Raw genomic sequence first — 269,838 nt, 5'->3', positions numbered from 1 at the left:
AGACGGCCTTTCCCTGGTGCTGACTGTGACCAATTATTATTTTAGAGACAGTTTATCAACCGCCTGACCATCACCTGATGGTCTTCTGACATTTCTGGTGTGTGTGGGGAGGGAGCAGGGGGAACCCATCTCCTGCCCTGTTCATGCCTGACACGCTACCTACCCTAACAGTAGTGTCAGAGGTGTGTGAACCAGAACAACTCCATCTTAACTAGGAGCTGGGTAAAATGAGGCAAAAACCTACTGGGCTGCATTTCCAGATGATTGAGGGATTCTAAGTCACAGGATGAGATAGGAAGTCAGCAAAAAATACAGGTGATAAAGACCTTGCTGATAAAACAGGTTGCAGTAAAGAAGGCGGCCAAAACCCACCAAAACCAAGATGGCCACAAGAGGGACCTCTGGTCGTCCTCACTGCTACACTCCCACCAGCACCATGACAGTTTACAGATGCCATGGCAACGTCAGGAAGTTACCCTATACAGTCTCGGGACCCCTGTCCTGTAACAGTAGGAGGCACAAGATCCCAAGTTTGTTTAAATCCCCTTAGGGCACCTCCCAAGCCTTGCAGTGACCTGCCTTGCTGAGGGTGGGAGACCTGGCCCATATCCTATCACCTGAAGGATCTCATTGTTGGTAGCCTCAGGTAGGACCCACCTGTCTGCAAAAAGCAAACAACAAAAATTTTAAAATCCAGGCTCTCCTTCTGCTTGGGGTGAGGCTTCTGTAGACAGATCTAAGGCAGGTCTTCAAAGGGACAATTTGAAAGAGGAGTCGTGAGGTCTGCCTTTTCCCAAAGCCTCCTCCCCCTGGGGACCTGCAAGGGCAAGGACGGGGAGATTGGATTCCATCGACATTGCATCTGCTTTGTTCTGAAAACTCCCCAGGTAGCTCTGCGGAGCCGGTTGCCTCCCTAAAGCCCCACACCCAGTCTTTTCTCTTCTTTTTCTTTCTTTTTTTTTTTTTTTTTTTTTTTGAGAGGTCTCCGAGCTAGATGCATTCAATTCTTTCTGTATTCAACAACATAACCCTCTAAAAAAAACCTGTCTGCCGGGTTTTAAGTATTCCAGTAGAGACGCATGCAGAGAAAAACATTTGCAGTGAAATGAGAGCTGTGACTGATGTTTCTGTTCCTTAGATCCTGGGGAAGCAGGAAGATACTCCAAGGAAACATCAGAAACCCAGGAGGCAGACAGAAGAGGACCCTGGTTTCCCGAACAGCCAAACCATAGCACTCACTGCTCTAAACTGCCTTTCTGAGAGCTGATTATTTTCCACATTTGAAAAATGGCCAAGCTGAGTCAAAAGATCCTCCCGTGAAACAGCTAGCTCACCCGGGGGTAATTCTAAGCGCTGTAGATTCCTCCAAACACCTGTCTTTGCAAACCAAGCAACTTTTCCAGTGTACAATAAGACAATTAAGAGGAACAAAGCCATTCTAGCCCTCTCTTCACTCACCTTTTTCTTTGTCTATGTGATTTCAACATCAAGTTAATTGGCAATTGCGGTTACCATAAAGTGCTTCCTTGCTAGTTTTAGAGTGTCTTTCAAATTGCCCATGTATTTAAAATTGTCTTCTTCTTGGAAGATTAAGCCCTGCCTGAAAGCTTTTGTTTCAAATTGTTATTGATTGAATCATACAGCCTTCAAAGGGAGGGAAATTCTAACACAGGCTATAATGCAGATGAATCTTGAGGCTGTTACGCTAAGTGAAATAAGCCAGGCACAAAAGGACAACTAGAGTGTGGTTCTGCTTATTTGAGGCCGTCAACTTAAAAGGAAGAAGCTGAGGCAAAATTAATATAAATAGAGAGTTTATTTGAGCCAAGCTTGAGGCTTGCAAACTGGAAGAATAGATTCAAGTTGCCCTGAATATACACTTAGACGCTCTGATTAGCAGCCGTTGCAAGTGGATGTGTTTGAGACAGGGTCTCACTTTGTCGCCCCGGCTGGAGTGCAGTGGCATGAACACGGCTCACTCCAGCCTTGACCTCCTAGGCTCATGTGATCCTCCTGCCTCAGCCCCCCAAGTAGCTGGGACTACAGGTGCACGCTACCACGCCCAGCTAATTTTTACACTTTTTATAGAGAAGCGATTTCACGGGGAGTGGATACAAAATTGTTTGTCAGAAATTCTTGCTGTTTACAGAAATAATACTGATTCGTGATTGGCTGTCTCTCGTTAAGCCATAGGGTGTGGGTTGTGGTATCCAGTGTGGTATTATTAGGTTAACTTATAGTTATGTGTGACAATGGCAAGCAGTTTCAATAGATGTATACATAGCTCAAAGCGGGGACTAGGACACGATTGCTGTCTCGTCTTAATACATTTCTGGGCCTAATAATTTGAAAGTGCTCAAATTCCTCAGATAAAAGTACTTCTCTTTCATGAAAATACTTGGAATAGTCAAAATCATCAAAGCAGAAAATCGAACAATGCTGCCAGGGCTTGGCGGAGGAGGAAATGAACAGATGAGGACACTATGCAACTGCTATGTGTATTTTAACACAATCAAAAAATAGAAAGCTGGGTCCAGTGGCACTGGATTACAGTGCCTGTAATCCTAGCACTTTGGGAGGCCAAGGCGAGCGGATTGCTTGAGCCCAGGAGTTGAAGACTAGCCTGGGCAACATGGCAAAATCCCTTCTCTACCAAAAATACTAAAAATATGTCGGGTGTAGTGGCATGTGCCTGTAGTCCCAGCCATTCCAGAGACTGAGGCGGGAGGATTGTTTGAGTCTAGGAGGTGAAGGTTACGGTGAGCAGACATGGCACCACTGCACTCTAGCCTGGGTGACAGACAGACCCTGTCTCAAAAAAAAAGAAAAGAAAAGAAAAAAAAAAGTGAAAATGTGCCATCCCCTTGTTATAAAACCATGATAGTTTTTATAAAGGGCTGTTCCCCTGCACACACTCTCTTGCCTGCCACTATGTAAGACATGCCTTTGCTCCTCCTTCACCTTCTGCCATGACTGTGAGGCCTTCCCAGCCACGCAGAACTGTGAGTCCATTAAACCTCTTTTTCTTTATAAATTACCCAGTCTAGGTATTTTCTTCACAGCAGTATGAAAATGGACTAATACACACACCCAAAGGTATTATGTAATAAATTATGAAGGATCTTTCTGGTCCTCTTCGCATAGAAAGATCCAGGAATGACCTCCCCTTTATGAAAATACTGTCAGAGGCATTTGAACCAGAGTGACTCCATCTTGAATAGAGGCTGCGCAAAATGAGGCTGAGACCTACTGGGCTGCATTTCTAGGAAGTTAAGCATTCTAAGTTACAGGATGAGATGAGAGGTCAACACAGGATACAGGTCACAAGGACCCAGATGATAAAACAGGATGCAGTAAGAAGCTGTCCAAAACCTAGAAAAACCAAGATGGTGATGAAGGTGACCTCTGGTCGTCCTCACTGCTCATTATATGCTAATTATAATGAATTGGCATGCTATAAGACACTCCCACCAGTGCTATGACAGTTTACAAATGCCACGGCAATATCAGGAAGTTACCCTATGTGGTCTAAAAAAAGGAGAAGCCCTTAGTTCTGTGAGCTGCCCACCCCTTTCCCAAAAAACTCATGAATAATCCACCCCTTGTTTAGCATATAATCAATGTATTAGACTATTCTCACATTGCTATGAAAAACTTCCCAAGACTGGGCAATTTATAAAGGAAATAGGTTTAATTGACTCACAGTTCCTCAAGGCTGGGGAGGCCTCAGGAAACTTATAATCATGGCTTAAAAGGAGGCAGGCATGTCTTACATGGTGGCAGGCAAGAGAGCAGGTGCAAGAGAAAGCAGGGAAAACTGCCTTATAAAAGTATCAAATCTCTTGAGACTTCGCTCACTATCATGACAACAGCATGGGGGAGACTTCCCCCATGATCCAAACACCTCACACCAGGTCCCTCCCTCAATGCACAGGGATTATGGAAATTACAACTCAAGATGAGATTTGGGTGGAGACACAGAGCCAAACGATATCAATCCAGAAGTATCTATAAGTATAATCAGCAGAGCAGCCCACACTGCTGCTCTACCTATGGAGTAGCCATTCTTTTATTCCTTTACTTTCTTAATAAACTTGCTTTCACTTTATGAACTTGCCCTGAATTCTTTCTTGCATGAGGTTCAAGAATCCTGTCTTAGGGTGTGGATAAGGACCCCTTTCCAGTAACAGTACCAACTAATATCCAGGCCTCTGTGGCCCCTTGCTTCTGGAAAGGTAGTACTTTGGTCTTGCTCCGAGACCTCTCTGGTTTTTGCTTTCCCCATTCCTGGACTCAGGGGAAAGAAATAGTGTGTGGGTGGAAAAAGGATGCCTGATGCTGTAGTTGCATTGGAGTTTCCATAAATGTCCTGATAGCACAAAGGGAGGAGCAGCAGAGTACTAAAAAGCCAGTAGGCGTGACTGGAACACTACTCGAAGACCAGGAGCCCTACTGCACAGTAGGTTGCAGAAGTGTCCAAAACAGATGCTGTTTCTACCCATTGGAGTCTATAGTCAGTGTCCCCAGGGACCATGATGAGGGGGAACGAGGCTCTCCAGGAAGCTATGAGTGGCTTTTCTCTCTTAAAGCAGCAGTAGGAAGAATCCAGAGACTAAAGCCCACAACCAGCCACTTGTGCAGTCTATTGAGACTGGGGTTTAGAGTCTTGACAGCTCAATGCAGATACTTTCATTACCAGCTCTGAAACAGTCCCTATAATTTTCATGAATTAATAATAGAGGAAGAGAGGAGAGAAATGAAAATAAAGCAAGCTTGCAGCCCATGCAGCATTCATCCTGAGTTCAGCCTACTCTCTGCCCTGCAACCTCATGGTTGTCTGATGCCTCTTGTCCTAGAAGCACACAGATGTTAGGTTATAGTGCCCTGTAACTGCTCTGGAGACAACAACTTGTACATTAGGAAACATTACATTTTCCCTTTGAGATATTCTTTCACAAATTGGCTTTTCCTATTCCTACAATCATCACTGTAGCCAGGCACGTGCAGAGGTGCATGCTTGGCTATAGTCATAGTGATAGGAATCTATACAGGGGATAAAATTTCACAGCACTACACATGCACACACATTTCACATAAAACCCATGGAAATAATGTAATTTAGTGAAGAGTATTTGATATGGTTTTGCTGTGTTCCCACCCAAATCTCATCTTGAATTTTGAATTGTAGCTCCCATAATTCCCATGTGTTGTGGGAGTGACCCAGTGAGAGATCACTGAATTATGGGAGCAGTTTCCCCATACTGTTCTTGTGGAAGTGAATAAGTCTAATGAGACCTGATGGTTTTATAAGGGATTTACCCTTTTGCTTGGCTCTCATTCTCTTTTGCCTGCTGCCATGTAAAACATGCCTTTCATCTTCCACCATGATTGTGAGGCTGCCCCAGTCATGTAGAACTGTGAGTCCATTAACCTCTTTTGCTTTATAAATTACCCAGGCTCAGGTACGTCTTTATCAGCAGAAGAAAACAGAATAATACAATATTGTACCAATGTCAGTTGACTGGTTTTGATGGTGTACAATAGTTAAATAAGATGTTATAATTGGGGAAAGCTAAGTGAAGTGTCCACAGGAACTCTATGTATCATTTTTGCAATAATTTGTGTGTCTTAAAAATTATCTTAAAATAAAAAATTAAAAACACTTAATGAAATGGATGACAGGTCCATTCCCACCCATTCGAATCAGAGAAGAGGAAAATGCCAAATCACTATATTCTAAGATTTGTTCAACTAGAGAGGCAGTGAGTGGATCAGCCCCTTTGGACTATTGCCAGAGGTGACCAGTGGAAATTGATCCTATAGACTCCTGCATTCACAGCATACATTCAGTCTTCCGATCACTTGAATCAGATCTGGGTCAAATCGAAAGCTCATTGGTTGTTTATGATGAACTGATATAGCCAATTCTCATTATTCACAGCAGTCATTTTATAAAATCGCCAAAAACACTGAATTAGCAAAGACTGAACCATTGATCCTACTAGAATTATAAGGTTAGGTTCCTGCGAGTGTCTGGTCACATTTTCATCAAATTATCAATACACAACCTTGTTTTAGGTGTGTTTCTGTTTAAAGGCACATTATTGAATACATATTGTTGACTCATTCTCATTGAACTCACGGCCAACAACTGTAACTCCTGCCTGAACACCTGAAAGAAGTATCTCTAACACACATATTTTCTCTGTAAGCAACATCACAGCCTTCTTGCACTTAGGAACACTTGACAGCCCTCCAGCACAATGCTTAGGGTCATTTTAAACAGCAAAATTACCAGCAGAAAGAGGCTGCATTTTGCAAAAATGAAAAAAGCATGGCACTCCATAGACCACAACAAGGCACTTGTTTATAGTATGAACTGAAATAAGAAGGCAGAGCATTGCCTTGTTCAAGCTTAGCCAGAAATGTACAAACCAGGTGACTCAAATTATTTATTGCTTTAAATGTTCACGAAAGTGCAATGAGTATTAATTTGGGGTTACAAAGAAATTAGAGCAAGTAGCTGAATTTGCAAAGAGAGCATCTGCAAATAATGAAGGTTGACTCCACTTGGGTAACCCCCAAAAAACCTTGACCTCTGGCATTTACACCCTTGTGTATACCTTTCTGTTGAACCAGAGTAGCCCTGGGATATGCTTTATCCAACACTATATGGCAGAGGGTGGCTGCACTCACCCCAGGTCTAAGAAGAACTGAAAGCTTCTGCTTTTGTGACATGGGGTAAGTCACCCTCTAACTACCTTGAGACAGCCATATTGTAAGAAGCCTGAACGATCCCTGTGGAGGAGAATTGAGGCCAGGCCAGTCAATAGCCATACTGAGCTCCTGGCCTTCAGACAGCATTCCTCTGCCAGGCCAATGCATGGGGCCATCTTGGGAGTAGAATGCTTCAGTCATGCCAAAGATGTTTCTGCTTATGTCCCAGGGAGCAGAGAAGTGCTGTGTCCACCAAACTCTGCCATGTGGCAGGATCCCAAGCAGATGACTGAAATGGGCATAGTCATGGCCCTTTTTCATCTCTTCTTTCTCTACCTGATATACAGCTTGCTTCTAGGAGATGGTTGCTTTGACTTCTAAGACTGTTTACCCAAACCCCACTTGCTTTGAAATGCAAATGTGTGCATTCTCAATGCAAGGGAGCTCTTCCAAGGATTGAAGAAATAAAACAGGATGCCACCCTTCAGCTCTCTTGAAATTTCTTTAGACCAATGTCAGCCATCAAACAAAAACAGTCACTAGAGGGTCTGTATTTTTCTAAGACTGTTTGTTGCCATTTTCTACTGTTTTTAGCTATGTTTTGCATCTGGGTGAGACTAACATGGGTTATGTGATGACCCAATATTTATTGTTTACTATTGCTACTCAAGTTCTTTCTTACTAGGTTCTCTCCAGGTGGGAAGGAGGCAAACATTGACGTGATGCAAAGTTGAACATTTATTCTATGACATGAAGGTCAATCAACTCAAAGCATATTAGTGATGACAATTCTTCATTTAACACATCTCCCCTCTCCAAGTCCTGGAAGGAATATGACCTGAAATAAATACAAGTACACAGGATTTATAAGTGGAATCTCCTTGTGTATACATAAAAAAGGGTGGTGAACACACAAGATTCTGTGCATCCTCAAGAAACAGCCTCATGTGGCCCCAGTAGCTTTACAATGGGCAGGTCTGGACAGAGCAGCCCCAAATCTGTTAAACAAAAAACAAAACTCCTTAATCACATGGGCGCCATGATGGTGATAACCCACGTATACCTAACTCTCTAGGGCTCCATGATTAGAGGTTTAAACTGGGAAACAAACTAGCATTGCCTTTGGTTGGAATGAATTCTTAAGCTCATTAGTTACATGATAACTCCCAGAAAGTTCTGCCACACATCGGTAGGGTGTCTAGGGATCTTCCGTACAGCCCAGTTCCCAAAATAAGATTGGTAATGATGTCAGAAAGCATGTTGCTAAGGGAACCCTGCAGAGGGAGATAAAGAGGAGTTGTTTGAACAAATGCACCAGAACAGCCAAGTTAATAGATGGCCAGTTTTGCTGGAGACAAAGGAATAAAACAAAGCCACCTGCAATGCGTGGTACCTCCGTGTGGGCAAAGTGGATCCGAGCTAAGAGTCAGGTTACCGGCAAATTTCTACATACGCCTCAGAAAGAGTGGCCAAAAGGCAAACTCAATACGTGTAAGAATTCTCAGGACAATAACAGCTTGGGTTTCCTCCTATTTCCTTACAAAGCACCTCCTTGCTACTTGTCCTGGGCTCCTTTGAGACACATCACCTGTAGGGAAAAATACTAACATCAGGCATGCATTTTTGCTTGATCACAGTAACTTGGAAAGTTGAATGATTCATTATAAAATTAGAAGAGAGAATTAGTAGAGCTGGGTCTTCTGCTCAGGGTCCCACAAGGCTGAAATCAACAGAGCTGCAGTCTTATCTGAGTTTTGGGGTCCTATGCTGAGCTCTCTGGATATTGTCAGGATTCAGTTCTTTGTGATTATAGGAAGAAACTGAAAGTGTAACTGTGTGATTGGTTTTATTCTATGCCTCCTGGTGTGAATGGAAAGTGATTCCTGTCAGGAGAACTTGCTTTCTACCAGTTTCACACATTGCCTGGGTCAGAACTATTCATTTGGAGCAGAGTAAACAGTAATTCACGGTTTGTTGTTGCCAGTAAACCAGATGCAAGAAAGGGGCAGGACACTGCTTAGCAACTTCATGAATAAAATTATGCAGTTAGCAGAAACTGGGCTGTGGGAACCCATAATCCAGCCCAGCCCTCCTAAGACTATAAATGCCTCTAGGGAGGTACATGGGAGGCACAGAATGGATGGTGATTCCTTGCATTTTGGTATCCTAGAATACTCCTGTCTTAATCCATTCAGGCTGCTATAACAAACTAGCATAGTCTGGATGGTTTAAACCACAGACATTTATTGCTGGCAGTTCTGGAGGCTGAAACTCCAAGATCAAGGTGTAGCAGAATCTGTGTCTGGTGGGGACCTCCTTCCTGGTTCATAGATGGTGACTTCTTGCCATGTTTTCAAATGGTGGAAAGAGGTAAAGGAGCTCTCTGTGGTCTCTTTTAGAAGGATGCTAATCCTATTAGTGAGACTCCGCCCTCATGACCTAATCACCTCCTAAAAGCCACCTCCTAATACCATCACCTTGGGAGTTAAGATTCAACCTATGCATTTTGGAGGGACACATTTAGTCAATAGCAACTAAGTTTCCCCTGTAAATAAAGTGGCCATTCGAGAGTGGGTGAGCCTTTCAGAAACTTTTCCAAGGAGCCATGTGGGAGTATTCAGCGAGGCATTTTGATATGAAATATTTCATCTTTCTTCTAAGTGAGATTCCAATTTCTTGAATTATCACAGTAGATAGTAAATACTAACAAAGTATCTCCTCCACACAAAGGTGTTTGGCATTTGATAGCTGGAGCATATGACTCATGGCCAGGCTTTTTCCACCCATGGACAGCCTTCTAAGGAAGGACTCCCTGCTCATTTCACATCAGAAATGAGCAGTGTATTAGTTAGCTATAGCTTCATAACAAATGATCACAGTCTTTGTGACTTAACACAACATACATTCACAATCTCACACCATTTCCAGGCACAGTATGGCTAGGTATTCAGCTTAGGATCCCACAAGGCTGAAATCAACAGAGCTGCCATCTTATCTGAGTTTTGGGATCCTCTCCTGAGCTCTCTGGCTACTATCAGGATTCAATTATTTGTGGTTATAGGAATGAAGCCATCAGTCCATTTCCTGCCATATGGCTGTCTTCATCATGTGGTAATTTGCTTCTTCAAGGCCAAAAGGAAAATATTTTTGTTGTTTAAAATCTATCTGGCTTCTCCTGTCTTTGGCCTACAGATGTACTTTTAAAGGATTCACCTGATTAAATCAGGCCTACCCAGAATAATCTCCTTTTAATTAACATAAAGTCACCTAATGAGAGACCTCAGTTACTTTGTTTTTATTTTTCTTTTGTTTTTTGTTTGAGGTTTCTTTTTTTTTTCAGATGGAGTTTTGCTCTTGTAGCCCAGGTGCGATCTCAGCTCACTGCAACCCACCTCCCAGGTTCAAGTGATTCTCCTGCCTCAGCCTCCTGAGTAGCTGGGACTACAGGCACCCACCACCACTCCTGGCTAATGTTTTTGTATTTTTAGTAGAGACGGGGTTTCGCCATGTTGGCCAGGCTGGTCTCGAATTCCTGACCTCAGGTGATCTGCCCCCCTCAGCCTCCCAAAGTGCTGGGATTACAGGCGTGAGCCACCAAGCCTGGTGGAGACCTCAGTTACTTTGTACAAAATACCTTCACCTTTACCATATAATGAAACTTAAATACAGGAGTGACATTCATGCTATTTCACAGTCCTACCCACACTCAAGGGGAGAAGAGTACACAGGGTGTTTGCATTGAAGGCAAGAACCTTGAGATCATTTTATTTTGCTTTCATTTTAGATTTAGAAGGTGCACGTGCAGTTTTGTTACAAGGGTATGTCGTGTAATGCCTGGCTTTGGGCTTCTATTGAATCCACCACTCAAATACTGAACCTAGTGCCCATTGTTTCCATCTTTATGCCCATGTGTATTCAGTGTTTAGCTCTCACTTATAAGGGAGAACATGTGGTATTTGATTTTCTTTTTCTGTGTTAATTCATTTAGGATAATGGCCACCAGCTACATTCATGTTGCTGCAAAAAACATGATGTCGTTATTTTTTGTGGCTGCATAGTATTCCATGGTGTATATGCACCACATTTTTTTAATCCAATCTACCATTGGATTAAAATTGGATTAAAATCCAATCAACACTTATTATGTTGGTTCCATGACTTTGCTATTGTGAATGGTGCTGTGATAAACACACGAGTGTGTGTGTCTTTTCAATATAATGATTTCTTTCCCTTTGAGTGGATACCCAATAGTGGGATTGCTGAGTCAAATGGTAGTTCTATTTTTAGTTTTTTGAGAAATCTCCATACTGTTTTCCATAGAGGTGATACTAACTTACATTCCCGCCAGCAGAGTATAAGAGTTTGTTTTCTCTGCAACCTTGCCAGCATCTGTTATTTTCTGACTTTTTAATAATAGTCATTCTATTTCATTTTGGTGTTAATTTGCATTTCTCTGATAACTAGTGATGGTGAGCTTTTTTTCATATTTTTTTGTTCACTTTATGTTTTCTTTTAAGAAGTGTGAGACTGGCCGGGCACAGTGGCTCACGCCTGGAATCTCAGCACTTTGGGAGGCCGAGGCGGGTGGTACCTGAGGTCAAGAGTTCGAGACCAGCCTGCCCAACATGGTGAAATCCTGTCTCTACAAAAATACAAAAATTAGCCGGGTGTGATGGCAGGCGCCTGTAATCCCAGCTACTCGGGAGGCTGAGGCAGGAGAATTGCTTGAATCCTGGAGGCAGAGGTTGCAGTGAGCCGATGTTATGCCATTGCACTCCAGCCTGGGCGATAGAGCGATACTCTGCCTCAAAAAATATAAATACATAAATAAATAAATAAAAATACAAAAATTAGCTGGGTGTGGTGGCACACGCCTGTACTCCCAGCTACCTGGGAAGCTGAGGCAGGAGAATCACTTGAAATCAGAAAGTGGAGGTGGCAGTGAGTCAAGATCACCCCAGTCACCCCACTGCACTCCAGCCTGGGTGACAGAGTGAGACTCTGCCTCAAAACAAAAACAAAAACAAAACAAAACAAAACAAAACAAAACAAAAACCTATGGGCAGAGATAAAAGAGCCTTGGGCCTCCTTATTAATTTCCTTCTCTAAACTCATGGCAGATCCACTGACACCAGCCTTCCTGTCTGGTCAGCCTTCCTGCCTGTCAATTGCCTATAAGTTAAAAAGCAGATCCCTGCAGTCTACAGGACTTTCTCCAGAGAGAAGCCCTAGTATCTCTGCCCCAGATCTTTCTTTGAGAACAGAAAGAAAACAAACCTCAGGCAACTATCTAGAGTTGAGGCACTCAACATACAAGCAGGAAATAAGAGTCCCACATTGACAGAAACACCAGCTCCCTTCATAACTTTAAGTATAATCCCATTGACACTGGGATGTGAATTGAACCAGAACTGAATAAGCTCTGTAAGTTTCATCAAGACAATTGCATCCCAAGTAGCCATCGGAGAACAGATGATAACGTCTCTGTGGTTGCAGTTTGAACATTTTTTCTTCCTGAAGAAAGATGAAAGTCCTTTTTTTTTTTCAGTTGGATTAGATTGGATTCCCTTTGTATCCCTCAAGGAACTCTCTCAGTATAGGCTGAAGAAGGTCAGAGGAGAGAATTCCATCATCATAATTCCACAGAGAAAGGCCAAGTTTCAGGACGTCTTCAGGTTAAGGGTGTCCAGTGTGGTGTGGATTTCAGGGTCTTACAAAGTGACGTGGGAAAACCCCAATACATGTCTCTTTCCTCTTCCTACACCCCTTCCTACTACTAATCTAATTAACCCATCTCTCTTCCTCCCACTGTGAGCTTCACCTCTTCCTTCTTCCACTCTGTGGTAGACTCCTAACTGCTTAGCTAATGTCTCCTCTTCCCATTGTCCATATTATCAGGAGTTTCATCGTTTTAGGTGGTCATCAGTTTAAAGGCTACAATCCCAGCTTCCCCCATCGCTACAGGATTTCTTTTTTTTTTTTTTTTTTTTTTTGAGACGGAGTCTCGTTCTGTCACCCAGGCTGGAGTGCAATGGCGTGATCTCGGCTCACTGCAACCTCCGCCTCCCGGGTTCAAGCAATTCTCCTGCCTCAGCCTCCCAAGAGCCGGAATTATAGGCGCATGCCACCACGCCCGGCTAATTTTTTGTATTTTTAGTAGAGATGGGGTTTCTCCATGTTGGCCAGGCTGTTCTCGAACTCCCAACCTCAGGTGATCCGCTCACCTTGGCCTCCCACAGTGCTGGGATTACATGCGTGAGCCACCGCGCCTGGCCAACTATGGGATTTCTAATGGAGTCTCTTGGGTGAAGCCTCCATGAAAGCTATGAAAAATGGAGTGCATTTGGAGATTTCTCAAAAACCTTAAAACAGAACTACCATTCAACCTAGCAATTCTATTACTGGATATATAACCAAAGAAAATAAGTCCTTCTACCAAAAAGATACATGCACTCACATGTTCATTGCAGCACTATTCACATTAGCAAAGACATGGAATCAACCTAGATGCCTGTCAGTGGTGGATTGGATAAAGAAAATGTGGTACCTATGGCCAGGTGCAGTGGCTCACACCTGTCATCCGAGCACTTTGGGAGGCCGAGGCAGGTGGATCACGAGGTCAGGAGTTCGAGACCAGCCTGGCCAACAAGGTGAAACCCCATCTCTACTAAAGATACAAAAAATTAGCCGGGCGTGGTGGCATGCGCCTATAATTCCAGCTCTTGGGAGGCTGAGGCAGGAGAATTGCTTGAACCCGGGAGGTGGAGGTTGCAGTGACCCGAGATTGCGCTCACTCCAGCCTGGCGACAGAGCGAGACTCTGTTTAAAAAAAAAAAAAAAAGAAAGAAAAAGAAAGAAAAGAAAAGAAAAAAAGAAAATATGGCACTTACACACCATGGAATACCTCGCCACCATAAAAAATAAAATCATGTTTTTGCAGCAACATGGATGCATCTGGAGGCCATTATCCTAGGCAAATTAACATATGTTCTCATTTATAAGTGGGAGCTAAACATTGGGTACTCATGGACATAAAGATGGGGACAACAGACACTGGGGACTACTGGGGGGTAGGAGAGAGGGGAGAAGAGTTGAAAAACTAACTATCGGGTACTATGCTCAGTATCTGGGTGATGGGATCATCTGTACCCCAAACAAACGTCAGCATCACACAATATACCCATGGAACAAACTGGTGCATGTACCCCCTGAAGCTAAAATGAAAGCTGAAATTATGTAAAAAAATAGATGGAGTACTTTGGCGGGGCGTGGTGGCTCACGCCTGTAATCCCAGCACTTTGGGAGGCTGAGATGGGCGGATCACGAGGTCAGGAGATCGAGACCATCCTGGCTAACACCGTGAAACCCCGTCTCTACTAAAAATACAAAAAATAAGCCAGACATGGTGGCAGGCGCCTGTAGTCCCAGCTACTCGGGAGGCTGAGGCAGGAGAATGGCGTGAACCGGGGAGGTGGAGCTTACAGTGAGCCGAGATCGCACCACTGCACTCCAGCCTGGGCGACAGAGCAAGACTCCATCTCAAAAAAAAAAAAAAAAAAAAAAAAAAAAAAAAAAAATAGATGGAGTACTTTTTGTGTCCTCCCTCTCTTGCATCTTGGACATGATGTCTAGGGCTCAAGGCGCCATCTTGAAACATGAACTGATAGAAATGTAGCTCAGAGACAGACGAGTGGAGGAGAAAGACAAAAAGATCCTGGTCCCTGAAAACCATGTAACTGTCACATAGACCCTGCCCTGCCCTTTTCAAAACTTCTCCAAAATAAACCTCTGCCTTGTTGAAGCTTGTTGGATTTTCTTTGATATGTGGGTGAATCTACTCTTAATAGACACCCAGTCTTTATTGGAAAAATAGAGTTCTTTCTCTTCCCGTGCCCCACCTTTGACTTCTTACAAGCAGGAAAATTAGATTAAAGGAATATGGAGGATTAAGCAAGAAAAAAGATTAAAGGATATGGAGAAGAAGGATAAATAATTTTGGCGAAAAATCCAAGTACAATGGATAGATTTTTTTCAAATTTTAATTTTACTTACAATCAGTACTAACATTACACTTTCTGCTTTGTGCAAATACCATGCCATTTGTCTGTTCCACAGCAAGGAGACCGAAATCATTACTTACTTATAATACCTAATGGTGGAAGCAGCTCTCTCTTAGCAATTACACAGATGCATTGAGTTGAAGCCTGGTTTCATCCATCCCCACTTCTTCCTGGGAGAAATTCAATTTCCCATACGTCGTTGCAAAGGAAAGCACATGTCAAGAGAAATTATTTGTTATCCATTTAGAGTCTGGCTATCCTCAGCTCCAGGGAAAGATTGCAAAGAAGGAAAGTCCTCAAGAGGAAGATTAATTTTTTATATGTATTGTGAATATCCCCTGAGCATGATGAAGGAGAAAGGGTAAAGCAGGCATATTTCATAAATGCTCCCTGAGTGATTCTGATAGAGCACCACTCTTCTCGTGTCCTTTACCTACTGACGTAGTTTGGATATTTCTCCCCTTCAGATCTCATGTTGAAATGTGACCCTCAGTGTCGGTAGTGGGCCTGGTGAAAGGTGTTTGGGTCATGGGGCAGATCATTCATGAGTGGCTTGATGATGACTTTTTGGTAATGGGTGAGTTCTCTGGTCTATTTGTTCCCAGATGATCTTGTTGTTAAAAACAGCCTAGTACGTCCTCTCCTTTCTCTCTTGCTTCTTTTCTCACTGTGTGATCTCTACACACGCCAGCTGCCTTTCCTTTTCCACCATGAGTGGAAGCTTCCCGAAGCCCACCCCAGAAGCAGATGCTGGTGCCATGCATTTGTGCAGCCTGCAGAACCATGAGCCAAATAAACCACTTTTCTTTATAAATTACCCAGCCTCAGGTATTCCTTCACAGCAACACGAAATGGACCTAGACACCTACTAAGAGCCATAGCTCTGGCGAACTGGGAAGGCATCGTCTCTCTTAGGCAACATGCATTGGGGCAAAATGGTACATCCATGTGATCGTTTTGTTTTCTGTTTTTATTTGCTACTTTTCTTTTCTTTTCATTTAATTTTAGAATCAGAATGAGTCCATGTGACCTTTCTGCAAACAAAATCTTCTACTCCCACACTCAGCCCGGGCACAGAGAAATGAGAAGGCAGGAGGATTGCTTAAGCCCAGGAGTTCAAGACCAGCCTAGGCAACGTGGTGAGAACCCATCTCTACAATTTTTTAAAAAAATTACCTGTGCGTGGTGGTGTATGCCTGTAGTCCCAGCTACTCAAGAGGCTGAGGCAGGAGGATCGCTTGAGCCCAGGAGGTGGAGGCTACAGTGAGCTATGCTCGTGCCACTGCACTCCAGCCTGGGTGACAGAGTGAGACCCTGTCTCTAAAAAAAACAAAGCTTATCCTTGTTTAGTACTGATGAAGATCACCACGGTGACAAGGTGGGTTTAGGGAGTTGGAGGGGGGGACTTCTATAAATTGAATCCGAAATCTAAAAATTATTGATTATCAGTCTTATTTGTTTATGTTGTACAAAGGGCCTGTATGATCTTGCAATTTCCAGCAGGTCTGCACATGTCATGAGTCACTGTCCAGTCAAGGGAGGCTTGCCTTGAGTCAGGGGTCCAGCCCCAATCCTTTGAGCTATCGCTGAGTGTTAGAGGTTGGGGACAGGATCATACAATAGGTAATAGGATAGGGAAGGTTGGCATTTTCCCTGTTGCAGGTGAGATGTCTTTTCACATCTCACATAGCTGCATGAGATACTCATGCAGCTCCCAACTGAATCCCCTTTAGAGATAATTGCCTTGGAGCTGGTTGGTTCAAGGAGAATTGAACAGCCTGGGCGTGGTGGCTCACACCTGTAATCCCAGCACTTTGGGAGGCCGAGGCAGGTAGATCACCTGAGGTCAGGAGTTTGAGACCAGCCTGACCAACATGGCGAAACCCCGTCTCTACTAAAAATATAAAAATTAGCCGGTCGTGGTGGTGGGCACCTGTAATCCTAGCTATTTGGGAGGTTGAGGCAGGAGAATCGCTTGAACTCAGGAGGCGGAGGTTGCTGTGAGCCGAGATCGCACCATTGCACTCCAGCCTGGGCAACAAGAGCAAAACTCTGTCTCAAAAAAAAAAAAAAGGAGAATAGAACAATGTATTTTAGTCAAACATACTTCTGCTTTATCCAAATTTTCATTACTGCTCCTTCTACAGATATTCTATGTTGATTCCAATATGCATGCTTACGATTTTGTTATTTTTGAAACTCTGTCCCTGTAAGCTGTTTGCTAATACAAATACTTGCCAGGTGAGTTACCTTGATTTTTGTCGTCTGCACACTAAGGACCAGATAGGGAAGTGGGAATCATCTTCTAACTCATAGATGGATAATGGCTACCAAAAACAATTGCATTCTATAGGTTCACCCATAGAGACAGAAGGCAGATGAATTATTGCCAGGGGCTGAGGGAAGGGGGAAAGGGGTGGGACTAATTAATGGTATGAGGACTCCTTTTATGGTGATAAAAATGTTTTGGAACTAGATAGAGGTGATTGTTGCCCAACATTGTGAATGTACAACATGCTACTAAATCATATTCTTTAAAATCATTCTATATTAGGTGAATACATATTTTTAAAAAAGAAAGAAATTACATTTGAAATCCCAAAATTTTGATAGGAAGAGATACATATTAAGCATAAAGCCATTAACACTTTGCTTCACCATATTTACCCTGTCTCCTTGAGTCATTTGTAAATTCAGTATGCTGTTGTTAAGTGGCAGACGGGATAACAGACCCCAAAACAGCCGGGCTTGGGGAGGAGCCAAGGATCTCCATCTGGCCCACTGGCAAAAGAGTCAACAATGGGCAAAGAACCCAAGGGCTGGCTCAGTCAGAAAGCAGTGTCCCTTCCCAACAAAGGCACCGAAATTGTCAGAGGCTTTTGAACAAGAGCAACTTCATCTTGAATAGGAGCTGCATAAAATGAGGCTGAGACCTACTGGGCTTCATTCCCAGACAGTTGAGGCATTCTAAATCTAAGGATGAGACAGGAGGTCAGCACAAGAGACAGGTCATAAGGACCTTGCTGATAAAAACAGGTTGCAATAAAGAAGCTGGCCAAATCCCACCAAAACCAAGCTGGTGATGAGTGTGACCTCTGGTGGTCCTCACTGCTACACTCCCACCAGCACTATGACAGTTACGAATGTCATGGCAACATCAGAAAGCTACCCTATATGGTCTAAAAAGGGGAGGCACGAACAATCCACCCCTTGTTTAGCATATCATCAAGAAATAATCATAAAAATGTGGAGCCAGCAGCCCTCGGGGCTGTTCTGTCTATGGAGTAGCCATTCTTTTATTCCTTTACACTGTTAATAAACTCGCTTTTGCTTTGCACTGTGGACTGGCCCTGAACTCTTTCTTGCACAGAATCCAAGAATCCTCTCTTGAGGTCTGGATCAGGACACCTTTCCTGTAACAAAATGAATGAAGATGAGCCATGGCAAAGACTGTCTACTTTCCGTTCCTCGTTGCATAGTGATACCATTGATTTACCATTATGGAACCGAATAATTCAATGCAACTCTCCGATGATGCTTTTCAACCCAGTCACATTTTTATGTAGACTAAAAATTAAAAACAGACAAAAGGCAAAACTGTAGAAAAAGTAAAAAGATCAGTGTTTGTCAGTGTCCTGGGGGAGAGAGAGGAGGAGGAACACAGGAAGCATAGGGGATTTTGAGGGCAGTGAAACTATTCTGTACGATGTATCTGCAGATACTATTCCATATCTACAAGTCAGTCTCTATTTATCAAAACCCATAGAACTGCACAGCACAAAGAGTGAGCCCTCATGGAGACTGTGGACTCTGGTGAATGATAATGTCCCACTATCAGCTCATCAATTGTAACACATGTACCACACTAATGCAAGGTGTCAATCATGGGGCAAACTTTGTTGTATATACAGGCAAGTGGGTCTAGGGGAACCCTAGACTTTCTGCTCAGTTTTTTAATAAACCTGAAACTGCCCCAAAAGCAAAGGCTATTCATTTAAAAAATAGAATATATGGCCTTTGCAGCAACTTGGATGGACTTGGAGGCCATTATTCTAAGCGAAGTAAGTTGGGGATGAAAGGCAAATATCCATGATATTAAGTGAGTATGTTCTCACTTACAACTGGGAGCTAAGCCATGAGGACGCACAGGCATAAGAGTGATATAATGAACTTTGGGGACTTGGGGGGAACGGGGGAAGGGGGCGAGGGATAAAACACTACATATTGGGTATAGTGTATACTGCTCAGGTGACAGGTGCATGAAAATCTCAGAAATTATTAATACCACTAAAGAACTTATCCGCATAACCAAAAAACTACCTGTCCCCAAAAACTGTTGAAACAAAATTTAAAAAAAAATGAAAAATAAAGTTAAAAAAGTTAACTAAATAAAATAGACAAAAGGAAAACCACCCACCTTGCGCCTGCATGTGCTCTGCACAACTCCTTTCATTACAAGCATTACAGAACAAATAAAAAAAGATGATTGAAAAAATGCAGGGATGGCCGGGCGCAGTGGCTCACACCTGTAATCCCAGCAATTTGGGAGGCCGAGGCAGGCGGATCACTTAAGATCAGGAGTTCAAGAGACCAGCCTGGCCTCTTGAACATGGCAAAACCCTGTCTCTACTAAAAATACAAAAATTAGCCAGGCATGGTGGCACGTGCCTGTAATCCCAGCTACTCGGGAGATTGAGACAGGAGAATTGCTTGAACCTGGGAGGTGGAGTTTCCAGTGAGCCAAGATCAGGCCACTGCACTCCAGCCTGGACAACAGAGAAAGACTCCATCAAAAAAAAAGAAAGAAAGAAAGAAAGAAAGAAAAAGTGCAAGGAGTCATTATATTTTTAGTGAAACCAATGATGATGATGATGATGATGATAATAATAATAGGCTGGGTGTGGTGGCTTATGCCTGTAATCCCAGAAATTTGGAAAGCTGAGACAGGAGGATCGGTTGAGCCCAGTAGTTCAAAATTAGCCTGGGCAACATAGGGAGACCCCGTCTCTACAAAAATTAGCTAGGTGGGCCATGCACAGTGGCTCACGCCTGTAATCCCAGCATTTGGGAGACTGAGGTGGGCAGATCACGAGGTCAGGAGTTCGAGATCAGCCTGGTCAACATAGTGAAACCTTGTCTCTACTAAAAATACAAAAAATTAGTTGGGCGTGATGGCAGGTGCCTGTAATCCCAGCTACTTGGGAGGCTGAGGCAGGAGAATCGCTTGAACCTGGGAGGCAGAGGTTGCAGTGAGCCGAGACTGCACCATTGCACTCCAGCCTGGGCGACAGGGTGAGACTCTGTCTAAAAAAAAAATAAATACAAATAAAATTTGTACAAAAAATAAAAAATAAAAACAAACAAAAAAAAATTAGCTAGGCCTGTAGTTCCAGCTACTCAGGAGGCTGAATAAGGAGGATCACTTGACCCTAGGAGGTTGATGCTGCAGTGAGCCATCATTTGCTCCACTGCACTCCAGCCTGGGAGACAGAATGAGACCCTGTCTCAAAAATAATACAAATAAGAATAAGAGCACATGTGACCCTAATTGGTGACTGCATATTTCAGCTCTGGGATTCGGGGGTCTCCTGCAAGAGCCAGGCTGGAATTCATCCTGCTGATGGAGTGATCCTTCTGGATAGGTTACATATTTGAACACATTCCCATCTGCTTGAGATTTTCTACTTTTGCCTACAAATTATCATTTTCCTGCTTATGGCCATGACACAGAAATTAACATATCAGATGCTGGAAGTTTGAGGCCAATGTTAAAAATAAATTGACATCCTTAGAGGGGATATCTCTTGGCAAATATGTTATTTGTGGTTCTGCAAATGCTGATATTTCTAGATACCATCCACTTTGTTTTTTACATTAAAGTCTTTATGAACTTTAAAAGAAAACGTGCTTAGCAAAAATGTCCTTAAATTTCATAAATGCATACTGACTGGTTTTTCCTATATTTTAAGAAAAGATCCAATTTTTATATATTTTTCTAAGCATGATAACTTTTTTTTTTTTTTTAAATGGAGTCTCACTCTGTCGCCCAGGCTGGAGTGCAGTGGTGTGATCTCTGCTCACTACAACCTCTACCTCCCGGGTTCAAGCGATTCTCCCACCTCAGCCTCCCGAGTAGCTGGACTTACAGGTGCACGCCACCATGTCTGGCTAATTTTTGTATTTTTAGTAGAAATGGGGTTTCACCATGTTGGCCAGGCTGATCTCGAGCTTCTGACTTCAAGTTATCTGCCCACCTCGGCCTCCCAGAGTGCTGGGATTACAGGCATGAGCCACCGTGCCTGGCCAATAACATATTTTTTAAAATGATAACAGCCAGGCACGGTGGCTCACGCCTGTAATCCCAGCACTCTGGGAGGCTGAGGTGGGAGGATGGCTTGAGCCCAAGAGTTTGAGACCACTCTGGGTGACATGGCGAAACCCCATCTCTATAATAAAATAATAATAATGATAAAATTTTAAAATAACAATAAGAATAATAAGCAGTATTTGTTTAAAATGAGTAGACATCCCAAACCAATCTTCATCTCTACACATCGTCAGCCAAATGCAGGTTTTTAGCTACAATATAAATGTATATTTTTCAAGCCAAATTCCCATTTTTCAAACCCAAAGCCAGCATACTACTCCTGACATTTTGAAGAATTTGGCAGAAAGTGTTTTCGTTTTGTGAATGGCATAAGCTCCTTCCTGCCTAACCACATTCCAAAATACTCGGCCATTGTTTGGTTGGGGGAAAGCGTCTACTTTCTAAAAGTATATTACAGAGTTTTTAAGGGGCTGACTGTTTTTACTGATGATTTATGGTCCCTTTTAAAGCCTCTTAATTCTCTCTGGCACTATTAAACCAAATTCATGACCCACCAAGATGGTGTCAAAGATAAAACTCTCTGAGATTCATAATTGACAGTCAACTGGGAGACCACGCCTAAGAAATTAATAGTTCATGTGATACCAACATTTTAAAACAAGGAAAATGTAGAAAACATTGCTTGCTTTTTATATCTTCTCACAACTTTCAGTCTGGGGCAGGTTCAAGCAAGTTCAGTCAAAGAAAAACATTTGTTGCAAAGTTGTCTTTAATGCTCTCATGTCATTTATCATAGTTGAAAAAAAAATTCAGTTATAGAGTTGAGGCCTGCTTCATCAAAACTTAAACCTTTATGCTTCAAAGGGCACCATCAAGAAAGGAAATTACAACCACGGCAGGGAGAAAATGTTTGCAAATCATGTACCTGATTAGAGACTTGTGTCCATAATATAGAAATCATCCTTTTCACTCAACGATAAAATTACTTTTAAAATTCAATTTACGAGTGGGTAGGGGCTGGGCATGGTGGCTCACACCTGTAATCCCAGCACTTTGGGAGGCCCAGGTGGGCAGATCACCTGAGGTCAGGAGTTTGAGACCAGCCTGGCCAACATGATGAAACCCTGTCTCCACAAAAAATGCAAAAATTAGCCGGGTGTAGTGGCTCGTGACTGTAGTCTCAGCTACTAGGGAGGCTGAGGCAGGAGAATTGCTTGAATCTGAGAGGCAGAGGTTGCAGTGAGCCAACATAACGCCACTGCACTCCAGCCTGGGTGATAAAGTGAGACTCCCTCTCAAAAAAAAAAAAAAAAAACAAGTGGGTAGGGCCAGGCGCAGTGGCTCACTCCTGTAATCCCAACATGTTGGAAGGTTGAGGTGGGTGAACCACTTGAGGTCAGGAGTTCAGGACCAGCTTATCCAACATGGTGAAACCCCATCTCTACTAAAAATACAAAAATTTAGCTGAGCATGGTGGCGTGCACCTGTAATCCCAGCTACTTGGGAGGCTGAGGAATGAGAATTGCTTGAGCCTGGGAGAAGGAGGTTGCAGTGAGCTGAGATCGTGCCACTGCATTCCAGCCTGGGCAACAGAGAAAGACTCTCTCAGAAAAAAATAAAAATATAAAATAAAAACATAAGTGCGTAAAGGATTTGAATTGTACATCCCTCCAAAAAAGATACACGAGTGACCAATAAACACATGAAAAGATAGTCAATATCACTGGCCATCAAAGATATGCAAATTCAAGACACCATCAGAATGCTTACACACCACTGGTGGGAATGTAAACTAGTTCAGCCCTTGCAGAAAGCAGTTTGGAGATTTCCCAAAGAAGTCAAACTAGAACTACCTCTTGATCCAGCAATTGCATGACTGGGTATCTATCTAAAGGAAAAGTAATCATTTTACCAAAAAGACACCTGCACTCATATGTTTCTAGCAGTACTAGTTACAGTAGCAAAGACATGGAATCAACCCAGGTGCCCATCAATAGTGGATAAAGAAAATGTGGTACATATACACCATGGAATACTACACAGCCATAAAAAAGAATGAAATCATGCCCTTTGCAGCAACATGGATGGAGCTGGAGGCCATTATTCTAAGTGAACTAACACAGGAACAGAAAATCAACGCATGTTCTTACTTACAAGTGGGAGCTAAACATTGTGTACTCACAGACATAAAGATGGGAAAAGTAGACCCTGGGGACTCCTACAAGGGGGAGAGAGGGGGAGCAAGGGTTGAAAAACTAACCATTGAGTACTATGTGGGTGACAGGCTCAACAGAAGCCCAAACCTCAGCACCATGCAATATATCCATGTAACAAACCTGTACATGTACCCCTTAAATCTAAAATTTTTCTTAAAAACCCACCATCAGATTGACTTCATACCCACTAGGACAGCTAGCATCAAGGTCGGATAATAACAAGTGCTGGTGAGCAAGTGGAGAAATTGGAACCCTCCTAGAGTGTTGGTGAGAATGTAAGATTGTGCAGCCGCTGTGGAAAACAGTCAGACGGCTCCTGAAAAATGGGGTTCTTCATAATTTTTAAGGATATAAAGGGGTCCTGAGACTAAAAATTTGAGACCCACTCCTTAATGAAAATATTTTCTCATATGTAACTTGTATTTGTTGAATTCTTTTCAATTCAATTGTTGTATTCAAGTAACAGAAGAGACATCATCTCTACAGAGAAGTTGATTTTTGTCTTTATTTTCTCTCTGAGCCCATGAGAAAGACACATAGGGCCTCCTGTAATAGCCACTGAATTATAAGAGACAAGATAAAACACAAATGATGACAGCAGGAAACAGACATACTGAACAAACTCGTTAGCTAACATGGAGTTATAGCTACTTGTAAGCCGATTTAAGTGCTTTCCTTTGCCATATTGTATGCTACAACATCAACTCTGAGATCTAAACTGGCTCTAACTCTATTCAACACTATGTACTAAAGATACATAAGGCAGTGGTCTGTTTTTTATAAATAAAGTTTTATGGGAACACAGGTGCTCCTGTTCATTTAAGTATTGTCTATGTCTGTTTTCCACTTCCTCGACAGAGTTGACCTGTTGCTACAGAGACCACGTGGTCTGCAAAGCCAAGAATACTTAGCATTTAGGCCCTTACAGAGTAAGTTTGCCAAACCCTGCTAAATGATATGAATTGGACCCAGATTTTGCAGAAATTGCAAGGGTAAGCATGCAGGAAAGAGAAACAAAAAGTAGAAATGGGCAGATCTGGGTTCAGGGGGACTTGCAATTCTGGGGTGAGGTCACTGGCCAAAGAGGCTTGCCCAGCTCTGAAGCCACACCAGGTCTGATTTTGGTATGTCGGAACACAGTCTGCTGCATGGAGCTGAGAGACTGAAAATACAGACAATGGCTAAGCCATGTATAAATAGAGAATCCTGACCCAAGATCTACAGCAACCAGCCTAGAAATCAATCCACTGCCTATAGTAACCAGTCCCAAAAGCCAGCCTACTAGCTGCAAATCATGCTTGTAGTAAATCAGACCACTGTCTCTAGTAACAGTCCAGGAAGCCAAACAATGACCCCTGTAATCATTGGCCCCAAATGACCACGACTTGTTTAATAACTGACAGCGTTCCTAATTTTTGTCCTACTTCTAAATTAGGACCAACAAGAGACTGCCACACATGCACTTGTAACCAATAACATGGAATGTCCTGCCTGTAGTGAGCCTCCTACAGCTCCCTGTGCCAGCCACCTCCAGTCAGGGCACACCTGAAGCCTCCCTTTTTCTCCACTATGAAGCTGTCCTGCTTCTCTGCCTGCCTGTGAGTCTCTGCCAAATGCTTTTTAGTATATGAATAGTGGGTAGATGGATGAATACATATTGAATGGATAGATAAATGAATCATGGATAGATTGATAGATAGATGGATGGATGGATGGATGCATAGATAATGGATGATTGGATGAACATAAAATGATGAATGAATGGATGGATGATGAATGAATAGATGGTGTGTAAATTAATGTATGGATGGATGAATAGAAAATGGATTGATGATGGATGGATGAATAGATGGATGGAAAAATGAGATATAATAGATGGATGAGTGATAGAAAGATTGATTGATGGGTGAATAATGAATGGGTAGATGAATGGATAGATAGATGGATGAATTGATAGATGGATGATTGATGGATGAATTGATAAATATATGATGGAAGAATGGGTGGATGATGGATAAATGGATGGATGGGTGGATGGGTGGGTGGATGGATAGATTGATGTATGGGTGGTGGGTGGATGGGTGATGGATGGAGGGAGGGGTAAATTGATGGTGGGTGGACTGATGGATGGATGATGGACAGATGAATAGATAATGTATAAATGGATGATGAATAAATCAATGGATGGATAGATAAATAGATAATGTATAAATGGATGGATAGATGGTATATAACAGGTGGACCAATGGATGAATAGATGGATGGATGGATGGAAATATAATGGGTGAGTGGATGAATATATAATGGATGAATGAATGAATAGGATGGATGGCAGATGGATTGATGGATGGATGGATGGATGGGTGGATTGATAGATGGATATATAATGTATGCATGAATGGATGAATAGATGGAAAAATGGATGGATGAATGGAAACATAGATGGATGATGTGGCTGAACCCCTTGCTATGGTAATCTCTGAAGATGCAACCTTCATTTCTTCTCATGTTGTTGGTCTTTGTTTATTTCCACAAAGCAAAGCAGCAGGAGCTAGCAATTGGTGCAAAATTCACAATTAAGTCAGCAGCTGAGTGCTATACTTAGATAGTTGAAGGCAACAGAGGGCCAAAATACAAGAGCAAGATCAATTTCACCAAGAGAGAGTCCCAAGGGCCAAGTCTGACATCTCTTTCTAGCATGGAAATTGGTTGGTTCAGTGAAAGTTAGGGAGAAGACTGTCAAGCTACTTATGGATGAGGAATTTCTGGGTCATCAGATACTGACATGTCCCAGCCCTAAACTCTGATTCCTCCAGCTGGTGAAGATATCCTTAGCATTGGCTCAGGCCCAGTGAGAGCTGAACGCAAAGGCAGAAGGGCTGTAGTATCCATGACAGGGAGAGGCTGAGAAAGGTAGCAAAAGACACACAAAACAAATAAAAAGAGAGGAAACCTCCAGGTTTGACTCAACCGTGGAGAAGTGAGAAAGAAGACCAGCTTAAAAAATAGAAATGCTTACAGAATAGTTCTTCTTTTTTATTCCTTAAAGGAACTGACTGCTTTTTAAAGGAACTGAGAAACTGGGAAACAGACTAGTGCAGAGTTATAAATAGAACCATCGATAGACAGTTCATAACCCCAAGTAGACTACCTATGTTAGGTGTTACAACTTCTCTCAAACAGCAAGGTACCAGGAAGCTCACACTTCATCTTCAGGGGACTCAGTCCACTTTTAGAAGATTACGTTTTGTATAACTTAAAATGTTCGTGACTCTTCACACTCATCTGCAAATACAGGGATAATTTTTTAAGACTTTATTTTGACACCTATAAAAATGGTGCCTAATTCTGCAACACCCAGCCAAACGTCATTGGCTTATATGGAACTATTAAAAATACATAAAACATATATTTATTATATAATGACTAGATTACTACCTATTATTTACTAAGTAGCAAACATAAGAAAATGTATCATTATTTATTATTACCAGGCACTCTATCAAACGTAGGAAAATGTATTATTATTGATATTAAGTAGTGCTTATCATTGCTTAGTTATTAAATGCCAAACATGACAAACCCTTTACATAAAATGTCTTGATTTCACAAAAATCACCTGAGATTCAGGACCAGAATCTAACCCCAGGTCGATTGGACTTTTTGTCTGTTTCGAGACAGGGTTTTGTCCTGTTGCCTAGACTGAAGCACAGTGGGACAATTACAGCTCACTGTACCCTCACCCTCCTTGGCTCAAGTGATCCTCCCATCTCAGCCTACAAGTAGCTGAGACTACAGGTGTGCACCATCATGCCAGGCTAATTTTTATTTTGTAATTTTTTGTAGAGACAGGGTCTCACTATGCTGCCCCAGCTGGTTTCAGACTTCTGGCCTCAAGAAGTCCTCCTACCTCAGCCTCCCAAAGTGCTGGGATTACAGGCATGAGCCACCATGCCCAGCCTCAATTTGATTTTAAGGCTAATTTGCCTAACAGTGACAGTCTATTGGAAACATACACAGAAAATAGGAAAAAGAAGAATGCCGCTTTCAGAACCACAACTACCTTTGAAGAAGAGAGAATCGACTTGAATGGAAACCTTGATGTTTCACTGGGTACCCCAGTGGGCTGGATGTGTGTTTTGGGAGCAGAAGCTGGAGAGGGCTGAATGGATTTTCAAAATCAGTGAAGGAACAGCAAGAAGGAAATTCCAGGGAGCCAAAGAGGGGTGAGAAACAGGATAATGCGTTGTAAACTCATTCCCTGCTTTCTCCCTCACCACTGTATTTTGCTGTGTTTGTTATGCTACACTGGGAAGGCTGCATCAGTGTGGTGTGTTTGCTTGAAAGTTGCAGAAGAGGTTGGCTTTCATTACAGATTCTGGGGTGTGTGTGTGGAAGCAGAAATCCAGAGTACAGGGCTTCTATAAGAAGGTAACGTTCCTTCCAGCCTCCAAGGAAGTCACAGAAATTGGGAAACAGATTTGAATTTTCATGAGAAGTAAAAATAGGAGCTTGAGACAATTTCATCTCCACCTCAGGGTGCCAGGGGCCCCAGCCAACATTGGCACGCAAATGTTCCTGTATGAACAATGCACATACACAAACACACAATTTTCTATACAGCCTTGTCCGACATCACAATTTAGACACAAAGGGATTTGCTTAAATTAATTACACAGGGACAAAACATTAGTGTCAGGGCCAGACCTGGAGCTTTTAGAACTCTGGTTCTTTTTCCATGAGGCTATCCATGTTCCATCTATATATTCATCCATCCATTCATTCACCTAACATTCATCTGTGTATCCATCCATCCATCCGTATTCCATCATCCATTCCATCCATCCATCCATCTGTCATCCTTTTATGTATACATCTAACAATCCATCCATTTATTAGCTATTCATTCATCCATCCTAGATCCATCAATTCATTATCTATTCATCTATCCAACCATCTATCACCCATCTACCCATTCATCTATTATCTACCCTCATCCATCCATACATTCATCCAATATATTCGTCCGTCCATCCATCCATCCATCCATCCATCCATCCATCATCTTTCATCCATCCATCTACCATGCATGTATCCATCATCAATTTATTCATCATAGTCCTTGGTGATGGTTTTGAATAAGAAAATCCTCATTAATCTGAATAGGAATTGGTCCTGTCCTTGATCAAGCCCAGTAGGTTGGAACCTGGAAGCAGGACAGGTTCATAAGAGTGAGGACACATTGGAGCAACTATGGACACAGGCAAAGCCCTGCCTAGGGAAGTATAGTATTAATAGTTCCCTAAAACAACTGAAAATAGAATTCCACTTCTGGGTATATACCCAAAAATATTGAAAGCAAGATCTCAAAGAGATATTTGTATGTGCTCATAGCAGCATTACTCACAATAGCCAAAAGATGGAAGGATCCCAAATGTCCATAGATGAATAAATAAGTAAAATGTAGTATATGAATGCAATGAAATATTATTCAGCCTTCAAGGGAGAGAATTCTGACATATGCTACAATATACTTAAATCTTGAGGACGTTATTCTAAGTGAAACAAGCCCGTCATGAAAAGACAAATAATATATGATTCCACTTACATGAAGTCCTTTGAGGAGTCAAATACTTGGAGACAGAGTGCAGAATGGTTGTTGTCAGAGGTTGGTGGGGAGGGAAAATGAAAAATTATTACTTAATGGGGACACGATTTTTGTTTGGGGTGAAGAAAGTGTTTTGAAAATAGATCATGGTGATAGTTGCACAACAATGTAAATGCACTTAATACTACCAAATTGTACAGTTAAAAATAATGTAATTGGTAAATTTTATGTGATGTACATATTACCACAATTTTTTAAAGTTTAGCCTAGGACATCAAATGGCAAGAATTTTTGAGGAAAGAGTGGAGGGACATACAAACCTGTGTGGGGCACAATTACATAAGCAAGAGGGAAAAGCAGAAGGAAGACCAGTAGCTAAAGATGACTTTCCTGTTGACCTACATGAGCCACCAAACTGGATTTTTGATGTTACATGTTGCTCAGATCACGGTGGGTCTTAGAAACTGAGGTGAAAAGTCAAGAGTCAGTTTTGCACAGAGGAGACCATCGGGACAGAGAACCAGAAGCCTGTCATGCTGATCATCAGCCTCCCATGTCTCCCCATTCCCTGATGGTGCTAAATGCTTCCAAAGCCTTGGTTTAGAAATGGAAGCATTCTCATTTCTATTCAGGGGCCTGGAGGGATAAAAACTTGCTTTCCCATTTAGGCAGAAGGAACTCAATTTTGGTCTCCTCAAACATACAAAATAGATAGATTGACAGATGGATTGATGGATGGATAGATAAATAGATGATGGACAGATGAATGGGTGGGTGGATGGATGGATGGATGGGTGAGTGAGGTAGGTAGATGGCTGGCTGGCTGGCTGGCTGGATACCTGGCTTGCTGGCTGGCTGGCTGGCTGGCTAGATGGATGGACAAATGGAAAGATGGATAGAAAGATGGATGGGTGGATGGATGAATGAATAACAGACAGATGAATGAATGACAGACGGATGAATGAAAGGATGAATGATAGACGGATGAATGAAAGGATGGATGGAATGGTGAATGGGTGGATGAGTAGAGGGGTGAGTGGGTGAGTAGTGTGGGTGTGTGAATGAATGGACAGAATGATGAATAGTTGGATGGGTGGGTGAATGTGTGGGTGTGTGAGTAGCATGGATTAGTGAATGGATGGATGGATGGATGGAATGATGGACAAATTGGTGGTAGATGGATGGGTGGATGGATGAAATGATGAATGGATGGGTGAGTGGATGGGTGGGTGGGTGAGTAGCATGGGTTAGTGAATGGATGGATGGATGGATGGATGGAATGATGGACAAATTGGTGGTAGATGGATGGGTGGATGATGGATGAAATGATGAATGGATGGGTGAGTGGATGGGTGGCTGGATAGATGGGGAGATGAAAGGATGGATGGAATGATGAATAGATGGATGGATAGGTAGGAGGATGAGTGGCATGGATGTGTGGATGGATGAATGAAATGATGGATAGATGGGTAAGTGGATGGGTAACTGGGTGCATGGGTGGGTGGATAGATGGAATGATGGTTGGGTGGCTTGTTGGCTGGCTGGCTGGTTAGATGGATGGATGGATGGATGGATGGATGGATGGATGGATGGATGAATGGATGAGTGGGTGGATGGATGAATAGATGGATGGATGGTTAGATGGATTAATGGTTAAATGGAATGATGGTTGGTTGGGTGGCTGGTTGGCTGGCTGGCTGGCTGGCTAGATGAGTGAGTGGGTGGATGGATGGAATGATGTATGGATGGATGAGTGGGTGGATGGATAGGTAGATGGATGGGTGGGCGGATGGATGGAGGGAGGGATAGCTGGGCATATGGGTGGATGGATGGGTATATGGGTGTGTGGATGGGTGTGTGGATGGATGGATGGATGGATGAGAGGGTGGATGGATAGGTGGGTGGGTGGATGGATGGATGGATGGAGGGGTAGGTGGGCATGTGAGTAAATAGATGGATAGGTGGGCATGTGTATAGATGGTTGAATGGGTAGATGGATGTATAGATGGATAGGTGAGAGGGTGGGTGGATGGATGGATGGCTGGATGGATGGGTGAATAGATGACTGGCTGGATGGGTAGGGGGGTGGATGGATGGATGGGTGGGTGGATGGATGGATGGAGGGGTAGGTGGGCATGTGAGTAAATAGATGGGTGGGTGGATAGGTAGATGGATGGATGGATGGATAGGTAGGTGAGAGGGTGGGTGTATGTATGGATGGGTGGGTGGATAGATGGATGGATGGGTAAGTAGGTGGGTGGATGGATGGAATGATGGATGGATGGATGAATAAATGTGTGGGTGGATGCATGGCAGTTACAGTTGTGTGTGTGTGTATGTGTGTGTATGCACATGTACATTTATGCTTATAAAACAATGACAATGTGCAGAATTAAAATCTATGAGAAATCTAAAATTCCCCTCCTTTCCCTCATTTTTACTCCTTCTATTCCTTAGCATCTACCACAGCTGTAACAAAACTGAACAAATTTGGTTTGACCTCTTTTCATTGTGCCTCGTTTCTAAGTGACAAACAGAAAACATGACAAAACCCCCAAACATTAGCAAGGGAAGGTCAAGACAATGGACTGGACTCACCAGTGCCTTAAATGATTGGCCCCAGGGAATCCCGAGGTGACATTGCAAAGGCTTCTTCCAAGCTCCACATCAGACTCTCTCTCCACTTAGCAGCATTTAACCTACAAGCTAAGAAGATTCCATGCCATTAGTCTCTTAGCTGCACAAGCCCAGACTGGCTGAGTTCCTAACTGAAGAAGCTGGCATTTGTCTCCAAAATTGGCATTTGTCTCCACATTCATTTCCAAAATAGGTCATGCCTTTAGGATAAAAGGCTTAGAGGAAATAATGAGAAAGGGTGTAACCTCCAAACCGTTCTGCTGCTTCCTCCATGAGTCTATGTGCTCGGCAGGTACCTGGGCTGTTCCTTTCATGAGTTCTGTAATGCACCCTTGCAGGGGGCACCCGAAGGCACAAGTCTGCATTTTGTACTACTGCAACTTGCCCTTCCCATAGGAAGGTCACATTGTAACCCGTTACCCCCATTTTTCTTTTTTTCTTTTCTTTTTTTTTTTTTGAGACAGAGTCTCGCTCCGTCGCCCAGGCTGGAGTGCAGTGGCCTGATCTCGGCTCACTGCAAGCTCCGCCTCCCGGGTTCACGCCATTCTCCTGCCTCAGCCTCCGGAGTAGCTGGGACTACAGGCGCCCGCCACTACGCCCGGCTAATTTTTTGTATTTTTAGTAGAGACGGGGTTTCACCGTGTTAGCCAGGATGGTCTCGATCTCCTGACCTCGTGATCCACCTGTCTCGGCCTCCCAAAGTGCTGGGATTACAGACATGAGCCACCGCGCCCGGCCATTACCCCCATTTTCCTGAGAGAAAGAGAATGAGTTTTTAAAATTATTTTTTCCTCTTTTTTGTCTTTTCTCCTTTTCCCCTGTTCATCACTTCCTACTTAGCTCTTTAGAAATGCAATTATAGGGCTGGGCACGGTGGCTCACACCTGTAATCCCACCACTTTGGGAGGTCGAGTTGGGCGGATAACGAGATCAAGAGATGGAGACCATCCTGGCCAACATGGTGAAACCCCGTCTCTACCAAAAATACAAAAATTAGCCGGGGGTGGTGGCGGGCGCCTGTAATCCCAGCTACTCAGGAGGCTCAGGCAGGAGAATGGCGCGAACCCGGGAGGCGGAGCTTGCAGTGAGCCGAGATCAGGCCACTGCACTGCAGCCTGGGCGACAGAGCGAGACTCCGTCTAAAAAAAAAAAAGCCCCTACTTTCTGTGCCAGAAGCAAAGCAGTACTCTTAAGGCAGGAAGCATGTACTCCTTCCCCTAAGCTAGCTTTGGAATAAAAAGTCACTTTCTTTATCAGACCTCACTCTTGTTAATTGAACTCTGCCAGCAGTGAGTGACTGAACCTGAAATTCAGTTACAACACAGGGGCTGATATCACTATGGGATATCCCCTTAAATGGGAAAACGGCTTTAGTCCATTCAGCTGGACTTCAACCCAGAATTCACCCAAAATAAGGCCACAGACCTGGCCACACTCAATATATCCAATGCAAGGAATCATGACGACATTTCCAAGGCTGTCTAAATTTTTGTGCTTCTTACCTAGAATTCATTAATTCCCACAATCCAGGATATATTAAAAATTAATAGAGGCTGGGCACGGTGGCTCACGGCTGTAATCCCAGCACTTTGGGAGGCCCAGGCATGTGACTCACTTGGGGTTAGGAGTTCGAGACCAGCCTGGCCAACATGCTGAAACCCTGTCTCTACTAAAAAATACAAAAATTAGTTGAGCATGGTGGTGGGCACCTGTAATCCCAGCTACTTGGGAGGCTAAGGCAGGAGAATTGCTTGAACCTGGGAGGTGGAGGTTGCAGTGAGCTGAGATCATGCCACTGCGCTCCAGCCTGGGCGACAGAGCAAGATTCCATCTCAAAAAATAAAAATAAAAATAAGAGCAATAAATAAAAATTAATAGGGCCAGGCATGGTCGCTCATGCCTGTAATCCCAGCACTTTGGGAGGCTGAGGCAGGCAGATCACCTGAGGTCAGGAGTTTGAGACCAGCCTGGCCAACATGATGAAAATCTGTCTCTAATAAAAATACAAAAATTAGCAGGTGTATTGGAGTGCCTGCAATCCCAGCTACCCAGGAGGCTGAGGTGGGAGAATCTCTTGAACCCAAGAGGCAGAGGTTGCAGTGAGCTGAGATTGCACCACTGCACTCCAGCATGGGCAACAAAGCAAGACTGTCTCAAAAAAAAAAAAAAAAAAAAAAAAAAGATAGTATTCTGTCTTTCTTTTTTTTTTTCTCAGTGTTTCCCCAAAACTCCCAGGCAAATACCCCAGTGGATTTAGCTCAGAGGCAGAGAATAAAAGCATGTAGTTCTTTCTTGTGATCTTAGTGTGTTTGTCTTTGGGGAAAACAGAGTGAAACACTTTAAAATTACTGAGCACCAGAAAAGTATACTAATCATGAATGGGCACGAAAATCATGCTTCTCATGCATTTGCACGTCAAGATCAATTTATTATACTTGGCAAAAAGATGAGAAGAAAATAAGTGGGTTATTATTTATATAACCATCATCATTTTTTCCCATAGGATCTAATATTCAGAGTCCTATAATACATAGGGGGGTTTGTCTTTCAAAAAGAAAGAAGGAAGGGAGGGAAGGGGGGGACCTACCATTTATTAAGAAGCTTGTCTACATTAGGCAATAAATGAGCTTTTCCCAAATTCCCAAATGAAATCCATGTTAGTTTTATAATGCTGCTGTAAAAAATCACCACAAACGTATGTGCCTAACACAAACAAATGTATTACAGTTTTAGAGGTCAGAAGCCCCACACGAGGCTCATGGAGATAAAATTAAGGTGTCGACTGGGCACAGTGGTTCACACTGGTAATCCCAGCACTTTGGGAGGCTGAGGCAGGAGGATTGCTTGAGGCTAGGAGTTCACGACCAGCCTAGGCAATATGCAAGACTCCCTGTCTACAAAAAAATACTAAAAATTAGCTGAGTGTTGTGGTGCCTGCCTGTAGTCCCAGCTACTTGGGAGGGTGAGGTGGAAGGATCGCTTGAGCCCAGGAGCTCAAGGCTGCAGTGAGCCGTGATTGTAGCACTGTACTCCAGCCTGGGTGACAGAGAAAGTTTCTGTCTCTTATGAAACCCAGGAGTGCTGGTTCTTTCTGGAGGCTGTGGGGAGGATCCGATTCCTTGCCTTCTTTAGCTTCCAGCGTTTCCAAGCTCATGGCTCTCCCTCACTCGCATCTCAGCTTCCATTTTCATGTCTCCTTCTCCAACTTGGACCCTCCTGCCTCCCTCTTAGAAGGAGCCTGTGACGGCATTTAGGGCCAACCTGGGTCATCCAGGGGCATCTCCCATCTCAAGATCCTTAACCTCATCTCATCTGCAAAGTCCTCCTGACCGTGCAAGATCAGCTGTTCCCAGGTTCCAGGGATTCAGATGTGGACATCTTTGGGGAATCATTATTCTACCTATCACAGTAGCCTATATGCTTTTTCCCCCAAAACTCTCTGAAGTAACCACTGTTATCTCATCAGGCAAAAATTCTGAGACCCAGCCAAGTGAATTACTGTGGATAATATCACGTCAACTAGAAAGTGGCCCCAGGTAGTCAGACCATATGCTTTTTCTTTTTCCTTCAACTTTTATTTTAAGTCCGGGGGTATCAGTGCAGGCTGTGCAGGTTGTTTCAGAGGCAAACGTGGGCCATGCTGCTTTGTTGTTTTTCACTTTTTAATAATCGCCATTCCGACTGGCATGAGATAGCAACTCATTATGGTTTTCATGTACATTTCATTACCCAGGTATTGAGCCTGGCATCCATTAGCTATTCTTCCTGATGCTCTCCCTCCCCCTGCGCCCCCTTACAACAGGCCCCAGAGTGTGCTCTTCCCCACAATGTGTCCATGTGTTCTCATCGTTCATCTCCCAATTATAAGTGAGAACATGCAGTGTTTGGTTTTCTCTTCCTGTGTTAGTTTCCTGAGGATAACAGCTTCCAGCTTCATCCACATTCCTGCAAAGGACATAATCTCACTCCTTTTTATGGCTGCATAGTATTCCATGGTGTCTATGGACCACATTTTCTCTGTCCAGTCTACCACTGATGGTCATTTGGATTGATCCCGTGTTGTTGCTATCATGAATAGTGCTGCAGTGAACATACACGTCTATGTATCTTTATAATAGAGTAATTTACAGTCCTTTGAGTATATACCCAGCAATAGGATTGGTGGGTTAAATGATAGTTTTGCCTCTAGATCTTTGAGAAATCACCACACTCTCCCACAATGGTTGAACTAATTTACACTCCCACCAATAGTGTAAAAGCCTTCCTTTTCCTCTGCAACCTCACCAGCTTCTGTTGGTTTTTGACTTTTTAATAATTGCCATTCTGACTGGTGTGAGATGGTCTCTCATTGTGGTTTTGATTTGCATTCCTCTAATCAGACCATATCTTATCTTATTGTAAGTCCATCTTCTTGTTACAATGAGCTGCCTCCCAAAGTTCCTTCCAAAGATGTCCAATGTTACATCAGAAATGGGGTATTAAGTCACATCTTTATCATCACCCACCTTCAAGTGTAACTGAACTCATGAAGACGTATTCACTGAGCATCTGTGCTGGGTCACACTAACCACCCTCAGAGAGCTAGTCAAACAGAGCAATATCCTGCCACATATAATCAAATAGCAAATATATTCACTGAAGATATGGTGAATGACAAAAAAATGAGCCTGGGCAGCATAGTGAGATCCTACCTCTGCCAAAAAAGCAAATTTCAGTTAGCTGGGCATGGTGCCGCCCACCTGTGGTCCCAGCTATTTGGGAGGCTGAGGCAGGGGAATCTCAAGCCCAGGATTTCAAGGCTGCAGTGAGCCATGATTATACCACTGCACTCCAGCCTGAGCAACAGAGTGAGACCCCATGTCTGTAAAAAAAGAACCTCCCCCTCAAAAAAAGACACAAAATGTCAGTTAGACAGGATGGATAAGTTCAAGAAATCTATTTTATAGCATGATGACCACAGTAAATAACAATATATTTTATCGGCGGTGAATGGTGAAGACATTCACTGTTAAGTGAAAATTACTATGAGAGTAGATTTTAAATGTTCTCACCACGAAAACATAACTATGTTAGGGAATGTTAATTAGCTCAATTTAGCCATTCCACAGTGGATATATGTATCAAAACATCATAAATACATACAATATTTGATTTGTCAATTAAAAGAAGAATATGCCAATATAAATGTGTTTTAAAGTAAAAAAAAAAAAAAGAATATACAGAAGAAAAAAAGAATATAGAAATATGTAGAAAAGAAGGCCAGGAGCTGTGGCTCCTGCCTGTAATCCCAGCACTTTAGGAGACTGAGGAAGGTGGATCACTTGAGGTCGGGAGTTCGAGACCAGCCTGGCCAACATGGTGAAATCCCATCTCTACTAAAAATACAAAAATTAGCCGGGTGTGGTGGTGGGCGCCTGTAATCCCAGCTACTTGGGAGGCTGAGGCAGGAGAATTGCTTGAACCCAGGAGGCAGAAGTTGCAGTGAGCCAAGATCGCACCACTGCACTCCAGCCTGGGCAACAGAGTGAGGCTCCATCTCAAAAAAAGAAATATGTAGAAAAGAAATATTGAAAAGAATAAATATAATAATGTATTTAAGCAAAATAACTGAAACAAATAATTTACAAGCCAGGTGCTGGTCCCAACTATTCAGGAGACTGAGGCAGGAGGATCCTTTGAGCCCAGGAATTTGAGCTCAGCCTGGGCAGCATAGCAAGAACCCATCTCTAAAAAAGAAAAAGATGAAGAATTTACAATTCTTACATCTACATTGTTTTTGTTTTGTTTTGTTTGAGATGGAGTTTTGCTCTGTCACCCAGGCTGGAGTGCGATGGCACCATCTTAGCTCACTTCATCCTCTGCCTCCCAAGTTCAAGGGATTCTCCTACTTCAGCCTCCTGAGTAGCTGGGACTACAGGTGCCCGCCACCACGCCTGGCTAATTTTTGTATTTTTAGTAGAGATGGGATTTCACCATGTTGGCCAGGCTGGTCTCGAACTCCCGACCTCAAGTGATCCACCTTCCTCAGTCTCCTAAAGTGCTGGGATTACAGGCATGAGCCACCATGCCTGGCCCAACAATTCCTACATCTACATTGTTGAATGGGGCAGTGACAGGGAAACCAGCTGTAGCCCAATTCAAGATTGGATTGCTCAAATTGGGAGGCATCATCAGCATAATGAGTTGGAAACACCAAGTATACGAGTTTCCCATTGCTGCTGTTACAAATTCTCACACACTTAGTGACTTAACACAATCAATGGACTATCTTACAGTTCTGTAAGTCAGAAGTTCAGAATGGGTCTTACAGGCTGTATTAGTCTGTTCTCACATTGCTAAAAAGAACTACGTGAGACTGGCTAATTTATAAAGAAGAGAGGTTTAATTGATTCACGGTTCTGCAGGCTGTACAGGAGGCATGGCTGGGGAGGCCTAGGGAAACTTACAATCATGGCAGAAGGCGAAGAGGAAGGAGGCACATTCTGTATGGCTGGAGAAGGAAGAAGAGAGCAAAGGTGGAGGTGCCACACACTTTTAAACAACCAGATCTTGTGTGAACTCGCTCACTATCATGAGAACAGCAAGGGGGAAAAATGCCCTTATGATTCAACCACCTCCCACCAGGCCCCTCGTCCAACACCATGGATTACCATTCAACAGCCGACTTGGGTGGCAATATGGTTTGGCTGTGTCCCCACCCAAATCTCATCTTGAACTGTAGTTCCCATAATCTCCAGGTGTCATGGGAGGGAGCCAGTGGGAGGTAATTGAATCATGGGGGCAGTTACCTCCATGCTGTTCTCATGATAGCGAGTGACTTCTCATGAGATCTGATGCTTTTATAAGGGACTTTGCCCCGCTTCACTCTGCACTTCTCCTGGCCGTCGCCACGTGAAGGATGTGTTTGCTTCTCCTTCCACCATGATTGTAAGTTTCCTGAAGCCCCCAGCCATGCTGACCTGTGAGTCAATTAAACATCTTTCCTTTATAAATTACCCAGTCTTGGGTATGTCTTTATTAGCAGTGTGAGAAGGAACTGATACAGGTGGGGACAAAAATTCACATCACATCATAGGCTGAAACCAAGATGTTGGCAAAACTGGTTCTTTCTGGAAGCTCTAGGGGTAAAATTAATTTCCTTAGCTTTCCCATATTCTGGAAACCACCCACATTCCTTGGCTCACGGCCCCTTCCTTTATCTCCAAAGCACATCATTCCACCTCTGCTTCCATCCTCATGTCTTCGTCTCTGACTCTGACCTCCTACTTCCCTCTTATAAGGATGCCTGTGATGACATTGGACATATGTGGATTATCCACGATCATCCCCCAATCTCAATATCCTTAACTTTGTCACAACTGCAAAGTCCCTTTGACTATGTAAGGGAATGTAGCCACTAGTTCCAGGGATTAGGGTATGGATGTCCTTCAGTAACATTATTCTGCCAACATCACCAAGCTTCTGTGTGGAAGTCCCCTCTCTATGGGGGTAATGCTTCTAGCCCTTGGTCAAGGACCACAGAATGCCTCTCACTAGTTTCTTCCTGCATCTCCACCTTCCCACGAAGAGCCAATTTCCATCAGCAGTGATGACACAGAAGCTATCTCGCTGCTTTTGAACTCTCCACCACGCAATTCCAAGCTCTCAAAAATTCTTGCTTCGTTTTAACGTAGCAAACTCAGCTGTTATTTTTGACAACACAGAAATGAAATCAATTGACCTGTGTTGTTTAATCATTTAATCAAATTTTAAAGTGGATAATATACCTTTTTTGGGGGTGGGGGACAAGGTCTTGCTCTGTCACCCAGGCTGGAGTGCAGTGGTGTGATCATAGCTCACTGCAGCCGTGACTTCCTGAGATCCTTCCACCTCAACCTCCCAACTAGCTGGGACCACAGGTACACACCACCATGCCCTGCTAAATTTTGTATTTTTACAAAAATTACACATGGAACTTTGTCAGAGTCTAAATTTTAAAATTAATTTTAAATTAAAATTAAATTTTAAATTAAATTTAAAGTTGTCATCTAAGTTGTTATTAAAAGTTAAAAAATAACAGATGCTGGCAAAGCTGAGAGAAAAGAGGACATTTATAGACTGTTGGTGGGAGTGTAAATTAGTTCAGCCACTGTGGAAATCAGTCTGGACATTTCCCAAAGGACTTAAAACACAACCACCACTTGACCCCACAATCTCACTACTGGGTATATACACAAAGGAATATAAATCATTCTACCATAAAGACACATGCACATGTATGTTCATTGCAGCACTATTCACAATAGCAAAGATATGGAATCAACCAAAATGCCCATAAATGACAGATTGGATAAAGAAAACATGGTACATACACACCATGGAATGTTATGCAGCCATGAAAAAGAAGGAAATCACATCCTTTGCTGCGACATGGATGTAGCTGGAGGCCATTATCCTAAGCAAATTAATGCAGGATCTGAATACTAAATACTGCATGTTCTCACTTCTAACTGGGAACTAAACATTGAGTTCACATGGACACAAAGAAGGGTATGATAGACACTAGGGCCTACTTGAGGGTGGAGGGTAGGAGGAGAATGAAGATTGAAAAACTACCTATCCAGTATTATGCTGATTACCTGGGCAATAAAATCGTCTGTACACCAAAGCTCCACAGCATGCAATTTACCCATGCAACAAACCTGCACATGTACCCCTTGAACCGGAAATAAAAGTTGGAAAGAAAAAATAATAGGCCAGGCGCGGTGGTTCATGCCTGTAATCCCAGCGCTTTGGGAGGCCGAGGCGGGCGGATCACCTGAGGTCATGAGTTTGAGACCAGCCTGACAAACATGGTGAAACCCTGTCTCTACTAAAACTACAAAAATGAACCAGGCATGGTGGCAGGCGCCTGTAATCCCAGCTACTCGGGAGGCTGAGGCAGGAGAATCACTTGAACCCAGGAGCCGAGATCACGCCACTGTACTCCAGCCTGGGCGACAGAGCGAGACTCTGTCACAAAAAAGAAAAGAATACTTCTTTTTTAATTTAATTTTATTTACTTATTTATTTATTTTAGAGACACGGTCTCCACTCTGTCACCCAAGCTGGAATGCAGTGGTGCAATCACAGCTCACTGAACTCTTGAACTCCTGGGCTGAAGTTTTCTCCCACCTCACCCACCCGAGTAGCTGGGACCACAGGCACATACCATCATACACAAAACCAATTTTAATTTTTTTGTAGAGACAGGGTCTTACTGTGTTACCCAGACTGGTCTCAAACTCCTAGCCTCTGGCGATGCTCCTACCTCAGCCTCTAAAACTCTGGGATTACAGATGTGAGCCACCATGACTGGCCTCTAATTTTAAATGTAGTTTTTATTCTTTTTATTCTTGTCAAAGTGATACATGTATAAAGCTCAAAAGATGAAGCCAAACCTTAAGCTTATGTCTTGCCCTCAAGGTTCACTCCTATTTTTTTTCTGGGATCTACTTTATATTTTGAAATAACATATTTGCCCAGAAATCTCTTGTGTTTCTTAACTTTAGATGGTATCTATTAACTTTCTGTTTGTAGGATGATGGCTTTTCGTTTTTTGCCCAATCACCATTCCCTCAAGTGCCTGCACACATACACACACACACACACACACACACACACACATTTCCTTTCTATTCAGCTTCCTGATATGGCTACATCACCAATGTTTACTAAATGAATACCCAAACTTACATTATGTGAGTTCTCTAAATACTGAGATGTGCCTAACTTCCCTTCCTTGTATACATTCTTGAATTTCCTAAGCTTGCTAGCTGTTCATGGTTTGCCTTCTAAAATTCTTTTCACAGACTTATTACGAGACTGAAAATCCCTTCCAAATACCGTTAACACCTAAGGTAGTCACATCATGATGGTGAACACAGCCTCCTGGGACCCTACAACTTCCTTCTCCAACCTGGATTCAAGGCTTTCTAAGACACCCCCAGAGCTACTGTCCCCAGGACATCCCGTTTCCAAACAGCCTGGGTTTGTAGCCTGGATTGCTTCTTGTGGTATCTTGATCAGATAAGTCTGCGTCTCTGCAGCTCAGTTTCCATGACTGGTTGGAAAATGAGAATAATAATAGTCACGTGCATTAAATGTGATCGTGGTTGTAAAATGTTAAGGCTAGCTCCCTACTCACTGTGTGCAGGATGTTATTTTTATGGTCATCCTGAAAATTCCCCCCAAATTTCTTCACGTTAGCTGCATCAGTTCCTGAATTCCATGTCTCCCTCATGCTCAAATTGCCCTCATTTCCTCAAATCCAGTTTTCTAAGACATTACCAGCAAGAGTGCATGGGGGTTACCGTTAAGAGGCATTCTGCAGCTACGTGAGCTCCAGCCTTCATGCTCAGTCCCTCATGTGGCATGGCTGGGTTGTGTATGCAATCCTAGACATTTCCCCCCAAAATGGTGAAGGCATCACTGTTACTATTGAGCTTCCAGTGCTGCTGAGCCTGAGGCAAAGTCGAATCCCTTTTTTATTTTTTCTCAACCCTTTGCATCTCTCTCTCTCTCATTTTCTTTTTTTTTTTTTTTAGACGGAGTCTTGCTCTGTCCCCCAGGCTGGAGTGCATTGGCACGATCTCGGCTCACTGCAAGCTCTGCCTCCCGAGTTCAGATGATTTTCCTGCCTCAACCTCCCGAGTAGCTGGGATTACAGGCACACACCACCACTCCCGGCTAATTTTTGTATTTTTAGTAGAGATGGGGTTTCACCATGTTGGCCAGGCTGGTCTTGAACTCCTGACTTCAAATGATCCACCCACCTCGGCCTCCCAAAGTGCCTGGATTACAGGCGTGAGCCACTGTGCCCGGCCTCTCATTTTCTCTCTCATTCTCTCTTTCTCTCTCTTATTCTCTCTTTCATTCTCTTTCTCTCTCCCACTCTGTTTCTCTCATTCTCCCTCCCAGTCTCTCCGTCTCTCTTCTTTTGCATAATTCTGTCATTCTCTTTCTCTCTCATTCTCTCTCCCACAATCTCTCTCTTTCTCTCCCTCTTCTTTCCCTCTCTCTTTTTGCATGACTCTGTCATTCTCTCTCATTCTTTCTCCCACTCAGTTTTCTCTCTTTTTGCATGACTCTGTCACTCTCTCTCTCTGTCATTCTCTCGCTCTGTGTCTTTCTCCCTCCGCCTCCCCAGCCCCCACTATTCTAGAGTCTTTTCTCTTCCCCCTTCACACACTGAAATGTCACAACAATGCGAGCCATTTTCCTCCCAGTCTCATGGAGACCCAGAAACTTAGAGGTTCTCCTATATTTGAGTAAAACATTCTCATTTCAGGCTGAGCGCGGTGGCTCACACCTGTAATCCCAGCACTTTGAGAGGCCAAGCGGGGGCAGGTCTCTTGAGTCCAAAGTTTGAGACCAGCCTGGGCAACATGGCAAAACCCTGTCTCTACTAAAAATACAAAAAGAATTTGCCTGATGAGGGGCTGCATACCCATGGACCCAGCTACTCAGGGGGCTGAGGTGGGAGGATCACTTGAGCCTGGGAGGTCAAGGCTGCAGTGAGACATGATTGCACCATTGCACTCCAGCCTCGGCAACAGAGCAAGACCCTGTCTCAAGAAAAAGAGAAAAAATATCATTCTCATTTCAAGCCATTTATCCCCTCTTTTCTCACACATAGAAGCAAGCTTGGTTTCATTTCTCTAATTTTCGATGTAGCATGTTTAAGCAGTAGGAGAGATACCTGGACCTCTAGATGCTAATTAACATTGGCATTGATGAGACACGTCTGCCTACTTAATGAACACGTTCTGATCGCTCCTGTTTTGAGGCAGTATGCTGAGAGTCAGAAATAAAAAGGCTGAGGGAAACATTATATTCTCCTTTCCAGATGATATAGTCTAATGGGAAATGCAGGTTTATGAACAAATAACCAGGACTTACTGTTAGACATAGTACATAGCACATAGCAAATTTAACAAAATAGTTTATCTTTGCTGTGTGTTTGTGTGTGTGTGTGTGTGTGTGTGTGCACGCGCGCATGGGTGTCTGTCTCTCTTTTTCCCCCTCAGCAGACAAAAGACGAGGATGACCTTTAGAAGGCTTGGAGGCAGATGGATGCTGCGGTGTGAATGTGTGTGACCCCCAAAATTCCTATGTTGAAATGCTAACCCCCAAAGTCATGAGGTTAGGAGGTGGGACCTTTGGGAGGTGCTGATGTCATGAGGGTGGGGCCTCATGAATGGGATCAGTGCCCTTAGAAAAGGGACCCCAGAAAGCTCCCTCACCCTTTCCACCATGTGAGGACACAGTGAGAAGGTGCCATCTATGAACCAGGAAGCCCTCACCAGACACTGAATCTGCCACACCTTGCTCCTGGACCTCCAGCCTCCAGAACCATGAGCAATAAACATCTGTTGTCTACAAGCCTCCCAGCCCAAATGGACTAGGACTCTAAGCTAGCAGTAACTGTCATGGCAGGCAGGACGGAGATGGAGGCAATGAACTCATGGCAATACACAGGACAACCCAACAAGAAGTCCCAGAAATCTTAACCATCTCAGGAATGGGAGACAGCAGGTGGCTCTCAAGGTGCAGACACAGGCGGGGCTGGAGACAGGAGCTTTGCACAGCAGTGCTTGTCAGAAGAATTCTCCTCCTACTCCTTGCAGCCAGATGAACACATCTCGACAACTTGGACAAACTTACTTGTAATTTTAACCAGTGATGAATAAGCAAAGATCTAGATTCATGGACGCCGGAGAGAGCTGAGAGTAAAGGTGAGATAATGTGCCAGAAAAAATAAGATTAAGAAAAAGTCTGACACTCCCAAATATGTACCCCAAAGAAATAAAAGCAGTGAGATGCAAAACAGTACATACGCACTCATGTTCATAGCAGGGACTGAGTAGCACACTACAGTGTTCACTACACCAGGGATGCTCTCTCTCTACATATATGTTTTTGTTTTTTTTTGAGACAGGGTCTCACTCTGTTGCTCAGGCTGAAATATAGTAGCACGATCACAGGTCACCGCAGCGTCAACCCCCCAGGTTCAAGCAATCCTCCTACCACTCACTCCCAAATAGCTGAGACTACAGGTGTGCTGCACCGTACCTGGCTATTTTTTGTATGTTTTTTAGAGACAAGGTTTCACTATGTTACCCAGGCTGGTCTCAAACGTCTGAGCTCAAACAATCTGCCCACCTTGGTCCCTCAAAGTGCTGGGATTACAGGCATGAGCCACCGCACCCAGCCCATGTTCTATCTTTTATTTATTTATTTATTTATTTGAGACTGAGTCTCACTCTATGGCCCCAGCTGGAGTGCACTGGCATGATCTCAGCACATGGCAACCTCTGCCTCCTGGGTTCAAGCGATTCTCATGCCTCAGCCTCCCGAGTAGCTGGGATTACAGGCGTACACCACCACACCTGGTTAACTTTTGTATTTTTGGTAGAGATGGGGTTTCACCATGTTGGCCAGGATGGTCTCGAACTCCTGACCTCAAGTGATCCACCCGCCCCAGCCTCCCAAAGTGCTGGGATTACAGGCGTGAGCCACTGTGCCCAGCCTATTTATTTATTTACCTTTTATTTTAGGTTTGGGTGTACATGGAAAGGTTTGTTAATCAGTAAACATGTGTCACAGGGGTTTGCTGTACAGATTATTTCATCACCCAGGTACTAAGCCCAGCACCCAATGGTGATCTTTTCTCTCCTCTCCCTCCTCCCACCCGCCCCGCTCAAGTAGACCCCAGCGTCTGTTGTTTCTTTCTTTGTGTTCATGAGTTCTTGTCATTTAGCTCCCAGCTCTATATTTTTCACCAACGGAACCAGAAAGCTTTTCTGAGTAATTAATTGCATGATGACCTCAGCAATATCTAAGAAAAATGATTCTGGAAGCTGTGGTGGGGGGTGGGGTTGACGCTTTAAAGAGAAAGCTACAGGAAGGGTATGGCAAGTCTGTGGTCATGGGCTGAAGTAGTCCTGGGCAGGAGATGAATGACAGAGATAGACAGGAAAGTCTCCACCATGATGGTGCTGATAAAAGCAAAGTCAAGAGGATGTGGTGACCGATTCTGCATTGTAAAAAACAAGAGGAAGATAAAGATGACGTCCAAATTAGTGCCTGAGAGGACTAAACAGAATATGTACGTAAGAGATATATATATATATATATATATATATATATATAGATAGATAGAGAGAGAGAGAGAGAGAGAGAGAAAGTGTGAAAGAGAGAACGAAGACGATTAGATTGGGGGGTGGTGTAGAAATGAATTCACTTTTTATTACTTTTACTCTATAAAATGCATTTTAGACTCTGAAATTTTACAAGGAAATAGTAAGAATTAAGGAAGTCTTTAAAGTGCCACTTGAAAATCATGTTATATTGCAAGTACTACACTGGCTTTAATATTCAAGACTCTCATTTCTTTTTTTTTTTTTTTTTTTTTTGAGACAGAGTCTCACTCTGTCGCCCAGGCTGGAATGCAGTGGCCCAATCTCAGCTCACTGCAACCCCTGCCTCCCAGGTTCAAGCAATTCTCCTGCCTCAGGCTCTACCTCAGATTACAGGCATGCGCCACCACGCCTGGCTAATTTTTGTATTTTTAGTAGAGATGGGGTTTCACCATATTGGTCAGGCTGGTAAGACTCTCATTTTTTTTTTTTTTTTTTTTTGAGATGCGGTCTCACCCTGTAGCACAGGCTGGAGTGCAGTGGCTGGATCATGGGTCACTGCAGCCTTTAGCCCCCTGCTCAAGAGATCTTCCCACCTCCATCTCCCGAGTAGCTGGGACCACAGGCACATGCCACCATGCCCAGCTCGTTTTTGTATTTTTTTGTAGAAATCGGGTCTCACTATGTTGCCCAGGCTGGTCTCAAACTCCCGGGCTCGAGCAGTCATCTCACCTTAGCCTCCTAAATTTCTGGGATTATAGACATCAGCCACCGTGTCCAGCTAAGACTCTCATTTCTTACCAAGACCTGATAGTATGTCTTATTTGGGTTATTAGTTGAATTTTAGGTTATTTCATTAAGTACATGAAAATAATTAAAATGGATGACCAGGTGCAGTGGCTCACATCTGTAATCTCAGCACTTTGGGAGGCTGAAGTGGGTACATTGCTTGAGCCTAGGAGTTCAAGATCAGCCTGGGCAATATAGCAAGACCCCATTTCTACAAAAATATTTTTTAAATAGCCAGGTGTGGTGGTGCATGCCTGTAGTCCCAGCTACTCAGGAGGCTGAAGTGGGAGGACCATCTGTGCCCAGGAGACAGAGGCTGCATTGAGCCGTGATGGCACCACCGCACTCCAGCCTGGGTGACAGAGTGAGACCCTGTCTCAAAAATAAATAAAATAAATGGACTCATAAAATAAGTTGTTTTCATTCTTAAAAGGACAAGATATTTTAAAATAGCTTCACATGACATGAAGTCCACTTGTCTTCTTGAGTAGAGAAAGTTAACACCTTTGAGGGATGTCCACTGGTATCTAGGATGTGTTGCGTCACAAAACAGGGTGGGAAAATGTAAACAAAAACAAAAACAAAAAAACAAGCTGGTTCTCAACAGTCCTACCACTGACTGTAATTTTGAGGTTATTTTCTTCATGGATATCTTTGTTCCTGGTCTGTTCCAGTTCTGAAATTCTGATTGACTTCTTGACGCAATCACATGACATCAAAATTGCTGAAAAAGTCCCATCACTACAGTGTGAGTAAATCAGCTGGTAGAATTATTTTCTTTTCCTTTCACTCATGGGTGAGTATATCGTATTTTGTACAGTTCAAGAATAATAGAACGAACACCTACATAAATGCAATTTAAATCAAAACATGCATCCCATACCTCAAAAGGGCCTTGTGTGCCTCTCTCAACCCAGAATTTATGTTAACCACTTATGTTATTCATCAATTTGTTTTATATATAGTTTAGTGATGTGTCTCATCTCTACACTGTATATTATGTTGTCTGTGTGTGTTTTTGTTTTGTGCTGTTTTTTAGAGACAGGGTCTCACTGTGTTCCCCAGCCTGGAGTACAATAGTGCGATCATGGCTCACGGCAGCCTCAAAGTCGTGGGCTCAAGCGATCCTCCCATTGCAGCCTCTCAAGTAGCTGGGACTACAGGTAGCACCACCATGCCAGGATAATATTTTTATTTGTATATATTTGTAGCATTCATTTTTAAAAAAATTTATTCATCATGAGTAAGATTGAGCATCTTTTCACATGTTTGAGTCACTTTTTTTTTGAGACAGTCTCGCTCTGTTGCCCAGGCTGGAGCGCAGTGGCACTATCTCGGCTCACTGCAACCTCTGCCTCCCGGGTTCAAGCGATTCTCCTGCCTCAGCCTCCCGAGTAGCTGGGATTACAGGTGTGCACCACCACGCCCGGCTAATTTTATTTTTGTTTTTGTAGAGACAGGGTGTCATTACGTAGCCCAGGCTGGTCTTGAACTCCTGGACTCAAGCAATAATCTCGCCTCAGCTTCCCAAAGTGCTGGGATTATAGGCATGAGCTGCTCCCGGCCTGTGTTTTTTTTTTTGTCTTTGTTGTTGTTGTTTTTCAACCTCTGATATATTACTTTATTTTTATTTTTATTTATTCTACTTTAAGTTCTAGGGTACACGTGCACAACGTGCAGGTTTGTTACATATGTATACATTTTTAGTAGATTTTATTTTTTAGAGCAGTTTTAGATTGACAGCAAAATTGAGAGGAAGGTACAGAGAGTTCCATGGACCCCCTACCCTGAACATGCATCACCTCCCCTGCTGTCTGTGGCAGCTGATGAACCGGCATTGACACATCATTGACACCAGAGCCCATCGTTCACTTTCGGGTTCACACTTGGTGGCGGACGTTCTGTGGGTTTGGGTAAATGTATAATAGCATGGATATACCACTATAGTGTCACGCAGAGGAGTTTCACTACACTAAAAATCCTCTGTACTCCGCCTATTCATTCCCACATCCTGGCAACCACTGATCTTTTTACTGTCTCATAGTTTTGCCTTTTCCAGAAAGTCCTATAGTTAGAATCGCATGTAGCCCTTTTGGATTGTCTTCTTTCAATTAGTAATATGTCCGGCTTATAGCTCATTTCTTTTCTCTTTTCTTCTTTTTCCTTTGTTTCTTTTTTTTTCTCTTTTTTTTTTTTTTTTTTTTTTGAGACAGGGTCTCACTCCATTGCCCAGGCTGGAGTGCAGTGGTGCAATCATAGCTCACTGCAGCCTTGACCTCCTACGCTTAAGCAATCCTCTCACCTCAGCCTCCTGAGTAGCTGGGACTACAGGTGCACACCACCACATTTTAAAATGTTTTATAAAAACAGGATCTCACTACGTTGCCCAGGCTGGTCTCGAGCGCCTGGGCTCAAGGGATTCTCCCTTGGCCTCCCAAAGTGCTGGGACTACAGGCACAAGCCACCACATCTGACCCTTATTTCTTTATATATATATTTTTTATTATTTTTTTCTCATTCTTGCTGTCATCTTACTCTTTTTTTTTTTTTTTTTTTTTTGACATGGAGTCTCGTTCTGTCACCCAGGCTAGAGTGCAGTGGCATGATCTTGGCTCACTGCAACCTCCACCTCCTGGGTTCAAGCGATTCTCCTGCCTCAGCCTCCTGAGTAGCTGGGACCACAGGTGCCCACCACCATGCCTGGCTAATTTTTGTATTTTTAGTAGAGACGGGGTTTCACCACATTGGCCAGGCTGGTCTCAAACTCCTGACCTTGTGATCCTCCCACCTCAGCCTCCCAAAGTGTTGGGATTACAGGCGTGAGCCACCATGCCCGGCCTGTTTTTTGTTTGTTTTTGTTTTTGTTTTTTGAGACAGAGTCTCACTCTGTCAGCCAGGCCTGGGGTGCAGTGGTGCGATCTAGGCTCACTGCAACCTCCGCCTCCCTGGTTCCAGCGATTCTCCTGCCTCAGCCTCCTGAATAGCTGGGATTACAGGCACACGCCACCATGCTGGCTAATTTTTGTATTTTTAGTAGAGATGGGGTTTTGCCATGTTGTCCAGGCTGGTCTCAAATTCCTGACATCAGGTGATCTGCCTGCCTCGGCCTCCCAAAGTGCTGGGATTACAGGCGTGAGCCACTGCACCCAGCCTCTTCTTTCTTTTTAATGCTGAATGATATCCCATTATCTGGATGCAACATGGTCTATTTGTCTATTCACCTACTGAAAGACGTCTTCCTTGCCTCCAAGTTTTGACAATTATAAATAAGGCTGTTGTAAACATCCATGTGCAGGTTTTCGCGTGGACACAAGTTTTCAATTCTTTTGGGTAACCATTGAGAGTGATTGCTGGATCATATGCCAGGACATATTTAGTTTTGTAAGAAACAGCCAAACTGTCTTCCAAAGTGACTGTACCATTTTGCATTCCCACCAGCCATGAATGGTCATTCCTGTTGCTCCACGACCTCATCAGCTTTTGGTGATGTCAGTGTTCTGGCTTTTGGCCATTCTCACAGATGTGTATTGGTATCTCATTGTTGTTTTAATTTGCATTTCCCCACTTTGCTTGTTTCCAATCTCTATATAATCATAATGACATTGTATGGAGTTTTTTTCAAGCTATTTCCTTCACCATTGTTTCAAGAATTACACCACTGAAGTAGGTAGCTGTGTTTCTGTTGTTCTTTGCTGCATATTGTTCCATGATCTGAATATCCCACATTTTTTTAAACATCATGAACATTTGGATTGTTTCTCATTGATATGGTTTGGCTGTGTCTCCACTCAAATCTCATCTTGAATTGTAGCTCCCATAATTCCCACATGTTGTGGGAGGGACCCGATGGGAGATAATTGAATCATGGAGGCAGTTTCCCCCATACCGTTCTCATCGTAATGAATAAGTCTCAAGAGATCTCATGGTTTTATAAGGAAAAAGCCTTTCACTTGGCTCTCATTCTCTCTTGCTTGCCACCATATATGACGTGCCTTTTGCCTTCTGCCAAGATTGTGAGGCCTCCCCAACCATGTGGAACTGTGAGTCCATTAAACCTCTTTTTCTTTATAAATTACCCAGTCTTAGGCATGTCTTTATCTGCAATGTGGAAATGGACTAATACACCCATCTTGTAATACTATAAGCAATGACATCATAAGCAATTTAATTTCATGTATATTTCCTATTACACATTTGTACAAGATTTTCTATGGTAAGAAACCAGAGTGGAACTGCTGTGTCATTGGCACATCCTCATCTTTACTAAGTAATTCTACATGGTTTTTCAAAGCAGCAGTAATATTTTCCACATCTACCAGCAGAGTATACATATTCCAGTGCATCTCTGTCTGCTCAGCTTTGGTACTGGGAGATAGCAACTGTGGTTTTAACTTTCCTTCCCTGACTACTACTGAAGCTGAGCAGCTTTCATTTGTTTATTTGTAATTTAGATTTCCTCTTCTGAATGTTCTTCCTTGACTTGTTCTTGATTTTTTTTTTTTTTTTTGAGACAGGTCTCACTCTCTCACCCAGGCTAGAGTGCAGTGGCATGATCATAGCTCACTGTAGCCTCGACCTCCCAAGTTCAAGCAATCCTCCCACCTCAGCCTTTCAAGTAGCTGGGACTTCAGGTATAAGCCACCACACCCAGCTAATTTTTGTATTTTTTGTAGAGATGGGGCCTCACTATGTTGCCCAGGTTGGTCTCAAACCCCTAGGCTCAAGCAACCCACCCACCTCAGCCTCCCAAAGTGCTGGGATTACAAGCGTGAGCCACCACACCCAACTTGTTCTTGACTTTAAGGAGACCACTTTTAATATCCCACTCTTTAGTATGACATACATTTTTCCGTAGAAAGCTTTTATCAGATTAAGGAAGTTTGTATTTATTCCTAGTTTGTTAAATCCTGAATGGGTGTTCAGTTTTATCACAGCTACTTTCTGTATCAATTGATACAAGAAATATTTTGTTTCCATTTTGTTTTCTTTTCTCCTTTAATCTGTAAATATTTAAAGTACAATCATAGATTGTCTATTGTTGAAACTTGCCTAACATTTGTACCTCACAAAGAGTGAGATTGGTCTATAATTTCTTTTCCCATGCTTTCTTTGTTGAGTTTGCTGAGTTTGAATATCAAAATATTCTTGGCCTCAAAATAGTTTGCATATGTTGCTTCTTTGTGTTTTGTCTGCTGGAGCTTAAATAATACTTGAATTTACTGCTGCCTGATAATACCAGTTAGGTCTAGCATTTTCTTAGTGAGAAGCTTTTTAACCACTCATTCAATGTATTAAATTTCTACAATACCATTTGGATATTCTATATCTACTTGAGTCAGTTTGGTTAAATATATTGTTCTATGAATGTGTCCATTGTGTACGAAGTTTTTAAACACATTGCGATAGTTATTCCTAATATCATCTTATTTTTTTTATAAACTCTGCTACATCTGGAGTTATATTTCTTTTTTCTTCATAATGTTATTCATTGGCATATTCTGTTTTTTTTGTGTGTATGATGGAGCTTTGCTCTTGTTGCCCAGGCTAGAGTGCAATGGCGTGACCTCTGCTCACTGCAACCTCCACCTCCTGGGTTCAAGTGATTCTCCTGCCTCAGCCTCCTGAGAAGCTGGGATTAGGTGCCTGCCACCACGCCGGGCTAATTTTTTTCTATTTTTAGTAGAGACAGGGTTTCACCATTTTGGCCAGACTGGTCTTTTTATCTGCAATCTTACCAGATTTTATTCATTCTACTCTTTTTATTGTAGTTTATTTTTAACTTGATTATAAATTAAAATTTGATTTAAAGTAAAATGAAGTTTATTAAAATTAAATGTTAATAAAAAATAAAAAGCTAATTGTATTTAAAATACATAAAATAAAAAAACTAGTTAATGTACTACAAATAAGTAATTAAATATAATTCAACTAATTTTATTTAAATGAACATTTAAAAGAAGCAATTAAATGCTTAAATGCTTTTTAACACTTAAAAGAGGCGATTCTACTAAAATTAATTTCACTAAAATTAAAAAGATTTCTAACTTCAGCTACTTCCATCTTCTCTCATTTTCTTCTCTAATTTGTGAATTCTACTGGTTTTCACTTATTTCCTTCTACTGTTCTGGGTAATTCTGCTGTTCCTTTTCTAACTTCTTGAGTGGGACGCTTAGCATACTTTTCTGTGCCATTTCTTCTCCTTTAGGATAAGCGTGTTACTGAAGTTTTCAAGTACCTCTAGTGACGCATCCGCTGCATCCCGCGGCTTCTGAGCTGCGCATTTGAGTTCCAAGGAGTCATGAAGGCAGCTTGAAAACGTTTTCTTGGGAAACCGAAACTGTCTGTGTCAATGCAATGGGCGCTGGGCGTAAAAGAGAAAACTTCTCCATGTGGGAAGGCTACTCTGTTCTCCTCCATTCTCTGCAGTGAATTTGGAAAGAACTGACATTTTGTCTACTTTTAGGAAAGTATCCATGCACTGGAGAGCTGGAAGCAAGAGCGAGATGCCCCCAGATCCTAAACAGGGAATCCAGCCATTTGCTGAAGACAAAAACAGGCACGTGGAAATGAGTCCCTTTGACCCTGTACTCAAAGTATCTCCAACCACATGGGTAAAAGACCAAACATGGCACAAACAGTCCCATGTGGGAAGACCGCCCCAAGGGGCAGAAGTCACCAGGCCTGCATTTTTGCACGTGGTTTAGACTATTCTCTGACTGTTCCCCCTGCATCCCAGGCTCTTCTGCGCAGAGGAGGGGGTGCATGGCCTGTGCTGGCTTGGAGGAGGAGGGGGCTGGGGCAGAGAGCCCTGGGGAAGGGCTATAGGCAGAGAACATCAACTCAAAGGTGGTAGGTACCCAGGTCTGCTCTCCCCGAGGGAGAGAAGTGGGAGGGTCTTGCCAGCCTGAGAACACACCGGCTTTGTCTTTTTGGCAGAACAAAGACTTCTTTCGGAGAAGACTGACTGAGTGGCCTAATTCCTTCTCATCTGTGTGTGCAGCTGGCCCTCAATATCCTCAGGGAGTTGGTTCTCGGACTTCCACTGATATCAAAATCCAAGGATGCTCAAGCCCCTTGTAGCAAACGATGCAGTATCTGCATATCACCCAGGCATATCCTCCCATACACTTTAAGCCATCTCTACTTATAATACCTAATACAGTGTAATTGTTTTGTCAATTGTTGAGACACAGTATCATTTTTCTGTTTGTTTATTTAGAGACAGGGTCTCACTGTCACCCAGGCTGGAGTGCAGTGACACCATCATAGCTCACTGCAGCCTCCAACTCGTGGACTCAAATGATCCTCCCCACTCAGCCTCCTGAGTAGCTGGGACTACAGCCACACATCACTACTTGTAGCTAATTTTTTTAAATTTAATTTTTGTACAGACAGGGTCTCACTATGTTCTCATGCCTCAGCTTCCCAAGCACCTGGGATTGCAGGTGTGTGCCACCATGCCTGGCTAATTTTTTTTGTGCGTGTATATTTTTAGTAGAGATGGGGTTTTGCTATGTTGGCCAGGCTGGCCTCGAACTCATAACCTCAAGTGATCTGCCCACCCCGGCCTCCCAAAGAGCTGGGATTACAGGCATGAGCCACCCCGCCTGGCCAACTTCAGGATTTTAAAGAATAGCATCATGGATTTCTACTTCCCCTTGACACAGCCCTACATTCACTTCTCATCCTCAACTCTCCAGCCCTCCGCTCCGTGAAGGCCAATCCTGGTGATCTGCTGGGACTGAAGCCTTTTCCCATCACATGGCTGAGATGACCTAGAATGTAAAATTGCCAAACGTGCCCTCAGCCATCTCCATGGGATCTGCAGCTTGCCCGATAGCTGGCCTCCAGCAACTCCATGGAGGACCTGGGACTCCAGTTCCCACTATATTCTGAATCTCTGCTGTATGCAGTGGTGCACGCCTGTAATCCCAGCACTTTGGGAGGCTGAGGCAGGGGGATTGCTTGAGCACAGGTATTCGAGGCTGCAGTGAGCTGTGATCGCATCACTGCACTCCAGCCTGGGAGACAGAGGGAGACCCTATTTCAAAAAAAAAAAATCTGAGTCTGACTCTTTTGTGGAAAATGAACTCTTATCATCCTTTGCCTTTTTAACTTCCTCATGTCTTGTGAGTAGTTTGTCTCTGCAACTGTCTTCCTTAATATCTGTCCTTAGCATCACTCACAAAGACACCCGCAAATGCCCTCTCTCCTTTCTACACCTCTAACTTTCACAAGCAGTTCCACCTGGAGGAAGCCCCATCTCCAGTTCTACAAATGATTCAAACTCTCTGCCTTTTGTGCAAATGAGCTGTATGCATTTCTCACGGCTGCCTTCACCAAGTACCACAGGCTGGGTGAGCTCCACCTCAGAAACTTACTGTTCTTACAGTTCTGGAGGCCAGAAGAAGTCTGAGATCAAAGTGTCGGTGGGGTTGGTTCCTTCTGAAGGTGTGGCCCAGCACAGTAAGGCCAAACATCTACACCAAGGTTTGCAGCGTGAGAAAGGAGGGCATGTATTTGTAGGGTACCAAGCAAGGAGAATCATGCAGCTCATGCTTAAGACCTGACCTCCTAGCTGGGCAAGGCAGCTCATGCCTGTAATTCCAGCACTTTGGGAGGCCAAGGTGGGTGGATCACTTGAGCCGAGGAGTTTAAGACTAGCCTGGGCAAAATACTAAGACCCTGTCTCTACAAATCATTAAAGAATTAGCTGAGCGTGGTGGTACACTCCTGTAGTCCCAGGTCCTCAGTAGGGTGAAGCAAGAGGACCACTTGAGCCTGGGAGGTTGGGGCTGTGGTGAGCTGTGATGGCACCACTGCACTCCAGCCTGGGCAAAAGAGCAAGACTCTGTCTCAAAAAAAAAAAAAAAAAAAAAAAAAAGGCCGGGCACGGTGACTCACGCCTGTAATCCCAGCACTTTGGGAGGCTGAGGTGGGTGGATCACGAGGTCAGGAGATCGAGACCATCCTGGCTAACAAGGTGAAACCCTGTCTCTACTAATCTACTAAAAATACAAAAACAAAGTAGCCGGGAGTGGTGACGGGCGCCTGTAGTCCCAGCTACTCGGGAGGCCGAGGCAGGAGAATGGCGTGAACCCAGGAGACGGAGCTTGCAGTGAGCCAAGACCGCGCCACTGAACTCCAGCCTGGGGGAGAGAGCGAGACTCCATCTCAAAAAAAAAAAACAGCCCCACCCTCCCCCAATGGATTACAGGTGAGGGTTTTTCAAGGTGGGAGGCAGAGGTTACAGGCAAAGTTATAAAGCAATATAGGGAGGTTATATAGTGGTTTGACCTAAAAAGGCAGAACATCTCGAAGCAAGGGGGACCCGCAGGACATAGGTAGATTCAAAGATTCTCTGATTTGTGATGGGTTAAGGAAGGGAAGCTTTGTTTAAAAGTCTAGAGACAAAAGAAAAAAACTGTTAGCTCTGGTCTGTGGGCATGACCTCCTCCAGGCCCCTCAGGAAGGAATTTAGAACAAAGTACATTGGTCAGAGTTCAGTCCTCAGTTCCCCTTACCTGAGGTCCGTGCCAGCAGATCCGATTGGTGGGGTCTGGGTTCCTGAAAAACAGCTCGGGGACGTATGCTAAGATGCTATCTTTCGTTCCCATAGAAAGCCAAGCATCTCATGACTCTAGCTTCCTCGGCTGTTGTTTTAAGCTACCATTACCTTTTTACTTACCGAGTTGCTCATTGACTTCTCGTGGCCATCCAGGTGCCTGGAATTTTCTTTGAAGGAACTCAAGATTTGTCTTTACTTCCATGCTTCATGGGCCCTCAGGCCCTTACAAAGGGAGAACCTGCTCCATCCCACTGTCAGAGGCATTTGAACCATCTTGAGTAGCCGCTGGGTAAAATAAGGCTGAGACCTACTGGGTGGCATTCCCAGGAGGCTAGGCATTCTTAGTCACAGGATGAGACAGGAGGTCGGCACAAGATACAGGTTATAAAGACCTTGCGGATAAAATGGCATGCAGTAAAGAAGCCGGCCAAATCCCACCGAAACCAAGATGGTGACAAGAGTGACCTCTGGTCATCCTCATGGCTCATTATACACTAATAATAATACATTAGCACACTAAAAGACACTCCCACCAGCAGCACGACAGTTGACAAATGCCATGGCAATGAGACAGTCAAGTATAAAGCGGTCCCCGGAGAAACTCCAACCACTGTGCGGGCACTGGGAAAATGGGCTGGAGCCACGGAGTTCACGCCCTTTGCAGCGGGGAGGAGACTGGCCTCTTCTGTTTCAGGTGGAATCCAGGATTCAATCTGTGAGGGGGAGACCAGCTAGCGGGGACTCTCGCTTTGCTGAGAGTCCCTGTTTCTCTTTTTTTCCTTTTTGCCCAATAAATTCCATTTTTCTCACTCTTCAAAATGTCTGCGAGCCTAATCATGGCCATGTGGCAAGAACCTGGCTTTTATCTGAACTAAGGAGAAAGTCCTGCAACAGCAATACCTGGAAGTTACCTTATATGGTCTAAAAAGGGGAGGAACCCTCAGTTCTGGGAATTGCCCATCCCTTTCCTGGAAAACTCATGAATAATCCACCCCTTGTTTAGCGTATAATCAAGAAATAACTGTAAGGACCTAGCTACTCAGGAGGCTGAGGTGGGAGAATCTCTTGAGCCTGGGAGGCAGAGGTCGTAGTGAGCCGAGATCATGCCACTGCACCCCAGCCTGGGCAACAGAGCAAGAAAGACCCTGTCTCAAAAAAAATCAAAAACACGAAATACACAGGTGCTTACGCCGGGCATGGTAGCCCATGCCTGTAATCCCAGCACTTTGGGAGGCAGAGGCGGGTGGATCAGCTGAGGTCAGGAGTTCAAGACCAGCCTGGCCAATATGAAGAAACCCCGTCTCTACTAAAAATACAAAAATTAGCTGGGCATGGTGGCGAGCACCTGTAGTCCCAGCTACTCGGGAGGCTGAGGCAGGAAAATCGCTTGAACTCGGGAGGTGGAGGTTGCGGTGAGTCAAGATTGCACCACTGCACTCCAGCCTGGGTGACAAAGTGAGACTTCGTCTAAAAAAAAAAAATGTTCACCTAATCTTTTACAGACCATCCCCCTCTTTGTGAACTGTACCTGCCCTTGGGCCTTCTGCATCTCTTAGGCTTGTTAAACACTGGACATGCTGTTTATATCCCCCGTGACATAAGGCTTAGCACAAAATGAAAGGAACCATTTTTGTGGGTACCATTTCTTAGGTGCCTCATGTGAATAGAATCCTGCAGTATTTGTCTTTCCGTGCCTGGCTTCCTTCTCTCAGCACAAGGTTCTCATGGTTCAGTCGTGTGGTTGCATTTCTTAGGATTTCCTTTTATTTATTTATTTTTGAGCCAGAGTTTCACTTTTGCCCAGGCTGGAGTGAAGTGGCGTGATCTTGGCTCACTGCACCCTCCGCCCCCCAGGTTCAAGTAATTCTCCTGCCTCAGCCTCCTGAGTACCTGGGATTAAAGGCGCACGCCACCTCGCCCAGCTAATTTTTTTGTATTTTTAGTAGAGATGGGGTTTCACCATGTTGGCCAGGCTGGTCTCAAACTCCTGACCTCAGGTGATCCACCCACCTCGGCCTCCCAAAGTGCTGGGATTACAGGCGTGAGCCACAGTGCCTGGCCAATTTCCTTTCATTTTAAATGCTGAATAAGATTCTATTATATGTATACATCATATTTCCATTGTCTTAATTAATAGCTGTTTGTCAGAATTTATGATTTTCAGATAGATTGAACATTATTCTCATTTATTTGGATTAGAGCAATTATTCACAACTGGGGGTGATTTTGCCCCAGGGGGCCTCTGTCAGTGTCTGGAGACATTTTGATTGTCACAACTATGGAAGGGGGGGCGCGGCTACCTGAATCTGGTGGGTAGATCTCAGGGATGTTGGTCAAGAGAATAACAAGGGGGCTACTGTGACCAGGATCGCCGCGCCACAGAGACCCCCCAACAACCCCAAATGTCCACAGTGCTGAGGTTGTGAGATCCTGGATTATGAGATAGTGATTTCACAAGCGGGGAAGTTAGTGCCACATGTAAGGAGGCGAGCTGTCCGAAATTCCTCTGTTTTCACTTCTCTTGGCTAAATGTTGTATTTTAGATCTTCTTGTCCAAAGATAAAAATGTTTGTGTAATTTTCTCTATCACTTGCCAGAGAATGTAGACAACAGTTGAATCAGAAAATGCCTTTTTAAAGATTTTATTTTCGAGAAACAATCTTGCTCTGTCACCCAGGCTGGAATGCAGTGGCATGGTCTCGGTTCTCTGCAACCTTCGCCTCCCGGGTTCAAGTGATTCTCTTGCCTCAGCCTCCCGAGTAGCTGGGATTACAGCCTCGCCACCATGCCTGGCTAATTTTTTATATTTTTAGTAGAGACCGGGTTTTGCCATGTTGGCCAGGCTGGTCTCCAACTCCTGGACTCAAGTGATCCACTCACCTAGGCCTCCCAATGCTGAGATTACAGGCATGAGCCACCGCGCCCAGCCAGAAAATGCCTTTTAAATGGAAAATACAAAACACTTAAAGCTTTAATTTTTGTGTGTGTGTGTGTGTCAGGGAGACTTAAGAATTTGAATTCTTAAGCTTATACAATTTATATATGTGTATGTATGCATATATATATATATACATACATATATTTTGCTTGATTTTAAAGAATTTTATGTGACTCAGCTATCCAGGATATACTTTAGGGAACACATTTGGGTTTTCAAATATGTCTTGTAATATTGATAAGTGTGTCTGGAGTAAATCTCATGAATGTATTTCCATATGTAAAAATAAATGACCATGCTCCCTTAAAGAAATCACAGAATGACTAGGTGCGGTGGCTCATGCCTGTAATCCTAGCACTTTGGGAGGCTGAGGCAGGCGGATCCACCTGAGGTCAGGAGTTTGAGACCATCCTGGCCAACATGGTGAAACCCCGTCTCTACTAAAATACAAAACTTAGCCGGGCGTGGTGGTGGGCGCCTGTAGTCCCAGCTACTCGGGAGGCTGAGTCAGGAGAATCACTTGAACCCAGGAGGCAGAGGTTGCAGTGAGCTGAGATCACGCTGCTGCACTCCAGCCTGGGCGACAGAGTGAGAGTCTGTCTCAAAAAAAAAAAAAAAAAAGAAAGCAATCACAGAATATCTGGGAAATGATTGAGTGACTGCTGGAGGACCAGCCATTTCAGGAAAATGAAGAGGATAACGACGAAACCCTGGGTTAAATTGATAATAAATTTCAATTCCACCTTTGTTTTTGAGAGAGAGTCCCCCTCTGTTGCCCAGGCTGGAGTGCAGTCGCACAATCTCAGCTCACTGCAACCTCTGCCTCCCGGATTCAAGCGATTCTCCTGCCTCAGCCTCCCGGGTAGCTGGGATTACAGGCGTGCACCATTACGCCTGGCTAATTTTTGTAGTTTTAGTAGAGACAGGATTTCACCATGTTGGCCAGACTGGTCTTGAACTCCTGACCTCAAGTAATCTTCCTGCCACGGCCTCCCAAAGCGCTGGGATTACAGGCGTGAGCCACCGTGCCCGGCCTCAATTCCATCTTATTAAATCAAAGAGGGAGTATTCATTGTGGCTGTCAATTCCATATTTATGATACCACTTGCCTCATTTACTCCTATCTTAGGGCCAGGTGCAGTGGCTCATGCCTGTGATCTTAACACTCTGGGAGGCCGAGGTGGGAGGGTTGCTTGAGCCCAAGAATTCAAATCCATCCAGGACAACACAACGAGATTCCAATTCTATAAAGTTTTTGTTTGTTTGTTTTGTTGTTGTTGTTGTTGTTTTTATTAGCCAGGCATGGTGGCAAGTGCCCATAGTTCTATCTACTTGGGAGGCTGAGCCTGGGAGGTCAAGGCTTCAGTGAGCCATGATTGCACCACTGCACTCCAGCCTGGGCAACACAGTGAGACCTTATCTCTTAAAAAAAAAATTAAATTACTCTTGCTTTAATAAAAGTTGGCTTATGAAGTACAGATGATAATTGTACATTGTTTCAACATTTGAATTACTTTATTAACATTATCCATATAATGACCACAATTCATTTCTGAACTTGTAAGCCTTCTTTTTTTTCTTTTCAAGACTATGCTTAAATCGGGTATTAATTTAATGCAGATAGCAATGTTGTTTTATTCATAGCATTTGTGGATGCTTCTCAATTGGCTTTATGTCAGTATGTTGAAAGAATTTTCAGGTCAATGAAAATCAGACGAGTTAGAGGAGAGATCCTAAATTGTTCCAACGGCATCTCTCCAAGATAAGAAATGGCATGAGTAATAGTAAGAGCCAGTGACGTTCACTGAACCTCAGCACCCAGCTGGGTGGAACTGGACAAATTACTCACAATCAGGTCTGGTTGTTCTGACAAGATCAGAGGTCCGTGCAACGAATATTGTTTCTCCCCTCACTGCGATCTTCATTGCTCAGTTAAAGCACATGCAAGCGCACACTCATGAACGAGAACATTGACGTGACTAAATGCTAAGGAGTGAATCAGCTCAAATATCTTTAAACATTAAGCAAAACAATTCAGCAGCATGGTCTACATATTTTGAGAAACAATCTTATCTTGCTTTGCCTAATGTTAAACCGTCTATTTATACAAAGTAATTTTCTCTTTGAGGCAAGATTACTTTGGAGAGAATTGTTATATTAGAGAGAGGATGTTGGGAGTTTAGAAGCTGCTGCTCCTGGAGAAAAGCTGTGTTTGCTGATTCCTTCCCCAAGAAACTAAGATGTTCTTAGTTATTCTGGTAACATTTTAAAGATGTATTGAAATGAGCTTAAGAAGGCTTTAGAAGAATCAAGCCTACTGTTTGTCTTCCTGGATTTGTCTAAGAATGCCTTGCAAATGCCAGCAACCCCAACATTTGTAAAATTGTTGTAACGTTACCTAAACATGCGCAAACAAAAATAGGTGAAAACTCCTTAGATTTATACAGCCTTTACAACTTAAAAAACCCCACAAACACAGCATTCTTTTTTCCCCACTGTGGTTTCAACAATGGATTTCTTGCTATATTATTTTCCATGCAAATATAATTTCAGTTTCCCTCAGTGGAGTCTCTTTCCTGGGGTAAAAAGAAAACTTGAGACAAGTTTTATAAAACATGCTGGTTTGTGGTCTCTAGCATTATAGATTATAGATTGTTACAGAATCCACATCTTATTACAAAATTTACCGCTCTGAAAATAATATTGGGTCCTTTCTCGGGAACAAGAATTACTGTATCTCTCACCCTCATAAAAATTTATATATGGCTCTATTTGCCTTTTAATTGATCTCTTTTATTTATCTATTTATTTTTATTTTTTAGAGATGAAATCTTGTTCTGTTGCCCAACCTGGAGTGCAGTGGTGCCATCATAGCTTACTGCAGCCTGGAACTCTTGGGCTCAAGCAATCCTCCCACTTCGCCTCCCCAGTAGCTGTGACTACAGGTGCACCATCATGCCAGCTAATTTTTCTATTTTTTGTAGAGATGGGGTCTTGTTATATTGCCTGGGCTGGTCTTGAACTGCTGACTTCAGGCAATTCTCCCTCTAGAAGCGCTGGGACTATAGGTTCATGCCATCATGCCTGGCTAATTTGATCTTTTCAGACTTGTTTTTCTTCCAAAGATCTGTGCCAAGCTCATCAGTAAGGATGTAGCTCATTTATAGCAGGCGTGAGTCTCTCAGAAGGAAAAGCTTGCAATTTGTCGACTCTCTTATTTTTCTTTCAAAATAGGAGGCGATCCAGCTCTCATCACAGTTAATGAAAAATGTCGGGCCTGGCGCAGTGGCTCAAGCCTGTTATCCCAGCACTTTGGGAGGCTGAGGGGGGTGGATCACCTGAGGTCAGGAGTTCAAGACCAGCCTGGCCAACATGGTGAAACCCCGTCTCTACTAAAAATACAAAAATTAGCTGGGGATGGTGGTGCGTGCCTGTAATCCCAGCTACTCAGGAGGCTGAGGCAGGAGAATCACTTGAATCTGGGAGGTGGAAGTTGCAGTGAGACAAGATGGTGCCACTGCACTCCAGCCTAGGTGACAGAATGAGACACTTTTTTTTTTTTTTTGAGACGGAGTTTCGTTCTTGTTGCCCAGGCTGGAGTGGAATGGCACGATCTTGGCTCACTGAAACCTCCACTTTCCGGGTTCAAGTGATTCTCCTGCCTCAGCCTCCCAAGTAGCTGGGATTACAGGCACCCGCCACCACGCCCAGCTAATTTTTTTTTTGTAGTTTTAGTAGAGACGGGGTTTCACCATGTTGGCCAGGCTAGTCTCGAACTCCGACCTCAAATGATCTGCCCACCTCGGCCTCCCAAAGTGCTGGGATTACAAGCATGAGCCACCGTGCCCAGCCTTGTGATACCCCTATCTTTACAAAAAATACAAAAATTAGCCAGGCATGGTGGTGTGCACTTGTAGTCCCAGCTACTCAAGAGGCTGAGGCAGGAGGATTGCTTGAGCCCGAGAGGTGGAGGCTGCTGTGAATCATGTTGCACTACTGCACTCCAGCCTGGGCAACAGAGTGAGAACCTGTCTCAAAACACAAATAAATAAAAGAAATAAATTAAAAGGGAAATACAGCCATATATAAATATTTACGGAGGGTGAGAAATGCAGTAATTGTTGCTCCTGAGAAAGGTCCCAACATTATTTTTACAGCTGTATATTTTGCAAGATGTGGATTCTATAACAATCTTTAATCTATAATGCTAGAGACCACTAACCAACATATTTTATAAAACTTGTCTCAAGCTTGTCTTTGTACACCAGGAAAGAGACTCCATTGAGGGAAACAGATTATATTTGCATAGAAAATAATATAGCAAGAAATCCATTTTCTTTTTTTTTGAGATGGAGTCTCACTCCTGTAGTGCAGGCTGGAGTGCAATGGCACGATCTCGGCTCACTGCAGCCTCTGCCTCCTGGGTTCAAGCGATTCTCCTGCCTCAGCCTCCTGAGTAGCTGGGATGACAGGCACGCGTCACCACGCCCGGCTAATTTTTGTATTTTTAGTGGAGACAGGGTTTCACCATGTTGGCCAGGATGGTCTCAATCTCTCTTGACCTTGTGATCCACCAGCCTTGCCCTCCCAAAGTGCTGGGATTACAGGTGTGAGCCACCATGCCCGGCCTTAATGGTTTGTTTTTTAAAATTATTATTATTTTTTTTTAACATTTTAAAAATTTTTTGTGGGTACATAGTAGGTATATATATTTACAGGGTATATGCGATGTTTTGATACAGGCATGCAATACGTAATAGGCACATCACGGATGATGCAGTCTCCAGCCCCTCAAGCCTTTATCCTTTGTGCGTGCGTACGTGTGTTTAATTTTTAGAGATAGGGTCTTGCTCTGTCATTCAGGCTGTAGTGCAGTAGTACAATCACGGTTCACTGCAGCCTCGACTTCCTGAGCACAAGTGATCATCCCATCTCAGCCTCCCAAGTAGTTGGGACTACTGGCACACGCCACCACGCCCAGGTAATTTCTAAACTTTGTATAGACACAGAGTCTTGCTGTGTTGCTCAGATTGGTCTCAAACTCTTGGCCTCAAGCCTTCCTCTTGTCTGGGCCTCCCAAAGTGCTGGGATTACAGCACCTGGCCCCAACTTGACCTTTGTTTGTAGAACTACTCAGAAAATACGGCTGAATTGGAAATTGGGTGGTGCCAAGTGAACCCCACTCAATCCTTCTGTCGCCTTCTCTTTTGGGAAACTACTTCATTCTTTTGCCAGGGAACGGCTCTGAAAACAGAAGCTTGCATTCTAAGGTGTTATCCCTTTTTCCCAGGCCAGTTTTCTGTGGGGCCTTCACTCTACACCCAACAGAGGATTTCAGAAACACTGTATGGCAACTCTTACAAAGACACTTATCTGCCAGCGTCCAGGAAACAAATCCTGCCCAGTCACAAACTGACACAAATCCCAGTGAATCAAAAGGTTCACTTCCTTTTGGAAGGGAGGGGGCTTTAGCTTTCCTTCCCCAGCCCTACATTCAAACCAAGGTGAGATAAAGCATTAAATAGCTCAGATTACCTTCTAAGCACAGAGCTGGGCATGGTCTTCAAAATCAGTCAAGTTTTTTGTTCTTTTTTTTTTTTTTTTTGAGACAGAGTCTCACTCTGTCACCCAGGCTGGAGTGCAGGGGCACGATTTCAGCTCACTGCAGCCTCTGCCTCCTGGGTTCAAGTGATTCTCCTGCCTCAGCCCCCCGGGTAGCTGGGATTACAGGCATGCGCCATCATGCCTGGCTGATTTTTGTATTTTTAGTAGAGACAGAGTTTCACCATGTTGGCCAGGCTGGCCTCGAACTCCTGACCTCAAGTGATCCTCCCACCTCGGCCTCCCAAAGTGCTGGAATTACAGGCATGAGCCACCGTGGCCAGCCTTAACTTACATTTTTAAAGTCCATATATTTATGTAGTACTTTATGATTTTATTTTTAAACATACATTTGACCTATCGGGAGTTTATTTTGGGGCTAGGTGTGATGGCTTACACTTGTAATCCCAGCACTTTGGGAGGGTAAGGCAGGAGGATTGCTTGAGGCCAGGAGTTTGAGACCAGCTTGGGCAACATAGTGAGACCCTGTCTCTATTTAAAAAAATAACTAATAAAAACCCTTTATTTTGATATAAGGGGCAAAGAAGGAACCTGGCTTATATTTTAAAAAAATGTAACTCACTAGGCTGGGTGCGGTGGCTCACGCCTGTAATCCCAGCACTTTGGGAGGCCGAGGCAGGGGGATCATGAGGTCAGGAGATCGAGATCATCCTGGCTAACACGGTGAAACCCCATCTGTACTAAAAATACAAAAAATTAGCTGGGCGTGGTGGCGGGCGCCTGTAGTCCCAGCTACTCGGGAGGCTGAGGCAGGAGCATGGTGTGAACCCGGGAGGCAGAGCTTGCAGTGAGCCGAGATTGCACCACTGCACTCCAGCCTGGGCGACAGAGCGAGACCCTGTCTCAAAAAAAAAAAAAAAAGTAACTCACTATGCAGCTGTCTGAATACCATCTGTTTGGAAACATTTGTTCTTTCTAAGGCTTAAAAATGTCACGTGCTTGCTGGATGACTTCCGGACTCCAATGTAACGTATTTCTCAATCTCTTTCCAATATAAAACTATCTTCAGGGCCGGGTGCAGTGGCTCACGCCTGTAATCCCAGCACTTTGGGAGGCCAAGGTGGGTGGATCATGAGGTCAGGAGCTCGAGACCCGCTTGGCCAATATGGTGAAACCCTGACTCTCCTAAAAAATACAAAAATTAGCTGGGCATGGTGGCGCACACCTGTGGTCCCAGCTACCTGGGAGGCTGAAGCAGAAGAATCGCTTGAACCCAGGAGGCGGAGGTTGCAGTGAGCCGAGATTGCGCAAGCACACTCCAGCCTGGGCGACAGAGCAAGACTCCATCTCAAATAAAATAAAATAGAATAAAATAAAATAAAACTATCTTCAAAACTCTGGCTTTGTCAGGAAAAAGGCTAGTTCCCATCTGATGACAAGTATTTTTTTTTTTTTCAAAATTTTACGATTCTGTGTCTCATATTGATTCTCCCAGATAAACTTTAACTTCACTTGGCCAAGTTCCCACATTCACTTTGACGGGGAGGATGCCACATGGAATCAGCCGGAAAGAATGAGCTGAAGTACATGTTTTCCTCCAAGGTCAGGGTATTTGTTTTTCCTATGCCCTTCAGCAGTTTTCAGGTTTCCTTTGTATTAGCCTCGTACCGATAAGTATTGATGACTAGCTGGACAGGACCTGTGAAACACTGTGATTCATGGATGAGACACAGTACATATCCTCTTATCGCTCCCCTAGAAAATGAGATAAATTACAGAATCACAGCAATTTAGCAAGTCCTAAGATAACTCTAACCCCATCCATCACTTTACACACACTGGTTTCCAAATCTCTCAATTGGTATCTTTTATGAAATCATCTATCGTGTGTTCTGAAGTCTGTTTCATCATTACAAGAAAATTATTCATGTTTGTAGTCAAGAAGGAGAATCACATTAAAAATGAAGATTCTAGTAACTCCGTCTGCCACACTTTTTACATTTTCTCATCATTTTACATTATATTTTTATATCTGTAAGATTGGAGTGTATTATAAAATTTGGATTGCTGCCTATATGTCTTAAAATGTAACCATAGTTTTCTCACTCTGTTCCTGTTTATGAAGAGTTTGAAGATTTCCTCACATAAACAAACCAGCGTAAATGCACGCCTTCTCGTATTTTAAGGTGCTGAAGGTATTGCCTTGTCCCACTGCTAAATTTGACTGGCTTTAAAAAACAAACAAACAAACAAATAAACTGTGTTGAATAATGGGTAACTAGGCTGGGCATGGTGGCTCATACCTGTCATCTGAACACTTCGTGAGGTATAGGTGGGAGGATCACTTGAGTCCAGGAGATCTAGACCAGCCTGGGCAACATGGCAAGATCTCATCTCTACTAAAAATTTTTCAAAGTTAGCCAGGCATGGTGGTGCATGTTTGTAGTCCCACTTACTCAGGAGGCTGAGGTGGAAGGATTGCTTGAGCCCAGGAGTTAGAGGCTGTAGTGAGCTATAACTGCGGCACTGCACTCAAGCCTGGGCGATAGAGTGAGACCCTGTCTCAAATAAATAAATAAATAGGTAATTATAACCATGAAGCTTTTGCTGCACTGTGGAATTTAGTTTTGAAAAACAAATTCCTAGCTATAGAACGAGTGGACCAACACATATAATCATTTCTAACACTCTAAGGCTTTGCCCTAATTAACATTACAACCAAAAGTATATAAGAATTCTGTCATCATTATGGAACACTTTATCTTCCTAGTATTCGGTAGATTAAAAATAAACAAACAACTGCCACATTTGTTCTTAGTTGCATTTCTTTGACGGTTCTCTCTCTGCCTCTTTCCCTCCCTCCCTCCCTTCCTTCCTTCCTTCCTTCCTCCCTTCCTTCCTTTTTTTCTTTCACAGGGTCTTGCTCTGTCTCCCAGGCTGGAGTGCAGTGGTGCAATCATGGCTCACCGCAGTCTTGACCTCCTGGGCCCAAGTGATCCTCCTACCTCAACCTCCCGAGTAGGTGATACTATAGGCACACACCACCACACCCAGCTAATTCTTTTCATTTTTATTTTTTGTAGAAATGGGATCTTGCTATGTCACCGAGGCTGGTCTCAAATTCCAAGGCTCAGGCGATCCTCCCACTTTGACCTCCTAAAATGTTGAGATCATAAGCGTGAGCCGCTATGCCTGGCCCAGTCTGGCCTTTCATCTCATGCACTATGTAAGCTTGCTGTAAACGTATTTTCATTTTGTTTTATATTTCAACAACTGTCTTGACATTTTTAGGTAGTCATATCTATTAATCTTTACCCCTGTAGTTCGATCGCTATGAAGCTTAGAAAGTTCTTTGGAGCCCACCAGGGACTGGGCTTGTTTCAAGTTTGATTTATGTCCCCAATTTCAATTTAATACTTCTGGTATTTATTTCAGTTTCTTTTCTTGTGATGTCTTTGTGGTATTTTTAATTACGGTGCAAGGTGAGAATCAAAATCAGCTTTTTTTCCCAAAAATAGTGAGTGATTGAAACTCCTTTGTTACTTATTATGCTTAGAGACATAATGTGACTTGATGTGTTATAATTTTTCTCACGTTACTGTGTTGCACTTTGTGTTACCTGCAAGCTTCAGGGAATAGCCCAAAGCCCATCAGCAGAAAGAGAAGTAAAAGGATCTAATTCAGGCCGGGCATGGTGGCTTATACCTATAATCCCAGCACTTTGGGAGGCCAAGGCAGGAGAATCGCTTGAGTTCACAAGTTTGAGACCAGCCTGGGAAACATAGCGAGAGCCCTTAAGACCAGCCTGGGAAACATAGCAAGAGCCCATCTCTATAAAAAACTAGCCAGGCGTGGTGGCGTGCACCTGTAATCCCAACCTACTTGCGAGGTCGAGGTGGGAGAGTCGCTTGAGCCTAGGAGTCTGAGGCTGCAGTGGGCCATGATCACACCACTGCCCTTTAGCCTGGGTGACAGAACAAGACTCCATCTCTTCCAAATAATAAATGAATAAAAAAGGATCCGACGCAAGTGAATTCCAAATAACAAGGCCAGTGTCGTATCTTATAGGATACAGGAGAGTTGGTTAAGAGTTTTCACACACGTTTTTGCTTTCCCACACGTTTTTGCTTTCCCACATTGACATTATAGGGATCTAAATATTTAAAGGAAACCTCATTAACATATTACAGAACACAGCGATGGGTGTCCATGGTTATCTTACTCTCTTTTTCTTTTTAAATGGAGATGGGTCTCACTATGTTGCCCAGGCTGGTCTCAAACTCTTGGCCTCAAGTGATCCTCCCATCTCAGTTTCCCAAATCGCTGGGATTATAGGCAAGCGCAACCACATCCAGCTAATTGAAAAAAAATTTTTTTTGTAGAGATGGGGTCTTGGTATGTTGCCAAGGCTAGTCTCAAACTCCTAGGCTCAAGCAATCCTCTCGCCTCGGCCTCCCAAAGTGCTGGGATTACAGGTGTGAGCCACTGCAACAACCTCTGATGAATTCACTCTGAAGTCATCTTGCTTACTGACTTGCTTCCATACACATCATTTCTATTATTCTTCGAGTGAAATGTTACCTGTGACGTTCAAATCTGGAAATCCAGTTAAACAATAACATGAACACATCCCATTAGCTTCCCTTTTGAAGGAAGGATTTTTCTTTCTGGTGCTTTTGTTTACCGCTTTGGAAACATTATTCACCTGCATTCCTTCAATACCATAGTTTGCATTTTCCATAAACTTTACCAGTATCCCAGAAATAAAAACTATCATGTGTCTCTTGGATGAGGAGTAAACGCAGCCCATTCTAATTACAGGCTCATCTAGGCGTTTCCTAATGAATGGTTACCAGCGAAGACAACGAGGACATCCTCAAGGCTTTCTATTGGATTTTCTTTGGAATCGCTCAAGAAAAGCCTCCAAATAAACAGGCATGTTTAGAAACATTATTTTTAGAAGTCGGCGCTTGATACATGAACAAAATCGCTTTGATTGCATTCTACGTTTGCAGATTTTTAAAACTTAGTTTGTAGAAAGAGTGGCTTAGGGTTTTATGTTGTGAATTTTAACTAAATGACGTTCTGTCCAACTATAATATTTGGCCACCCAGGGATGAATTAATCCCTATAAACCCATTGAGAATTCAAGACCCTCTAACTTGGGAACTGAGTATAATACACATGTGGAAAATTTCATTTCACTCAGAAGTCCTATAATTTTTCATTTTTTCAAAAGTTGGTTTTGGTTTGTTTTGTCTTGTTTTCTTTTAGCTTTTAAGTTCAGAGGTACATGTGCAGGTTTGTCACATAAGTACACTTGTGTCACGGAGGTTTGTTGTACAGATAATTTCACCACCCAGGTATTAAACCTAGTGACCCTTAGTTATCATTCCTGATCCTCTCCCTCCTCCCACCCTTCACTCTCCAAAATGCCCCAGTATGTGTTGTTCCCCTCTATGTGTCCATGTGTTCTCATCATTTAGCTCCCACTGATAAGTGAGAACATGCTGTATTTGTTTTTCTCTTCCTGTGTTAGTTTGCTAAGGATAATGGCCTCTAGCTCCACCCATGTCCCTGTAAAGGACATGATCTTGTTTGTTTGTTTGTTTGTTTTTGCGACAGAGTCTCACTCTGTTGCCCAGGCTAGTAGCACAATCATAGCTCACACAACCTCTACCTCCTGGGCCCAAGTGATCCTCCCATCTCAGCCTCCCAAGTAGCTGTGACTACAGGCATGCACCACCAGGCTGGGCTAATGTTTAATTTTTTTTGTAGAGACAGAGTCTCATCATGTCTGCCAGGCTAGTCTCAAACTCACAGCCTCAAGAAATCCAAGAGGACATTTCTTTTTTTTTTTTTTTTGAGACGGAGTCTTGCACTGTGGCCCAGGATAGAGTGCAGTGATGCGATCTCAGCTCACTGCAACCTCCGCCTCCCAGGTTCAAGCGAATCTCCTGCCTCAGCCTCCCGAGTAGCTGGAATTACAGGCACCCGCCACCATGCCTGGCTAATTTCTTTGTATTTTTAGTAGAGACGGGGTTTCACCGTGTTAGCTAGGATGGTCTCGATCTCCTGACCTTGTGATCCGCCCGCCTTGATCTCCCAGAGTGCTGGGATTACAGGCATGAGCCACCGCACCCGGCCAAGTTTCAGCTGTTTTTAAAAGGCGTCCCTTTGGACATTATTATTATTGTTATTATTATTATTGTTTTTTAGACAGAGTTTTGCTCTTGTTGCCCAGGCTGGAGTGCAATGGCGTCATCTCAGCTCACTGCAACATGATCTCATTCACTCGCCTGCCTCCCAGGTTCAAGCAATTCTCCTGCCTCAGCCTCCCAAGTACCTGGGATTGTAGGCATGCACTACCACGCCTGGCTAATTTTGTCTTTTTAATACAGATGAGGTTTCATCATGTTGATCAGGCTGGGTCTCGAACTCCTGACCTCAAGTGATCCACCCACGTCGGCCTCCCAAAGTGCTGGGATTACAGGCGTAAGCCACCGTGCCCAATCCCATTGGACATTATGTCTCTAGAGAATCAGGCCCTGAAAAATGGCAAAAAGGTGGCTTCTAAGACTGGGAATGATGGTGATTCAGCTGGGCTAAGACCACAGCAGATCTCTGATAACCGTGGTTTTACATACATTTATAAAATCAATTTCATCATCTTCAATTAGTCACAATGGGCCCGGCCCATCAGCAGAGGCAGAAGTACTGAAGATTGTACTGGAATGTAGCCAACTCCTAGGCTATAGTGAAGTCCTAACATGTAAAGCCAAAACTAACCCATGATGGTACCGTCCTGTGACAAGGAAAAAATGAGAAGAGAAGATTGCAAAGCTACCAACAGTGAATCAGTCCTTGTAAGGAACATGCTAGGCATTGGGGATGACTCGATAATGCATGAAAATACTCAAGCCCCAATAAATGGCTCATCTGAGAAAACGAGAATGAACTATGTTGAGCATGAGAAAAGACGGATTCTATTCCTGGGACGCAGTAGGCACGCAACCAAGGGCATTACCGTAATTATGGTGATATCTGAGTACTAAAATTTGAAACTGTATTGCTGTAACTAAACGTTTATCAGAATTCCCTTCCTGCCTTCTAAGACCAAATCATAGGTGGATATATCCTCAGGAAATGATAGAGTTTCCATTCCTGGCGTGGTCTAAACAGGAATTGATCACTGTATTGCTTGGAGGACCCCTTTCCAGATGCCCTGGGAAGACCTCTTACACTTGGTCAAATAACAAAGTATGGAGGCACTGTGTGTTTCTGAAGCTATGGTTTTTGTTGTTGTTGTTGTTTGTTTGTTTGTTTTTAGTTCATGTCTTTTATTAACTCATACACAGTTACTTGTCTTCTGGTTTGTTGAAGCAGTAAGTCAGACAACATTTGCCGCAATAATGTCTGTCAAAGTGGCTTACCAGAAACACTCCAGCTCCACATTCGTCAGAAGGGCACTAATTTTGTCATTCTCATCCACCTTATAACATTTCAGGACATCCAGCTTCACCTTCTTTCTCTTGTGCTTATTCTTCTTGGGAGTGGGGTAAGACTTCTTCCTTTTCTTAGCAACACCACAAAGTCTCAGCAAAAGATGAAGAGTAGGCTCCTTTTGAATGTTGCAGTCAGACAAAGTACGTCCATCTTCCAGTTGCTTGCCAGCAAAGATCAGTCTTTGCTGATCAGGAGGAATTCCTTCCTTATCCTGGATCTTGGCCTTTACATTTTCTATCGCATCTGAGGGTTCAACCTCAAGGGTGATGGTCTTCCCCCTTAGGGTTTTCACGAAAATCTGCAGTTTGGTGGCAGCTTCACCGCAGATGGCAGTGAAAGGGAAGCTGAAGCATATGTTTAGGTCAATAAGTTGCAACATAAATATATATATACACACACACATATATACACACATATATATACACACAAACACATATACACATATATATACACACACATATACATACATATATTTTATATATTATATATGTTTAACTCAGAATATATATATGTGTGTGTGTATATGTCTGCGAAGGTGGCTAAACACTTCACGTATATACACACACACTAGAATATATATTATATAAAATATACTAGAATATATATTTATATAAGTTATATATATGCAAATTATATATATAAATTGTAAAGTTGGCCGGGTGCGGTGGCTCAAGCCCATAATCCCAGCACTTTGGGAGGCCGAGGCGGACAGATCACGAGGTCAGGAGTTTGAGACCAGCCTGACCAACATGGTGAAACCCCGTCTCTACAAAAAATACAAAAATTAGCCAGGCGTGGTGGCGGGCACCTGTAATCCCACACACATACACAAACATATATATACACACACCATGGAATACTATGATTCCATAAAAAAGAATGAAATAATGTCTTTTGCAGCAACGTGGAAGGAAATGGAGGCCATTATCTTAAGCAAAATTACTGAAAAACAGAAAGTCTGCATTTGTACCTCCTCAATATATAAAAATGAAAAAATAAAAAATAAAATTAGAAAAAAGATTTTATATCACCATATATAGAAATATATATTTTATATATCATTTATGCAAAATATATTATATATCATATATATGCATACTTATGTACACATACATATACACAAATATATAACATATTTAATTCAGTATATATAATATATGGAATGGCTATATATACATTATATATACACACATACATACACAAACACACACATACAGTATACATGCTTAAAGAGTGTTCAGCTCCCTTCAGAGATTGTATGATTTTTTTTTTTTTAGTTAGGATCTCACTCTGTTGCCCAGGCTGGAGGGCAGTGGTGCAGTCATAGCTCACTGCAGCCTTGACCTCCTGGGCTCAAGGCATCCTCGTGCCTTTGCCTCTGTGCTGGGATTATAAGTGTGCACCACCACACGTGGCTAGTTTAAAAAATTATTTTTGGTAGAGATGGGGGGGTGGGTTCCAATGTTGCCCAGGCTGGTCTCGAACCCCCATGCCTCCCAAAGTGCTGAGATCACAGGTGTGAGTCTCTGTGCTAAGCCAGATGGTACAATTTTGATTCTTCTCATATTTAACAACACCTGCACCTATCATTGTATTGAATTTATAGCTCATTCTGGTTTAGGGTCAGGGACTTATTCCTTCCGAATGGCAGAGTTCAGCAATTCCTGACTCCACCGCAAATTAATGCCACTTCATTAAGGCGGTAATGACCCTTCCATGCCTAACTCACAGGGATTTTCCTTTTTTGTCTCTCAAGTAATAGGCTGTGGTTTCTCAAGGATTTTTATGATCCTTCCAGATGAAAGCTGTTTTGTCAAGCAAGGTGTTGTGAAACGTGCAGGGTCTATTTATAAGAAGAGGTAGCTATGCGGTCAAGTTCAGGGTGGGTTCGGTGGAATCAGACCAACCAGCAGCTCAAGCAGAGTTTAACGCTGCAAATCTGTGCCACGTTCTTCTTCCTGCGTGCAATTTGCAGGCAAGGACATCTGCTTAATTGGGTGTGAAACCCGGGCCTTGATTAAAAGGACTTTATGAGGCCGCAGCCTTGCATTTCCAAGGTCAGGCCCTAGTGGAGAGGGCGCGCGTTCCGCGGGGAGACACGAACTTTTCCTGAGTGCGCGTTCCTTGCTGGCCCTGAACCCCTCGGCCAGGCAGGGCTTGGCAGGGCCGTTTCCTGTCCTAACCAGGATCAAGGGATTGCGCGGCTTGCTGGTGAAGCTTGGCAGGGCCGTGACCTGTCCTAACCAGGCTCAGGGGATGGCAGGGGCCTGCTGGTGTCGCATATGTTTTGCATTCCAGCTCAGGATTTTGCAGAGCATAGGGAGCGGGTGTCACCCCCGGGGGGAAATGCCACCCACAAAATGCAGGTGGAGGCTGGGCGAGGCTGGCAGCCAGGGGCCAGAAATCCAAAGCCTGAGCCAGGTTCAGACTTCCTGACTCCCCCTCCCCGTTAGCTGTGGAAGGATGGCTCGGCCTGGTCCCCCTAAAAATGTGTCCGTTCTGACTTAGAGGCCGCTTTGGCTCTCGGAAAGCCCCCCTGACCTGCGGACTGAGGGACTGGAGACCCCCTCCAATCGCAGAATCGCTGAGATCCCTCAAAACAAAGGCGTTTGCAGTTTGACCCCTTGCTGCTCAAACTGTGGTCGGCGAACCGGCAGCCTGGGCCGCCCTGGTCGCGGGTCAGGGGCGCAGCGTCCAGGCCGTGCCAGGCCCGCAAGTTAAGCACTGTCTGCATTTCCCTGGGGAAAGGGGTGACCAAATATCTAGCTATATTTGCATTTCAAATCCACACGGATATGGGTTTTAAATATAAGTATGTCCAACTATTGCCTGAGCCACACTTAAGCCAGGAAAAAAAAATCTTTGGGGTTTCTGAAATTGAAATGCCTCTGCACAATTCTTTATAGGGTTGTCGCCGGGGTGTTTGAAACAGTGACCAATCAAGTTTCACGCACTACATTTGGTCGGGCGATCTCTCAAATCTGTCTTTCCCTAGTTTTTTAAAGGAATGTTTATTTGTAAAGAATTCTAGATCCACAGGAAGCTGCAAAGAAACGCACAGGGTCGAGCCCGCCCTTCCCCGCCCCTTCCAAGTAGAAATCTAGAATCACCAGAGTCCTACAGCAAAACCAGGACGCTGAACTCATCCCGAAGACCCGGCAGCCCCTCTTGGGGATCCGCCCTCATTCCAAATTCTCTCAGGTCCCAAACAAGCACCCGCAGGAGTACTGAACTTTTTGGGGGGAGGGCAGAGGGGATCTGTATGCAGATTGCCAGCTGAGCAATCCTATTTTCTATGACTTAAAGCCAATCAGAGGCTGGGCGTGGTGGCTTATACCTGTAGTCCCAGCACTTTGGGAGAACGAGGCAGGCGGTTCACTTGTGCTCAGGAGTTCCAGACCAGCCTGGCCAACATGGTGAAACCCTGTCTCTACTGAGAAAATACAAAAATTAGCCGGGCTAATCCGAGCCCCTCTCTTCACCAAACGCCAGTTTCACTTTTTAGTTTTGAACTTCACTTCTGCTGAGCTACGCCCTCCCTGTCCCCGGGCCCCCTCGCCTCCCCATCTTCCGGGCTTGGGTGCAGCGACGCGGGTGGCCCGCCAGTGCGTCCCCGAGGAGAAGTCAGCCTGGGTCCCACCCCAGGGGTGCCCCGGGCGCGGAGGGGGCGTGGGCACCTCCCCAGCGCCGCACGCCCGGGTCTCCGGCTCCTGGGCTGGGTCGGGGCGGGGGCGGAGCGCGCGCGAAGGCGACGCCCCCAGCCCCGCGGCCGGGTTAGGGCGGGGAGAGGCGCGGTCACGCCCAGGCGGCTTCCGCCCGCCCCAACAGCGCGCACGCGGCTACCGAGCTGGAGGAGGCGGCGGGCGCGAGACCCGGAATGCGCAGGGCCCCCGCCTCGCCCCCCCCAGCCCGGGCCGCGGCCCCCGCCTTCCCCGCAGTCGTCCCGCACTCGGTGCCCGCCCCCCGAGGCCGGCGGCTGCTCCCACTCGGGGCCGTTGCTGCTTGTGCCGTGAGCGCCGCCCAGCCATTGTCCCCGTCGCTCCGTCAGCCGCGCCGGACCGCGCACCAGGAGGCGAGAGCGCGCATGGGGAGCCTCTGTTGATGCCGCCGCCGCGCCGCCCTCCGAGGCTGCGTCCCGGGAAGCCCGGCTCCCCGAGCGCTCCGGCCTGGCCCGGTGCCCCGGACCTGAGTGCGTCCCCATGGAGGCGCCCGGGCTGGCCCAGGCGGCCGCGGCGGAGAGCGACTCCCGCAAGGTGGCGGAGGAGACCCCCGACGGGGCGCCCGCGCTCTGCCCCAGCCCTGAGGCGCTGTCGCCGGAGCCGCCTGTGTACAGCCTGCAGGACTTTGACACGCTGGCCACCGTGGGTGAGTGAGTGCGGGCGGGGACTCGGCCCACAGGGGCGCGCGGCGTGGCCGGGACGTTGTAGTAGGACAAAGGGCCCTGGGTGCCGACCTCCTGGGGAGGGCCCTGACCCGCTACTTCGGCTCGGAGTCCCCGTGCGGGGCTGCACCTGCGCCCCGGGTCTTCCCGGGTGGAGCGCACTCCCCAGCCCCCCAGCCCAGGCAAGTACCCCCGACCGGCCGGGTGCCTAACCTGAAATGCCGACGGCTCCTCTCGGAGACCACCCTCCACCCCCAGCACACACAGCACTCTGGGGCCTGGGCCGTCCGACGTCACAAAACCTCCTGCGGGTCACCTCGCCTGGGGGACCTCGTGCTCCCTCCCTGGCAGCGGCCCCAGGGACACTGGCGCGGGGTGCGAAGACCCCTGCAGGCCTCCCCTAGGCCAGCCTCCCTGTGTGCCCAGAGGCAGGGAATGTACAGATTTCTCCAGGGGCTGCAGGAGCAGCTGGGCTGTGGGGGACAGGTGTCCCGGGGCGCTGTGGGGACGAGGACGGCAGCGCTGGGGACGGATCCTAACATGTCCTGACACCGCCTGTGCTCTTCGTCTTGTGCCTCTGAAATGGGTAATTCTTGTATCGGACGCTTTATCCGTTTCCTTTGTCCTCTGTCTTTGAACTTAACCCCGAATGGGCAGCTTGACAGAGAGGTTTCGAGTTCTCGGTGCTCTTGCATCCGGACACGCGCTGCTTTATGGAGCAGCCCTGAGTGGGTCAGAATATCCCAACTGAACGTGGGCGCTGGATTTAAACAGTTGTCATCGGCCCGCCTGTGCCACTTAGGGACTCCGTATGGCTAAGTGGGGTGTTGGCTGTCAAGAAAATAAATGGGAGAGTAGAGGGGGCTGTCCTGGGTGTGTTGGTGAGGCGTCGGCTCTCAGGCCCTCTAACTCCTGTTTGTCCTCATTTTGGAAAGGAGGAAGCTGGGCTGGGAAGCCCAAGGGCTCGAGGCCATAGCTTATGACTTAGGAAGACCAGCGGGCATAGCCAGTGGGGCCTTTAGAACCGCTGAGGAAGAGGGGACTTAGCTTCCTTCAGTGACCTCTTTGCCACTTAGACCTTGAGGAAGGGCCCACGAGGAAAGCCTGAATTTGGAAGGACAGAGTGGGAGGAGGCCCTCTCTCTTTCTCCTCTCCCTCCCTCCTCCTCTTTATCTCATTCTCTCTCTCTTTTCTCTGTTTCTCTTCTCTCTCCCTCTTTCTGTCTCTGTTCAAGTCTCTCTGCATTTCTCCTCCTCTGTCTCTTGGTGTCTCTCTCCCTGTCCCCTTCCGGTCTTGGTTTTTCTGTCTCCCTCCCTCCTCTCTCTCTGCCTTCCCCCTTGTCTTGGTCCCCCCGGAAAGCTGTCCTGGTCTAATCTTAGAGCTGGGTGTGTTTTGCGCGGAAGAAGGGTGGGGCAGGAACCCTGACTGGCGCAGCCGCCACAGTAGGTGGAAATACAACTCGACAATGGAAAATTGATGAGGTCCAGCCGTTCCTTGGCACTCAGCACCAGCGTTTGTCATTCTTTGGGGCACCCACATGGGTCCCTTGGGAAAGGTGGAGCTGGGGCTGGAGGCCGGGGCAGAGAGCAGGATGCGGGCAGGAGGGCGGCAGAGGTGAGGGGTTCTGGTGTCACAGGGGGCCACTCAGTTTGACGTCAAGTCAGCTTAGGGTGCCCAGCGGGTAACCTCATCTTTAAAAATAGAGTGTCGCTGCCTCTGGGGACCAAGCTGGCTGGGCGGGGAGTCAGCTTTTTTTTTCAGTCCAGTCAGTGCTCTCTTAATGAGGATGAGGATGATGCTCCTTTCTCAAGGATAACTTCCTGTGAGCTCCAACGATGTGACAGGAGGGCTAGGTATCCCACACTCATTGGACAGCAGGGGACCAGGACCCAGGGGTGTGTGTGTGTATGTTTGCATGCACGTCTGGAACACTCTCTCATGACAACTGCACAGCTTTGGTGACATTATCTGCAACCTTTTATCCAAGCCCGTTTCTTTATTGTTGGTTAAAGAGCAATCTGAGTGTGATTCACCTAAAATAATACATTTTATAAAATCCTAAGCCTTTTAGATCCTTCACGATTGTGTCTCTAAGCCACAATCTACAGCAGCTTTGGACTGTTTTCCAAGGCGTGATGGAGAATAGTGAGGGGTGAGCTTGAGTCTCAGTCTGGAGTTGAAACCCAGTCTGGGTGGGTGTGACCTCTCTTCATCCTAAACTGTCACTACAGGAACATAAGTTTGCTTTTAAGTGCTCTTTCGCCCTCATTCCGAATTCTCTCAGGCCCCAAACAAGCACCCGCAGGAGTACTGAACTTTTTGGGGGGTGGGCAGAGGGGATCTGTATGCAGATTGCCAGCTGAGCAATCCTATTTTCTATGACTTAAAGCCAATCACAGGCTGGGCGTGGTGGCTCATACCTGTAGTCCCAGCACTTTGGGAGGCCGAGGCAGGCGGATCACTTGTGCTCAGGAGTTCCAGACCAGCCTGGCCAACATGGTGAAACCCTGTCTCTACTGAGAAAATACAAAAATTAGCCGGGCGTGGTGGCGGGCGCCTGTAATCCCAGCTTCTCAGGAGGCTGAGGCAGAGGAATTGCTTGCACCCAGGAGGCAGAGGTTGCAGTAAGCCAAGATCACACCACTGCGCTCCAGCCTGGGCGACAGAGAGAAAAAGAAACTTGTCAGCGTTCTAGATTGACCAGTTTTCCTCAAGGTCAGGTAGTTAGGAAGAAAGAGTGCAGTTTGCAGTTGTGAAAAGTCTGATAATGGATTCTTTTTTTCTTTTTTATGCGTGAAGGGATTCTGGAGTACGTCTGGTCTAAAGGCCGATTTCGTTTTAGGAACTTTGGATCAGAACAGTCATACTAGTCCTCAGAGAAAAAATGGTTTTCAATCTGGTTCTTCAAATTTCTTGTTCATATAACCAAGCCATGCTTGTTCCTATGATGGAGAACAATTGTGCTTTAAAAAAAGAAATTTCAGGGCCAGGTACAGTGGTGCGTGCCTGTAGTCCCAGCTATTTGGGAGGTCGCGGTGGGAGGATGACTTGAGGCCGGGAGTTCCAGACCAGCCTGGGCAATATAGTGAGACCCTCATCTCTTAAAAAAAATAGTAGTAATAGTTAGCTGGGCATGGTGGCGCATACCTGAGTTACCTGGGAAGCTGAGGCAAGAGGATCACTTGAGCCCAGGAGGTCAAGGCTGCAGTCAACCACAATCGCGCCACCGTACTCCAGCCTGGGTGATAGAGCGAGATCCTCTCTATAAAAAATAAAATAAGAAAATGATATTATGGAAATGAAAAACTCACCCTATGTAGAGAGAAGAGGATGAATCTGTGCAGCCATCTACCAGCCTTATTTTACCAATTTCCTACTTAAAATGACCACTTGAGAATTCCTTTCTCTATATATCAGATAAAAAATACTTGGGTTTTTTCCCAGAAGTGTCCTTATGGAATCATTTGGCATCTACAACCCAGTGCTTGCTTGTCATGGGTACCCCAAGTGTTAACCTGTCAGGAAGGAGGTAATTCAACAGGTAAACCAGTGGCCAGGCCTTGGGTCCACATTTCATTTTCCTTTTCTCAGCCTAGTTCTGCATTTACTCATCTACAGAGGGAAATAATGACGGAACCTGTCCTACACGATGACGATGAGGAAGACTCCAAAGTTCCTAGACCCCTATTAAAAATATATATTTTTTGAAATACAGACTCACAGGGGATTTCAAAAACAGTACCTGGAGTCTCATGGACCCTTCAGCCAACTTCCCCATGGTGACGTCTTCATATCCGTGGGACAATATCAGAACCATGTCATCGATGTTGGTATATCCTTATTAAAGAGAACACATACCTCGTTCAGCTTTTTTTTTTTTTTTTTTTTGAGACAGGGTCTCACTCTGTTGCCCAGTCTGGAGTGCAGTGGTGCGATCTCGGCTCACTCCAGCCTTGAACTCCTGGGCTCAAGCAATCCTCCTGCCTTGGCCTCCCAAAGTGCTGGGACTATATACAGGCATGAGCCATCGTGCCCGGCTTGTTCAGGCTTTATTAGTTTTCAAAAGGTGCTCATTTGTGTTTGCGAGTGTGTGTGTAGAGTTCTGTGCAGTTTTACCCAGTGTGTGGATTTGGCAGCTACCACCCTCCAAACCATGGTGCAGGATGAATTCCCTCACCACAGAACACCCCTCGGTCTTGCTCGACACTTTTTTTTTTTTTTTGAGACAGAGTTTCACTCTTGTTGCCCAGCCTGGAGTGTATTGACCACAACCTCTGCTTCCCGGGTTCAAGCGATTCTCCTGCCTCAGCCTCCCGAGGAGCTGGGATTACAGGCATGTGCCACCATGCCTGGCTAATTTTATATTTTTAGTAGAGATGGGGTTTCTCCATGTTGATTAGGCTGGTCTCAAACTCCTGACCTCAGGCGATCCGCCCGCCTTGGCCTCCCAAAGAGGTGGGATTGCAGGTGTGAGCCACCGTGCCTGGCCAGACACTTTTTTTTTTTTTAAACTTTCACACACTATACAATCTGAAAATATTTTATTTTCTTAAGAGCTAGGAGATCTTCATAATTAATGATACATGGTTCTCAGATCTAAAGTGCTTATACTGGTAGGTTTTCTCTTGTCCTTGGTTCTCCTGAATTGGCCAGAATTTCCTTTCCTCTCCTTGTTGCTGGGTTCTTATTAATGCCTCAAGTTAGTCGGTTCAGGCAGTTGTAGCAAAACACCACCGACTGGGTGGCTTATAAACCACAGACATTTATTCACAGTTCAGAGGCTGGAGGTCCAAGATGAAGGCATGGCAGATTTGGTGTCTGGTGGGGACCTGCTTCCTGGTTCATAGATGGTGCCTTCTCGCTGTGTCCTCACATGGTGGAAGGGGTGAGGGAGCTCTCTGGGGCCCCTTTATAAGGGCAGTGATCCCATTCATGAGGCTCCAACCTCACGACCTCATCACCTCCCTAGGGCCTCACCTCCTGACACCATTACCTTGCAGGTGAGGATTTCAACACAGGAATTTTAGGGGGACACAGACATTGAGTCCACGGCATCCCCACCCTGTCTGTCACACAGCATGCTGCCGGGACGAATGGCATCTGAACTGGTGAGATTCTACTGTGTGCATAAATCAGCAGCCTTGTGGGCAGTGTTGACATAGCAATTAGGAGTGTTGTTTGTAGCCTAACAATACACAGAAAGTGGAGCTCAGCCCTTTGATCTTATTTACCTTATGTGGGTGCTCCGTGTGAGACAGGCTCATGCATGTGTGAATGACAGTTTCCTTTAAGTGCATCACGCAAATGCCAAGAGATGAGATCAAATATTACACATCAGAGAACATTTCCAAGGATAGAAGTCCTGCCGGTTTCTCCTCTTCATTGTTTATTTCATTTTATTTTTTTAATTTAAGTTAAAATACATGTTAAATTAAATTTAAGTTAAATTAAGATACATGTGCAGGACTTATTTTAAATAAAAGAGACAGGGTCTCGCTGTGTTGCCCAGGCTAGACTTGAACCCCTGGGCTCAAGCATTCTGCCTGCCTCCGCTGCTGGCACATAAATGCCAAGTGTGCAGGGACCTCTGTGTGTTGGAGCCACTTTCATCTCCCACATCCAAAGAACAGACCCGGCACTTAGTGTGTGCCCAAGACCATCCACCGCATGAATAGAGAAATCAACCCTCCTCATGTGCCTGGGGTTTCCTGAGGTGGGAAACCTTCAGTGCTAGCTGGGAGAGTCGCAGGCAGAGACAGGGACAAGCTGGTCACTCTGTGTGTGAATAAATAAATGAATGGATGATGGCATTATCGGCAGTTGTTCTTTATGACACTCACTGATGCCAAGTACTGGACGGGTACAATATGTACATTAGTTTCTCTATGGGCAGAAGCTCCACCATGACAACATTAGTGTTATTTTCTTTTTGCTTTTTTGTTTAGAGACAGGGTCTTACTCTGTCGCCCAGGCTGGGGTGCCGTGGTGCAATCAACAGCTCACTGCAGCCTCGACCTCCCAGGCTCAAGCAATCTTCCCACCTCAGTCTCCCAAGTAGCTGGGACTGCAGACGTGCACCACCACACTCAGCTAATTTATGTATTTATTTTTGTAGAGATGGGCATTGCTATGTTGCCCAGGCTGGTCTCGAGCTCCTGGGCTCAAGTGATCCTCCCGCCTCAGCCTCCCACGTAGCTGGGACTACAGGTGCATCCACCATGCTTGTAGCCTTATTTTCTTAATGGGAAAGAGGGTCTGAGAGAAGGGATGCTGTGTGCCCAATGGGTTTCGCCTGCAGCACGCTGCCTCCTCCCCGGGAAAGCAGGGCGTGCACATTGGGATTGGACGACAAAAGCAGAGTCATCTACAGTTCATGGGCACGCTGCAAAGAAGGGAGACGTTAAACTCTCGAAAGCAGCAGACACCCCCCACCAGGAAGAGACATACTTGTAAAAATCAAAGGAGGGCGAAGGCATGAGAATCGCTTGAGCCCAGGAGGTTGAGGTTGCAGTGGGCTGAGATCGTGCTACTGCATTCCAGCCTGGGTGACAGAGACCTTGTCTCAAAAAATAAAAATTCAAGGGAGGCCAGGTGTGGAGGCTCACGCCTGTACCCAGCACTTTGGGACTCTGAGGTGGGAGGATCACTTGAGCCCAAGAGCTCAAGATCTGTCTGGACAATATAGCACTACCCCATCGCTACAAAAAAAAATTTTTTTAAGTAGCTGGGTGTGATGGAATGCACCTGTAGTCCCAGCTACTAGGGAGGCTGAGGCAGGAGGATTGCTTGAGCCCAGGAGGTGGAGACTGCACTGAGCCATGATGGTGCCACTGTGTTCCAGCCTGGGCAACAGAGCAAGACCCTATGTCAAAAATAAAGAAAGTATCAAGGGAGATGAGTACACAGTGCCTGGCACACTGTAGGGTCTCCAAAAAGTAAACCTTTTCTATCCATCAGTTTCCTCTTCTCTCCAGCATGAAATCGCATATGTAAAGTTGAAAAAAAGAGTGAGAGATATATCTTAAAAAGGTAGTAATGTTGATGACATTGTGGTTTTTTTTTTTTTTTTAAAGAAAAACCGGCCGGGTGCGGTGGCTCATGCCTGTAATCCCAGCACTTTGGGAGGCTGAGGCAGGCGGGTCATGAAGTGTCAGGAGATCGAGACCATCCTGGCTAACACGGTGAAACCCCGTCTCTACTAAAAATACAAAAAAAAATTAGCCGGGTGTGGTGGCGGGCGCCTGTTAGTCCCAGCTGCTGGGGAGGCTGAGGCAGCGGAATGGCATGAACCCGGGAGGTGGAGCTTGCAGTGAGCCGAGATCACACCACTGCACTCCAGCCTGGGCGACAGAGCAAGACTCTGTCTCAAAAAAAAAAAAAGAAAAGAAAAACCTTGGGGGAAATACAGAGGAAGCCCTAAGGCATCCCTTCCAAAAAGCTGAAAGTGCTTTACTTAGAATTGTGACCTCGTTTTCCCTGTTAGAAAAGTCTGTGGTTAGAAGCTTCCTGGTAAGCCCAGTGTGAGAAGGTGGAACCGATGTTTCTGTGTGACGGGTTCCCTCTGCCTGTTTCTCCAGGTGGCCTCCCCGTGGTCCTCTACTGTGGTGGGTCCAGTCCCAAAACCAAGTCTGGGGCCACCATCATCATATTTGTGTCCCCCACCCCAAGATTCTTATGTCAAAACCCTAATCCCCAAGGTAATGGTGTTAGGAGGTGGGGCTTTTAGGAGGTGATGGGGTCACTAGGGTGGGGTCTCATGAATGGGATCAATGTCCTTATAAAAGGGACCCCAGAGAGCTCCCTCACCCCTTCCACTATATGAGGACACAGTGAGATGGCACCGTCTGTTAATTAGAAAGCCGGTCCCCACCAAACTCTGAATCTCCCATACCTTCATCTTGGACTTGTAGCCTCCAGGACTGACAGCGGTAAATGTCTGTTGTTTCTAAGCCCCAGTCTGCCGTGTTTTGTGATGGCAGCCGAAATGGATTTAGATGGGGCTCTATTCACCCCACGCGGCAGGGTCCATGGAAAGGCAGCTGCAATGCGCTGGTCTATCATTACCTCTTTTATGCTCTTTCACACTGTCTTAGTCTTGCGTGGCTGCTGGAATGAAGGACCGCAAATATAGTAGCTTAAAACCACATACAGTGAAGAGATACCTGCACTCCCAGGTTCACTGCAGCACGAGTCACACAACAGCCAAGATAGGGCAACAACCCACTTGCCCGTCAGCAGATGACTGGGTGAAGAAAATGTGGTCTCTACACAATGGAGTACTATTCAGCCTGTAAAAAGAATAAAGTCCTGTCATTTGCAACAATGTGGATGCAACTGGAGGTCATTATGCTCTGAGAAATGAGCCAGGCACAGAGAGACAAATACGGCATTATCTCACTCCTTTTTTTTTTGGACAGGGTCTCACTCGGACACCCAGGCTGGAGTGCAGTGACGTGGTGTCACTGCAGCATTGACGTCCCAGGCTCAAGGGATCCTCTCACCTCAGCCTCCTGAGGAGCTGGGACTGCAGGTGTGCATCACCACGCCAGGCTATTGTTTTGATTTTTTTTTGGTAGAGATAGTCTCGTCATGTTGCCCAGGCTGGTCTTGAACTCTTGGCCTCGAGTGATCCTCCCAGTTTAGCCTCCCAAAGTGCTGGGATTACAGGCGTGAGCCACCACGCCCTGCCTGACCTATGTACTTTAGAATCCCAGAAGCAAATCTTGTATCCTACTGGAGGAGCAAGACAGAAACACAGGTGCTAGAGGGCAGATTGTTTGCACAGAAACCTGGGCATGTGGATGAATTTGGTAATACGTGTGTGCGGGTAAACTTGGCAGGCCCCTTTTTTTCCAGGGTTCCCTTGTGCAAGAAGAATGAAACTAATGCAACCAATACTTTCAAGAAGCTCCTCCTTTCTGGAGCGTTTTCACGCTGCATTTCTTGGGTGGGCATGTTTTCCCGGCGTCTCCGATTCTGTGCTGTGTTGGGTGAGACAGGATGATGGACATTTTGCTTCCCCATTAGGATCTTAAGTGAAAGTCCAGTTGGCATTTGCATTTGATCTGAGTAGGAGAAAACATGATAAATAGCCATTAGAGGCCGGGTGTGGGGGCTCACACCTGTAATTCCAGCAATTTGGGGGCCGAGGTGGGCAGATCACTTGAGATCAGGAGTTCGAAACCAGCCTTGCCAACATGACAAAACCCCGTTTGTACCCAAAAATACAAAAATTAGCTGGGCACCGTAGTGGGTGCCTGTCATCCCAGCTACTCAGGAGGCTGAGGCAGGAGAATCACTTGAACCCGGGAGATAGAGGTTGCAGTGAGCCGAGTCTGTGCCACTGCACTCCAACCTGGGGTGATAGAGTGAGACTCCATCTCAAAAAAAAAAAAAAAAAAACAACCAAAAAAACCCAAAAACACATTAGATGCATTTGAAGCCTCCCAGCAATTCTCCCATGATGGCAGAATAGGCATCCAGGAGACTCACCCTACCCTGTCTGAACACCTTTAGCGAAGATGTAAATGATTTGCAGAGGAGACTCAGGTGCGAGGATGGAAATTCCTTCCCCCTCCAGCACTGATGGCTTCCACCTTCCTGTGGTCTAAGGAGACCACACAGAGGTTATCAGTGTGGGAGGCTGTTGCCAGTATGGTGAGTTTCCTATGGAGGAATTTCCTGTGGGACACCTCTGGGCAGTTCTTCCAGCCTTTCATGTCTTCTGTCAGATGATACAGTGGCCAGGTCAAGGGATTATCATGATTTTATTTGTTTTGTTTTTTAGAGACAAGGTGTTGCTCTGTCGCCCAGGCTGGAGTGCAGTAGGGGTGCAATCAATAGCTCAGCTGCAGCCTCAAACTACAGGGCTCAAGTGATCCTCCTGCCTCAGTCTCCCAAGTAGCTGGGACTACAGGGACACACCACCATGCCCAGCTCATTCTCTCATAAGGTGGAGAGAAGAGAAGAGAGGAGGACATAAAACTGTCCATATGACTAGTTTGGGCCTTTCCATCCTGCTTAATCCAGAACTGTCAAGGTTAGACCCTGGTCATTCTTTAATATGTTTGAAAAATACGGCTGGGCTTTGGCTCACACGTGTAATCCCAGCACTTTGGAAGGCCAGGGTGAGAGGATCACTTGAGTCCAGACGTTTGAGACCAGCCTGGGCAACATAAGAAGACCCCACTGCTACAAAGGGGGAAAACAAGTCAGCCACGCATGGGGACGCATGCCTGTGGTCCCAGCTATTCGGGGGGCTGAGACGGGAGGATTGCTTGAGCTCGGGAGGTAGAGGCTTCAGTGAGCTGCGATTGTGCTACTGCACTCTAGCTTGTGTGACAGAGTGAGACCCTGCCTCAATTAAAAAAAAAAAAAAGAAAAATAGACCTTCCTTCTATACAATGTCTTCCCTGCTGGCCTCCATGCCCTCGTACCTGTTTAAAAATCCACTGGAATTTTTCACCAGGACATAGAAAAAGGAAGTTGTCTCACGCAGTTCCTGTTAAATTGCACAAGTCCACACAGATCCTTGCAACCCACGCTACCATTTACTTAGCATGCGTTGTGTGTGGGCATTACATTATTCTCCGAGGTAGTTATTTTGGATGTTATACTGGGGAGGTACCCCATCAAAGAGATTTGGAGGGCAGCCTGTGGAGGGTTCTTTTAAAATCGTTGACAACTAATTTGGTGGATGTTTTCACCTTGGTGAATCATTCCCTTGGGAGTCATTTTGCAGAACAAAAGGGTTGCACACAGGTGTGGCCAGAGAAACCTTGGCACAGAAGAAAGAAGTGCTTTGTCATGCTTAGGGCACCTGGGATCTCTTTGGATGGGCAGGCAGAGGGGGACCCTGTGAAGCCTGCCTGCGTTTATTTGGGTATGCATGCTTATGTTGGAGTCTTGGCAATGAGAGGACAAGAGTGGAGGGAACAGAGCTGTTAACAGAAAGGGGTCCATATCCAGACACCAAGAGAGGGTTCTTGGATCTTGTGCAAGAAAAAATTCAAGGCAAATCCATAGAGTAAAGTGAAAGCAAGTTTATTGAGAAAGTAGAGGAATAAAAGAATGGCTCCTCCATAGACAGAGTGGCTTCGAGGGCTGCTGGTTGCCCATTTTTATGGCTATTTCTTGATTATATGGTAAACGAAAGGTGAATTATTCGTGCCTCCCCTTTTTAGACCAAATAGGGTAACTTCCTGACGTTGCCGTGGCATTTGTAAACTGTCATGGCGCTGATGGGAGTGTAGCAGTGAGGACAACCAGAGGTCACTCTTGTCACCATCTTGGTTTGGGTGGGATTTGGCCAGCTTCTTTACCGCAACCTGTTTTATCAGCAAGCTCCTTATGACCGGCATCTTGTGCTGACCTCCTATCTCATCCCGTGACTTAGAATGCCTTAACCATCTGGGCATGCAGCCCAACAGGCTTCAGCTTCATTTTACCCAGCTCCTCTTCAAGATGGAGTTGCTCTGGTTCAGATGCCGCTGACAGAACTAGCTTATGGTTGGAGACAATGTCATAGGGAATTATTCTTCAAAGATCGCAAAATCCAGCTTGGATGAGATTCCAAAAATCAAAAGGTGCTGAGAAAGCAACTTGTCTAGAATTTCCTCTTCATGGGCTGGTTGATTTTGTTTACAATGACACCTTCAGAAAAAGTAGGCGACACACAGTGGCTCACGCCTATAATCCTAGTGCTTTGGGAGGTCAAGGAGGGAGAATCATTTGAGGCTAGCAGTTCTAGACTAGCCTGGACAACATAGTGAGACCTTGTCTTTACAAAAAATAAAATCAGCCGTGTGTGGTGGCGCATACCTATAATCCCAGCTGTTCAGGAGGCTGAGGCAGGAGGATCATTTGAGCCCAGGAGTTGGAGGCTGCAGTGAGCTATGATGGCGCCACTGCACTCCAGCCTTAGTGACAGAGCAACATTCTGAAAGAAAAGAAAGAAAAGGAAAAAAAGAAAAGGAAATAAAAGATGAAGAAAGAAAACAGAAGAAAAAAATAATTTATATAGAAAAAAAGTCCATAATGACTCAAAATATTCCCTGGACACTGGAATAGAATGATTTTGTTTATTAAAGCTTTTCTTTAGTTCGTCCTTAAACAGTTTAGTATTTTCTTTTGAAAACAGATTGTGTCTTGTCAACTTCATTGATTTTCGGGCTGGGCTTGGTGGCTGAACACCTGTAATCCCCCAACACTTTGGGAGGTTGAGGTGGGTGGAGCGCTTGAGGCCAGGGGTTCGAGACTAGCCTCTAGCCTCGGCAACATGGTGAAAACCTGTCTCTACAAACAACAACAACAACAACAACAAACAATTAGCTGGGCGTGGTGGCACGTGCCTGTAGTCCCAGCAACTTGGGAGGCCGAGGTGGGAGGATCACTTGAGCCCAAGAGGTCGAGGTCGAAGTGAGCTATGATTGCACCATTGTACTCCAGCCTGGGTGACAGAGTGAGACCATGAAAGAAAAGAAAGAAAAGAAAAAAGAGAAAGAAGAAGGAAAAAAAAAGAGAAGAAAAAAGTAAAAGAAAAACATAGAAAAAAAATCAGTAACGACTCAAAATATTCCCTGGATAGTTGAATACAAATAGTTGTTGTTGGACGTGATTTTATGTATTAAGGCTTTTGTTTAGTTTATCCTTAAATAGGTTAGGATTTTATTTTGAGAATAGATTCTGGTTTATCAATTTCATCAGTCTTTGCAAAGAAACAGCTTAGGGTTTCCTTTATGTTTCTCCGTTAACTTCCTGTTTTCAGTTACATTGCGTTTTGCTCTGGTTTTTCTTTCGTTTTTTCCACTCGTTTTAGGTTTCTGGAATTTCCTGAAACATTGTATTTTGATACAGATTCTGAGCTGGTGCTTTGGCTGTCACAAGCCAGAGGGTCCTAGAAGAAGTAGAATTGTAACCGAGGAAAACTGTTAGGAAACTCCATCCCTTTTGACCTTCAAAGGTCACCGCCTAATTTTGGTTTTTTGTAGTCTGATGTGTTCATAGCTTGTGACTATTAGGCTCTGATTGAGCTCTGCTTTTTTTTAAGTTTCTCTTACTCAGCTGGTGCTGTTTTAGCTCCAGCTTCCTCCTCTGTGTAATCAACACTCCCAGTCTCCTCTTCACCCAAAAAGCCACAGAAATAAGTGCAGAAAACAAGGCAGCCGCCACCTGCTACAGAGGCATGTCCTTAAATACGATGCATTTCAGGACAGCTGTGTGAGTTCCGGGAGCTTGTCTTCCTTCAAAGGGAAAAGTAAAAATAAACAGGAAGGTTGCACTGAAAGCATTCTCAATTGAAATTGTGCCATTTGGCTGTAGTGTTTCTGATGCTCATTTAGAACTTTGGAAGTTGTGGGATGGTGGGCAAGTGTGTGACCTGGGATGGAGATTCTCTACCTCTTTAAGAGTGAAACCCTGGCTGGGCGCCGTGGCTCACTCCTGTCATCCCAGCACTTTGGGAGGCCAAGGCGGGTGGATCACCTGAGGTCAGGAGTTTGAGACCATCCTGGCCATAATGGTGAAACCCCGTCTCTACTAAAAATACAAAAAAATAGCTGGGCGTGGTGGCAGGTGCTTGTAATCCCAGCTACTTGGGAGGCTGACGTGAGAGAATCACTTGAACCCGGCAGGCGGTGGTTGCAGTGAGCTGAGATTGTGCCACTGCACTCCAGCCTGGGTGACAGAGTGAGACTCCACCTCAAAAAAAGAAAAGAAAAAGAAAAACTTTAAAAAATGCCGGGCACGGTGGCTCCCGCCTGTAATCCCAGCACTTTGGGAGGCTGAGGTGGGTGGATTGCCTGAGCTTAGGAGTTTGAGACCAGCCTGGGCAACATGGTGAAACCCCGTCTCTCCTAAAATGCAAAAAATTAGCCGGGCGTAGTGGTGCACGCCTGTAGTCCCAGCTGCTTGGGAAGCTGAGGCAGGAGAATTGCTTGAACCTGGGAGGCAGAGATTGCAGTGAACCGAGATGGTGCCGCTGTACTCCAGCCTGGGCGACAGAGTGACACTCTGTCTCAAAAAAAAAAATAAAATAAAAATTAGCTGGGCGTGGTGGCACACATCTGTGACAGAGCGAGACTCCATCTCAAAAAAAAAAAAAAAAGAATTTTGGAAGTTGTGGGATGGTGGGCGAGTGTGTGGTCTGGGATAGATTCTCCACCTCTCTAAAAGTGAAAACCTGGTTGGGTGGGGTGGCTCACATCTGTAATCCCAGCACTTTGGGAAGCTGAGGTGGGCGGATCACTTGAAGTCAGGAGTTTGAGACCAGCCTGGCCAACATGGTGAAACTCTGTCTCTACCAAAACTACAAAAATTAGCCGGGTGTGTGGTGGCGGGCATCTGTAATCCCAGCTACTCGGGAGGCTGAGACACGAAAATCGCTTCAACCCGGAAGGCGGAGGTTGCAGTGAGCCGAGATCACACCACTGTGTATGCCACTGCACTCCAGCCTGAGCGGCAGTGAGACCCTGTCTCAAAAAATACACACACACACAAAAACAAAAAACAAAACACATGTAGAAAAAACCACAAAGACAAAAACAAAACAACAACAACAACAACAAAAAGTGAAAACCTACTTCTTTTTCTGGACACGGTGGCTCATGCCTGTAATTGCACCATTTTGGGAGGCCGAGGTGGGAGGATCACTCTCACCTTTCAAGGCCCAGGAGTTCGAGACCAGCCTGGGCAACACAGCAAAACCCCATCTCTCTAAAAATAAAAAAGAGAAAAAGAGAAAAATTGCTTCTTTCTATGTAGTTGGTGAGTTTTTTCAGTAGGATGCTTTGCATTTCTTCCTGCGTCTGTGGCTCTGTGGTATGCCAGCATATACGATAGTCACTACAAGATCCGTAGTTGTACACCCAGCCATACGCATCACAGGTTTTTGGCTGATTTCATGACAACGCTTAAGGCTGCTGAAAACACTCTAATTCTTTGGATGTTGGCAAATGTTCAGATGAAACTAAGCGGCTGGCCCACCCACCTGCTCAGGAAAGAATGGCCGCATTGTGTGGGAAAGGAATCCTCTGTTCCCTAGCTGGCTGCCTGGTGTTCTTGTTGAGTGAGCAGAACAGAGAGTGCCCCTGGGTAGACCTGTGTGTGCTCCAAAAGGCGATTTTGTCAATTGTTCCCTTGGGATGCCCTTGTTCCAGAAAGCATGTTCTGTGTGACTCTCAGCTGGGGTTCCCAGACTGTGTAAAGAAAACATGGTGATTCATGGCTGTGTGCGGTTGCCCATGCCTGTCATCCCAGCATTTTGCGCGGCCGAGGCGGGAGGACTGCTTGAGCCTGGGAGGTCAACGCCAGCCTAGGCGACACAGTAAGAACCTGTCTCTACAAAAACAAAAACAAAAAAGTGTAGCCGGGCATGGCGACGAGCACCTGTGGTCCCAGCTACTCAGGAGGCTGACGCAGGACGATCGCCTGAGCCTGGAAGTTGGAACTGCAGTGAGCCATAATCACACCACTCTACTCCAGCCTGGGTGACAGAGTGAGACCGCATCTTAAAAAAAAAAGAAAAAAAAAAGGACATTGTGATTAATGAAAACAAACATTGCCTGGTGATAAGGAAAGTAAGAAGTAGGATTGTTCTCAGATTAGTGACCCAGGAGATAAAGGAGTAACAGAGTGTGCAGGAAGCAGGTCTCCAATTTAATAGCAGGATGGTGAAGATAGAGCAAGTGACTTCTTTCTATTTTTTTTAGAAACTGGGTGTTGCTTTGTCACCCAGGCTGGAGTGCAGTGGCGTAATCATAGCTGACTGCAGCCTTCACCTCCTGGGCTCAAGCAGTCCTCGTGCCGCGCCTTCCCGAGTAGCTGAGACTACAGGCACATACCACCATACTTGGTTAATTTTTTGTATTTTTAGTAGACATGGGGGTGTGGGGATGGTTTGCCGTATTATCCAAGCTGGTCTCAGACTTCTGGCCTCAAATAATCCTCCTGCCTCGGCCTCCCAAAGTGTTGGGATTACAGGCATGAGCCACTGTGCCTGGTGAGTAGGTAGCTTTTTGTTTGTTTGTCTGTTTGTTTGTTCTGTTTGTTTGTTTTTGAGACAGTCTTGCTCTGTCGCCCAGGCTGGAGTGCAGTGATGCAATCTTGGCTCACCCCAACCTCCACCTCCCGGGTTCAAGTGATTCTCGTGCCTCAGCCTCTCAAGTAGGTGGGATTACAGGCACATGCCACCATGCTTGGCTATTTTTTGTTTTTTTAGTAGGGACAGAGTTTTGCCTTGTTGGCCAGGCTGGTCTCAAACTCCTGACCTCAAGTGATCCGCCTCCCTCGGCCTCCCGAAGAGCTGGGATTACAGTTGTGAGCCACCGCGTCCAGCCAAACAAAAAAAAGTCTGTCTTATAAAGAAGATCCCTAATTTATGATGATTCCATTTATGATGGTTTGAGTTATGGTAGTTTGAGTTAGGATAGTTCGATTGAAGATTTTTTGATTTTACGATGGTGAGAAAGACACAGTCCGTGGAACCCGCGCTTCGAGTACCCATGCAACTGTTCTGTTTTTAACTTGCAGTGCAGTATTCAGTAAATTACATGAGGCATTCAATACTTGATTGTAAACTAGGCTTCACGTTAGGTGATTTTGCCCAGTTGTAGGCTAATGTAAATGTTGCGAGCACGTTTAGGGCAGGCTGGGCTAAGCTGTGATGTTCGTAAGTTAGGTGTATTCGATGCATTTTTGACTTACCATATTTTCAACTTACAAAGGGTTTATGGGGTGTAATGTCATCATTGTAAGTTGAGGAGTGTCTGTATCATAGACTGGGGGGCTTAAACAGACATTTATTGCTCCCAGTTCTGGAGGCTGGGAGTCACAGATCAAGGCGTGGCACATTCGGTGTCTGGTGAGGGCTTCCTGGTTCATAGACGGCGCCTTCTCACTGTGTCCTCACATGGTGGAAAGGGTGAGGGAGCTCTCTAGGGTCCCTTTAATAAGGACATTGATCCCATTCATGAGGCTCCACCCTCATGACCTCAACACCTCCCAAAGGCCCCACCTGCTAACATCATCACCTTGGGGATGAGGATTCAACACGGGAATTTTGGGAGGATGCAAGCTTTCACCAGTAGGGTTTTCTTTGTAAAGAAATAGAAGGAAATGAAAAGGCAGGCACTGGGTAGGAGAGAGCTACAGAAGACAGCGGGGTGGTGGCACTCCAGGATAGTGCTGTCCCCCAGCATCATTTACACCGAAGAAACCTGAGGCACTCTTTCTGATGTGTCATTCTTAGGAAAACCACCATGAATCTGGCATCTAGCTATCAGTGAAACTGTGGGAGAGCTTAATGGAAGTAAAGACATGTGGTCCCAGAAATGACAGATCATTCGGAGAACCTAAGAGAAGATTAAAAGCAAAAGGGGGTCATGTGCGCTGTGACTCAAACTTTGGGAGGTCGAGTGGGAAGATTGCTTGAGCCCAGAAGTTTGAGACCAGCCTGGGCAACATAGGGAGACCCTATCTCTACAAAAAATACAAAAATTAGCTGAGTGTGGTGGCACACACCTTAGTCCCAGCTACTCAGGAGGCTGAGGTGGGAGGATTGCTTGAGCCTGGGAGTTCAAGGCTGCACTGAGCTAAGATTGCGCCACTGCACTCCAGCCTGGGCGACAGAACAAGATCCTGTCTCAAAAACAAAAACAAAAGCAAAACAAAACAAGAAAATCCAAAAGGGAAATATAAGAGAAAACAAAAAATCTCACTTTGAGACATCTTTTTTGAAGAGTTGGAGAGGATATTGTCTCCATCCACAAAAATAGGATGTTACAATAAAAGAGAAAGAGGAAGGAAGAGCTTTATATGGGACTGCTGAAAGTTAAAAGAAAAACATTGCATTAAATAAATTAGAAGGGTGATCTCATCTGTGCCTGTGACTTCAGTTATCATCTTAAGGCTTTGGGTCTCAAAGCACACATCTAGTTTAGACCTTTCTTAGGAGCCCTGAAGGGTGCATTGCCAACTACTGCCCGTTGGAGGGTCCATTTTTCCCAAGATATCCAGCAACACTCTTATATGAGTGTCCTGCTCCATTGTCTCAAATTACCATAAACTGGGGAACGCAAGCAACAGAAATTTATGCTCTCCCAGGCCTGGACACCAGGAGTCTGAAATCAAAGTGCAGGCAGGATTGTGCTCCCTCTGGAGGCTCTGGGGGAGGAAGCTTCCTGCCTCTCCCGGCTCCTGGGGGCTCCAGGCATCCCTGGGCTTGTGGCCACAGCACTCCAGTCTCTGCCTCTGTCTCCACGTGGCCTTCTCATCTGTGCCTGTGTCTCCTCTTCTGTCTCTTAGAAGTACACTGGTCATTGGATTTAGGGCCCACCCTTTTCCAGCGCGATCTCATCTCAAGATCCCTAGCTTAATCACGTTTGCAAAGTTCCTTATTTCCAAATAAGTTCCCATTCCAGGTTCTGGACATGAGGATGTGAATATATCTTTGTGGGGACCACAGTTCAGTCTACTAGAGTTGTATGCAGTTCCTTCTGGAGGCTCTAGGGGAGGATCCTTTCTGCATCTCCCAGCTCCTGGGGGCTCCAGGCATCCCTGGGCTTGTGGCTATATCACTCCAGTCTGCCTCCGTCTCCATGTGGCCTTCTCCTCTGTGTCTGTGTCTCCTCATCTGGCTCTTTATTTTTTTAAATAATTTATTTATTTATTTATTTTTTATTTTTTTTGGTGATGGAGTTTCGCTCTTTTGCCCAGGCTGGAGTGCAGTGGCATCATCTCGGCTCACTGTAACCTCTGCCTCCCGGGTTCAAATGATTCTCCTGCCTCAGCCTCCTCAGTAGCTGGGATTATAGGCACCCGACACCACGCCTGGCTTATTTTTTATATTTTTAGTGGAGACGGGATTTCACCATGTTGGCCAGGCTGGTCTCGAACTCCTGTCCTCAGGTGATCCACCCGCCTTGGCCTCCCAAAGTGCTGGGATTACAGGTGTGAGCCACCATGCTCACTGGCCATTTTTTATTATTACTCTTTTTTCCTCTTCTGTCTCTTAGAAGGACACCCGTTGTTGGATTTAGGTCCCACCCTAAATCCAGGATGGCCTTATCTGGAGATTGTTTACTTAATAGAAACTACAAAGACCCTATTTTCTTTTCTTTTTTTTTTTTTTTTTTTTGAGACGGAGTCTCCCTCTGTTGTCCAGGCTGGAGTGCAGTGGCGCAATCTCGGCTCACTGCAAGCTCCACCTCCCGGGTTCACGCCATTCTCCTGCCTCAGCCTCCCAAGTAGCTGGGACTACAGGCACCCGCCACCACACCCGGCTAATTTTTTTTTGTATTTTTAGTAGAGACGCGGTTTCACCTCGTTAGCCAGGATGGTCTCTATCTCCTGACCTCGTGATCCGTCCGCCTCAGCCTCCCAAAGTGCTGGGATTACAGGCGTGAGCCACCGCGCCCGGCCTCAAAAACCCTATTTTCAAATAAGACGCCATTCACAGGCACCAGGGGTTAGGATGTAGACATATTTTTGGGGGGCACCATTCAACCTAGTCTATCCCTCAATCTCAATACATCCCCTGGGTTAAACATGAAATGTGTCCCCTTCTTCCCCCAAATCAAAGCAACCCAAAAGACCCCTGTGCACCTGCACACCTTGCCTAAGTCGGCAGCACTCACTGCGTAGATGCCCAAACCCTAAGCTGTGATCATCTCCACCCTCCCTCTTGCAGCCTAATTGAGCCCATTCTCTGCCCAAGCACCTTATGAACAGGACTTTAACCCTCCATCTCCACCACCTTCCCATTTTCACTGGAAATTTTACTTCTTAAAGAGGCCTTCCCTGACCCCTTGACCAAGGTTAGATGCATCCCAATGTTCTCCTATGGATATGTTGTTTGAAGTCCTCAAGTCTGAACAAACTCATGTGAGGTCACCCAAGTTGTTAGACTTACTGTCATTAATGCTTCCTGCCCTCCTTCCAGCCCGACTGGAACTAAACAAAACTAAATGAGGGACCAACCTTGTGTTGTTCATTGCAGTTTCTCGGAGGTAGACAGCACCTGAGACCCAGGAAAATATCAATCATGATGGAAGTGATGCATTCATTTATTATATTGACTCCTTTTTTTTCCCAAAAGCTATTTTGTGTTCAAAACCTGGACTGCATAAACCACTTCATTGTGGTTATGGAGTGTTAGAAGCCGACACCTAATCAAAGAATTCAGTGTGTCTCAGTGGTAGGAACTCTAAAGCCATCTAACATTAAATGCAATAAAAGTTCAGTTGCTTACGACCTGGCGCCGTGGCTCACGCCTGTAATCCCAGCACTTTGGGAGGCTGAGGCGGGTGGACCACGAGGTCAGGAGATTGAGACCATCCTGGCTAACGTGGTGAAACTCTGTCTCTACTAGAAATACAAAAAATTAGCCAGGCGTGGTGGTGGGTGCCTGTAGTCCCAGCTACTCAGGAGGCTGAGGCAGGAGAATGGCGTGAACCTGGGAGACGGAGCTTGCAGTGAGCTGAGATCGCGCCACTGCACTCCAGCCTGGGTGACAGAGCGAGACTCCGTCTCAAAAAAAAAAAAAAAAAAGTTCAGTTGCTTACTCTCCATAGCCTCAATTCAAATCCTCAGTAGCCACTTGTGAGCTTGTGGCTACCATTTTGGACAGTGCAGATAGAGAACATTCCTATCATTGCAGGCGATACTACGGGCAGTGCTTGCTCCAAAACAGGGGGTCTCAACTGGGGGCCGGCCTTCCCCCACAGGGCACTTGACAGTGTCTGGGGACAGTTGTGGTTGTCACTACTGGGGGTGGATGCTGATGGCGTGTGGTGAGTGGAGCCCAGGGACGCCACTCTGCAGGTTTGCAGTGCACAGGATGGCCCTACAGAGAATCATCCAGCCTCAAATGTCGGCAGTGCTAGGCTGAGAGAACCTGCTTTAGCGTGAGAGTCAGTCTCTCTCTTTCTGTCTCTCTCTCTCTCTCCCCCTCTCTCCCCTCCCCACTCTCGCTCTCCCTCCCTCCCCCCTCCACCCATCCCATCTGTTATCTACCTACCTACCTACCTATCAATTATCTAACCATCCTAATTATCTATGTATCACCTATCTATCCTATCTGTTACCTATCTACCTACCCACCTACCCATCCATCCATCCATCCAATCAATTAATCAGTGTATCATCTTTCTCTTTCCATGTATGTATCATACCCATTGTCCATCCATCCATCCATCCATCCAGTCAGTCATTCAATCAATCAATCATCTTTCTATCTATCCATCTATCTGTCTATCATACCCATCTACCTATCTTTCTATCTGTCTGTGGCAGAGATTCTCTGCCAATGGCAATTCAGCTCCATCAGGGAGATACTTCTTCCCTGGACAAGTCTGGAGACATTTTTGTTGTCACAGCTCAGGGAGGTGCTACTGATAACAGGTGGGTGGAGTCCAGGGTCACTGCTTGCCACCTTACAGTGCACAGGATGGCCCCACCACAGAGAATCATCCAGCTCCAAATGTTAATGGACTCAGTTTGAGAAGCTGATCTCAAGGGTAATTCGGGGGAGTCCTGCGGGATTGTTGCATCCTATTGAAGGGGGAATTAATGAATTTTATAAGTGTAATGGTCGAAAAATTGTTATTTTTCTTGAAGGTAGAATGTAATGTAGCCCACTCCCCCGGGGCGGGGGGACTGGGTTAAGAGAGAATACTAACTGCTTATCCCTCCTCTATGCCCAGAGAGGCTTATCTGTGTTCCATCGTTTTACATTCCTTGAGGCACGGCGAGTTCTTGCTTCCCTCCCTAGTGCAGCTGTAAAGTCACAAGGTTGACAAGCAATTGCTGCAAAAGTATGTATTCCCAAGAATGTAAGACGTACGGTGTAACAAATGCAAAAGAGTAATTAACTGCCTTTGTTCTCGCTTCTGCAAGTACGCTTTCTGCAGCACGTAACTCCCGCCACAAACTGCTTAAAAGGTGATTGATCCCTCTGTACGGGGCTCAGACTTTCTAGACCCTAGTCCGACTGAGCTGGTGATCACCTTAATAATTATAATTATAATGGTCATCTCCTAACTGTGCTCGGTCTCTACCGTCTCTGATTTATCCCGCAACACTATCGTGGAGGTAGGCTAGGATGTATCTTTAACCTGGCTGGATTGTATTGTAGATGTGTGAAAACCAGCCCTTGTTTTTCTTGGTAGAGTTGCACTCAAATGTTATTGAAAGCTGCACATACTGTGCTTGTATAAATACACTGAGCCAGAAATCACGAACCTTTCCCTGGCTTCACATCTGTTAGTGTTGTGGGAGAAGATGAGAATTTCTTGTTTTTCTTTTCACTTCTGTGATTATACATTTTGTATTTTGTTGTTGTTTTTTGGGACAGGGTCTCGCTCTGTCACCTAGGCTGGAGTGCAGTGGTGTGATCATAGCTCACTGCAACCCCCGCCCCCAGGCTCAAGTGATCCTCCTGCCTCAGCCTCCCAAGTAGCTGGGACTATAGTCGCATGCCACCATGCCTGGCTGTTTTTTGTGTTTTTAGTAGAGATGGGGTTTTGCTTTGTTGTCTAGCCTGGTCTTGAACTCCTGTGCTCAAGTGATCCGCCCACCTTGGCTTCCCAACTGTGGGGATTACAGGTGTGAGCCACTACTCACGGCCACATTTTGTATTTCTGATGAGAAAGTGTAATTTAATACACTGTACATCGGAGAGTGTAGTTCTGAAACATCTGCATCTTTTAAATTAGGACAGTGTAAAAATGGAATGTTGTTTGACTCAGCAAAATTTTGAGGGAGTTTGTTTCCAACTGTCTAGACCAGTGAACTCACCAAACTATCTACCACACACTGCTTGGCTGAATTGGCTCTACTGTTTTTAACTGAAGTTTGAAGTAAATATTCCAAGCTTAAAAATATATCTTGTTCCTCCCCCACCCACTGGTTATAGCAGCAATATAAATAAAAAATACCTTCCCAAGAATATCCAAAGCATACATTCTTTTCTAAAGTAAACATTGTTTATAGAGATACAATTTCTATACCATAAGATTCACCCTTTAAAAACACATAGTTCTTTAGTTTTCAGTTTATTCACAGAGTAAGCACACTGTTTTTTGTTTGTTTTGTTTTTTTCGAGACAGAGTCTTGCTCTGTCACGCAGGCTGGAGTGCAGTGGTGCCATCTCGGCTCACTGCAAGCTCTGCCTCCCGGGTTCACGCCATCCTCCTGCCCCAGCCTCCTGAGTAGCTGGGACTACAGGCTTCCGCCACCACACTCGGCTAATTTTTTGTATTTTTAGTGGAGACAGGGTTTCACCGTGTTAGCCAGGATGGTCTCGATCTCCTGACCTTGTGATCCGCCCGCCTTGGCCTCCCAAAGTGTTGGGATTACAGGTGTGAGCCACCGCGCCCAGCCCATTCATTCATTTTTTGAGACAGAGTCTTGCTCTCTCACCCAAGTTAGAGCACAGGGGTGCGATCACTACTCACTGCTGTCTTGAACTCCTGGGCTCAAGTGATCCTCCTGCCTCAGCTTCCCAGGTAACTTGGACTGCAGGTGTGTAACCACCACGCCCTGCTAATTTTTTGATCTTTTAATAGAGACGGGGTCTCGTTATGTTACCCAGGCTGGTCTAGGACTCCTGAACTGATGTCCTTCCGTGGCCTCCCAAAGTTCTGGGATTATAGGCACGAGCCACCATGCCTGGCAACACACACTCTTTTTTAAAAATACTTTTTAACAGCTTTTTTTCCTGTCTATAAAATAGAAGGTCATTATACTTGTTTGCAGCAGTAATTCCAAAAATCGACTTCGTAAAGAAGAACTGCGTGTTTCACACACTTATTTCCTCCATGGTAGCATTTAATGTTCTTTTATTGATTTTACCCAGGGGGGAAAATGTCAAGGAAAAGAACTGAGTTTGAGGATGATAAATGTGTACGTTCTGATATCATTATTTTGAAACAATTATTTAATGCAATGCGTCGGTTTCACTTATCAATTTAACATAAATTGAACCTATGTTGATGAACTATTTCTATAGTCATAAATTTTAAAAGGTGAGAAAGTTATATAGTGAAATGCATCTGTTTTTGTGCCTCACCTGTGCAGAATTTGCCCTCTCCTTCCACCCAGGTGCCCATATTAATGTGTCTTGTATATTTCTCCAAAGTCCTTTCTCAATATAGAAGCAAATTATCACTTATGGAGAAGAGCCTCACTTTTTTTTTTTTTTTTTAAACAGATGGGGGTCCCGCTCTTTTGCCCAGGCTGGAATGCAGTGGTACTATCATAATTCACTGCAGCCTCCAACTCCCGGGCTCAAGCAATTCTCCCATCTCTGCCTCATGAGTAGCTGGGACTACTGGAGCATACCACCACACCCGGCTCATTAAAAAAAATTTTTTTTTTTTATAGATGGTGTCTGGCTATGTTGCCCAGGCTAGTCTCGATCTCCTGGGCTCAAGTGATCCTTCTGCTTCAGCCTTCTAAAGTGCTGGGATTACAGGCATGAGCCACTGCTCCTGGCCTCCACCCATCTATAGGTGTGGAACAAGAGCATGTTCCCTCCCAAGCTAATGTGGCAGGTAACTGGCCTCCCAGGCTGTAGACAAGATGGATGGGGGCTGTGCCCACTTCTTGAGTTAACCTTTTTTTTTTCTTTGGAGACAGAGTCTCGCTCTGTCGCCCAGGCTGGAATGCAGTGGTGTGATCTTGGCTCACTGCAGCCTCCGCTTCCCAGGTTTAAGCAATTCTCCTGCCTCAGCCTCCTGAGTAGCTGGGGTTACAGGTGCCTGCCACCATGCCCGGCTAATCGTTGTATTTTTAGTAGAGATGGGGTTTCACCATGTTGGCTGGGCTGGTCTCGAACTCTTGGCCTCAGATCATCCACCTGCCTCGGCCTCCCAAAGTGCTGGGATTACAGGCGTGAGCCAGCGCGCCCAGCTGGGTTTTACCTTTTTTGTTTGTTTGTTTTTTGAGACAGAGTCTTGCTCTGTCGCCCAGGCTGGAGTGCAGTGGTGTGATCTTGCCTCATTGTAGTCTCTGCCTCCTGGGTTCAAGCAATTCTCCTGCCTCAGCCTCCCAAGTAGCTGGGATTACAGGCATGTGCTGTCACGCCCAGCCAATTTTTTGTATTTTTAGTAGAGATGGGGTTTTCCCATGTTGGCCAGGATGGGGTTTTACCTTTTTTGAAGTGTATTTTCCATGTAGCCACCTCTCTTGGAGTGTCCATGAGGAACACGATGCTGTCCTTGGTGTCTCAGCGGAGCCACTGTGACGCTCTCCTCTTGCAAAGATTTCTGGTCATGATGTCTCAACATTGGCCTGTTTGGGGTTTTTTTTCTCCTGCATTTTAGGGAGAATTAGGGCTCATCCACCCTCACCTTCTCTCCCCCATTGAATTGGTGCATCCTGTTTTTTTTTAGCCCCTGGGATGCCCATGTTCAAGATTCCTTAAGCATCACAGTTTAAGGAAAGAAATGCAGATTATTTAAAATATGTGGGGTGAGTGTGCAGGGTGGTGATGGACAATGCATGTGTTTAATTCAGGGACTGTTGTGCCAGCTGTGTTTGAGCCTTAGGAATTCTTATAGTTGACTGGCATTTACAGTTTATTAAGGCACTTACCTCTTAGGTGTATAATCCTCAAAACATCTAAAAAATTAGTGATTTTTGTTATCCAAGTTACTTTGACATCAGCCATTTGCTGTCTCACCCACATGATTTCTCATTATGTTACCTTATTATTGGCTAAGTTAATCTGCTTACTGAGGACCTGCATGTGACTTTTCCCATTAAAAGTAAGTTAAGTCTGGGCGCAGTGGCTCATGCCTGTAATTCTAGCACTTTGGGAGGCTGAGGTGGGAGGATCCCTTGACTTTGAGACCAGCCTGGGTGAAAAAGTGAGATCTCAAAAACAAAATTAGCCAGACATGGTGGCGCATGCCTGTAGTACCAGCTACTTGGGAGGCTGAGGTGGGCTGATGGCTTGAGCCCAGGAGTTTATGCTGCAGTGAGCCGAGATTGCATCACTGCACTCTAGCCTGTGGCACAGAGTGAGACCTGTCTCTTAAAAAAAATTAATTAATTAATTAAAAATAAATAAAAGTAAGTCCAAGTGGAGATGGTTGGTGGTGTTGGTTGGATAACATTGTGAATGTATTTAACACCGTTAATCTGTACACTTCAAAATGGTTAATTAAGATGGTAAATTTTATGTTGTGCGTATTTTACCATAATTAAAAAATAGATTTGGTCTGCGTGATGGCTCACGCCTGTGATCCCAGCACTTTGGGAGGCGAGGTGGGCGGATCACCTGAGGTCAGGAGTTGGAGACCAGCCTGGCCAACATGGTGAAACCCCGTGTCTACTAAAACTACAAGAATTAGTCGGGCGTAGTGGCAGGCACCTGTAATCCCAGCTACTCTGGAGGCTGAGGCAGAAAAATCGCTTGAACCCAGGAGGTGGAGGTTGCAGTGAGCTGAGATCGCGCCACTGAACTCCAGCCTGGGTGACAGAATGAGACTCTGTCTCAAAAAAAAAAAAAGATTTAAAACAAAGTAACTATGTTCAAGGCCAGGTGTAGTGGCTCACGCTTGCAATTCTGACACTTTGGGGCGCTGAGGTGGAAGATTGCTTGAAGCCAGGAGTTCAAGACCAGCCTGGGCAACAGAGTGAGACCCCATGTCCAAAAAAAAAAAAAAAATCATCAGCTTTCATTCTGGGATCGTAAGTAGAGACATTGTTTCCCAGACCTGGTACAGATGGAACCTGCCTACGTGTCTTCAATGGGCATCTTAAGACTTATGTTTTGGACATATCAGACTTTTGGAATAAAGGAGCTGAGTTGGGAGTACAAACTCCTCTTCTTATCCATTTCCCTGTGGCAGGAGATTTTGCTCTCAGCCCCCACTTACTGGTGTGAGATCCTTGATTCTGGAAGGTGAGCTGTGCTGTTCAGCCCACAGGTCCTCATGAATGTCTACATTCAGTGCCACGCAGAATAAGAAGAAACACACACCAGCTCTGCTTCTGTGAAGCTTACTTTTTGTTGTTGTTGTTGAGAGGGGGTCTTGCTCTGTCTCCCAGGCTGGAGTGCAGTGGTGCAGTCATGGCACTCATTGCAGCCTCTACCTCCTGGGCTCAAGAGATCCTCCCTGCTCAGCCTCCTGCGTAACTGGGACCACAGATGTGCGCCACCATGCCCAGCTAATTTTTAAATTTTTTGTAGAGACAGGGTTTCACCATGTTGCCTGGGCTGGTCTTGGACGCCTGGGCTCCAGTGATCCACCTGCCTTGGCCTTCCAAAGTGCTGGGATTACAGACATGCGCCACCGAGCCTGGTTTTGCTTACTTTTTCTTTTTTTTTTTAAATTCCTCTTAGCCTATCTTGGGGGAGGCGGGTCAGTGTTATTCCGGTGTACATACAACAAAATCACCCATTTGAAGTGCACACTGGGAGGAGTCCTTGCCAAATGGATAGGGCTGGGTAACCACTGCCACATGGGACATTTGGGAAGCCGATGTTTGAATGTTTTCACGCTTACAGATGCATTCATTTACTACGTTTATTATTCTGTGTGATGTGCTTTCTGTGTGTTATTTCACTTAAACCCAGTGGGGGTAAAGATTATGATCCCTATTTGGTAGATGAATTTTAGAGAGGTTAGGGGGCTTGTCAAGGTCACACAGCTTTTAACCGTGATGGGATGACGCCTCTTGAATGAGGCTTAGTAGTGAGATGGCTGAGGAAGGAAAAAAGTAGGAAGGAGAGAAAGAGAGAAGGAGGGAAGGAAGAAAGTAGGGAGAAAGGAAGGAAAGGAGAGGGAAGGAAGGGAGAAAGGAGGATGGAAAGATGGAATGAGAGGAAAGAAGGAAGGAAACCGATGAAAGAAGGAGGGAAGGGCTGAAGGAAGGAACAGGTGCCCTGTTCAGGTGGGTTTATCCTCAGGAAGGACCCAAGATGGAAAGTGTGTATGCAAGAATTATTTTAGGCCAGGCGTTGTGGCTCATGCGTGTAATCCCAGCACTTTGAGAGGCTGAGGCAGGCGAATCACTTGAGGTCAGGAGTTTGAGACCAGCCTGGCCAACATGGTTAAACCCCATCTCTACTAAAAATACAAAAATTAGCTGGCTGTGGTGGCACATGCCTGTAATCCCAGCTACTTGGGAGGCTGAGGCCGGAGGATCGCTTGAACCCAGGAGGTGGAGGTTGCAGTGAGCTGTGATCGTGCCACTACACTCCAGTCTGGGCCACAGAGCAGGACTCTATCTCACAAAGTAGAAATAAATAAAAAATAAATAAAAACAGAGATGAGGACACAGACGCACATAGAGGACGACCCTGTGAGGACACAGGGAGAAGATGGCATCGACAAGCCTAGGAGAGAGGCCTCAGGAGGAACCAGCCCTGCCCACACCTGGGTCTCCGACTTCCAGCCTCCAGGACTGTGAGAGAAGAAAGTTCTCTTTAAGTCCTCCAGTCTGTGTTAGGTTATTACAGTAGTTCGAGCAAAGTACTTTATTTACATAGAAGTCTGCCACAATTATGAGCCCTGAAACCCTTTCCCAGGATGAACCGAGGTCAGAGTGTAATTAATAGGTACTTTTTTTCATTTACGTTTAGCCACTAGATTTTTTTTTTCAACAGAGAGTAGCGAATACTGCAGAAGCTGAATGAGATGAAGCTTAAGTCAGATCTTTATGCACCTCAGAATATTTGTACTGATGAAAAGAAATAACCAACACTTGATAGAGGGAAAGATTGAGACCCAGAAAGTAATCTCTCCCTGTGACCACTCCTACCAAATTCTTGCTTAACTACCTTATTTTGTTCGTTTGTTTGTTTTTGTTTTTTTGAGACGGAGTCTCGCTCTGTTGCCCAGGCTGGAGTGCAGTGGCGCAATCTTGGCTCACTGTAACCTCCACCTCCCGGGTTCAAGCGATTCTCCTGTCTCAGCCTCCTGAGTAGCTGGGATTACAGGAGCGCGCCACTACCACCCGGCTAATTTTTGTATTTTTAGTAGAGACGGGGTTTCACCATGTTGGTCAGGCTGATCTTGAACTCCTGACCTTGTGATCCACCTGCCTTGGCCTCCCGAAGTGCTGGGATTACAGGTGTGAGCCACTGTGCCTGGCCAACTACCTTGTTTTTTTTGGATGAAAATGTGGTTCTTACCTCAGTAAAGATTATGAAGGGATTTATGTACAGATGACTAAAATATCAGCCATTAGTTTCCTATTTGTTTTTGTTGTTGTCATTTTTTGTTTTGAGACAGGGTCTTGCTCTGTTGCCCAGGCTGGAGTGCAGTGATGCGATCTTAGCTCACTGCAGCCTCGACCTCCCAGGCTCAGGCAATCCTCCCACCTCAGCCTCCCAAGTAGTTGGGACGACGGCTGTGCACCACCACACCTGGGTAATTTTTTATTTTTATTTTTGTAGCTGGGATCTCGCTATGTTGCCCAGGCAGGTCTTGAACTCCCGGCCTCAAGTGATCCCACCATCTAGGCCTCCCAAAGTGCTGGACTTACAAGCGTGAGCCACCCTGCCCAGCCTAGTTTACAATTTGAACTTGGTTTTTCATCTCGGCTCCTTTGAAGACTTCTGTCTTCTCCCATGTTTGGGGCGGCTCTGCGTTGTGGACATTCCTTAGTGATCGGCCTGGGAAGGCTCAGACATGTCTAGGCTGCCTTTGTAGGAATAGGGATTAGTAGCTTCTTAGCCCCACTCTTTCCTGGGATGTTGCTGTTTGCTGAGGTCTGCACAGTTCAGACCACCCTGGAAGCCTCTCTCAGGTTCTCAGAGATGGTGGAGTTATACCTTTGACTGTGAGCTCGCAGCATTGCTAGGGAATGTACTTGGCTAAATTTGGAACTATTTGGTTGAATTTGTACCCCTTGGGCATATTTGCTTTGGTAACATACCACAGACTGGGTGCCTTAAAATAACAGAAGTTAATTGTTTCACAGTCCTGGAGACCACAACTCTGAAGTGCAGATGCGGCAGGGCTGTGCTCCCTCTGCGGGCTCTAGGGGAGGCTCCTTCCTGCCTCTCCCAGCTCCTGGGGGCTCCAGGCGTCCCTGAGCTTGTGGCCGCATCACTGCGGTCTCTGCCTCCGTCTCCACATGGCCTTCTCCTCTGTGTCTGTGTCTTCTCTTCTTCTCTTACAGGAACACCCGTCATTGTGTTTAGGGTCCACTCCAATTTTGGATGACCTCACCTTGAGATCTTTAACTTAATTACATCTGCAAAGACCCTTTTCCCAAATGAGGTCTCATTTACAGGTTCTGTGGGTCAGGACATGGACATATCTTTCTGGGAGACCATAGTTCAGTCCACTACAGTTGTATCCAGTTGTTTCTGGAGGCTCCAGGGGAAGCTCCTTCCTGCCTCTCCCAGCTGCTGGGGGCTCCAAGTGTCCCTGGGCTTGTGGCCGCATCACTGTACTCTCTGCCTCTTTCTCCACGTGGCCTTCCCCTCTGCGTCTGTGTCTCCTTATTAGTTCACCACTCATATTGCACCACCTTCAGGATGACCTCACCTTAATATATACCTTTTTTTTTATTTCATTTTTTAAAAAAGTGGAGCTGAGGTCTTGCTGTGTTGCCCAGGCTGGTCTCAAACTCCTGTGCTGGGATTACAGGGGTGAGCCACTGTGCCCAGCCTTTGTGTATATCTTAATCACATCTGCAAAGACCCTGTTTGCAACTAAGGTCCCATTCACAGGTACCAAGGATTAGGATGTCAACGTATCTTTTCCAGGGCACCCCATTCAATGCACACAAAGTGGGGAGAGGGGAGATTGGCTGTGTTTAGGTGACCTGTGAAAGGCCGAGCTAGCTGTGCGGCGTTGCTCTTGCAGCACAGAGGAAGAACTGGGCTCAGATGGTGTCAGCTGTTGGTGTCTGAGATCATCCGTGAATCTACTCCCGGGAATGTGCTGCAGTGAGACACGGTCCTTCTCCCGTCACCTTCCTGACCCCATCCCATATACCCACGGACCCCAAGGGAAAGTACTCAGGGTTGGTTGGTTTCTTTTCCGTTTTGTGACCGCGTGAAATTCCATGTCACGGTCCCTGTGTTTATTCCATACAGCTCTCCTGAAGTGTTTTGAGTTCTAGCAAAATTTAAAAATATAACCAAAGAAACTTAAATCCGTGTTTCTCCTCTTTCTGGACACTTCTTTAGTATGAATGGGCATCGTGATGATAAACACGGTGGCCTGCTGTCTTTGCTTCTCTCTCTGCTGGCCGCCTCCTTCCTTCCCTCCAAAGTCACAGGCAAGAGGGATTTAGGGTTTGCTGGGCTTGAGGAAGAGAGGAAAAGGCCATCTCTTTTCACAGTGAGAAATGTGTTTTCTGTTCTTTCTCATACCTCGCTTTGTACATTTAAAAAAATTATTTCTCTTTAGATTTTTGAACCAAGAGAGATATATTTATTATTTAAAAAAAATTTTTTTTTGAGACAAAATCTCCCTCTGTTGCCCAGGCTGCAGTGCAGTGGTGCAATCTCAGCTCTCTGCAACCTCCTGCTCCCTGGTTCAAGACATTCTCATGCCTTTGGAGTAGCTGGGATTACAGGTACCCGCCACCATGCCTGGCTAATTTTTTTGTATTTTTAGTAGAGGCTGGGGTCTCACTGTGTTGTCCAGGCTGATCTCAAACTCCTGGGCTCAAGCGATCCTCCCATGTTGGCCTCCCAAAGCACTGGGATTACAGGTGTGAGCTACTGTGCCCGGCCTATTTCTTTTCTAAATAGAGGCAGGGTCTCACTATGTTGCCCTGGCTGGTCTCAACCTCCTGGGCTCAAGCAATCCTCCTGCTTCGGCCTCTTGAGCAGTTGGGACTCCAGGTGCACACAACCATGCCTGGCTAATTTTTGTATTTTTTCGTAGAGATAGGGATCTCACCATGTTGCCCAGGCTGGTCGGGAATTCCTGGGCTCAAGCAGTCCTCTGACCTCAGCCTTCCAGTGTGCTGGGATTACAGGTGTGCACCACTGTGCCTGGCCTTATTTATTTTTTATTTATTTATTTTTGGAGACAGGGTTTCATTCTGTTGCCCAGACTGCAGTGCGGTGGCAACCATAGCTCACTGCAGCCTCCACCTCCTGGGCTCAAGTGATCCTCCCACTTCAGCCTCCCCAGTAGCTGGGACTGCAGGAGTGCATCATGACTCCTGGCTAATTTCTTTTAATAGGGATGAGATCTCTATGTTTTTGTAGACAAGGGGCTCTCGCTGTGTTGCCCAAGCTGGTCGAGAACTCCTGGCCTGAAGCCATCCTCTTGCCTTGGCCTCCCAAAGTGCTGGGATTACAGTTGCGAGCTACGGTGCCTGGCTGTAGATTCCCCCCAGCCCCCAAGCCGCCAGTTGTGAGTCTTCACTAACAAGGGAACCTTTCAGCATTTTCCATGGTCATGGTGATTCACCTAATATTTTAGTTCTGCTGAGTTGTCTAAACATTCGGGATAAAGGCTGTCATTTTTTGGTGACCGTAATGTGTATGTGTATGTTTACAGTTACACATGCCTGTATTTGGGTGGAGCTCAGAAGATGCCCATGGCATTTTTCTGGGAAAGTTGAAGTTTATGATGTTTGCTCTTTATTGGGAGTGTGGAGGTCGTCTTTCTCCTTCTTCCCATCCCTCCAGACAGAAAGCTGGGATGTGGCCAGGTGCAGTGGCTCATGCCTGTACTCCTAGCACTTTGGGAGGCCGAGGTGGGTGGATCACTTGAGGTCAGGAGTTTGAGACCAGCCTGGCCAACATGGTGAAACCCTGTCACTACTAAAAATACAAAAATTAGCCAGGCGGGGTGGCGGGCACCGGTAATCCCAGCTACTTTGGAGGCTGAGGCAGGAGAATCGCTTGAACCCAGGAGGCAGAGGTTGCAGTGAACTGAGATTGCGCCATTGCACTCCAGCCTGGGCGACAGAGTGAGACTCTGTAACAACAACAACAACAACAACAACAACAACAACAGGCCAGGATGTGTTTGTGTGTGAGTTGGACCCAAGGGCTTGGGAAGGATGGATAGGGTAGGGGAGGAGGGATAGATGGATGAGGGAATGCAGAGAGAGTGGCCACACTGTCAGAGGCTTTCAAAAAGCAGGAGGTTCTCCAGTGGGAGAGAGGAGACCTGAGTCCACCCCGCATTAATGTTTACAGATCAGAATTGCACACATAGAATGGCTCATAAATCTGATCCACCTTCCTCGTCTGGCACTTGGCTGGAGAAACAACTCTTTGAATGTTGGAGGAAAAGCCCACTGTATTGCACCTGCTATAAAAAGGGCGTGCCCACCTTAAAAGTAGCCACACCTTCCCGAGATTGCCATGGTCCTTCTAAGTCTCTGAAATGTATAGATCAGGTATATTTGGGAATTTGGGGATTTTTCTAAATTTGGGATGAGAATGGGTGCATGTCCTTTTTAATTATACAACACCCTCAGCAGAGTCTGGGCTGGATGTTGTTATCAAGACAAGAATATTTCTGTAGTGAAATAGGTAGATATTCACCCCAAGGAGGATCAAGCCTGAACAGTCTCACGTTAGGCAAGGTCCAGTTTTGCGGCCAGGTGTGTTGATGAAGACACTTTGAGTATTCAGAGCCTTTAGCTTTAGCCACTGTGGGTAAGGGATTGTAGAACCCATACTTAAGCTTTCCCCTTAAAGCTTTGACTTTAATCTCCACATTGCAGCCCTGCAAAAGAACAGAATCGTGTCCTTTGCAGCAAAGTGGATGCAGCTGGAGGCTGCTATCCTAAACAAATTCATGCAAAAAATCGAGAGCCAGATATTGCATGTTCTCACTTATAAGTGGGATCTAAACACTGAGTACTTCATGGACACAAAGATGGGAACAATAAACACTGGGGATTCCAAAAAGAGGAAGGGAGGGAGTGGGGAAAAGACTGAAAAACTTCCTATTAGAAACTGTTTACTACTTGGGCAACGGGATCATTAGAAGCCGAAACCTCAGCATCATGCAATATACCCATGTAATGAACCTGCACATGGACCCCCTGAATCTAAAATTAAAAGAAAAGACATAAACTCCACATCTGATTTCCCTCGTGCATAACACTACTACTTAGCTTGGAGAGAGATGGAGGGGATCTCTAGGGTGGGGAATGGACCACTTACCTTCAAGATCTCCCTTATCAGGAAGGAAAGAGCTGACCTGCCTAGAAACACTTGAAAACACTCTTTTTTTATGTCTTATTGGGCAAAGCTGGGTCAGATGGCCACCCTTAGCTGCAGAGAAGGCTACAAATAGACATTTTCTCCTCAAGTGGGATAATGATAACTGGGGAATGTGTACTGGAGAGCCTTCCAACACCAAGCGGGGAAGATCTACCAGCACCATTAAATGTTGCCTTTGTCTTCTGTGCACTTAAGCTGATAAACCTTAAACATTACAGCATGCCACTTCTGTCTGCTTTGAGTAAGGTTGTTTACCGACATACTTCTGCAGTCTGATTGTGGCGTTGGCGGGACTGACAATATCTCCCAGGGTAGCGCAAAGATCCGCTGCAGTGCATAAGTAACGTGTTTTGAGTTTTGTATGTTTATAATGCACACAGCTCAGAGAAAGCTTTAAAGAAGTCACAGAAGTGTAAAAAATCTGTTGAGTCATAGCTGTTGTTCTTAAAGTAGGCATGGAGAATTCTCTCTGTTGAGGGTCAAATACAAGTACTAAGACAGAATGTTATGCAGTAAACACAGCCAAGTAATGAATGGGTTCCTTGGGGTGGGTGATAGAGAAAGATAAATAAGGAGGAAGGAACCAGATAGAGGAAGAAAAGTCAAGGACCATATTCATTGCATTATTAGAATTTTAGGGTGTGGCAAGAATTTAATGTTTCCTAATAATATGCAAGTTCTGTTGGAAAGAAGAGCAACAGGAGACTAAAAGGTTAAAAGGTTACTCTGTTGCCCATTTCATAGGTCCAATGGCAGGATAAGCTTGGGTTGGATGCCAGTGTTCCTGATTCCTAATTGTGTTTTATCCAATTGAAACATCAGTGGCCATAGTCAAACACCTAAACTGTATCAGTTCACAGTCCTCAAAGCCCTTCTCCCACTTCCTGTCTTTGACCTGATTCCACCTAATTTTGTCCACACCATGTTGTACTGTAATAAAACCTATTTTATTTCCAAATTAACTAAGAGAATATACTTTAAAAATGTGTTACTATTTCATTATTTGTTTACTTTTTTTAAAGAAATATTTAACACCTGTCAGCTATTGACATTGTTTCCTTCTTACACTTTTTCTTTATCTTGTAGTTCACTTTCTATTTCTGCCATAATAAAATATTCAGTATCGGAAACTTCACTTAAAAAGCAAAGGTTACTTCTCCTCCTCCCTTCCCAGTCTGCCCTATAAGCTAGTAAATTCATCATTCATTAGCTTAGATATTTTACAACATGGGGATTTTAGTTTACAGCAAATACTCTAAGTAAAATTGGTAGCTTAAGTACAACTTTTTCTTTTCACGTTACCATGTGCAATCAATGGCATTCCAGACTCTTGGAAGGAAATCCATTGTATGGTTGTGGTCTTTTTTTTTCCTTCTCAAACCAGTCAAAAATACCCAGTCACAATTTAAAAAATTATCCGCCCTTGGTGGTGCACGCCTGTAGTCCCAACTATTTGGGCTGAGGTGGGAGGGTCACTTGAGCCTGGCAGGTCAAGGCTGCAGTGAGCTATTGATTGTGCCATTGCACTTCAGCCTGGGCAACAGAGAGAGACCCTGTCTCAAAAAAAAAAAAAAAAAAAGACAAAACAATATAATGTGATCTACCCTCTAAGCAAATTTTCATATATACAATTTTACTATTGTATATGTGAGCTATTTATATATAAAATTTCATTTATCAGTTCAGTATTGTTAACTATATGAACTAGGTGTATGGTAGATCTCCATGGTTTATCTTGTTCAACTAAAACTTTGTATCCTTTGACCAATATATTTCCCCTTCCCCCTCAAGCCCTACCCTCTGATAACTACCTCTCTACTCTCTGCTTCTATGAGTTTGACTATTGTAGATTCTGCATTAGTCCATTCTCATGCTGTTAATGAAGACATACCTGAGACTGGTTAATTTATAAAGGAAAGAGGTTTAATGGACTCACAGTTCCACATGGCTGCGGAGGTTCCGACAGTCATGGCAGAAGGTAAAAGGAGGAGCAAAGTCACGTCTTACATGACAGCAGGCAAGAAGAGAGCCCGAGCAGGGAAACTCCCATTTATTAAAACATCTGATCTCGTGAGACTTATTCACTATCAGGAGGACAGCATGGGAAAACCCACCCCCATGATTCAGTTACCTCCCACCTGGTCTCTCCCACAACACGTGGGGATTATGGGAGCCACACTTCAAGATTAGACTTGGGTGGGGACACAGCCAAGCCATGTCAGATTCCTTGTATAAGTGAGATCATGCAATATTTAATATTTGTTTTTCTGTGCCTATCTTATTTCACTGAACATAATGGCCTCCAGTTCCATCCATGTTGCTGCAAATGCCAGAGTTTCCTTCTTTTTTAGGGCTGAATGGTATTCCATCGTGTATATGTACCATGTTTTCTTTATCCATTTGCCCTTGGACGGACACTGAGGTTGTTTCCACGCCTTGGCTGTTGTGAATAGTGCTGTCATAAACATGGGAGTGCAGGTGTCTGGAAGATCCTGGTTCTCTTGGGTTTTGCAATCTAGCATAAAGCAGGCACAGGAGTACCAGCCAATGAATGGATAGGTAAATGGATCAATATTGATCGGTGAGATTTGCTCGTCAACAGATGTTGGTTCCTCAGAAGGATACACTTCCAAACCATCCTTTCTCTGAATGTCAGTTTCTGAGAAGCCTCTCTGCTGTTTGGGGTGGGTGTGATCACATAATACGGGAGGGCAGTTTTGTTTTAGTTGCTCATCTCTGTCTGCAGCTGTGAATGCGTTGTTTAAAAATATTGCTGAGGAATGACTTGCATGTCAGTAAGGGGCTGCTGACGCTGGGATCAAGGTACGTCAAAGGCAATTTAGGGATACTCTAGAAATCCTGCATCAGTTGCAGTGGCTCATGCCTGTAGTCCCAGCACTTTGGGAGGCCGAAGCAGGAGGATCACTTGAGCCCAGGAGTTCAAGGCTAGCCTGAGCAACGCAGTGTGACCCCCTCTTTACAAAAAGTACAAAAATTAACTGGGTAGGCTGAGGCGGGAAGATTGCTTGAGCCCAGGAGGTAGAGGCTACAGTGAGCTGTGATGGCGCCACTGCACTATTCGTTCCATTAACCCAAGAACATTTATGCTACGTGAAGAATATTTCAATATGTGCGTGAACACGTGCACACCTTGTAGGATCAGTGTGTTACAGGAAGAGGAGGAGGATGAAGAGGAAGAAGAGGAGAGGGAGGAGGAGAAAGGAGGAGGAGGAACAAGCAAAGCTTGTTTAGAGATTTTGATTTTCTTTTATATCTCATTGACTATTAGATTTCTTCATTTACATGCACCCCAGTGGGAGGAAGAGGAGGGAGAGGAGGAGGAGATGGAGGAGGAGGAAGAAGTGGAAAAGAAAAGGATGTAGAGGAGAAGGAAGAGATGAAAGAGAAGGAGGAGAAGATTGAGGAAGAGAAAAAAGAGAAGGAAGAGATGGAGGAGGGGAAGGAGGAGAAGAGAGTGTTTGGATTGAAAATGTCCCAGCAGAATACAGTAGAGCTATTGGTTTTCTTTTATATTTGTAGTGGTTGCAGTTGTTGTTGTTGTTTTGTTTTCTGTTTGTGGGCACCTATATAGCACTTCATCCCAACCCACGCCAGATTGTAGAATACGGACTCCGTACTTTGAGCAAGCCTTAATGTGCGTTAAGGAAACAGCCGTGTTGAGGAGGGCTGTGTGTTTTACACCCTGTCTGTATTTCTGATAAAACCAGAGAGCCTGAAGAGAAAAAGGCATGTTATATAAATACATTTACTATTACTCTAATGCTTCTCCATGTGGGTGTGTGGGGCGTGTGGGTGTGCTGTGTGCGAAGACTGATCTGCAGAAATTATGGCCAGTTTGTCCCCAAATTGAGGAACCATTCAGAGGCAGATGGCTCTCTCTGTCTCCCTCTCTCTCCCTCTTTCTCTCTCTGCAATTTCTGTATTCAGTGGAAAATTCCAGGTGAGCGCCTCTCACTAAATGCCATCAGCCCACGTGCACCATGACACAAAGTCTCTGAAAGTTTCACTTGGGGTCTGTGTTTGCCGTCCTGGTGCAGCCCCCCGCTGATTGCATGGCTGTGGTGGTTTCTTCCTTTGTCGGAAGACTTAATGACCTCTGTCGATTTCTTCTCTCTCCAGGCACTGGGACGTTCGGGCGGGTGCACCTGGTGAAGGAGAAGACAGCCAAGCATTTCTTCGCCCTCAAGGTGATGAGCATTCCCGACGTCATCCGCCTAAAGCAGGAGCAACACGTACACAATGAGAAGTCTGTCCTGAAGGAAGTCAGCCACCCGTTCCTCATCAGGCTGTGAGTCCCCTCCTGAAGCCTCTCCCCACGCACTCTCCCTAGACCCCTGTGTGTCTCTTCTTATAAGAAGCTGGGTGGGCCGAGACCATGGCCTGCGTGCAAAGCCTTAGGCCACAGCAGTCTCCACCTGTCAGGTCTTATCAGCCTCTGATCTTAGAGCTGGAATACCTCCAGGGCTCCTGACCTCCATGGCTGACCAGGTCCAAAAAGAAACGCTCTGTGTTCAGAAGTCCGTGCCCAAGGCCCCTTGCTCCTCTCCTGGGTGAACCAAGTATCTCTGCCCGGAAAAGGATGCAGAAATCTTTGTCTCCTCACCTCCTTGGGTTCTGCATCTATAGCTCTCGGCAGAACTGGTTAAGTTGGTTTTTAAGGGACCACAGTCACGTGGACGGGGCTGGGCTTCAGGTTTCGTTGGGTTTCTGGTTGACTGTGGATGAGAGATACCCCGTTGAGATGCAGCCCACACACTTCCAGCTGATGGTACACAACAGTCTTATGTCCTAGGGTAGGTGTGATAGTCCATTCAGGCTGCTATAACAAAGGATCCTAGACTCGGTAATTTACAAATGACAGACATTTGCCTCATGGTTCTGGAGGCTGGAAAGTCCAAGATCAAGACACGGTGGATTCAGTGTCTGGCGAGGACCCGCTTCCTGGTTCATAGATGGCGCCTTTTCACTGTGTCCTCACATGGTGGAAGGGGTGAGGGATCTCTCTGGGGTCCCTTTTATAAGGGCACTCGTCCCATTCATGAGACTTCACCCTCATGACCTCCCAAAGGACACAACACCTAACACCATCACCTTGGGGGTGAGGATCCAACATAGGGATTTGGGAGGACACAAGATATTCAGACCATTCCAGCAGGGTAATTCCATTTCCACCCAGATGCCTTAGACAAGGATGTCCTGCGTGTCTCTCCTTTCCCTCCATGGGTGCCTTCCATCCAATTCCCACGTCTTCCCTCCGCCATCTTGCTACCATGCCTCTCCTGTCCACCTATCCATCTTCTGCTTTATCTGGGTCCCGTCTCTCTGCCCTGATTTTCTGTACTGGCTTCCCTCCTACCTGGTCTTTCTCTCCCAGCCTTGCTCCCCTTGAAGACATTCCTCACTTTATAGCCTCACTGGTCCTCCCAGGTACCTCTGCAATGACCTGCCTCTCTCCTTTCATCCTCAGGGTACTCCTGAAGTATCCCATATAAAGCCCCAGCAATGCAGCATCCTCCTACCAGTATCCTCGTGGACTGGCCCCCTGCCACCACCTCCCTACAGGAGAAGGTAGAAGGTGCTGTTCACACACTCATTCCGGGGCTTCTCCCAGGCCACCCTTCTTTGACAGGCCTCCTTCTTTGCTCTCATCATTGTCCTTCACTTCCCCCATCTAAGAAACACCTACCTGTTTTCCCTCATTCACCTGCTGTCCCCGGGACACAGGGTGCCTCCCATCATGTTCTTGAAGCACCTCGTGTGTACTGGAACAAGTGCACCTGCCTTCTCCTCTAGACCCAATGCTGCCTAAGCTCCGAACAAAATCATATGCAGAGGATGGGCGCGGTGGCTCCCTTCCTCCCTTCCTTTCTTCCTTTCTGCATTTCTCTTTCTTTCTTGACAGGGTCTCACTCCTTCTTGCCCAGGCTGGAATTCAGTGGCACAATCATGGCCCACTGCAGCCTCTGCCGCCTCCCAACTAGTTGAGACTACAGGTATATGCCACCATGCCTGACCAACTTTTAAAAGTTTTTGTAGGATGAAGTCTTGCTGTGTTGCCCAGGCTGGTCTCAAACTCCTGGCCTGAAGCAGTCCTCCAGCCTCAGCCTCCCAAAGTGCTGGGATTGCAGGTGTCAGCCCCTGCACCTGGACTGAGAATGCATGTCTGTTGTCTGCCGCGTCCCTCCACCCCAACCCCCAGTTTGTGGTACTTTGTTAATGATAGCCCTGAGGAACTCACACACACCCCCTGCGCCTCCTGGAGCAGGAGAGCAGCCGAGACGATGGGCTCCTGAGTACTCTACAGTTCAGAAATCTAAAATCCCACAGAAGAACCGCATGGACATGGGAGTGGGTGGAGTATACAAGTGAGAGAATTCCCCAGGATGGAATTCTTGAGCTCCCGCAAGTTAAAAAATAGGGAGGAGCTTGTAGAACAGAGCTTTAGTTAGGTAGTTCTCCTTTCTTCAAGGCAGGATAGCTCAAGACTGTTTTCCTTGGCAGATAAGGTGCATTCCTGCAGGGACGTGGATTCTGATTTTGATATTCCCTGCTTTCAATTAAGGAACAAAGTCGTTTATATTTCTTAAGTCTTATATAAAGCCCTAGAGACTTTAGAAATTCTATTCAAAGTTACCTATGTTGGTTTATTTTTATCTTTTATATAAAAAAGTATATATATAGATTTACATTTAGAGACGGGTTTTGCTCTGTGGCCCATCTTGGAGTGCAATGGTGCAATCACAGCTCACTGCGGCCCCAACCTCCCGGGCTTAAGCCATCCTCCTTCCTCAGCCTCCAGAGTAGCCGGGACTACAGGCACCCATCACTACACCCTGCTAATGTTTTTATTTATTTTTAATTTTTAAAAAACATATGTATATATTTTTCACAACCTCTTTGGTGAAGATAATGTTTTTGTTTTTTCTCTATGAACAGGGTCTTGCTATGTTGCCCAGGCTGGTCTTGAACTTTAGGCTGCAAGCAATCCACTTGCCTTGGCCTCCTGACATGCTGGGATTACAGGTGTGCACCACCACACCTACCTCATTTTAAAATTTTCTGTAGAGATGGGATCTTACTTTGCTGCCCAGGCTAGTCTCAAACTCCTGGGCTCAAATGATCTTCCCACCTCGGCCTCCCAACATGCTGAGATTATAGATGTGAGCCACCGTGCCTGGCCTATTTCTAACTTTTAAGGAGTGAAATTTCTCTGCACCGTGACAGCTTTTGAAGAGGACATTTTGGATGCTTCATGGGTTGTCCTTTGCCCGTACAGCTCACCGGCTCCTCCGAGTGCTGGTTACAGTCGAATGTGAGCTGTTATTTGTATGTCAGGTCCGCCTGGTGGTGTTGCCAAAAAGCATGAATTTTTCCTCATCATTTAAAGTCTACATGGAATTTAAGGCCACTTTCGATATTATTCTTGGGAGGATTTTATTCAGTGTTTTGGGAGAACATGGCAGGGGCTCATTTCAGAATTCTCTGATTTGGGGCCGAGCTCGGTGGCTCACACCTGTAATCCCTGCATTTTTGGAGGCCAAGGCGGAAGGATCACTTGAGACCAGGAGTTCCAGACCAGCCTGGGCAACATAGTGAGATCTCGTCTCTTAAGAAAAAAAATTAAAAAGAAAATTCTAGCCTGGCCAATATGGGGAAACCCTGTCTCTACTAAAAATACAAAAATTAGCTGGGCGTGGTGGCGCACGTCTATAACCCAGCTACTTGGGAGGCTGGGGCACTAGAATCTCTTGAGCCTGGGAGGCAGAGCTTGCAGTGAGCCAAGATCGTGCCACTGCACTGCAGCCTGGGTGACAGAGCAAGACTTTGTCTCAAAAAATAATAATAAATAAAAATAAATAAATAAATACAGTTCTTTGATTTTGAAATAGTGCAGAAAACAAGGCAGGCCCTGAAGTCCACAGCTCTCATGAAAAGTTTTGGATCTAGGGAAGTGATTGTCAACAATGAGCCTTTAAAGACTTAATGGTGATAGCAATTTACAGGTGACTTTTCCCAAAAAATGACAGAAAATGAGTTTGCCACTTGGGCATGTTGACTCACACTTATAATCCCAGCATTTTAGGAAGCTGAGGTGGGAGTGTCCCTTGCACCCAGGAGTTTGAGACCAGCCTGGGCAACATGGCAAGACCCTGTCTCTACAAAAAGTACAAAAATTAGCTGGGTGTGGTGGGGGGGCCTGTAGTCCCTGCTACTCAGGAGGCTGAGGTAGGGGGATCGCTTGATCCTGGGAGGCGGAGATTGCAGTGAGCCGAGATTGTGCCACTGCACTCCAGCCTGGGGGACAGAGCAAGACCCTGTCTCAAAAAAGAATCCGAAAAACAATGTAGACTTGGAGGGGGTGATGTAACTTAGCCCATGAGACCGCCTTAGTGACTTGCTGATAATTGATCTTTCGGTGCCCTGCAGTATTATGATAACCTGCTATAGCATTTTGCTTTTTCTGTGCATTAACACTTTAGGGACCAAGTGGCTTTAAGAACTGGATTAAAGTTGATCCAGTGCATTCAGACACTTGGCATTCCCTGTACATAACACGAGAGAGCACGCCGGGTCTGGCCAGCCCCATGGATAAGATGCTGGAGGGTGTCCAACGTTGCATGCTGAGGAGCATGTCTTAGAGGAGAATCCTAGATCCTCTGTGAAGAATGAATTTCATCCTCCCAGCTGTGCAGCTTCTCTTCTAAATGTAAGTTGCCTTGCTCAACATCTGCTTCCCATACGGGCAGTTTTAGGCCTTGGACTTCTTGATGAAGGTATAAAACGAGGACTTTCAGCGGAGGTGCCTCCCATTTATGGCTGGAGGAGTCTCTGGGGTGGGGCCGTCCTGCACACTTCAGGGTGTTGGGGAGTGTCCCTGGGCTCCACCCACCAGCGGCCAGGAGCAGCAACCTCAGTTATGAAAAGCAGAAATGTCTCCATACATAACCAAGTGTTCCTTCAGGGAGGGAGGGCAAAGTTTTCTCCACTAGTGAACCACTGTGATAGACAGACGACGGACAGAGAGAGATGATAGATACGATAGGTAGGTATATGTTGAGATGGATAGGTGATAGATAATAGATATTAAGATAGGTGTAAATGATGGGTGATTGATAGGTGAGTAGATAGATGATGGGTAGCTAATAGATGATATTAAGATAGGTGATAGATAATAGATACTAATATATACAGCTATAGATGATAGATGATATTGAGGTGGGTAGGTGATTGATTGATAGATTAATGACCGATTGCATGTAGGCAGAGCTCTCATGCTAAAAGAGAGTTTCTCAACCTCAGCAGTGCTGACACATGGGGCGGGATCATGGAGGACTCTGTGGTGGGGCATCCTGTGCACTGTAGGGTGTTGAGCAGCGTCCCTGGACTCCACCCAGCAGATGCCAAGAGCACCCATCCCATCTATGACGAGTATCTAAAGATGTCTCTAGATACTGCTAAGTTCCCCCTATGGGGGGACAAAAAGTTATCCCCAGTTGTGAACCACTGTGACAGATAGTTGATGGATGGATGGATGGATGGATGGATGGATGGATGGATGGATGGATGGAGATCAACATTGAGACAGATATTTGATAGATGACAGATATTGAGGTAGATGATAGCTATAGATGATAGATGGTTGATAGATATTAGATAAGTGATTGATAGATGATAGCTATAGATGATAGCTGATTGATAGATAGCTGGTAGCTATAGATGGTAGATGGTTGATAGATATTGAGATAGATAGGTGATTGATTGATAGATTGATGATGGAACGTATTAGTAGAGTTTCTCAACCTCAGCACTGCTGACATTTGGGGCTGGAGGATTCTCTGCGGTGGAACCGCCCTGTGCACTGTAGGGTGCTGAGCAATGTCTCTGGGCTCCACCCACCAGATGCCTCTAGCACCCCCACTCCAGCGTGACAGCCAAAGATGTCTCCAGACATTGTCCAGTGTTTATTGTGGGGAGCAGAATCAGCTCCATTGACACCCACTGTAGCGGATGCACAGACAGATAAATACCTGTGCGTGTGGAGTCCCTTTCTCCCTTTTCTGCCCCAGCCCCTGAGCCTGCAGCCCCACTCTTCTGTCATGATTGATTGGCTTATGGGCCAAACAGTGGTTCCAGTGCCATATTATCTATGGCACAGCAGCCGAGCCAAGCCAGTGGGTTTGGTCTGTGGTTGCAGGGCTTAGCCAGCTTTCTTCTACAGAACTTGGAAGGCAAGAGGTCTCTCCACTCCGGGCCACATCCTTCTAGTTCCTGGATGACCGCTCGTTTCTCCATGGAGAGGAGTTCATGCCAGAACCTCTTCTTCGGGGAGAGTGGATGCATCTCTTGGAAACATCTTTTTTTAAAGTCTGCAGACTTGAGTGTGGTCCCCATTGTCATTGGTACTTGTTGGGGGTAGGAGTAAAATCATTCCTTTGTTTTACTGAGAGTTCAGGAAGAAAGAACACCATGTTCTCTCCTTTTATTTATTTATTTATTTTGCTCTCTATTTGAATTTTAAAGGCAAAAATCTAGAAATAGCGCTTCTTGCTCTGTCATCACTGCCTGCAAAGCACAGAGACCAGAGTGAAGGCAGGCAGCTCCTGGGTCTTCTCTTCCTCTTCTTTGTCCAAAAAATGATACATTGCATGTTTAGTATTTGGGGCAAAGCAGACGCTTCAAAAAGGGAGGCTTATTTTATTATCTATATTTTTCTTTTTTATTATTTTTTACCTTGATTCCCTTTTTCTATGTATGAAAAGGGAGGTTTAAGTTCTTGCAAGAGAATGCAACTGTAGTGTCTTCTGAATGGAGTTTTCCATTTGATGCCAAGCCTTCCAGTGCCTTGGTCTAAGGAGAACTGCGTAGGGTGAGAAGAGTCCCAGCGATACGTGGAAAAGGGGCCTTACCAGCTCTGGAGGGCAAGAGGTAGGGGGTGAAGACGCAGTGGACACCTAAGGAGAATTTTGCAGGAGGAGTAGGGGTTTATTGGCTGAAAGGGGTGGGTGGTGGAAACTCATTCTAGACAGGGAGTGACACGGAAGCCATGGGTCACTACGGGGCAGGAGGGACATGGGGGAGAAACTCAAATCTGAGTTCAGCCAGGAGGTGGACACAGGAATGCAGTGAACCCAGATGTGTAGGAGACTGCCATGGGGACTGGGGTATGAGGAAGGACTGGCTCTGGCTCGGCTGTGCATATAAGGAAGGACTGGCTCTGGCTCAGCTGTGCATTTGGGCTGCTGGACAGTGAGGAGATCCAGGGAGAGAGAGTGCATTCCAATTTGGGAAACTTTGAGGGCAAAACATCTGCAGCAACTGTCTCAGAAGAGAGCCTGAGGCAGGGTCCTTGGAGGGAGGAAGCCACAGGTGGATGGAGCCACCGAGGGCTGCTAGGTCACCTTGGTTAAGGGCTAGTTGCAGTGCAGCCAGGTCGGAAAGTAGAGCCGTTCTGGAGCCTCACATGGCATAGATGTTGGAGGAGATGGGATGAGGATGGCTCATTTTCTTCTTCTCACCACAAAAGCCCAGCTTTATGGCGGGCTCTGGAGAGAGGAGGACCAACTTCTACGGTAAGGCGTCTCCAAATTAGTGAGGCTGATTTGCCTGTTCATAAAAACAAAAACAAAAGCAAAAAAATCCCTTAGAGGACAAGCCATCCCCGCAGACCCTGCAAATAAAAGACTGCAGATCAGCTTCGCGGATGGAAAAGTGCTGCTGTCAGCTAAAGATGAGGACAGAGCTGCTCAGCTGAGGTCACTGGAGAGGATGGGGAGGGGACTTGGAAACCTCCCTTGTCTCAGTCGTTGTTGACGACATTGACTCTTTCTTCATGTTGACTTTCCCCCCGTTCATAGATTCATAGATTGCTCTCTATGCTGGAAAACATTCTTTAAAATTTAATTTTTTTATTTTGTTAACATATATCACATAACAGTTTACTATTTTAACTTCCTTTTTTTTTTTTTTTTTTTTTAAAAGAAATGAGGTCTTGCTCTGTTGCCCAGGCTGCAGTGTACTGGTGCAATCATGGCCCACTGCAGCCTCAACCTCCTGGGCTCAGGTGATCCTCCTGCCTCAGCCTCCCAAGTAGCTGGGACTACAGGTGCGCACTACCACGCCTGGCTAATTTTTTAATTTTTGGTAGAGACAGGGTCTCGCTGTGTTGCACAGGCTGATCTCCAACTACCAGGCTCAAGCAGTCCTCCTACCTCAGGCTCTCAAGTTGAGCTGGGACTATAGGCACATGCCACCATGCCCAGTTAATATTTTAATTTTTGGCAAACATGTGATCTTGCTTTGTTGCCCAGGCTGTTCTCAAACTCCTGATCTCACTCAATCCTCCTGCCTTGGCCTCTCAAAGTGCTGAGATTACAGGCATGAGCGTCCATGCCCGGCCTCATTTTAACCATTTTTAAAATGTACAGTTCACGGCTGGGCGTGGTGGCTCACGCCTGTAATCCCAGCACTTTGGGAGGCCGAGGTGGACGGATCACGAGGTCAGGAGATCAAGACCATCCTGGCTAACACAGTGAGACCCCGTCTCTACTAAAAATACAAAAAAATTAGCTGGGCGTGGTGGCGGGTGCCTGTAGTCCTCAGCTACTTGGGAGGCTGAGGCAGGAGAACGGCATGAACCTGGGAGGCAGAGTTTGCAGTGAGCCAAGATCGCACCACTGCACTCCAGCCTGAGTAACAGAGCGAGACTCTGTCTCAAAAAAAAAAAAAAAAAAAATGTACAGTTCACTACTCGGGAGGCTGAGGCAGGAGGATCACTTCAACCCAGGAGGCGGAGATTGCAGTGAGCTGAGATTGTGTCGCTGCACTCTATCCTGGGCAACAGAGTAAGACTCTGTCTCAAAAAAAAAAAAACAGAAAACAAAAAAAACAAAACACTGTTTAGTGGCATGGAGCACATTCATGTTTCTGTGCAACCGCCACCCCATCCCCATCCCCATCCCCATCCATCTCCAGAACTCCTTTTCATCTTCCCCAACTGAAACTCTGTCCTCATGAAACACGCCTTATTGCCCCTCCCTCCAGCCCTGCCCTGGCAACCTCCCTCGTACTCTCTGCTCTATGAATTTGGTGATTCTAGGAGCCTTATATAGGCAGAATCATACGGCATTTGTCCTTTTGCGACTGGCTTCTTTCAGTTACTGTAATGTCCTTCAGATTCCCCCGTCCTGTAGAAAGGAATTTCCCTCCTTTCTAAGCCTGAGTACTATTCCATCGTATAGAGGATACAGCATGTTGTGTTTACCCATTCATTCATCCTTGGACACTGGGGTGCCTTCCACCTCTTGGCTGTAGTGAATAATGCTGCTATGAACAAGGTTTGGCAAATATCTGTCCAGTGCCTGATTTCAGCTGCTTGAATACATTGTTTTAATTTATTATTATTATTTTTTAGAGATGGAGTCTCGCTCTGTCACCCCAGCTGGAGTGCAGTGTTGTGATCTTGGGTCACTGCAACCTGTGCCTCCTGGGTTCAAGCGATTCTTCCAACTCAGCCTCCTGAGTAGCTGGGATTACAGGCATGCACCACCACCCCCAGCTAATTTTGTACTTTTAGTAAATATGGGTTTTCACCTTGTTGACTGGGCTGATCTGGAATTCCTCATTGCCAGGTAACTATTTCACAGCCTGGTATGGATCCTTCTGTACTTTTCTTTGTGTTAAAAAAGCCCCCTCACACAAACGCACACACACAAGCACGCACACACACAAGCACACACACGTGCACGTGCACACACACATGCACGCACACATATATGCATGCACACACACACACGCGCGCGCCCCGTGCAGTTTTGGCCTCATGCCACTAGAGTATGCATCATTTTTGTCTCTTGTTTTCTTGGAGATCCCTCTGGGGTATTTTGAGGAGGAGAAGTTGTATTATTATTGTGTTGTTGTTAATCTTTAGACATTCAGGGATACACGTGGACGTTTGGTACATGGATGTATCATGTTATGGTGAGCTTTGGGCTTCTAGGGTACCCCTTACCCGAATAGTGAACATTGTACCCAATAGGTTATTTCTCAGCCCTCAACCCCTTCCCAGCCTTCCCCTTTTGGGAGTCCCCGTATCTGTTATTTCCATTTCTGTGTCCATGTGGACCCACTGTTGAGCTCCTACTTTTGAGTGAGACTATGCGGTATTTGACTTTCTGTGTCTCAGTTATTTTACTTAGGATAGTGGTTTCCAGTTCCATCCCTGTCGTTGCAAAAGACATGATTTTATTTTTTATGGTGGTGTCGATATACTACATTTTCTGTGACTTTTATATACTAAATTTTCTTTATCCAGTCATCTATTGGAATGGCTGTTACAAAAACTCAAAAAAATCCAGGCATGGTGGCCCACGCCTATAATCCCAGCACTTTGAGAGACCCAGGCAGGAGGATCGCTTGAGCCCAGGAGTTTTAGAACAGCCTGGGCAATATAGGGAGACCCTGTCTCTACAAAAAGCTCGAAGAAATAGCGAGGGATGGTGTTGCACGCCTATAGTCACAGTTCTTCAGGAGGCTGAGGTGGGAGAATTGCTCGAGCTCAGGAGTTGAAGGTTGCAGTGATCTATGGTTGCGCCACTGCACTCCAGCCTATGCAACAACAGAGCGAGACCCTATCTAGGAAAAAAACAAAAAAGTAAGAAAACAACAGATGTTGGTGTGGAAGTGGAGGAAAGGGGCCATGGATGCGCTGCTGGTGCGGAGGAGGTCTTCCAGTGCGTGCAGCAGGGGAGGTGACCTCACTTCTCCTCGAGAGGAGCTCAGCTGTGCAAGGCAGTGTTGCAGAGGATGGGAGGGTGCATGTGACCCTAGGAGCAAGGCTGTGTGCCTGTGGGCATGTACTTCCTGGTGACGTTTCCTTGGACCCCACAGTGGGAAACAGGAGCCCCTCTGCCCTCTCATTCCTCTTTCTCTGTATTTGCATTCGCTGTCTTGCTGGTCTCAAGATTCCCAAGCGCTGCTGCCAGCCCACCCCTTCAGCCTGCCAAGCTACATGTGTGCGCCCACTTGACCACTCTCTGAGCCTTCTGCTCAGATGCCTCTCACCAAAAATGAGTTCCTGCTCTTCCTCCTTGCCCCTCAGCCCTAATCAGTTCCTCATTTGCACTTCCCCATTTCATAGGTGGTCCTTCCAGCTCTTGGGGCTCACCCAGGAACCATTTTTTATTCCTTTTCTTTGACTCTGCATTCACTGTAATCCTGAGTCCTGCCCTTTTAACTTTTTTTTTTTTTTTTTTTTTTAAGAGATGTGGTCTTGCCGTCTCATCCAGGCTGGAGTGCAGTGGTGCAATCATGGCTCACTGCATCCTTGACCTCCTGGGCTCAAGAGATCCTCCCACCTCAGCCTCCCAAGTAGCTGGGACCACAAGTGCACACCACTATGTCCAGCTAATTGAATTTTTTTGTGTGTGTGTGTGTGTGTGTGTGTGTGTGTGTGTGTGTGTGTAGGGACAAGATCTCACTGTGTTGCTCAGGCTGGTCTCAAACTCATAATTTCAAGCATTTCCCCTGCCTCAGCCTCCTAAGTAGCTAGGATTATAGGTGCACACCGCCATGCCTTGCCCCTTTCCAATTCTCAAACACATCTCCAGAGCCCATCCACATCAATGATGTCTTCACAGAAGCTGCCATAGCTTATCTAAATTCCCTCCCCTTCTCTCCACTGATCTCTGATCTCTGCTGAACTCACCCCTTCCTGCTGTATCAGCCCAAACGTTTCTGATGTGAAAATAGGCAGGGCGTAGTGGCTCATGCCTATAATCTCAGCACTGTCAGAGGCTGAGGTGAGAGGATTGCTTGAGGCCAGGAGTTTGAGACCAACCTGGGCATCTTAGTGAGACCCCATCTCTAATTTTTTTTTTTTTTTTTTTTTTAAAGACAGGGCCTTTCTCTGTTGCCCAAGATGGAGTGCAGTGGTGCCATCATAGTTCACTGCAGCCTCATTCTCCTGGGCCCAAGTTATCCTCCCACCTCAGCCTCCCAGATAGTTGGGACTACAGGCCTGCACCACCAAGCCTGGCTGATTTTTAAATTTTGGGGGTCTTGCTATGTTGCCCAGGCTGATCTTGAACTCCTGGGCACAAGTGATTCTGCTACCTCTGTCTCTCAAGTAGATAGGAGTACAGGTGCATATCACCATGCCCACCTAATTTTTAATTTTTTTTTTTTTTTTTTTTTGAGATGGAGTCTCACTCTGTCCCCCAGGCTGGAGTGCAGTGGTGTGATCTTGGTTCACTGCAAGCTCCGCCTCCCAGGTTCACGCCATTCTCCTGCCTCAGCCTCCCAAGTAGCTGGGACTACAGGCGCCCGCCACCACATCCAGCTAATACTTTGTATTTTTAGTAGAGATGGGGTTTCACCATGTTAGCCAGGATGGTCTCGATCTCCTGACCTCGTGATCCACCTACCTTGGCCTCCCAAAGTGCTGGGATTACAGGCATGAGCCACTGCGCCTGGCCCTAATTTTTAATTTTTTGTAGAGACGTGATCTTGCTTTGTTGCCTAGGCTGGTTTTGAGCTCCTGGGCTCAAGCGATCTGCCACCTTGGCCCCGCAAAGTGCCGGAATTACAGACGTGAGCCACCGCACCTGGCCTCCAGCTCTTTTGTGTCTCTCCCCAATCTTCCTTTGGCCTTCAGCTGTGGGGACAGAGATGCCCCCTGCCTCCCTGTCCCCACCTTCTACCTGGTCTTACAGGACCCCCTCCAGCCATCCTTCCAAGTTTACTATGTAATGTCTGTTCCACATCAAGCCTGCAAAGCTCATGACAGTCACAAGATCTGCCGTTCCTGATACTATGTACCGAGAACATTACTTGGCACATAAGGGGCCCTTGTCCAAAACATTTGGAAACCAATAAAGAATGTGGCTGGTGAGTTACTGATTAATGTGTTGATGAATTCATTGATTGCTGAGGCTAGTATGTACAGTAAGTGTTAGATCTTGAACATACTTCTCATATCCATTGTGATAAACCCTCTTATCTTCTATTGCTTTTGAACTTTTATAGACTTGATGTCAGGGGCAGAGTCCCTCAGGTAACTGGAATCATTGAACTGATGCATTGGTTTCTAATTTTCTAAGCTCAGATTTGAAATCACCTGTGGTCACTAAACTCGTCCTATCCCACAGCCCCTGCACATGATGACTTAAGTTTTGTGAATGTTTTTTGGAGATAGTAAAGTCAGTATCTCTTTCAACATTTTGTTCCTTATCTTTAGTGATACCCAGCTCTGTACAAATTCTGTCCACGTAAGCAAAGTCTTTTTTTTTTTTTCCAGATAGGGTCTGGCTCTGTCACTGAGGCTGGAGTGCAGAGGTTCAGTCATAGCTTCAACTCCTGGGCTCAGGCTGTCCTGCTGCCTCAGCCTCTTAAGTACCTGGGACTACAGGCCTGCACAACCACACCTAGCTAATCTTTTTATTTTTTGCAGAGACAGAGTCTCCCTATTTTGCCCAGGCTAGTCTCAAACTCTTGGTCTCAAGTGATCCTCCTGCCTCAGTTTCCCAAAGTGCTGGGATTACAGGTGTGAGCCACCACACTCGCCTGCAAAGTCTTACTGATAAAAGATTTGAAGGAAGGATGTGTCAGAGAACTTCTTTTTTCTTATAATATTTACTTAATCTTATTGGTTTGGGGAAGGGCAAGAGAATCCCAGTTATCTAGATTTTTCTTTTTCTTAAAGGAGTATGTTTTTACTTGCTAACTCTCTTTGTAAACTGTTACTTCTTAAAGATGCTGAAGGGTGATCCCGCATTAGTGTATAGGTAAAAATGATGTCTCCATTTCATATATACTGATAAGGTGACTTTATTAAGCCTTGTGGTTTGTTGATGTTGATTTTACTGAGACACTTGTGGAACAGATGTATTTTCATACAACCTTACACATCTCAGTAGTTTTCCCCACTCGTGCAGTAACTTTTTCTCCCCTGCTTTCTCTCCTCCTCTCCCCACCTCTTCTTCCTTCCCCTCCTCTCCTCGTCCCTTCCCTCCTCTTCTCATTTGATACAAAGCCCTAACTCTCTTCCTCTACAGATCATCCTACCCATGGTTGAAATTGCAACTTCCCCTGCAAGCCAAGTGACCGAACCTGAGATGTTTGTATTGTCAGGGCTTGCGTATTCTACATGCCTGTGTAATCCTCAAAGTTCTTTCATTCCTTGCTTCTAACCTACCCAAATCCTTCTAATCTCCCACCATGGTTAATTATCTCTGATGCTCCTGAAAGGTGACCTGCTGCTACATTGTGACAAGGTGATGCATTATTCTTAAGAGGATCTGTGCAGATTATTATCCCAGAGTGAGGTAGATGGGGGAGGATACAGGATATATCCAAAAATGTGTTGCAAGCTAATTGATAGAGAGAGAGAGAGTGTGTTTGTATGTGTGTGTGTAAGCATGCGTCCATCTTTTTCTTACATATTTGAGCCATAGGGAAGTAGAGCCATGTATATTCTCTTCAACCAAATTAACAGTTGTAGACAGTGGTCTTGCTATTGCTTTGACTATTAATGGTATTTTCAAGAGCTCAGTGTTACCCCCAAATGTTCAGTATCACACCTTGGCTGGTCAGTCGTAGCTAAATTTTCCTTCCACCTTGCGCCCTGAAGAAATTTAGAAAGTCACCAGCTGACACAGAAGTTTATTGTAAAAGTTCACTAGTACGATAGTATTTGGACCTTGGAAAATATTTCCCCACCAGAACAGTGAAATCATGAAATCATGGTTGTCTTCTAAGCTCATCCACAAAAGTACAGTTTGACTGTCATGCATTTGAGATGCCATGTGCTTAATCACGAAATATTACTGAGAGGAACACTCTTGCCCAACCAATAACGGTGCAAAGCAGAAAAACAGGGCATTTAGCTGGGAGAAAATGAGTCGAGATGTCAGTGATAAGATGGAAGGAATGTGGGTATGTGCTGGGTCTTTTAGAACTCCAGCAGATTGCTCTGGAAAACAGCCACTACATACCAAAAGTAGCCGGTCATGGTGGCATGCGCCTGTAATCCCAGCTACTCGGGAGGCTGAGGCGGGAGAATCACTTGAACTCGGGAGGCGGAGGTTGCAGTGAGCCAAGATCGTGCCATTGCACTCCAAGCCTGGGTGACAGAGCAAGACTGTCTCAAAAAAAAAAAAAACAAAAAAAAAAACAAAAAAAACACCACTCCAACAAAATACTTCTCCTTCCTCATATAGTGTCCCTGCTTCCCTTTATGCCTCAAGACCACACATTTTGAACTTGCTGAGCTATAAGAAGTGAATGGAGAGGTGGGACACAGGTGCACAGCCTTCAGTAACTGAAGGAAAAAAAACAGAAGAAATGTCTAACCCTGAGCTTCCTGAGCTCCCTTCAGCCACCCAGCTGCTGAGGGGCAGGAATCCAGCAGCAAGGTGGAGAGCAGAAGGCATTCCTGCAACCTGTATGTGTGGGTCATTAGTCCCCCACCTCCAGCATCATTGCAGAATCTGCAAATTTAAAAGTGCGTTAGGTAAGAGCCTTTTTTATAAGAGGCCCATATTTTTGCTAATACATAAAAACATTGTGATTAGTCAAATAAATGTTCATTTAAAATTCACAGTAGCATGTGTCTATTTTTTTTTTTTTTTCCTTTTAGAAATGAGGTCTTGCTCTGTCACCCAGGTTGGAGTACAGTGATGTTGTGATCATAGCTCACTGCAGCCTCCAATTCCTGGGCTCAAATGATCTTCCCACCTCAGCCTCCCGAATTGCTGGGATGCCACCATGCCTGGCTGATTCTTTTATTGTAGAGACGGGATCTTGCTGTGCTGCTCATGCTGCTTTCCAACACCTGGCCTCAAGTGATCCTCCTGCCTTGGCTTCCCAAAGTGCTGGAATGACAGGCATTGAGCCGCCGTGCCCAGCCTATGATTTTTCTTAGCATTAATCTCTGTGTCATTGCAAGCTGTCTCCCACGTCCTTGCCTTCATTCTACATTGTTTTGGTGGAATGGCCTGTGCTAGCAGACAAGACCATCCGGTCGACCTTGAGCATCCTTCCCTGTCCTCAGGGAAGGTTTCCTGGGCCTCATTTTGTTTTCTTTGTATACCAGCGGGGTGCAGCTCATTTGAATGAGCTTGCAGGGGAGCATCTGTGATAGCATCATGATCAGATGAGACAAAACTGGCACGGGTCCTGGTCATGGTTGAAGACCTTTATGCTCCTGATTCTATTGGGTGTCTTCTACTGGTGAAGGCTCATGTGCTCATGGGAACACGGGCATGCTGGTGTCTTCCGAGTCCTCTCCAAAAACAAAGCCCAGGTCAGGTACAGTGGCTCACGTTTGTAATCCCAGCACTTCGGGAGGATGAGGCGGGAGGATTGCTGGAGCCCTGGAGTTCAAAACCAGCCTGGGCAACACAGTGAGACCCTGTCTCTACAAATAACAGTAAATAAAAATTAGCCAGGCATGGTGGCATGCACCTGTAGTCCTAGCTACTTGGGAGGCTGAGGTGAGAGGATTGCTCGAGCCCGGGAAGTTGAGGCTGCATGAGCCTTACCTGCACCACTGCACTCCAGCCTGGCAGACAGAATAAGAACCTGTTTCAGAAACAAACAGACCGGGCACGGTGGCTCATGCCTGTAATCCCAGCATTTCTGGAGGCCGAGGCGGGTGGATCGCCTGAGGTCAGGAGTTCGAGACCGGCCTGGCCAACATGGTGAAGCCCCATCTCTACTAAAAATACAAAAATTAGCTGGGCGTGGTGGTGGGCGCCTATAATCCCAACTACTTGGGAGGCTGAGGCAGGAGAATCGCTTGCACCCAGGAGGCGGAGGTTGCAGTGAGCCGAGATTGCACCGTTGCACTCCAGCCTGGGCAACAAGAGCAAAACTCTCTGAAAAACAAACAAACAAAAATCCCAAAGCCCTTAGTTCCAAATCTTGCCTCATACCCCACCCGTCCCATCTTTAGGTGAAAACGTTCTTTCATTATCAGTGCGTATCTCTCCAAACTGTATTTGTAACTTGTGCTGAGATGTTGAATGCACAGACGCACCTCAGTATCTTCTGTTCCTTCTTTCATCCCTACCCCCACCTTCCTCAATCTCTCATTGCTGCGTTTTCTTCCATTAATCAACACCTTTGTAAGGAGAAGCACCTCAGGCAAGCTCCCACAAGCAAGTGCTTCGAAATACTTCATTTGGGGCTTTTTAAAAGGGCTACCTTTTCCTAGCAGGTTTGGGATGCAGTCTGCTAGTTTATTGTTAATTCTCAGGCTTAATGATAGTTCCAGGTTACTGAATCAGGTGTGATCTCTGAAGATGTGTGTGTTGTAGGTTAGTTAGTTAGTGCTGCCATAACAAAGTAGCATAGACGGTGTGGATTAAACAACACTGATTTATTGTTTTATAATTTTTGAGGCTAGAATTTTGAGAAGAACGTCTTAACAGGGCTGGTGCCTCCTGAGCCCTCTCTCCTTGGCTTGCAGACGCTGTCTTCTCCCTGTGTCCTCACGTGGTCGTCCCTCTGTGTGTGTCTGTGTCCTCATCTCCTCTTCTTAGGACTCCAGTCCTGTTGGAATAGGGCCCATTCTAGTGACCACATTTTACCGTAATCACCTGTTTACATGACCTGTCTCCAAATACAGTGGATATTGGAAGGACACAGTTCAGCCCATAGCATACTGTTGGCTGGTTTATTATGAGACCATGATATTTACTATTCATTCATCCCAAGACAATGAGACCTTTTACCCATGTCCCAGGATACACATATCTTAACATCTGCTGTTGTCTGAATACGTCCTTTCCAAATTCATATATTGAGACAGTAACCCCCAAAGCTATGGAATTAAAAGGTGGAGCTTTGGGGGAAGTGATTAGATCGTGAGGGTGAAGCCGCTGAACAGGACCAGTGCCCTCGGTGAAGGGGCCTGAGGGAGCCCGTTTCCCCTTGGTCCATGGGAGGACAGCGAGAAGGGCCCTTCCCTCAGGAATGGGCCCTTACCACGCAGTTCATCAGCAGGCGCCCCGACCTCGGACTTCCAGCCTCCAGAACTGAGGGTAATACATTTTTCTTATTTGTAAGACCCCCTAGTATATGGTATTTTTGTGATAGCAGCCAGAATGGACTAAGACAACATCTATGTAACATCTGTGGAACTTGTACTTTAATGTCCATCTATATGCTTATCCCAGTATCTGATTATACACCTCTTAACATCTACACACGTCTTAGCATCTACCTATACTGATGAATTACACCTTTCTATATGCAGACCTCAGCACCTGTCTATACCTGTAGAGTCACATCTACACACACGCATATCCTAACATCTGTCTGTATGCACACCTTAGCATCTGTCTATCACATATATTAGCATCTATCTACACCTACATATTAACATCTACTTCCACCCATATCCTAATATCTGTCTGCACCCACAGAGCAACACCGGTCTACACGTCTATACCCATATCCTAACATCTCTCTATACCTCTGTTAATATCTATCTACGTTCATATTCTAACATCTGTCTTTACGTGTATATTAACATCTCTCTACACCCATATCCTACTATCCATCTACACCCATATTGTAACATCTGTCTCTTCCTATATGTTAACATCTCTCTACACCCATATTCTAACATCTATGTCCATATATTAACCTCTGTCTACACCCGTATCCTGACATCCATCTACACCCATATTGTAACATCTATACGTATAGATATCATCTGTCTTCACCTATATTGTAACATTGATCTCTATCCATATTCTAACGTCTGCCTACATCCATATCCTAACATCTATACCTACATATTAACATCTGTCTACACCTATATTCCAACATTTATCTATCTGTATTTTATTTGTCTATGCCCATACATTAACACCTGTCTACACCCATAATCTAACATCCATCTGCACCCATATACTAACACCTGTCTACATCCATCTACACCCATATATTAATACCTGTCTACATCCATCTACACCCATATCCTAACATCTCTCTATACCTACATATTAACATCTGTCTACACCTGTATTCCAACACTTATCCATATCCATATTGTAATATCTGTCTGCAACCATATCCTAACATCTATCTATAACTACATATTAACATCTTTCTATACCTATATGCTAACATATATCTATATCCATATTTAATACCATATGGTAACACTGTTTACACCCATGTATCAGCCCCGATGTACACCCATATCCTAACATCTGTCTCTAAGCACATCGTAACATCTGTATGTACGTGCATTCGAACACCTATCTGTACCCATATATTAACATCCGTCTTTACCCATGTGCTGATATCTGTGTGCTCCATGTCCCGACATCTGTCCCCAGCTATTACTGTCTGTCTGTACACACATTTTGGTATCTAGCTGCATCTGTACCCCAACACCTAGCTGACGGCGTACCCCCTGCCCTGCCTTGGCGGGGCCCTGAGCATGTGCTGTCTGTCCCCGCAGGTTCTGGACGTGGCATGACGAGCGCTTCCTCTACATGCTCATGGAGTACGTGCCGGGCGGCGAGCTCTTCAGCTACCTGCGCAACCGGGGGCGCTTCTCCAGCACCACGGGGCTCTTCTACTCTGCAGAGATCATCTGTGCCATCGAGTACCTGCACTCCAAAGAGATCGTCTACAGGGACTTGAAGCCAGAGAACATCCTGCTGGATAGGGATGGCCACATTAAGCTCACGGACTTTGGGTTCGCCAAGAAGCTGGTAGACAGGTAAGAGGAACGTGAACTCCGATGGAATCTACACTGCTTGGCAATGAGAAAGGTGGTGGTAGTTGTGGCAGGTCAGGCAGGGAAAGATTGGGAACCAGAGTTTAACTCTCATGTGTAGGAGACACTTGCAACCAGGGATGAGAGAGCCAGGTTGACCCACAGCTCGTTTTAGGTGGGCTGCGATTGCTGGCAAAGAGCCAGTGGGCAGGAAGTCAGTCTCCTTCACTGGCACCGTGGAGGAAATCAGAACACCACATATCCGCTATTGATCCGAAATGATGAGGAAATGAGTCATATCCAAGTTTGAATTGCCCTGACTATAAAATAGATCTGCATCGAATAGGATACAATATCTCTTAAAATTAAATGCCAGGTGCTGTGGCTCACACCTGTAATCCCAGCACTTTGGGACGCCGAGGTGGGAGAATCATTTGAGCCCAGGAGTTTGAGACCACTGTGGACAACCTAGTGAGACCCCGTCTCTACAGAAATATATATATTTAAAAAAAAGTTGATTATGGTGGTGGATCCCTGTAGTCCCAGCTACTTAGGAGGCTGAGGTTGGAGGATTATTTGAGCCCCGGAAGTTGAGGCTGCAGTGAGCTGTGATTATACCACTGCACTCCAGCCTGGGTAAAAGAGCAAGATCCTATCTCAAAAAAAAACAAAACAAAAAAAAAAAAAAAAAAAACCAAATTGAATATTCCATACACACCTGCTCACACACACGTGCACTTATTTTTTTCTGTTATCTGTATTTCTATTATGTATATATATATTTCCACTATATATGTATATTAAATAGAAATATATATAATACTATATTATTGTATATAACATATAGTATATTTTATGTACATATGATATAGTATTATATATGTATAGTATATATTATACTATATATTATATAGTATACAATGACTATGATATAGTATCATATAGGTATACTATATATTATAATATATAATATATATTATATAGCATACCTATATCATACTATATCATACATATCACTATACTCTATATAGTATATATTATACGTATTATATATTACACATACTACATATATATATTATATAGTATATTATACTATATAATATATATAATATATATATTACATAGTATATAATATATATAGTATATATCACATAGTATATAATATATATAATATATATATCACATAGTATATAATATATATTATATATATCACATAGTATATAATATATATTATATATATCACATAGTATATAATATATATAATATATATATCACATAGTATATAATATATAATATATATATCACATAGTATATAATATATAATATATATATCACATAGTATATAATATATATTATATATATCACATAGTATATAATATATATTATATATATCACATAGTATATTATATATATTATATATATCACATAGTATATTATATATATTATATATATCACATAGTATATTATATATATTATATATATCACATAGTATATTATATATAATATATATATTACATAGTATATTATATATAATATATATATTACATAGTATATAATATATATAGTATACCTATATCATACTATATGACATGTATGATATATGTGTTTCTTTTCTGGAAACACACAGACATACCCCAAAACAGTGTTTGAACAAACATCTGGGCACCCCACGGCCCATCAACACATGAAACAAACCATTACATGTCGTCTCAGCCAGTGCGGGCTGCACTAACACACACTCATAGACTGGGCAGCCTCAACAGCAGACATTCATGGCTCACAGCTCTGGAGGCTGGAAGTCCGAGATCGAGGTGCGACAGATTCTGTACCTGGAGGGAACCAGCTTCCTGGTTCGTAGACGGCGCCTTCTCGCTGTGTCCTCACATGGTGGAAGGGGCGAGGGGGCTCTCTGGGGCCCCTTTTGTAAGGGCACTCATCCCATTCATGAGACTCCACCTTCGTGACCTCATCACCTCCCAAAGGCCCCACCTCCTAATCCTATCACTTTGGGGATGATGATTTCAACATAGGAATTTTGGCGGGGGGCACATACATTCAGCTTATAATACATGTATATGTATTTTTTTTTCCATGATTGGATTCATTTAACCAGTCTGTCTTGACAAAAGACCACACACTGGGCATTTTAAAGAATAGACCTTTTCCTCTCACTGTCATGGAGGCTAAGGTCTGAGATCCAGGTGTGGGCAGGGCTGGTTCCTCCTGAAGCCTCTCTCCTTGGCTTGGAGACGCTGTCTCCTCCCTGTGTCCTCACAGGATTGTCCTCTGTGCATGTCTGTATCCTCATCTCCTCTTCTTATGAGGACACCAGTCCTCTTGGATCAGGACCCACCCTAGTGACCTCGTTTTACCTTAATGACCTCTTTAAAGATGCTCTTTCCCATATAGTCACATTCTGAAGTTCTGGGGGTTAGGACTGCAGCATATAAGGTTTAAGGGATACATTTCAGCCTGGAACAAGTATATATAGATATGTTTCCGTACACACACATACTCCATTGAGGAGAAAACAGTTATCCTTTTTTGTTTGTTTTTTTGTTTTTTTTTGGGACGAAGTCTCGCTCTGTCGTCCAGGCTGGAGTGCAGTGGCACAATCTCGGCTCACTGCAACCTCCGCCTCCCAGATTCAAGTGATTCTCCTGCCTCAGCCTCCCAAGTAGCTGGGATTACAGGTGCCCGCCACCAGGCCTAGCTAACTTTTTTTTTTTTTTTTGAGATGGAGTCTGGCTCTGTCGCCCAGGCTGGAGTATAGTGGCATGATCTCAGCTCACTGCAAGCTCTGCCTCCCGAGTTCACGCCATTCTCCTGCCTCAGCCCCCCAAGTAGCTGGGACTACGGGCGCCCGCCACCACGCCCGGCTAATTTTTTGTATTTTTAGTAGAGACGGGATTTCACTGTGTTAGCCAGGATGGTCTCAATCTCCTGACCTTGTGATGCGCCCACCTTGGCATCCCAAAGTGCTAGGATTACAGGTGTGAGCCACCGCACCCGGCCCCAGTATGTAGTCTTTTATCTCTCACCCACCTCCCACCCTTTACCCCAAGTCCTTGAAGTCCGTTGTATGGTTCTTATGCCTCAGCGTCCTCATAGCTTAGCTCCCAATGGATCTTTAATTTACATTCATAAAATCAACAGTCATAAAAAGTAAATTCACACGCCCAAGCTGCTGAAAAATACTCAGAAAGATTTTTGGTAACTACACTGAGTGTCAGTTTTTCAATTAGATTAAATTAATGAAAGTAGAATTAGATAATGACATCCGTTCCTTGGTAGACAAGCTACATTTCAAATACCCAGGATTGCACATGGCTATCGGCTTCTGTCTTGGTCAGACAAGCCTAGAAAATACATTTTATATTTCCATATTCTTTGATGTGGTGGGGTTGGGTAAGGTGATAATTACACTAATTATACTCCTAACATTGTAAAACCGTCTGCATTTTGAGAAACTTGATGTGGGGGCAGTTTTACACTAAATGACTCTCTTCTCTGGCAGCTTTTAGAAAAGGGCTCTCCTAGGAAAATTTTATGATGCGTTTACATTCAATCTGATTTTCCCCTATAGTATTTCTTGTACTACATTTCCAAAAATAAGGCACATGGAAATTAGGTGCATTTTACATGGAGTAGGAAAGATGCAGGATTTTTTAAAATATTGATTTATAGCATCTGTGCTGCCCTCTCTTGGCAGCACACGGTATATTAGTAAATTCTTTTAAAGTCATTTTATTTGCAAGTCTAATTCAAAGAAAACAGATAAAATATTTCATATATTCACTTGTTTATAAGTTTGACAAACCATGTTACTGTCCAGTTAATTCATCATATCTATTTAAATGGACGAAAATGGTTTCGTATATAACATGCAGCAATTATTTTACTTAATGAACATGTGAAAATCTTAGAAAATGTCTCATTACCATATTGATAGATTGCTTTTGCAAAGAACTGCATCTTCCTCTGTATGGGTAGTGTAGCTTCTGGAAACTTTTTTTTTGTGGGGGCTTTTTTCTCCTTTTTTTTTTTGACCATCATTGTAACGAAGCATCTCTCTGCTGGCCCGGCCCCAGGGAAGTTGTGTTCATGGGGGCAGATACATGGCCCTGCCTCTGATTCAGGATTCAAACAGTACCTGTGCCTTTTGAATAAAACTGAAATTCACCACTGTATCGTGGACCACTACAGAATAGATGGAACTAAACAGGGAGGCCTCATCTTGAATAATTTTTTTTTTTTTTTTTTTTTTTTTTTAAAGACAGGGTCTTACTCTGTCACTCAGGCTGGAGTGCAGTGGTGGGATCTTGGCTCACTGCAACCTTGGCCTCCTGGGCTCAAGCGATCCTCCCATTTCAGCCTCCCAAGTAGCTGGGATTACAGGCATGTACCACCACACCTGGCTAATTTTTGTATTTTTAGTAGAGACCTGGTTTCACCATGTTGCCTAGGCTGGTCTTGAACAGCTGGCCTCAAGTGATCCACCTGCCGCGACCTTCCAAAGCATTGGGATTACAGGCGTGAGCCACCGTGCCCGGCCTTGAATAACATTTTTGAACATATCCCAGAAAGAAGTCTGTTTCTCATTTTTCTCTCTTTTTTTTTTTTTTTTTTTTGGAGAGGAGTCTCGCTCTGTCGCCCAGGCTGGAGTGCAGTGGTGCGATCTCGGCTCACTGCAAGCTCTGCCTCCCGGGTTCACGCCATTCTCCTGCCTCAGCCTCCCAAGTAGCTGGGACTACAGGCGCCCACCACCACGCCCGGCTAATTTTTTGTGTTTTTAGTAGAGACGGGGTTTCACTGTGTTAGCCAGGATGGTCTCGATCTCCTGACCTCGTGATCCGCCCGCCTCGGCCTCCCAGAGTGCTGGGATTACAGGCGTGAGCCACCGTGCCCCGCCATTTTTCTCTTATAGCATGGGGTAAAAACATACTTAAGCATGTTGTAATGTAATCTACTCACTACATGAATTTCTTTCTTTGTTTTTTGTTTCTTTTTTGAGACAGGGTCTCACTCTGTCACCCAGGCTGGAGTGCAGTAGTGCAACCATGGCTCACCACAGCCTCGAACTTGCAGGCTCAAGCAATCCTCCTGTCTCTCAGCCTCCCAAGTAGCTGCAACTACAGGCTTGCACACCCTGCCTGGCTAATTTTTGGATTTTTTGTAGAGACGGGGTTTCACTATGTTGCCAGGGCTGGTCTTGAACTCCTAAACTGAAGCAGTCCTCCAACCTTGGCCCCCCAAAGTTTTGGGATTACAGGCGGGAGCTACGGTACTCAGCCTCTCCCTCCCTTCCTTCCTTCCTTCCTCCCTCCCTCCCTCCCTCCCTCCTTTCCTCTCCCTCCCCTCCCTCCCTTCCTTCCTCCCCTCCCCTCCCCTCCCATTCCTTCCCCTTCCCTCCCCTCCCATTCTTTCCCCTTCCCTCCCCTCCCATTCCTTCCCCTTCCCTCCCCTCCCATTCCTTCGCCTCCCCTCCCCTCCTCTATCCTCCCCTCCCCTCCCCTCGCCTCCTCTAACCCTCCCCTCCCCTCCCCTCCCCTCCCCTCCCCTAGCAACCCTGTTAACTGGATGACTTGTACCCTACTTATTTTAAACCACTGCTCTTGGTGACTTGATTTCTGACTTTCCTAGGTTGTCAGTATGTTCAGATGGTGTTCTTTTGTGACTTGCGTTCACCAGGCTCTTGTTTTCTAACAGCAATATTACGTTTGTATTGTAAATATTTTGCACACACACTTTATGTTATCTAGATAGCTCCCCTAAAAGATTTGGTGGCAAACTAGAATTATTTCTGGTTTTATGAAATGGTCAAAATAAAATACTGATGTGTTTAATTTGATTTTATAATTCAAATGCATAACACAAGCATCCCTTACCTGAAATACTTCAGACCAGAATTGTTTTGGATTTTAGATTTTTTTCAGATTGTGGAATATTTGAATTACACTTACCTGTGAGCATCCCTAATTTGAAAATCTGAAATCCAAGATGCTCCAGTGAGGATTTCCTTTGCGCTGTGAGCCTCATGTCGGTGCTGGAAAAGTATTGACTTTTGGAGCATTTGGGATTTCAGATTTGGATTAAAGATGCTCAACCTTTATACATCTGTCTTTAAACCATAACAGATGGTTTTCTTTCTCTGCAACAGCTCTTTTTTGTTTGTTTTTGGTGTTTTTTATTTCTCTGCGACAGCTTTTTGTTTGTTTGTGTTTTTTTGTGTTTCTTTTGAGACAGGGTCCCACTATGTTGGCCAGGATAGTCTTGAACTCCTGGCCTCAAGCAATCCTTCCACCTCGGCCTCCCAAAGTGCCAGGATGGTAGCCGTGAGCCACCATGCCAGGTGCAACAGCTCTTTCCTAGTTCCTCTGTTGTAGCATTTTAAATCCAGATGTTACATTGATTACTGTCCTCTGGATTTTTATTTCTAGCCTTATAGGGATAACATTGAACCTAGTCTTTCAAAATTACTACTTACCCCTTTCACACACACACACACACACACACACACACACACACACACACACACACACACAGGAGTAGAGAGAGTAATTCACATTGAAACCTTATGGCCCCATCACCCAGCTTCGATTGTTATCAAAGCTTTGTCACTTTGTTTTTTTTCTCTTTGCCCATTTGTTTCTTGAGTTATTTTAAAGCAGGTGCACTTTATCCTATCTTTAACAGATAACTCCCTTTAAAAAAGAACTTCAGTGCCATTATCACATCTGACAACTATTTAAAAAAAAAAAACCCAGCCTGGGTAACATAGCAAGACCTCATCTCTACAAAACATCAAAAACAAAAAAATTAGCCTTGCATAGGTTAAATCCAGCCCCCTATGTGTCTGTTAATAAAGTTTTATTGGAACACAGTCACATCTTGGGGGCTTTTGAGCTACCGTAGCAGAGCTGGATATTTGTAACAGAGACCATGTGATTCACAAGGCCTAAAATATTTGCCGTCTGGCTCTTTACAGAAAATATTTGCCCACCCCTGAGCCAGGCCATTTGCTTTGTGAACTGGTTAAAATTGGCCAGGAGCTCTGTCTGTGCAGTGGAATATTATTTGGCCTTGAAAAGGAATATAATTCTGACACATTCTACGCGTTGATAAACCTTGAAAACATGATATTGGACGAAATAAGCCAGACCAAAAAGGTCTCATGTCGTGTGATTCTACTTGTAGGAGGGCCCTAGATTCTTCCAAATCATAAGGACAGAAAGTAGAATGGTGGGTGCCAGGGGCCGGGGAGGTGCAGGGAAGGGGAAGATGCTGTTTAATGAGGATGGAGTTTCTGTTTGGAATGATGAAGAAGTTCCAGCAGTGGACGGTAGGGAGGGTTGAACACGAAGGTCAGTGGACTTCCCACCACCGAACTATACAATTAAAAATGCTTAAAATGGAAAATTCTATGCTGTGTGTATTTTACCACATTAGAAAATCATACATATAAAATCATAATTATGTATATAATTATAAATAACTATATAATTGTAATATTTACACATAAATAATATATCCGACATTAAATTTATATATTTAAATATATTTATCTCTTTAATATATTAAATATTTTAGTATATTCATATATAAATTTAATACATAAAGATATTAATGTAATGTGTTAATTACTAATATAACAATGTATGTATATATTAATATACTAATATATTCTAATTATAATTATATATTAAATATGTAATTTTTAGTTAAACATAATTATATTTAAAAAATAATTTAATACAATTAAATATATAATAAATGGATACAGTTTTATATTTAATATTACATATTTAATTTTATAAACATGGCTACCAAATAATTATATGTGCTCATAAATTATGGTATAAATATGTTTAGAAAGTTATATGTAGCTATAATTATACATTATTATCCATAGTTTTATATATAATTTTATAAATATATATTTATTTTTAAAATTTAAATTTATATATTAGTATGTGTTACACATTTAGTGTTTAGATTATAAGTTCAAATTTAAACATATACATTTATAAATACATAATCGTTTTATATATATTTCATAACACCAGAAAAGTCTTTCTAGTTACTTTAGACCTTTTCCCCTAGCTTCTTACTTTGAGTATTTAACGGAAGTCAAGGAGGGCCTGAGATGTCGAGTCTGTTTGCAGTCGGTGTTGTTACTTTCCCTTGAGCCCCTTTTAATTTTGCTGTAGTTCATACTAGGACGTGGGTATTACTGTGCCGAGGTTGGTGACAGGCACCCTTCTCCCTGCTGATCAGTGGTGCCTAGGAGCCATTGTCACCGAGGAAACCCCTCCCAGGGCCTGGGCTGGCCATCGGAAGCTGTCCCATGCTCGCAAACACACACCTTCTCCCTTCACGGGCCTGAAATTCTCAACTGTTTGTCCCCATCAGACAGTTCTAGGAACTGTGATTGTGTCCCCATAAAAAAAAAGATGACAAAATCTTCCCTTTTTATGAAAAACCCCACACCCTGCTGCTTTATTGCAACCCAAGATCCTATAAGAAAAGGCAATGTAGTATTTTCACCATGAGTACTGAGCGAACATCTATTTCCTGCATTACCAAACCCAGACAAAACACTGGCTCATACTTTTCTGATAAAAAGGGAAAAAATGCATTTGTATCTGTAATCAAGTGTAAAAGCTGTAATCAGCTGTCCTTCCTCCTGAGCCCTACCATGCCCCTGTTAGCTGAGTGACATGCTCACCATGTCATAAAGCCATGAGGAGAGACAGAAAGTGAGGCTGGTGACGCCACCTGCTAGGACGTAAGAGGGACTGGACTGAAACTCAGCTTGGAGATGTCATCCGTTTCTCTCTGTCTCTCTCTCTTTTTTTTTGAGACGGAGTCTCACTCTGTTGCCCAGGCTGGAGTGCAGTGGTGCGATCTCGGCTCACTGCAACCTCTGCCACCCAGGTTCAAGTGATTCTCCTGCCTCAGCCTCCGGAGTAGCTGGGATTACAGGTGCCTGCCACCGCGCCCAGCTGATTTTTGTAGTTTTTAGTAGAGACAGGGTTTCACCATCTTGGCCAGGCTGGTCTTGAACTCCTGTTCATGATCCACTTGCCTCGGCCTCCCAAAGTGTTGGGATTATAGGCATGAACCACCGTGCCTGGCCTCTTTTTCTCTTTTTATTGTGGTAAAATACACTTAAAATGTACCATCGTAACCATCTTTATTAACATTTTTTATGTTTCAGAATAGGGTCTTCCTCTGTCAGCCAGGCTGGAGTGCAGTGGTACGATCATGGCTCACTGCAGCTTCCAATGCCTGGGCTGAAGCAATCCTCCTCCCTCAGCCTCCTGAGTACTTGAGACTAGAGGTGTGAGCCACCATGACTGGCTAACTTTGAAATATTTTTGTACAGACAGGGTCTTGCTATGTTGCCTTGGCTGGTCTGGAACTCTGAGGCTCAAGTGATCCTCCCACCTTGGCCTCCCAAAGCGTTGAGATTATAGGCATGAGCCACTGTACCCAGCCTGTTTGAACCATCTTGCCGTGCACAATTGAGTGGCATTTATTGCATTTACCATGTCGTGCAACCATCACCTCTCTCTAGTTCCAGAACATTTTCACGATCCCAAAAGAGAACTTGTATCTGTTAAGCAATTATTCCCCATCCTAAGCCAGGATGATCTCATCTTAACTTGATTGCAGCTACAAAGATCGTGTTTGCACATAAGGTCCCACTCACAAATACTGGGGTTTAGGACTTTGGGGGGTGCACAGTTCAACCAGTGCAGGTGTGGCGGAAGGCGTGGGCATTAAGAACACAGGAGTCATTGGATATCTATACTTTATAGATAATCCTATCCTTAGCTCTGTTTCTCCTTCGTTAACATGGCCTCCTCCCTCCCCTCCCCCCGGCCATAGTGAAACTAAGAACAGTGAGAAAACTGAGAACAGCAGGTGTCACCTTCCTTCTACCCAAAAGCCAGGTGAGCAAAAGGAGACAGGAGCAGGGAAGTGGATAATTCACTGCCCAGACCAGTGGTCTCGACATAACACTCAGGCTGTCTCATCTCATATTCATTCACGCAGTCAGCATCTCTCCATAGCAGCGTATGTCTCTCTGTACATTCAGCTAGGCGTTGGGGCTTTTTGCAGGAAGGAGTGACTCTAACAGGGCAGGAGTCCTCCTGAGGCAAGTTAGAACCTGGATACTTATACAGCCTCATACAACCTCAGGTGTGTGTCCTTACCCTAACACGGAGCCAAAAAGAGCCTCATCTTTCAAAAGGTAAGTGGAGAAGTTGCAGCTAATGCCTGTAGCATGACCTGTGGCCTCTACCTGGGCTTCATATCAGCTAAGATCTAGGCTTTTAGCTACTTTCAGGCCACTTTGGATGGGCTAGAAAGGTGGAAATACAAAACTAGCAGGCCAGTAAGTCGCTCGTCTTGCAGAATGACAGAAGTGTCGTGCATTGAAGCAGCCAGGGTGTACTTGGAGTTGATTCAACTGCTGGGCAGGGCAGGGGAGAGCGTGTTTCTAAAATAGTGCGCATTGTACTTTCCATTTGTAGACTTAATTCTAATGAGTGAGAAGCACTTAACAGGACCACAAGGTGGTCCCTGTTCCATACTTAGCTCTAACCTGCAGATAGAGAGTAAGTCCCTTCCACATGCTTCCATGGGAGGAGAACTCAATTTCTCTCCTTGTCTTCTTTCCTGGTTTCCTGATTTATATCTGCTACATCCTGCAGTAATTTTTTTTTTTTTTTTTTTTTTTTGAGACAGTGTCTTGCTCTGTTGCTCAGGCTGGAGTACAGTGACACTATCATGCTCCCTGCAGTGTTGACCTCCTGGGCTCAAGTGATCCTTCCATCTCAGCCTCCCGACTAGCTGAGACTACAAGTGCACTTCAGCACACCTGGCTTTTTTTTTTTTTTTTTTTTTGTAAAGGAGTGGTCTTGCTGTGTTGTCCAAGCTGGTCTGAAACTCCTAGCCTAAAGCAATCCTCCTGCCTCAACCTCCCAAAGTACTAGGATTACAGGTGTGAACTACCATGCCTGACCTTGTGGTACTTTTATTTCATGGATGGCCGACAGAATTTGAAATTTGGATGGCAGCCAGTTTGTTGTTATCCCAAGGGCTTACAGATTAGTGTGGAAAAGTCTGTTGTCTGGAAAGAGATGGGGTATGGAGGTGTGGTGGGGAAGGGAAGGAAAGATAACAGTAACAACATTTTGGGTGGGTTCCTGCAAGCAGGAAGCTGAGGAGCTGAAGCCAAGATACGTGCCCACACCACTGCAAACAGTGCGGACTCAGGCAAGATGTGCTGGGTATAAAATAGGCTTTGCACATGCTTGATACATTGTGCAAAGAACTTGAGAGTGGATAAACATGTATATTACCAGACTCTGTGGAACTTGTTTTTTGTTCTCTTTACATTCAACTTACAAAATAAGGGTTTCTTCTTTCATTGATCTGAGTGGTGGGAGGGAAGGGTCTTTTGCAAAGCATCTATATATTTTTTCCCTCTGAGGGTGTTGCTTCTTTCTGCCTGTCTACAGACAGGCTCCACACACCAGGGCAGCACTTGGCAGGAAGGGTGGATGTGGCCCGCATTTGTGCTACAGGTCTGAATTGCTGAAAGCCCGAAGCGACATTCTACCCAGCAGTAGAGCGCCAATGGAGTACGGCCCAGACAAGGCCCCCTCTCTGGGGTTACTGATACTCAGCTCCTTTCCAGCCCATGAGTCTTCCAGCTTCTGCTGCAGTCCTTGTTATCTTGCCCTGACTTTATTTAGCAGATTCTTCTGTAACCAAAATGCAGGTTCAGCCGCTCGCCGTTTGCAGAGTGCAATTAGCAAGAGCGAGGTCTAGTGTAAAGAAAGTGATTTTTTATTCCAGAGCTTTCTTAGGGGAAGAAGTACAGGCTTCCTGCTTGAGGCCACCCCTTTGCTTTTGGAGCACAAAGCAGGCACCTTTAAAGGAAAATGGTATGCAGGGGAGGAAGTGTATTTCTGTCTTTACACTGGTTTCCAGGGGGCAAGAAATGTTTTTTTGGGGGGTGGGGGTGTAAAGAGCCAAAGAGAACATACGTAAGCTTTGCAAACCATCCAGTCTCAGTTACAAGTACAAACCCAGCTCTTGCACCTTTTTTTTTTTTTTTTTTTTTTTTTTGAGAGAGAGTCTCACTCTGTCGCCCAGGTTGGAGTGTAAAGTGCAGTGGCGCATTCTTGGCTCACTGCAACCTCCGCCTCCTGGGTTCAAACATTTCTCCTGCCTCAGCCTCCGGAGTAGCTTGGACTATAGGCATGCATCACCATGCCTGGCTAATTTTGTATTTTTAGTAGAGATGGGGTTTCACCATGTTGGCCAGGCTGGTCTTGAACTCCTGGCCTCAAGTAATCTGCCCACCTTGGCTTCTCAAAGTGCTGGGATTATAGGTGTGAGCCACCATGCCCGGCCTAAGCGAGTTCTTGAATTATTCTTTTCACTGCCACTTTTTTTTTTGGATAAAGGATTTTCTTTTTACTTAATTTTATTTATTTATTTATTTAAAGAACTTTTAGGTTCAGGGGTACACGTGCAGGTTTGTTACATGGGTAAACTGTATGACACTTGGTGTACTGATTATTTTGTCACCTGGGTAATAAGCATCATACCTGACAGGTAGATTTTCCATCCTCATCCTTCTCCTGTGCTTCTCCTTCCAGCGGCCAGGTGTCTGCTTTTCCCCCTCTCTGTGTCTGTGTGTCCCCAGTGTTTAGCTCCCACATACAAGTGAGAACATGTGAGTCCACTTAGGAGAATGGCCTCTCCACCTCCGTCCATGTTGCTGCAGAGGACATGATCTCGTTCTTTTTCCTTTAATTAATTAATTTTATTCTTTATGATTTATACTAAGGTATAAATAACTCAAAAAAAATGAGGTTTTTTTTTGCTTCTGAGTAACAGTGGTAACAGTACCAGCAACAGGAGCAAGGATGATAAAACCAATTCTTAGCTTCCAAGCCCGTTAAGAAATGTTTCTATGGAAAGGAATCAGCGAAAACAATGTTACTGTCTTTACACATTAAAATATGTGCACAGGAGGGTAAACGGAGCGTGGTTTTACTCAACGAAGTTATTGTAACAATCAGAGCTTCTAAGGTGACTGCATTAGCCAAGCACCACTGAGTGTTGTGGGGGCCTGTCTCTGTCGCCCATATAGGACTTGGACCCTCTGTGGAACACCCGAGTACCTAGCCCCCGAAGTCATTCAGAGCAAGGGCCACGGAAGGGCCGTGGACTGGTGGGCCCTCGGCATCCTGATATTCGAGATGCTTTCGGGGTAAGTAGAGTCTCTGTAGAGAATCTTCATCTTACAGGCCAGCACCCCCTTCCCCCACCCATTCGTCCACTCGGCATTTCTGTAACCTTGAAAACAGTACGTGAGTGTCGCAAACACACAGTGTGGCTGCACACACATCTGCTGCCCTGCTGAGGTTGGCAATGTGAATTAGCAATTGAGCTTGTGTGAATAAGAGGCAAAAAACCCAAACTTGTGAAGGAACCACCCATGCATGCCCATTGAGATTTTTATATTGAAATATCCATATCTTCTTTAAATATACAATTAACATTCTGGGCTGCTCTGAAGGTAGTGAGTTATCTCAGTTGATTTTCACAGTCAGCTACAGATTGAACTCCTTGCTCTACTCTTTTCCCCCCTTATCACTTCTGCGCTTGTTTAGTCTTAAAAAGAATTTAAAAATTAAATTAAAAAATGAATCTTCTGCACAGACCCTTTCTGAAGTAACCTGCAGAGCTCAGGGGGGCACAGGTTGGGTCAAGGTAAATCAGCCAAATACAGTTCAGTGGTTTCTGGATGAACAGCTGGCAAGGAAGGCGAGAATATGTTCTTTCCTAAAACCGTATGTCTGTGGTACAGGAAAGGGGTCCCGACCCACACCCCAGCACAGGGTTCTTGGATCTCTCGCAATAAAGAATTTGGGGAAAGTCCATAAAGTGAAAGCAAGTTTATTAAGAAAGTAAAAGAATAAAAGTATGGTTACTCCTTAGGCAGAGCAGCCCTGAGGGCTGCTGTTTGGCTATTTCGATGGTTATTTCTTGACTATATGCTAAACAAGGGGTGGATTTTTCGTGAGTTTTCCGGGAAAGTGGTGGGCAATTCCTGGAGCTGAGGGTTCCTCCCCTTTTTAGAGCATACAGGGTAACATCCTGACCTTGTCATGGCATTCGTAAACTGTCATGGCCCTTGTGGGAGTGTCTTTTAGTACCTAATGCATTATAATTAATGTATAATGAGCCATGAAGACGATCAGAGGTCACTTGTCGCCATCTTGGTTTTGGTGGCATTTGGCCGGCTTTACTGCAGTCTGTTTTATCAGCAGGGTCTTTGTGACCTGTATCTTGTGCTGACCTCCTATCTTGTCCTGTGACTTAGAATGCCTTAACCGTCTGGGAGTGCAGCCCAGTAGGTCTCAGCCTCATTTTACCCGGCCCCTGTTCAGGATGGAGTTACTCTCGTTCCAACGCCTGTGATACCTGTGTTGGGTGAGATTTGGAAGTCAGGAGAGGTGCCATCCACCCTGCAACCACATAACAGAGGTCGGTCATTTGTTGGGACGTCAGCATGATTGAGTGTTCAAGTCTAGCATATGCCTGAGACAGCTCCACTATGACTAGACCAGAAACGCAAAGGAAGCACGCAACACTTGGAAACCCAGGACGTGGGCGTCATCCTCGTTCCGTTGTTAGTGCTAAGATGACACAGTAGCGTGGCACTTTTCCAGATAGGAACCTGTAGGAAGGAGTGAGCTACGTGTCAGAGGAACTGTTGCACCATGTGGCTCTGCACGAAAGGCTCTTCTCTCTGGGATGAAGACGAGAGGAAGCCCAGCCAGCGAGGGCCCAGAACACCGGTTGGGGGAGCCTCTGCCGCGCTTTGCCACAGCCGACACTCTGCCTCCTAGGTTCTCTCTTTTCCTGTTTCCTTCTTTCTTCTGCTTGCCCCTGAGTCTCAAAGACAGACACCAGCGTATCCTCTGAGTGGCCTCCATTGTCGCAAAAGCCAGATCCTCCCTCACATCTCTCTGATTCCCTGCAGGGGGTAAAGACCAGAGTTTTACTGGGGAACCTTCCCTTTCAGTTGGAAACAAAGGAGGGAAGGAAGAGAGGCATTCTCCTGCCTGGAAGGCGTGTCTAAGCCAGGTCCTGCTGGTGGGGAGCACCGAGCGCTTGTTCCTGGGGGTGTGGAGCATGTGACATTCTAACATCCACCTCAGGAAATCCAGGCAGTCGCTGACTTTGTTTGGGGAGCAGACAGGGGTCATCGTCCCATGTGCTTATCTCTGCCCTCTTTTATAAAGAAAGTGAATCCGTTAATTCCCACACTAGCTTAGGGATCAGAACGATGTTGAACAAGCACTACCAAAGAATTCCACCACAAAACCGGAGCCTGAGATGCCGCAGGAGGAGAGTGGAACCCGTAAAAACCTGTATTTCATTGTCTAGCTATCCATGTGTATTGTTTATCATCCATCCATCCATCTACCCACCTGTCTATTTATCTATGTTTATATACTTTTCCATCCATCCACCCACCTACCCCCCAACCCCTTCATCCATCCACCCACCCACCCCGTCATCCATCCACCCACCCACTCCTTCATCCATCCATGTACCCACTCCCCCACCCCCTACCCCTTCATCCATCCACCCCCCCACCCCTTCATCCATCCACCCCCACCCCTTCATCCATCCATGCACCCACCCCCCCACCCCTCTACCCCTTCATCCATCTACCACCCCACCCCTTCATCCATCCACCCCCACCCCTTCATCCATCTACCACCCCACCCCTTCATCCATCCACCCCCCGACCCCCCCACCCCTTCATCCATCCATCCATCCATCCATCCACCCACCTACCCCTTCATCCATCCACCCACCCACCCCTTCATCCATCCACCCACCTGCCCACCCACCGCTTCATCCATCCACCCACCCCTTCATCCATCCATCCATCCACCCACCCTTCCATCCATCCATCCATCCACCCACCCACCCACCCACACACCTATCCCTGTCTATCTCTATGGTCTACCTATTTTGTAAGTATGTATGTATCTGTTTATCCATTTATCCTTATCTATCATCTAAGTTGTCATTTATATATTTATATATCCATCTCTCTCCATCTCTTTATCTCTACGATCTTTTTATCTGCCTACCTACCTGTTATCTATGTATTTACCTATCATCTATCTGTCATTCATGTACCAATCTATCCATCTACTTCCTATTTATCTATGTGCCTATCCATCTATTTATCATCTGTCTTTCTATGTAACTGTTTACCTCCCTACCTATCCATCTATCAATCATCTATCTACCTATTCATCTATCTGCTTTTCTATATATCTATGTATTTATCAATCATCTACTTACCTACCTATCCCTCTATCTCTACCTTTCTGTCTATCTAGCTATCAATAATCTACCTACCTACCGGCCTGTTGGTCTTTTGAATTTTCCATTACTCTTTGCTGAGACATGCCTACAAGTCATATAGAACCAAACTTCTCAATATGCACCCTAGCCCATTATGTCCTAGGCAAACCCAAAAGGTTAAAAATAACTTAGGCATATTGATCAGCGTCCACCCAAGGAAAAGCACCACATTTTCCTTCGGTGATAACACTGACCACACGAGGGCAGCATTGCCTGAGGATCGTTGTATCCTGTAGTCTAATGGTTTTAAATAGAGTGAGGTTCGTGTGCCCCAAATTTTATTGATTCTAGGATAGAGTAGACTATTATTAGAATACAATATACTATTAGGACATAATATTGTTAGAATACAACATAGAACTATTAGACTATAGTTAAAACAATATTAGTCTCAGGGTACGCTGAAGTTAAAAATACATAAAAATAAATTTAAAAAGAATAGAATATTACACTCTTAGAATGACTGTATTCGAATTATATAAAGTTACCAGAATTGTTAATAGGCTATAACATTGGAATATTTAAATATATTAGAATACAATAGAATAGAAAATAACCTAATTGTAATGTAATAAATCATTAGGCTAATTGAAAATGAATAATTAGGCCAGGCACCATGGCTCACACCTGTAATCCCAACACTTTGGGAGGCCGAGGTGGTTGGATCACCTGAGGTCAGGAGTTCGAGACCAGCCTGGCCAAAATGGTAAAACCCCGTCTCTACTACACATACAAAAAAAAGCCAGGCATGGTGCCTGTAATCCTAGCTACTCGGGAGTCTGAGGCACGAGAATCGCTTGAACCTAGGAGGCGGGTAGGTTGCGGTGAGCCGAGATCGCACCACTGCACTCCAGCCTGGGCAACAGAGGTGAGACTCCATCTCAAAAAGAAAAAAAAAAAAAAGAAAGAAAATGAATAATTAAATTAAATGAATAACCGTCTCCCAATCAAAGCCCAGTCTGCTGACCTGTGCATTTCATGAGGCAGGGAGCTATTGATTCACAGTAAGCCTATTTTTATTTTCCTTTTTTCTAATTAGAGTCTATTTCTGGGTGAATATTGTTTTTTCAATTTCTCAGCAGCCCTGTGTCTCTTCACATGGGTGGGTGTTTTGAGAGTTACCAGCTTCGCCGACCCCAACTCTCCCAGGCATTCCTGTGCTCTTCCCCAGCTCCAGCCGGCCTGAGCTCGCCTGGACCACCCCAAGCCTTCTCAGTCTCCTGCATCCCCTCCTGCCTGCAGTACATTTTCCTGGAAGCAGCTGCAGGCATCCTGTCCACGTACCCATCAGCTGTGTCCCTATTCCCTGGGAGCCCGCTTGTTGCTTCCCGGATGACTGGAGCAGAATCGGAGGCTCGTTATCATATGAGGTTCTGAGACGGTCTGCCTGTGGGTTGTCCACCCCTCTTAGACAACAGCCTGGCCCCTCCTTGTCTTCCCACTGCTTTTTAAACGTGCCAGGAAGCCTGACCTGTCCCCCTGCCCAAAGGCTGGCTTCCTTCCTCCTTCTTTTCTTTTTCCCTTTCCTTTCCTTCCCTTTCCTTTCCTCCCTCCCTCCCTCTCTCCTTCCTTCCTCTCTCCCTCCCTCTCTCTCTCTCTCTCCTTCCTCCCTTCCCTTTCCCTTCCCTTCTTCCTTTCCTTTTCCTTTCCCCTCTCCCTCTTCCTTTCCCCTTTCCCTTTTCCCCTTTCCCCTTTTTCCTTTCCTTTCCTTTCATTTCCTTTCCTTCTTCCTTTCCTTTCTGTTCCGCCTCGCTCTGTCACCCAGGCTGGAGTGCAGTGGCACAATCTTGGCTCACTGTAACCTCTGCTTTCTTGTCTCGCTCTGTCACCCAGGCTGGACTGCAGTGGCGCAAATCTTGGTTCACTGCAACCTCTGCTTCCCAGGTTCAAGCAATTCTCCTTCCTCAGCCTCCTGAGTAGCTGGGATTACAGGTGTGCGCCACCACGCCCAGCTAATTTTTGTATTTTTAGTAGAGAGGGGGTTTCACCATATTGGCCAGGCTGGCCTCAAACTCCTGACCTCAAGTGATCCACCTGCTTCGGCCTCCCAAAGTGCTGGGGTTACAGGCGTGAGCCACCACACCCAGCCAGGGCTGGCCCTTTCTCTTCCACTGCACATGCTGCAGGCTCACCTGTCACCTGCTCCCACAGCCCTCTGGGGCCTCCCCTGTTCTCCTGGGCCATGCCCTGTCCGACCAGCCCATCTGTTTTCTTTATACTGATTAGCAGCTCTGAAACCATCTAAATTTTGTATGTGTTGACTGCCTCTGAGAGCAATGCTCCCAAGCTGCTCTCCTCACCTCCTTGAACCCAGAAACTTCTGGTGGCTGGAGGGAGGGCACTGCTGCACATACAAGTGGAGCCGGCCTGCAGTCAGAGTCTTCCTGCTCCCTTCGCAGCCTGTGTCTGCACCTTTCCTATCGCAGCTCCATTTGCTGGATTCCCACTCTTAGCAGGATCAAGTGAGACTGTGCCTTGTCTGTGTTATTGCTTTAAGTGATTATCTCAATCTTCCACTAAGCACAGGGAAAACCATCTATTTGGTAAAATCTGCCATGTGATTAGGAAGGAGATCATATCATGATGCAGATTTTATTTTCATGGAATGAGACATGTTTAGGTCAGATGAAAATTGTGTGGCACATTCTGGAACAAAATCACTCATGCACTTTCCAAGGACCCAAGCTCAGCTCCGATTTCTTCCATCCTATTCTCTTTCCTCATCCATTTCTGTGGTTTTATTCTCCCAGAGAGTTTAACTCAAGAGTCAGGTAAAGGCTGGACGTGGTGGTTCATGCCTGTCATCCCAGCACTTTGGGAGGCTGAGACAGAAGAACTGCTTAAGCCCAAGAGTTCAAGACCAGCCTGGGCAACATAGTGGGACCCCATCTCTACAAAAAATAAAAATAAAACTAGCTGGGTGTGGTTGTATGTTCCTGTAGTCCCAGCTACTCAGGAGGCTGAGGTGGGAGGATTGCTTCAGCCCAGGAAGTCGAGGCTGCAGTGAGCTGAGATTGCACCAGTGCACATCAGCTTGGGTAACAGAGCAAGACACTGTCTCAGAAAAAGAAAAAAAAAAATCAGCTAAAGCATCAAGAACAAAACACAGGGACACACAAGACATACAGCAGAGTGCAGGGTAAGAGAAAGCCCCTGGGCCATCTTGTCTTAGTTGTGACAGCAGTGATTCTCAAAGTGGCATCCCAGAGGACTATGGGGTTCCCGAAGTGTGTTTCAGCAGATGAGTGAGATCATTTTTCCAATGACAGATCTGAATAGTGATGAATTTTCTTCATAGGTGTCAACTAAGACAATACAGCATAGCAGACAGGGTGCAGAAGATCCTAGAGAAGGTGGAATTTGGCTGCAGTGGAGCCTCTTCCACGGGGAGCATTAGGCATTGCGCAGTGGTTCTCAAACATGTTGGCCTCGGGAACCCTTCAACACACAGCTCAAAGTTATTAACAACCCACAGAACTTTCATTTCTGTGTGTTACAGCTGTCCGCGCTGACTACATTTGAAATTAAAGTAGAGACTGAAATATAAACCAACAGAATACATAAATAATATATATGAGAAGTTAAATAATCAGAGGAGAACATAAATAGCATTTTTAAATGAAAAAAATGTGTAACCACACTTTCTAGAATTAAAACCATTCAGGCTGGACATGGTGGCTCACGCCTGTAATCCTAGCACTTCAGGAGGCTGAGGTGGGAGGATCACTTGAGCCCAGGAGTTGGAGGCCAGCCTGGGCAACATAGTGAGACCCCATTTCTACAAAAAATAAAATGAAATAAATAAACCAATTAGCTGAGCATGATGGTACACGCCCAGGGTCCCAGTACTTTGGGAGGCTGAGGTGGGAGGATCACTGAGGCTGGGAGGTCAACGCTGCGGTGAGCTGTGGTCTCGTCACTACACTCCAGCCTGGGTGACAGAGAGACCCTGTCTCTAAAAAGAGAGAAAACATTTGTGAGGAGGTTGGCTGTATTTTCTGGGTTTTGTGAATCTCTTTAGTGTCCAGCTTTCACAAGGGCTGCTGGCCTCTCCTCCCTCTGTCTGCAGCCTGTCTGCTGTGCTGCGTGGCACGTTGTTTAGTTGAGGCATAGGAGAAAATTCATCACTATTCTGAACTGGAGTCAGAAAAACGATCTCAGCCATCCCTAAACTGAGGTCGGGAAGCCACCCTGGGACTCCACTTTGAGGGCCACTGCTGTGATGCCCAAGTCAACGTGCCCGGGGCTATATTTTCACCCTCTACTCTGCCCCAACCCTCACACACCCCAGTGCCTGCTCCTTCCGCTTTAACTGGCCCTCAAGTTCCCCTTTCTCATCTCCCACCTCAGCCTCCCTGATTCATCTGAGGAGCACAGATTTTATATTTATTTATTAATTATTATTATTTTTTTTCTTTAGAGGGACCCCTGCTCTGTCACCCAGGCTGGAGTGTAGTGGCGCGATCTCGGCTCACTGCAACCTCTGTCTCCTGGGTTCAAGCAATTCTCCTGCCTCAGCCTGCCGAGTAGCTGGGGTTACAGGTGCGTGCCACCGTGCCTGGCTAATTTTTGTATTTTTAGTAGAGATGGGGTTTCGCCATGTTGGCCAGCCTGCTCTCAAACTCCTGACCTCGAGTGATTAACCTGCCTCAGCCTCACAAAGTGCTGAGATTACAGGTGTGAGCCACCACGCCTGGCCTAAATTTTAGTTTTTAATCTGAAGGTATCGGGACAAGGATTTTTGAGGAAGAAGTCAAGGTGGGATGAAATTCTAGTGAAATTCTAGTGACGGCTTTCTTCTTTTCTCTAAAAACCTCTGCCTTCCTTTTCTTGAATGCATTTCCAAAGCACCTGTCTTCCAAGGCCAGCCCCGGTCCTCAGAACTGGAGCAGGTAGTGTGTCAGCTGATAGTTTAGGAGGGTGTTTTTCCAGCTGAGTAGGAGGGAGAACATCAGCTCACAGCGCCCAGGGTATCTCTGCCTGCACCATCCACTTTACTGGAAGATGTAAATAGGCGGAATGGTTACATTCAAATTTTACTGGCAAATGATAGAGCTAGTGGCACAATTGGTGTAAATTTTTTTCATTTTTCTTTTTTTGTTTTTGCAGACAGTTTTGCTCTGTTGCCCAGTCAGGAGTGCAGTGGTGCAGTCACAGCTCACTGCAGCCTGGACCTCCTGGGCTCAAGCAAACCCCCACCTCCGCCTCTTGAGTAGCTGGGATGACAGGTACACGTCACTGTACCTGGCTAATTTTTTAAAATTTTTTTGTAGAGATAGGGTCTTGCTATGTTACCCAGGCTGATTTCAAATTCCTAGGCTCAAGTGATCCACCTGCCTCGGCCTCCCAAAGTGCTGGGATGACAGCCGTGAGCCACTGCATGAGCGTTTTTTTTGTTTTTTTTTTTTTTCTTTTGAGACAGGGTCTTGTTCTGTGTCCAGATTGGAATGCAGTGGTGCAGTCATAGCTTACTGAAGCCTCGACCTCCTGGGCTCAAGCGATCCTCCTGCCTCAGCCTCCTGGGACTACAGAGGCTGTAGCTGGGGACCGCAGAGGCTGTAGCTGGGAACACAGGCACACACCAGCACGTCCAGATAATTTTTAAATTTTTTGTAGAGACGAGGTCTCACTGTGTTGTCCAGGCTGGTCTTGAACTCCTGGGCTCAAGCAGTCCTCCCGCGTTGGCCTCCCCAAATGCTGGGATGACAGGCATGAGCCACTGTGCCTAGCCTGGGCATGAATTTTTCAGGCGAAAATCTGGAGCTTGCATTCATGCTGATTAGCAGATTGTCCTTGCAAGTGTAGCTGTCACCACAGATCAATTTAACTTGCTTAATAATGCCAAATGCCATATAATGAGAATTTATTCTCCACTTGGTAAGAATTGGAAGCAGTCTGTATGTTTAGAGACAGAAATTTGAGGGTTTCAGAGGGCACTGCCCAGGCGTCCGGGGGAGTGCTGTTTCTCAGACACACACACACACTGTCTCTGCTTTTTCTTTCAGGCAAGATCATCAGTTAGTGCTCACTTATTATTTATCTTTTTCCGCTTATTAATACCTTTCCCATGATCTTATGTAATGTCTACTGTCCAAGAGCACTTCGTTTAATATTCTCCATAAATGTTTTTAGGTATGTATGGCACATTTCCTCCTGGAGTTTAATGCTCCATTCCTGTATTTGTGCATTATTCACACAGCTGAGTCGCCACCCAAACCCAGAGAGAAACAGGAATACAACTCCCCCAACTACTGTTACAGAGAACGCTGCGGGCAGGTGAGGGAGGACGGGCTCGGGAGGTTGTTAACGTCTGAGGCGGCAGGGTTGGCGCAGATCGCATGAGTGTCTGTACTCAGAGCTCTGCTTCCCAGCCTGGCCTGGGTGGTTTTTCAGTACGTTGTGGTGGCTCGTAACTCCAGGACCAGCGGCCCAAAGAGATACCCTATTGGGAAACTCACCTTCATGCTAAAGTGCAAAACAAGCAACTGAAATGTTATTTAAGAAGGAAGAAATGCTGTGTTAGGGCCACGTCGCACGCACCTAATCATTTACCTTTCTCTGGTAACTTTCATTTCCTCATGTAACCCACCCCCACTTCTCTGTCACCTCTCCCATTGATTTCCATTTTTGTACTTCATATTTCTCCTCTTTGTTTTTCTTTGAATTTTTCTCCACTGCAGTGTATTGGACAGTTCATGTGTGTAGTTCTACGTATGAATGTCCTGACGCTGCTGTTAGAAACTACCACAGACTGAAAGGTTTAAACAAGAGAACTTTATCCTCTCTTAGTCCGGGAGACCAGAAGTTTGAGATCAAAGTGTCTCAGGACTGTACTCCAGGGAAGGATCCTTTCTGCCTCTCCCAGTTCCTGGGGGCTCCAGCATCCCTGGGCTTGTGGCCACATCACTGCAGTCTCTGCCTCCACCTTCATGTGGCCTTCTCCTCTATGTCTCTGTCTCCTCTTCAGTCTCTTAGAAGGAAGGCCACCTGTCATTGGATTTAGGGCCATCCTAATCCAGGACGATCTCATCTCAAGATCCTTCAATTAATCACATCTGCAAAGACCCTATTGCTGAATAAGGTCTCATTCCAGGTCTGGGCATTAGGACGTGGACAGATCTTTCTGAGGGCCACAGTTCAATCCACTACACGTGTATCCAGTTCCCTCTGGAGGCTCTAGGGGAGGATACTCCCTGCCTCTCCCAGCTCCTGGGGGCTCCAGGCATCCCTGGGCTTGTGGCCGCATCACTGCTGTCTCTGCCTCTGTCCCCATGTGGCCTTCTCCTCTGTGTGTGTGCCTCCTCTTGAGTCTCTTATGAGGATACCTGTCATTGGATTTGGGCCTACCCTGTTCCAGGATGATCTCATCTGAAGCTCCTTAATTCTATCTGTGAAAACCCTGTTTCCCAATAAGGTCCCATTCACAGGTTGTTGGGGTAAGATCATGGATGTATCTTTTTGGGGACCTCTCATTCCGTCCACTCCACTGAATTTTGTTAAGGTCAGGAAGTGATTTGGAATCTACAGGAGAATTATTTTTGCTCATGGACATTTCTGATAATCAATGAGGGTGTCATTTGAAAGCTCCGTTTTATAAGGTATTTCCGTTGCTAGCATACCTGAATTAGAATATCTTAAGTCAAAAGAAGCTAAATGGAAAACATGACTTTGAGCCAATATGAGTATCTGTCCTGATCAATATGAGAAAATCTCAGAAGTACAACTTGTGCCACGGACATGTAAGTGTCTAGTATACACTTACTGGTTGATGAAATGGTTTGGCTTTGTGTCCCCACCCAAATCTCATGTTTAAATGTAATCCCCAGTGTTGGAGGTGGGACCTGGTGAGAGGTGGTTGGATCATGGGAGTGGTTTCTGACAGTTTAGCAACATTGCCCTAGTACAGTCTCATGATAGAGTTCTCAGGAGATCTGATGGTTTTAAAGTGTAGTACTTCCCCCTTTGCTCGCTTTCACTCATCTGCCACCATGTAAATGTGCCTTGCTTCCCCTTCGCCTTCCACCATGATTGTAAGTTTCCTGAGGCCTCCCCAGCCATGCGGAACTGTGAGTCAACTCAATCTCTTTTCTTTTCTTTTTTGTTTTTTGAGACAGAGTCTTGCTCTGTCGCCCAGGCTGGAGTGCAGTGGCGTGATCTCGGCTCACTGCAAGCTCCGCCTCCCGGGTTCACGCCATTCCGCTGCCTCAGCCTCCTGAGTGGCTGGGATTACAGGCGCCCGCCACCACGCCTGGCTAATTTTTTGTATTTTTGGTAGAGACAGGGTTTCACTGTGTTAGCCAGGATGGTCTCGATCTCCTTGACCTCGTGATCCGCCCACCTTGGCCTCCCAAAGTGTTGGGATTACAGGCATGAGCCACCGCGCCTGGCCTAAATCTTTTTTCTTTATAAATTACCCAGTCTCAGGTAGTTCTTTATAGCAGACTGAAAATGGACTAATACAGTTGACTTCTAGATGTTCTTGGATTTATCTTGGTCTTTGCAGTTTTAAGTATATATATTTTTTTAGTTTGTTTCACATATTTTGAACATTTCTAGGTATTAGTAAAGTCTGCTGGTTTCTGCAGCAGGACTGTAATCTTTTTACTACAGTCAACAAAGCATAGTATGACAATCTTGTTTTTACACATGCACCATTTTCAAGGCTGTATTTGCATGTATTTCTGTCTTTTTCCTGGTCTCCAGGGGTCAAGAAATGGTTTTCTTGGGGCAAAGAGCTTCGGTCAGCTTTGCAGACTACCCAGTCTCAGTTACAAGTACAGACTCTGCTCCTGCACCTTAAAAAGTAGTCACATAGTGAGACCGCATCCCTATAGAAAGTCAAAAAATTAGCCAGACATGGTGGCACACACCTGTGGTCCCCGCTACATGGGAGCCTGAGGTGGGAGGATGGCCTCCTGGGGGAGGTCAAGGCTACAGTGAGCTATGATTGCACCACTGCACTCCAGCCTGGGTGACAGAGTCAAACCCTGTCTCAAAACAAAAGAAAAATATGATATCTCAGGCTCTTTCATTTGGCCTGTACACATTTATTGAGCACCTGTTGTGTGCCACATACTGTTCCATGAATGAGGAATATAAAGAAATTCAGTAATGGGTGTGGTGGCTCACATCTGTAGTCCCATTACTTTGGAAGGCTGAAGTGGGAGGATCACTTGAGCCCAAGCGTTTGAGACCAGCCTGGGCAACATAGTGAGACCTTGTCTCTACCAAAAATTAAAAAAAAAAAAAAAACAAAACCCTGGCGTGGTGGTGCAGACCTGTAGCCCCAGCTGCTCAGGAGGCTGAAGTAGGAGCATAGCTTGAGCCCTGGAGGTGAAGGCTGAGTGCACTGAGCCAGGATCACGCTGCAGTACTCCAGCCTGGGGGCAACAGAGCAAGACCCTGTCTCAAAAAAAAAAAGTAGTTCACTGACATTCACTTGCAGTTTATTGAGGATGCCTTATAGTGCCGTGCAAGCAGGCTCAGTACCGGGCTGGACATAATCAGGTATTGCTCGTGCTGTAGAGTGAAGGAAGCCTCGAGAAAGGTGTCCTGTTCTTGGCCATAGTGGCGTATTCACCACTGTAAACTTTATTTTAACAATTATTTTATATTTCATTTCATTTATGTACTCCATCTCTCTCTGTCACCCAGGCTGGAGTGCAGTGGCACGATCTCAGCTCACTGCAACCTCTGCCTCTCAGGTTCAAGCAATTCTCCTGGCCCAGCCTCCTGAGTAGCTGAGATTACAAGCACCGGGGACCATGCCCAGCTAATTTTTGTATTTTTAGTAGAGACGGGTTTCACCATGTTGGCCAGGCTGGTCTGGAACTCCTGACCTAAAGTGACCTGCCTGCCTCAGCCTCTCAAAGTGTTGGGATTGCAGGCATGACCCACAGCATCCAGCCTATTTTATATTTTATTTTATTTTGAGACAAGGTCTCACTCTGTCACCCAGGCTGGAGTGTGGTGGTGTGATCACAGCTCACTGCAGCCTTGACCTCCTGTGCTCAAGCGATCCTCCCCCCTCAGCCTCCCAAGTAGCTGGGACCACACATATGCACCACCACACTCAGCTAATATATATTTTTTTAAGACTGGGTTTTGCCATATTTCCCAGGCTTATTTTATTTTTTAAATTGACACATAATAATTGTACATATTCATGGGGTAGACAGTGATGCTTTGATACAAAGAATGGAGTAATCAGATCAGGGTAATTAGCATATCCATTTCAATTATTTACCATTTCTTTGTGTTAGGAACATTCAATATCCTCTATGTATTTGAAACAATACGACATGTTATTGCTAATTATAGTCACCCTACAAGACTATAGAACACTGGAACATATTCCTCCTATCTGCTTGTAATTTTGTATCCTTTAACAAACCTCTCCCTATCTCTCACTTCTTCCCTTCCCAGCGTCTAGTATCCTCTGTTCTTCTTTATCCTTTCAGGAGATCAGCTTTTTTTTAGCTTTCATGTATGAGTAAGCACAAGTGCTGTTTAATGTTCTTTTCCTGGCTTATTTCACCTAACATAATGTCCTCCAGTTTCATCCATGTTGCTGCCAGTCAGAGGATTGTATTCCTTTTCATGGCTGAATAGTATTCTACTGTGTGTAGATACCACCTTTTCTTTACCTATCTGCTCATCTGTTGATGGACATCTACGCTGATTCCCTATCTTGGCTGTTGTGAATGGTGCTGTGGTAAACATGGGCGTGCCGATGTCTCTCCAGTATCATGACTTCCTTTCCTTTGAACAGATACCTAGTAATGTGATGGCTGGGTCATATGGGAGTTCTATTTCTAGCTTTTCTGAGGAACCTCCATACTCTTCTCTATGGTGGCTCTACTAGTTTACGTTCCCACCAACATTGCGTAAGAGTTCCCTTTTTGGCCAGGCACAGTGGCTCACGCTGGTAATCCTAGCACTTTGAGAGACCAAGCTGGGTGGATCACTTGAGCCCAGGACTTCAAGACCAGCCTAGGCAACATGGTGAAACCCCCGCTCTACAAAAAAAAATACAAAAATTAGCTGGCATGGTGGCAGATACCTGTGATCCCAGCTACTTGGAAGGCTGAGGCAGGTAGATCGCTTGAGCCTGGGAGGCAGAGGTTGCAGTGAGCTGAGATTGCACCGCTGCACTCCAGCCTGGGAGACAGAGCGAGATCCTGTCTCAAAAAAAAAAAAGAGTTCCCTTTTCTCCACATCCTCACCAGCATTTCTTATTTTTGTGTGTATGTGTCTTTTTTTTTTTTTTTTTTTAATTTTTTTTGAGACAGAGTTTCACTCTTGTTTCCCAGGCTGAAGTGCAATGGCACGATCTCGGCTCACTGCAACCTCCACCTTCCGGGTTCAAGTGATTCTCCTGCCTCAGCCTCCCAAGTAGCTGGGATTACGGACGCGTGCCACCACGCCTGGCTAATTTTTGTATTTTTAGTAGAGATGGGGTTTCACCATGTCGGCCAGACTGGTCTCAAACTCCTGACGTCAGGTTATCCACCCGCCTCGGCCTCCCAAAGTGCTGGGATTACAGTGTCTTTTTGATAATGGCCGTCTTAATTGGGTTGAGATGATTGACACCTCATTGAGGTTTTGATTTGCATTTCCCTGATGATTAGTGACGTTGAGCATTTTTTTTCATATACATGTTGGCCTTTTCCATGTCTTCTTTTGAGAAATGTCTGTGAAGACCACCTGTCCATTTTTTAATTGGAGTGCTTATCTTTTCGCTCTTGAGACATTTGAGTTCCATGCTTGGTCATGGTGGTGGATTCACCCCGGTAAACATGAGAGAGCATTGCTGTCCAGTGTTTAGTGCACAGTTAAGGAATGGGCTGGTGGCCCCTCAATAAGATGCCCAAAAAGGAGTTGCCTTCTGCTCAGCAGACGCCTCTCAAATGGTCTTTATATTCTCTCCAAGGGAGCTTCCCCTGCATCGGACTGTGGCACACGATGCCTTGCCTCTTAGAACCATCTGACTGTCACGTGCTTTCAGATCGTGACAACTTCAGTGTGCGGGGAAGAGCATGTGAAATAAATTACCTTCTGCCTGTGTGAAGCAGAAATAGCTATCGTTACAAAGCAGGGATTTTTTTCCATGCTTACTCCCCACTAAAAATACATGTTTGTTTTTCTAACAGGTTTCCTCCGTTTTTTGATGACAACCCGTTTGGCATTTATCAGAAAATTCTTGCAGGCAAAATAGATTTCCCCAGACATTTGGATTTCCATGTAAAGTAAGTAAACCGTTTGCCTCATCATGAGGTGTGTTTATTTTTAAAGTGTCTAAAATCACCGTGAAAGCACGCACTCAGCAGGATACCATATTGTGTTATTAAATGTGCTGCGCATAAACTATTTTGGACAGTTGTCTTTTCCACAAGAAAAGAAAAAGATTTTCAGTATTCTACTTTAATGATAGCTTCACATTTTAATGAGTCTTGGCCGTATTGTGTTCTTTTGGTGGTATGTTATATTTAAAATGAGCCAATGAACGAGTTTGTCATCGTATTTTATAAGAGAGCAGTTTTGGAATTTGACAAGAAGGATCCTCCTAGTTCTGTGGCTAACAGAACTGTTGATGGGTTTAGCAGAGTTTTATCCTTTCTCTCCTGCTTAAATTATGCTCAACCTCTAAGTCCTTTTTAACGTCAACATTTTCAGTTCTGAGCATGTTGCTTCAAGGATATTTACAGTTGCTGGATATTGGCAACTTTGGATGCACATTTTATAAAGGTCGTGGCAGTAGGGAAAAAATATATTATTTTCTTAAATATAAGAACGCGGCTGGGCGTGGTGGCTCATGCCTGTAATCCCAGCACTTTGGGAGGTTGAGGTGGGTGGAACACGAGGTCAGGAGATCGAGACCATCCTGGGAAACACGGTGAAACCTCGGCTCTACTGAAAATATAAAAAATTAGCTGGGTGTGGTGGTGGGCGCCTGTAGTCTCAGCTACTTGGGAGGCTGAGACAGCGGAATCGCTTGAACCCAGGAGGCGGAGGTTGCAGTGAGCTGAGATCGCACCACTACATTCCAGCCTGGGCGACAGAGCAAGATTCTGTCTCAAAAAAAAAAGAATGCTTTTGGTTTTCTGGCTACCTTACCCAATCTGGTCAACTGGTAGCCATTTTTACTGTAATAAGCACTGATTTCTGTTTGTTTCACTGTATTTTTCAGATGAGTTGATGGGTGCACCAGCCCCCTGGGCACAAACTAGAGCTAAATGCATCTAGTTGAGAATTAAACTTTTCTTTTCCATGGTCTATTTTCTTATGAGCCGGTGGAAGTTCAGTTCAGAGAAGACTTATTTCAGGGCGATGGAGCAGGTTGTTTTGAATATGCCCCTTATGGGGCCACTGGCTACGTTCAGTTGAGTTTCTTGGTGGTGAACGCACCCCATCCTAACCAGAGGTTCTTAGTCTGAACAGAAGATAAGGTCGTGTTTTATTGGCTTGAGCATGTGTTGTGTTTGACACACTAAGAGGCAGGCTTTAAAAGACTTTAGCAAGAAAACGAGGCTCCGCTTAACAATGAGTCGCCTAGAAGGGACACCCTGTCCAGTGAATGGTAAGACAGGGAGGTGTCAGGGGAAACAGCACCTCAGAAGCCGACTGCTCTGGAAGGAAATAGAAAGGATTATATAGAACCTCTCTCTCAGGCCCCAAATCCCATCTGAGTTGAGTGACATTATATTAAGTGGATGGCAAAGCACTTTTATGATCGAGTTTGGCCAGGTGAGGTGCTCATGCCTGTAATCCCAGCACTTCAGGAGCAATCCGAAGTGGGAGGATTGCTTGGGGCCAATCCAATAGTTTGAGGCCAGCCTGGACAATGTAGCAAGACCCCATGTCTACAAAAAATTTAAAAATTAGCTGGGCATGGTAGCAAGTGCCTGTAGTCCCAGCTACTAGGGAGGCTGAGATGGGAGGACTGCTTGAGCCCAGGAAGTCGAGGCTGCAGTGACCTATGATTGCACCACTGCACTCCAGACTGGATGAAAGAGTGAAACTCTGTGTCAAGAAAAGAAAAAATAATAAAATTAAAAGATATAATTATATATATATATGGGGGGGGTTTCCAATGTTCTGTGGAAACAACAACAAAAAAAGGAATTGCAGAAATAGAATAAACCAGAAGCGTAATCAAAGTCTGGTCTCTTGCCACTTGTCCTTCTTTCTCTCCTAGTTTATCTTCTTTGAGAGTAGGGAACCAGCAGCGACCATCTTGGTACTGTCTGATCTAACATGCCTCTCTTTATGCAGCTCCCAGCCCCTTCCAGTGTTCCCCACAGTGCCCCTGTTTCTTTACATACCCAGTGTGGGTTCCCCAAGAGCAGAAACAGTGATAGATAGAAGTGAACTGACAGTTCACTTCTTCCCATTATTTGTTAAATCTTATCAAATTGGCTGAGAAGCAAGACCTCAATGACTCATATCTTTCCTTTTTTTGGTAGAGATGGGTATGGGGATCTTGCTGCATTGCCTAGGCTGCTTTTGAACTCCTGGGCTCAACTGATCCTCCTGCCTTGTCCTCCCCAAGTGTTGGGATTACAGGCGTGAACCACTGCACCTGGCCTTAATGAGGCATTTTTCTTATCCAAATCACTGTCCCTGGTTGTCCATGATGCTAGAATTTTGATTCTCTGCTTTTTAAAGTCATATGTTGGTTCCTGCAACTTTTATCATTTGACCAGGTAAACATGTCGCCTGGGCAAATGGCACATCAGGATTGACATTCCTTATAGAAATAAATATCATTTAAAACAAAACACCAAAACAAAGCTTTGGGACTTGTTGCCAATTCAGTAGAGGTATTATCTGCCGGTGTTTTTTACAACACCTGAAAGTACCTGCATCTGAGAGGAGCCAGCTGGTGCCAGGATCGTAAATAAAATGTAGAATTTTGGCTACAGTGCATCAAAAGAGTGCCGGCAGATGTGTCGCTTATCCCGGGGTCAAGGGACCCATCTACAGCTGTGGACACTTCTGTCGTTCCTTTATAGGGCTTTGCATCTTCAGGGGCCTCTTCTCATCCATACTCTTTACTTTCTAGACTGCTTTATAAGAGTTTGCTTTGGTATTTTACTTTTTCTTTTAAAGAGACGGGTGTCTTGCTCTGTCACCCCGGCTGGAGTGCAGTGGCACAATCATAGCTCACTGCAGCCTCGACGTCCTGGGCTCAAATGACACTCCCACCTCAGCCTCCCGAGTAACTGGTGCTACAGGCATGCACCACCATGCCTGGCCAATGTTTTGATATTTTGTAGAAACGAGGGTCTTACTATGTTGCCCATGCTGGTTTCGAACTCTTGGTCTCACGTGGTCTTCCCACTTCAGCCCACTGCATAGCTGGGATTACAAGCCACTGTCCCCTGTATTTTAAATAAATCTTCATTTTCTTACATGCCAAACACCAAAAAAATTTAAAAAAAAATTCAAGGTCATCAAACATTTTGTTTTCTTACATGACACACACACACACACACACACACACACACACACACGTTGAAATTTATCAGGTGATCACCAAAACATTCTGAAATAAACATAGGGCTTTTTTTCCCCCCTATAATTTACACCACTGCCTGCCCCATTAGCGTATACACTTAAAGCTGATTGGACTGGGATTATAAGAAAACAAAGGTTTATCTAAAATATAAAAGCATAAATAAACCTGTCTTATAATTGCACTCCAGTGAGCTTTAAGTGTGTGTGGTAAGGGGGCAGGCAGTGGTGTAAATCACGTGGGGGACGAAGCCCCACATTTATTTGGGAATGTTTTGGGGGTATAGTGTTTGATAACCTTGATTTTTTTTTGGCAGGGGGGAGCATGTCAAAATAATGAAGGAGAAACTCACTAAGTAGTGGAAAGGTTTCTAACTTTTAGGTGATTTTTATATTCCCCATCCTGCTCAAAGCTTTTCAGCCTTACAGGATGGATACAAAATCCTAGCCTTAGGTGGGCGGACAGATGGTCTCTGAGTTTTACTTTGTGGCAGAGAAGCGGTGAAGTCTGACAAGCATCCCATCCTAATTCAGAAAGCATGGTGGCAGGAAACTGTAAAATTTCCGATCAGACAGCACTGGCGAGATTCACAATCTAGATGGTGGAGTCTGACCCTAGGACGTCACCTGGCTTGTCGGAGACTCCACAGTCTGTCACAGAACCTGGGAGTGGCTCAGTCCAAGTTCGTGCTACTTACCTTGGGGCATAGTTTATGCTGGGAAAGCCTAGACGCTTACACCGGGGTCATGGGTATTGGATTGTTTTGGGGGACTTCAATATATTATATTATTATATCATATTATGTATGTTATTATACATAATGTACTCTGTGTATTTTATGTGTACACACAGACACACATGATCATTTCTACTTCCATAAATATGCATCTTTTAGAACTCACCTAATCTCCTGGAAGTCTTCAACATCATCTCCAACTACCCATCCTAATTGAAGCAGCTTGCTGTTTTTTGTTGTCGTTGTTGTTGTTTGTTTTTGTTTTTTTTTGAGACTGACTCTACCTCTGTCACCCAGACTGGAGTGCAGTGGCTCAGTCTCAGCTCACTGCAACCTTCGCCTCCTGGGTTCAAGCGGTTCTTGTGCCTCAGCCTCCCAAGTAGCTGGGACCACAGTTGTGTGCCAGCATGCCCAGCGAATTTCTTTTTCTTTTTTTTTGTAGAGATGGGGTTTCACCATGTTGGCCAGGCTGGTCTCAAACTCCTCACGTCAAGTGATCCACCCGCCTCGGCCTCCCCACAGTGCTGGGATTACTGGTGTGAGCCAGTATGCCCAACCTCCCCACCTGCTGTACTTCTGACATGGTCTGTTATTTAAAAGGAAGATTATAAGTGAAGAAGCAGACTTAGGAGACTCATCCTAATGTGTGTGCTTATGGGAAAGCCAGCCTTTTAAAACAGGAATCCCATCAATAAGCAGACCCCCAGGACAGCGCGTGAGTGTTGATGTTGGTGAAAGCAGATGTCTTCTATTTTGCAGGGACAGCCTGACAGGCATGTTTACGTTAAGTGTCTGGATCCTCCCTGCAGGCACATATAAATTTCACCCTTTTCTACTCAGAGGTGTATTTTCTTTACAAAGATGTAATCAACCCCCTTCCCTTAGCTTCAGCCTTGCACGGGGCAACCCAGCCTTGCATAGGTGATTTAAGAGCCGGTGATGGTAGGAAATAAGCACTAGAAAGTGTTTTGCCAAAGTGGAAATTGAACTGCGGTCCTCATGTCAGATAGATCTTATCTCTGTTGCCATGCTGCGTTTGCTGATGTTGATATATAATCTGTGTACTTTTTTTTTTTTTGTCTCCTTCCCCAACATAGAGACCTCATTAAGAAACTGCTCGTGGTTGACAGAACAAGGCGATTAGGAAACATGAAGGTCAGTATTTGATCCCGTGGGTATTCAGTGGTACCCGATGTGCGTGTCTGCCGTCTAACACCCACATTGGCATGTGCAGGTATAAACCAAGGCTTAGCGGTCGTATTTAATCACTGCCCAAATTTCAAATCTGGTGTTTTATTTATTTTTTTAAATTTTACTTGAAACTGCCAGGAAAGATCTATCAAATCTCGGTTTCTGGGCCCACAACGTCAAACTGGGTCTACACCGTATCTCCCCTCCCCTCAAGCAAGGTTAATAGAGCAATAACAATGCATAAGTTATTACTCATTATTTTGTTTACTTATTTATTTTATTTTTTAAACAGTTTTACGGAGAGTGAATTCACACGCCATGCCATTTACCCATCTAAAATGTGCAATTCGGTGGCTTTTAGTATACACACGATTATGTACAGCCACCCCTGTGGTTAATCTTAGAACATCTTCATCAGTTCAAAAAAAGAAACCCTGCACCCTTCAGTTATCACTGTGCTATTCTTTCATCCTCTCTTGCCCTAAGCCAGCGGTCCCCGACCTTTTTGGCACCAGGGGCCAGTTTTGTGGAAGACAGTTTTTCCACAGACCGCACAACCTAAATCCCTTAGTTGCGCAGTTCACAATAGGGTGTGTGCTCCTATGAGAATCTAATGCCACTGCTGATCTGACAGGAGGCGGAGCTCAGGTGCTAATGCCAGCCATGGGGAGCAGCTGTCAGTACAGGTGAAGCTTCGCTCACCTGCCTGCTGCTCACCTCCTGGTGTGCGGCCCATTTTGGTTCCTCATAGGCCGTGGACCACTACCAGTTTGTGGCCCAGGGGCTGGGGACCCCTACCCTAAGCAGCCACTAATCTACTGACTTTCTCTGTAGGGTTCGGTGTTCTGGGCTCTGCTAAAAATGGAATTGTACAAAATGTAAGCTTTTGCCTCTGGCTTCTTTCTCTGAGCACGATGTCTTCAAGGTTCATCCAGGCTGTAGCCCGTGTCAGAGCTTCCTTCCTTTTCCTGACTGCATAGTATTCGATTGTGTGGGCAGACCTCGTTTTGTTTATCCATTCATCTATGGATGGACATCTGGGCTGTTTCCACCTTTTGGCTTTTGTGAATGGTTCTGCCATGGACATGAGAGTAGGTGTTTTGTGTGCGCAGGTGATGATTTTAAAAGTTGTGCATCAGGTATGATTTCCACAAACTTTTTGTGTGGAGGCAAGTATATAATTGACAAACAGACTATTCCTTAAGTAGTATCATACCTGATATGCGTGTTTTGACATCCCTGAATTTGACAGAATTCATGGACTTTTTGTTGGCCATTTCTAGCTCTGGACAACCTCAGAGGGACTTATACATGGAGGAACTTCCATATACGTCTTGACCCTGTAAATTACAGTCTGGAGAGACACAGTACACCGGGGTGTGAGGCTTGAACCACTTGGCTCTCTTGGGGCCCTCTGTGTGGTTTACGAGTCTCCAGTAGCTGCCATAAGAACTGACCACAAACTAGGGGCTTAAACAACAGGAATTTCTGCTTTCCCCATCCTGGAGACGAGGAGTCTGAGATCAAGGTGTCTCAGGCCTCCAGAGGCTCTAGGGGAGGATCATTCCTGCCTCTCCCAGCCCCTGGGGGCTCCGGGCATCCCTGGGCTTATGGCCGCATCACTCCAGTCTCTGTCTTTCTTCACGTGGCCTTCTCTGTGTCTGTGTCTCCTCTTCTGTCTCTCAGAAGGATGCCTGTCATTGGGTTTAGGGTCATCCTAATGCAGGATTATCTCTTCTCAAGAGCCTTCCCTTAATTACATTTACAAAGACCCTATTTGCATGTAGGGTTCCATTCCCAGGTACTGGGAGTCAGGACATGGGCATATATTTTGAGGGCCACTGCCCAATGTGTGATAATTGTGTCTGCTTCCTGCTAGAGGCTCTAGTGGGGGATCCTTCCTGCCTCTCCCAGCTCCTGGGGGCTCCAGGCATCCCTAGGCTTGTGGCCACACCACTGCAGTCTCCACCTCCATTTTCACATGGCCTTCTCTATGTTTGTGTCTCCTCCTCTGTCTCTTATGAGGACACCTGTCACTGGATTTAGGGCCCACCCTTCTCCAGGATGATGTCATCTCAAGAACCTTAATTTAGTTACATCTGCAAAGACCCTATTTCCAAATAAAGTGATATTCACAGGCACTGGGGGATAGGATGTGCACATATCTTTTTGAGGGACATTGTTTACCCTATAACAGTAGTCAAGCTTCTGTCCTTTACATTATTTGCGGACAGCAACGGATACCTTCAGGTCTCCGAGGAGCCTATCCAGCCAGGTTGCACGGTGTGGACTCATCTGTGCCACGGCTCTTCATAAGATTGGACGAGTCCTGTTTTAATGCCACAGCCATTTAGAAAAGAGCTGGGTCTCTTGCTGGGACTGCAGGGAATCACAGACGACCCATATCTAGAATCTGCTGGGAATGGCGTAGTGACCATCATAGGTACCTTCCAAGGGGGAAGAACAAGTTTCCCAATCAAAGGAATTGGGGAAAAGCTCACAAACTCCCAAGCTAGGTCTTAAAGTCTAGTTAAAGCTTCCTGATATGGAGATAAACTGAAAGAGACTCAAGAAAACACTGACTTTATTTTATTTTTTTTTTAAATTAACACATGAAAATGGTATTATTTAGCATGTACAACATGAAGTTTTGAAATATGTACCCATTGTGGAATGGGTCCATTGAGTTCATTAACATATGCCTTACCTCACATAATTACCATTTATTTGTGGTGAGAACACTTAAGATCTAAGAAAAAAATTGTTTTTAAGAGTTGGGGTCTTGATGTGTTGCCCAGGCTGGTCTCGAGCTCCTGAGCTCAAGTGATCCGCCCACCTTGGCCTCACAAAGTGCTAGGATTACAGGCAAGAGCCACTGCACCCAGCAAGATCTACTCTTCCAGAGATTCTTGAGAATACATCATTAGTTATAGTCACCGAGCTGTGCAAGCCACTGACTGAACTTGTTCCTCCTGTCTCTCTCACTTTGTCTCTTTTGACCAATGACTTCCCATCTCAGCCCCTTCCCAGCCCCTGGTATCCACCATTCTACTCTCTGCTTCTATGAGTTCAACTTTTTTAGATTTCCCATGTAAGTGAGGTCAGACTGTATTTGTCTATCTGTGCCTGGCTTATTTCTCTCTCTCTCTCTCTCTTTTTTTTTTTTTTTTTTGAGACACAGCAAGGCGGAGGTTGCAGTGAGCCAAGATGGCGCCATGCCCTCCAGCCTGGATGATGGAGTGAAACTCTGTCCATTGCCCCGCCCCCCCAAAAAGAACATAGAGTATAGTAAATAGATAAACCAGGGACATAGTCATTTATTATCATTACCAAGTATTAGGTGCCGTAGGTAACGTATGTGTTAGACTGTTACACGCCTGGCAGCGTAACAGGAGGGATGCATTGTCCTGTGGTTACAATGGCCATGGCGTCACTAGGGGATAGGAGTTTTTAAGATCATTATAATCTTACAGGAGCAACACTGTATATGTCATCCATTGTTGACTGAAGCATCATTTTGAGGCTCATGACTGTAGATACACACCCACACACACACTTTTTTTATTTTTATTTTTTCAAGACAGGATCTTGCTCTGTCATCCAGGCTGGAGTGCAGTGGTGCGATCACAGCTCACTGCAGCCTTGACCTCCTGGCGTCAAGTGATCCTCCCACCTCCGCCTCCCGAGTAGCTGGGACTCAGTGCATGCACCACCAAGGCTGGCTAATTTTTTATGTTTTTTTGTAGAGACCAGGTCTTACTTTGTTGCCCAGGTTAGTCTCAAACTCCTGGGTTCAAGCAGTCCTCCTGCCTCGGCCTCCCAAAGTGCTGGAATATAAACGTGAGCCACTGCTCCCACCCCCCTCACACACACTTTATATAACACACACACACTAGTTTGGATACTAATGTGAATCTCGGTATATACATATACTTTGTACTCTACATATAAAGTGTGTAAAGTACATATGTATATGTGTATATATATATATAATACATGTGTATATATTAACGTGTATGTATATAAGTATGTGTATATTTAATGTGTATATATTAACGTGTATGTATATAAGTATGTGTATATATAAATATATGTGTGTATATATTAACGTGTATATGTGTATAAGTATGTATATATTAACGTGTGTATGTCTATAAGTATGTGTATATATTAATGTGTGTATGTGTATAAGTATGTATATATCAATCTATGTGTGTATATATGTATGTGTGTGTGTATATATTACTATGTATGCATGTGAGTATATACAGACACACACATCCTTTAGTATCCAAATTAGAATTTTATCTGATGGATAAAATTTATTTTATTCTCTTATTCACAGCACTCTTATTTATTCTTATTCACAACATTGCTGAAGGGAAAACTCAACAGCTATTGTTTGTTGCCTGACTTAGCTATAGATCAAAAATACCTGTTTTGCAATAAGAAAAGAAAAAGTTGTCAAAACAACTGGATGGGAAAACAATAGAAAAAATTCACATTACTGTTTCCTTTTGAAGATATGGTTGTGGACGTATTCCTCTTTAAGGATAAGAAATTTGAAACTACAGTAATGCTAACTGATAGACGCGTTAAATTCAGATGTACTGGCTTCTGTTTCATGGAACCTACGTTTATTTCTTCTGCTGTCCCACATTTAATTGATAACGACATCACTACAAGTATAAGAAAAGGAAGCAGAGTGAGGTTTACGGATGAGCACTTGGGAGGGATTTCAGAGGTCGTGATGGCCACAGTGTGAGCCAGCGATGCCTGGTGCTACCCTTGAGCATGAAGCAGGCCGACTTGAACGCACCTTGTTAATTGCCAGGCCGTGCAATGTCGTTCCTAAGGTCTCTTAAACTGGACATCCTTGGTTTGAGTTCCCAGTCTTGTTATTTACTTGCTGGGTCCTACGGAGCAAATTAACATCATTCCTTGAACCCTAGTTTCTATGTCTGTAAAATACTGAGTAAGTTTGCCAAGATGAAAACAGGAGACAAACTGAGAAACTACTGGCTGTCCAATTTTATGTCGAGAGATGGAATCGTATTTACCTTTTTCGTCTTTGGTCCGGAATGCAAATGCATTGCACAGGAGCAGAATGACTGGATTTGTTTCTGCGGCAAAAAAGGGCAAACAAAACACTAACAGCTTTGCTTGCAGGTTTTCCTGGCAGCTCACCCTCCAGGCACAGTTCTCCAAAATGCAGCAAACTTGGTCTGTTTGTTTCAATACTAAAATAATGTAGAGATTCTTTGGGGTATTTTTCTTTCCTGCCCTGTCAAAATTCTGTACACTGACGACATGTGTTGTTTCTTTTGAAGAACGGGGCGAATGATGTGAAGCATCATCGGTGGTTCCGCTCCGTGGACTGGGAAGCTGTTCCGCAGAGAAAACTGAAGGTACAACACATATCAGTGGGTGACTCAGTATGCCCGAGCTCTTCCATTAGCAGGGACTGCCTCTGAATCCTGGGACTTCTTTATTGATGGCTGACATGTGATTAATTTATATAATACAACTATTTGTCTAAAACTGTTCATAAGCCAAGTTCCCCACTCTTTGAGTGTCTTAGTGCTAACCATCTACCTAGCTCCCACAAAGGCAGGAGCCACCACACCCAGTCATATACCACATGTTCTTTGTCCATTCATCCCTGGATGGACACTTATCCCAGATTTTGAAGCAGATTTTAGGAGACCTGGCCTGATTCCTGACTAGCTCTGTGACTGCTAAACCCTACTCCCTCCTCTTTAGTGGAAAGCGGTCAACAGGATTACAGAGATAAGCAAGCGTCTAGCACCATGGTCATCGTTCAGTGATGGTGGTGTATTACATGGAGAATATTCTTTGGAACGTTTCTGGCCAAACTGCCTATTTTTAAACATCTGGCTTTTTGGCTGGGTGCTGTGGCTCACGCCTATAATTCCAGTACTTTGAGAGGCCAACTCAGGCAGATCACTGGAACCCACGAGTTTGAGACTAGCCTGGGCAATATGGTGAAATCCCGCCTCTACAGAAAATACCAAAATTAGCCAGGCGTGGTGGCATATGCTTGTGGTACCAGCTACTTGGGAGGCTGAGGCACAAGAATTGCTTGATACCAGGAGGCGGAGGTTGCAGTGAGCCAAGATTATGCCACTGCACTCCAGCCTGGGCGACAGAGCCAGACCCTGTCTCAAAAAAAAAAAAAAAAAAAAAAAAATCTGGCATTTTTTTCAATGTATAATACTTGTCCATTTTATAAATGAGGAGACTGTGCTCAGAGAAGTTAAGCAATGTGTGGAAGGTTACACAGCTGCTAAGCAGTGTAACTATCACAGGTACATATTTATGGGGGTACATGTTATATTTTGACACACGCATAGAATGTGTAATGATCAACTGAGGGTAACCAGGGTATCCATCAGCTCAAACATTTATCATTTTTATGGGTTGGGAATATTGCAAATCTAGCTATTCTGAAATATACAATATATTGTTAACTCTGCCCACCCAACTATGCTGTCAAACACTGGAACTTATTCCTTTTATCTAACATTATGTTTATGCAATATTTCTTCATCTCCCCTTCATCCCCTAGCTATACACACTTCCCACCCTCTGGTAACTATCATTCTACTCTCAACCTTCATGACATCCATTTTTTTAGCTCCCACATATGAGTGGGAACACGCTGTGTTTCTCATTCTGCGTCTGGCTTAGTTTATTATTTATTATTTATTTTTTGAGACAGCGTCTTGCTCTGTTGCCCAGGCTGGAGTGCAGTGGCACGATCTTGCTCACTGCAGCCTCCACCTCCTGGCTTCAAGCAGTTCTCATGCCTCAGCCCCCTGAGTAGCTGGGATTACAGACGCCCAGCTAATTTTTGTATTTTTACTAGAGACGGGGTTTCACCATGTTGGCCAGGCTGGTCTCAATCTCCTAACCTCAAGTGATCCACCAGCCTCAGTCTCCCAAAGAAGTGCTGGGATTACAGGCATGAGCCGCTGCACCCGGCCTGGCTTAGTTTACTTAACATGATGGTCTCCCATTCCATTCGTGGTGCTATAAATGACAGGATTTCATTCCATTTTATGGCCGGATAGTTTTTCATTGTGTGTATGGACCACACTTTCTTTATCCTTTCATCCATTGGTGGACACTTAGGTTGATTCCATATCTTGGCTTTTGTGAACACTCTGAACTGCATATGTTACTGATGGGAGTGGTCAATGGTAGTGTTTTCACCTTTGCACTTCAGAGTTAAAAGAATGGAGAATGCTTAGAAATGCTTATTCCTAGTCCTCAGCTCAGACCAGAGTTTCTGGGGCTGGAGCCTGGGATGATACGCTTCTTTTTTTTTTTTTTTTTTTTTTTTTTGAGATGGAGTCTCACTTTGTCGCTCAGGCTCGGGGTGTAGTGCAGTGGAGTGATCTCAACTCACTGCAACCTCCACCTCTTGGATTCAAGTGATTCTTCTGCCTCAGCCTCCCAAGTAGCTGGGATTACAGGTGTGCGCCACCACATCCAGCTAATTTTTTTGTGTGTTTTTAGAAGAGATGGGGTTTCACTATGTTGGCCAGGCTGGTTTCGAACTCATGACCTCAAATGATCCACTCTCCTCGGCCTCCCAAAGTGCTGGGATTACAGGTGTCAGCCACTGGGCCTGGGCTGATGCATCATTTTGTTCAAAGTTTTACCTTTTCAAATACTTTATTGTATTAAATTGCATTAAAAAAACAATTTGAATACGTTTTATCTATCCACATTGGTCAAAAACCAAGTCAATATTAAAACAGATATATTGCCAAGTCTCCCTCTTACCCCCTCCAAGCCACCTGTAGGTAATCACCTTTTATTGTTTTTCTGTGTATCCTTCTAGAGTTTCTTTGTGCTAATAAAAACCCACATGGATACATGCATTCTTATTTTTGCCACTCATTTATACAAATCTAGAGTAGCGTAGTATGTACATTATTATAGTCTTGCTTTTTGCACTTGACTATATAATCTGGAGACCTGTCTACATACCTGGCTAGCTTCCTCATTTTTTTTTTTTTTTTTTTTTTTTTTTTTTTTTTTTTGAGACGAAGTCTTGCTCCGTTGCCCAGGCTGGAGTTCAGTGGTGCGATCTCGGCTCACTGCAACCTCCGCCTCCCAGGTTCAAGCGATTCTCCTGCCTCAGCCTCCCAAGTAGCTGGGATTACAGGCACCCACCACTATGCCCGGCTAATTTTTGTCTTTTCGGTAGAGACAGGGTTTCTCCATGGGCCAGGCTGTTCTCGAACTCCTGACCTCAGATGATCCTCCCACCTTGGCCTCCCAAAGTGCTGGGATTACAGGCATGAGCCACTGCGCCTAGCCAGCTTCCTCATTTTAAAAAATACTGCATTGTATTCCATCACATGACTGTACCATAGCTTACTTAATACTATATATATATATTTTGAGACAGGATCTCACTCAGTCATTCAGGCTGGAATGCAGTGGTGCAATCATGGCTCACTTGGAGTATCGACCTCCTGGGCTCAAGCAGTTCTCCCACCTCAGCCTACTGAGTAGCTGAGACTGCAGGCACACAGCACCACACCCGGCTAGTTGTATTTTTTGTAGAGACAGGGGACTCCCTGTGTTCCCCAGGCTGGTCTCAAACTTCTGAGGCTCAAGCAACCCTCCCGCCTCACCTTCTTAAAGTGTTGGGATTACAGGTGTGAGTCCCCACACGCAGCCTCATTCACAATATTTTAATTCAAAGATTGCCGCTTTCATAAATGAAGGGAAGACAGCTTTAGTGTTTTGCAAATCATTTTCATTTTTAGGTACAGTGACAGAAATAAAGCGGTGTGTGCAGCATCCAAGTGTCCCGTCCCTTTCTAACCATGCCTTTGTGCTTCGGCCATGTCTCACAGCCTCCCATCGTGCCCAAGATAGCTGGTGACGGCGACACTTCCAACTTCGAAACTTACCCTGAGAATGACTGGGACACAGCCGCGCCCGTGCCGCAGAAGGATTTAGAAATCTTCAAGAATTTCTGAGGACAGGAGCTCACATCTGGAAGGTATATCTTTATATTTAGTAATTCCCAAAAAATGAGACTGACTCGACCCCACATCCAGGTGAGGCTGCGTTTACTGAGTGGGGCTTAACCTCATGCACACAGAGGTCAGCAGTGAAGCAGAGCAAAGGGGATTGATTGCAAGGGTCAGCGAAATAAACACAGCCATGCCTGTGACTCCAGGTCAGCATGTGACCGTCAGAGGCATCAGCATGACAGTCCAGAATCCATGTTCTGCATCAGAACCTGCATGTCTAAATAAGACCGCTAGGTGGTTTGTGTGTGCCTGAATATTTGAGAAGCCCAGCTCCTCTGGTCCCTGTTCCAGAAACCCTGAGTGACAGGCGAGCTTCCTTAGAATAATTAACAAGTATTTTCAAAAGTCTCTTTAGGTCTCCTTTGGTTAAAAAATAAGAAGAAGAAATATGCCCTCATAGGAAATTTGCTAAGCTTAATTGAAGATGACTGGAAAAGGATTTTGAGTCTATTACTTCTTTGAGCCTTTGAAGGTCTATTATTAGTTTTTAAATAATAATAATATTTTTTAGAATCCCTCATGAAATTTGCTAAGCTTTAATTTAAGATGACTGAAAAAGGGTTTTGACTGTGTTATTTCCTTGAGCCTTTGAAAATCTATTATTAGTTTTTAAGTATGGATTAAAAAGAGCTTTCAGTTACTCCTCAATTCTAAATTGCTCGGTTATATGGCTTCAATTAGATCTTTCTTCCTGTAACACACGAGCAAGAAACATACCAGTGAAGCAAAATATTGTCAGTGATGTGTCTATTCATTGACATAGCTTGTTTTTCCCATTTTGATTTCCATTCCCGTAATTTTCCTGTAGTCTTCCCAGTTATGTGAAGTGGAAAGCCAATTGGCTAACCAACACCATTCGAAACAGACACCAAATGTCACAATTGCTGACTGGGGAGAGGAACCAACCTGCTGAAAGACGTGGTGAATGAGAGCCCTCCATCCTGGGCAGGTGTTTACATGGATGTACCAAGAGGAAAGCTGGATACAAATTGAAATAATAGACAACAAAATGATAGAGGAATAGGTGGCTATGACCTCGAGAAGATAACCTGTCTCCATGGCATGGCTTCACCTCTCAGTGTGTGATGAACGCTTTCACAGTGGTGACTGGTTTGTATTAACATGAGAGCGTGTAACTTTACCAACTTCATAAACGCTCATGAAATCCAGTTGCGGGTTTTAAAAATCATAAGATGTTCCTGAATGTGTTTACTTCTTTTTGTTTCTCTGCTCTACTCTGGGGCTTACATTTTAGCTGACTCGCCCATAACATCTTACAAATTGTGTCTCTCCAGGAAATCTTTAAAATGATGTAAAGACTTGGTTTGCTTTAGTATGAAGGACCCCTAGTTGATAAGCCACAAAAATAGAACCTTTCTCTAATAGAGACCCCTCAATTGTAAAATTTACTTAAAGAACAAAAAAGCTTCCATTTGATGGATTTTTGTCATATAATCAGTGAACAATTTCATTACATCCTGTCCCCAGCTGCCCCTACTTTCCCTGAAAAAGATTCCACACGTAGGAATAACCTTTCTCCATCTGGTATGCATTGTTGAGAAAGTATGTGTAAGTAAGTATTATTTTTGCTAAGTGGAATCATTTTTAATATAGTTTGGCTAGTGGTTGGGGCTCTGTTTAATGAATTTTTTTTTCTTTTTGAGACAGAGTCTCGCTCGGTTGCCCAGGCTGGATTGCAGTGGTGCGATCTCAGCTCACTGCAACCTCCGCCTCCTGGGTTCAAGTGATTCTCCTGCCTCAGCCTCCCGAGTAGCTGGGATTACAGGTGCCTGCCACCACACCAGGCTAATTGTTTTGTATTTTTAGTAGAGATGGGTTTTGCCATGTTGGCCAGGCTGGTCTTGAACTCCTGAACTCAGGCAATCTGCCCACCTCGGCCTCCCAAAGTGCTGGGATTACAGGCATGAGCCACTGTGCCTGGCCCAGATGCAATATTTTAATCCGTCTTAGTAATTTTATCAAGTAATTTGCACACCAAACACATCCCTGGCATTTTCAGCAACGAGCGATTAGTTGCAGGAATTTTATGCAGGAAGATATTTCTTCATGAAGCCAAATCTTCTCCTGTAAATAAGACACCAGTTCAGATGAATCACTGCACTTGAGGGCAGCTTAGAAACTATGCTGTAGCCGTTCATCTTTGTTTGAATCACCCTGTATGCCTTTCTGAATGTGGAGGAGGAATTTAAGAGAACTGACTCACTATGTCTTTTATTTTACTTTGTAATAAAATATTTTCTGTCTTGCTGTAAGGTTCTCTGAGGAAGCATGTTGAATTGGGGATCCCATTTTTCTTGTGCAGTTCATCATCTATTGGTGGATACATTTATCTATTTATGGATAAGCGTATGATAGAACATTCTTCAGGCTGGATGTGGTGGCTCCTACCTGTAATCCCGGCACTTTGGGAGGCCGAGTTGGGAGGCTCACTTGAGGTCAGGAGTTTGAGATCAAGCCTGGGCAACATAGTGAGACCCCATCTCTACAAAAAATAAAAAAGTTAGCCAGGCGTAGTGATACATACCTATTGTCACAGCTATTCTAGAGGCTGAGGTGAGAGGCTCGCTTGGGCCTGGAAAGTTGAGGCTGCAGTGAGCCGTGATTGTGCCTGTACTCCGGCCTGGATGGCAGAGTTAGACCTCATCTCAAAAATGAAAACAGGGCTGGGCGAGGTGGCTCATGCCTGTAATCCCAGCACCTTGGGAGGCCGAGGCGCATGGATCATCTGAGGTCAGGAGTTCGAGACCAGCCTGGCAAACATGGTGAAATCCCATCTCTACCAAAAATACAAAAATTACCCAGGCGTGGTGGCGGGCACCTGTAACCCCAGCTACTCAGGAGGCTGAGGTAGGAGAATCACTTGAACATGGAGGCGGAGGTTGCAGTGAGCTGAGATCACACCACTGTACTCCAGCCTGGGCAACAAGAGCAAGACTCCGTCTCAAACAAACAAACCAAAAAAACCCCTTACCTTTAAAACATTCTTCATTTCCTTTTTATTGGCCTCTCCTTTTAGAATTCAGGCTTATGGATCCTTGCAAAAAGAATTACAAAGAGAGGTTTTCTTTGTTATCACTTAGGGAAAGGAAACCTTTGTATTATCATTGAGATGATGATTACAAAATTCATCCAGTTACTGAGCAACTCACAGAATCTTTTGTCCTATTTCATGCTAGAAACAGGAAGATTGGAATCTGCCTGGAACAAAGAACTGCACCTAAGCAGACCAGAAGCAAAATGTCTTCTTCACGGCATAAGGACATCTCCACTTTTCTCTGTACCTGTGTGTATAGAAATAGATTAGAGCACAGTTGAAATTCATGGAACTGGCATTATTTAAGCAACTGGAATTCCACACTGTAGGAAGGTTTTGAAAATTGTTTGGTTGTAGATTTTATCTTATCCTTTAGTGTTGTGTTCCTACTGTGATGTCTTGGTTTTTGTCATAGACTTAAGTTTATAAGTTTGAACTGGACTTGTTCGATTATAACCACAAATTGTGTGTGTGTGTGTGTGTGTGTGTGTGTGTGTGTGTGTGTGTGTATGCCTGTGTGTATATATAGAAGTCATTATGGCAGATGCACAGAAATTGTGCAGTGATGTAAATGTTCATACTTTACAGAGCCTATAATTTTTATTTTTCAATTTGTTTTTTCAAAAATCTCTTCTCGGGGACAACATCTGAAGGGTATGTTGCATGCATTAAAAAAAATCATCTCACATGCATTTTATAGTTTTGGGGAAGAAAATATCATGGGGAGGTCTACCTTCAGTATCTTTAGTGCTTCTTACCTGGTAACTTGAGACTTTAAAAGAAGAAACAAAGAGGGGAAGATATGGGAGCGAATTTATTCCAAGAATCTACAATGACATTGAAGTTGTTGGAGGAATGTACTGTATTTAAAAAAACCTTCTGTGACACATTCAAAAATTTCATCTGAGCTGGATGCAGTGGCTTGTTCCTATAGTCCCAGCACTTTGGGAGGCTGAGGTGGGTGGATTGCTTGAGCCCAGGAGTTGGAGACCAGTCTGGGAAACGTGGTGAGACCTCATCTCTACAAAATACAAAAAAATTAGCCGGGCATGGTGGCACGTGAGTGTAGTCTCAGCTACTCAGGAGGCTGAGATGAGAGGATCACTTGAGCCTGGGGAGGTCCAGGCCGCAGTGATCCGAGATCACACCACTGCATTCCAGCCTGGGTGACAGAGTGAGACCCTGTCCAAAAAAAAAAAAAAAAAAAAAGAAGGCAATGGCTTTGTGCTTTTGAAGATGGATTGAAGAGAACGTCCACCTTAAGGCTTTAAAAGACAGTGAAGCTGGGTGCGGTGGTGCACTCCTGTAACCCTGGGACTTTGGGAAGCTGAGGCAGGAAGATTGAGCCTAGGAGTTCGAGACCGACCTGGGCAGCATAGCGAGACCCCATCTCTATATAAAAAAAAAGATGTTAAAACAGTGAAATTACAGAAACAGAACATAGCCACCCTTTTTCATCAGTGACCTTTTCTTCACGTGGAGGTCAACTCAGTAGGTGAGAATAATTAGTAGGTTCAGCAGAATAAACTCTTTACAATTAATAACTCAGTGGAAAATGATGTTCAGATGGTGAAATGTGGAAATGTTTTAGACAACTCTATTTTCAGCCTGTGCTTCTCACTCACCATCCTGTTGGGATTAACAGTTGAGGGCCATCGCTGCCTAAACATTTAGCGTGCGGTTTCCCATCAGTTTTACCGTGAATGTGAAAAGGTGAAACTGGTGCTGACTTCGGCAGCAGGTATACTAAAATTGGAATGACACAGAGGAGATTAGCATGGCCCCCTGCGCGAGGAAGATCTGCAGATTCATGCAGCATTCCATATTTTTTTAAGAAAAGGTTACACTGTGCACCGACATGTGGAGCTAGAAGGAAAAGCTTTTAAGTCTCATGTTTGCTGACTATAAAAATAAATCATAGTAATAATATTGAACATTCTACTTTAAAAATTATTAATAAAACCATAAATGAAACACTTGAGCACACTTTAAAAAGTACATAAATCCATGAGTCCATATGCCTATTTTTAGGTTGTCTGTTTTATTATCCAGGATTTCATACTCAGATGAGAATTAGCATCAGGAAAGCCTGAAATGCCTTAATTGTGAACTGATATGCAGGAAAATGAAATATGCAAGCACATTGGTGACCTTGTTCTTTACAGACGTCGTGATCAGCCTCCAGCCATACAGAACAAATGAGAAATTAGAAGCGATTCCAAGAACGTGTGATGGTGTGAAACCCACTTTGGACCATCACACACATTTCAGCATTTGAAGTGACACAAGCTACCTGGTAACTGCCCATGGCGGGGTCATAGTTTAAATGGCCCAATGTCATGTAGAGGTTAATTTAATCAAAATGAGCTATAAACATGGAGCAATCACTGTATAATTTTAAAATAGTTTACCTGGCCAGGCATGGTGGCTCACGCCTGTAATCCCAGCACTTTGGGAGGCCGAGGCAGGTGGATCACCTGAGGTCAGGAGTTCGAGACCAGCCTGGCCAACATGGCAAAACCCCCATCTCTACTAAAATACAAAAATTAGGTGTGGTGGCGGGCACCTGTAATCCTGGCTACTCGGGAGGCTGAGGCAGGAGAATCGCTTGAACCCGGGAGGCAGAGGCTGCAGTAAGCCGAGATCGTGCCACTGCACTCCAGCCTGGGCCACAGAGCAAGACTCCGTCTCAAAACATAAAAATAAAAAAAATACAAATAGCTGACCCGGGTGGGCATTCCAAAATGTCCGCATGGACGATCACGAAACAATCACGGTGCGAAATGTCCGCATGGATGATCACGAAACAATCACGGTGCAGAATGTCCGTATGGATGATCATGACAAACAATCACTGCGCAAAATGTGGAGGAAAATTCATTACCATAATCACAACATTTGTATCAGAAAAACATTACAAATTTACTTTGCTTCATGTAATTTTACGAGTTGGCAATATTTTCTTAAATTGGAATACTCTAAGAGAATAGGACATGGATATGTTACAAGAAGAAGTGTATTGGGGCAAGTCTTGTTTTTCTGAAGGGAAATGCCACCGGCCTGCTTTCATAGGCATTGATAAAGCCAGGAAGGAAATAAAGTCACAACCAAATAGTATACACTGTCTCTACTGAATTCTTCTAATTCCTTCGCAACAGAAGTCTAAATCCTGCTTAGCCTAAACATATCTATAGCCAGCGATGGGCAAATTATATTTGCTGTCAGCATGATAGAATAAGAAGCAGAAACCCCCCAGCAGTGGGGTAAGATTGCGCGCTTCATCCCCTCAAAATGCAGTTCAGCCCCACTCCCTCTCCATGCCCATCAAACAACTGCACAATCACTTGTTACTGAATTTCCCATTCAGCGTTTTGTTTCTTTCTGTCCATACTTAAAGACCAAATCATTTGTTTGCTTTGAAGAAAAAGCAAAAACAAGAACAAAAACACCAAATCATTTGAAATCACTGTCCATTAAAAAAAATCACCAGTGGAACTAAACAGTTGAGTGGTTTGGGATGTGTTCGCCATTTCTGTGTTTGACCTACATGGCCTCTAATTCTTTGGACCATTGTAACTGTGAAACTATGGCTTAATACTGTTAAAGACCCCAAGGCTCCACTCTGTAGCCAGGTGCACCTCAGGCTGCACAAATACCCCACCAGAATGTCACAATCATTCATTGCTCCAGCTACTGAGTGAACAGGGTGCAAGACAGCACTGGCTTGGGTTGTATTTTTGCAGCCAGTTAACTTTGCATCAGGTCTACACAGTCCTTGCAGCCTTTGATTTCTCCAGTTGTAGAGATTTGAAATGGGGTGCCCGGGTTCCTCTCGTTTTTCCTTCAATCTACCTAGCATGCATTTTACACACATTGGAGGAGTCGTATGCACTGTTTTTCTGTTGCTGATGGAGGCAAGCAGGCCTTCTAATTAGTCTAACTTAAACGGATGGGATTCACTTAACAAAAGCAAGAAGAAAAGCACACGAACAGGTGTCTTAATGCATTTGGATAGTTTCTTTGCGGGGTGTGTGTGTGTGTGTGTGTGTGTGTGTGTGTGTGTGTGTGTGTGTGTCTTGGTGAAGGTGAGGGGCTGTATTTTCACCAAGCCTTTTCATAATCAAGTTTGCTTTGCAAACCTTATGGCCTTGCACCCCGCAGAACAGTCCCTTCCTAATAGCAGGGATGCTCTGTCATGGTTTTCTGTAAATTATCGTGTGTTGGGAAGTTCTGTTGAGGCTTAGTTTGATCTTCCATGGTGGACACGTCTGTTCTGTATGTAAAAGGCATTACAATTGTGTTTTAGCAGATGAGACTTGAAGCCTTTCCACAGTCCTTGTGCTCTGAGATGGCTGTTGAGCTCTGCTCAACTGTCGTAGCTGAATTCTTTCTTTGCGCTGAACACTGGGCAGCCTCACCATGTTGCCAACGTGCTTCTGGGGCCCCTGTCACTGCCGCCGGATGCCGCGCACACAGGCAGAGTGCCTTGGCAGGTTTGTGCACCCCTTGGCGAGCCAGAACTGGGAACCCCGCGGGGTGACCCCTTCTCATGGGGGGTCGGGGAGGGGAGTGCCTATTTTTAATCCTGTCTGTTTGTTGCACAATGGAAATCACTGTGATTTGTACATATGCCCTAGGAAAATTTTACTGCTGTCTAATTTATGTAATAATACTGTTGATTCCAGGTTTGTTTAATAAAACTTTGTATCTTTTCAGAAGTCTGAGTTTCATCTGCTTCTGTCTCCAAACAAGCTGTGGCTTTTCTCCTTTGGTCTAATCGAGGGATGGGCAATTATCTGTAGGGGCCACATGGCAGATATTTTCTGCATTGTGGGACACACAGTCTCTGTTGCACAGAGTGCAAAAAAGCTGCTATAATTAGGCACGGAGGTGCACGCTTGTAATTCCAGTGCTTTGGGAGACCAAGGCAGGAGGATCGCTTGAGCCCAGGAGTTTCAGACCAGCCTGCAACGTAGCAAGACCCGATCTCTACAAAAATTAGAAAAATCTGTCAGTAGTGGTAGCACGAGCCTGGGATTGCTCAGGAGGCTGAGGTGGGAGGGTCACTTGAGCCCAGGAGTTTGAGCCTGCTTTGAGCTGTAATTGTGCCAATGCCCTCCAGCCTGGGTGACAGAACAAGAACCTGACTCTTAAAAAAACAAAAATCAAAAAGCCCCATAGACAATACGTAAACAAGTGGGCATGGCTGTGCTCCAGTGAGGTTTTATTGACAAAAATAATCAGAGGGCCGGATTTAGTCCAAGGGCCAGCATTTGCTGATTCCTGTTGTAGTGTGATGTTGACTTTGCAGATTGGCTTCACAGGTTGTTAAAAATGTGCTGCCCTCATCATCATGAATGAATAAAATATTTTATTGCTTACTCTTATTACTCACATATTTGACACCCAGGTTTCTGAGTGACATTCGCAGCTTGCTAAAAACATCCTGACTTCGTACATTGTAAAATCAATTGATTTGTAATTTTTGACACTCACATAGCACTTGCTATTAGCAGAGGCTGAAATATTACACCCAGCTAAGGGTCAAACACAGGCCTGTTTACTTATGACCAAGCTGTCCCTGGTCCCATCTTGGAATTCCCTGGGGAAGGGAGTCTTCCCGTGGGCTGGTATGGCTGTTCAGGGTCTGGTTCAGGGACCACTCGGGAGTTTCTGTAGCGTAGGTTCTTGGTGAGTGACAGTCTGATTTGGGAAAGGATACGGAGTGTGTGTGTGTTGGAAGGCTAGGGGAGGGGTCTTGAACCCCTTCAGCAGAACAAACATGCTTTGTACTTTGGGGTAAGATCGCTAGAGATTGTCCAGGGTTGTGTCAGTTATGTGTCATAGATATGTATTAATATTTAGCCACACCCTGTTGGAGCTCTCTGACTTTCCTAGGAGTCAGGCTCATCTTGTATACTTATTGAAAGGATCAGATAACCTTCTTCCGAGGGTATGAAGGAAAATCATAGTTAGGTGGACCCCCTCATCTTAACAAGAGGCTGTCTCGGGTATCGCTTTGCAGAGATGGACAGGAATTGCTGGAGTTTTTTGTTCTGTTTTGTTTTGCTTTGTTTTGCGGCAGAGTCTCCCTCTGTTGCCCAGGCTGGAGTACCCTGGTGCAATCGCAGCTCACTGCAGCCTCGAAGTCCTTCTCTCAAGCGATCCTCCCACCTCAGCCTCCTGAGTAGCTGGGACTACAGGTGTGCGCCACCACACCCAATTAATTTATTTTTTATTTTTATTTTGTAGAGATGAGGTCTCCGTATGTTGCCCGGGCTGATCTCAAACTCCTGGCCTCAAGCAATCCTCCCACCTTGGCCCTGCAAAGCGCTGGGACTGCAGGTGTGAGGAACTGCAGTATGGGGAGCACCCGTTTTCTGTGGGCAGTGACATGCACACTGTTACATGTGTGTGCAACAAAGTTATCCTTCAATCCTTCAAATACTGCAACGCGTGGGACACCTGCCCACTCTAACCACTGCTAAAAGACAAAGCTGTTGACACGAGAACTCAGCAGAAAACAAAATCACAGAGCTAAGGTTTCCATTCCATCTGCTCCTGCTCACACCAAGGCGCTAAACAACACTTCAATAATAAATATGTGTTACATAAGCATAACAGAATAAATATATGACTATAATATGTAAATAGATTAATGTATATTTATTACATATTAATGTAATAAATACATTAATATAATTTATGTTAATATATATTTTTAATGTATTTATGCAATACATGTATATTAAATTTAATATATACAATATATGAATATGTTACATTAACATACAATATATACACAATATATATTAAAGTACTATATATTAAAGTGCTGTATATGAATATATGCATGTACTATATTCATATACAGGACTTTAATATATCTACATATTATACATAATAAGTATACTATAATATATAGTATAGGTGTATAATATATATATAATGTATATATAATATGATTTATATAATATATATTTATATGTTTAGTATAATGTATAGAATTTTTATATATTTATTTTATATAAATACTTAGACATTTATTAAAGAACAGCATTCTGTATTTTCTGACAAAAATATTGGATGCCAGTTAAAACCATCAAATGCTGAAGACCTCCCATGAGTATATTGATGAGGGAACTGGAAATTCGATGTTTTGTTATAAGGCAGAAAACCATGATGTACTAAAACTAGTCCATCAACCCTTCTGTGGATCAAATTTTTTTAAAAAAAATTTTAATTTACATTTTTATTGACAAATAATACTTGTACATATTTTTGGGGTACATACCAATGTTTGAGTAAATGTAATGTACAGTGATCAGATCATGGTAATTAGCAAATCCGTCAGGCATCTCAATCAGGCATCATTTCTTTGTGTTGGGAACATTCAATATCCTAGATTTGGAACTGTATATTATTGTTAACTACAGTCGTCCTACAGGGCTATAGAACACCAGAAGGTATTCCTCCTGTCTAGCTGTAATTTTGTATCCTTTAAGAAAACTCGGCCGGACACGGTGGCTCGTGCCTGTAATCCCAGCACTTTGGGAGGCTGAGGTGGATGGATCATAAGATCAAGAGTTTGAGACCAGCTTGACCAACATGGTGAAACCCTGTCTCTACTAAAAATACGAAAATTAGCTGGGAATGGTGGCATGCGCCTGTAATCCCAGCTACTCAGGAGGCTGAGGCAGGAGGATTTCTTGAACCCAGGAGGCGGAGCTTGCAGTGAGCCGAGATCGTGCCATTGCACTCCAACCTGGACGACAGAACGAGACTCCGTCTCAAAAAAAAAAAAAAAAAGCTCTGTCCCCTCCTCCCCCCACCCTTCCCAGCCTCTAGTATCCTCTGTTCTACTTTTTATTTTTGTAAGAGCTACTTTTAGTTCCCATGTGAGAGAACCTGTGACATTTGCCTTTCCAGTTCTGCTTATTTCACGTAACATAATGTCCTCCAGTTTCATCCTTGTTGATGAGAATGACAGGATTTCATCCTTTATTAATGGCTGAATAGTATTCCATGGCATATATATGCTGCCATATTTTCTTTATCCATTCATCTGTTGCAAATTTATTTTATTATATTATTTTTGTTGAGACAGGGTCTCATTCTGTTGTCAAGGCTGGAGTGCAATGGCACGATCACAGCTCACTGCAGCCTCGACCTCCCAGGCTCAAGCCATCCTCCCACCTCAGCCTCCAAAGTAGCTGGGACTACAGATGCACCCCCGCCATGCCCAACTAATGTTTACATTTTTTTGTAGAGGCAGGATCTTGCTATGTTGCCCAGGTTGGTCTCAAACTCCTGGGCTTGAGTAATCCTTCTGCCTCAGCCTCCCAAAGTGTTGGGATTACAGGCTCTCACGAGCCACCATGTCTGGACTTGCAAATTTATTTTACTAGGCAAGCTACCTTTGAGAAGTCCATGAAAGAGACCATTTTCTACACATGTAAAGCTACAATTCAATTGTTAAAATTCTGATAAAAACCAAAACATGACATCTACCCTGTTAAATTTTTACGTGTTTAATCCACATTGTTCCCCATGAGCTCTGTCTTTTATTTTACACCCATCAAACAGCAAGTCCCTATTGTCCCCCCTTCTTCTCAGTCCCTGGGAACCACCGTCAACCACCCCCTACTCCACAAATCAGAGAAGACACAGGTCTGCACACCTGGGTCTTAACTTTCATCTGAAACATTTTTAGTTCTCAAGGACATCACGGAGAATAGATTCATGCTTTCATGTCTAGTTATAAATGTCTGGCTTTGAGCCGGCTGCATACTCAGCTTTTAAAATCCCCTTGGGGGCAATGTCTCGGAAACCCACTGGCTGAAAAACAATTCATAATGAATCAGGAATTGTGCGGAGGCCGTTTTAAAATGAGTGCCTTGAAAAAAGGAAAAAAAAAAATCTACAAAAGGCAAAGTTTAAAAAATGATGTCATTCCAGTAAGTGAGGAATGAAGAAAGGTAATTTGGTCTACAGAGTTCAGAGTTCTTGTTATTTTACACTGGGCTTGTTTTTAATTGAACTGATGAATAATGACCAGAATGCCTGAACATCTAGAGCTGGAAAAAGCTGGCCCTGGAGAAGGTACATCATTCGTTATTTGTGAAAGTCAGCTGCGGTAGTCAGTACAGGATACAGTAGAAGTATCCATTTCACTGTGGACAGATGTTTAGATGCCTTTTCTTTTTTCTTGGGATTTTTCTTTTTCCCACCCAACCCCACTCTACCTTTTTTCTAAGAAAAGTATCTGGTAACAATCCAACATGGGAAACTTCTGCTTCTTTCAAGAATATAACCTTTAAAATAATGGGTGCTTAACAAGACATTCTCCAAGCTCCTATTTTTCATAACTTTACTGTGGCCACAATGAGAAATATATTGTGCATATTTTACAGAACCATCCGGACTCACATACATGCAAACGCACACACGCCCCTAAAACTACAGCTGAACAAGACAATCCAAACTTAACAATATTAATAGTGTAGAAACAGGGTTATCAGATATGAATTTATTAATCATGGTTACACAGAGCACTGTTTCATTTCAAATTATTTTGAATACGAGTAGAGACCTGCAAAACTGAATCCATGGTCCTTTCTTGGGTCTTGCTTAGTGTTTGAAAAGCACTTTTCTATTAAAAAAAAGTGACAGCTCTGCACTCCGTATCTCTCTGCTTTTCCACATTAAAACGGGACTCAATATTGGTGATTTCACAAGGGAGCAAATGCCAGCTAGTCTTGAGAGGAAACTTGTTGCTTGCTTTCTCATGACATCTGTGAATTAAAAACTCAAAACCATTTCATTTCCATTGTTTAATATGGCACACAGCAGCTTTCTGGCTAAGATATGCATTTTGCAGTACATTTATTAGAATAATAGTATTCTGGCATTATGTGAGTATGATTTTCTTTTCTCCGGCCCCTGTTTCTAGACTTTGTAAATTTGTACATTGACAACTAGTTGGTCCAACTTCTTAGGTCTTTTTTTTTTTTTTTTTTTTAAAAACAACTGCTGGGCCCAAAGTGCCGTTGATATTACAGGTTGCCATTACTTTTTATGAGCTAGTTTGCGATGCCAGTTGGATGGATTCTCTTTTCCTAACGGCAGTGGAATATCTGTGTAAGCTTCTGGCGGCCGATGACTCTGTAGCCAGTCCATTTGAGAGACTTCCAACTCTCATGGAAGATCTGGGTGGACGTTGGAGTTCTGGATAGGTTTGTGTGTTCTCTTTTCCAAGGGGAAAGAAATGTTGGTGGAATTGCATGTGTCTAACTCTTAACTATTTCTTATCAGAGTTTTAGTTTTTGTGGGCTTATGAATTCATCTTGTCTCAGTAACAAAGTGTCAACAAAATGTACTGAAAAGGGTTTTCTTTTAAAAATGGCAAGAGAAACTATTCCAGGGAATAGTTTGCAAACTAGAGAGATACAGTTCTGGAGAGCAAAGAGAGGGTTTTTTCTTTCTTTCTTTCTTTTTTTTTTTTTTTTTAGTAGAGTTCCTGCCCAAGGTTCCCACTGGTCTGCTAGGCAACTGAGGAATGCAAACTTGTTTAGTTCTGATTGGTTGCTGCTTGTTGAGTTCTGACTGGTTGACACTCATTGGATTCTGAGGGGTTGATGCTTGTTGAGTTCAGACTGGTTGACACTTGTTGGGTCCTGATGGGTTTATGCTTGTTGAATTCTGACTGGTTGATGCTTGTTTAGTTCTGACTGGTTGACACTTGTTGAGTTCTGATTAGTTGGTGCTTGTTGAGTTCTGATGGGTTGGTATTCACTGGGTTCTATCTAACTGGTTGATGCTCATTGAGTTCTGACTGTTTGACACTTGTTGGACTCTCATGGGCTGATGCTCATTGAGTTCTGATAGGCGGACACTTGTTGAGTTCTGATGGGTTGACACTTATTGGGTTCTGACTGGTGGGCACTTGTTGAGTTCTGATGAGTTTGGCACTTGGGTTCTGATGAGTCAACACTTGTTGAGTTCTGATGGGTCGACCCCCGATGAGCTCTGACTGTTTGACACTTGTTGGGTTCTAACTGGTTGACACTTACCGAGTTCTGACTAGTTGATGCTTGTTGAATTCTGATGGGTTGACACAGATCACAGTCTATTGATTGATTCAGGCTGCATGGATAGGAATTGACAGTTGTGAAAGTCTCAAAGTTGTAAGAATGTTTGGGTTTTCCAGGAACTTAGAGCACATGTGTGAGCTCTTGTCAGCAAATGGCCGCTTGACCCTGTTTTGAATTTAGTCCCATTGAGTGACTTGGGATCCACCTTGAAGCACTGACTCCTTCAGGGTTCACAGAAAATGTAGGAGAACCTGCCATTTTAACCATTTGCCTGTATCTTGATCCCATATCTTTATTTTCTTACTCTTGACCTGATTTGGCCTAACGTTTTCCATCCTTTTATCTTCACTGAAGTTTAGCTTAGTTTTCTGCTCTTTAAATGTGTTCTTTAAGTGATGACAGATCATCCTCATTCTAGGCTCCAAAGATAGTAATAAGATGTACTCTTTCTAGACAGGCGGAATGAATTTTGATGGCTCAGTGTTTTTTTTGTTTTTTTTTTTTTTTTTTTTTTTTGAGACAGAGTCTCGCTTTGTTGCCCAGGCTGGAGTGCAGTGGCGCGATCTTGGCTCACTGCAAGCTCCGCCTCCCAGGTTCACGCCATTTTCCTGCCTCAGCCTCCCGAGTAGCTGGGACTACAGGCGCCCGCCACCACGCCCGGCTAATTTTTTTGTATTTTTAGGAGAGACGGGGTTTCACCGTGTTAGCCAGGATGGTCTCAATCTCCTAACCTCGTGATCCGCCTGCCTCGGCCTCCCAAAGTGCTGGGATTACAGGCGTGAGCCACCGCACCCGGCCTTTGATGGCTCAGTTTTTAAAAATTTATATCTTTTTGAGGGGTTTGGTTAGCCTTTCAAATTTGAATTAGTCAATATTTTAAATGGTTTATTTAAAAAAAATTTAATATTATAATATGTTAATATTGTCATGTTTCATATTGTAAATGTTACAGCATTTGTGACAATGAAAATAAGTCTTAAACATATCCCAGAAATAAAACCACTTAATCATGTGTAGAGTTCTCTTTATCAGTATCTACTTTGGTCATTGTTATATGGGCTTCACAATTCCATTACAATTTATAAAACTTGAGCTAGGCAACCTAGTAAGACCCTGTCTCTACAGAAAATGAAAAAATTAGCTGGACGTTGTGGTGCATGCCTGTAGTCCTAACTACTCAGGAGGCTGAGGTAGGAAGATTGCTTGAGCCCAGGAGTTATATGTGGATGTGGATTTGGATGTGGATGTGGATGGATGGATGGATGGATAGATAGATAGATACAGATGAATAGACAGATGATAGATAATAGGTTGATAAGGATAGATGATACATTGTTAGATAGAGTTTCTCATGCAAAAGCCCAGGGTTTCTCTAACTGAGCACTACTGACATCTGAGGCTGGATGATTCTCTGTGGTTGGTGCTATTCTATACATTATAGGATGTTGATAGACATCTTTGGCCTCTACTCCCTAGATACCAGTATCCCCCTTGGCCCCCACTCCTGTGGTGACAATTAAAAATGTCTCCAGACATTGCCAAAAGCCCCTGGGAGGTAAAAATCTCCCCTGGTTAAAAGCCACTACTTAGAAAAATAAGATTGGGGACCATTTGGGAGCCATGAACACAGAGCAAAACAGAAAGAACCAAGACTCGAATGGTGATCTTCCTTTAAGCTTTCACAGCAAGATTAATCTTCATGCCAAAGAAGATCCTGGATCAACAGGGTCATCCTCGAATTTTGAAATTTATGACATATCATGCCCACATGCCAAGCCAAGAATGTGAGCTCTTGCAGTGTTTTACTTGGATGGGATTAGAGCCACCGGGTAGAAAAACTGCAGACAAGTTTATCCAACCAGATGGCTGCCAAGATCAACTGGCACTGCAGAGGTGCCACTGCACTGAGAAATAGAAAAGAGGTGTAAAGATCTCTCTGGAATCTTCATTCTTGCAGTGGGCATTTGAAGGATACTTTTTTTGATGGGTCACCTTTCCTTTCTCTGAATTCATCTCAGAATTTCTACTCAATGTCGCCAAGTCAACATTTGGTCTTTTACCAAATGGAAAATATTTCTATGAGCAGTGTAGTGAATTGTAAGTAAGAGTCTGGGGAGCTTGAATGTGTCTCGAGCTATGAGTCAGAGACCTGGGTCAGGTTCTGCTTCTTACTGGGGCCATTGTGGTGGACATGTTTCTTAGCTGTTCTCCGTATTAATGGATCCATTCTTCAAATAGGGGCAGTAATTATTCCTGTGGGCTCCCTTTCTGATCAGAAACCTCCAGTAGCTCTCTGTTGCACTCAGAAGGCAAAATAACATCATAACAACAGTATAGAAAGGTCTACATGATCTGCTGTCAGTAATGTCCCTGAGTCTCTCTCCAGGGCATCAGCTCCCGATGCCTGGACTCTTTGCTGATTTAGAACACATCCCATAAGCTCCTGCCACGGGGCCTTTCCACTGGCCCTTTTCTCTGTTCTAGATACCAGCATAGCTTTCGCCTTCGCCATCTTCAACTCTTTGCTCAAATATCTTCTCAATTCATCCAGCACTTTATTTAAAATTTCAACTTGATTCCAACACTCTCTACCACTATCCCAACTTTCTTTTTTTTCCTCTCTACCACTGAGCACTTTCTACTGGTTTGTACCCTTTTCTTATTTATTTTGTTTATTATTCTTCCCACTAGAATGCAAACTGCAGGCAGGCAAGGAATTTGGTCTTTGGTTGGGTTTATTGTCATAATCATAGTAGTCATAATATCATATTAGTCATAATCATATAATATAACTATATTAGTGATGATTCTCCTTATCATCATGCATAGCTGCTGTATTTTCACTTGCAGTCATGGTGTGATATTCTACTTATGGATAAGGTGCACCGTAATTTGTCCAGTTGCCTGAGGAAGAGAGAATTAAGTGGTTTGCCATTTTTACATTACAAACAATACTACATAAAATAATCGGGGGCCGGGCACCATGGCTCACGCCTGTAATCCCAGCACTTTGGGAGGCCAAGGTGGGCGGATCACCTGAGGTCAGAAGTTTGAGACCAGCTGGCCAACATGGTGAAACCCCATCCCTACTAAAAATACAAAAATTAGCCTGGCATGGTGGCAGGCACCTGTAACTCCAGCTACTCAGGAGGCTGAGGGAGGAGAATCGCTTGAACCTGGGAAGCAGAGGTTGCAGTGAGCCGAGATCATGCAACTGCACTCCAGCCTGGGTAAAAGAGGGAGACTCCACCTCAAAAAATAAATAATAAAATAATCGGTGCACACGTATGTGTATGTTTGCATATTTGTGTCGGTGGGTATGTTTGTAGGAACAGTTTCTACAAAAGGAATTGCTGGATTAAAGGATTTACACAATTCAATTATGATCAGATATTACCAATTTCCATTTTTTTTTCCTTTGAGACAGGGTCTTGCTTTGTCACCCAGGCTGGAGTGCAGTGGTGCAATCACGGCTCCCTGCAGCCTTGGCCTCTCAGGCCCAAGCGATTCTCCTGCCTCAGCCTCCTGAGTAGCTGGGACTACAGGCATATGCCACCACACCTGGCTAATTTTTGTATTTTTTGTAGAGATGGGGTTTCACCATGTTGTCCAGGCTGGTCTCCAACTCCTGGGCTCAAGAGATCTGCTTGCCTTGGCCTCCCAAACTGCTGGGATTACAGGTATGAGCCACCTGACCTAGCCAAATTTGACATTTGTAGATTCCACCTATAAGTGAGATCATGCACTATTTATCTTCCTCTGTCTGGCTTATTTCACTTAGCATAATGCCCTCTAGCTTCCTCCAAGTTGTCAAAATGACAGAAAATTTCCCCTTGTTAAGGCTGAATAGTAGTCTGTCATATATAGATACCATATTTTCTTTACCCAGTCATCCATCGATGGACACTTAGGTGGACTCCATGTCTTGGCTACTGTGAATAGGGCTGCAGTGAACATGGGGCAGGGGGTGCAGATATCTCTAAATACCTAGTCGTGGGATTGCTGGGCCATATGCTAGTTCTGTTTGTAGTTTTTTGAGGAACTTCCACATTGTTTTCCATAATGGCGATACTAAGGTACGTTCCCACCATCTGTGAAGCTATCTCTAAATTGCATGCGTAGCAAATGTGATATTTAACTCCTTTTTGTTTGAAATACTTGCATTCAAGTAGTCAAGTAGTCAACTTCAAAGGAAAAGTTCTAAGTAAATTGTTACAGGCCGGGCGCGGTGGCTCTCACCTGTAATCCTAGCACTTTGGGAGGCCGAGGCAGGCGGATCACCTAAGGTCAGCAGTTCGAGACCAGCCTGGCCAACATGGTGAAACTCCATCTCTACTAAAAATACAAAAATTAGCCAGGTGTGGTGGCGGGTACCTGTAATCCCAGCTACTCGGGAGGCTGAAGCAGGAGAATCACTTGAACCTGGGAGGCGGAGGTTGCAGTGAGCCCAGATCACGCCACTGCACTCCAGCCTGGGTGATAAGAGCGAGACTCCGTCTCAAAAAAAAAAAAAAAATTGTTATAAACCATCTTTCCCCATTCCTCCAACTTCTGAACTTTGCAACTAATCACATAGTAAAGTGTTCCCACGTCATGTTAGGTTATTAATGCCAAATAAAACTTTTATTTGTTATGAGTGCCCATTTTGTGTTTTGTTTTATAGTCTGTAACGTGAATATTCGCTAGTAGATGTGGACCTGCCATATTTCTGTAACATTTGGAAGTAAATTAGTAGATGTTCTGAAGTAGTTTATTGTCTCTTTTGCCAATTATATTGAATAACAGATTACAGTGCATTTTATTTCTTTTTTTTTTTTGAAATGGAGTCTCGCTCTTGTCGCCCAGGCAGGAGTGCAGTGGCGGGATCTTGACTCACTACAACGTCCGCCTCCCGGGTTCAAGCGATTCTCGTTACTCAGCCTCCCAAGTAGCTGGGATTACAGGTGCCCGCGACCGCACCCGGCTGATATTTGTATTTTTAGTAGAGACGGGGTTTCCCCATGTTGGCCAGGCTGGTCTCGAACTCCCTACCTCAGGTGATCCACCCGCCTCGGCCTCCCAAAGTGCTGGGATAACAGGCATGAGCCACCGTGCCTGGCCCAGTGCATTTTATTTCTATGTTGAGAATTATTTTTGTTCCTAAGTTTACCCTTCTGCTTTGTATTAAGTGAAAGTTGCTAGTGAAAGGCATTTTTTCTACTAAAATGTACATTTAGGCTGCTGGAAATCTGCTTTTTTCCAGAACTCTCTAGTACCTCAGAGTTTTCCTACAGGCATCCCGGACTTTTGCCCCACGTTTGCTTTTTGATCTATTTCCACTACCACTGGCATTCTCATTGTGGTAGGAGTTATTAAGAAATTATTTTAGGCAGATAGAGAGGAAAAGGGGTCCTTGGAAAGTTTTCGTTTCTTTTAAAGCAGCTCCAGAAACCTTTCTTGTCTATCAGGAAAGCCCCGGCTCTTAGACTCGGCGGGCAACCTTTGATATGCAAATACAGGCGATTAGAAACTGGGTCCATCCAAACATGGCGATTCCCTCCCTCTTCTTCTTGCCCTTGCCCAATATGTGCCTGGCAGCTCGGCTGCCCACACATATCCCCACGTGTGTAGAACATCATGGCGCCCCACATTTGCATATTAAAAGGCTAGGGTGGGAAGGCCAGTTTTTTTTCGCAGCTACCTAAACGACATGCCTGGTCAAACCAATTCCCTAAGCCCTATGCAAATCAGATCGCCTACTCCAGCCTCCTCATGTAACTGGCCAGTATCCCCTGCAGGAGGGGCCTCCCCTCTCGCCTTTGGAGCCCCCTGCCTCTGTCTCTGTACAGGGGAGCTTCTTTCTTCTCCCTTCTTTCTTGCCTATTAAACTCTCCACTCCTTTAAACCACTCCACATGTGTCCATGTCGTTTTATCAAAACCAGCGCGAGGACCAAGAACCCTGGTGTTCCTCCACTCATTGGAGCCCTATCATCATCACGCCTTAAAAACCAGCCAGTGGCTGGCCAGACGAAAAGAACTCCTTAAATATCAGGCTGCCACTGTCCTCTCGAGACTCTAAGAGATTAAGTCTCCTGTATGGTTAAAACAAAAACAAACAAACAAACAAACAACAAAACATTAAGAGAATGGAAAACTCTGTTGTGGCGGACACAGTGGCTCACGCCTGTAATCCCAGCACTTCAGCAGGCCAAGGCAGGGGGATCACTTCAGCCTAGGAGTTCAAGACCAGCCTGGGCAACATAGCAAGACCCCGTCTCTACAAAAAATAAAATAAAATTAGTTGAGTGTGGTGGTGGTGTGCACCTGTGGCCCCAGCTACTTTGGAGGCTGAGGTAGGAGGACTGCTTGAGCCCAGGAGGTCAAGGCTGCAGTGAGCTATGATTGCACCACTGCACTCTGTCACACGCGTCTGTGTGAAGAGACCACCAAACAGGCTTTGTGTGAGCAATAAAGCTTTTTAATCACCTGGGTGCAGGCGGGCTGAGTCCAAAAAGAGAGTCAGCGAAGGGAGATGGGATGGGGCCGTTTTATAGGATTTGGGTAGGTAGTGGAAAATTACAGTCAAAGGGGGTTGTTCTCTGGCGGGCAGAGGCGGGGGTCACAAGGTGCTCAGTGGGGGAGCTTCTGATCCAGGAGAAGGAATTTCTCAAGGTAATGTCATCAGTTAAGGCAGGAACCAGACATTTTCACTTCTTTTTTCTTTTTTCTTTTTTTTTTTTTTGTCGAGACGGAGTCTCACTCTGTTGCCCAGGCTGGAGTGCAGTGGCACAATCTCGGCTCACTGCAAGCTCGGCCTCCCGGGTTCATGCCATTCTCCTGCCTCAGCCTCCCGAGTAGCTGGGACTACAGGGGCCCGCCACCACGCCCAGCTAATTTTTTTTGTATTTTTAGTAGAGACGGGGTTTCACCGCGTTAGCCAGGATGGTCTTGATCTCCTGACCTCGTGATCCGCCTGCCTCCGCCTCCCAAAGTGCTGGGATTACAGGCGAGAGCCACTGCGCCCGGCCCATTTTCACTTCTTTTGTGATTCTTCAGTTGCTTCAGGCCATCTGGATGTATCTGTGTGGGTGACAGAGCAAGACCCTGCCTCAAAAAAAACAAAAAACAAAAATGGAGACGGAGAAGAGTGGTGTGCTGGTGAGCCACTTCCTCTGGGTAAAGTAAAGCCCCGATTTGTAGCGTTTGCCAGTGCTGTGGTGTAAATGCTAACTCTTCCCATAATTGATTTCAAGCTGCCAGCAGTTTAACAACTAGCTCACAAAATTCTTGATTTTTTTTTTTTTTTTTTTTTTTTTTGCGATGGAGTTTCGCTCTTGTTGCCCAGGCTGGAGTGCAGCAGCACGATCTCGGCCCACTGCAACCTCCGCCTCCCAGGTTCAAGCGAATCTCCTGCCTCAGCCTCCCAAGTAGCTAGGATTACAGACACCTGCCACCATGCCCTGCTAATTTTTTTTTTTTTTTTTTTTTTGTATTTTTAGTAGAGGTAGGGTTTCACCAGTTGGCCAGGCTGGTCTCGAACTCCCAACTTCAGATGATCCACCCGCTTCAGCCTCTCAAAGTGCTTGGATTATAGATGTGAGCCACCGCGCCCGGCCTCTAGTCTTGAATATTTTAATAGTCACCTCAAAAGAGCTGGAACAAGCCAGGAGGCATCATTAATTGACTTAGGGTCCCCAGAGGAACCAAGAACCATTTGCAAGGCCGTTCCTCTTTCTCCCCTTTTTATGGTGGGCTTGGGAGCTAAGGGGCTTTATTTAAGGTCTTCTAGTCTTTTCCTTAGACTGTCCTGCCTGCTAGGAGGGTCAGGAGGAATTAGCCAAGCCAGTAAACACCACCCACCTACATCAGGAATGTGGCAGAAATGTGGCTTCTCCATCATTCTTTCTTGTTCCCCCTCCAGTATTTTAAATGGACACATTGGCACATGAAAAGAAGATAGATGAATACCTCCTGCCACACCTCTCACCCTTAAACTTGTTACTTACAGTCATTTTACATTTTAACATTGGCAAACTGGCCTCCAGAAAATATAATACTCCTCTTGTGTATACTCAATCAATAGTTTAAATAGAAAACAACCAAAAAATACTTGTGAAATCAAGTTTAGCCTAAAGCTGCCTCCTTACATATTTTAAGTTCAGCCCAAAGCTTTCTCGGTACATTGTGAACTCTAACAAGTGGAGATGTAGAAGGACCATAGCCTACTCTTATGCCCATCACTGAGTTTCAGCCAATCAAATGTAGCCAACTGTTCAAATTGCGCCCAAATAGGGCAAACGCTGAGCTGTCACCAAACTAGCTGTTTCTGAACCTCACTTCTACTTGCCGTATGTCACTTCCCTTTTTCTGTCCACAAATCTCCCACCACGTGGCTGCACTGGAATCTCAGAGCCGACTCTGGCTTGGGAGTCAGCCCAATTCGCAAATTGTTCTTTGCTCAATTCAACTCTTTTAAATTTAATGCGGCTTAAGTTGTTGTTCTCTTAACACACTTTTCCTCAGACATTTGCTATCATAAGTGTTATTATACTTTTGAATTTTCTTTGCCAATTGCATAGGTAAAAAGTCTTACATTTTGATTTGCATTTTTAAATAATTGAGGTTAATAATCTAGTATAGATTTTTCTGCAGGTTGCTTTAATTAATTTTAAAATTTCTTCAGTATTTTTTTTTAACACTTCAAGACCATTGAGTATATTTATTTATTTTTGAGATAGGGTTTCTTGCTCTGTGTCCCAGGCTGGAGTGCAGTGGTGCTATCATAGCTCACTGCAGACCCGATCTCCTGGGCTCAAGCAATCCTCCCACTTCAGCCTCCTGAGTAGCTGGGACCACAGGCATGTACCACCACACTCAGTTAATTTTTAAATTTTTTTTGTAGATCTGGGGTCTTGCTCTGTTGCCCAGGCTGGCCTCAAGTAATCCTCCTGCCTCAGCCTCCCAAAGGGCTGGGATTACAGACATGAACCACCATCCGTGGCCGCAAGTTACTTTTTTATGTTTTTTGAGATGCAGTTGGGCCCCAGGCTGGAGTGCAATGGGGCGATCTCGGCTCACTGTAACCTCTGCCTCCCAGGGTCAAGTGATTCTCGTGCCACAGTCTCCCAAGTGGCTGGGATTACAGGTGCGTAACACCATGTCTGGCTAATTTTTGTATTTTTAGTAGAGACGGGATTTTGCCATGTTGGCCAGGCTGGTCTCCAACTCCTGACCTCAGGTGATCCACCCGCCTCGGCCTCCCAAAGTGCTAGGTTTATAGGCGTGAGCCACCACCCCTGACCACAAGTTGCTTTTTAATATATGAGATAACCTTTTATATAATTTATCCATTTCATTGGTTGCTTACTTTTTTTTTTTTTTTTTTTGACGGACTCTTGCTCTGTCGCCCAGGCTGGAGTGCAGTGGTGCAATCTCAGCTCACTACAAGCTCCGCCTCCTGAGTTCATGCCATTCTCCTGCCTCAGCCTCCCGAGTAGCTGGGATTACAGGTGCCCGCCACCACGCCTACCTAATTTTTTGTATTTTTAGTAGAGACGAGTTTTCACTGTGTCAGCCAGGATGGTCTTGATCTCCTGACCTCGTGATCTGCCCGCCTCAGCCTCCCAAAGTGCTGGGATTACAGGCATGAGCCACCGCACCTGGCCTTCATTGGTTACTTCTTTTCTGGGTGATATTGTAAAATATGTATTCATTTGACGATCACTGAAAAGTAATAATTGGCCATCTTAATGATTACTATTTGCAGAACATGATAAGAGATAAGGCCCATATTATTTGAGTTTTCTTACGTTGTACATACATTGCTTATTTAAAAATATATGCTCTTCTGTATTAAAAGTACTAAAGAAGACACTAATAACCAAAACAAGGAAAAATAGTCTGAGAAATAACCATAAAACTTTTAGTGATCTTGGGTTTTGCAGCAGTAATGTGATCCTCAGGAGCAATTTGGGGAGGTTTGGAATCTCGTGGCCTCCAGCTGCATGACTCCTAAACCGTAATTTCTAGTCTTGTGGCTAATTGGTTAGTCCTGCGAGGGCAGTCTAGTCCCCAGTAAAGAAGGGGATTTTGTTTTAGGAAAGGGCTGTTATTGTCTTTGTTTTAAACTATAAACTATAAACTAAGTTCCTCCCAAAGTTAGTTTGGCCTATGCCCAGGAATGAACAAGGACAGCGTAGAGGTTAGAAGCAAGATGGAGTTGGTTAGATCAGATCTCTTACACTGTCTCAGTTATAATTTTTGCAAAGGCGGTTTTAGCATTTCCTGTGGTGGCCTCCCCTTTCCTTGAAACCACATCTAGCCTTACTATTTCATGAATGCATGTCTACTATTCATTTATTTGATGATAGCAGAGTTAGATTGGATACCTACTGTTTCCATCCCTGTTACGGTCCCGTGCACAGATGCAAACCTGTGTCAGGTATTACTATCCTCTATGCTAAAGGAAAGAGTTGAGAAAAGGGTGAATTAGAATTCTTAGAAATAAGAAGAGGACTACTTTTAGAACAGAATAATTGGAAAATTAGTATTCTTCAAAGAATCCAGTCCCAATAGTTATGGATTCCAAGAAAGAGAACAAAATGGGAACTTTCTGCTTTATAACCAGCTAGTTGTGGGTTGGTGGGAGTGATTAGGCTTTAGTTTTGGTTCTCTCAAGGCAGAATAATTATTATTATATGTTTTCATGGGTTTTTTTTTAATAGGACTGATTAAATGTAAGGCCTCTTTATTTATTTTGCAAATGCCTCGGGCTGGATCATTTTAGAATCTACTTCAGGGTTATGAGGTGGTGCCTGGGGCTCCTGATAAACTCTCATGTTTTCATTTTGTTTCAGAAAATCCAGAAGTAGAAGTCAACCTTTATTTCTAATTCATTTCAATTCCATGGCAGGTCTTTCCTTGCATGTTTAAAAGACGTGTTCTTATTTTCAGATAATTTAAATAGCTGAACATCATATTTCACAATGAGAAAGTCTTATGTTTATTTTAATTTTATTTTTTGAGACAGGGTCTTGTTCTGTTGTCCAGGCTGGAGTGCAGTGGTGCGATCGTGGCTCACTGCAGCCTTGACCTCCTGGTCTTAAGTGATCCTCTTGCCTTAGCCTCCCCAGTAGCTGGGACTATAGGCACACAACACCACGCCTGGCTAATTTTTAAAATTATTTTTGTAGACATGATGGGTTCTCACTGTGCTGCCCAGGCTGGTCTCAAACTCCTGGCCTCAAGCAATCTTCTTACCTTGGCCTCTCTAAGTGCTGGGATTACAGACGTGAGCCACTGCGCCTAGCGTTGTATGTTTAGCTACAAATGATGGGTATGAACTTTTAAAGTTACAGATACCCTCAGAGCAAATTGTCATTGTTGGAGAGGGAAGATAGAACCCTAAGCAGACTGCAATGCAACAGTGTCTGGCTTCTAGTTTCTTCAGAAGGCCAGTGGTGAAATATTTCTCCCAGACCACAGTGGAATCATTGTCATCGTAATGACTGGCTTCCAATAGTTTCCTCAGAAGGCCAACGATGAAACATCTCTCCCAGACCAAAATGGTATCTTTATCATACCCTATGGTACTTTAACAACAAAACAAAACAGCGATAGTTTCAGCTCATAAAAGTTGGGTTCCCAGATAAAATACAGGACACCCAGTTAAATTTGAATTCGGGGTAAACAGTAAATCTTGTTTTAGTGTAAGTATATCCCATACAACATTCGGGTCATACTTACGGTGGTGGGTAGGCTGTATTTTTATTTGCTACACTGAAAGCCCTACCTAAAGGGCAGTGTTGCAAATTGTTTGTGACAGATGAATAAGCAGCTAGCGTTCCCCATATTCTTTTACTAAAAAAGAAGACTAAATACAATTGACTTAAAGAAAACAAATGACAAATGTTAGCAAATAAGAGAACATGCTTCCCATTTATTGAGTGGAAGGATTGGCAAAGAGAGAAATTGTATTTTAAAATAGCCTAAAGAGTAACAAGAAAAGTAGCTGTGTCCAGGATGCCTCCATGGTCGTTGGCTAACAGTTACATTCTTCCCCGCTAGGGCTTTATCCTGACTTGGCATAGCTCCTCATATTGGAGAGGAAAATTATATTCAGCCTGCATTTGTTTCAGGACTGGACATTTGCTGAGCCCATTCTCCGCAGACATACAATGCTGCATGAGACATCCTCAGTGATTTCATGACTGTAGAGTAACTACTGGAAGATAGGAATGTGAAATTTTACTAAAGTTTTTCTCTTCCTATTAATTTAGCTTCTCACATCTCATCCTGCTGTTGCAGCGGATTTAAATATTATTTTGCCTTAAAAAATAAACGGAAGATTCCCTTCTCGGTATCTTTCAGGCTTTATAATAATAAGTAAACAGTTCTTTCCTGCCCAACTAATATTTATACAGGTGGAGTTTATTTATCTGGGCAAAGGAAAGCGTTTTGGATTAAAAAAAAAAAAAGTCAATGGCTTTTAATTTTCAGGACATTTTGTTATGGGAAAACAATTGCCTAGAAAGCAAAAGTCTGAATTTAAGTTAAGTATGGCCAACAGAAGAAAACATGTTAGTTTTAAATTGTTTTTTTTTCCCCTTGAAACGATCACTTAGCTTAGTGTCTGCAAACACAGTGGGCGTGCAATCAGTACTGATTCCTGCGTTACACAGAAAATGCGTGCAGCATGTATGTGTAGATTAACAATCACAACCAATAAAAATGTGCACATCCATGAGACTTTTCAGGACAACCACATTTTTATTGAGATTCAAGAAAAGGGAGAAACCAAGAGATAGTGGAGAAAGCAAGAGATAATATATTTCTTCCCACCTTGGAGAATAAAAAGAAGGAAAGGAGACACATGTCTGTGAGACGATTCCAGGGTCCCATGACAATGCTGATGATGGAACTGAGAACCATTAAAATCTTCCCCTGAATTCAGATGCTGAGAAAAAAGGGAAAGAAAAAAGAACTGCCAGAATCAGGATGCACAGAAGGCAGCAGTTGCTCTTCCGTTTACTAATGGGGAATGAACCACTGAGAGGATTTCCCTTTCTGGGTTTGGGACATCAACACTTTGGACTTAGGGGTAGGCTTCGTACTCACATCAACACTTTCCAGCCAGTAATCACCTGGGTTTGTTTTTTTTGTAGGAATTTACACACTGAAATCCCATGTCAGGAGCTGGTGCTCAGGTGGTAATGTGAGCGGTGGGGAGCGGCTGTAAATACAGGTGAAGCTTTGCTTGCTCACCTGCAGTCACCTTCTATTATGCAGCCCAGTTTCTAACAGGCCAGGGACTGGTATCCATGTGTAGCCTAGGGCTTGGGGACCCTGATGTGGGGCAGTAGAGACAGAGTCGTGTGTTAGAGACGCGATTCACGCACTAGAGAGACGGAGGGGAGGAAGCAGTGAGTCCCACAGAGGAAAGGCTGTGGTTTGCAGGTGTGGCAGGGTTGACCCTGCCCTAACTTAGTACACTCTGCCTTCTGCAGTGGCTCTTTTTCTTTCTGTTCTCTTTCTGATCTTAGATGATGTCGTTATGGCTGAGACTGTGCCTAAACTATATACTGCCAAAGCCTCTATTGCTGGAGGAAGATAATAACTGTATCTCTAACTTTAAAAAAATATTTAGTGTAAGAGAGAGAAAGCATGCCATAATGAATTGAATGAATTTGAAAAACTAAGCAGTCATATTTCACTCCTATTTTAAGAGTTAAATCCATCAGTGCATGTAAGGTGTTCATTGGTTTGGTTGGGAAAGGTGGAACAACTGAAAGTGGGGGCTTCCAGGTCGTAGGTAGATATATAATGCCTATATTATTTATTTTTTAAATATTTTTCCTTCCTCCATTTTTCCTTTCTTCCTTCCTCTCTCACTCCTGTCCTTCTCTCACCATTCTTTCCTTTCTTCATTTGTTCCTTTCTCTCTTTTCTCTATCTCTTTCTTTTCCTTTCTCTTTTTTTGTTTTTTCTTTCTTCCTGTTTTTTTCTTTCTCTCTCCTTTCCTTCCTGTTTCTCTTCTTTTTCTTTCTTTCTTTTCTCCTTCCTGCCTTCCTGCCTCCCTCCCTCCCTCCCTTCCTTTCTTCACTCCCTCCCTCCCTGCAATCTCTCCTACTCTCTCCCCCATCTCCCTCTCTCTCTTTCTTTTTGCATAGTTCTACAATACAAAAATAGTATGAAAGGCTGTTGTCTGTGTGAGAGTATATCCGCTGTGGTCTAGCAAAACTTGAGTTCAAGAAACTCAACACTAACAGAGCCACCTGGGAATGAAAAGAAGTGAATCTGGGCCAGCTCTTGTGTGCACTTGGGTGGTGGAGAGTGAAATAACTTCGGTATAAATTGTTGAGTGTTTGACTGCAGGAGATAGAACATGTCACATTGAAGAAAAGTGGGGATCTCTGGACTTTCATGAGAGCACACGATTTTTATGGACAGTATTTGAGGATTGAGGGGAACTTGTAGGAAGAAACGATGGAGAAGCTAAAGTCACTTGACTCCCTCTTCCTGGGTTGGAAGGGTAGGTGCTACAACTAACAAGCATCACCTAATAGAGCAGATGGGACAGGGCTGAGGTGCAAGGAAGGCTTTAAAAAAAAAGACAGGTGCCAAACTTGGAAGAAATATAATTGATGGCAGCAATCAATAATCAATAAGCTTCCCAGGAGGTCCTACCTGCACATGACTTGGCCCTTACTTTTTTATTTATTTTATTTTTTTGAGACAGGGTCTTGCTCTGTTGCCCAGGCTGGAGTGCAGTGGCAAGATCTTGGCTCACTGCAACTTCCTTCCTGGCTCAAGCAATTCTCCTGCCTCAGCCTCCAGAGTAGCTGGGACTACAGACACATGCCACTGTGCCCGGCTAACTTTTGTATTTTTAGTAGAGACGGGGTTTCACCATGTTGCCTGGGATGGCCTTCAACTCCTGGCCTCAAGTGATCCACCCATCTCGGCCTCCCAAAGTTCTGGGATTACGGGCGTGAGCCACTGCACCCACCAGCCTTTGCATTCTTACATTGGACCCTCCTCCTTCCCTGTGTTCCATCTTATTCTTCCCCTTTGCTTCTGGGGAGCACATCCTGGAGAAATTATAACAGAGGTGTGTGAAAGGACACTTTCCGGATATTCCACGTGGCGTTAGAATATGAAGGTCAACTCAGGCAGGCATCACTCCACAAGCTCATAAAATGTGTCAGATGCTTACCATGAATTGATAAGCAGCAAAATTGTTGCATATTCAGCAACATCATTGAATCTTGCAAACATTTTTGTTGAGTGAGTGATACTAATAACCAGAATGCTATTTATAGCACAATACCATTTCTATAAATGAAAAACATACACTCACAAGGCAACACCATGCATTTTATAAACCACAGGCATAGTTAAGGGCCATGTGTCAAACAGATTTCATGGAGGGACTGTGAGTTGCCAGGAGTGGAGATCTGGGGGTGAATGGGGAAGAAACAGATTAACAAGGGAAGGATCTCACCATAAGTGGTGGTGATTGTGAATAAGAAGCACAGTCATCTCAATTCTTGGTACTGACATTCAAATTAGAATGACCACCAAAAATAGTATGAATAGTTAGGATTTAGCCAGGTGAACAGAAAGGGATGGGGAAGAAAGGAAGAGTCTATCATTGGTTGGAGGTTAGAAACAACATACCGGATCTACTTCAAGGCTTATCCAGTTTGGTGCTACCACCATTACAGCTGGATAATCCTTTGTCCTGTGCATTGTAGGATGTTGAGCAGCATCCCTGGGCTCTACCCACCAGATGCCACTAGCACCCCCAATGTGGCAGCCAAAACTCTCTCCAGACATTGCTCCCTATCCTCTGTGGGTGATGGAGAGGGAATCTCTCCTTTTGAGGATGACCAGTCAAGGGAAATCAAGATGATATAAAGAGAGGAGACTGAAGAGTAGAGTCTTGGGTGTCTTACAGAAAACTTGGGATTTTATTTTGAACCATCTGCAGAATTCCAAGAGGGGATTTCATCAGACTGGCATTGGGAAGTGTTGCCTGAGTGCTTAGAGCTCTTCAGTCACTTGAGGTCACATTTCCCTTTTCTACCCAAATAAAAGAGCTGAAGTCATCCCATTGCAACAGGAACTTTTTTGTGACCTTCCCAATATTTCCAAGGCTATCTGGAAGTGGATATTGGCAGCAGTGGCACTTATATTCTCCAAGACACGTTCTCTCCAAATTCTGGCTCTTGGTGCAACCACTACGTCCTTCCTTCCTGCTTCATATTATCTGTGTTCAGAGCCCTGCCTTCATCATTCCCCTTCTTTCTCTTTGTCCCTTCTTTGTTAAACCCATAGACATTACATTCTTGTTAGTGACACAGTGAGAGCACCATAGACATCACAACACTGAACCCCAGACCTTGCTGATTGTAAAACTCCCTTCACCATCCCTATCAAGGAGAATCGCTCCATGCTTCTTTATCTTTAAGACCTGGGGTTGCTGTTGCTGTCCTGGTCTATTTGAGGTTCTTTCCCATTTACCTTCTCCCCTTTCAAGGACTGCTGCTAGGCAACAACCCCCAAATTCATTTGCTCTGTCAGGCAAAGCAATTCTGCTCCCTTCCAATGCATTTTCCTGACATACACACTAGGATACACATCTTAGGTTTATCTTTCTTCCCTTTTGTATTAGTCTGTTTTCATACTGCTATAAAGAACTGCCCAAGACTGGGTAATTTATAAAGAAAGAGGTTTAATTGACTCACAGTTCCACATGGCTGAGGAGGACTCAGGAAACTTAAAATCATGGAGGAAGGGGAAGCAGGCACCTTCTTTACAAGGCAGCAGGAAGAAGTGCTGAGCAAAGGGGGAAGAGCCCCTTATAAAACCATCAGATCTCATGAGAACTCACTCGTTATCATAAGAACAGCACGGCAGAAACCATCCCCACAATCCAGTTACCTCCACCTGGTCTCTCCCTTGACATGTGGGAATTACGGGGATTACAATTCAAGATGAGATTTGGGTGGGGACAGAAAGCCTAACCATATCACCTTCCCTCCTCTGTCTCTGCTGGTCTTAATCTTACAAATTTAGGTGGCAGACAGAGAATGGAGAAAGCCAGCAAACCAGCAGAAGAGTGAAATCCTGGTACATACATAAAGATATGGTACAACCCTCAAAAACAGGAGAAAAGAGGTAAGGTTCAGGGGAGTGGGTATCGCTGGGGAAGGAAGCTGAGCATTTTTTACATGTGTGTGGCTTGGAGAAAGCAGATGTGCAGAGCTGAGGTCATTACCCAGTAGTTGTGGGCAAAACAGGGCTTGCCAGCCTATATATGTGGTCTTTGAGCTGCTGAATTCTTCAAAATGTAATAAGAATTTGTGAATTATAAAACTGTTGTATTGGGTGATTTCCCTTACAAAAAAATCTCACCATCTCTGGATGACATCCTGGAGTAAGAACTTTCATTTAGAGTTGATTCAGTGTGATTCAGCATGCAATTCTGGGTCCTAGCATTTACACCTGCATCTCCTTAGCCCACACTGCCTCAGCCATTAACTCACTGGCTAGACATTTGAGTGTGCAAATCCTCAGCCACTCCCATTCACCATCCAGAGCTTATCAACATGACCTTACATATTAGCCCACTATTTTAGAATTTAAAATATTGCATTTCTATCATGATTACTTTTATCATGGGCATTAAGGTTCAAAATTAATGCATTGTTTGTCATGTCTTCAAATTCATTGGGCTGCTTTCATCTGTTGACTTAGGTCTTCCATCGATTCAAAAAAAATTTTCTTCTACTATTTCTTTTGGTTGAATATGCTTGTCTTCTTGAATGATTTCTTTTATATAGTCTTGCTGAATCTCTTCTCCATATTAAGACATAACGAAACAACAACAAATGTATTATCATTTTCATTACATTAAACTGGTCTCTTGAGTTTTGAACTTCCTGAGTTTTCTTCCATTTCTCAGTCTTGATATTCCGCAGGATGTAATCTGACATTTGCCACTTCCTAAGAAACTTTACCTACATCAAGGCAGGTTTTCATGTCTATGCAATTCACCATAATTTTACTATATTTTGCATGCTTTTGCATTAAGTCTGTTTCAGAAATAGCAATTATCTCTCCTCCAGGAGTCCTTATCCCTCTTTGGATGAGCAATAGTTTTTCTCTGTTGACAGGATTTGTTAAAAAGGAGGTTTAGTGGAGTGGACGTCACTCAGAAACCATTGTTCTTTTTCTTCCTCTTTCTTTCTTTCTTTCTTTTTCTTTCTTTCTTTCTTTCTTTTCTTCTTTCTTTCCTTCCTTCTTTCTTTTTTTTGAGGTGGAGTCTCACTCTATCACCCAGGCTGGAGTGCAGTGGTGCAGTCTCGGCTTACTGCAGCCTCTGCCTCCCTGATTCAAGCAATTCTCTTGTCTCATCCTCCAGAGTAGCTGGGATTATAGGCACGTGCTACTGTGCCCGGCTAATTTTTGTAATTTTAGTAGAGGTGGGGTTTCACCATGTTGGCCAGGCTGGTCTCAAACTCCTGACCTCAAGTGACCTGCCCTCCTTACCCTACCAAAGTGTTGGGATTACAGGCGTGAGCCAGCACACCTGGCCTATTGTTCTTTTTCTAGTTTTCTGGTTGTGTGAGTGTTCACCCCATGGTCAATCCTTCATTGCAACTCCTTGGGCATTAATGAGGATCCATTTTATGTCTCTTTTCTACTCTCTTTTTTTCCCCCCTGGCTTTCTTGGTCCATTTGGGCTGCAATTATAAATTTCCTTAGACTGGAAAATGTATAAACAATTGAAATTTGTTTCGATTGTGAAGCCTCACACTTCTGGCGGCTGAAAGTTCAAGATTAAGGTGCCAGAAGATTTGGTATCTGATCAAGGTTCTCTGCTTCGGAGATGGTGCCTTTCTGTTGTGTCCTTCCATGGTGGAAAGGACGAGGGAGCTTTCTGGGGTCCCTTTTCTAAGGATAGTCATCCCATTCATGAGGCTCCACCCTCAGAATCTCATCACCTCCCAAAGGCCCCACCTCATAACACCATCTCCTTGGGAATTAGGATTTCAACATCTGAATTTAGGGGTAACACAAACTTTCAGACCATAGCACTGGTTTACTGCTCTTTAGGGTTGGGGGAAAGTGGTTTGCAGATTACTTCTCCATAGCCCTTCATTTTCCTTCTGCCAAATTCTGAATGGGATAAATTCTGTGAAGTTTGGGTAATACTGTGGTATTCTGCCTAATGATATGGGTTTTCCTTGGAGATCTGTGGGTTTATATGCCCAGTCTCCTGCTACCATCCTATCTAGAAGTTTGTTTATATTTTTAAATTTGTTTATTTATATTATATATATGGAAATTGTATTCTTATTTTTATTCTGTGCCCAAAATACAGTAGAACTCCCTAAACATTTGTCTCTTAATTTAATTTGGAAAAGACATTTTATTTCCAGAATGAGACAAATTTTATTTGCTCTAGAAGTAGCACCAATCTTTCTTAGTGCTATCTGCTTATCCAATATTTCTTATTTTTTGAGACAGAGTCTCGCTCTGTCGCCCAGGCTAGAGTGCAGTGGCTCAGTTTCGGCTCACCACAACCTCCGCTTCCCGGGTTCAAGCGATTCTCCTGCCTCAGCCTCCCGAGTAGCTGGGATTACAGGCACATGCCACTGTGCCCAGCTAATTTTTGTATTTTTAGTAGAGACGGGGCTTCACCATGTTGGCCAGGCTGGTCTTGAACTCCTGAGCTCAAGTGATCCACCCGCCTCAGCCTCCGAAAGTGCTGGGATTACAGGCATGAACCACTGCGCCTAGCCTTTTCCAATATTTCTTATTAAATATCTTATAGTTTTTATAAAATGTTCAACCCTAAAAGAAATAAGTAACAGAATTTTAAAAATTCCGTGGTGCAAATAAACAGCAGACTGATGAAACATCTTGTTCTCGCTTTTCTGCCTTAAAAATTGCATGAATTCATTTTTGTTTCTTTCCACTGTGGCCATTTAAGCCTCCATCCTCAGCTTCCTGGCTCTACGGGAAGAACCCCCTGTTCCTCTCATTATAAACTTCCTCCAAACTATTCTCCATTTATAACCCATCAAAGCCTTTGAAATCATAAATTACTCTCTATAATCTCTTCTTTTTACACTTAGAATAAGAGAAAAATAATAATAATAACAAAGTACCAACACTTTTCCAAGTCTCACAAAGCCCTAAATAATCCTGTCCTTGTCCAACCCTCTGGCTCACGCTGTGCCACTCCTCTTTTGTTCCCAGAGAAAAGGTAATTTTCTTGAACAGTAAATAACAGACAAGATGAATGGGAAAATATCCCATTACACCCTTATGCTCAAGAGAAAATATGACAAGTTTTGATGAGATCCTTCTGGCTAAAAAGTTGCTAATGATAATGAAAACAAAAGGGGATATTACTTCAACAAATGCAATTTGCTAAAGAGAAAAATAAAACAAAAAAAATTTTTGCAAGAGTGTTCTTTTCTCCAAATTGATGCCATATAGATGTAATTTGGCGTGTCCAATGCAGTGACCTCTGTGGGCCAGGACACCGAGATGAAGACCTTGGGAAAAAGAGCTCCAGGGCTGGATCCCTGAGAAAATGATTACACAACATATAAATGTGGTTAATGCCTTTAACCGCAAACAGCTGTCTCCTACATCTGTCCCTCTCCAACCAATGGGTGATGGTCAGCAGCTTGCAAATCCTAGGTGTGGTTTGTTCAGACAAGGACATCCATCTGACTTTATTATAAACTAATCTTAGGAAGGGCAAAGGCCATATTGAAACAGAAAGCCCCAATATCCGAGAGGCCGCTTTCAAATATTTCCCCGCCTTGGCTTTTGTGTTGTTTCCAGCTATTTTTTCCTAAGAATGCCTTTCGCAGCACCATCTGTTTCCCTATCAGTTGCAACGCCAGGGCTTGAAGCCTGCACATGTCTTTCATCGATGTTGCAGAAGGCTCCCAATTGCACAAAAAACTTGAATGAATTCCCTACCCCGGAAAATCTGAAAATGTGGATTCTCATTTGCAGAAAGAAGCGTGCATTGCTAGATATTATCAATACAAAAAATGAAATCCACAAAAACATTTCAAAAGGCTATTTGTACTGGAGTCATCTATGACCAATAATGCTGGTTTTAGGGATGGAAAACGTTCGTGCATTCTCAAGCACAGCACATGCTTCTTTCTTTCAAGAAGGGATCATTTAGGAGAGACTGTCTTGAAGCCCAAGTTAATTGGGCTTTTGCTCGACTAACCTATAGGAAGTTCCTTTGGGGCCTGTGAAATGATTAATAAATGCAATGAACACAAGCAAATATGTAAGGTGCAGGTTTCAAAAATACAATTATGTAGAATAAGGTTTATGGAGATATGGCTCAGCACCATGGCTCGTGCCTGTAATGCCAACATTTTGGGGAGCCAAGGTGGGAAGATGGCTTGAGCCCAGGGGTTCTAGACGAGCCTGGGCAATATAGTGAGGCCCCATCTCTACTAAAAATAAAAATTTTTTAAATTAGCTAGGCATGGTGAGACGTGTCAGTGGTCCCAGCTACTTGGGAGACTGAGGCAGGAGAATTGCTTGAGCCCAGGAGGTCAAGGCTGCAATGAGCTATGATCATGCCACTGTACTCTAGCCTGGGTGACGAGAGTGAGACCCTGTCTCCAGAAAAATTAAAAAAAAAATAAGTAAATCAAAAGGTTTATAGAGATACAAGAAGGGGAGTTGTTTGGAATACAATTTTTCCCTTTAGCATTTTCTCTCAGTTTTATAACAGTTTTGATATAGGATATGCTAAATACCTCAACTTCCATGTTCGACATATTAACATATGAGGATAATTTCCTTAAAGCAAATGGAAATAAGAACTGCAGCACGTTGGTATGTGTCCTCAGTTCACAAAGAACATACACTTTACCGTTCAAAACGTACGACATTGACACAACGCGAGCAGCCTGCATTCTTAGCTGAGGTTGCACCAACTCATAAACCCACAGAACTGTAAGGCAATGTAACAAATACACGGTGAAGCCTCCCACAAGGCCTGTGAGCAGTGTTTGCTAAGATCAGCATGACTTGAGTTATAGGTACCTCTTTTGAAATTTGGTTGGCCTCCCAAGTTATAAAACTGAATACGTTTGCATAGGTTTATAGAACAGTAGGACTAGGAAAAAACCTCAGGCCAAGCCATGTTTTTCCAAATTCTGTCTAGGAATAAATGCATAAATCCTAAAATACTTTTGAGACTTTGCAGTGTCACAATTTCTTATTAGGAGCTTGGACTTCTAACCACCTTCAAAAGATGTCTCAAGTATCATGGCTGATCCAATAGAGGTCAAAACACAAAACAAACTTAAAGGAAGCAAAAACCTGTCTACCATATCTTAAGATCCAGTGTAGAATTAATACTTTAAAATATATTTAGCAGTTGGAGACCTGACTGGGCAACATGGTGAAACCCTGTCTCTGCAAAAAATATAAAAATTAGCTGGGCATGATGGTGAGTGTCTGTGGTCCCAGCTGCTGGGGAGGCTGAGGTTGGAGAATCAATTGAGCCCCCAGAGGTTGAGGCTGCAGTAAGCTGTGACTGTGCCATTGCACGGCAGCCTAGGCGAGTGAGACCCTGTCTCAAAAAATATATATAAATTTATAAATTTTATAAATATAAAATTATATATTATATATAAATTACATATAATATATAACAATATAGTATAAATATACGGTTTTATAAAGTTGTATAAAGTTTATACAATTTTTATAAGGTTTATACAGCTTTATAGGTATTTTATTTATACAAATAAAATATATATATTATATGTAATAAATCATATATTATATAAAATTTATAAATTATATAGAAATATATAGACATATATGTCTAATTATAAATGTATATAAATATATAATTATAAGTATATATTTATAATTGTCTATTTATAGATGTAATTATAAATATAATATTTATACATAATATATGTATACGTTTAGATATATTTAAATATAGCAGGGGAAACACTTTCATCTTTCGGGAGTTCACGTGGTCCTGTTAAAGTTTCGATCAATACTCTTCGATCAATGGCTTCTGGTTTTCAGCAAATCAAGTGCATGCTTCCTGCTTTTGTGGTAAAGTCCTCAAACATGCGCCCCTGCCTACGTTCATGACTCATGATTTCTGTACCCGACCCTTCACAACACCCACACTAAGTGGCTTGTCTTTCTATGCGCCGGCCCCATACCTTGCTTCCTTTACCACGTGGATGTCCTCACACTATTTGTTCTCTATGCGTTTGTGTGCAAATAAAATCCATTCTCTAATGCTGGGCATGCATGGGTCTTCCTCCATGAGATTTCGTGAAGAAAATCTTACATACTGCTGATACTGATTGCATTGATTGATCAATTCACAGACCCAGAGACATATTCTATAGAGGAGATGAGTAAAAGACCAATTAACACGGACTTCCAGACTGTCTACCCCAAACGTTGCCTTCTTGAAAGAAGGATTTCGTAGAGAAAACTCTCCCCCCAGCTCTCTCTGTGTGTGATTCATATACCCTCTAGCCAGGTACAAGGCATGCCACCTTGCAATGCTCCTTCCTGCCTTATTTCTCCCACATACCGTGGCCCTGCATGCACCTGGCTAATGGGCCAACCCTCAAAGCTGCTGAAATGCCAGCCTAAGCCACACATGACGTAACCCATTTTCAGAACGGTCGTTCCAGACACGTGGTGCCCAGATGGGAGCCCCAATTTGAGCTTCCACTTTTAAAATTTGCTTCCACTGCAGAAATTGACGTTCAAATAACCAAAGCTTACAGGGAGCCTGTTTATAGTCAATACCATAGGTTAAGATTAGAGATGATCTAATTCCTTAACCATAGATGTATTCTCCAAACGCATGAGCACAGAAAGGAAAATAGTGTGCAGGCAGCTGTTAAATTGCTCCCTGATGACTTCCCCTCTGCCATGTGGACTCTCTTCCTTTGACATGGTCTGACTAGTCTTGTATTAAAAATAAAATCTCCGTTATATTAACAAAATACAAAATATTAATATATTTCAGACTCCAACTGAAATTTATGCTGGAATCTACACCACCGGCTCTCCTGGGTCTCCACTTGTAGATAGCAGATCAGTTTTCAGCCTCCATGATTGCCCAGGCTGCAGTGCGGTGGCACAATCACAGCTCATTGCAGCCTCGACTTCCCAGGCTCAAGTAATCCTCCAGTCTCAGTCTCCCTGAGTAGCTGGGACTACAGTCATGTGCGTGCACACCCAGCTGTGTATTTCCTCTTATAGGGATATAAAATTATGTCATTCATCTTCTTGTTGACTTCTTGTAACCACCATGAAAGCATGACTCTTGTCTGTCTTATCCTCTTCCCCATCTCCAGAACTTGGCACATACTAGCAGCTCTACAATTAGTTGTTGCATAAATGGCAAATGAAGGAATATTGCATTCTCTGCCTAGAAGTCCCTGCCTCCTCTCCCTTCCCCAGAAGAAAACTTCTTACTGGCTAAGATGCTGTTCTAACCTCAGTGCTTCCAAAGGAGCCTCAGCAGGTCAAGGTCTATCACTTCATACATATTTATCCCCAAATTTCAGATATTATTTGGCTCAAGGAATGCACTGCAAATATTTACAGAATGAACCATTGAAGCAAGAAAAGAAACCTGCATGAGCAAATTCTCTGTTTCTGTTATAAGACGCTGTGTCATTCAGCTATTGGCACATAACAAAGAATCCCAAAATGCAGTGGGTTAAAAAAATCTATGTTATATACTCACTGTTATATGGGACAAAAATTCAGGCTGTACTCAATGGGTGCTTCTGAGATCTACCAAGCAGAGGCCCAGAATGATGCTGAGAATGCTGCAATGCAATTGGCAGCTTCCATGACAAATAATTTTCTGGCCCCAAATGTCAATAGTGCGAATGTTCAACAACAAAAACCTACTTCCTCTAAGTCTGAGTTTCTTAGGTACATTTCTTTTCTTTTCTTTTTTGACTTTATTTTACGTGTGTGTGTGTGTTTTAAATAATGAGATGCTTCACGAATTTACCTGTCATCCTTGTATGGGCCTTGCTAATCTTATCTGTATCATTCCAATTTTAGTATATGCGCTGCCAAAGCAAGCACATTAGGTACATTTTTATCTTCCAAGTCACTGCAGGCTACAGTTTTGCTCTTCCAACACAACATACCACTGGTTACCATTTTTTTTCTAGCCTTTGGTAGCAGTTACCTTACTATTTTCCCAACCTTCATTCACCACTCAGTTTCAAAGCCAATGAAGCATGTTTTAAGCTTTTGTATGAGCGCAACCCTCCACCCACTTCAGGTATGAATTTCAGGATCTGTTACCTATTTTTTTGGTATAAAATCAACTACAAGTTTAGTGCCTCAATATCACAAACGTTGTATTTGCTCATATGTTTGTGAATCAATAACTTGGACTGGGTTCAGATGGGCAGTTCTTCTGTTGGTCTTGCCTGGGGTCTTTCTTGCAGCTTCCATTATCTGGCAGCTTGATGAGACTGGATGGTCTAAGGTACATTCATGAACACGTCTGTTGGGCGGTCTTGTCTGTCAGCCTAGAGTACTGAGACCACCCCATATGAAGAAGTCAGGGTAGCCTTTTTGAGATGAGTCACCATGAGAAAGATTCAGCTGACAGTCAGCACCAATGGCCAGCCATGTGAATAGGCTCCCAGCTTACACCATCCATTTTCAGTCAAACTGTCAGAGGACTGGGACCACATAAGGGACCTTAAGGGAGACCCACAGAAGAACCATCCAGCTGAGCTCAGCCTGAAATTTGTGACCCAAGAGTGATGCACAAATAAAATGGTGCTTGTCTTTAGCTACTAAGTGTTGGGAGTGTTTGTTACCCAGCAATAGATAATGGATATGGGTCCTTAACTAACAAATAGATTACCTCATGCAAATGTGGAAACTCCTACTCCTGTATTTATAATTAATTCCAACATGGAAAAGAAGCTCACTATTGATTCTGTGGGGCTAAAACTGATGAGGAGGTAGTAGAAAGCCAGTGAGCAAGTGGTGGCTGGTTTGAGCTAAAGTGCCTCCTCAGGGAAGCATACTCTTCCTAAATTGCTGCATTGTGGGTCTGAACCAAGGCGAGCTTGGGTTTCTGAGGGGAGTTCCCTTACAGTAGGGGAAGTTACACACAGTGAAATAGACTTACACTCACTTGTTGCTGAATGATGGGGATACATTCTGAGAAATGCATCCCTGGGCAGTGTTGTTGTGCAAACATCCTAGAGTGCACTTACACAAACCTAGATGGTCTAGCCTACTACACACCTAGGCTATATGGTGTAGCCTGTTGATCCTATGCTACAAACCTGTACAGCATGTTCCTATACTGAATACAGTAGGCAATTGTAACACAAATCAGTAGGCAACAGGAATTTTTCAGCTCCATTATAATCCTGTGGGACCATCGTTTTATATGCTGTCCATCATTGGCCATACGTTCTGTGGCAGTGCACGACTGTATCTGTTTTAGATAGGATTTCCTTTGTTTGTAACTTTGTTACCAGGAAGGGGGTCCCGATTCAGACCCCAAGAGAGGGTTCTTGGATCTCGTGCAAGAAAGAATTGGAGGTGAGTCCATAAAGTGAAAACAAGTTTATTACAAAAGTAAAGAAATAAAAGAATGGCTACTCCACAGGCAGAGCAGCCCCAAAGGCTACTGGTTGTCCATTTTTACCGTTATTTCTTGATTTTATGCTGAACAAGGGGTGGATTATTCATGAGTTTTCTGGGAAAGGGGTGGGCAATTCCGGGAACTCAGGATTCCTCCCCTTTTAGACCATATAGGGTAATATCTTGACATTGTCATGGCCTCTGTAAACAGTTAGAGCGCTCACGAGAGTGCCTTTCAGCATTTTAATGTATTATAATTAGCATATAGTGAGCAGTGAGGACAACCAGAGGTCACTCTTGTAACCATCTTGGTTTTGGTGGGTTTTGGCTGCCTTCTTTACCGCATGCTGTTTTATCAGCAAGGTCTTTATGACCTGTATCTTGCGCTGACCTCCTATCTTATCCTGTGTCTTAGAATGCCTAACTTCCTGGGAATGCAGCCCAGTAGGTCTCAGCCTCATTTTACCCAGCCCCTATTCAAGATGGAGTTGCTGTGGTTCAAATGTCTCTGACCACTTGAATTTGATACAGTAAAATGCCTTTGCTGCATAATCTATGGTGGTTTCTCAGATATTACAGTCTCATTGGATTTTCAAACAATGAGCACTAACCATGTACATAGTCAAGGCTTGTGTGAAGAATGAAGGCATTACATTATGTGTTTGCATACCACATTTTGACTTTTGCTAGAAAGGGCCAATCTGAACTATAATTGAGATTTTTAAACATTTTTGTTTGGGGGTAATTGATTTTCTTTCATTAATCTTCTAGCTTGCATCCTTCATTCTCCTAGAAGTTAAAAGCATATATAATCTAAGGAAGATTCAGTCTGTCTGTTTTTGATTTATTTTATAATAACTCACTGAGTATTTTTTATATGTACAAGAAGTATTCTGAGACTACTTAATATACTATTTTGATCTTTCTTCTTTTAAAGCATGAAGCTACATATATATACATATATACACATATATACATATATACACATATATATACATATATACACATATACACATATATATACATATATACATATATACATATATATACATATATACACATATATATACATATATACACATATATATACACATATATATACACATATATATACATATACATATATACATATATACATATATATACATATATACATATATATACATATATACATATATATACATATATACATTATATACATATATACATATATACATATATATACATATATACATATATACATATATATATACATATATACATATATATACATATATATACATATATATATATACATATATATATATATTTTTTTCCTAAGGGTAGGAATCTGGAAGAGATTTCAGTGATGATCAAAACAGCAAACTCACGAGTTTTGAATGGTTTCTAAACTTGGAAAAAAGAACTCTCTGAACCTTCTTTCCTTTAGAGGAAAATCAGATTTTGACTCCCTGGCCTTGCACAAATGCTTATTTTTTTCTTCAATTCACCTGAGATTTAATCTTATATGATGCTTTGCTTTTCCTTCCAATTATATTTAACCTTGTTGAAACATTTCAAAAATATACAAATAATCTAAAAGATCATTTTAAACTTTATTTCCCCCGGCACAGGGAAATACTTAAAAAATATGGTTTACATTGGGTGATGATTTTCTAGAAAAATTTCATCGCAATCAGAAGGAAAGAATTGAGCAAATTGAGGGAAACATAGGGAAAGGAAAATTAAGTTTACAGTTCTTTCTACATAAGTAAATGTAAAATTAAGTTTACAGTTCTTTATACGTAAGTCAATAAAAAATTAGCAAATATTAGTAAAATTCCCCCAAAGCTCCCCACCCCCAGTAAATGCATATGTGTGTGTGCAAGAAGCATTATAATGAAACACTTAACTTCCTTTGCCCTGAACTAGAACCAGATGCCTTGGGAGGGGGTTGAGGCAGGCTGGCTGAGGGACTTGTAAGTTATGCTAAAGGGATTTTTAGAAATGAGTTGCTTTTTCCCATCTCCTTTCAGCAGTTTTCTGGAGCTGGAAATAAAGAAAAACCCCTACCCCTGACTTACTGGACCTTAGGAGTTAAAAATCACCACCTTCCTTTATCATTCCTTCATTGGCAGTTGTAAAGGGAACTAAGTAGTCTATTCATTTACTCAAACATTTATTGGGTGCTACCATTTACCACCATTGCGCCAGGTATGGAGGAAAACCAGAGAGGAAGACCCCTGAGCCTCCAGGTGCTTTTGATGTGTGTGGTGGGGGAGTGGACACGTAAACAACAATCATCATGGACTTGGTGTGTGATGGGTGCAGGGGACAGGGAGGAGCCTCAGGGAAGCTGGGCTGGCCAGGGGGCAGGCAGAAAGTGGTGCTTGGATGAAGAGACAGAGGTGGCGAAGAAAGCTGTTCCCAGAAACACCCCCTAGGAGTGATTAGATTGGAAGGATGGGTAGGAAGTGAATGAGGCCAGTCAGTGAATGTCCTTGTTTACCATGTCACCCGTTTAAAAAAAAGTTTCATTTTAAATATTTGTACATTTTACAAATCTCTATCAATCTTTCTCTGTGTGTATCAACATGCATATATGACAATAGAGATGAGAATAAATAGAAGAGATAGATAAAAATATGTTATAATAGATGACAGAGAGCTTAAGTAGATTAGACTGTCAGATAGATAATGATAGATGATACATATATTCAATAGGTAGATGGATGGGTAGATACATAGATAAATATATAGATAATGACAGATAATAGATTCAGTAGATGAATGGATGGATGATAGATTCAATAGATAGATGGATGGATGGATAGATATATGATAGATACATAGGTAATGGTAGATGATTAGAGTCAATAGATGGGTGGGTGGGTAGATAGGTATGTGATAGATAGATAAGGATAGATGATAGATTCAGTAGATGGATGGATAGATGATAAATAGCTAGCTAGCTAGCTAGATATGTACATTCAATAGATGAATGAATGGATGGATAAATGGATGAATGGATGGATGGATAGTTATAGAAAGATGATGGATAGATGAATAGATAGACAGGTAGATAGATTATTTTGACGCTTTCAAAAATTTCAGCATTTAGCTTACCATTTTTATTTTTCATAAGGTTTATATGAGAATTCATATTTTTCTGGATGGTTTAAACAGCTTTTGAAGACTTCAAACAAATATTTGTTGACTTATAATTTTATTTTTCTAGTAACTTTCTGAGGAATGTCTAATTTATCTGTTTTCCCGTAGTCATTACAGCACTATTCACAATAGCCAAAATATGGAGTCAACCAAAGTGTCCATCAGTGGATGAATGGGTAAAGAAAATGTGATTTGTATGCACAATGGAATGCTATCAAGTCTTAAGGAAGGAAGTGTTGGCATTTGCAACAACATGGATGAACGTGGAGGACATTATGTTAAGTGGAATAAGCCAGGCACAGAATGACACATACTGCATGATCTCATATGTGGAATCTTTGTATTCTTTAGTTCAAGATTCTCAATGTGGGTGCTGTTGACACTTGAGGCTGGAGGATTCTCTGTGGTGTGGCCATCCTCTGCACTCATAGGGTGTCGAGCAGCATTCCTGGGCTCCACCCACCAGATGCTGGCCACATCCACTCTCCAATGATAATAACTCAGAATGTCTCCAGACATTGCAAATGGCTCCTGATGGTTTGAAAGTCAAAGAGGGTCCAGTACCCAAGCCTTAACGTACGTTTCAAAATGACTTTGAAAGAAAGTCAGAAAAAAATGCAGCATCTATAGGGACCAGATGTCCACTTAGGAGCCCTTGGTGAGAGAGAAAGATGTATCTCAGCTGGCCTCAGTGGCTCACTCTTGTAATTCCAGCATGTTGGGAGGCTGAGGTTGGTGGATCACTTGAGTTCAGGAGTTCTAGACCAGCCTGGGCAACATCACAAAACCTCCTCTCTCCAAAAAATACAAAATGAGTCTGGCATAGTGGCATGTGCCTGTAGTCCCAGCTACTTGGAAGGCTGAGGCAGGAGGATTGCTTGAGCCCAGGAGTTTGAGACCAGCCTGGGCAACTCAGTGAGACCCTATGTCTACAAAAAATAAAAATAATTAGCCAGGAATGGTGGTGCGTGCCTATAGTACCAGCTACTCAGGAGGTTGAGGTAGGAGGATTGCTTGAGGCTGGGAGGTCAAGGCTGCAGTGAGCCGTGATTACACCACCGCACTCCAGCCTGAGTGAGACCATGTCTTTAAAAAAAAAAAAAGTATGTCCGTCCATGCACAGACCTTGCTGTGTTTATCACATTTATCAGTGCCTTGTCTACATTCTATGGATGGACATCTTCCTTTAGTTCCCTGTCCAATCCAGCTGGATTTCATTCAGCCCTCCTCAGTCAGCACAATAAGCACGCTTTTGTCAGAGGCGTTGAAACCAGAGTGACTCCATCTTGAATAGGAGCTGGGTAAAATAAGGCTGAGACCCACTGGGCTGCATTCCCAGGAGGTTAGGCATTCTTAGTCACAGGATGAAATAGGAGGTCAGTAAAGATACAGGTCATAAAGACCTCTCTGATAAAACAGGTTGCAGTAAAGAAGTCAGTGAAATCCCACCAAAACCAAGACAGTGACAAGAGTGACCTCTGGTCATTGTAACTGCTCATTATACACTCATTATAATGCATTAGCTGCTAAAAGTCACTGCCACCAGAGCCACGACAGTTTACAGATGTCATGACAACCTCAGGAAGTTACCCTATATGGTCTAAAAAGGGGAGGAACCCTCAGAATTACCCACCCCTTTCCTGAAAAACCTCATGACTAATTCACCCCTTGTTTAGCATATAATCAATAAATAACCATAAACATAGGCAGCCTGCAGCCCATGCTGCTGCTCTGCCTATGAAGTAGCCATTCTTTATTCCTTTACTTTCTTAATAAACTTCCTTTCATTTTACTCTGTGGACTCGCCTGAATTCTCTTGCATGAGATCCAAGAGCCCTCTCTTGGGGTCTGGACTGGGACCCCTTTCTGGTAATGCTTTCACTTTACATTCCTGCCATCCCTGGAGGGAGGAGGTCCTGTCTTTGCCGGAAAGCCATGCGGTGCTGGGCTATGGTTATTCGCTGTGATTTATCTGAACCCAAAAAGAAAAAACAATTTTTCCTAGGGCCACTCCTGGCCTGGAAAGATTGACCTTATGTCAGGCTGCCTTAATCCCTCCCTTATTTCCACATTGTAGTCTGAAATTATATCAAGTGTAGAGGGAAGTGAATATCTCAGGACAGAGGCTGGAACTGGGAAAATGGATGTTATCTTAGTAATGTAAAGAAAAATCATGGGATGCTACTACAAAGAACAAAACTTCGCTTGGTGAGCAGACATTTGAGAAAAAATAGACATGCATTGCAGTTTTAGACTAGAACAGTGGTTCTTGTTAAACATTATTTTATTATTTATTATTTTTAGAGATGAAGTCTTGCTCTGTTGCCCACACTAGAGTGCAGTGGTGTGATCATAGCCCACTGCAGCCTTCAAATCCCAGGATCAAGCGATCCTCCTGCCTCAGCCTCCTGAGTAGCTGGGACTACAGGTGCGTGCCACCATGCCCGGCTAATTTTTAAAAATTTTTTGTAAAGATGGGGTCTCGCTATGTTGCCCAGGCTGGTCCCCAACTCCTGGCTTCAAGCAGTCCTCCCACCTCTGCCTCCCAAAATGCTGGGTTTATAAGCATAAGCCACCATGCCTGGCCTAAATTTTTTTATTCTTAATCATTATGGGTGCATAATAGTTGTACTTCTTTACAGGGTATATGTGATATTTTGATACAAGCTTACAATGTGTAATAATCAAATTAGGGTAATTGGGGTATCTATCCTGTGAAGCCTTTATCATTTCTTTGTGTTAGGAACATTGCAATTCCACTCTCTTAGTTATTTTAAAATATACAATGAATTATTGTTAACTATAGTCTCCCTGTTGTAGTACCAAATACTATACCTTCTTGCTTCTATCCAACTGTATTTTTGCATTCATTAACTATCCCCACTCTATCACCTCTTCCTCGATACTCTTCCCAGCCTCTGGTAACCACCATTCTACTTTATCTCCATGAGTGGAGGTTTTTAACATTTTTACCTCCCATGTTTGAGTGAGAACATGTGAAATTTTACATCAGGAGTTCTTTGATTTTTTTTTTTAATTTGAATAGCTTTAGGGTACACGTGGTTTTTGGTTACTTGGATGAGTGAAGTCTAGGACATTAGTGCGCCCATCACCCAGGTGTTGTACATGGTACCTAATAGGTAGTCCTTCATCCCTCGCTGCACTCACACCCTCCCACTTCGGAGTCTCCAATGTCCATTACACTACTGTGTACGCCTTTGCATACCCACAACTTAGCTCCCACTTCTTTTTTGAAGCAGAGTCTCACTCTGTCACCCAGGATGGATTGCAGTGGCATGATCATGGCTCACTGCACCTTCAACCTCCTAGGTTCAAGCAAGTCGCCCCCACTCAGCCTTCTGAGTAGCTGGGACTACAGGTGCGCACCACCACTCCCAGCTAATATTTTCTATTTCCTGTAGAGACAGGGTCTTACTACACTGCCCAGGCTGTTCTTGAACTCCTGGTTTCAAGTGATCCTCCTGCCTCGGCCTCCCAAAGTGCTGGCATTACAGGCATGAGCCACCGTGCCCTACCAGCTCCCACTTTTGTAAGTGAGAATGTGTGGTATTTGGTTTTCTATTCCTTAGTGACTTCACTTAGAATATGGCTTCCAGTTTCATCCAAGTTGTGGCACAATACATTATTGCTTTTTTTTTTTTACATCAGGAGCTTTTAACGTGGGTCAAGTTTGTCCCCCAGGTAACATGTCTGGAGATATTTTGGTTGTCACAGCTGGGAATGGGTGCTATTGGCATTTGGTGGGTGGAGCCCAGGGACGCTGCTCAACACCCTACAGTGCACAGGACACTCGACCACAGAGAGTCGTTCAGCCCCGAGTTACCCAAGGTGCACAGATTAAGACACCCTTCACTAGGCCAGTCACGGTGGCTCGTGCCTGTAATCCCAGCACTTTGGGAGGCCAAAGCAGGAGGATCATTTGAGGTCAGGAGTTCGAGATCAGCCTGACCAACATGGAGAAACCCCGTCTCTTTTTCTTTCACTCTTGGCTGGCCACCAATTTAAAATGCAGCACTTGAAGAAGTAAATATGCATTTCTGGCCCCTGTTTTGGAAAGGTTCATTTTCATAGAAACTTGGTTAATTTTATTCAAAGTAAAACAATGAAATCAATGAGATAAGAGAGTTTAAAAGATGCTTGTTTCTGCATTGCTGTTTTACAAAAACATATTGAATTATAATATGATCGCAATTCCAGACACCTGCCTTGAAATCGTTATAGAAATTTCTCGTTTTGTTTTTGTTTTTGTTTTTGTTTTTGCTTCTCTCTATATATCCTAATAAACCATTTGTCCATCAGATAATCACAGGCAGGGAGATATATGTATTTTTCTGTTTCCCTAACTTCAAATGCTGCCTGAAAATGATGACTGTTTGGCAAGCCTAAGTTCCAACATTCCATTTCCCGGCATTATGTAATACAAAATCAGGTTTCATAGGGTTTTCTTAGATCTGTTTCCCCCTGTTTCATAAGATTTCAAGAGTCCTATAATTTATTATGTGGCTGGTGGAAGAAAACTATGCATAGACTAGATGGGTGTGTGTAACCTAAACATTTAGGGCTGTCTTGACAACGACTCAAACCTACAGAGATGCTTTGGGGAAGTAGGCGGAATGTCCTATTATCGGGAATTTTTTAAGATGAGAGCCTCCCAGTTTCTTTTAATTGCATTGAGTGGGTGAATACATCAGAAAAGGAAAGAAAGGACAAAAACACGAAAAAGAGCCCAGATTGAAAGCAGTGCTGTTTTTGCCATCCTCATTAAATCAAAGCATGTGGTGACAACAGATCGTCTGAGGTCAGCGGGCACCCAACCAGGAGGCTGATATGTTTTCCCGATAAAATACAACTAGAAGATAATGGCTTCCAGCTCCATTCATGTCCCTGCAAAGGACGTGATCTCATTCCTTTTTATGGCTGCATAGTATTCCATGGTGTCCATGGACCACATATTCTTTATCCAGTCTATTATTGATGGGCATTTGGGTTGATTCCATGTCTTTGTTATTGTGAATAGTACTGCAATGAACATACATCTGCATATATCTTTATAATAGAATGATTTATATTCCTTTGGCTATATATCTGGAGTGCAATGGCACAATCTCGGCTCACTGCAACCTCCACCTCTCAGGTTCTAGTGATTCTCTTGCCTCAGCCTCCCGAGTAGCTGGGATTACAGGCACCCGCCACTATGCCCAGCTAATTTTTGTATTTTTAGTAGAGACGGGGGCTGGTCTCGAACTCCTGACCTCAGGTGATCGGCCCGCCTCGGACTCCCAAAGTGTTGGGATTACAGGCGTGAGTCACTGCGCCAGGCCTCCTTTGGGTAGATATTACTGGGATTATGTATTATCCCAGTAATTATTGGGATTGCTGGGTCAAATGGTATTTCTAGTTCTCGATCCTTGAGGAATCACCTCTGTCTTCCACAATGGTTGAACTAATTTACGTTCTCACCAACAGTGTAAAAGTGTTCCTATTTCCCCACAGCCTCGCCAGCATCTGTTGTTTCTTGACCTTAGGGAGGGGAACAACATACACTGGGGCCTTTGGGGGTGGATGTGGGGAGGGGGAGCATCAGGAAAAATAGCTAATGCATGCTGGGCTGACAGGTGCAGCAAACCATCATGGCACACGTTTACCTATGAAACAAACCTGCACATCCTGCACATATATCCCAGAACTGAAAATAAAAATTAAAAAACAATGTGGGACATTTTCAGTAGATGAATGGCAAAGAAACTTTATGGATAATGACAAGAAAGTTTCAGGGCTAAGTACCAAACACACATGAATTATACCCTGGACTTTGTTTCTGTATTCGTATTTGACCACTGTCATGGATGGTATATGCTGGCATGCTTGGAATTTAGTCTTAGAATAAATATTTTTATTAGTGCTAAGAAAACACAACTAGAGCTTCCTTTCCAATGAAACTATTTTTTTAAAAGAAATGAAGCTCTGTTATATGCTTCTATGTGGATGAGCCTTGAAGATGCTATGCTCAGTGAAAGAAGCCAGACACAAGAGGCCACACAGTGTAGGATTCCACTTACAGGAACTTTTCAGAGGAGGCAAGCCCATAGAGCCAGTAGGCAGATTGGTGTCTTCCAGGGGCTGGGGAGGGGAGAAGGACTAGTGGCTGCTTGGTGGGTCCAAGGTTTCTTTTAGGGTGATAAAAGTGTCTTGGAACCAGATAGCGGTGGTGGTTGCACAACCTTGTGAAGGCATTAAATGCCACCGGGAGTTCACTTTAAAATCATCATTTTTAAGTTAGGGGCATTTCAATTTGATTGAAAAACAAACAAATCTGGCTGAGCGCAATGGCTCACGCCTGTAATCCCAGCACTTTGGGAGGCTGAGGTGGGTGGACCACTTGAGGTCAGGAGTTCGAGACCAGCGTGGCCAACATGGTGAGACCCCATCTCTACTAAAAATACAAAAATTACCTGGGCGTGGTGGCGGGCACCTGCAGTCCCAGCTACTCAGGAGGCTGAGGCAAGAGAATCACCTGAACCCTGGAGTGGTGGTTGCAGTGAGACAAGATGGTACCACTGCACTCCAGTCTGGGCGACAGACAGAGATTCTGTCTCAAAAATAAATAAATAAATAAATAAATAAATAAATAAATAAATAAATAAAATAAAACCAAAAACAAATATGCCAGCCCAGTTCTTCTTCAACCCAGATTTTGCAAGACAGTAAATGAGACAGCATTTGGAACCTGGCGAACTTCCCCAGTGAACCGATAGCAGCTTAGAAAGAGTTAAATGTGCAAAGAAGATACTCAATCTCCAAGTCAGGGCTACTCATACAGAAAAGGGAAACTGAGGCCAGAGTCCCAGGAAATATCCAGCTTCACACAATGCCTTAAAATGCAAAGAATTGGTGGGCTGCGGTGGCTCATGTCTGTAATTCCAGCACGCTGGGAGGCCAGGGTGGGTGCATCACTTGAGGTAAGGAGCTTGAGACCAGCCTGGCCAGCGTGTCAGGCTGTGACACAGCGTGAAACCCTGTGTCTACTAAAAATACAAAAATATTAACCAGGCATGGTGGCGGTTGCCTGTAATCTCAGCTACATGGGATGCTGAAGCAAGAGAATCTCTTGAACACGGGAGGGGAAGGTTGCAGTGAGCGGAGATCGCACCACTGCACTCCAGCCTAGGCGACAGTGAGACCCTGTCCCACCCACACCCCGCCCCCCCTCCAAAAAAAAGCACAGAATTCAGGCCCAGAAGGAGTTTAGATGTTCAGGGAGGGGGACATGATGGGAAATGGGATTCAGAAGAAGGAATAAGAGGAACATGCCATAAAAGCCTGGATTCTTGGAAAAAGCCAAGGAAAAAAGAACCTCTAGGTGACTCAGAATCACTGTGTATTAGTAGGTTGGTGTAAATGTAATTGCGGCTTGTGTCATTGAAAATAATAGCAAAAACAAAGAGAAACCAATAGGGTGAGTGTGTATCTATACCTATATCATCTATATCTATATTTATACCTATATGTCTACATCTATATATCAATAATAAAATAAAAATATTAATTTAAAAAATTACACTTAATTTAAAGAATTGCACTGTTTAAAACCAGTGATAAAACCAACAACATTCTAAGATATTTATCCAACTCGTCGAAGTTTTGTCATTCTACACGAGGGTTTCTCAATCTTGGCACCATTGACACTTGGGCCAAATTATTCTTTGCACAAATATCAATCTGTAGATATTGATATCAGTAGATACACAGACATTTATTTTAAGGAATTGGCTCACGTGATTGGGGGGATTGGAGAGTCCAAAAGCTGATGGAGTGGGCCAGCAAGCAGGGGACTCAGGGAAGGGTTACAGTTTGAGTCCAAAGGCTGTTGGGTGGCAAAATGCCTTTTGGCTTGGGGGAAGTCAATCTTTGTTCTGGTCAGGTCTTCAACGGATTAGACTAGGCCCACCCACATCATGGAGGGGGAACTGCGTTACTCCACAGATAGAAATTGTCAGGCCTCTGAGCCCAAGCCAAGCCATCGCATCCCCTGTGACTTGCACGTATACGCCCAGATGGCCTGAAGTAACTGAAGAATCACAAAAGAAGTGAAAAGGCCCTGCCCCGCCTTAACTGATGACATTCCACCATTGTGATTTGTTCCTGCCCCACCTTAACTGAGTGATTAACCCTGTGAATTTCCTTCTCCTGGCTCAGAAGCTCCCCCACTGAGCACCTTGTGACCCCCGCCCCTGCCCACCAGAGAACAACCCCCTTTGACTGTAATTCTCCATTACCTTCCCAAATCCTATAAAACAGCCCCACCCCTATCTCCCTTCGCTGACTCTCTTTTCGGACTCAGCCCGCCTGCACCCAGGTGAAATAAACAGCCATGTTGCTCAAACAAAGCCTGTTTGGTGGTCTCTTCACATGGACGTGCATGAAATTTGGTGCCGTGACTCGGATTGGGGGACTTCCCTTGGGAGATCAATCTCCCGTCCTCCTGCTCTTTGCTCCGTGAGAAAGATCCACCTATGACCTCAGGTCCTCAGACTGACCAGCCCAAGAAACATCTCACCAATTTCAAATCCAGTAAGCGGCCTCTTTTTACTCTGTTCTCCAACTTCCCTCACTATCCCTCAACCTCTTTCTCCTTTCAATCTTGGCACTACACTTCAATCTCTCCCTTCTCTTAATTTCAGTTCCTTTCATTTTCTGGTAGAGACAAAGGAGACACGTTTTATCCGTGGACCCAAAACTCCAGCGCCGGTCACGGACTGGGAAGGCAGCCTCCCCTTGGTGTTTAATCATTGCAGGGACGCCTCTCTGATTATTCACCCATGTTTCAGAGGTGTCAGACCACGCAGGGATGCCTGCCTTGGTCCTTCACCCTTAGCGACAAGTCCCGCTTTTCTGGGGAAGGGGCAAGTACCCCAACCCCTTCTCTCCGTGTCTCTACCCCTTCTCTGCTTTTCTGAGGGAGGGGCAAGTATGCCTCAACCCCTTCTCCTTCACCCTTAGTGGCAAGTCCCACTTTTCTGGGGAAGGGGCAAGTACCCCAACCCCTTCTCTCCGTGTCTCTACCCCTTCTCTGATTTTCTGGGGCAAGGGCAAGAACCCCTCAACCCCTTCTCCTTCCCCTCAGCAGCAAGTCCTGCTTTTCTAGGGGAGGGGCAAGTACCCCAACCCCTTCTCTCCGTGTCTCTACCCCTTCTCTGTTTTTCTGGAGGAGGGGCAAGTACCCCAACCTCATATCTCTGTGCCCCGATCCCTTATTTCCATGCCCCGACCTCATATCTCTGCGCCCTGACCCCTTCTCTGCTTTTCTGGAGGGCAAGAAACCCCCACCCCTTCTCCGTGTCTCTACTCTTTTCTCTGGGCTTGCCTCCTTCACTATGGGCAAGCTTCCACCTTCCATTCCTCCTTCTCCCTTAGCCTGTGTTCTTTTTTTTTTTAAACCTTTTATTTATTATTTTTTTTATTATACTTTAAGTTTTAGGGTACATGTGCACATTGTGCAGGTTAGTTACATATGTATACATGTGCCATGCTGGTGCACTGCACCCACTAACTCGTCATCTAGCATTAGGTATATCCCCAATGCTATCCCTCCCCCCTCCCCCCACCCCACAACAGTCCCCAGAGTGTGATATTCCCCTTCCTGTGTCCATGTGATCTCATTGTTCAATTCCCACCTATGAATGAGAATATGCGGTGTTTGGTTTTTTGTTCTTGCGATAGTTTACTGAGAATGATGATTTCCAGTTTCATCCATGTCCCTACAAAGGACATGAACTCATCATTTTTTATGGCTGCATAGTATTCCATGGTGTATATGTGCCACATTTTCTTAATCCAGTCTATCATTGTTGGACATTTGGTTTGGTTCCAAGTCTTTGCTATTGTGAATAATGCCGCAATAAACATACGTGTGCATGTGTCTTTATAGCAGCATTATTTATAGTCCTTTGGGTATATACCCAGTAATGGGATGGCTGGGTCAAATGGTATTTCCAGTTCTAGATCCCTGAGGAATCGCCACACTGACTTCCACAATGGTTGAACTCAATTCAAGATGGATTAAAGACTTAAACGTTAGACCTAAAACCATAAAAACCCTAGAAGAAAACCTAGGCATTACCATTCAGGACATAGGCATGGGCAAGGACTTCATGTCTAAAACACCAAAAGCAATGGCAACAAAAGACAAAATTGACAAATGGGATCTAATTAAACTAAAGAGCTTCTGCACAGCAAAACTACCATCAGAGTGAACAGGCAACCTACAAAATGGGAGAAAATTTTCGCAACCTACTCATCTGACAAAGGGCTAATATCCAGAATCTACAATGAACTCAAACAAATTTACAAGAAAAAAACAAACAACCCCATCAAAAAGTGGGCGAAGGACATGAACAGACACTTCTCAAAAGAAGACATTTATGCAGCCAAAAAACACATGAAAAAATGCTCATCATCACTGGCCGTCAGAGAAATGCAAATCAAAACCACAATGAGATACCATCTCACACCAGTTAGAATGGCAATCATTAAAAAGTCAGGAAACAACAGGTGCTGGAGAGGATGTGGAGAAATAGGAACACTTTTACACTGTTGGTGGGCCTGTGTTCTTAAGAACTTAAAACCTCTTCAACTCTCACCTGACCTAAAATCTAAGCATCTTATTTTCTTCTGCAATGCCGCTTGACCCCAATACAAACTCGACAGTAGCTCCAAATAGCCGGAAAACGGCACTTTCAATTTTTCCATCCTACAAGAGCTAAATAATTCTTGTCGTAAAATGGGCAAATGGTCTGAGGTGCCTGATGTCCAGGCATTCTTTTACACATCAGTCCCTTCCTAGTCTCTGTGCCCAGTGCAACTCATCCCAAATCTTCCTTCTTTCCCCTCCCACCTGTCCCCTCATTCCCAACCCCAAGCGTCGCCGAGTCTTTGTAATCTTCCTTTTCTACAGACCCATCTGACCTCTCCCCTCCTCACCACGCCAAGCTAGGTCCCGATTCTTCCTCAGCCTCCACTCCTCCACCCTATAATCTTTTTATCGCCTCCCCTCCTCACACCTGGTCCAGCTTACAGTTTCGTTCCGTGACTAGCCCTCCCCCACCTGCCCAGCAATTTACTCTTAAAAAGGTGGCTGGAGCCAAAGGCATAGTCAAGGTTAATGCTCCTTTTTCTTTATCCCAAATCAGAAGCGTTTAGGTTCTTTTTCATCAAATATAAAAACCCAGCCCAGTTCATGGCTCGTTCGGCAGCAACCCTGAGATGCTTTACAGCCCTAGACCCTAAAAGGTCAAAAGGCCATCTTATTCTCAATATATACATTTTATTACCCAATCTGCTCCCGACATTAAATAAAACTCCCAAAATTAGAATCTGGCCCTCAAACCCCACAACAGGACTTAATTAACCTCACCTTCAAGGTGTACAATAATAAAAAAAAAAGTTGCAATTCCTTGCCTCCACTGTGAAACAAACCCCAGCCACATCTCCAGCACACAAGAACTTCCAAACGCCTGAACCGCAGCGGCCAGGCATTCCTCCAGAACCTCCTCCCCCAGGAGCTTGCTACAAGTGCCAGAAATCTGGCCACCAGGCCAAGGAATGCCTGCAGCCCAGGATTCCTCCTAAGCCGTGTCCCATCTGTGCGGGACCCCACTGGAAATCGGACTGTTCAACTCACCTGGCAGCGACTCCCAGAGCCCCTGGAACTCTGGCCCAAGGCTCTCTGACTGACTCCTTCTCGGCTTAGCGGCTGAAGACTGACGCTGCCTGATCGCCTCAGAAGCCCCGTAGACCATCATGGACGCCGAGCTTCAGGTAACTCTCACAGTGGAAGGTAAGTCCGTCCCCTTCTTAATCAATATGGAGGCTACCCACTCCACATTACCTACTTTTCAAGGGCCTGTTTCCCTCGCCTCCATAACTGTTGTGGGTATTGACGGCCAGGCTTTTAAACCTCTTAAAACTCCCCCACTCTGGTGCCAACTTAGACAATACTCTTTTACGCACTCCTTTTTAGTTATCCCCACCTGCCCAGTTCCCTTATTAGGCCGAGATATTTTAACCAAATTATCTGCTTCCCTGACTATTCCTGGATTACACCTGCATCTCATTGCCGCCCTTCTTCCCAATCCAGAGCCTCCTTTGCGTCCTCCTCTTGTATCCCCCACCTTAACCCACAAGTATAAGATACCTCTACTCCCTCCTTGGCGACCGATCAAGCACGCCTTACCATCTCATTAAAACCTAGTCACCCTTACCCCGCTCAACGCCAATATCTCATCCCACACCATGCTTTAAAAGGATTAAAGCCTGTTATCACTCGCCTGCTACAGCATGGGCTTCTAAAACCTATAAACTCTCCTTACCATTCCCCCATTTTACCTGTCCTAAAACCAGACAAGCCTTACAAGTTAGTTCAGAATCTGCGCCTTATCAACCAAATGTTTTGCCTATCCACCCCGTGGTGCCAAACCCATATACTCTCCTATCCTCAATACCTCCCTCTACAACCCATTATTCTGTTCTGGATCTCAAACATGCTTTCTTTACTATTCCTTTGCACCCTTCATCCCAACCTCTCTTTGCCTTCACTTAGACTGACCCTGACACCCATTAGGCTCAGCAAATTACCTGGGCTGTACTGCCGCAAGGCTTCACAGACGGCCCCCATTACTTCAGTCAAGCCCAAATTTCATCCTCATCTGTTACCTATCTAGGCATAATTCTCATAAAAACACACGTGCTCTCCCTGCTGATCGTGTCCGATTAATCTCCCAAACCTCAATCCCTTACAAAACAACAACTCCTTTCCTTCCTAGGCATGGTTAGCGTGGTCAGAATTCTTACACAAGAGCCAGGACTGCACCCTGTAGCCTTTCTGTCCAAACAACTTGACCTTCCTGTTTTAGCCTAGCCATCATGTCTGCCTGCAGCAGCTGCCGCTGCTTTAATACTGTTAGAGGCCCTCAAAATCACAAACTATGCTCAACTCACTCTCTACACTTCTCATAACTTCCAAAATCTATTTTCTTCCTCATACCTGATGCATATACTTTCTGCTTCCCGGCTCCTTCAGCTGTACTCACTCTTTGTTGAGTCTCCCACAATTACCATTGTTCCTGGCCCGGACTTCAATCCGGCCTCCCACATTATTCCTGATACCACACCTGACCCCCATGACTGTATCTCTCTGATCCACCTGACATTCACCCCATTTCCCCAAATTTCCTTCTTTCCTGTTCCTCACCCTGATCACGCTTGATTTATTGATGGCGGTTCCACCAGGCCTAATCGCCACACACCAGCAAAGGCAGGCTATGCTATAGTACAAGCCACTAGCCCGCCTCTTAGAACCTCTCATTTCCTTTCCATCGTGGAAATCTATCCTCAAGGAAATAACTTCTCAGTGTTCCATCTGCTATTCTACTACTCCTCAGGGATTATTCAGGCCCCCTCCCTTCCCTACACATCAAGCTCCAGGATTTGCCCCCACCCAGGACTGGCAAATTAGCTTTACTCAACATGCCCTGAGTCACAAAAACTAAAATACCTCTTAATCTAGATAGACACTTTCACTGGATAGGTAGAGGCCTTTCCTACAGGGTCTGAGAAGGCCACCGCAGTCATTTCTTCCCTTCTGTCAGACATAATTCCTCAGTTTAGCCTTCCCACCTCTATACCGTCTGATAACAGACCAGCCTTTATTAGTCAAATCACCAAGCAGTTTTTCAGGCTCTTAGTATTCAGTGAAACCTTTATATCCCTTATAGTCCTCTATCTTCAAGAAAAGTAGAGCAGACTAAAGGTCTTTTAAAAACACACCTCACCAAGCTCAGCCACCAAAAAGGACTGGACAATACTTTTATCACTTTCCCTTCTCAGAAATCAGGCCTGTCCTCAGAATGCTACAGGGTACAGCCCATTTAAGCTCCTGTATAGACACTCCTTTTATTAGGCCCCAGTCTCATTCCAGACACCGGACCAACTTAGACTGTGCCCCCCAAAAAACTTGTCATCCCTACTATCTTCTGTCTAGTCATACTCCTATTCACCGTTCTCAACTACTCATACATGCCCTGCTCTTGTTTACACTGCCGGTTTACACTGTTTCTCCAAGCCATCACAGCTGATATCTCCTCGTGCTATCCCCAAACTGCCACTCTTAACTCTTGAAGTAAATAAATAATCTTTGCTGGCAGGACTATGCTGAATCTCCTTAGGCACTCTCTAATCAGATGTCCTAGGTCCTCCCAATTCTTAGACCTTTTATACCTGTTTTTCTCCTTCTTTTATTCCATTTAGTTTTTCAATTCATACAAAACCGTATCCAGGCCATCACCAATCATTCTATACGACAAATGTTTCTTCTAACATCCCCACGATATCACCCCTTACCACAAGACCTCCCTTCAGCTTAATCTCTCCCACTCTAGGTTCCCACGCCGCCCCTAATCCCGCTCGAAGCAGCCCTGAGAAACATCGTCCATTCTCTCTCCATACCACCCCCCAAAAATTTTCACTGCCCCAACACTTCAACACTATTTTATTTTTCTTATTAATATAAGAAGGCAGGAATGTCAGGCCTCTGAGCCCAGGCCAGGCCATCGCATCCCCTGTGACTTGCACATATACACCCAGATGGCCTGAAGTAACTGAAGATCCACAAAAGAAGTGAAAAGGCCCTGCCCCGCCTTAACTGATGACATTCCACCATGGTGATTTGTTCCTGCCCCAGCTTAACTGAGTGATTAACCCTGTGAATTTCCTTCTCCTGGCTCAGAAGCTCCCCCACTGAGCACCTTGTGACCCCCGCCCCTGCCCACCAGAGAACAGCCCCCTTTGACTGTAATTTTCCATTACCTTCCCAAATCCTATAAAACGGCCCCACCCCCATCTCCCTTCGCTGACTCTCTTTTCAGACTCAGCCCGCCTGCACCCAGGTGAAATAAACAGCCCTGTTGCTCACACAAAGCCTGTTTGGTGGTCTCTTCACATGGACGCGCATGAAAGAAATGTTCATCTCATCCAAAAACACCCACACAGTAACATCCAGGGTAACCTTTGACCACACGTCTGGGCACTGTGGATAAAATTCACCATCACACCAGCCCGGTGGATACATAAAATTCATCATCACGCCAGTCAAGTGGACGCATAAAATTCACCATCACACTAGCCAAGTGGACATATGAAATTCACCATCACACACTATGAGAAACTGAATCACAGATGGTAAGGAAATGAAGTCACAGGTCTATGTCAGTGGTTGTCAGTTGGGGTGATTCTGAACTCCATACCCAAACCCCAGGGGGCATTCAGCAATGTCTGCTTGTACTTTTGGTTAATACACCTGGGGAGAGTACTACTGGCATGTGGTGAGTAGAGGCCAGGGATGCTGCTTAACACCCTACAATGCACAGGCTGCTTCCCATAATAAAGAATTACTTGGTTCAAATATCAATAGTGCCAAGATTGGGAAACTCTGATATGCAATAATGACAAAAGTTATAACAGGTAACTTTATGACTAGTTAGACATTTAGAATGTTGTTGATTTTATGACTAGTTTAATCATAGTGTATTTTTTTAAAAGTAAGTATATATGTTTTATTTTATGAATATTATATATTTGCAATTGTATTTTGATACTTTTGCATGTTATTAAGTGACATCTCCTCCTAACTGTGTCTATGTATATATTGATCTCTCATCTATCCCATTCAGGAGGCTCCATCCTCATGACCTCATCACCTCCCAAGGGCCTCACCCCCTGACACCATCATCTTGGGGGTGAGGATTTCAGCATAGGAATTGTGGGAGACACAAGCATTCAGTTCATTGCACATGGTTGTACAGTTTTGTAAAATCCCCCAAAGTAAGATACATTCAAATTCATTTTCTGAAAGATGACTTCTGAAATTTTGTAAGCTTCAGCTCCCACAAAACCTGCATCTAATCCTAAATGCAAGGAGTGTATTCCTGGTTTTGATGGTGGTAGTTATGGCCACGGTTGTTTCTGACTTTCCAGTCAAGGAGATCCTGCGATGATCTGAGAAGCTAATGCACAGGATTCAGTGAGGAGTGAACTTGTTCATCTGTAGAATGTGGATGGCCTTTCTTTCCTTCTGGGAGCCAGCTCCCCTGTGGAGGAGAAATTCACCAAGTATCTTTTTTATTTTTAAATTTAATTTTATCTTCCTAATTTTATTTTTTTAGAGACAGGGTCTCATTCTGTCACCCAAGCTGGAGTGCATTTTTTATTATTTATTTTATTTTCCTAAGTTTATTTTTTTTAGAGACGGGGTTCTCACTCTGTCACCCAAGCTGGAGTGCATTGGTGCAGTCATAGCTCACTGCAGCCCCCACCTCCTGAGTTCAAGCGATCCTCTTACCTAAGCCCCCTGCGTAGCTGGGACTGCAGGTAGATACCACCAGGCTTGGCTAATTTTTAAAATATTTTTAGAGATAGGGTCTTGCTCTGTCGCCCAGGCTTGTCTCGAACTCCTAGGTTCAAGTAATCCTCCTACCTCAACTTCCCAAAGGGCTGGGATTAAAGATGTGAGCCACTGCTCCAGCCACGCCAAGTATACTTGTTCACCATTCTCCAATGCCCTTCATATCTGTATACATTTTATTTTGTTGGATCAACAGAAAGGATTTGGTTGAAATTCTTTGACTATACTCTGTGCAGGTATTGCAAATTTTGGTGACTATTACAGTGTCAGTTGCAGGCTAATTGTGATTTAGATTCAGAATTATGACAGATACAAAGTAGGAAGTTCATGACAGCATTCCTCTATTTGCAATTTTAAGCAAATTCTCCTTATTCTTATTTTTTGAAGGTCTAATATCTATTGGGATTTAAATTTGCAATGTGAGATAATGATGCCCTGTTTCCTAAAATACTATAAAAATAAGTTTTAGCCATATTTTCCATATTAAAAATTAAATTGCTGCCTAGCGAAGACCTCTGGAGCCAGGCTGGAGAATAACTGTGCTTATTGGCTGTCTGTTACAGTTTGCCCAGGACTTTTGTGGTTTTAAAGCTGAAGGTCCCACATCCTGGGGAAACCCTTAGCCCCAGGCAATTCTAGAAGTTTCCTCGCTGTCGTAGGAACCTATGTGTTATCCCATTCAGAGAGTCCTTGATTCAGACTGTGGTTGTCTAATTGTTGCAGGGCAGGTGAGCCCCCAAACTGGGGGCTTAGCTTGGGAGGGTTCTTGGCTTCACCCAGGAAAACATTTCAGGGTGAGCCCGTGGTGTTAGACAGCAACTTGCAGAGCAGTGGCGTGATCTCGGCTCACTGCAACCTCCACCTCCAGGGTTCAAGTGATTCTCCTGCCTCAGCCTCCTGGTAGCTGGGACTACAGGTGCACATGACCACACCTGGCTAATTTTTGTATTTTTAGTAGAGATGGGATTTCACCATGTTGACCAAGCTGGTCTCGAACTCCTGACCTCAAGTGATCCACCCACCTCAGCCTCCCAAAGTCCTGGGATTACAGGCGTGAGCCACCCCCACTTTCACTGAAGTGGCAGTGCACAGCAGCAGCAGCAGAGGTCCTGCTCCTGGCAGAGCAGGGCTACCCAATAGGCAGTGCGTCCAGAACAGCAGCTCAGAGGCAGTGCTGGAGTCATATGTATACCCACTTCTAATGGCATGCAAATTAAGGGGCAGATTATGCAGAGATTTCAAGAAAAAGAGTAGTAACTTCCATGTTCTTGGATCATTGCCACAGAAAGGGGCGGTAACTTCCAGGTGTTGCTATGGTAACAGTAAACTGACATGGCACTGGTGGGCGTGTCTTATGGAGAGGAGCTATTGCTATTGCCACTTCCCTATTTTAGCTAGTCTTCAGTGTGGTCCAAAGTCTAAGTCCCTGCCTCCGGAGTCAAGTTGGGTCTCCTACTTCATAATGAATGGCCTCTTAGGTGATGAAGATAAATCGATTGGTCTCTTTTTGTTTCACACGAATCCACCACATATTGACTGGGGAGTTTGGGATGAAGATTTAGACGACCCAACAGAGAAGTCCCCTCAAAAGCCCATGGGGCCACTCTTCTGAAGCTCCACTTCACCTGCTTCCGCACACCCCAGTCCTGCCTGATACTCAGCTTTTCTTTCTCTCGTGAATAGAGACACACGTTTTTCTCCCTTGACACCATGGAGGTTGGGATTCTGATAAGGATTAGAATGCTACAGATCAATCCTCTAGTACAGTCCTTCTCAAAGTGTGGACATTTAAGGCTGGGTGGATGATCCTCTGGGGTGGGGTGTCCTGTGCACTGCAGGGTGTTGAGCAGTGTCCCTGGGTTCCACCCACCAGATGCCCGGAGCACCAACCACCCCGGTTGCGACACCCAAAGCTATCTCCAGACATTGTCGAGTGTCCCTGGGGACATAGTTGCCTGTGTGGAGCACCGCAGGGTCAGATGAACACAGCAAGGACCACTGACAATGTGAGCATCTGTGTCACCCTCTGCTGTCACTCGCCGGAACCAGAAGGGACGATTTGCAGCCGGTACAGCTTTTTCCCATGCCGAGCTTCCTGCAGAGGCTGCTTCCCAACGCATTGGAAAGTCCCTGGCTCTCGGAGTGAGTCTCAGATCCTCCTGGCTTCATGGGTCCAGCAATTAAGTATTGCCACATACCTTTTCTTTTAGCTCTAAAAATTGTTTGTGGACCTGGGAATTAAAAAGAAAAGAAAAGTGGCGCTAAGCAGAAGAAGCCAGGAAAACCCTGCTCCATTGTTTTGCAGACGGAGACGAGAGAGAGAGAGAGAGAGAGAGAGAGAAAGCAATCCCGACGTTATGAGAATCGGCTGCACGACCATCCCATGCCTTTCAGGAAAACCAACACAAACGCCCCAGTGGAGACATTTTTAACCATTGTAAAATTTTCTAGAAATCTCAGGCATGACTGGTTCTTTTGTGGCTGGCGAATCATATTATACGTGGTGCTGGTGCATCTTGCAAAACGCTTAAAAGATAAGTGTACCACATAGATTTGAACATTGCGAATTGGAACATTTAAAAAAAATCCATGGTTGCTTAATTCTTGGAAACAGAAACAATTTAGTTTATACTCATTTGAACTGTAAACCTAGCTAGTCGTTTGTATACAGAATGTTTGCGGGTATTGCTGACTATGGCTTTGTGGATTATGAAACAGCTATAATAAATCAACAAGAAACCTTGGCAGATTTAGTTGTCTTCCTCCTTTATGCAGAGCTTTAAAAAATGTTTTATGTAATAGGTGCGTGAGATCTTTTCTGTTTAAACAGTCTGCACAAGAGGGCAGTGTATACCACTTAACAAGGTTTTCCCTGGGGACGTGGAAGTTTATTTGTGGTGGCAGAGAGGGAGGTTCAGTAGATTTTTCTTACTCCGCTATAGAAATAACTTCCCATAGAGAATTATGACTCTTATGTATCTATTATTATTGATATTTATTATGTATTTTATAGAATAAACATAATTCACCTCCACTTTTAGAAGATACAAGCTCTTTTCTTTCACTAACTCAGGAATCCAATAGTGAGACACAACTTTCCCTATGCCACATTTACTGTTTGGCTCAGATGAAAATATCAATTAGCCTTTAAAAAAGAAAAGAAAATGTCCTATGAATAAATATTCATGACAAGATGTCCATGCGAAGAGCTGATCATCAAAATACCTAGCACAGTTCATGAGGCTTTTTCCTCTAAAAAAGCATGAAATTCATCTTTTGAGGTACATTTGGCTTCCACCAATGTTGTTTTTGAGTGTTGACAAGCAAAAGTTAGATTTTTAGAGAAGGCTGGTGTTGTTGGTAGCAAAAGTAAAATCATAATGAAATTTTAAAAGATTTATTTCTTCAAGGCTTAGGTTCTTCATTTATTTATTTTTGAGACAGGGTCTCACTTTGTTGCCAGGCTGGAGTGCAGTGGCGCGAGCTCGGCTCACTGCAACCTCCGCCTCCCAGGTTCAAGTGATTCTCCTGCCCAATCTCCCCAGTAGCTGGGATTATAGGCACTCACCACCACACCCAGCTAATTTTTGTATTTTTAGTAGAGACAGGGTTTCACCATGTTGCCCAGGCTGGTCTCAAACTCCTGACCTCAAGTGATCCGCCTGCCTTGGCCTCCCAACGTGCTGGGATTACAGGTGTGAGCCACCACTCCTGGCCCCCAGGCTTAGGTTTAGTAAGCAAACAACAACTAAAAAAACAAGATAAAAAATGACATGGAAAGATAAGTTTATTTAGACAAGTCATTTAAAGCAAATCCGGGTTTAGAAGAAAATTTAGATTGCAAGTTTCCTGAGGGCAAAAAAAACCCTTCTTTTCATAGTTCTTTTTTATTTTTTATTTTATTTTTTATGAAAAAAATTAGAGATAGAGTCTTGCTATGTTGCCCAGGATGGTCTCGAACTGTTGGGCTCAAGCAATCCTCCTGCCTTGGCCTCCCAAAGTGCTAAGAGTACAGGTGTGAGCCACCACACCCAGCCTATGGTTCTTATATTTTATAAAGTATGTAATGTTTTCCTCATTTTTTGCATCTTTTCCTTTCTCCCTTCCTGTATCTTTTCTTCCTCAATATCACAATGAAAACATATTGTAAGGGCTGCATTGCCTGATGTATGAATTTCTAAACAGGGCACTTTGAACAAAGAGGATTATCTGTGGCATCAAAATTCAAGTCACCACTAGATCTTGTGATGGTCTAGTCCCATCGCATAAAGTGAAATCCTGCATTTCCAATCTAAAGCTTTCCAGTGCTTTCAGGTTGTGAAATTAAACAACTTGGGTACTTTTTAGATAGAAGCAAAATACAAATGGAAGTAGGGGGCTAAGGATTTCTCATATTTTTTGGTTTAAAAAATAATCTCCAGCCTGAGCAACGTAGTGAGACCCATCTCTAAATTTTTTTTTTTTAAATTAGCTGGGCATGGTGGCATGCGCCTGTGGTCCCAGCTACTTGGGAGGCTGAGGTAGAAGGATTGCTTGAGCCCAGGAGTTTGAGGCTGCAGTGAAGCTGTGATTGTGCAACAGAGTGAAACTCTCTCAAAAACAAACAACAGCAACAACAACATTTCAGTGACAATGATGGCCTTAGAGGCTGGGTACCTTAGAAATGATACATCTTCATGTGCATAGAAAGATCCCTTCCTTCCTTCCTTCCTTCCCTCCCTCCCTGCATCCCTCTTTTCCTTCCTACCTTCCTTCCTTCCTTCCTTCCCTCCCTCCCTGCCTCCCTCTTTTCCTTCCTTCCTTCCTTCCTTCCTTCCTTCCTTCCTTCCTTCCCTCCCTCCCTCCCTCTTTTCCTTCCTTCCTTCCTTCCTTTTACCTTTTCCTTTCCTTTTGGGGTCACACACTTAACAGCTAGTTTAATTTTGGAGGGTCTCAAGTTTGATCAGAAAAAGGCATGTTTATCCTTTAAAGAAGGCAACAAGAGTTTCTCTCTCTGTCTGACTTTACACCTCCACAATTTCACCAAGACAGAGATTTTTATTGGGTGAGCACATATACTTAAAAGAATTACTTGAGACAAAAATGAAGAACTTCATGGAGAGTTGAGGGTCTTGGAATGAGCAGAGTGACTCTTGGTGAACTCCACCTTTCCCATCTTCCAAAAAAAACCAAAAATCAATTCACTCTGAGATCTAATAATACCTCTGAATTGATCATCTACAGTAATCAAAGCATTCAGGCCATGAGAGCTGGTGTCTATGTTAGGGGTTCTGCATAGTAAACTGCAGTACACATTGAGAAAATATCATCGTCTCTAAACATTTGTTTCTCTGGGCTGATGAAAGAGTAAAGATGTCTGAAGAATAAAAAGGATGACTGTGTGGAAACATGCCCTGCCAACTTGATAAATTCACCAATGATCACAATTGAGTGTCTTATGTAATGAAAGTTGGCTCATTAAAGAATACCCATGTGCCCTCTGGGCATGCTTTGGATTGGCATCCACTTCTGTAAGCCAGGTTGTTTGAGAACAGATGAGTTAACTCTGCAACCAGAAGATTTAATGTGCGATTTTGCTCAGGGCTATTTCGCTGAGACACAGAAGATGGCAACAAGATCTATGCGATCTTTTGCCATGAGGGCAGCAAGTGGATGTGTCTCAGCAAATCTTTTAGAAGAATGCAGAACCATCTGACCAGGTTTCTGGAAATGTTCAGCTCCTCGTCCTGCCTGGAGAATCCCGTGTCTTGCAAGGCTGTTAGCAAGGAAGCACTCCCTCTCCTTGAGCTAAGGATGGCTTTTAGTGAAGGAAGGAAGGGAGGGAGGGAGGAATCTTTCTATGCACATGAAAATATATCCTTTCTAAGGTACCTAGCCTCTAAGGCCATCAGTGTCACTGCTTTTCGAAAACAAATAACATCACTGTCCAACTTATAAAACTCTTCTTCAATATAAATCTAGAACCTTCTGGAACATGTTGAGTGGAAAAGCCAAACAATGCAAATAAACTGACCACAAGCTCGTGCTTAAAATTGTAGTCCTCCTTTAAACATCAACATTGCTGTTCTTCCTTCTGGCTGCTGTGCTAGTTTTTTCAATTAGCAAACATGCTACTTATTATCTTTACTACTGTTGTTTTTCAGGAGAGAAGAGTTTAGGAAGAAATGTTGGTTTTTTTCAGATAAGGTACACAAAAGCTTATTTCACTAAAATTTAAAAGTGCATATTGAGTACATATATTTATATGTATATTTAAGTTTGCTATAAAAACATGAAAATGGTTATTTTAATTTTTTTATTTTTAATTTTTTCAGACGGAGTCTCACTCTGTCACCCAGGCTGGAGTGCAGTGGCATGATGATAGCTCACTGCAGCCTCGAACTCTGGGGCTCAAGCAATCCTCCCACCTCAGCCCCTCCTAAGTAGCTGGGACTACAGGTGTATGTCACCATGCCCAGCTAATTTTTAAATGTCTTTGTAGATACATGGTCTTGCTGTGTTGCCCAGGCTGATCTTGAGCTTTTGGCCTCCAACAATCCTCTCACCTTGACCTCTCAAAATGCTGGGATTATAGGCATGAACCATGGTGTCTCCTATCTTTTTTAATTTTTTTTTTCTTTTTTATTTTTAGACAGGGTCTTGCTCTGTCACCCAGGCTGGAGTGCAGTGGCTCGATCTCAGCTCACTGCAACCTCTGCCTTCCGGACCCAAGCGATCCTCCCACTTCAGCTTTCCAAGTATCTAGGACCACAGGTATGTGCCACCATGCCTGGCTAATTTTTTGTAGTTTTGGTAGAGATGGGGTTTCGCCATATTGCCCAGGCTGGTCTCGAACTCGTGACCTCAAGTGATCCACCTGCCTCGGCCTCCCAAAGTGCTGGGATTACAGGCCTGAGCCACCGTGCCTGGCCATGTGTCTCTTTTATAAGGGTGCTAATCCCATTTGTGAGTCTCCACCCTCATGACCTCATCACCTCCCAAAGGCCCCACCTTCCACCATCATCACCTTGAAGGTTAGGGCTTAACACATGAATTTCGGGAGGACACAGACATTCAAACCACAACACTAGGGTTGCCATAAGAAAGTGCCACCAACAAAGTGTCTGCAGAATCACAGACTTCTGTGGTCCCAAATAACATGGGAAAGGGTCTTCTGCTCCCTGTGGGACCTTCTCCTGCCATCCTCACCCTGCTGCGCGGACAGTCCTATGGCCAACCTGTGCTCATTCTCTCCTTTGTCTGTTTCCATGGGATCCTCCTGGGACAGTGACCAAAACTGAAGCTTCAGTTGACCGCAGACTTCCTGTATCTCATTTACATCCCTGGTCAATAGTAAGACCATCACAGCATCTGTCAGGACCAACCGAGGAGGCAGAGGTCAACATGGTGGACAAACGTCCCTACTGATGAGAACAGTGTAACCCCACAGGGGATGATTTAAAGCTTCGCCACCCCAAGGCAGCGTTGGCCACTTCATTGGGTACAGTGGGGTCTACATGACCTACCACACAGAATCCTAAATCCCTGCACTGGACATGAATCCTGCTGCTGGCCACTAGGTACTGGATTTTTGGGGTGAGTGTTTGGAGATGGCTAGAATGATGGGGAAATCGAGTGAAGATGCCTGTCTATGTCTTGGTATGCACAAAAAAATTATTACTATGTAGAATTTCTAGTTCATTGTTTTTTGAGACAGGGTCTCACTCTGTTGCCCAGGCTAGAATGCAGTGGTGTAATCACAATTCACTGCAAACTTGACCTCCTGGGCTCAAAGGATCCTCCCATCTCAGCCTCCTGAGTAGCTGGGACCACAGACATGTGCCACCACATGCTCGGGTAATTAATATATATATATATATATATATATAGAGAGAGAGAGAGAGAGAGAGAGAGACGGAGTGTCGTTCTGTAGCCCGGGCTGGAGTGCAGTGGCGCGATCTTGGCTCACTGCAAGCTCTGTCTCCCGGATTCATGCCATTCTCCTGCCTCAGCCTCCCGAGTAGCTGGGACTACAGGCACCTGTCACCACGCCCAGCTAATTTTTTGTATTTTTAGTAGAGACGGGATTTCACCGTGTTAGCCAGGATGGTCTGAATCTCCTGACCTCATGAGCCACCCACCTTGGCCTCCCAAAGTGCTGGGATTACAGGCGTGAGCCACTGCATCCAGCCAATTTTTATATTTTTACTGTAGAAATGAGATCTCACTGTGTTGCCCAGGCTAGTCTCAAACTCCTGGGCTTAAGGAATCCTCCCATCTCGGCCTCCAGAAGTGCTGGGACTACAGGAGTGAGCCAATAGGACTCATTTTTTTTTTTTAATCTTAGGTGAGGAGGCGGGGAAGTCACTTCTAATTCCATCCCCCTGGGGTGAGCCAATCCCCATAATCTTGGACTTGGAGATGAGATCTGCTCCAGTGCCATAGATAATCCCTGAGCTATGAATAATTATAAGGTTGAGAAGAAACTTGGAACTTTGAATACCATAAAAATAGAAGTCACAAATCAGAAACAGGTTCTCATTCATGCCCAACCACATGGAGATGCAATTTGTAGGTTACATCATGGACCCAAGACCTAGGATTCTACCATTTCACAGACTGGGAAGACTCCATTGCTACATCTGTGTCCAGATATAATGAACACAAAAGTCACTTCCCAGCTGGACATGAATGTCCCAATGCTGAATTCCTCCCCGGCAGTGATCTTGTAACCTCACTCAAATAGCTTAAAAAACAGACAGCTGTCATGTCTTCACCCTGGTCCTTCTTATCACCACAACATCTGTATTATCTCTGAAATCTTACATTTCATAGCAGTCAGCATCTGACCATAATACTTTAGCTTTAGCCCTCTCTCCCCAAGACCCTCATAATCCTTCCCCATCTCTTTGATCTTAGTCTACTAGCTCCACCTGACTTTCTTCTTTTCTTTGATGCCTCAGGCCAGTACCAGCCCTCAGGCTGCCAGCCTGGATCAACTCTGCAAACCACATCCTCTTGAGACTACCCCTGGGCTCTGATCAATCACTTACTGATTGATACGGTTTGGCTGTGTCCCCTCCCAAATCTTGAATTGTAGCTCCCATAATTCCAATGTATTGTGGGAGGGACCCGGTGGGAAGTAATTGAATCATGGGGGGTGGGTCTTTCCCTTACTGTTTTGGTGATAGTGAATAAGTCTCATGAGATCTGATGGTTTTATAAAGGGGAATTCCCCTGCACATGCTCTCTTGTCTGCCACCATGTAAGATGTGACTTTGCTCCTCATTCACCTTCTGCCATGATTGTGAGACCTCCCCAGCCATGTGGAACTGTGAGTCAATTAAGCCTCTTTCCTTTATAAATTACCCAGTCTTGGGCATATCTTTATTAGCATCATGAGAACAGACTAATACACTGATCAATGGTGGTGCCTCACCCTGCCAGGTCTGTAAGCTGCCTAGAAATAGTCTCTGCACCCATGAAAAGTTCTTGCCCACATGTCCGATCAGGGGCTGCAAACCTTTGCAAGTCATTTTTGCCTCCTCTCTGCCCCGCAATTTTCTTTCCCTGAAGAACTTACTATCTAGGTCTTAAAGGAAATTTCAGCCTTCCACGATTATCTCACACACGAATTCCTATCTTACATCCCTGTGCCCCGTCTCCCTTGAGGTCTTCTTCCATCTGGCACTTCCTTCTAGTTCAATCCCTACAGGATTGCTTGGGTAATTACAAAATTATAAATGTGAGTGTGCCATGCTCTTAAATAAAATTCTTTCTAATCACGTCCCATCATTTAGAGCAGGAATTGGCATACCGGTTTTTTGTTTGTTTGTTTGTTTTTAAACTGGCTAAGTATCTTTGGCCTAGTGGATCATCTGGTCTCCATAGCATCTACTCAACTCTGCCATTGGGTTGAAAATACAGCCACAGAAAATATGTAAATGAATGGATGTGGCTGTGTGCCGATAAAACTTTATTTACAAAAACAGATGATGGGCCAAGTTTGGCCAGTGGACCCTAGTTTGTCAATCTCTGATTTAGAGGATAAAAAACAAATTTTAAAACATGGTCCAAGGGCGATGCTCTCTCTTGCTATGTGCTCTGATGTTTACTGCTATTGCCTGAATTTCTTCTCTCTCCATCAACATATGCCAAGCAGCTGCTAGTGGCTTGTGCATACCATTTCAGCATGAAACATGCTTTGTCAGGAAGAGGCACTGTGGTGGGCTGAACTGTATCCTCCTCAAATCCACATGTTGAAATCCTAACCTCCAGGACCTCAGAATGTGACTATATTTGGAGATGGGGTCTTTAAAGAGGTGACGAAGGTAAAATAAGGTCAGTAGGGTGGTCCTTGATCCAACAGGACTGGAATCCTTATAAGAACAGGAGATGGCACAGACACACACAGAGGAACAATAACATGAGGAAAAGGGAAAAGACGATGTCTAGAAGCCAAAGAGAGAGGCCTCAGGAGGAACCAGCGCTGCCCACACTTTGATTTCGGACTTCCAGCCTCCAGGATTGTGGGAGGGTAAATGTCTGTTATTTAAGCCACCCGGTCTGTGGACCTTTGTTATGGTGGCCCAAGCATAATGCAGGCATCTTGTCCATACCCCAGACATTGTGCTGCTTTCTGCTTTCTTTGCTTATTTGGCCATAGAGCCATCCTTAGAATAACTTGTGGAATCCAGTGCTGTTGGGTTGGAAAAAGACAATGTCTCAGAGATTCGAAGTATTAAGTCCCTCCATTCCAGCTCAAATGAGGACCAGAAGTTAACTCTGCTTGGAAATCTCAGTCCCTGCCCCCACCCCTCCTTTCCTCCGCACTTGGGAATCTGGCTTAGGAGAATGGGATGGCTCTGATTTTTCCATTCTGCCTTAACCCAGTAGCTGCTACAATGGACGTATTTTTCTTGGTGCAATCGTGTTCACTACCTTTTATAATCAATGCTGTTTCTAGCCTGGCTGAGGGGAGTGGAAAATGGAGGCAGTGGTTCCAGAGTTTCAGATGGTTCCCAAACTCCAGCTATTAAATAAAAATATAGTGTGTTCTCCTTTTCTGAGAGCAGTCCAAACTGACTTTATGTTTTCATCAAGTTCTGTCCATTTCTATTTTATCTCTATTTCCTTCGCAACTTTTAAAACATGTGCTGAACATTGTTACTTTAAATGATACTTTATGAACTTTTCATGGAATTGGTGTGTGGACATTTTTCGTGAGCCAATTCTCCGAAGGGTAGAGACACTTGGCTGCACCTGGTTTTTGCCACACCTGAGATGTGTTTGCATTGGCCGAGATGTGTAGACGTTACCAGGACACAACTCCAAGTCTGTGCCGGTAAAATAGCTCTGTGTGTCTTTAAAATTCACTTGTGCATAGTTTGAAGTTGAGTAGCTTAAGAAGCCTTGTCCATTCTTGTTGCCTACGAGAGAGGAGAGAGACATTCAGTGTGTGCACTGGAATATTGTCATGTGATTGCAAAAACCAAACAATGAAGAATAGAACGTACTTAGATGAAAACAGATGGCTTGATTTGCTTTTAGTTACACCCCTCTTATTTCTAGTGTTTCCCTTCCTAGAACTTCATAGTGTTAATGTCTGTAATTGTGTCTAACTTTAGTTAGCTCTTGAATATGAGTCTAACTTTATTTAGCTCTTGAATATGAGTGTTCTTATACCCAAGATGTGAACATCAGATAAGCAAAATGCAATGGAAATTCTGCTTATAATTTATTTTTTATTATTTTTATTTTTTTGAGATGGAGTCTGGCTCTGTTGCCCAGGCTACAGTGCAGTGGTACGATCTCAGTTCACTGCAACCTCCACTTCCCAGGTTCAAGCAATTCTCCTGTCTCAGCCTCCCGAGTAGCTGGGACTACAGGGATGCGTCACCACACCTGGCTAATGTTTGTATTTTTAGTAGAGATGGGGTTTCATCATGTTGGCCAGGCTGGTCTCGAACTCCTGACCTCAAGTGATCCACCCACCACGGCCTCCCAGAGTGCTGAGATTACAAGCGTGAGCCACTGCACCCGACCTCTGCTTATAATTTAAATGCTGGCTAATGAAAATATTAAGGGGGGTGGGGGTAACACAGAAAAAAAAATCTACTTGTTACAATCCTTTGAACTGTAAATAAGTGTTAGACTGCCTTTGCACTATTATAGATCAGGTTCTTACAAGCAATGGTGTTTCTGCTTATTGCTTGTGGAAACCTGGCCAAATTCTCTAATCTCTCTGAACTTCCATTGTCTTATTTGTTAAGATGAAGATGAGAATAGTGCCCATCTCCTGGTGATGGTGCGGGTTATGGGATGTGTTTCATCTTAAGAGCTTAGTAATGTCCCTTGAAGATATTGGGGAAACCCAGTGCCTTGTTCTCTCTTTTTGCCCCTCATCTTCTATATTTTGACACTGTTGTCTTGTTCAGGTAAGTAAGTATGCCTTTGTCAAAATTCTTCATAGATAAAAGCCTTTTTAGGTCTCAGTTTCTGGGACCAGATGACAGAGTTCCCACGGCTTGGATCTTGACTCCACAAAAATGTCCCCTCTTTACTAACTACCATCAATGAGTATTCATGTGGACCCACTGAGTCACCACCCTGGTCCTAGGTCCTGCTCTCTCCATTCCACTATAAGCCCCACTGTCTGATTTTCATGGTAGACTCTGAATCTTGGTGACCTGTCCACTGTATCCAACCTCTTATCTCCCGAGTCCAGCCCTCACTTCATGTTTGTGTCATTGTTGAGTGGGGTGATGGGGCTCTACACTGCTCCGGCCGCCTACCCTGATTCTGCTGCTCACTCTAGGCAGTTGAGGCCAAACTTGACCAGCACTACAGCCAAGAAAATGCACCAAATTCTTTGAGTGGTGTTAGATTTCACATGCTGTTTTTCACAATGGAAGTTGGGCTGAACACACGCTTTTATATGTCAACATATAAAACATTAGGCATTTATTTAAAAAGTAGCCATAGAAATGAAAGTATGTATGTACTATCTATTGATCTATCTATCTATCTATCTATCTATCTATCTATCTATCATCTCTCTATATTATCTATCATCTTTCTATCATATCTATCATATGCATTTATCTATCATCTATCTATCATCTAGCTATCGTTATCATCTATCATATCTATCTATTGACTATCATTTATCATCTTCCTATCATATCTATCTACCTGTCATCTATTTGTTTATCATCTATCTGTCAGGCAGTCATCTATTATCTTTCTGTCAGTCATCTATCTAGCTATCATGTCTGTCACCTATCAATCATTTTATGTATTGTCTACATATCATCTCTATCATCTGTTATTGTATTATTCTATTACCTATTAACCTATCATTTTATCTATCATCTATCTACTTACCTTACCTATCATGTATCGTCTGTTAATCTACTATTTTATTATCTATCTTTCTATCATATTATTCTTTTTTTTCTTTTTTCTTTCTTTTTTTTTTTTTAGATGGAGTCTCACTCTGTCACCGAGGCTGGAGTGCAGTGGCACGATCTCAGTTTACTGCAACCTCCACCTCTCAAGTTCAAGCAATTATCCTGCCTCAGCCTCCCGATTAGCTGGGATTACAGGCGTGCGTCACCACACCTGGCTATTTTTTGTAGTTGTATGTGTATTTTTTAAATCTTTTTTTTTTTTGGCTTTAAGGAGCGGAGAGTTTAATAGAAAGAAAGAAGGGAGAAGAAAGATGGAAGAAGCTCCCCTGTGCAGAGACAGAGGGAGGGGGCTCCAAAGCCAAGAGAGGAGACCCCATGTGCCAGGGAAAAGCGGCTGCTTATATTATTTTTTGTATTTTTAGGAGAGACGGGGTTTCGCCATGTTGGCCAGGCTGGTCTTGAACTCCTGATCTCTGGTGATCCGCCCGCCTCAGCCTCCCAAAGTGCTGGGATTCCAGGTGTGAGCCACCATGCCTGGCATATCTATCATATTATAGCGAATATATGACAGCTGTGCTGTAAAGAGGAATGGAAATAGACACAGATTGGCTCACAGATCAGCATCCGAAGTGAATCCTTTTTGTTAAATGCTAAACTATAGATCTTACTAATTATTCAGTCATTCTTTGGATATTTATTTTGCAAACTGAATTTGTAAAATTCTATCTGTGTTACCTTAATTATTCATGTTATGACTCTGACAACTTGCTGTGTTCCTTACCTTGAATTTTAGCCACATTCCAAGAGTTAACTTTACCCTTTCCATGTATACAAGGTTTCTCCACTTCTTATTCTCCTATGCTCAGCACACATTTACTTTGAAGCAAACCCTACCTGCTTAATTTTTTCTTTAAAGTGAAATGTCACTGGTTTATTCACCAAGTAGTCTTCTGAGGGCTAAAGAAAACTACTTCTTTCTTCTTTGTAATATTTTTGTCCACAAGGCATTCTAAACATCAGTCAGTCTGCAACAGTGGTTCTTTCTCTGAACACTCAACATGTTTAAGCACTGTCATATGAACATGGTCACAAATATTATTATGCCATCAAATGGAGGACAATGTAATGCTTTAAGATTTAAATAGGCTTTAAAATCAGCATGGCCAGGTGCAGTGGCTCACACTTGTAATCCCAGCACGTTGGGAGGTTGAGGTGGAAGGACCACATGAGCACAGGAGTTCTAGACCAGCCTGAGCAACATAATCAGACCTCATCTCTACTAAAATGTTTTGAAAAATAAGCAGGGTGTGGTAGTGCACACCGGTTGTCCCAGCTCTTCCGGATGCTGAGGTGGGAGGATCACTTGAGCCTAGGAAGTCACTGCTGCAATGAACTATGACTGCACCACTGCACTCCAGCCTGGACAACAAAGCAAGAACCCAGCTCTATAAACAAACAAATAAATAAATAAATAAATAAATAAATAAATAAAATCCATTACCTGAAACATTCAGATAACAGTCATCAAAACAGTAAATACCTTTTAGAAAAACAAATTCTGTTCTATATAATTAATTAATGTGTTTATTTTGAGACAGGGTCTTGCTCTGTCGCCCTGGCTGAAGTGCAGTGGTGCAGTCGTAGCTCACTCCCGGGCTTAAGCAATCCTCCCACTTCAACCTCCTGAATAGCTGGGACTACAGGTGTGAGCCACTGGGCCTGGCTGACTCTATTATTTTATTGAGAATCCTAAAGTGGTTGCCATGGGCTGCAACGTGGGTCTCCCCTGTCCCTAGATGTTCATGTCCTGATCTCAGAAACCTGTGAATCTTTTACATTACATGGCAAACAGGACTTTCCAGATTAAGGCTCTTGAGAGGGGAGATTATTCTGGATTATTCAGATGAGCTCAGTGTAACACCAAGCTCCTTGGAAGAGGGCAGCAGCAAGGAGTCGAAGACATGCGATGAAGAAAGCAGAGAGAGACAGACAGAGACAGAGAGACAGAGAAAGAGAAGGAAAGACAGACAGAGACAGAGAGGGACACACAGAGACACACACACACACACACACACACACACACACACACAAAGAGAGAGAGACAGAGACACAGAGACAGAGAGAGACAACGAGAGTTGGAAAAACACAAAGACAGAGAGAGACAGAGACAGAGAGACAGGAAGAGACAAAGAGACACAGGGAAAGAGAGACAGAGAGAAAGAGAGACAGAGAATGGGAGACAGAAAGGCAGAGAGAGGGAGACAGAGGCAGAGGCAGAAAGAGAGACAGAGAGAGGCTGAGACAGACAGAGGCACAAGGAGAGATAGAGAAGAGAGAGGCAGAGACAGACAGAGAAGGGGGAAGTGAAGCAACACTCCTGGTTTTGAAGACAGAGGAAGGAGCCATGAGCCAAGGAATGCAGGCAGCCTCTAGAAGTCAGAAAAAAGCAAGAAACGATTTCCCTGGAGCCTCCCAAAGACAGCAGCCCTGCTGACCCATTTTAGATTCTGACCTCCAGGGTGACTGGGGATGTGTGAGGAGAAGGGAGCAAGGGACAGGAGACCCAAACTCCACAGTGAACAATTGGCTTGCTTGGGAGTGAGCCTGCAGAGGAGTGTGCACTGCTTTTCTAGAAGCTGGTGTTCGTGGCTCACAAATCTTCCTTGACCAATCTCTAAGCTGTCATCTCTAAGCTCTCATCAAGTCGGTTATTCCATGGCATTTGGAGCAGAAACTGGCATTTGATAACTGAAGTCCATTCTCTCGCTCGCTCGCTCGCTCGCTCTCTCTTTTTTTTTTTAGACACAGTTTCACTCTCATCGCCCAGGCTGAAGTGCAGTGGCGCAATCTTGGCTCACTGCAAGCTCCGTCTCCTGGGCTCAAGTGATTCTCCTGCCTCAGCCTCCCAAGTAGCTGGGTCTACAGGTACCTGCCACCACACCCAGCTAATTTTTTTGTAGTTTTTGTAGAGACAGGGTTTTGCCATGTTGCCCAGGCTGATCTTGAACTCCTGGCCTCAAGTGATCCTCCCGCTTCAGCCTCCCAAAGTGTTGGGATTACAAGCCTGCCCTGAAGTCCTTTCTCAAGTGAATTCAAATTTGTTTTGAGGTGGTAATGTTCCAAACTTAACGAGCAAACTATAGTTGCTAGCCTCTCATTCAACTAGTTGGGGCCAAGTAACTAAGTTCAATAGGATTGCAGTAGAAATGTCGTGGGACATTTAGGAAGACTGCAGAGAAAGAGCTAATTCACTTGGCGCAGAGGCCATTTTGTTCCTCACTGCTCCCTCATCTGCTTTCTGGGATGTAGATACAATGGCTGGAGCTTCAGCATTCACACTGAGACATGAGGCAAACTTGAAGATGAAAGTCATGTATTAGGGTGGTAGAAGAGATAAAAGGAAGGAATCTAGTTCCTGAGCATCTTGAAGCCAGATTTTTTTTGGAACATTCTTGTTCCAAGTTGTCTGTAGCTTTCAGTTTTGTTGTTTTTACTTTTGCCTTTTCTGAACCTGAGATTCATCTGTTATTAATTCTCTCAAGAACAACTACCTGGTGCATCTTGCTGAAATATGTGGCTGTCAGTGAATACATACTGTCTCCTTTCTAAAAGTCTTACTCAGTTGTGATTTTTATTTCATAGTCACCATGCTTCTCTAGTTTATTTGCTCTAGATAGTGAACTACTAGTGCAAAGTTGTTATTATTGGAAGAAACCAAAATTTCTATGTTTTAACCCCAAATAGGATCATGTAATTCTTAGTTTATTGAACCCTTTGGTAGATGAATGTGAACTTATTCTACTGATGCACCCATCTGTTTGCATGCATGTTTGGAGTCAGGGGTAAATGAAAAGAGATTCTCCTTCTCTTCCTAGAGCTCTTGGTCACGCTGCCCCAGGGACTGAGCATGAGCATGGAAAGTGTGAGAAAATTAGCATTTCCCCAGCACACTTCCCAGTGTTAACTCTTTGTCTTTACCAGGTACCCTTTTTGAGCATTGTTTCCAAGCTAGGAAGAGTGTAAGCTTCCTGTTCCATTACCACTGCAGATGTCTGCTTCATGCCATCTGCTTTACGACATCAGTTATGGATGACTGATCTTCACCTTTGCTGGAGGGTCAGAAAAATTCACAAGCCTCCTAAGATTACAGTAAACAGTAGCAGTAAAGTTAAGCTGTCATTTTGGGCAAGAAATGCCCTCATATGTGTCTAAATATTTTGAGTGCCAGTGCTACTCATCTTCTAGTTCCTCAGTTTGCTGGGAATTGAAGAAAAAGATTTCTTCCTGTTGGAAGAGTGATGATGATATCCCTGCATTGTGAAACTTCAGCCAAATCAGAAAGGTGAAATCAACAGACAAAATTTTACAAGTTGTATATCATAGGCTATTTTCCCCCTAAATTTACTTTTGGGAGACTGTGGAGCCATGGGGGTTTCTGTAGGATGGTGGAATATGAGGCTGGGTTTAAAAAGGCAAATTGAACAGTGAACAGGGTTGCAAGCCTCAAGTTGCTTTATAGAAATGAATGAATGAAGATGGGGTATCCGTCAGAGCCCCACAGGGAGCACATTTCACCCAGGGTGTCCAAGTGTGGAGATGTTAATCAAAGCACTGATTATGAACGAATGGAAAGAAAAGACAGAAAAAGGAGTTCAGATGAGGCTGACCAGAGAGGCTGATTCTAACCTCTGCCTGTAGGGAAGAGGCAGGAAAAGAAAGTTGTGGAATCTTGTGAGAAATATGATTTGGAGGACATGGACTGCGAGTGAGTGAGAGCTTAGAAAGATGTGGAAGCCACTTTGAGCTTGGGAGAACACGTGGGATATTGTCGGCATGGAAGGATGGTGGGGGTCCCTGTGAGCTTGAAGGATATAGGAGGGCCTGTGAGCCTGGTGTGGTACAGGTTGTTTGCAGGATGAAATCAGAGACTTTCTCGTCCTGCTACCTGATAGCTGTTTTCCTCATTTTCTGTTCATATTAGTCCGTTCTCACATTGTTGACGGCTGTCGTGATACCTTGATTCTTGTCTTCCTAGTTTAAAAGAATTTAAACACAGACACACAGCCAAGGAGATGCAGCATAGAGTAAATTATTGCAAAACAAAAAGAGTATTTTGAAAGTCAGCGGGAGACTAGAGAGTACAACCTGAGAAAGTAGATTCAGGGCAGGCAGCTAGTTAGGGTGACAGAGTATTGATTATTGCTGGAGAAACTCCCTTTATGGGAGTCTTACATGATGATTTATAAGGAGGTGGAAAGAGGTGTTGCTGTTAAGCATGTTCTGGGTGGTCCTCTGGGTGCACATGAGCAGTAGCTGTACGTGCTTTTTCATGCATTGCAGGTCTCATTAACATCTTATATCTCTACCCGCAGGTGTGCTTTTTACTATTAAAATGAGCAAAGGGTCAGTTTGAGGACTGGTAACATCAAAATGCGCATGCTCTCTGTAAGGGAAAGTTCCTACTGAAGAATTGTTTTGCTTGAATGAGTTCAATGACAGTGCAAATGCTGAAGCTTACTGTGTTGACTGTATGGTCATGGTAACCATGGTTGCTGCACACAAAGAACACAGTCATTTTCTTGACTACCTATCCTGCCTCAGCAATGCTGAAAAGAAATACCTGAGACTAGATAATTATGAAGAAAAGAGGTTGAATTGGCTCACAGTTCTGCAGGCTGTACAGGAAACATGGCAGCTTCTGCTTCTGGGGAGGCCTCAGGAACTGACAATCATGGTGGAAGGTGAAGGGGGAGCAGGCATCTTAGTGACTGGAGTAGGAAGAAGAGAGAGAAAGGCGTGGGGAGGTGCTACACACTTCTGAACAAGCAAAAGATTTCGTGATCACTCACTCACTATGATGAGAACAGCACTGAGCAGAAGGTGTTAAACCATTCTTGAAGGACCCACCCCTATGATCCAATCACCTCTCTCCAGACCCCACCTCCAAAACTGGGGAATACAATTTGACATGAGATTTGGTGGGAACACAGATCCAAACCCTATCGCTGACTGTCTTTGAGTGCCTTTCTGATTTGTCCTAAGAAGCTCATTTTATTTCCCTGACCTGGGTAGAGTGGCATCCAGTTGGTGGTGCCCATCTCATATCAGCCAGGGACAAAGCAACCCCTTGTTCCTCCCAGCTTGGCTTTTCATCTGTGCCTATGCCTGGTTCATGCCTTGGACACATTTTTTTTTTAAAAAATGTAAAGCTAATTTTAAGGGATAACAGCATGGCAGAAAAAGGGGTAAATAAATGGAGAATTGGACCACCTATGTAGAATAACCAAGGTAGACCTGGGTAAAAAATTAGAGTTTGCATAAGACAATCAATCATGAAGCCACACACACACACACATGTCCCCCACAAGTGAGGATGACACATGAAAAAGTGACTTTTCCAAATCCTTGGGGAAAAATATGATTCAGAATCCCTCTTCAGAAGTCACTGGTTTTTATTGTGGAGTTGTGAAAGGTCAGTCTGTGCTCTGGAAAATCCTGATGTGAGTGGGACTTGTGTTCAGTTTCCCGTTAACCCTTTTTGGGAGTCTGCCTTCTCCTTTAGCAGATTAAGTCTTGTTAATTCCAGGCTCTCTGCTGCAGTAGGGGGTTTGTCTTTCTTGGAAGTAAATCAGCTGGGTTTTCGAACCTGACAATCCATTTGCTGACAGTGCACTATTTATTAATTCTTACTCAAGTGTCAATGGCTACTTAATTATGGCAACAGGCAAACAGCACTGGCATTTTACCAGACCTAATGTCATAATAGTAGAACACCTACTGAGTGGGAATTTTCATTACACCCAGAAGAGCAAGGGGATGCTATTTTATCTACGAGTTGGCTGTGAGGAGAAACTGTCTGATTTGCTCTTTTGCAAACAGCATTTGTATCTACTCTCTCCCTTTTTTTCCCACTCCAAATTATTCTCTCCTGGTTTCCCACTCTCTGTCAAATTATCTGATATTAACACCCTTTCCTCCCCTCCCCTGTCCTCCCCTCCCCTCCTCTCCTCTCCTCTTTTCCTTTCCTTTCGACAGGATTTTCCTCTGTAACCGAGGCTGGAGTGCAGTGACACATTCATAGCTCACTGCAGCCTCCAACTCCTGGATATATATATTACATATATGACAGTCATTCCTTAAAGATATAATGAATCTGCCCTATACTAATGTACCATTTTTTATTTTATATACCATATTTTTACTGTATATTTTAATGTTTGGATGAGTTTAGATACAGAAATATTTACCATTGTGTTACAATTGTCTACAGTATTCAGTACAGTAACCTGCTATACAGGTTTGTGGCCCAGGAGCCACAGGCTAGACCATATAGCCTAGGTGTGTAGTAGGCTAGACCATCTAGGCTTGTGAAAGTGCATTCTGTGATGTTCACACGATGAGGAAATCACCTAAGGACATAGTTATCAGAATGTATCTCTGTTGTGAAGTGACACATGACTATAGCCTTTGCCACTACTATGGTCTGAATGTTCATGTATTCTCCAAATTTATCCTAACTCCCAAGGTTATAGTATTAGAAATTGGGGCTTTGGGGAGGTGATAAGGTCATAGGGGTGGAGCCCCATAAATGAAATCAGTGCCCTTATAAAAGGGACCCCAGAGAGCTCCCTCACCCCTTCCACTATGTGAGGACATAGCAAGAAGGTGCCATCTACGTACCAGGAAGGAAGTCCACACCAGACACTAAATCTGCCATGTCTTGATCTTGGACTTCCAGAGTCCAGAACTGTGAGCGACAAATATCTGCTGTTTATAAGCCACTCAGTATACTGTATTTTGTTATGGAAGCCCAAGCTGACCAAGACAGTTACAGACTGAGATCTGAGAAATCCCATGGTTTTGTGCGTGAAAAAAAAATTAGAGATAGGACCGGTGGAGGTTTTTTCTTGGAATTTAGTCTAATTTGAGTTCCATTCCAGAGGCCATTTCTTACTGTGATTGGAAACGTCTGGTAGCCTGTGTTCTCTTTCTTTGTATTCCTGCTCTGATCTTATCTTCTAGTCTCCAATCAGGAAGTTTAATCTTGACAGGCACTGACAGAAATAAAGAATGTGACCATTTCCTCCAGGGTAACCGTGTGTTTTAAGTTCTCTGAAAAAAACTAGCATGCACAATTTTGTACATTCTTATTTTTTAAATAAAACCATCTACTTTCAAAGAATAACATGCTATGGATGGAGAAGTCTCTTCACTGCATGGTCTGACTTTTGTTTACTGTAATTTGGTGATTCGATGATAATCAGAGAGGAATCAGAGCATTGATATACCTGCTGGGGACATTAAAATGGGATTGAGACAGAGTTAATTCCCAACTGGGGAACAATGATGCAATGTGTGAGAACCATGCCTGTCTACAACAGCTCTTGGGCTTAGGAAAATCTGCACATAATTTCTTGTAGAAACGGCTGCCTAAGGGCGGTAGGCTGTTGAGGTCTGCAGTTTGTCTGGTCTTCTTCTGACAGTTTATAACAGATTTTTTCTTAGCATATACTGCTTGCACACCCGCATTTGGGTAGGCAGATGTCTGCAGGTGGAAGGTGACATTTTGCTTAAAGGATACTGTGCAAACAGTGCCTCATCTTGCATACAGCCAGGAAATATATATCTGTAACTGTGACCACATGTGTATGTTATTTAGTGATGTCATGAAAGAGTTGCTTATGCTGTAGTCAGAAAAAAACGGGTGAGGTTAACGGGCTTGGGGAATTTTAATCTTGGACAGCCTAACACTTTGGTGAACATAAAGGCAGTCTGGATAACCCATTGAGACTATATATTTTTTGTTGCAGAAAAGCATCTATATGCTTGAAATACACATCTTTGTTACACATATGGAGAATGTGAAGGCTTTCTTTCTTCCCAAGCATGTACAGCTAAGGCTACGTTTTCTAAATCCCAGATAAATTGAGTGCAAAAAACTCCAGTAGTAAGAAATGCCACTAAAGGAACAAGACACGTCCTCTACAGCATATGCTATGTTCTTCTTCTGCTTAGTCTTGCTAAAGCAAATAATTTTAATTCACAGGTGGATAGTCTCGAAGGTATCTTCTTTGTTTATAGACTGAGGTTTACAGAAACTAAACAAATGTAAACATTGTTGTTATCTACAAATAAAATCAAAGATGATAAATTCAGATTAACTGTAATTATCTGGATGTTTTATGCCAAAATGTCTTTCTTTTGAAACAACCCAACATCAGAAAGCAAAGCATGAACTATAATTAGATTATCTCAGTATAGACCTAGTTTCCCATTTTACTGGCACTGTACTAAGTTGTCTAATAGGTGAATTACTCATGATATGCTGGGTTTGATTTTTTATCTTTTCAGGATAGAATTATAATGTTTTTTTAAATTTTTATTTTTATTCTATTTTATTTTTTGAGATGAGGTCTTGCTATGTCGCCCAGGCTGGTCTTGAACTCCTGGGCTCAAGCAATCCTCCCACCTTGGCATCCCAAAGTGCTGGGATTACTGGTGTGAGCCACCATGCCCGGCCTACAATGATTTTTTTAAAGTCCATCAAACTGTATTTGCATTCTTTTGTTCCCCTCAAAATATTAGATGGAATATTGCATAATATATCTAACTTTTTAAAAGAAGTCATTTAAAACTCAATAGTGTAAATCTGACAGTGTTTGAGCTGGCTCAAAGTTTTGCATTAAATAGAAAACAGCCCGACACACACTCCAAACATCTTACATTAGGGTTTCAAGGGATAGAAGCAAGAGTTGACCCAACTGTGTTTGAAAATTTCCAGAATCTCTTATCGCAAAGGTATGCCGCTTTGATGTTTTGACAATTCTGATGGCGAGATGCTTTCTAGTAGGTTGATTTATGATTGGGCTGTTCTCTCAGCTCCATCTCCTCAACTCGGGGAGTTTTCCAGGCTTCTCTTAGTTTCTGCCTTCCAGTCATAGCCTGGAAATGCTCTCAAGGCAGTGAGCTGGGGCCACCATAGGTCTCACTTTGTTTTTCTGCTTCTAGAGAATCACCGTCCTTTTTTTTTTTTCTCTTTTGAAAATTTATTTATTTTCCCTTTATTTTAAAAATTAATCTTCTTTTGAGAATCACTATCCTTAACTGCCTGGTATCCAGTCTTGAAAATAGTTCTCCCTTAAATGGTTGACTCTTTACTTTTTGGTCATTTGAGGCTGGAGGGAAAACTCTGTTTTTGTTACTCCATCTTGACCGGAAGCATAAGTATGGTGGCCGGCTTACACTGGTTTGCCTGTGGTTTTCTTGGTTTTAGCTTGAATGTCCACATCCCAGGGTGTGTTCAGCACTGAACCCCTAAGTTCTGAGTCAACTAGATGGTTGGCCACCCTCGGTGGATGTCCAGATAACATTCTTGCACTCTACTTCCTTGATCTCTCTGGTTTTCTAGTAATGGTAGACAGTCCAAGTTATTCTGTTTCTTTGTTAAACTTATATAAAATGCATGCTATTCCTAATGTCTGAGAGCTAAAAGTGCTGTCTTTATTCAATGGACATCCTTATTAAGTTTATAATTTTTTACGGTTTGTGAACTGAAAAAAATGACACCTAAGAAGTGACCAATTAAGTAACATGAAACTGTGTGTGTGTGTCTGTACATATTATTATATATATAAACGACATCAGACAAATCTGGCTCAACTTTCATGTAGCAAAATTGTGATTTGTTCTTCAGTTGCCATGAACCCCCACATTGAGGATCATGTAACCTGAATGTGCCCAGATGAACCAAGCATGCAACTTGAGAGAAAGCTAACTGAGGAGCAGGGACTGAACTAAGAAGCAGACACCACGTGTCAAGATTCAGGATCCAATCAGATTGAACCCTGTTGTCACCCTATGGCAAGATCCAATCAGATCATGCCTCATGGCATCACTTCATTGCAAGGTCCAATTAGATCTTGTCTAATTACCTTGTGCTTATAAAACCTGACCCAAAGCCCAGCTCACAGAGACAGATTTGAGCATTACCTCCTGTCTCTTTGCCAGCTGACTCACGATAAAGCTTTTCTTTTGTCAAAAGCCAGTGTCATGGTATTAGTCTCTATGTGCATTGAGCAGCGAGCTCATTGATTGTTTGGTCATCTATAGCTCTATCTATAGCTATAGATACTCATCTACAGAAACATCAGGCCTATGTAATGATAGTAATGATGCCAAACATGTGCTATAAGACCATAAGGTCTTTACGGGTTCTCTGATCACCATAATCCAATATAAAATGTTCTTTTTTGAAGTTGAGCAGAAAGAGAGATGAGCAGAAATCACTTAGTGGGTTGAGGAGAGTAATGCAAAAGATATTTGGAGAGTAGGAGGAGGAAGTGGGCTGGATAAACACAGTAGGGACTACATGTTGGCCGCTTCCATAGAGACTGTTTCTGAGGTGAATGCACTCATGCCAGGAAACAAAAATAAAGAGATATTTTAGTTTATGAGTGTATCTACTTTCCTAATGTGCAGCTGTTTATTAACATTAATGGATGTCTGGGTTTTTCTTCACTCCATCCAAATTTAAAGCTTCATAGAATCCTAAACTTCAGTGTTGGAAGCAGCCCTAAACCCAATCACCCCACTTCTTTCAAGCAGAGCTCTTATCCAGGATTAGAAATCAAAATCCCAGGGAGAACATTATCAAAATTCATGCACCCTATCCTTTTTCAGTAGGTCTGGGGGAGGGGAGAAAATCTTAACTACCTAGTAAAAAAAATTCCCAGATGGATCTTCCTGATGTGTACCCTTAAAGAGTCACCATTATATGGCAAAAGAGTACCTTAAAAATAGTTGCATTTTCCACTTGATCATGCCCAACAATTATGTGAATGAGAAAATGACATATTTTGCAACTAACCAGCCAAGCTGAAAAGATTTTTTCCTTCTGTATGTTCATTAGCAAATTGGGACAATTTAACTCGCATCCTAGCCAATTTCTGCAGAAGCCGGGGCTGCGTGTCTTTAGCTGGTTTGCAATGATACAAGCAGCTGTATCTCCACTGGATGGAATGTACTGTCTAACACGTGGCATGCAAAACAGGATATGAGAGCATTTTGGCAAGCAAAGGGACTCAGCTTTAAGGAGCTCTGGGGCCTTTCAGCATCCACTCTGCCCCCACTACCTGCTGACAACTCACATCGATGCCTGGATGTATGGATCTTGCTGAAAAATCAAAATGTAACTGGGAAATAGAAATGCAGAGATTCAATATTGTGCAAGGTAGGAGGAAGGCAGGAAGGAGACTTGCCAATAAGATAAATGTTGAATGAATAACTGTAGATAATCTGCCTATGGTTGGGCTGATAGTAGAAAGTATGAAGGAAGTTTGCTTAGACTGATTCCTCAACCTGACATTGAAGCAAGCGCATGGTGGCATTCATGGGTGGAATGGTGTTGAAAACAAGTCAAACACAGAGCAAACTTGTCCTGTCTCTACTTGGGTTCATACCCTTTCCCTTTGCAAAACTGAGCTGTGGTTCTTCAATTCTTTCCAGACTTACCCTTCTGTGGAACAAGGTTTTGTGTCTAATCCATTATGGGGAGAGTGACCTTAACATTTTTATCTTTCTCCCTTTTTCCTTACTCTTTCTCCTCTTCTTCCTTCTCTTTCCTCCTCTACCTTCATCTCCTGCTTTTCCTCTTTTCCTTCTCCCTTTTCTCCTCCTCCTTATTCTTCAGGGCTTACCCTTTGTGTTAATGCCCAAACAATATGATTTGAGTCTAACTTAGACACTGGGGAAAAGTTTATTCCTTGTGGGTGCCTTCACTAGTACTTATGATATCAATACACAGCATCCAAAATATGACATAAGCCTCTACCTTAATTCTCCAAATGCAGTTAAATCTAGGTGGTGACATATACCGCAATCTTAATGCGTTGGCTAATGACGGGCAGAACAAGCCAAAAAGAAAAGAAAAGGAGAGAACCTTAATTTGGAAACTGCCAATGACAACTTTTATGGTCCATTGCCATAATCCCCGCTGGTAGGTTCTTGAAGGCACTCTTGATATGATACAATGAACGTGGCATTTTACTTCCGTGGTTTTCCTCACCAAAACCTGTAAGCCCAGTCTGATCATGAAAAAAAAAAAAAAAAACTGACAGATCCTAACTGAGGGATATCCTAGAAAATACTTGCCAAGTGTCTTCAATACTGTCAAGGTCATCAAAAACAAGGAATGTCTAAGAAAATGTCTCATCCAAGAGGAGCATAAAGAGATGTCATAACTAAATGTAACGTAAGATCTTGGAAGATGCTGGAACAGAAAGAGGATATTGGGGAAAACCAAAGAGACCTAAATAAAGTAGAAAATTTAGATGATGATGATGGCGATGGTGATGGTGATGGTGATGGTGATGATGGTGTTGGTGATGATAGTCATGATGATGGTGATGACCATGATGGTGACGGTGATGGTGGTGATGGTGATGGTGATGGTGGTGATGGTGATGGTGGTGGTGATGGTGATGGTGGTGATGGTGATGGTGATGGTGGTGATGGTGATGATGATGGTGGTGGTGGTGATGGTGATGGTGGTGGTGGTGGTGATGGTGATGGTGGTGATGGTGATGGTGATGGTGGTGATGGTGGTGGTGATGATGGTGATGGTGATGGTGGTGGTGGTGATGGTGGTGGTGGTGATGGTGGTGGTGGTGATGGTGATGGTGGTGGTGGTGATGGTGGTAGTGGTGATAGTGATGGTGATGGTGGTGGTGATGGTGGTGATGGTGATGGTGGTGATGGTGGTGATGGTGATGGTGATGGTGGTGGTGATGGTGATGGTGGTGATGGTGATGGTGATGGTGGTGATGGTGATGGTGATGATGGTGTTGGTGATGATAGTCATGATGATGGTGATGGTGATGGTGATGATGATGGTGAAGGTGATGATGATGATGGTGATATAAGCTTCCAATGAGAGATAAATTTGTTTCTAAGTATAGGTCCGATGTGGCTTAGTAGGTACACAGGAAAGTCTTTTCAGGGAACCTAGCTCTCATTGCTGTCTTTGCTATACCAAAGAGTGTTATACATGCTCAGCAAACAATATCTACAGGAACTAGCCCTCAGGAAAGTAAAAAAAAAAAAAAAAAAGGGCAGCAGAGGGCCAGCCCATTCTTCTCATAGCTCACTGATACACTTGGTCACATTCTGCCACTACCTGCAAGGGAGGCTGCGGAAAGGTATCCCTACAGAGGCAGACGTGCCCAGCAAAAACTTTGGCCGGTGGGGGGACACTCCATGACAAAAAATACAAAGGAGAGAATGGGAGTTACCAGTGTCTGTCTTAGCCTTCAGAGAGATGATGATTTGAACCAGGAAAACAGCAGAGGGACTAAGGAGAAAGGGAAAGATTGGAGAGGGAAGTTATCCACAGACTTGGTGGAACATTTTGCCAGGTCTGATGTGAGGATAACGATTGGACATGGAAGCTAAAAAATGTGGCCATGATTTCTCATTTGGATAAACAGATAGTGACTCCTTGAGATATGACATGTAATGGTGGTGCAGTGGGGATGAAGGGAATGCTATGGTTTGAAGGTTTTTGTCCCCTCCAAAATGCATGTGTTGGATACATAACTTCCAATGCAACAGTTTTGGGAGGCGGAGACTAATGGGAGGTGTTTAGGTCATGAGGGCTCCACCTCATGAGTGCATTAAAGCAGCCAGAAGAAGAGCTTGGGTGGGAGTGGGTTCTCCTCTCTCTCTCTTCCTCTGTCTCTCCCCACAACAAGCCCCCATGTTCCTTTGCTACACGAAGACACAACCTTTCTCCCCTCTGGAAGGCCCAGCATTCAAGGCAGCATTCTGTAGACTCTAGGAGAATAAGTCCTGACCCATGGTACCTTGTTTTTGGACTTCCCAGACTCCAGAACTGTGAGAGAATAAATTTCTTTGCTTCATAAGTTAACCAGTCTGTGGTAATTTGTGATGCAGCATAAAATTGACTAAGATGAGGTGAGGGGCTAAGAAATATGAGTTTGAGTTAAATAGAGGCATCCAAGTAAACAAATTCAGTAGATCAATGACAATTTGAGTCTCACCAGGGAAAGGCTAAAGACCCGGGGAGCCATGTGTGTATGGGAGATATTTAATGGAGCAGAAGTAGATGAGGTCTCAGAGAAAAAGAAAGGGACCAAGTGTAAACTCTTACAAATATGGGTATGTGGAGGAGAGAAAACAATAAAATATAATGATAGATATGGGAAGTATGAGCGCTACCAGGAAGAGGAAAGGAGGACACTGTGGAAACCAGGGGAGGTTTCAGAATAAATTTCAGAAGAGAGAGACAAGGCAGAAGCCCAAAGAAGATAAACTCTTGAGAATGAGTTCCTGGGTTGGAAATGAGATCTCAACCATGTTTCCAAGGGCAGCATCACAGAGTAATGAAGACGGCGGGAGCCATAACCCATGGGAGAAAATGAGCGTAGACTATGGGTGAAGATATTTGGTAGTGACGGGAAGAAGAGAGAGTAGACGATAGCTTTTGGGAAAGAGCAAGTTAAGAGAAAACTTCTTAGTGAAGGCAGGAAAGTTTGAGAACATCTTCCATGTGTTTTTTTTTCCTTCTAAAAATGTCTAGCACCATCTGGCATCTTTGATTCATGTAAAGTTGTTGAAAGAAAAGGAGAAGAGAGAGTGAGCAGGAGGAGGAGAACATGAGTGTTAGCCTAGTCAGGTGGTGTCTGTGGTCAAGACATGACCAACGAAGAGGCCAACAGGGAGATTAGAATGGGTGAGCGGAGCAGGGTTTTGGGAGGGAGGAATGAACCCAACACCCTGGAGATAACGATTCCCCTGAGGATATGAAAATAGCCTTGTATCTAAGATGAATGTGGCTTGCCATGGGTGATGCTACACATTCCATCACAATAACACCATACATATAAGCTGTCTCAGTTCTTATTAGTTATTGCCTCATGTCCCCTGACATAATGAAAAGAGATTCTTATTAATGGTCTTTTATTCTCTTCTCTCTGTTCCCCTTGATGTAAATTATGGTTCTGAGTAAACTGTAAGGCTCTCTCTCTCTCTCTCTTTTTTTTTTGTCTAACTGCACTGAACTCCCAAATCCCATCATTCCACAGGAATCGGATTGATGTCATCTAAACCTCAGCATATGTTTTTTGTTAATGATGGAAAGTTTCTCTCACCATCACCAAGGGAGTTTGCTGAGACCTAAGGGTGTAAGCTAAACTCTCTTTATCATTTAAAAAACAAAACAAAACAGAATTACCAATGTCATTGGGGGAAACTATCTGGAAATATGAAAAATATAGAAAACATTAATACAAAGGGAATTCATACAGTCTATCTCAAATGCCCCCACGCTATGATATAATTTATTTTTATCAAGCTATGAAAAGAATCATATGATGTTTAATGGCAGCACCTTGATTGCATACGGATATGCTGAACATGTGTCAATTATTTTTTTTAGATGCTAAATTGACAGAATTTGAAAGCTCCAGATGTGAAAAGTTAAAGAAAAAAGTTGATCCCCTTGAGTTTTGTTGGAATTCTCTCGTGTTTATTCATGTTTCTTACATTAGTAAGAGTACTTATTTGCTCGTTTGGGAGAAGCTAGTTATGTCAAGGGTTTCTTGTTACCGATGTTTAAATAGCTGTAAAACATTCTTTCTCTACTTGGAGAGCTGAGATTTGCTTTTTTTTCCCCTTATACATTAGTACTTTGGAACCACTTGAATATGAGCTTGTTCAGGAGTCTTTTGCCTCTTGAGTGGGGTCTACTTCAAGCTGGTATGGCTGTCCTCCTGCAAAAGACTCCAAAGGCTCCTCAAGCACAGCCCATGGGTCAGGACCTGGGCTGGCAAGAAAGCCAACAATTCACATGCAGTAAAGGCTCATTCTGTCTTCCAGGAGGGGGAAGAACAGAACAAACATGGAAGAGAGGATAATTGACGAGAATTTGGCTACAGTAAAAGATAATTTAATTTTCTCTTGGTCAGGCAGCATGGGTGGAGGAGATGCTGGTGGGGTGGGGGTTGGCCCCATTCGGTCCTTCTGACCTCCCAAGGACCTGGCTGAGATATTTGTAAGCTCTAAGGGGAAGATTCCCAAGATCTCTTTCAGTTTTAACACCACTTCTTTATTTTCCAGCAGAGAAACAGCATTACACTGCTGACCACAATGTAACCACACTCCCAGTCTTTCCCAGGGATACTTGGGACAGACATCAATTTAAAAATTCATCGTTCCTGGCAACAAGAGACACCAGGGATTACTAGAGCAGGGAGGGAGGGATAGCAGCAAGGGTTGAAAAAGTACTTAGTGGGTGCTAATGCTCACTACGTGGGTGACAGCATCAGTTATACCCCAGACCTCAGCATCACTCAATGTACCCAGGAAAAAAACCTGCACAAATATCCCCTGAATCTGAAATAAAAGTTGAAATTGTTTTTGAAAAATGCATCCTTCCAAAATGGCGACATCCCATTCCCAGCCATAGTCTGAATAATGTTCCCCAAACAGATCAGCTGTTCCTCTCTACACCCTGTGAATGGAACCTTATTTGGAAAAAAGAATTTTTGCAGATGTGTGTAAGGTACAAATCTTGAGATGGGCAGATAATCCTGCCTGTAGGGGGAAACAACTAGATGATTAATAAATGAGTTGTGGCTTTGTGCACTGAATCTAGAGATCTGACACATTTGCAAAATTATTTTTGGGGGACTGACCTCACTCATCTGGGCCGGCCTTGGCAGAGGCTGTGGGGGAGATGCTGGTTCCACTCAACTAGATATGCCAGATGGAAAAAAAGTAAAAGTACTTTCAACAAACCGAGCAGTGGTGACTCCTAAATTGCCAGACATGGATCCTAATGTGAAGAAGACACAAGGAGACCTGACACACCCACAGAGGAGAAGATGGTGCGAGATGGAGCACAGAGAGAATTCAGAGAGGCTGGCCTTGAGGATCGGAGTGATGACGATGGAGCCGCCAGAAGCTGGAGGAGGTAAGGAAGGATCCTCCCCACAGGCTTTCCAAGGGAGCACAACCATGGAGATAACCTTGACTTCAGCTTGGTAGTATTGATTCAGGACTTCCAACTTCCAGAACCGTGAGAGTATGTACTAGGTTGGTGCGAAAGTAATGGCAGGTTCAATATGTGTGTTGTTGGAAGCCCCTACATTGGTGGCAATTTGTTACCGCAGCCCTAAGGAATAAATGCATTCCCCTAACAAATGAGTGTCAAAGGAAAGGATATTAGAAAAAACCAGGTCTGGGAGTGGTGGCTCATGCCTGTAAACCCAGCACTTTGGGAAGCCAAGGCAGGAGGATAGCTTGAGCCCAGGAGTTTGAGACCAGCCTAGGCAACATAGTAAGACCCCGTCTCTACAAAAATTTAAAAAATAAAATAGCCGGGTGTGCTGCTGCACACCTGCAGTTCCATCTACTCGGGAGGCTGAGGTGGGAGGATCACTTGAGTCCACGAGGTCGAGGCTACAATGAGCTGGGATTATATCACTGCATTCTAGCCTGGACAACAGAGCGAGACTCTGTCTCAAAAACAAAAAACCAAAACCCAGATGTTCCACTATATTCAAGATACTCAGTATCCTGAATACT

At 44.1% G+C, this 269,838-nt stretch overlaps 1 protein-coding gene, 1 long non-coding RNA gene, 1 other non-coding gene and 3 pseudogenes across 3 annotated transcripts, besides 14 other annotated features; 3 read left to right on the top strand and 3 right to left on the bottom strand.

The window, feature by feature from the left end:
- Positions 55,997–57,196: an enhancer, noted in NCBI's record as "BRD4-independent group 4 enhancer chrX:3650386-3651585 (GRCh37/hg19 assembly coordinates)". NCBI's record gives its function as "activates an origin of replication core promoter dependent on BRD2, P300/CBP, MED14 and CDK7 cofactors, and independent of BRD4, by STARR-seq in HCT116 cells {active_cell/tissue: HCT116}" and the evidence as "EXISTENCE:reporter gene assay evidence [ECO:0000049][PMID:35650434]".
- On the bottom strand, positions 71,909–72,432 carry RPS27AP20 (RPS27A pseudogene 20; annotated as a pseudogene).
- Positions 73,980–74,627: an enhancer, noted in NCBI's record as "H3K4me1 hESC enhancer chrX:3632955-3633602 (GRCh37/hg19 assembly coordinates)". NCBI's record gives its function as "activates a minimal SCP1, AML or CMV promoter by ChIP-STARR-seq in naive H9 embryonic stem cells {active_cell/tissue: H9 hESC(naive)}" and the evidence as "EXISTENCE:reporter gene assay evidence [ECO:0000049][PMID:30033119]".
- Positions 75,589–76,318: a silencer, noted in NCBI's record as "silent region_20642". NCBI's record gives its function as "represses an Ori minimal core promoter by ATAC-STARR-seq in GM12878 lymphoblastoid cells {active_cell/tissue: GM12878}" and the evidence as "EXISTENCE:reporter gene assay evidence [ECO:0000049][PMID:35858748]".
- PRKX (protein kinase cAMP-dependent X-linked catalytic subunit) lies at positions 75,892–185,201 on the top strand. Its single transcript, NM_005044.5, has 9 exons — positions 75,892–76,453; positions 114,775–114,943; positions 134,129–134,392; positions 147,570–147,689; positions 163,027–163,122; positions 168,225–168,282; positions 173,649–173,726; positions 177,216–177,364; positions 180,596–185,201. The coding sequence occupies exons 1-8, from the start codon at positions 76,288–76,290 to the stop codon at positions 177,339–177,341; spliced, it is 1,077 nt and encodes a 358-aa protein (NP_005035.1). The 5' UTR covers positions 75,892–76,287; the 3' UTR covers positions 177,342–177,364; positions 180,596–185,201.
- Positions 76,339–76,468: a silencer, noted in NCBI's record as "silent region_20641". NCBI's record gives its function as "represses an Ori minimal core promoter by ATAC-STARR-seq in GM12878 lymphoblastoid cells {active_cell/tissue: GM12878}" and the evidence as "EXISTENCE:reporter gene assay evidence [ECO:0000049][PMID:35858748]".
- Positions 76,509–76,788: a silencer, noted in NCBI's record as "silent region_20640". NCBI's record gives its function as "represses an Ori minimal core promoter by ATAC-STARR-seq in GM12878 lymphoblastoid cells {active_cell/tissue: GM12878}" and the evidence as "EXISTENCE:reporter gene assay evidence [ECO:0000049][PMID:35858748]".
- Positions 76,959–77,268: an enhancer, noted in NCBI's record as "active region_29376". NCBI's record gives its function as "activates an Ori minimal core promoter by ATAC-STARR-seq in GM12878 lymphoblastoid cells {active_cell/tissue: GM12878}" and the evidence as "EXISTENCE:reporter gene assay evidence [ECO:0000049][PMID:35858748]".
- Positions 77,669–77,798: an enhancer, noted in NCBI's record as "active region_29375". NCBI's record gives its function as "activates an Ori minimal core promoter by ATAC-STARR-seq in GM12878 lymphoblastoid cells {active_cell/tissue: GM12878}" and the evidence as "EXISTENCE:reporter gene assay evidence [ECO:0000049][PMID:35858748]".
- Positions 78,024–78,545: an enhancer, noted in NCBI's record as "H3K4me1 hESC enhancer chrX:3629037-3629558 (GRCh37/hg19 assembly coordinates)". NCBI's record gives its function as "activates a minimal SCP1, AML or CMV promoter by ChIP-STARR-seq in naive H9 embryonic stem cells {active_cell/tissue: H9 hESC(naive)}" and the evidence as "EXISTENCE:reporter gene assay evidence [ECO:0000049][PMID:30033119]".
- Positions 86,958–87,559: an enhancer, noted in NCBI's record as "OCT4-NANOG-H3K4me1 hESC enhancer chrX:3620023-3620624 (GRCh37/hg19 assembly coordinates)". NCBI's record gives its function as "activates a minimal SCP1, AML or CMV promoter by ChIP-STARR-seq in naive H9 embryonic stem cells {active_cell/tissue: H9 hESC(naive)}" and the evidence as "EXISTENCE:reporter gene assay evidence [ECO:0000049][PMID:30033119]".
- Positions 89,394–89,463: an enhancer, noted in NCBI's record as "active region_29374". NCBI's record gives its function as "activates an Ori minimal core promoter by ATAC-STARR-seq in GM12878 lymphoblastoid cells {active_cell/tissue: GM12878}" and the evidence as "EXISTENCE:reporter gene assay evidence [ECO:0000049][PMID:35858748]".
- Positions 93,639–93,933: a silencer, noted in NCBI's record as "tiled region #13686; HepG2 Repressive non-DNase unmatched - State 24:Quies". NCBI's record gives its function as "represses a minimal TATA promoter and a strong SV40 promoter by Sharpr-MPRA in HepG2 cells {active_cell/tissue: HepG2}" and the evidence as "EXISTENCE:reporter gene assay evidence [ECO:0000049][PMID:27701403]".
- On the bottom strand, positions 121,349–130,054 carry PRKX-AS1 (PRKX antisense RNA 1). Its single transcript, NR_046643.1, has 3 exons — positions 130,003–130,054; positions 122,055–122,259; positions 121,349–121,607 (listed from the first exon to the last, which is right to left on the bottom strand). It is a non-coding gene; the product is annotated as a PRKX antisense RNA 1 (long non-coding RNA).
- On the top strand, positions 182,176–182,283 carry RNU6-146P (RNA, U6 small nuclear 146, pseudogene; annotated as a pseudogene).
- Positions 196,944–197,875: an enhancer, noted in NCBI's record as "OCT4-NANOG-H3K27ac-H3K4me1 hESC enhancer chrX:3509707-3510638 (GRCh37/hg19 assembly coordinates)". NCBI's record gives its function as "activates a minimal SCP1, AML or CMV promoter by ChIP-STARR-seq in naive H9 embryonic stem cells {active_cell/tissue: H9 hESC(naive)}" and the evidence as "EXISTENCE:reporter gene assay evidence [ECO:0000049][PMID:30033119]".
- On the bottom strand, positions 216,580–216,684 carry RNU6-114P (RNA, U6 small nuclear 114, pseudogene; annotated as a pseudogene).
- Positions 235,958–236,909: an enhancer, noted in NCBI's record as "NANOG-H3K27ac hESC enhancer chrX:3470673-3471624 (GRCh37/hg19 assembly coordinates)". NCBI's record gives its function as "activates a minimal SCP1, AML or CMV promoter by ChIP-STARR-seq in primed H9 embryonic stem cells {active_cell/tissue: H9 hESC(primed)}" and the evidence as "EXISTENCE:reporter gene assay evidence [ECO:0000049][PMID:30033119]".
- Positions 257,290–257,424, top strand: SNORA48B (small nucleolar RNA, H/ACA box 48B). Its single transcript, NR_145722.1, has one exon. It is a non-coding gene; the product is annotated as a small nucleolar RNA, H/ACA box 48B (small nucleolar RNA).
- Positions 260,912–262,111: an enhancer, noted in NCBI's record as "BRD4-independent group 4 enhancer chrX:3445471-3446670 (GRCh37/hg19 assembly coordinates)". NCBI's record gives its function as "activates an origin of replication core promoter dependent on BRD2, P300/CBP, MED14 and CDK7 cofactors, and independent of BRD4, by STARR-seq in HCT116 cells {active_cell/tissue: HCT116}" and the evidence as "EXISTENCE:reporter gene assay evidence [ECO:0000049][PMID:35650434]".

Source organism: Homo sapiens, chromosome X (assembly GCF_000001405.40).
Source record: "Homo sapiens chromosome X, GRCh38.p14 Primary Assembly".
NCBI classification, from domain to species: Eukaryota; Metazoa; Chordata; class Mammalia; order Primates; family Hominidae; genus Homo; species Homo sapiens.
Note: the sequence above shows the minus strand (reverse complement) of the source record. Positions and strands in the feature narration are given on the sequence as shown.

Excerpts from the sequence above, each read along its gene's own strand:
- PRKX (NM_005044.5), top strand. The coding sequence starts at position 76,288 with ATGGAGGCGCCCGGGCTGGCCCAGGCGGCCGCGGCGGAGAGCGACTCC. Across the intron at positions 114,944-134,128 it reads CACCCGTTCCTCATCAGGCT|GTTCTGGACGTGGCATGACG; the intron begins GTGAGTCCCCTC and ends CTGTCCCCGCAG. Across the intron at positions 134,393-147,569 it reads GCCAAGAAGCTGGTAGACAG|GACTTGGACCCTCTGTGGAA; the intron begins GTAAGAGGAACG and ends TCGCCCATATAG.